This window comes from Prunus avium, chromosome 8 (assembly GCF_965620075.1).
Source record: "Prunus avium chromosome 8, drPruAviu1.hap1.1, whole genome shotgun sequence".
Taxonomy (NCBI): Eukaryota; Viridiplantae; Streptophyta; class Magnoliopsida; order Rosales; family Rosaceae; genus Prunus; species Prunus avium.
Genome location: NC_142291.1, coordinates 35,355,011 through 35,575,224, shown reverse-complemented (window position 1 = coordinate 35,575,224; position 220,214 = coordinate 35,355,011). Strand labels below are relative to the sequence as shown.

Genomic DNA, 220,214 nt, shown 5'->3' with positions numbered 1-220,214 from the left:
CTATAAACACCATTATCTGAATTTCTCTTTTGTAATTACTTTAATTATTACTTATGTTTTAATTATTGTTTACTTAGTGAATAATTAGTATTTAAGAATTTTATCAAATTCAAAAATTTTAAAGACTAAATACTATTTATTAAGTAATATCATTTATGATGTTAATTAAAATATTTAATACTAATTATTCACTAGAGAAATAATAGTTAGAACATAATTAAGAATGAAAGGAATTAAATCAGGCTAAGATATTATTTAATTACTGAAAATAAATTTTTTATAACAAAAAATATATATTATTGACTTAAAGACACTAAGTTTATATTTATTTTTCAAAAAAACCTCTTCCAACGAAATTTCGTTGGCATAGGTCTATGTTGGCAACTATATGCCGGATTAGGTTTCTCCCGACGAAATTTCCTCGCGAGAGGTTGTTTTGCTTTCTTTTTTTTATTTTAAATTTTAAATTTTAAAAATATAAATTAGTTTCTTTACTTTTGTTTTTTTGGCAAACTTCTTTAATTTAATACATGTAATTAAGTAATACCTTAGCCTTTTTAAAATTACTTTAATTAGTAATTATTTTTTAATTATTATTTCTTTAGTGAATATTTAAATATTTTACTGCTTTCGTAAATTACTTGGTAAATAGTAATTAATTGTTTTGAATTATTTTGTGGACTTTGTTTTTTGTTCTTTGATATTAAATAATCATTAAAATACGTGTATTATACGTTTGCTTTCATTATACCGAGTCTTTAAGACATATACGGAAAACGGAAGTATTATTGAAAAATACGTATGCACGTGTGTAATATGAGTATTAAATGGGAAAATGCTAAATTCTTTATACAGGTAATAACTTTGGAGAAGTAAAAAATCAAAAGGGGACAATAGCTATACCTTGGTAATGGCCTAAATGTAATGGATAATGCTCTACACTAATCTTATCGACAAAGGAAAATCAGGGAGAAAAAATTTAAAAAACAAACAAGCACCCATTAGATATTTAAAGAGTATAGGCACATGGCTATACTATTTATTTTATTTAAAAGGACCCGCATAGCGCCTAGGAGGCCCAATTTATTTATTTTAAAGGGCATAGCCGCTCGGCAATACTCTACAAACACCATTATCTGAATTTCTCTTTTGTAATTACTTTAATTATTACTTACGTTTTAATTATTGCTTACTTAGTGAATAATTAGTATTTAAGAATTTTATTAAATTCGATTACTAAAGTAATTAAAACAGGCTAAGATATTATTGAATTACTGAAAAGAAATTATTTATAAAAAAAAAATTATTGACCTAAAGATACTAAGTTTATATTCAATTTTGGGTTAATGACCTAAATGGTCCCCAAACTATGGCCTCAGTATCATTTTGGTCCACCAACTAAAAATTTCAATTTAAACGTCCTTCAACTCTTCATAATATACCAAAATGGTCCATCCGTTATGGATTCCATGACTTCTCATAACGCGATGGGCACGTGATGGCCTCGTGACTGAGTTTTGAAGGGCATATTTGACTTTTTGAGAAGCCCTATCGTTGAGAACGAAAATATCTCTTGTAGAAGAAAGGAGTTTTAGTTTGGGTTCAAGCAACAACAATCGAATTGAAGAAAGAAGATATGAAGCTAAAAGTCCTTTGCCAGAAAATGAAAGGGTATGCAGAAAATCTGGTAATCCATTTCCTTCGCTTCACACAAATGAAAGGGTATGCAAAGATTTTGCTGACTCTCCATTAGGAAGCTATAATCCATTTCCTTTGAACATTTTGGCCTTCATTGTGTTTCTGATGAAAATCATACGATTTCAACTTAGTCTAATGGTCAGCCTCTTCACTTTTCCAATTCGGTTATCCTAGATTTAGTTTTAGTTTGAGAAGCCCTATTTGACTTTCTTCAATTCAACTCTTCATATTTGACTTTTTGAGAAGCCCTGTCGCTTGGGTTAGGGTTCGAATTTGGGGATTTTGGAGTCCCAAATCCCTCAATCCCTCAATCCCCCGCAGCTCCCCAACCCCAACCCCTCGGCACCAGTCACCTCCTTCAACCTTTCGCCGCCTCACTGTCAAAGCCAACCCACAACGAGCTGAGCCCAAATCTGGGATACCTGGATGAGAGTCAGGGGTTTTAGCATAACTCCAAGTGGGTGCACCATTGATAGCCGCCAATAAGCTCAATTTCACTGAACCAACAACAACCCAAGAGCCAAAGTCTCATTCAAATCCAACCTCATGTAAAAGGATGTAGTTATGGAAGGGGGGAAGGTGGCTGCAACGGTGGTTATGGAAGGGCTGTAGTTTCTTTATTTTTTGTTAGAGTTCTTCTATTACTTTGGACAAAGCTGTGGTTCCAATGGTGCTCAAGAGAATACTCACCTAAAAAGACGGTTTTGTCCCTCGATTTCACGGAATAATAAACAGACTTTGACGGATGGACCATTTTGGTATATTATGAAGAGTTGAAGGACGTTTAAATTGAAATTTTTAGTTGGTGGACCAAAATGATACTGAGGCCATAATTTGGGGACCATTTAGGTCATTAACCCTTCAATTTTTTTAAAAAGCTTTGTGTCAAAAGAGTAAAGCCGTTCAGCTATACTATTTTTAAATAAAAATTAGGAAAAAACTTAGTATAGCCGTTCGGCTGTACCACTTTTTAAAATATATATTATTTTTATTCAATAATATGTGAGAATTATGTGTATAATACGTGAATTTTGTGTGTCTTATTGAAATTTTTGTAAAAAATACATGTAAACATGAGAAATACGTGCGTACGTGTATAATACATTATTAAACGTGAAAGTACTAAAATCTTTATACGGGTAATAACTCTGAAAAAGTAAAAAATCAAAAAAGGAAAATAGATACTCTAGTAACCTAATAGTAACGGATAGGGCTCTTGGGCTATGTAAAAATTTAATTAAGACGCCCAAACGATTTCACAAAAGACTTAATAAATAAAATGAATTATTTTGTGGAATTTTTCTTTAATTTTTATATATTAAATAATAATTAAAATATAATTACTAATTAAAGTAATTCAAAAGGGCTAGGATATTACTTAATTCCATATATTAAATTACAAAAGTAGGCCAAAACCACTCCCGACGAAATTTCATCGGCATAGGTCTATGCGGGCGAAATTTCCCGGATTAAATTTTCTTTTTAAACTGTATAGCCCTTTGGCTGTACTATTTATATATTAAAAAAAGGAGGCGCCTAGTAATTAGGTGCCACGTATTTAGAAACACTAAAGCCGCACGGCTATACTATTTTAAAAAAAAAAATTAGAAAAACTGAGTGTAGCCATTCTACTGTACCATTTTTTTTTAAATATATATTATTTTCATTCAATAATATGTGAGAATTATGTGTATAATGCGTGAATTTTATGTGTCTTATTGAAATGTTTGTAAAAAATACGTGTATTAAACATGAGAAATACGTTCGTACGTGTATAACATTTTATTAAACGTGAAAGTGCTAAAATCTTTATACGGGTAATAACTCTGGAAAAGTAAAAAATAAAAAAGAGACAATAGATACTTGAATAATGGCCTAATAGTAACGGTTAGGGCTCTTGGGCTATGGAGAAATTTAATTAAGACACCCAAACGATTTCACAAAAGACTTGATAAATAGAAATTAATTATTTTGTGGACTTTTTCTTTAATTATTTTATATTAAAATATAATTACTAATTAAAGTAATTCAAAAAGGCTAAGATGTTACTTAATTTCATATATTAAATTAAAGAAGTAGGTCAAAAAAATAAAAGTAAAGAAAATAATTATATTTTTTTAAATTATAAATATATATATATATATATATATATATATATATATATAAACTTCTCCCGAAGAAAGTTCGCTGGCACAGGTCTATGCTGGAGAAATTTCCCGAATTAAATTTTCTTTTTAAAAGTATAACCGTCCGGCTATACTATTTATATATTTAAAAAAAGCCGCTAGCGCCTAGGTTCCATGTATAGAAACCGTAAAGCCGTACGGCTATACTATTTTTTTTAAAATTTAGGAAAAAATAGTATAGCCGACCGGCTATACTATTTCTCAAAAAAAAAAAAAACAAATGCGGCTATATATATATATATTTTAAACAGAAACGCCGTGCAGCTATACGCAGTTAGAATTGTCTTGACACGTGGCGCCTTATGCCTGGGATCCTCCTTTTTATATATATAAAAAAGTACAGCCGTACGGCTATACTCGGTTTTTTTATTTTTTTTTAACAGTGTAGCCGCACGGCTATATTATTTTACACACCCTTTAAAGTAGCATAATATGTATTTCCCTTTTTTAATTACTTTGATTAGTAGTTATGTTTTAGTTCTTATTTACTTAGTGAATATTAAAGGAAAAAAAGAAAACGAAAAATTGAATTACTATTTACTAAGTAATATAATTCATGAAGTTAATTATAATATTTAATAATAATTATTCACTAAATAAATAATAATTAAAATATAATTACTAATTTAACTAATTCAATCAGGCAAATATATTATTTAATTACTAAAAATATAATTTTAAAAAATTAATTAACCTAAACATCCTAAGTTTATATTTATTTATTTTTAAAAATACCTCTCCCGATGAAATTTCGTCGGCAGAGGTTCTTTCGTCGGGAGAAACCTAATCCGACAAATATTTGTCGTCATAGACCTATGCCAACGAAATTTCGTCGGGAGAAGTGTTTATGTTATTTTTTTTAATTTTTTTTAAAATATAATATTAGTTTCTTTACTTATTTTTGTTTCGGTGTTTTATATATATATACCCGTATGTATTTTTCAATAATATATTCGTATTCTATACATGTCTACCCTATGCAAGGGTAAGTTCCTATAGGCTATAGATCCTGCTTGTCGCCTGTCTTAAACATGTAAAAAATTTGTTCCCTATAGATATGAAAGATCAACTAATTTTTCTATCCTTTTGTTTTGCAGAAAAGAAGAGAGAAAATAAATGAGAGGCTCAGAGTTCTGCAGAACATTGTCCCCAATGGAACAAAGGTAGGCAGTATGCCTTGTGAAACAATACGGTCTGTTGGAAATTTTGGTTTATGGTACTACTTTTCCTGCAAAGCATCACAGAAATATATATTAGAAAATTGTAATTTACATTGATATAGTAGATTAAATAATATCATGCATTAGGTGTTTGAAGTCTATGCTCAACTGGAAAGCTGCAGGCCTAATTAAGTCAACTCTACATTGCAATTGAGTTCCAATTATGCTAAGGGCCAAAGCTAAGTGTATATTAATTAAGACCTCTCGTACTCAGAACTTATCTGAAAATCTTGTACCCGATGCGAGAGTGAGTCGTGGAAATTATTCTCTCATTACTCAAAAACATGGTTAGATGAATGGTCCAAAGGCTAACCTGACCGAATTTGATCAGCATGGGAATGTTTTCCTCTAGTATGAACAAAAATGATAAAGGTGACAGTCTTTTAATAGGGAACTTTCAAGGAGCCAAAACTAAGGAGGTCTCTTAACCCTAAATGAGGGAAGACAACCTAAAATGAAAGAACTAACACCACCAATCTTCGAACTAAATACATGCAACTGTATTGATGATAAATTAAATACATGTAAGAGCAATATTAAAATAATAGAGATACCAATCTTCGAACTAATAGACCCCAGAGGTCATCTGAAACTCACTTCTTGGTTTCATCAATTCAAACATTTTAAATTTAATTTTCTTTCATTAATTTCATGGGTCTGCCATTGCTGTGAGGAGTGTTACTGGGTAATCTTTCTTTAATTTCATGGTTCCAATAAATTATGGAATTTATATCACAAAAAACATAGCCAAAATAACAACAACAAGAAGAAGGAAACCAAATCAAGACGAAATTGTATATTTGGAAAATAAAAATAAAGATACGATCTTTTAAACCAGTTACATATAATAGGCACAAATTTGATAGTTTAGAAGCTAGTATTTACCTACTTTTGGAAAAATTGGGAGCATGGTAGTGCATTTCCCCTGTTGTTACTCATCTGACAGAGGTGCCATGGCGGCTATGGCACCGTAGGAGTGCTGGCGACGACGTTTTGAAGAGTTAGGGTTAGGTATTTTGTATTTCGTTGAATAGATTTGGGGATTATGCAACACAGTTTGTCGACGATAACTAGTTGGCTTAAATCGCAGGCCTGAAATCGTCATTTCCTATCCTTCAATGCATATTCAAATATTTTTAAAGTATAGTTGTGCGCCTATACGCTTTAAATATATTCGTGTTATAAAATTGTAACACGTTATATTATTGTATTCGATAACATTTGGTAAACATTTTATATCTTGAAATTTTGTTGAACAAAAAATAGAGCAAACGAGTAAACTGGTGAATACATGACACAGAAGATTTATGAATGGATTCAAGTTTATATATTTGGACATGATAAGTTAATGGGTTGAATTTGAGTTTAGGATAATTTTATACTGCAAGAAACTAACAGGACAAATTACCAAATCTATATGCAAGCCCCACTCTCCCATCTCAGCTCGAAATTAAGGTGTTGGTAGACTATGATCAGGCGCATGCAGCATAAAACTAATGAAAGCTACCGCCTGTTGTAATCCAATCATGTCCCTATATTTTAAATGGTTTTTCTTTCTTAACCAAATCATGGCGTGTTTTTTCACCCCAAAAAAAAAAATCATGGTTTTTTTTTCAAAATCTGTCTTGTATAGAATGATCCAAGCTACCGCCAGTTTACCAGAATCTTTCTTGATAAAATGCTTCAAGACTTCGTTTTTAAAAAATATTTCAAGAGAATTGAACGTAAAATATATCCTAATTTTAACTCATTATCCAACTCGTCACGCTAACACCAAAGAGTTAAAGCTAAGTTTTCATGTCACACATCAAAGCAGATCTAGAGGAGCTAAAGTTTAGCATCTCCTTAGTTAGTAAAGTTGCTTTTGAAAAATTCAAAAACTGAGTTGTGACTTGTAGAGGGTAAGATTTGTGTGCAATAATGTTCTGTAAACAGATGTTTAATCACTCGAGAGTTCTATGGACATTTCAAACTTTCGATCCCATCTGCAAACAGTAACAAAGTCTCACCTACAAAGTGCTTTTAAACTGATTGTCTTTTGAACATAAAAAAAGTGCTAATCATACCTCCCACAACCCTAACTATATAATAGAATATAAAAAAATCATCCCTAGGGTACCACTTTATTCCACTCTAGCATCAGGCCATAAAAAATCATGATTGTGATAATTGCTGCCATTATCACTATCATCATCACCACCCACAGTACATCTTTAACACACTCTATATAAGTAATTAGGAGTGAGCATCCCAAAACACTTAGCATAAATATATAATCACAACACTAGGGGATGTTGAGGAGAGGTAGTATTGCCATATGTTTATCAAATTCCACCATGTTGGTCGGCTGGTGCCGGCCACGGAGGCGGCTGAGAAGGCGGAGAGGGAGCACGATATGGCTAGGAAATAAGCGCCGCGGGTTCTGCCTAGGGTCACGGCCGGCGCTACAATGGGGGGCCGTGGTCGGCCCTATAAGGATGCTGAAGAAGATGTTCATGGATATGGTACCTAATGAAAGGTGGATAGAAGCTTACAATTGGTCTGTGCCATTTTTACGTCCTCAAATATTTCCTCTTTGTTAGTTGCCGCTAACTGCAACTTCTTTTTCGCTTGTTTTTCATTTCTTCTTATTGAAATCTGTAAGGAGCGGCCAGCAACAGAAAGCTCTTCTTTATTGAAAAGACAGATTTCTTTGTTTATAATGAGTTACCATCAAAGAAAATCAAATATTGGAAGTTGAATGTGTGTAATATTGCCCAAGCTTTAAAATTGAAATCAGGCTTTGATATTTACTGAAAATCTAACAGAAGGGGTCACCAAGATCTTTATGTTTACAAGAAACTAGTACAAATGGAGTGACCACCATATTTAACAAAGATCCTAAATCTTGGATTTCAGTAAAATCAGATATTCGGATACACTACATATACAGAAATGATAGCTACACTTCCTAGCCACAAAAATAGAGAGGGGGGGATCTGGCAGACTACAGGACCGTAGATTGATTGCAAAACAGAAAACTTCATTTCTGTCTTCCTACGAATCAAAATTATCAACCCGTGTCCATATAAACATGTGGTGTGTACTAAGGAAATCTGAAGTTCATGCAAACAAAACTAGCTTTTTCCGAAGTACGAAAATAGGGTAGGTTGCTTGTCAAGAGAACTCTTCGGGTTAACCTTCTTCTTTGCTGGGCTAGCTGATATCTCACTAGTTTCATAAGCAACTGGCTTAGAGTCAGCCGAAAACTCTTCATAGTCTCGCTTTGTTTGGCCCTTAGATGCACCCTCTTGAGATAATGTAGAGACACTACACTTTGAATCATTTTCACATTTTTCTGTAGAGGCTGGTTGTTCTGTTTTCTCTTTGCTTTCAGGTTCTTCCTTCACACGTTTTGGCAAATCATTCTTCACAGATAAGTCGTAAAAACTTGCGTCCTTTGGGTTTAATTCTTCTTTTTTGGTTCCTTTCGACATGAAAAACTTTGTGATTGAATTATTCCCCTCTGTCTTCAGCTGTATCTGCAGAATAATAATACAATCAGTAACTAGCTGTATTGTAACCTTTAGTAAGCAATCATGAACTTGACACATTTTTACCCGCTCAACCCCACCCTAGCTAAAGAAGGGAAATCCCAAATCCTCCGAAAACCTAATGAATACAGAATTTGGTCCTACAAATCTAAAGTGACAATCAAGACACAAGACACATTACCAAACCATAAAACTGGATATAATTAACAAAAAGTTACTCCATAGAAAGCATCATTTTGTTAATTGTATGGACCACTAAACCACGCAACACATGATGAGAGGGGAAACAAGTAAAAAAATGCCAGTCTCTAACAAGTTGTTACAACTTGGGTGGGGAATGTTACAGCAGGATTCCGTTGTTAGGAAAGTTTTCCATGAGACCACCTAGACACCTTTAACTTGTCACTTCCATAAAGTTTCCATCTCAAATGGAACACTAACTAATGGAAGAAACAAAAGTGTAAGAATCATTTCCTCTGATTCAAAGTTGCCAGTCAAAATTTCTCAGTTTACCCCGACATAGAGATCTTGGTGAAGATTATTGGGTTTAAATCCCTCCTATTGTCCAAATGATAAGCATCATATATGTAAAAGAAAACACAAAACTGTCACACCTCATTGATGCACTCTGGTCCATCAAAAGACACCTTGCCCATTGCTGGTGTCACCGGGTACCATACCTGGTGATTAAAAAATTTCCAATAAATGCACTTTGAATGTTTCACACTCATCAATACTAAATAGTAAATGTTAGGCCTCTCATTTGTAAAGTTCAACAACCACTTACCAAATCTGGACCTTCATATGGTTTAAGTAATGAATCAAAATTGGAAGTTGAAGAACAACTTAGCCATGAGTCGGTAGATCCCTTGTCACCCAAAATAACAGGCATCCTGTCTGTAATGATAAATTAATACTACACAACTTTGGCAAAGAGTGCCACAACAGGAACGCACAAATTAACTAGTGGGAGCAAAGGATTCCACTTAACACTCTTAACAAGTTAGGGGAGCCAAAGAAATGTAAATACAAAAGTACAAATTATCAGATAAACTGATATAAAAGAAATTATAGATCAATAAAGTAATGCATAACCTATAGCAGTATCCAGACATATTACAGTATTAGAAAATAAATTATAGATCAATAAAACTGAGCAGGACTCACCATGCAGCCACCCTAGAGCTGAAGATGAAGACGTTGTAATGATAGTGAAGGTGTAAAGTTTCTCGCCTGCAGGGTAACATACAGTGGATATATCATTGCCTAGATATAAACAAACTTCATTTCAACACATATTGATGAACAAATTTCAGATAAAATTAATTTTAATGAAATTTAATATCACCTAGACCAAAACAAATACAAACATAACAGCAAAACAAATTAACAGAAGTTGTGGTGGTGGGGAGGGGAGTTTAATAACAAAATGTTTGTCACTATCTACCTTCAGAGTTCTCCCAAGAATCATAAAGAGCAGCAAACAGAAGCGGTCGGCCGTCATTAAAGTGGACATAGTAAGGCTGCTTTTTAGAACCATCTTTTTTCCATTCATAAAATCTGGCCAATGCCAAATAAATAAATTATAAATTTAAAAAAAAAAACAAAAACGCTTCAAGCATTGAATAGAAAGAATGAAAAGGAAAGATTCACAGAGTCCTCCAACACGACAAAAATTGAAAAGATGTCAATCATTCATAGCACAAAACATACCCTTCAACTGCAATGAGGCAGCGGTTTTTAGGAACTAGACGTCGAAAAGAGGCCTTTTCGCAAATGGACTCAGACCTAGCATTAAACTGCAATTTTTTTTTCAAACACATATCACATCTCAACGCAATCCAAGCTTACTTATATGGAAAATCAAGATTGAAATTTTAAGAAAGACAACAAATTTAAACTACCATCACTGGAAAGCATCAACCACAAATGTAACTGCTATTACCATCTTATAGTGATCGGGCTTCTCGGTTTTCTTGGTGAAACTAGGGATCAGCCCCCATTTCATACAGTGAACAACAACGCCGTCGCCGTCTGCTCCGTCTTCTCTACGAACAACAGGCAAATTCGACCCCGGCGACGCATTGAACAGCGGGCGAAACCTAAGCACACACCAAAAAATTCGTTCCAATCAGTAAGATTAAGCAATCAATGAGACCATAACAGGCAAGGAAATCTGTTTGGTTGCTAGGAAAGTAGGAGAAAAGTAAAGTTCGAATTGGAAATTAATAAAGGAAAAAAATAGGAGGAGTTTTGAGTTTTGCTCACCGGTCCATGTTAACAGTACGGACGGGGCCATGGCTGCGGTGGCAAGCCCTAGGGATGTCGTCGGCTCTGAGAGTACAGCGAGCCCTCCCACACATTTTCTCCAAGAAACTGAACCAGGGCGGGAAGCGAGTGTTCTGTGCGCGGTGACTTTTTCTCTGTATCGCACTATAGCTATTAGCCTATTGCTGGAGTAACTGGGGACCGTTGGATATCAACTGAGTTCGAGATTCGAGTTCCTCCTCCCATCCCCTGGCAGTTTTCGCGGTTTCCAAATGTTTGATGCTCTGATTTAGACACGTGTAATGGATCGTTACGACTTTCGAAACATTTGTAGTTGGGCTGGGTAGGGGTTACTGTCTTTTTCCAGCCCAAATGGGTCTATATTACCGCCGCTCGGCTATACTCGATGTTTCTAATTTTTTTTAAAGGAATAGTCATATAGCCGCTCGGATATACTTGGTTATTTGAATTTTTTTTAAAGAAATAGTATAGCCACGCGGAATAGCCAATCACTTGCATACCTCATGTAGAATATGTTTGTTTTGCCAGCTCCTGTTGGAGCACAAATCTGCAAGTAAATGGAAATCACATTCAAGCATAACATATCAGCACTTTCACTGCAATGGAAAATGCGCAAATTATTATGGCTAGTTTATACAAATGATGGAACTACAAATGGCTAGTTTCACTGCAATGGAGATTCCATATGTTTTTCTTTTATGAAGAAAGGGGGAAAACCCCCAGACACCAAACCCCAACGAAACATCAAGCAACAGAGCCCAGGAACCCAAGCCAGGCAGGACTCTCCTGTCTCCTCAAAAAAGCAGCAGCACAGATCCAAGTTGTGACTCCAAGTAGCCAAACAATCAGCTACAGAATTCCTCTATCTATATATATGCTGAAGCTTAATCCTTCCAAAGAAATTCATGAGCCTTTTACAGCTACTAACTGATTCTATATGTTGCTGATGAATTACTCGGTTTTTTCAAATTGTTTTTTAAGAAATCGTATAGCCACTGGGCTATACTCGGTTTTTTGAAATTGTTTTTTTTTAAGAAATCGTATAGCCGGGCGCTATACTGGGTATTTCTAATTATTTTTAAAGAAATAGTATATCCGCGCGGCTATACAAATTTTTCCAAATCTTTTAAAAACAAATAGTATAGCCGTTCGGCTATACTCAGTTTTTAATGTTTTTTCGAAGAGATAATACGGCTATACTCCGCCTTAATTGTTTTTTAAAAATTAGTATAGCCGCTCGGCTATACCCGGGGTTCCTAATTTTTAACAAGGAATAGTATAGCCGAGCGGCTAGACCCGGTTTTTTTCTAATTTTTTTGTTTTGTCGAACCGGGTTTCCCTCATATTACTAGTACTGCCACTGTTAACAATACTCGGCACCAAAGCCGCGAACTGTGCTTCCCAAATGCTCTCCCTCGCAAAACGACTCAAGAACTCACCTTCATGCTTCCAGGCCGCCGTCAACCAAATCCGGTGGGTCCGGACCGAGTCCGGCCCGTCCCGGCGCCGTCAAAGGCACAAGTCTCCCGCCCTGGCTATGAGGAAGTCGGAGGAGAAGTCCGAGTGGTGGATAGTCGACGGCGAAATCCACGAGATCGGCGATCACGTGCCTCCACGTGAGCGGTTCGTCATTCCCAGAGATAACATCCCCAACAAGCGTCGAAAGCAGCTCAGAGAACAGTTCATGCGCCGCACTCGCCTTGTTCTCAAGGAAACGGTCAGTTCAGAATCAGATTAGAGCTTTCGGTTTTTTTTTTTCTCTTTCACAAATTGTGTGGTTTGGAAATTGGGTTGTTTGGTATTTTTGTAAATATGGTTTTACTCTTTTACATTGAAAGGAACATGAACCTTGGTGCAAAAGGTACATGGAACTCTACCAGGAGCTTCGAGAAAATTGGGAGAGGCTGTATTGGGACGAGGGTTACTCCAAAAAAATTGCCATGGACCATGCGAATTACGACTCTGCTGAAGATGATGACCATGATTTCTCTCCGTACAGGTGTTTCTGCTTGACTAATTTCTGGGATTGTTTTCAGTATTTCAAGAATTAATATGAAAGAAGAGAAGTTAATTGAAAATCCAAACTGATTTATTTGTGTAAAATCTCACTTTCCATTGTGTTGTATTATGACATCCAGGCCCTGATTTTACTCTGTTTTGCTTGTGTTTCAGGAGCAAGCGGTCCCATAGCGAGCCATTCAAGGTACGAATTTGATACAATCAGTTTTGGACCTGATAAATAGATCTGAAGATAGTTACATAATTACATGGGTTCTCTGTGCACCTACACCTGAATAATTACACGTCAGGAATAATAAGTAGGCAGCCCCACATTTCACGTAGTTTTCCATTATCAGCAGAGTTCTATACATTCATATAACCTGCAATCCTGAACCTAATATATTGTTTGTATTATCTTCAAAAGTTTCTTCTTTGTGTTGTTGTGAATGTGATTGTTTCTCTCTGTCCGCTTGCTGTAAATGAAGCCATTCCAAGCAAACTTTGTAACCAAAGTAAATAGGATTTTGTAATCGAATAGCCCGTTCAATTCATTTGATCAGTCACCTAGTTGCCTGTTAACTCTTGTACTTCATCATGTCACGGTTCTCTAGATTCCTTGTCATGCTCTTGATTATTGATGTGACACCATGATTTGTTTTTGGTGTAAGATACCCTGTAGCCATGGTACTACTTACTATACAAGAGGGTTGCTTGTGATATCTCTTGCTTTAGATCTATTTGAGTACTTTGGTCCTTTGGTTATGACTCTTCACTCAACTGACTTGATTTTGTTGCAGGACAATAGTTTCGGAAACAGGCAAGGCGATACCTGGGAAAAGGTCAACCAGATCCGAGATAAGTTCGAGTATGACAGAGAAAGGAGAATGAGAGAGAAAGGTCAGTTGAACGTAGTTTGACAAGTTTTGTGTTGTGAACTTTTGCTTTTGTGATTTGGTTTTCGGATTAAAGTTGGCCTGTTGTACTACAGTAGTTGAAGAATGCTCTTTTACAGATTCTCTATCAATATCTTTGATTGTAGATTGAGCATGGTTAGATTATTTGGTATTCATTAGTTGGATTCTCCAGGTCTATACTCGAGTCTTTTTTAGATTTCTTTTTTTGAAAGGGCTATAGAACTTCAAAAATTATGTTGATTGACAATTTAGTGTGCTAAGAATTCCAGATTTTGACTATTGATCCATTCTACATATTGTAGCCACTAGAGAGCTCACTATTCACATTTCTATTTCTTGCAATTTGAGAAAGATGGTCATATGAACATACAATTTGCAAACTGTGTAAAAGGATGATGTATTTCAAATTGACATTTAAATATGCCCTAGATATGCTAATCTTCTTTTTCCTCATTTCTTTTTCTGTTCAATAATTTCAGTTGGAAAATTGTCTAAAGTGTGCAGTTCTCATTAGTTTCATGTATTTGAGTTGCAGCATTTGCACCCATGTCTGGAGAACGTGCTTCTTCTAACTTCCATGATATGAACTCCCGGAGACAGCCATTTGACACCCACAGATACTTCCCAGATAATGAAAGAGAGTGAAGAACTGCAAATGGGGTCTATGCACTTGTATATGTATCACGACTCACGAGAGGCTCGGAATGGTGCTCCATTTCCATTTCATCTCTTCCTCAACCGTCACTGTGACACTTCTGACATCTATCCTACTATTGACACCAGGCAGCTTAATCTTGTAACCGTTGGCATTTTTGAATTGACTGATATTGTGCTTCCAAAATGCATAGTAATTTTGTGATTTTGAGCAAAATGTCAGGAGAAGCGTAGGGGTTTAGGCTTCAGAACCACGAGTGTTGCTTGACATTGTCATATGTTATGCAATATACATGGGACTGTTATAAACGTTTTAACAAAATCTTTTGATGATGCTATTGTTTGTATTGTAGCCATATAAATTTTTTGTATGATCGGCTTTATTTTAATTGGAAACATTATATTTTAAGTGAGAACAGCAATTTTAATTTACGAATTTGCATAATTAAGATTGATTTGATCATATAATTACGAAGTTTGTAAATCTGCCCAGCAGTTAAAACTTTCATCTCAATTCAAAACGAAGCGAAAAGGACAGGTTTGTCCACAACGTACAACTAACAGAAGCACGTAGTACTCATCATCCGCCGAAATAACAAAACGCAATCGTAAACGGCAAAAGAAAACTTTGAATTAATTTTGAGGCAAAACAAAGGAGACGACGTCAATTTGCAAAGGCCGGCGCCAAAACGTCCCAAACTTCACTCTCTCTCTCTCTCTGTCGCTGACAAAATTTTGAAATTGAAAGCTGAAAAATCACAAGATCTGATTCCGAGGGACCGCCATTGGCGACAGAAGAAGAGCAAAGATAAGATAACGATCGGGAAATGAGCGGGGCGACTCTGTGCGCTCTGTTGGGTGAATTAGGGTACGAAGGGGCTGATGCATTGGACCCTGACAGCTTCGAATGGCCCTTCCAATACGATGACGCACGACCCATCCTCGACTGGATCTGCTCCAGCCTTCGACCCTCCAACGTTCTCTCTCTCCCCGAGCTCTCACAGTTACTCTCTCTTTCTCTCTCTTTCTCCCTCCCAATTTTGCTGTCATTTGGTTGAATTTTAGATTTTGTAATTTATTATTAAGCGAAAATTTGTATTTGTTTTTTCTTGTTTAGGTACGAGCAGTTTCTACAGGAAGGGAAGCTATTGGAGGTAGAAAATTACCATGGTTGAGTTTTCATATGTTGTGTTCAAACTTCATAAGTATATATGCATTGATACTTGGTGACTTTACAGGGGGAAGATTTGGACTTTGCTTATGATAGCATTTCAGCTTTTGCTTCCAGGCCAGATAACCAGGAGGCAGTTTTCGCAGCCGAGGAGGGACTCAAAGATATCCGGTACCATACGTTTACCACACCGTGTTCGCATTTATTTGTGATGCATTAGTTAATATGTATCTTCTGGCCTATATATGAGGAAGATGATATTTTGGTGTGATAAATCACTGCGGTATCCTGCTCCCGCTACTTATGGATTTCTTTTCTTCCTTAGGGATGCAACTCAGGCATATAAAGCTGAAGCTCTACAGTTGCAGAGACAGCTTAGGCACTTGCATTCTCAATTCGACATGCTTACTGGTCAGGCTTCTGCTTTGATCCAAGGGAGACGGGCTCGAGTTGCTGCAACATCTACTGTCAATGGGCATCTGGCAACTATAGATGATAGCCTTTCTGCAAGAAATTTGCAGGTATATTAGGGAAAAAAAGTATTCGGAATGGATTGTCATTTTCTTGACTATGTTGGAAAAGGAATACTTTTGACATCGGTTGTGTTGCAAATTGAGGACAATGGTTATTGATAAGTTTGATGCATATAGTTTTTCCAATATTATCAATATGTTTGATTGGGTTTGGTTTTCCATATATATATACATATATTATAGAACCATTCACATGTGAATGTCCATTGGTGAGCATGTGAGTGATCGTTCATATGCCCACTGAAATTTCCGCACGCTGACGTCTGCAGTTGAACCTGCATCTATGTACACACACATGCACACAGGCGTATGTGTGTGAGATCGATACAAGCTCATAAAAGTATTAGTTTGATGCATGGATTTTAATTAATTTTTCGAAGAGAAAAGTACTCGTAGAAATATATTGCTACGTAAAAATTCCAGAATTTTTTTAATTCTTTCATTGTATTCTAGATGAATGCAGTTCTTGGAAGGATGGCTTCTACAGCACAAGAGTTGGCTCATTATCATTCTGGAGACGGTATTATTCTTTTACCTTATAGTACTTGTATTATTCTGCATGTACTATTTGAATAATCATGCACAACTGAAGGAAGAATCCAAGATTTTTTTTTTCTTTGAAAAGAAGGAAGAATCCAAGAGCACTTTTCTGCTTACAAATTCAAGAATCAAGATCACTTTTCTGCTTCCGCCTGATGATTAGTTTTAGCGCTACTTGCAGGGGATGGCATCTATTTAGCTTACTCAGACTTTCATCCATACTTAATTGGAGATTCATCTTGTATCAAGGAGTTAAATCAGTGGTTTGCTAAGCAGTTGGATACGGTGTGTATTCCCTCCTTTAAGGCATTGCTAATCTTAATTACTGATGATGTATGAGTGTGCATCTTTTTTCTTTTCCAGCTTAAAGCATTGCTAATCTAATTGGTGATGGATCAGTGTATCAGTGTTGCTTTCAATTAGGACAAAACTTTAGCAATTGTTGTTGCAACTTACTTTTCAGATATCCATTAAAACTTTGTGCCAGCTGTTATTTCTAGAATCCTCTGCATTGGGAAGTAGACTATAAACTCTCTTCCAGTTTTCCAGTCTTTTGTGAATAATTTCAAAATTGCTATTTATATACAGAGTTCTAGTATTCATATTTCAAAGTAGCTCATCTCATGGAATTATATCTTTGTTAGTATTGCTAATCTTCTGGACGAGTTCTTAAAACCTCGTCTCTTGTAGATTTCTTCCTATCTCTTAGGTTGTATCTATTTTGTTTTCTCCAGTTTTACTCTTGCGTTCTCCCCAGTTTTTCTCTTGCACCTTTAAAAAAGAATACTTACTAAAAGATCAAAAGTCTTACTGTGTGAAATGAACAGGGACCTTTTCGTTTAGTTGCTGAAGAGGGCAAGTCTAAGTGTTCGTGGGTGAGTCTTGAAGACATCTCAAATATCATCGTAAGAGGTAATATTTCCTGTTGCTTTTCCAGCTTTATTTTCACGCTTTTATTTTTTCTCTTCTCTCCCCATTATCTAGAGTTGCCTAGGTATCCAGATATCTTATGACGTTTTAACTTATATAAAGTAGCAAATATCGACTCCTTTTATTTGGCGTGTTGATTGCAGCAGATTTAGAAAAATCCCATCATCAGCGTGTCTCTGAGTTGCAACGGCTTCGTTCAATGTAAGTAACATTTTTCCACTATTCACAGAGTTTCTAACTTATATTAATTGATATGTATGATACCTACTTATTTGTTCAGAGAGGTCTCAGATTCACTACATCCTCTATAAGAAATTAGAACAATGGCTGTTATCGTTTACTTTGATCCCATTTGTTGATAAAAAAATTTAGAAAGAAGGTACAAGAAGTTGACAGTTTGATTTTCATAATCAGAGTTAGAGGGCATATTCTAGTCGTTAATTATTTTACTCTTCTGAGACTTGAGAGGTACAACTTTTTTATGTATTTATTCTATTTTATCTTTCTCCAACACATTCCTTGATGTGATGTGGTATTTGATAATTCAACCCTACTTTTGTTGTTTGGATTATTTTTTCTATTTCTGGTTGATTAGGTTTTAAGCCTTTCTTGGAAAACATGAGATCAATAATTTTTAGAGGAGCTGCAGTTTGATTTTTTCTCGTGGTCAGGTCATGCTGACAATGTTGTTTTTGATAATTTTAAAATGCCTGCCGTTGGACTTAATTGTAACTGTTGAATTATGAGCAGTTTTGGGACAAGTGAAAGACAATGGGTGGAAGCCCAAGTTGAGAATGCTAAACAGCAAGCGATTCTAATGGTGCTTAAATCTCAAGTATCATCAGATGAAGCGCACATTCATCTTGATCTTCATTCCCTTAGGTACAATGCAGTTTTACTCGTCAATTCATTATGCTTTGTAGTAGACTTTTAAGTTTCTTATCATCAACATTTCACAATATTTTTGGAATAAAGAGTATCTAATATATGTGCACAGGAGAAAGCATTCGGAACTTGTTGGAGAACTATCAAATTCTTATCACAAGGAAGAGAAGTTGTTATCTGAGGTTTGTTAAGTTTACTACGTTTTACCTGCTATATCCGAATTTCCAAAATCTTCTGCGGACAAGTTGAATTCCAACTTTAGTCATAGGGAGGAGTCACATAAGGAAAGTATCATGGCAATGCTACCTGCTAATCACGTTGCTTGTATTTATTCTTTTATGTATTCCTCCTGGAGCTTATGAACTGCTCAATTTAAGCATTTAAAATTTCCTTCCATTGTTTTGTCCTTTCTCCTCTTCTGAGGTTCTCTATATGCTTTTTATTCTTGGGGTGTGGAGTGCATATTTTGATACTCTTAGAAGATTCTTCTTTCCAATGTGCTTCTTTCTGCCTTCAAAATGCTTCATTTCATTGATTTAGTTTGAGTGTATAATCTTAGACTTACTGTGTATTTCTTTTTTTAAGACTATTCCGGATCTTTGTTGGGAGCTGGCTCAACTCCAAGACACGTATATATTGCAAGGTATTATTTGTAACTACACCATTCTAGAAGTGCAGAGTGAAACACCATCAAATTATTTGTCTTTATTGCCTAGAAATCTCTTTTTTGCTAATGTGATCTGATTTATCAATTTGTAGGTGATTATGACTTAAAGGTCATGCGACAAGAATATTATATTAACCGGCAGAAAGCGGTATGGTTAGCTACCTGTCTTTTTGTTTTTGTTTTTGTTTTAATGTGATTTTGTAGATGTTTGTTTGATCCAAAGGTCTGGCTTTGAAAATAATTGATTGCAGTATGTGAAGCAATTATATGAGAACGGTGTTCAGTTTCATAATTAATTTTTGCACTAGTTGTGTTAGCACAATTAAAAGAGCAATGAGTTCATATCACAAAGCTTCCTGATCTTCTGGACTAACATTTCTTTGTTTCAATTTCTCTTGGCAGTTTATAAATCATCTTGTTAATCAGCTTGCAAGGCATCAGTTCTTAAAAATAGCTTGTCAGCTGGAAAAGAAAAACATGCTCGGAGCATACTCCTTGCTTAAAGTTATTGAATCAGAGGTGCAAGCCTACCTGTCAGCAACAAAAGGCCGTGTGGTATATATTAATCCATCTATCACCTTTATAAATTATTCTCTCTTATCTCTTAGATTTTAGTTATTTTCCCACTATATCTCCTCTCTTCCTTCTTAATCACTGAAGGAATTGAAGCAAATAGTTTATTTGTCATAAGATCATGCATTTTACTGTTAAATGAAATTCTAGATGCACCCAAAACTTAAGTGATAAGACATCTTAATGGAATACTGTTATGAATTTGCTCAGAACTGGGTAGTGATTTTGCTTCATATTATTTGGGAAACCTTGTGGCATGCTTCAATCCTTCATTTTTTTCCCCTAATAATGGCTGATGATGTTCCTTTGTTATCATTATAGGGTCGTTGCCTGGCACTAATTCAAGCTGCATCTGACGTACAAGAACAGGGAGGAGTGGATGATCAGGATCACTTTTTGCATGGTGTCAGAGATCTTTTAAGTATCCATTCAAGTAATGACAGCACATTAAATTTGGATAAACATAAACGTTTGTTAGATTTTCTATTAATCCTATTGCTCCTTTTTATTTTGCTTATCTGCACTTTTCATTAGATGCTCAAGTTGGGCTATCAACATATGTATCAGCTCCGGGTATTGTTCAGCAGATAACTAGTCTTCATTCAGACTTGATGACCCTTCAGTCTGATCTTGAGAACTCTCTTCCAGAGGACAGAAATAGATGTGTCAATGAGCTGTGAGTTACTCCAGTTTTTCTTAATCATCAAGAGTATTAGTCTAACAGTTATTGACTGGGCTCATAAATAGCATGTGAAAATGAATTAACATACCTTGTATTGTCTGGAGTACATTTCAATACTCTTTCTGGCTGCCAATTTTGTCTGCTTTGTGCACAGAAGTATCTATGATGAATTTGTGTGTGTTGTTCTTCATCCCTTTTTTTATGGGAAAGCATCTCATTTCTTTGTCATTTGTATTAGGTGCACTCTAATTCAAAGTTTGCAGCAATTGCTATTTGCATCTTCAACAACCGCACAACCAATACTGACCCCTCGGGTATGACCTCACCATTACACTTATATTTTCTGTTCTTGCCTTTGTTCCTATGCGAAGGTTATATCTTTTTCTTTTTCTTCCAGCCATTGATGAAAGAGCTTGATGAAATGGAGAAGATAAATGCAAAACTCTCCGCTGCAGTTGAAGAGGTGACACTGGAGCATCGCAAGAAAAATGAGGTGAGCTTTGTTTATATGTTTCTCTCTGTCTGTCTCCTGATTGGATATGATTTTGCACTGTGAGCACAAATAAGGTCTTGCTGTAGGCTTTCAAGATCAAGACTCGGTGTTAAATGTGGTGAAAACATACAAACACGTACATGATAAGAATTTGGCTACTTTTACACACAAATTAACGAAGTTATCTTTCTAGTTGCTCCCTAACTAATATTCTATTTAAGTTATACAACTGAATTAGCAACAGATTTGAAAATCGCGGTCAGACACAGACGCATTGATTGGTTTAATTTAACTCTTTCCGGACCTTGATCCTGTTATCGGTGATATAAACTACTCACATGTAATGTAATGGTATATGACATGCAGATTGTAAAACATCACGCCAAGGAAATCGGGCTTCAACGGGGTGTCTTTGTTGATTTCTTCTGTAATCCTGAGCGTCTGAGGAGTCAAGTTCGGGAGCTAACTGCACGTGTCAGAGCTTTGCAGGTTTCATAATTCTTGTATATGTACATATATATACACATTGTCTCTGCCTGTGTGTGTGTGAGAGAGAGATAGAGTGGTTGGTGCCTCTGTCCTCAAATCCATTATTCCATGCCTATGAATGTGTGATCGTGCATTTTTTTTCTTCTTGTTCAACATTAACGATGCGCCTTTTCTCTTGTTCATACCAGTTAGATTAAGCTAAAAAATAATAAAAGAAACGAACCCAAAGAAAAAAAAAATACCCCTTTCAGCCATAGCTAAGAATAATTTACCGTGTAAGGTTGGATTTGAGAATTAGTTTCGACATTTTGTCAATGAAATGGCTGACCATGAATATTATTGGGTTGGAAATGTACGAGGTTTGATAGTCTGATGCTAAATTGTTCAGAGAATTAGAAATCAAGCCAGGTATGAATATTGAATTGTGTTTTCATTAACGATGCACTTCTCTTGTTAACACATCAGTTCAAATATCAGTTTCAATTGTTACAAGAGGGTTTATTTTTTGGTTGAATTGTTACAAGAGGGTAGCAGTTATAATACTAGGCAAGAATTTTGAGGTGTTTGGTGTAACATTTTGGAATTCCAATGTTGTACTTCAAATAACTACAACCGTTAAAATTTAGGAATATAGCTAAAAAGGAAAGAAGTAGCCAAATAATTAAATCAGTTAAGTTAAACAAACGAACAAATAAACAAATACAAGGAGAACAAGAAAAATGAAAAGAAAATATGCGACAAACCTATCATAATCCTAACTCATTTCAACACCTTCCCTCGCCCATTCAGACAAACCCAAGGCTTGAGGATTTACAACTTTATTCCTAAGAGTTGCCAGAGGATTTCTCCTTTAGGAACTCGGTTGAATCCAGAAACACGGTGTGCCAAAGGTAGGGAATTTTGCTTCTTTCAAAGCAAAACTAGGGGAGCCAAAGTGCTGCTCAAATCTTCCGTCTTCCATATGAAAAATACCCATATTTATGTTCTCTTCTGAACGTACGAGCCAATCACCCCGCTCGGGATATATGTACTGGCGATATATACATGAAAAAAAGTATATGCAATTCGGCTTGCATCCAGAGTAGTCCGAGGCCATAACAGAGAATGAAGAATTATTATCACCCAAAAATAGGGTTCTGTTACCCAAGTCCTTCACTACCGATTTTGAGGGCCTCTTCCCATCCCTCAAAACCTTAGAAACCCTAAACCTAGGAGCTTGTCGGTATATATCTCCGTAAGAGAAAACTACTAATAAGTCCCCTGCTGATTCCACCATATATGTCTTTGTGCCAAAAGAACCATGTACATGTCGACGTAGTGGCCCTTGAACAACCACCCTTGTCTTTGCTTGCTTAGGGTTTTCAATGTCGAAAACCAAAACCCCATTATAGCACATGGCATAAAATCGTCCCTTATAACAAGTTATATCCAGTGGATGTTCCTCTAAAACCATACTTGTCCAATATTTATGTTCTCTTGGTTTGCAAAATGCCAAATGTTCATGGTCATAAAGAACCATGATTGCAAAATCTGATGTCCAAGAAGGGTTTGATGATAAGACAAATTTCTTTACCGTATGAAAATGTGACATGTTTGTCGGTGAAAGTCGTCCATCAGAATCTCTAAAATCAGGCAACTTTATTTGGGCACGATTGAAAGGATGCAACAGAGTAAATTTCAAACCTTCTAAAGTGATCAGCCATCCTGAACAATAACACAATAGTTTGCCCTCGGCTTCTGGCAGATTGACCTTCTGAACCTTATCTTTTGTGAAGCTGTAGAACTCACGGATGGCAGCTCCATCTTCCCCTGGGAGCATAAGGAATGGATGTGATAATCGACCAGTAAAGTTTTCCTTCGTAGCGACCGATCTCCATGGTTTGCAAACCGCACCAAAAGCAGCAAAATCCTCCATGAAAGCTATCCGGTTGGCGATGAAGATAACAAGTTCTTGAGGAAGATCAGACCAGTCAGCCCCCATCAGGGTTTTTCTTTTTCGGTTACAGGCCATCTTCAAAACTTACCAATTTCCCTCCACAACTCACTGTTTATTGAAAACGTGGTGTACTTACAAAGAGAAGGCTTAATGGAGCACTACGTGTAGAAGAGAGAAGAGAGGCTTGCAACGCAAGAGTTTGGCCGATTTATGTTTATATATGATGCTGCTGGCCGATTTATGTTTATCAAGAATTCTATAGCGAGGGCTTTGGTGAAGTAGTCTTATAGGCCCATCCTCTCGTGTTCGGGTCAGATGTGTTTGTGGGTCCAGCCCGATTGTGAAAGGGTGCGTCACATGAGAAATATATATATATATATATATATATATATATATATATTTTACACAAACGATATTTTTTGAACTCAGATACATATTTTTTAAGTGGAAGAATAAAAAAGGGTGACTTTTATTCCTTTTCACACAAAAACGCACAGTTTCAATAAAGAAACAGGTGAAAAAGGCGGCATCTTTTTACACAAATGCAGAGGACGCGAGGTTGCAGGCAAAAATGGAACAAAAGGCAGACCTCTGGAGCATTTCAGCGAATGTGTTATTGTGCTTTCATTAACGATGCACTTTTCTCTGGTTCATACCCGTTAGAATATCAGTTTCAACTGTTACAAGAGGGTAGCAAATATAATACAAAGCAAGAATTTTTGAGCTGTTTGGTGTAACTTTTTGGAATTCCATTGATATTCTTTTTTTGTTGTTGATGAAATAAGGGGGGGGAAACCCCAAAAAGACACAACTAACTGACTAATACAAATCAAACGAGGCCTAGCAAGGGTTTAGCAAGGCCTAACATATCATCCACCAAGAATGAGGTAACCCAGGCAGCAGCATCATCAAAATAGCAAACTCCTAGGTCTAAATTGGAGCTCCAGTTAGCCATACAATCTGCTACAAAATTCTGTTCTCTGTAAACATAAGCAAGGTGACAGTTGCCAATACGCCTCACAAGAACACAACAGCTATCCACCAACACAGCAAGAGGGTGACAATTCAATGTACCAATTTGCTGAACAAGAGACAGCAATCGCAGCATCCATCTCAACAAGAAGATTAGAGATACCTTTGTCCAAGGCCAACTTAAGCCCAAAATATAATCCCCAAACCTCAACCTCCAAAATCTGGCCTTGACCCAAGTTCACAGCAAAGCCAGCAATCCAATCACCAGAGGAATCGCGAATAACCCCTCCTGCTCCAATAAGACCTGAGGCACTCTTCCTAGAGCCATCCACATTCAGTTTAAATTGGCCCAAGTTCAGGAGGGTTCCAAGCAAAAAAAAGGCCAGCACTCTATCAGCCTCCTTACCAGAATCACTATTAGCCTTAATCCAATCAGAAGCAGCAGAATTCCATTGATATTCTTCATTACAAAGAGAAAGTAACTTCTAAAAATAAAAAAAATCCTCCTTCGCCATTTGGACTAAACCCAAGGGCTTAAGCACATTCGACTTTGTTTTTTCCTGTAACTCCCGGTGACTTTGTTGGTAGTTGGTGCAAAGCAAGAATTTCCCTCTAAAAATTTCGGTTGAATCCACAAACACGGTGTCCCAAAGGTAGGGAAACTTCTTTGTTCCCAATAAAAGTGTTCCTGAATTCTTCCATTTTTCATATGAAAAATACCAATATCTATGTTCTCTCTTGAAGGTAAGAGATAGTTATGAGGCTGCTGGGAATATATGTACTGCTGAGATATGTATGAGAAAAAGTATATGCAATTCGGCTCGCATCCAGAGTAGTCCGAGGCCAAAACAGAGAATGAAGTATTATTATCACCCAAAAATAGGGTTCTATTACCCAAGTCCTTCACTTCCGAGTCTAACTGCCAATTGCCATCCCTCAAAGGCACCTTGAAAACCCTAAACTTAGGAGCTGTTTCGTAACCTTCTTCATGAGCCGAAACTACTAATAAGTCCCCTGCTGACTCCACCAAATACTTCACTCTACCAGGAGAAATATGTACAAGTAGTTCCCTTGGCATCCGTGGAACAAGAACCTCAGTTTTTGCTTCCTTAGTAGGGTTTTCAATGTCGAAAACCGAAACCCTCCCATTATGGCTCACGGCATAAAATCGTCCCTTGTAACAAGTTATGTCAACTGGATGTGAACCTAAATCCATACTTGTCCAATATCGATCCTGTCTTGGTTTGCAAAATGCCAATTGTTTACAGTCATAAAGAAGCATGATTGTATAATCTGATGTCCAAGCAGGGTTTGATGAGAGGACAAATTTCTTTGTGGCATGAAAATCTGTCATGCTTACTGGTGAAAGTTTTGCACTAGAATCTGTAAAACCAGGCAACTTAATTTGTGAACGATTTAAAGGATGCAGCAGATTAAATTGCAAACCTTGTAAAGTGATGAGCCATCCTGAACAAGAACAACATACTTTGCCCTCAGCTTCTGGCAGATTGAGATCGCGAACCTTACAGTCTGTGAAGCTGTAAATCTTACGCATGGCAGCTCCATGTTCCTGTGGGAGCATAAGAAATGGGCCTTGATGTTTTAATCGACTGGTAAAGTTTTCCTTGGCCGCGGCTGATCTCCATGATTTGCAGACAAAACCAAAAGCAATAAAATCCTCCAAGAAAGCTATCTGTTTGGCAATGGAGACGACAAGTTCTTGAGGAAGACCCGACCAGTCAGCCACCGTGGTTTTCAGGTTACAGGCCATCATCAAAGTTTGTCGATTCCCCTACACAACTCTCTGCTTATGAAAACGTGAATGTGAATTGGGGCTACAAAGAAAAGGAAAAACAAAAGGATTTTGAGAATCGAATCAAGATGGCAAAAGAAAATCAAATTCGTCGAAAAAGGAAAATTTGAGAGGTTGTCCTATATCAGATCCACTGCAATACAAGATAATATTGGAAAACCCATCATTAGAAGAAAACCCTAAGAACCAAATCTTACTTGTTCTTTAATGAGAGAGAGGCATAGAGACGGCACGAGAGAGAAATGAAGATGGTGGTGGTGATGCGAATGACGACTAGGGTTGCCTTGGATTGTCTCAGAGAGAGAGAGAGAGAGAGTGGCTGTCTGAGTTGGGGATTAGATGAGATTGGGGTTGGAGTGGTGGTGGTAGGTGGCTCTGGGTTGGTTGTTGGTTGTGGTCTGATGGTAAATTGGGGGAGGAGGAGAGGACGAGAGTGAGAGGGAGACGAAGAAAATTTTTTTGATTGTTTTTTTCATTTTTCAATATCTTATTTTTTGGATTAATTTATTCAAAAGTTCTTAAGTAATTATATAATTTAATTCTATTTTTTTTTTCTAAATAGGAATTTAATTCTGATTTCTATAATATTTTGCATATTTTTATTATTTTATTAACATTTTAGTCCAGATGGATGGTTTTTCAAATTTTTTAAAAAGAAATCGTATTGCCTGGCGGCTATACTCTATTTTTAAATTTTAGGAATAGTACCGCCGCGCGGCTATACTCGGTTTTTTATTTTTTCAAAGAAATAGTACCGCCGGGCGGCTATACTCATTTTTATTTTGTCAAAGAAATAGTATATTTTTTAATTATTTTAAATGAAATAGTCTAGCCAAGCGGCCATACGCCTTTATTTATTTTTTCAAAGAAATAGTACAGCCGAATGGCTATACTCCTTTTTTTTTATAAAAGAAATAGTATAGCCGCCACGCGGCTTTACTCGGTTCGGTTTTTTAATTATTTTTTGAAGAAATAGTAGAGCCGTGCGGCTATACTAATTTTTTTATAAAGAAATCGTATAGACGTGCGGCTATACTCGATTTTTCAAATTTTTTCAAGCAATAATATAGCCGCGTGGCAATACTCGATTTTTCCTAATATTTTTAAAAGGAATAGTATAGCTGATCAGTTATACTCGGTTTTTTATCAAGTGTTTCTACTTGACTAATTTCTGGGATTGTTTTCAGTATTTCAAGAATTAATATGAAAGAAGAGAAGTTAATTGAAAATTCCAACTGGTTTATTTGTGTAAAATCTCACTTTCCATAGTGTTGATTTTACTCTGTTTTGCTTATGTTTCAGGAGCAAGCGGTCCCATAACGAGCCATTCAAGGTACGAATTTGATACAATCAGTTTTGGACCTGATAGATAGATGATATAGCTCTGAAGATAGTTACATAATTACAAGGGTTCTCTGTGCACCTACATAGTTTTCCATTATCAGCCGAGTTCTATACATTCATATAACCTGAAATCCTGAACCTAATATCCTGTAATTTGTATTATCTTCAAAAGTTTCTTCTTTGTGTTGTTGTGAATGTGATTGTTTCAAAAGACATGAAATACTATTTGCAAAAGTTTCTGAAACAATTGAAAAACTGGAGGAATAACAAAACCTAACAGATTATAATCAACTTGCTCAGCCATTGTGAAAGGAAGTTTTTCATTGCAAGTTCTTCCGGAGGCAGCCCTGCCGAATCTGGTAGGAACATAAACAAATTCAAACGTGCTTAAGCTGACTAAGTGATGACGTTTTGTTACATCTTGTCCTAATTTATTCCCTCTGTCCCTCTCCCGACTTGGTCTAATCCTGGTTAGACTTTGTTCTTTCTTCTAACTTTGTTGGTAGAATTGCCATACTAGAAACTCGGTTGAATCCACAAATGCGGTAGCCAACTCCTTAGGCTTTCTCTCAAAGCAAGAGTACGGGACCCCAAATGTTCCTGAATTGTTCCATCTTTCATATTATAAATACCATAATATGAATACAAAAAAGAAAAGTATATGCAATTGGGCTTGCATCCGTAGTCCGAGGCGACAACAGAGATTGAACCACTATGATTACCCACAAATAGGGTTCTATTACCCAAGTCCTTCACTTCCAAGTCTGAGTGCCAATAGCCATCCCTCAAAGGCACCTTGAAAACCCTAAACCCACGGCTTGAAGGGTCTCCCTCTTTGGAATAAAATATAACCAGTAATAAGTCCCCTGCTGATTCAGCCATAAATGAATGTCTAACAAAAGGCCAAAGGCCCCACGGAACAACAACGTTTGCCTTTGCTTGCTTAGGGTTTTCAGTGTCGCAAACCCAAATGCCATCATTGTTCATGGCATAAAATCGTCCCTTATAACAAATTATGTCCCATATATATTCCTCAAAAACTATACTTGTCCAATATTTATGTTCCCTTGGTTTGCAAAATGCCAATTTTTGAAAGTCATATTGACCAATGATTGTATAATCTGATGTCCAAGAAGGGCTTGATGATAAGACAAATCTGATAAAGGGTACCCTGCATCTTAAAACCTGGCAAGACGAATCTCTAAAACCTGGCAACTTAATTTGGGAATGATTTAAAGGATGCAACAGATTCAATTCCTCCAAACCTCGTCGTGAAGTGAACAGCCATCCTAAACAAGAACAGATTATTTGGACCCCACCTTCTGGCAGTTTGAACTTGAGAATCTTATCTCTTGTTAAGCTGTAAAACTCAAGCATGCCAACTGCATCTTTCTTACGGAACATAAGGAATGGGACGTGATGTGTCAATCGACTGGTGAAGATTTCCTTGGTGGCGGCTGATCTCCATGATTTGCAAACCGCACCAAAAGCAGTAAAATCCTCCATCAAAACTATCCGGTTGGCAATGGAGATAACAAGTTCTTGAGGAAGATCCGACCAGTCAGTCAACGTCAAGGTTTTTCTTGACATCATGAAAACTGACGCAACAAGATACAGGGGAATAGGGAGATAACCCTAATGTAACAATGTCGGAATTCACCAGAAAATTGAGTAAAACTCAAAGATATTTGATTGATAATAAGATAGATAATGCAGGATGCTCCAACGCATTCCTTTTATACAATAGAAACTCTAGACTTGCTAGGAAAGCTAATGAGAAACCCTAGACTTGCTAGGAAAGCTAATTAGAAAATAAAAAGGAAAATAATAGTTTCCCAAAATATTCTTTTTGAAACGATAGGTCATGGGCCCAATTCTGAGCTCAGAGCCCATACTTAGACAGATTGGGCTTTGCTGCTGTAACGACGTGCGTGCTTATCCAACTGTTCTTTAATCAACTCAGCCACAGATTGGGCTTTGCTGCTGTGACGACGTGCGTGCCTTTCCAACTGTTCCTTAATCAACTCAGCCACGTGTTCTACATAAAAAAAAAAAACTTATCAATTTTCCAGCAGAGCTCACTGTGTATTGAAAACGTGAGCACTACATGTAGAAGAGAGGCTTAGGTAAGTGAGCAACGCAAGAGTTTTGCCGATTTTATGTTTATATATATATATATATATACTTTCCCACTGCCCACGCCTAATTCTTTTTGTTGGTTCCTTCTGGGGTTTATTTCTTAGGAATTTTCTCGTGGGTGGGGCCCGTGTAGTAGAGAATTGCGTACACCTAATTGTAAGAGTCCTATTGTTGGAGGGTGGCTCAGAAGGAAAACAAAATACATGAAACACTATTTGCAAAACTTTCTAAAACTATTGTCATTTACAAATTACAACAACTAGAGGAACCATAAATAAAACCTTACAGAACAGATTAATTAACTTGCTCAGCCATTGTGAGAGAAAGGTTTTCATGGCAACTTCTTGCAGAGGCAGCCCTGCCGAATCTAGATAGCTTCGGCTGTTTCTCAACCACATCATGAAGACCATTCTTGGCATTGGCATTGAAGTTTGCTTCGCATTGCAGCTTTGATCTGCTACGACTGTCTTGTACCGACCACGCAACGCTGATCCGATGCAGGTGGCACCTAAACGAACCTGCGTGGTTGGTCGGAGCACATATGCAAGTCTTGTTGGGAGTGGCATTTTTAGCTGGTTTGCCTTCTGCCATGTTCTTCCTTGCAATCTTCTTTTGTATTGCCTTGGCTAATTCATCTTCTTCATGAGGCAGAGTACCCTTGGTTTTGTTAAGCCTGGTAATAGTAAATCATACACATGACATGTGGGAATTGGGATTTATCCATGACAAGAATAACAAGTATGCATAATTGTTAGACTAATTAACCTGTAAATCCATCATCCATAGATGGGATCATAAAAATTACAACTTTCAAAAATTGAAAGCGATGCAGTTCTGATTGAATCTTTTCTTACACTAATCACAGAAACAGAGCAAAATTTATTTATTTATTTATTTATAATTTTTTGGTCAGCACAGAACAGAGCAACTTAATTAAGAGGTGGATGCAAATACCCATCAAAATTACAGAAAAAAAAAAAGGACACAAAAATAGCAACAACATACCAAAGAGTGATGGATTTGGAGTCGATGTTTTGCAAATTCTTCACCTCAGCCAGCATTGTTATTGCATCAAATTGAATTGAATTTGGAAAGATCAAGACTTTTTCTTCAAAACCCCAAGAAAGATTTCAAAGACGGATCTCACTAAAAATCCCTCAAGGATAAGATTTGTAGAAGACATTAGGCTAGGCCTTGTCATAGAGATGGGATTTCTGAATTGCATCAGAGGATATGGATTGGGTTTCTGGAAAGAGCATGGAGAGAGTGTGTGATGAGCCAATCAGAGAGCAACACGATCATGCATGCAAAGCAGAGAGACGTAACACATGTTTGCCTCACAAGGCTCTCATTTGGAATATAGTCAAAAATCACATTGGAATGGTCCAATAGCAACTCTTCAGAAATTAATAATATTAATGTGGCCCACAAGATATGTTAATCTACTAGATTATGCTCTAATTGTTTATATCATATCACCCCTCCCTCGATTTCCCATTGCTGACAAAGATATGTCAACATAAACCTCCATGTTTAGAGCCGTTGGGTTGCTAAGATTTTGAACTAAAACAATGACATCTGCCTATCATGTGTATGTTTAAGTTTGTTGGGGTGGTTAATTAGTTTACCCCAGGTTGACCAATACTATTGTTTTAAGAGTGTAGTCCCATAATTCTCTACATGTAATTGACAATGTGTATCGCCAACAAAACATAACGACATGTTATCGATACATTTTTGACAATATCGATAGTCTTTCATTCTTTAATACTAAAAACAAGGCTACCTAATTGTCTCTGTTTTTCTTTTCACACATTCAGATGCAAGGTCTACTTTTATAATTTGGAGAGTTAATCTTTTTATCTCCATCCCCACATGCCTCCTACTTTAGAAAAGAAATAAAGCAGCCATGATGAGAAGATCACGCCTATCTAATCTATTCATCCAAAACAAAATCACATATAAAATTGTCTACATCAAATAATTTCATGGCCATTTCAATTTCCCACACCTAAAGTATATCCCAGTTACGTGTATTGGGTATCTTTTGTATCATCAATCACTGTTCTGGGTGGGTGTTATATAGTGCCTCCTATTTTTCTTTTTCTTTTCTTTTCCTTTTCCTTTTCCTTTTCCTTTTATCATCGAAATGAAATATTCAATACCCCACATGTGATCCCTTTTCTCCTTTGCAAAAGTCTTTGCATCCAAACACACCCTTCACTAACCCCCCTTTTTTTTCATGAGATGGAATATTCAAATATTAAACCCCACATATCTGACCAAAAAACAAATTAAACCCCACATTAAAAACAACCCCTTTTTTGCCCTTTTACAACCAGTTATAAAATTGAGTTGCAAATTCCAACACTGTTCTCTTGCCTCCTTTCCTTTCACAATGAAATTTATACTAAATATTTCACCCAAAAAAAATATTATACTACATAATATGTATATTGCTTGCCTCATTCTCGGTAAAGAGAAACACACACAAAAAATCAAAAAATTATGCACACATATCACAATACTACTGACAGTAAGGTAAGAGCTTTTACATAGTAGAGAAGTATTTTCTAAAAAGATATTTAGATTAAATAATCGAAAAAAACAAAGTTACAAACTCCCCAAATCCACCGCCGAGGAGAAAGACAAAATAATCCCTCAGTAGTTACTAAATATGAACCCACCCTCTCCTCATACTCACATCACGTGAATGAGGAATTCTCAGACAAACTCTATATATATGTTCATAATATTAAGGTACAAACACTTTTACATAAAACACTAGACCACTTTACTTTTTTTTTTCTCCCTCATATATTCACTAATAAGTCTGATGTAAACTTGTTCATTGCTTCACGCAACACATGTTGGCAGCAAGCAGCTTGAAAAGAAGCCAAACCCTCTCTTCTGCAACCAAAAAGTTGAAGAAAAAAGAAAGATTTATTGTAAGTGAAGGTCAAAAAGAGGTTGGAACAAAAGTTGACTGATAGGCAATTTGATTCAGAGGCACATGAATTTTTCTCAAAAGGGAAGAGACTTATTATAAATTTGGAGCTTTACCTTTCTGGTCTTAGCATAGAGAGACTCTGGTGAGATTTTGTACAAGTCTTCATCCACAGGCTTGGGGGTAGGCCTGTGCCTGGGAGGAGGGCTTGGTGGCTCCTTCACATCACTCACCACCCAACTTTGCTCTTTTGCTTCTTTCACATTTGACTGACGACTTTTGTTCTGCAATTTGTCACCAACATATGATTTTATAATCAATGTGCCATTTTTTAAGCAAAATTTGGACTTGGAAAAACAAGTGGTGGATAAATAAAAAAGGGAGGGATTTGAAGTTTACCCTTCTGCGAGGAACAACAATCATGGCAGGTGTGACGACATCGTTCTCATACAAATCACCAGCAACATATAAATCACGATCCTCATCAGAGTAACTGGTGTAGCGCAGAAGCCCAGCTTGCGTAGCTGACTCAAAGCACTGAGTAAATGGGAGGTCTTGGTTCCAATCCCAGCTCCCAAAGGCTGGCACTTGGCTTCTCATCATCCTAAAGTCCTGAAATTTACAGAAACCCACAAGGTCAAATGAGATGATAATAAACAAGAAGAAGATCAAACCCCAAAAGGGTAATGAAATTTGCAAGTAGCATAATGGGAAAACAGGGCTTACTTGATCCATTTGAGCTTAAATTTCGCAACGTTGAAGAAACAGAAGATTTATGACCTCAGAGCCTCAAAGGGTTTTCAAAATGCGTTGTCTTTCTCTGCCTCTTTCTCTTCTCTTCCTTTTCTTTGCTGTGAATGTAAGCGTGGGTTTATGATAACCTATTTAAAAGAAAAGATGGGGGGAGAGAGAGAGAGAGAGGCAATAAAGTAGGGGTATGGGGATCCAAAGGCAGAGCAAAATACACAAATAGTACAGGGCACTGGTAAAAAAATGAAAGTAAAGTTAACCCAATAGAGAGAATGGATAGATAACGAAGTTTCACAGGAGCAGACAGAGAGACAGAGAGGTAATGTATGAGAGTAATGGTGGTAAGCTTTACCCTGTTTTGATTTCTTTTTAAATTCTGCCCTCTTTAACTTTTCTCAGGGCTATGCTTTGCTTTGCCTAGTTTGTCTCTGCTCTCATCTGATGCATATTCCAAAGCCTGATAAAGGGTCTTTGCTTCTGTTTTTAGTTTTCACTTTTTTTTTTCAATCGGGTTGATTTGTTTAATCCCATGCCAATAGGCTTTGGGCACTCTGGCTTTTCTTTGTGTTTTTTCAACCCCACACGCGTACCAGGGTGAACTTGGTGCTCTGTGCCTTTCAACTTTGGTGCTCCAACCGAAGTCACCAAGGTTAAATCAAAAGCAAAGTAAATGAATTTAAATATGTTTTTGGGTTTTTGGTTTTGATTTAAGACAAGTCAGTGGGTGTACATTTGTCAGTGTTCTGAGGTCAAACATTAAGCAGTGGCATCAGCATGTTGAAATTGCAGTCTTAAAGTTTCAAACTTGCAGATGCAGAAGCAGACAAGCTGATCAGGATAATGAATTTTATTGCAGCAAATAATAAGAAATCTATATAGCTTGGCCTAGCCTAAGCCTAGCCTAGGGAACAGGCAAATACGAAACATATGGAGGAGAGGGTCTGGCTTATTATAGGCTTTTGAACTCAAGTCTCTAAAAAATTTGGACTTTCATGCATTTGGTGGTATTTGCCTTTTGCTCTTTTGTTTTAAATATTTTTTTAATATTTTTTTTGGTTTGGAACTTGCAATTCCAATCTGTGACCTGATGGAAAAACAAAAGTCAGGAAACTTGTTCAATTGGATTGAACCAATAATTGTCATGGAGAATCTATATCTCCATTCTAGGTTACGTGCGTCACAAGAATCACCACCGCAAAATACAGATCGAAAGGGAGCTCTATGTATAATATATATGCTGAGGGCCCTCTCTTTAGATCCCTGAATCTTTGTGTCATGAAGAAAGCAGTTTTTGCAGTGTTCCAGAAATGAAAAAATTATTCCCAGTCCCTTTCTTTTACTCCTTTTTCTTCATTATCGTTCTCAATTGTTAATTGTGTGATTAGTCAGCCATGTTTATATAATTGGGGTTTAATTAAACACCACTACAAAGGCAACATTCTAATTGAATGTATTTATATAGAAGGCATGCCATCAAGTTGATGAGCTAATGTCTCACTACTGGTCTGCTAATCATTAGCCAGTTGATCCAATTTGATTTTGGGGGAATCTGATTACTTCCAAGTTGTTTGTTGCTTTTGTTTTTCTTTGAAGAAAACCACTCACAAATCCACAAATCTACTTTATTCATTTATTTATAAATATGTGTCGAGTGAAACATGGCATTGACTTGTAAACCAGTGGTCTTATGTTCGAATCTTTATGGCATCTTGGTAGTTTTTGTGTGTTAAAAACCTCATCCCCTTACAGTTTACTATCACTTTTATTATTCGTTGTTCTTTTTTCAAATTTCATTCACAATAACTGCTAGATGCATTTTGTGCAAACTACTTCATGCATTTATTCATCAAACCTACTTGAATTTTACCCATCATATGCATTTAGTTTTCAAATCATATGTGTAAATACTGTTTTTCTTCCTGCAATTATAAATGAAACCTCATCATTAAATGCATTTCCATCTAACTCTCGAACGTTAGATGCAATTTAATACTAGCCTAACCTATTAAATTTTGTAGTTCAAATTTCTATGTACCCCACCCCACGACTCATTCATGCAGAAGCGCTCTGTCTACTTTTTTTTTTTTTTGGTTGGTCAAACGCGCTCTGTCTACTTTAAAGCTTCATGGTAATATTGTTCAACCCAAATAAATGCTCATTACACTAGAATGTTAAGGTATGATAGACACGGACGGATTTTTTTTTAAAAAAATTATGTTGATGACGTCAGGCTAACATCATCGCCCTCAGGCAACAGCTCGGGATGTTCTTGCCTTCGGGCCTGCTCAGGCTTGGAGGAGCCCACCATCTGCCCGGGTAGGATTGCTATGCTGGAAATGGTTTGTGAGACTTAGAAAGCCTTTTGCCTAGGCTAGGTTGCTGGAGTGGAAATGCTCTAATGAAGCCACTCACTTATATATTAAATTTCCAGCGTGACATTTTACATTCTTCAACATTCATGGTGTAAATCAATTAAATTTTTCTATGATGGTTGCAGAGTTGCTTGACCTAGATTAGTATCTACTTAGTCTTTGTTTGTCGAGCTTAACCCTTTCCCAAAAGAAAATTTTACATTTCGAAAATAATAAAAAAGTGCTAATTCGACTTCAGAAGAGAGAAATGGTCCAAATTTTTATTACTTTTTAAAAAAAGAGAGAAAATTGCAACTCAGTTTGCAGCTTGAGGACAGAAAATTGCACGCAGTCGTCCGAACAGATGTTCGTTTAATGCGCCAAGAAATGGCCGAACGACTAAGAGGGCCCAAAGATGGAACTAAAATAACTGGGAATGCAAATAACTTAGGCCCAATTAGGGAAGTTCTTCAAAACTTGTTTTCTTTTTTTCTTTTGAGAGGCCCAAGTTTAACTATATTTCATTAGAAAAATTAGACTTTCGTCCTTGAATAAGACGATTTTCTAGTATTTGTAATTAGGTTTTAAAATATCTGTAAATACGAAATTGCAGGCACATTATATACGTAGGTACATTGGTATACCTATTGATATACTCATTGATATCTATAGTTTTGTACACATGCATATACTAGTATAGCGCTCAAGCGTTAAACAAGTTAGTATGTTAATACAATGACAATTACTCGTTCGGGTCAACTCCACAGTTTAATATCATGATCAGAACTCTTCACTATTTATCTAAATCAGAAATTATTTAGATATTTGATTGTTGTTATGAACTTTTCATTGTTTATTGAAGACTCTGCGTCTTTTTTTTTTAATTGGGAACTAATTGGATGAGAAAACACATTTCGTTTTGAGTGATTTTTTCCATGATAACTTTAAGAATGAAAGTTAACCCACACGAGTGGCCAATTACCGTATTAACTTATGGATATATATGTATTTGTGCTAAATAATACACATACAAACTAGCTCTTAGTTTAGTAGTATTTCTCTTTCCAATATTAAAAGAGGTTGTAAATTCAAAATCCCCAACGCCCATTAATTAAATAAAATTATAAATAAAAGACAACCCAATCAAAGGATTAATATCAAAATTCAACCAGACGTATGATTATAGCATTGCTCATCTCATAATTTCCAAGTTTCAACCAACACAAAACCCAAAACAAAATCCAAAAAGACAACCCAACTTATTCCTTTGCCTACCTAAAAAATCCAATCACGAGCTCACTTAAACCAGTCTGTGTGCTCCCCTCAACCCACAGATGACAACCAAAAAACCCCCACAAAAGAAAAAAGAAAAAAAACCAAAACTATGTGGAAGATGAACCTCCCCGTGAATAAGAAAACAGCCAAAATTCCTTCACGGGCTTCAAATTTTGTGGCTCCTAAAACTCCTCACATTCTCTATAAATAAGACACCCAGAAAGAGTGAGCTTTACACCTAACTTCTTAAACCCTATTAATATTGGTAGTGATCTTAATAAGTTCATGATGGGTAGAAATTTGAAGTTGGTTTTTGTTTTGGTGGTGGCAATGGCTGTGTTGCTCGAAGGGTCGAGAGTGTTGGGTTTGTGCAATATGAGCGATGAAGGCTTAGCTTCTTGCAAGCCAGCGGTGGCAAAGGCAACACCAGAGAAGCCAAACCCAGAGAAGCCAACTCCCGAGTGCTGTGAGGCTCTCAAAGGAGCTGACTTGAAATGCCTATGTGGATATAAGAACTCGTTTCTTTTGCCTTCTTTGGGAATCGACCCTGCCCTTGCCATGGCTCTGCCTGCTAAGTGCAACCTCACCCCTCCTGCCGATTGCTAGGAGCTAAAGCTAAATCATCCACATCAAATATTTGTTTTCAATCTTTTGTGTGTGTGTGTGTGTTCGTGTTGTGCTGTGGTTTAAGCTTTTCTGTATCTTTCTTTGTTTTTTTTTTTCAATTGTAATTGGTTTGTCTCTAATGAATTCTATATTTTGTTTAAGAAAATGAATATGAAGTGTGGAAGCAACTTAACTAGGGCACTTATTCATACTCTACTTGTTACATCATCTGGCCGTATTTCTCGGAAACTTTTTTTTTCCCATGGACCAAACTCTTTTTTGGCCTATGGGAATGAATGAGAAAGTATTGGCTTTAAACTAGGACCATACCATAGGATTTATTTAAACATGACCTGATTGATGACTTTTTGGTTGTGGGCCATTTCGGGAATGAAAACCTAACTGCGGATAAGGTTCAATTCAAAGCCCATATGGGCTCCATTAGGAAACGCACGGGCTCTTATTTATATCATATGGACACTTATACCATATGCTACATGTGTGGTATTTATAAGCGGGTAAACAAGTTTGTGCACGTAGCGTTATTATTCGGATAAAAGGTTGCAAATAGCAAACAACATAAAGACAAAAGCCTGAACTTTGGAGCTCCCTCTTAATACGCACTAAACTAAATGAGATGTTTGACAAAACATATTATAACTACAAATAAATTTATAATATACGTGACCAGAATTTATAAAGTACCAACGACCACAATTTTTAATTGATAATTATTAACAGCATAATGTTAATAATATTATAATTTCACGACCCTTTTTAGTCCAACATACTTTCAATTTACCAAAATAAAAATGACTTGGACAAGGGATTGGCCTCACGACTCACGAGACTCCGACCATGGATGGGTTCCAGCCATACCAATGCTCATTTGCTACAAGTCGTTCCGATTTCCCAAGCCTCTTTCTCTGGGACCACCACTGGTACTCACTCTTATCCAACCGCCATGCCCAACTAGATTTTTCAATCCCTCCAAGAAACACACACTACTCTACCTCTACGCAAAAAATTATAAAAATACCTAAAGTTGTATTCTAGAGACACGTGGCAAACGACACAATGGTTGCCGTACGACCGGCAGCATGAAGGTCGTCGTCTAAGCCAACCCCACCCAACTTCCTTTACTCTGAAACAGTACTCTACCCCGAAGCGAATGAGACAGAGCCTTCGTCCTTCCTCTCTCATTCGCCCAGCAACGTATTGAATAATCGAGTATAATAATATTAGACAAAGCTAAGCAATATCCACAGCAGATCAATGGAAATGTCACAACTACCCCTAAACCTGTCAACGGTGCAATAACTACAAAAGACCTACCCGCCCACGAACACTGCCATTGCAATGAACAGTAACTAAACAAGAAAATGGAAAAAGACGCATGCTCATAATTAGCATAAACTAAACTAATACTTAAAATAAAAGAAAAAACAAATTAGAAGTCACTAAACAAGATAATACTGATCATATCATATTTCCTTTGTTCAAAATAACCCGAGACCATGATTAATTGTTCAAAATATTCAAGGCAAGCTACGCTACGCCTAGGATCAGCCTAAACCTAACAGCTAAAGGGTCCACATTTCCTCCAGATAAAGGGTCCCACAACTTGATTAAAACAAACAAAAAACCAAAAGATTACACCGGAACCGTGGGATCTTCATGAGATTGGGTCAACTTCAGATCAGATCAGACGGTGACGGGAGCTTCCGACTCAGCTGATGCCTTCTTAGCAACTTGGCTGGTAAAGAACCAGAGAAAGCCGAAAGGGTCCCTGACCTTCCCCACAGGCTGCTCAGGGTCAGAGAAAACGCCAGTTGTTATCTCTCCCTCAGAGACAGCTCCGGCCAGCACGGCCTTGGCTACAGCAGCTCCGATGTCAGGCGTCTCAAGCCAGAGAGCAATGGCACCAGAACCCACAACATTCACGCTGTTCAAACAAAAATAAATTATTATACATCATAAAATCTGGAAATAAAATATCTCTGCTAATACTCAAAACCAAAATTCCAAAAGCAACACAGACGACTAGAGTTTAAATAGTTAGATCTATCATTTTAAACTAATTTTTGTAGACCACAAGTAGGTTACAACAATACATAAAGAATAAAAATAGCATCACAATGTTATTTATTTGATAAATACTTTAAAAATACTGAAGATAAAATAAAATAAAATAAAAACGAGCACACATGTAAAAATACTAGCAAATATTATTTAAAAATGAGAGAAAATTAAAAGAAAATGAACATAAAAATACAAATACAAAATAATAATAATAGAACACAATGAAATAGTATGTTTTAAATCATTTAAATGCTATTTCAGCTTATCATATCATGTGGATCTAAAAGGATCTAATACTACATCACAAGTATTTCAAACATAGCGTAAAGGAAGCAGAGGGAAAGAGAGACGTACGGCTCGCCGGAGTCTTCAGTGTTGTCAGAGACGAGAAATGTGGAGGAGCCGAGCTTGAGCTGAGCAGAGAGGATGAGCGGGCGCTCTTGCTCCGCCTTGCGCTTGGGGTGAGTTGAGCGCTCGAGCTCCACAGCACCGAAAGCAGCCTTGTAGAACTTAACAGCGTCGTCGGCCTTGGGAACCACCAGCTGAGTCAGCACGGCCTTGATCTCAACAGCTGGCGCGACCTTCTCGCCTTCTCCGTTCTGGACGTCTTGCTGTGCCATTGAAGCTCAGAGAGTGAAAAAGCAAAAGCTGAGACGAAAAGGACAAAGAAAACCCTAACCCTAGGAGAGAAGAAGACGAAGACGAAGAACAGAGAAGAATGGATGAAAATGAAAAAGGCGTGGGGTCTGGGTATAGCGTGGGGTAGGTAATTTATAGAAGCGGGGAAGCGCAAGCGTTGGGGTGAGGATACATCGGGCATTAAACAATTGTTCGGGAACGACGTTACCCTTGAATTTGGAGGTAAATTACGGATTTTTACCCCTTGGCGTGTCGCGCATTCAAAACGATTTACATTTTTGGTTTTCGTGTGTTTGGACCGTTGGATTAGGATATCGACCGTCTCTCTCCGTCTGTTCAGTTTCTCATGACCTTTGGGGTAAATACAAAAAGATCATATATTTATGGAGACCTTAATAAAATAAAAATAATCGTCCACGCTGTGCCTAAAATCCGTACCTTCTATCCTTTGCGTTTTTAATGTATTATATTTTGGGTCTCAAGAAGTAAGGATCTATGGGAGCGAAGGCCCAAAACAAACGGGTCACATTTTGGTTATTTTATCATGCTCGTTGACCCCTTGGCCAAAATGTGAAATAGTCTTAGGTATTTCACATTTTGATGTGTCGGACAGAATTAGATTATTTCAATTAAATTTGAGAAGTGCTCGACTATTATTTGGTAGGTTGAAATTGGAATTATTAAATTATGCAACAGTCCAATATATTGTGTCTTACAAATCTCATCTAGAAAAGTATAACTTGGCAAAACTAGCTCGGGTTCAATTCCAATTAAGTGCAAGCCGAGTCACCAAATGATATGATCACACAATCATGTAAATATATAGATAAATGTATTACAATATGAATATATAAATAACAACACATGACGATGTGATGATCACAACTGATATACATTCAATTGTTAATTTGTACAATACTCTTTTTTCTTATTATTTTTTTTTTATAAAGTTTGAAGAAGAATGTTGTACGTAGGCAATTGTTGAGAATTTTTTAGGTGTTACTATATGCATGTTGGTCCCGTTCCATCCTCCCTCCCAGGCCGCTGACAAACTGTCTGGTTAAGGATTTCTGACTAGTTTCTCATGGGTTTTCGCAGTATTTATAATAATATTGGGCAGGGGTAGGGTTATGAAAACTCATGATGCATATATGCTCTACTGCCTCCTTCACTTTTATCTGGGCTTTGGGTGGTTTTACTTTTACCTTTTCACCACTGTCCAACTCTCATTATTACCACTGCTGCCTTCACCTTTTGGCAGCGCAGGGTAAGCTCCCACGCAGATTCACAAGTTCTCACGGTTATTTCATGGTTATTTCTGGGAGATGATTAAAAAGCTCTTAACAGTTAATCATTGGGCTAATTAAACCCCAAAACATGTATATTATTACTACTATTCAGAACTAGCTGTAATTTGACCCATTGGGTTTCTATCTATTTGTGTGGTTGGCTTGACTAATTGGGGCGAGCCCAAATTCAATATTGAAGCCTATAAATTAGATGGCTCGTTTCTTTTGAAGAAGTTCTCCTTCTCATTTATGACTCTCTTGTTTCTCATGTAAATTCCAACATGAAATTACTAGTCGTGTATGCAGTCCGACTTAGGTGAACTTTGTGCCTATGTTCTTTGTATGATTACCCTTTACGGTTTCAACAACGGGGATCAAATTTTGACATCAACAACATCCATTACACGAAAGTAACAAATGATGCACGAAAACAAGGCACAAATCAAAATACAAGTGAAAACAAAAATACATAGTACAATGCTGTATTGGGGCATTAGTGCATTTCTATCTTTCTTCTAAGCTCTTACTACTAATAAAACCGATGCCGAAAAGTGAGTAGGGTTGGCCATGGACGGAAGCTTAGTTGAAGAAGCAAATGATTTGATATGCAAGTTTGTCCCATTTTCTTGCTCCAAAACTTGTTGCCTAGGCTTATAATGCATGTCCAATATGGCGACATGATTTTATTTCCTCTACTTTCAGATTCTTCTGTCTTCTTCTTTTACCTCTAGCATGGTTCATTTATATTGAAGCATATGAGGCTGAACGTCATTTGGAATTTCATATGATGCCAGCGCACCAAAAGAACATTAAATTATTCATATTTTTCACAAGAAGACAAAATATCAAGAGCCGTCTTAGCTCAGCCGGTAGAGCGCACGGCTTTTAACCGTGTGGTCGTGGGTTCGATTCCCACAGTCGGCGAGTTTATTATTTTGGTTTGTTTTTATCGCTTCTCTGGTTCTAACACAAAAACCCATCCAAAACCCCAAAACCATAGAATCCAAACAAGAAGAAAGGATGTTGCGGAGCAGCAACATGTTTCCCAGTTGTTCATACCCATCTGCACAAACTCTGAACCCAACCATTAATTCTCCTTCTCTCCTCTCTTTCCCTTCATTTTCATTCACCACTGTGTGCTCTCGCCACAACAATTTGCCCCAACCTCAGTTTCAAGCAAAGCAACCCAACAAGAAGAAGAAGAGGCAGATGCTGCGCTTCTGTGGGACTTATGAGGTGGGTGGAGGCTACCCAGATGAGGAATTGGGTGGGCAAGAGAAGAGCAGAACTACCCAAGAGCATGGCAACTCAAAATTGGACACTGCCCAATATGAAGCTCTTCTCAAAGGTGGTGACCAAGTCACTTCTGTTCTTGAAGAGATGATCACCCTTGTAAGTTTTTGCTCCTCTCTCTCTCTCTCTCTCTGTAGATTGGTTGCTGAGAAATTGGTAGAGAAGGAAATGATGGATAATTTGGTATAAGGCTTAGTTGAGTCAAATTTTGTATTAATTTCAGTTCATTTAAATACCTATTGTAAATGTGGAATTCATATGGTTTTCATCAAAATGATGATATATATTGCAATGTATTAACTGCACAGTTGGCTAATTTTGCTTAAATTGGATTATGCTGCTGTTTACTATCTGGAGGTTGCTTGCGTTTCTTCTGCATTTATCTCTTTTTGCTCTTTGTTTTGAAATCACGAGCCAGCTGATGCTTCATTTGACTGATTACTAGTTTTGTACATGTACAGTTGGAAGATATGAACATGGATGAGGCATCTGAAGAGGTGGCAGTGGAAATAGCTGCACAAGGGGTCCTAGGGAAGAGAGTTGATGAGATGGAGTCGGGTTTCATGATGGCACTAGATTACATGATCCAACTTGCTGAGAATGACCAAGATGATAAGGTTATATTTCAACTTTACATATCACACTAGCTTTAATGTGAGCTACCCTGCCCCAACTTAGATTGATCTGACAAGATTGAGCAATGAACACACACCAACCGTTATTTTTATCAAGTTTTAGTCAACCACATCCTATCATTTCTGTACTTTTTTCGGCTTGCACATTGATGTGATCTTTGGTCTCTTTCACAATACTAATGTTCCAACATTTGATATTGTATGTGTACCTTCATTTGACGATACATGTTTTTCTGGTTTCCTTTTTATTGACACCACTAATTAGGTTCTGTAATATAATGCTAAGAATGATGAATGATGCCTTTTCTTTTTGTGGGGAAGAGGGCAGGAGAGAGGAGGTAACATAAGTTTAGGTTTTGTGGTATGTATGGGTCGTGGTGGCTGAAGACTGTATCTAAAAGCTGGTTTTCGTGCCCATTGTTGCCACATTATGCTGGAAACTGAACCTCTTCTTAATTCATTGCAGCGGCAGCTATGATACTATTCATGGCTGCAAGCTTCAATTTCAGTACACGAGCTTTTGTGGCAACTTACACGCACTTTTTAGCCCCGCTGCAGTTTGAATTTTGCAATAGTTTTGTTTTTTAGGTAAAATCTAGCCGACGTAAAGCTGGCTGCTTTTTGGTCAAACATTCAAATACACCATGTTGTCGTATCATTTAATCTCTTGTGACCAAACATAGCTATGGATTATTTACTCAATGACTGTTTTGATCGTCAATGTTCAGCGCAAGTCATTATTGGAGGTGATCAAGGAGACAGTATTATCCTATCTTACGAAAAAATGCCCCCCGCATGTAAGGATTTTTCTTTAAGGCAAATTTATGATTATTGCTTCAGAGTAATGGCTAGTCTAGGCAATTGTGGTTATTGGATTCTAGTTTCTTTCACTTTACTTTTTTATATTATTTATTTCTAGGTTCAAGTGGTTGGCCTGCTCTGTAGAACTCCTCAGAAAGAAAGCAGACAGGAATTACTACGCAGAGTGGCTGCTGGTGGTGGTGTGTTCAAAAGTAAGAATGACATAAAAGTTCATGTTCCAGCTGCAAATCTTAATGATATTGCTAACCAGGCTGATGATATACTGGAGGTAATCACTGCAAATGCTATCTTCTGCATAAGTGCTTTTTTTGGTTATTGATGATATATGTATAGCATATTATTGCATATCATTCTGGGCACTAGCAGCAAACTTCCCCCTCCTTAGGGTTGTGTTCTGTCATTTGGTTTACTTGGGATTGTTGGAACTGCTCTAAAATGTTGGAACGAGGAAATAGTAATTTTAGCTTACAGACACTATACTTGTAATATGTAATGATATTCAGTAGCACTAACTATGGTCTTTTCATGCTTTAATGTCTTATTTTGTTTCGTGAAGTTTTATTAATAATTCAAGTTAATATGAGCCTATTTTCATTTTTGGAAGACAATGGAAACTCGGCCTGTAGTTCCAGATCGAAAACTGCTTGCAAGACTTGTTTTAATCAGAGAGGAAGCTCGGAATATGATGGGAGGTGGATTACTAGATGAGAGAAATGATCGTGGCTTTAACACTCTTCCAGAATCCGAGGTCTGTATTTGTGCATTTATAAAAAGATTACAGGATACCCGGTTGATTCGTTGGCCCGTATCTTTGTTTGGAAAATTTTATTTTAAGTTGTTACCATCATCCTCTGCCATGGGTTTGGCATGATTAAGATTCCTGTCAATGCAGGTGAACTTCTTAACCAAACTTGTAGCTTTGAAACCGGGGAAGACTGTCCAGGAGATGATAAAAAATGTAATGGAAGGAAAAAATGAAGGTGCTGATGATGCTAGCAGTGATGAGGAAGATACCACTGGTAGAGCGAGTGGAATTGCAGGAAGGGTGGGTATAATACAGTCCATAACTAGAACGTGTGTATGTTGGCAAGTCTGTTTCAACAGGGAACCGCGCGTGCACACCCACACACCGACACGTGTCAAAATAGTTTTCGGTTTCATATTATATTGACTCATTCATCATCATTCCCAGGAAAGCGTTACAGGACGAAAAGCTCTTCCTGTGCGCCCTGGCATGTTTCTTGAGACTGTCTCCAAGGTAAGAATTAGTTGATTCACCTATTTAACTAGTAAGTTGTAACACATTCATTTCAAGTCCTCTGGACCTCAGGATGTCTGACGACCATGGTGTGGTCGAGTTGGGTAACGTTACGTTTCAGGACAATATCTATATTTGGTGCTTCTAATCTAGAAGATACTTCATAACCTCTGGAGCATCTATGAGATTAAATGGGCTTGAGCTACTCTGATCGAGTTGACATATGCAGCAATCTCACTGTTTAAGATAAATTCCTGATTCATGCTTGGACTTGAACTTGCCAGGTCTTAGGTGGTATATATGCAGGAAATCTCTCTGGTATCACTGCACAACATCTAGAATGGGTAAAGTTTCTTTTTCTTTCAAAAGATTAAAAAAGTTGTTCTTTTAATTCTACGGCAATTGAATTACTGTCTTCAATTTTATTCTTAAGTTTTCTATCTAATTATTAGTTTGAAGAAGTCGTAGAAGTTATTTGTAAGATATGTCGTAGATTGCTTGAGGAAGTCATGGTGTGCAAATAGCTTGCCATATCATTACCCACAATAATTTCCTTCACTTTATAGCCATGTTATTCCACATTCTTCCGGTGAATCAATTCATTTTGTTCCCTTGTCTCTCACATACAGGTTCATCAGAAGACACTTGAAGTTCTTCAGGAGATAGCATTTTGAACTTTTTATGGTAGGTGCACCATCTCCGTTTTTTCCTAATCACGTGCCGTTTGAACGGAGAATTTTATTTAGCTTCGGTCTAGAAATTACCAATCTTTCCTAGTGAAATTCATCAAACTAATTCTTTTTTCCAATCTGTTGCCAATGATAATAGGAATCAAACACAAGTATGCCTGAAATCATACTTTGTTGAAAGGAAAGTACCCAGAATCAGAAAAACTTATGATGAAGATTCAAGAGTCCAATAAACATACATTAGTGCAACACCATGTGTGGTAAGGCCCCACAAATATGGATTTTGATACTTGCATCAGTGCACACATCAGTGGACCTCTTTGGTAATCATTCATATGCCTTGAGAAGTAGAAGCAAACACAGCAAGGATTGATCCACATTCTCCCCCATTCTTTATAAAGCTATTTCCCATGCCCTCTTCATGCCCTTTTTTATTTTTATTTTTTTGAATTTTATTTGCCTTTTGTGTAAAGCAAATATGATATGAAATGTATATACACTTTTCTACCCACTTGGATTTGGCACCACGCCTACCAATCTTGGCCCTCCCCCATGCTCTCTTGTTTGCAAAATCTCTTTGTTTTTGTTCATGGGATTAGCTTGGATTATAAAAAGCAGACTTGCCCACCTGCACCGTCTTTGCAGATTGGTGCCTCGCAACTATACGAGATATGGAAGTTTATGACCCACGAATCTGATTATACCTTAGTATATGCTCCCTATAAGAGATTGAATTAGGAGTATTTGATTAATTATATGGTGATTATTGAGCTGCTTAATGATTATGAATGAAAAGCCAAATATGACTATGCTCCCTTGATGAATTTTTTATACTTCATTTCACATGCTTAATTTAAATGATTTTCACCATATTTTAAGACTCGAAAGGAGAAGGCAAATACTAGTTACTATGACCTACGACTATGAGGTAATTCATGATGAGAATTGAAGTTGGTTTTACTACTTCTTTCTAGTACCATAACCCATAAAGATAAAAATTCAACGGCGGTGCATCATTCTCTCTTCGAAAAATCTCCTTTATGCAGTCATAATTCTTTTTGATACAACAAAGGATATTATACTTTAATATAATCTAATCTAAACTATTGAATTCGGGTACATAAATAAAGAAAGAAAAGGTGGGAAGTTATCATTTGGTTTTGATTTTTGGTCAAAGAAAAATTTGGTTGAGATAAGGAAAATAAAGAAAAGGTGGAAACTTATCATTTGCCATGTCTTAAGATTACAAGTAAATTTCATCCCAAACGAAAAAAGGGATTACAAGTGAACCAACCAACCAAGTGAGGCATTATGTTAATGTTTTGGAGGAAGGTGCGTACCTTTCTTCCTGCCTTTTTGAAACATGACCTGTTCATTTTTCGGTTAACAACTAAAGAAGGTTCAAAAGATAAAAAGTTATTGTTCTTGTTTCCTTTTCATACAAACTTTATAAATCACCAATTAATTGGTGAAATGACTACATTGTCGGAGGCATGTATCAAGCTAAAATGGTGAAGCTCTTGGGGTTGGTCCAAGTGATAAAAGAGTGAGTAGTAGAAAAATTAATTAAAACTGTTTTAGGTAAAGAGTTCGATTTTCTTCTATTGTATGTAATAAACGAATAAATAAGCGATAGAATTCTTGACGCGTATTTGGAAATTGGATACAATGATCTAACAAAAGTAACGCCAAAAATAAAAAATAAAAAAATCAATCTTTTAACACCTTAAAGTCATCACAAACATCTTACCCAACATGTAGCTTGCAAATTAATGAACTCATCTTGTTCTTGCCCTCTCACACAAGGATCACCTTCCTACAACAATTACCTCATGTGCTCTGTTTGGTATTTTATTTTTTCATTTGGATAAGTTCACTGAGAATTTGAGAATGCTTGAACCCTGTCAAATATGAATATCCAAACGGCCATTGTCTTATCAGCTCTGCTTTTTTAAAAGGCAAACCAACTTTTATATCCAAGTGGTGTGAGTGGTCCCCTAATTTGGCAAATGCCTATATCATCCATATATATATATATTTCTTCAAATAAACGACCGACCACATTAATAATAGTATTTAATTCAATCCCCAGCTTGAGCTGTTGCAGTTTTGAGAAATCACTCAGTAATCAAGCAGTAAAACAACTCAAAGCCCAACTGAGCTAGCAAACTTGCTAATTAATATTGTTTAATGTTCATGTTGGCCTAATTGTTTATTAATCAAAGTTCAAAACTTGAACTTTGTAACGGTCTAAGCACAGTTGAAACTTGAAACTGTAACACCAACTGTACTAGGATGACGAGGATGAGGACATTTTGGTCATAATTTGAATTCTCCAACGACAATGTGTTTGTGGGTCCCCTCTCTTTTCCTCCATAGTTGGACATGATGGTCATTATTTTGAATTCACTATCTTCATTCAAAGGAAGCAACTTTGGAGTGTGACAGCTCTGCCCCGACCCAACTGTGTTGAGTGTTTGGCCACCCTCGTTTGAGCCTCCTCCTCCTACTTGTACTGCTTCCTCTGCTCCAAAGTTTCAAACTTCAAATAATTAAAGCCATAAATCGATTAAATAAAACTTGGGTTTGTGGGGATATCAAAGAGAAAGAGTAAAAGATTTCAGCTTTCAGCTAAGCTCAGCTCAATCCTTCATCTTCTTCTTCTGGGTAGCTCCAAAAATGTCGGGTTATGTTGGCATTCTGGTTTCAGATCCATGGCTACAGAACCAGTTCACCCAAGTCGAGCTCCGCAGCTTAAAATCCCATGTATGTTCGTTGTCCCTGTCTTTTCAGCATTTGGTATTTTATTTTATTTTTTATTGACATTTTTGTTGTTGGAAATGTGTGATGATGGTGATGAAGTTTGTGAGTATGAAGAGGGAGAGTGGAAAGCTCACACTTGGAGACTTGCCTGCCAAAATGTCGAGGCTCAAAGTTGTGGGATCAGAGAATCTCACTGACCAAGACAGGGCTTCTTTCATTCAAGATTTGCATCCCAACCTTGATGAAGATGTCGATTTTGAATTCTTTCTCAGGGTCTGTTTCTACACTTTTACTTCGAAGTTCAAACCCAATTGGGCAATCAATCAACTAAATAATGCTGAATGCCCTGTTTGTTATCTGTTTATTGTTTGGATAATGCATATAAAGTTGAACTGTTGAAGAAACTGAAGCTCAAGTTATTTATTTTAAGACCCATCTTCATCTTGGTTGAATTAGAAAATGGAGTTTCACAAGTTTGCAAAAATGGCAGGTTTATTTGAAACTCCAAGCTCATGCCACTGCTACAACAGGAAGTGGTGGAAAGAACAACTCTTCATCTGCTTTTCTCAAGGCTGCAACCACCACTTTGCTTCATACAATCAGCGAATCGGAGAAGGCTTCTTATGTTGCCCATATCAATAACTACCTTGCACAGGATGATTTCCTAAAGAAATACCTTCCTATTGATCCATCAACCAATGATTTATTCGAGATCGTAAAGGATGGAGTACTTCTATGGTGATTGATTGATTGTTTATTCATTACTGCCACTTTTGGTATCTTGTTGTTGAGTTTTTGTGGGATTGTGGATTGGATTTTTAGGGATGTGTTTCTTTGGATGCAGTAAGCTGATCAATGTGGCGGTGCCCGGGACAATCGACGAACGGGCTATCAATACAAAGAGAGTACTCAATCCGTGGGAGAGAAATGAAAATCACACTCTGTGCCTCAACTCAGCTAAAGCTGTTGGATGCACTGTGGTCAATATAGGGACTCAGGATTTCATTGAAGGAAGGGTATGCATACATGCCCTTTCATGTACATTATATAATTGGCACATGTTGTGCTACTGCTTAATTGAGTGGAGTGTTTTAACTATACATAGTTGCAATGGATACTGACCAGTATTGTCCTCTTTGTTTGCTTTTCAGCGTCATCTTGTTCTTGGAGTGATTTCTCAGATTATCAAGGTAAGATTTTCATGTTTATTTAAGTTTGTTTGGATATAAAGTTCATCAGCATGAAATTTGATTTTGTAAATTTCATGGACTGTATCTGAGCCATCGGTTTCCCAATGTCATGCTCTATAGATACAATTACTGGCAGACCTCAACTTGAAGAAAACACCTCAATTGGTGGAGTTGGTTGATGATAGTAAGGTAAGAGCGTCCTAATTCATAAGATACAGTGGCTTGGTTAAACCAACAAATTTTCTTATGTCTTCTTATCTTCAAAATCGACAGGATGTGGAGGAGTTGATGAGTCTACCACCAGAGAAGATATTACTGAGGTGGATGAATTTCCAATTGAAGAAAGCAGGATATAAAAAGATAGTCACAAACTTCTCCTCTGATGTCAAGGTATGAGAATAAGTTAATACTTTGTCAAGGTTGATGGACATAGCATTCCTTCTTTATTTAGAGAAGCAAATAGGAAAGGTGTAGCCACATAGATTTGACATACATTGCAAGGATATTGCTTGTGTTTGAGGGTATGACATATGTCTGTCTTGCAGGATGCAGAGGCCTATGCTCACCTCTTAAATGTTCTGGCACCTGAGCACAGTAATCCATCTGCATTGGCTGCAAAGAATCCTTTGGAAAGAGCAAAGTTAGTTCTTGAACATGCAGATAGGATGGGATGCAAGAGATACTTGACTGCAAAAGATATTGTTGAAGGATCCCCAAACCTTAACCTTGCTTTTGTTGCACATATTTTCCAGCATAGGTGAGAAATGAGAATTAACCCTACTTGAGCAATGTATTCCTTATAGAATGGCTACTTTCATAATGGTAAAAAGCTAAGTTCTACTCATTCACTTGTAGGAATGGGCTCTCAACCCAAACAAAGCAGATATCGTTCCTTGAAAATTTGGCAGATGACACTCAAATTTCCAGAGAAGAGAGGGCATTTCGCTTCTGGATGAATAGTCTTGGAAATTCAACATATATCAATAATGTCTTTGAAGACCTCAGAAACGGGTAAAAACTCATTTTGTTTTGAACTTTTATGATGATAAATGGTTAATATCGCTGTGTTTGTCTATCCTCCTAAACCTAAGTTATTCATATTCTGATCAACTTATTATAGTGTTGCACCTGGCGGCATGTATCTTCACATCACAACAAACCAAAATTCCAAACTATAAAATTTTCTTAAAACATTGAGATAATTGTTTAAATGTCATAATTGATGTAAACTAAATTCAAGTGCTTCCACAGTTGGACATTGCTAGCTATTCAAACTGATTGATCTTTAATTTCATCTGGAGCTGAAGTGAAATTGGTCCTCTGCAGGTGGGCACTTCTGGAGTCCCTGGACAAGATTTCACCAGGCATTGTCAATTGGAAGATTGCAAACAAGCCTCCAATCAAAATGCCATTCAGAAAAGTAGAAAACTGCAATCAGGTCGTAAAAATCGGGAAACAATTGAAGTTTTCTTTGGTAAATATTGCTGGAAATGATATTGTGCAGGGGAATAAAAAGTTAATACTTGGTAAGTCCGCTAGAATGCTTATGGCTAGTGCATTCAAAACACAGGAAACTATTGGTATGCTTATTATATGCTTTTACTTTTCAGCTTATTTGTGGCAATTGATGCGGTACAACATCCTACAACTACTAAAGAACTTGAGATTTCACTCTCATGGGAAGGAAATCACTGATGCTGATATTCTGGAATGGGCCAACACCAAAGTTAGTAGCACAAGAAGCCATAGCCGCATGAATAGTTTTAAGGTACCATTTGTATTTCATGTATAATAGTGATGAAAAAATAAGTAGAAAAATAAGATGCACTTCTTTTGCCTGATATTTCCAAACATTAGCATGAAACAGTAGGAATATATTTCATCATAAGTTACTGTTTCAATCTTTCAGGATAAGAGTTTGTCAGATGGCACTTTCTTCCTTGAATTGCTTAGCGCTGTGCAGCCTAGAGTGGTAAATTGGAGCCTTGTTACCAAAGGAGTAACTGGTATGTTTCCCTCTTATTTTCATGTGGTAAAAATTCAAGTTCTTCTGTTGCTTTGATGCCTTATGTTTTCTTTAATTTCTGAACAATATAGATGATGAGAAAAAGATGAATGCCACCTACATCATCAGTATTGCAAGGAAGCTGGGATGTTCAATATTTTTGCTTCCTGAAGACATAACTGAGGTACTTTTGGGATCATACCTTGGCTTTGTTTTAAACTACTAAACTTTTCATCAATTCCTTTTTCTGATAAACAATTTTGTTTTCGTCTCGTCAGGTGAATCAAAAGATGATCCTTACATTGACTGCAAGCATAATGTACTGGTTCTTGAAACAACCTGTTGAAGACAGACCATCTGGGATTTCAGATAGTGAGGGTTCCAGCCAACTGGAGACAATCTCCAATTCCACAACTGATGACTCTGCTTCTGAGTCATCAATGGAGGAGCATGGAAATTTATAAACATGCTAGGATTGGGAAACTCTTACCAAGTTTCTATTTTTAAGCTCATGAGTTTTCTCTTCCCTTTATTTTTATTTTTTCTGTTAAAATTGATTGCAAAATTGATTGCAAAATTGATTGCAATAATCAATATATGTAATAGTAGGAATTGAAGTGTTTTCTCAAACCAAATTTTGTTCAGGCAGCATATGTGAATAGCCTACCCATTTGTATTATTTAAATGACATTTTGATGATATGGTCCTCTGTTGTTGTAGCATTTCTGTCAATTCAACCAATTTGGTTAAGGCTCAAAATGCAATTGTATATTAATCTTGCAACAAATAATATGACCAACCAGTTTGATGGCCTTTGATGAATATTAAATTTCTTTTTTTGGCCAAAGATGATTACTAAGGTGGAAAATCTTGCTGTACAGAAGCCCTTTGTAGGGTTTTCTGTTTGTTTTTTCTTTTTTTCTTTTTAGCAATCACAAATAAGATTCATGGGCTTGTTTCTGTTTGGTTTGGTAAGCTTTCATAGTCCTTGTTTGATAGTGGATTAACTCAAAATGGGTCATGATCTAATTCAATATGGTAGTTTTCAAAATTTTCTATGGGGTTGTTGTCTAATTGTCATTACAAAACATCAACTAAACACTGTTACGTCATTTGGTGAATATAACTTTAATTAAACACTGTTACATTATTTGGTGAATAAAATTTGGTGTTCGTAGCGGCCACGATGACACCTGTGAGTGACTCATCACAAGCCAGTGGTGGTCCTGACAATAGCAAATTGACAATGCATAAATTAACAAGCATGTGGATACTCCTGCTTATTATCTCAACACACGAAGCTTAATTATGAGTTTGTTAAAGTCTAATACTAAAGCTTTGGTTTGTGTATGGCCATTTGAAGGCAAGCCAGGCCCACCCCATATTAATTCCTCAAGCTTTGCCATTGAAGGCCAAAACAGAAACTCCATGTTTGTTCTGTGCATTGCCTTTTGTTTTGCATCTCTGTCAATCACTCACTTGAGCATACATATATTTTCTATTTTCCAGGGGTTCTATTTTAATTAATTATTTTTAAGCCATGCCATTAAAATTAAACTATCTTCAGCTGTCCCGTGGGATTTTCATGAGACCCAAAGGACAAATTAAACAAAAGACATAACTTTTCAACGTGTTGAGACGTGAGAGGGGCACACAAAACAGACATCGATCACCATTTTCGCTCTTTAATTTCTTGCTTTCCCACAGAGAATAGTGTAATTCAGCATCTTCCAATATGGAAACCGTTCATATGAACTATTTATGTCTACATTTTTTGTTGTTGCCATAGTTAAGAACGGAGAGGGGGTGAGGGGGTTTTCTCACACATATAGTGTCAAAAGTGTTATGAAGGTTCGAAACGTGAGACCACTTGTCAAGGGCCGTTTTCATTGGATTACACTTGTTGACCCTTTATATCTACATGTTATATCAATTATTATGACGAACGTAGGGCGGAGCCGGCCTTAGGCTAGAGTGGACTCCAATCGTTTACAAATATTTAGAATAATAGCAATTAGTTACCCTATTTCCGCAAAATTAGTCCACTTCACCCCAATAGCTCCTTAAGTGAAAAAGGAAATTATAGTCCACGCTTTTATTAAAAATTCATGATTCCGCCCTTAATGGTTAATCAAAGCATCAACTATCACATTATTATTATGGAAAATGCTAGGCTTACCACATTTTTCATACCACATTCATACCACCTCTCTAATAGAGGTGGGCCCCATTGTATTGGTGGGCTCCACCTCTATTAGAGAGGCGGTATGAATGTGGTATGAAAAATGTGGTAAGCCTAGCATTACCCTATTATTATTGGTAAGATAATTATAAAATGTGATTAATCAATTTCATCTAGTGTTATTCGTGGTGGTTCAATCAACCACAAGCATATTCATATATTAGGCGAACTAGCCCTTAGGGTGGCAAAGGTGTTATTAGCTATGGGGTCACTCTGAGCTATAAGTACAAATTCACCTGCCTCTCTCTCTCTCTCTCTCTATCTAACACATAGGGACTTAAAAAACTTAGGTACTTAACCAATGATGTATAAGTTATAATATAAAAATAAAATTTTAATTTATAAAAAATAAAAGATCAAATCTTGAATGTTACTTTTGTCACCAGCAGTCATAACGAATTAGATTTTAAAATTGTTATAAAATAATACTAAAACTTATATTGATTTGCAAATTCTCACTTTCCTCATAAATATTGTCACTTCACATGATCAACGGAAAACCTATACGTTATCATCAAATTCAAAGCAGTACACTTTTACACCAGTAGCTAGCTCTCCTTTTTATGGGATCTTGGTAAAAAGTTGAAACTTATGAGGGGAAATGTTCAATATGCATCTTGTCATTTCATTTGGTTCAAATCCTATATTAGGAGTTGATCGTGTTCTCTTTTCCTGTATAGAAACTCTTAATATAGGATTTTAACTCATAATATATTGTCGTTGAAAGAATTCATTCTAGTTTTAGGAGTCTGAATTCTTTCAATGACATTATATTATAGGTTAAAATGCTCTACCACTAAAACTAGAAGCCTCAATGACATCTGCGGTTGCCTTCCAACGTGAACAGAATAAAAGTGACACATGACATACAAGGCACATACCATTACATGTCGGCCGCCGGCCATTGCTATCATGTCATATACATCCACCACAATATATAGCTAACCAACCATCACCATGCACTAAATATGTATATCATGTCATTGGCTTATAAACCAAAAGGAGACAAATTCGAATATAAAACCGAGAGAGGGATATAAACATCAAGTTAGTGAGAGAAAGATGCATAACAGAACAAAATGAAGAGAGAAAAAAAATTAAAGGCCCCATAATCCAAGTGGGTAAATGGAACCATGTGCGCTCATATGCTGGTTGGTCCTTTTGTAGCCCCACGAAGCCTCCTTTTCACCTCCAAAACTCATGTTGAATATGAAAGAGGCTACAAACTTATTATTCAATTCCATTATCTCTCTCCATCTCTAATTTAATTAATAATATTCATATTTAATTTTATTAAAGGTTGATTCTTCAAGTCTCCTTCCTCTTTACACCTCCCATTTCCAATATTCTATCTCACTCTCTCTCTCTCTCTCTCTCTCTCTATCTCCCCCACTCTCAAATCCTCTTTCTTTTCCCATTTCCCTCTCATCATCTCTCTTCCTTAAATTGCCCAATCACATTATCCCTCTCTAGATCTCCTGTAGTTTTGGGGTAGTTTTGAAGGAGAGACAGTGTTGTCAGAGTTCACAAACTAAATTCTCTCCTCTTTGTCCTGGTGGTTTGTGAGCAAACTGGACCCCTTTGTGTCAGAAGAAAATCTCTTATCTTGTTCATTTGTCTTTCCTCCTAAAAGTTCACCTCTAGCTTTCTAATTTCAAGTACCCCCAAGCCCAACTGAACTCTTCCATCAAACCCTAATTTTGTTTCCCCTACAAACATATATATATATAGAATCCCATGAATTCTCCCAACCCTAATTCACTGAAGTATAGGTTCACCAAAGGCTTGCTCAAAGCCCTAGCAAGAATAAACAAGCATCAACCCAGATCATCATCATCTTCTTCAAGAGAGATCCAGCGACGATATAGGAGAATTAAGACTGCTGCATATGCATCCATGGCTTGTGCTGTAGGGACAAGAAGAGCTTGGAGCCGGGAGTTGCTTTGGAAGATCCGAAACCAAGCACGAAATGGAGGAGTTTTGAGGAGAATTGGTAGTACTAGTAGTACTAGTGCTCACCACCCCATGAAGAAAAGATCTCAGAAGAAGCCGGTTGAGGCGGGTTTAGGGCGAGTTGATGAGCTGCGGAAGGTTGTACCTGGAGGTGAAGGCATGGATACTTGGAGCTTGTTGGAGGAGACAGCCCATTACATGAAGTGCCTTACCACACAGGTAAAGGTGATGAGGACAATTGTGGCAATTTACTCTACTACTTGAGTGTTGACCCTAAATCCCTTACAGGAACACAAAAAAAATACAAAAAAAGAGATGTATAATTATTATGTACTTGATCTGGATATGGTAAAATAAAATAAAAGTGAAAGAGGATATACAAGGAGGATATATATATATATATATATAGGTATGAAGAACTACTCGTATTTGTAAAATTGGGGAGATTTAGTGATGTTAATTATTACTTCTGTTCTTATATTTTTGTGTATGTGTGTGTATATATATATATATTCCAATCGTCTTGTAGTTATCTTAATTTTTCTTATTTGATATTTCAATTTTGAGCTTCTTAAATTGCATTTCTTGATTAGAATTGCAGATAAACAGGTACAGAAATTGAATGGATCCTAATTTCAAATTAAGATATATCTACAAATAATACGCTAATTTCTTTATTTCTTTTAAGAACCACCAAGAGTGGCCCAATGGTTTGTTCACCATTTGGGTAAGGCTCTGGGGTTCGATTGGGTTTGCTCCCCAGTTCGAGTCCCGGTAGTTGTAACATCTAGTGGCCAGCGGCAGGTTCAGTTCCGCAAGTGGGGATTAGTCGAGGTGCGCGCAAGTTGGCTCGGACACCTCATGGTATTTACCAAAAAAAAAAAACAGACCCGGCAGTTGTAACACCTGGTGGCCAACGGCTCAATTCAGCGAGTGAGGATTAGTCGAGGTGCGCGCAAGCTGGCCCGGACACCTCATGGTATTTACCAAAAAGAGAGAGGGCATGATGAGTACAGGAGGATGGGATTGGTCAAAGAATCCATGTGACCCCGTGATTTGCTTTGTCCAGTTATTAGTACTCATATCTTTTCGATATGTCCTTCCTCTCCTACCACCCGCTTCAAATCAAAACTATCACGGAAACAAATCAATCTTATTACTTTGTAGACAGGCTTGCTTGCTTCACATGTCTTTATAAATTAACTGAAAAAATAAGATCATAAATTTGAAAAAAAAAACCTAGCTATAGCATGCATATGCCTCAGTCGTGGAGATTTCGCAACGATTCGGAATGCAGCTCTCATGTATTGTTTAGTTACTATACACAGATAAGATAAGGGGGCGATTTTGTGCGTTTTTAGTTTCTAGAGTTCTTTACTTGTAGCTACGGACATTTTAGTTTGGGGTCCTAGAAGACTTGGAGAGCTTTAAGATACATTTGTTTGAGTATATTTCGAACTAAGCATTCTATGTATACTTGAGGACGAAAACTTTACCTCACTGATGTAGAGCTGAAAACAAAAGTTATGATCTCTCAAGTGTTTTGAATTTGGATTCTCTTCCCACTCTCTCAAACCCTGCTTTCATGGTATCCTTCTTAATTTGGATTAAGTAAATAAAAGTGCTAAAGGAGATCACATTTTTAAACTATACTATAGTTAACCATATAATGAGTCAGTTAATGTGTACTCGTTACATCAATTATCATCACGATCATCTCATGTGATCTAATGTGGTGTAGACCTATATATGTTACCTCTAAATGAGGCATGCACAAATATAAATAGGAAGAAAGAAAGAAGGACTGAGCGTGGATCAGTATCAAAGACAAGCCTATAGCTCACTCCCTCGATGGTTTATGATAAGGCTAACTCAACTAGCATAAACATATATCCAGATAATGTAGCCCGATTGACCTTTTGTTTGTGTTATGTAGAGGAAGATATTGTTGATTTGCCAATGAAAATGATAATCTCTACAGATAGTTAATTAAGATACAGTCAGATAAATAATGTAAATGTGTTAAGAGCTTGGAGCTTAAGCCTCAAGTAACTTCTGAAACTTGGAGCTTAATGAAGCTTGCTGCAAATGTCCCCATTAATTCTTTGAACTATTGCATGGCCGACAGCCAGCTGTGGAAGCTTCTACAGATTTGGAAAAGCAAGCAGAGGAGCATAGAGCATATGCTTTTGACTACGTGATGACAACCCAACAATTAAAAATGTCATGAAAGATGCACCGAATGACCATACTATTGTAGTATTCTATAATCACTCTCGTGGTTTGTGGAGGCGACTAATTAAGCTCATTAAACAATAAAGCCAGTTTTATAACTTGTTGGCCAACACCAAAAGGAAGAAAATTAAAATTAAAATGAATCTATGCAGTATGTCAACCCCATATTTGTTCTTGTGTGAGAAAATTAAATATTCGTACAAAATAATAAAAAATATAGAAAAGTTGATAGAGGTCCAAAAATCCAACCAATAGTTGGGTCTAGTCCTCGAATTATTGTTTGTTGATACAAGTCCTTTGACTAGTTTGCCATGTAGATTACATTCCATTTTTGACATGCTGACTCAATCTTTTGTATTTAACTGATTTGTATTTAAATTTTTTGTTCCTATTATATCCCTATTGTCTAAAACGGGTAAGATGAGGATTTATAAGCCATTAATGATTAGATTTCATCATGTAATTAAAGGAATAATTACATTTTGAATGTAAATGTCGGACCTATTGTACTCGTTTATTTCTTCATGAACTATTAATATTATTCTTAAATTTGATAATCCTATTCTTCAGGTACAATACCCTACTAACCATTGAACTTGATACACCTATCTAATAGGTATAGAACATATTTGATGCACCTCAGTACTAGGTAAAACACATATTGGATGTTCCTCAGTACTAGGTAAAACACATATTGGATGCACCTCAATGCCAGGTAAAACACATATGTTTAAAAAAGAAGAAGTTATACCTCCATACTAGGTATATTAAAAAATTAACATTATGACAAAAAAATTCCATAAAGAATTTTGAAAAACTCAATATATAAATTTATAGCTAAAAGGTAGGTATATGCTACCAATTTAATAAAGCTACGAATATAGAATTCTAAAAAATATCATATATGTATATAGCTGAAATTTGAATTAAATAGGTTTTTAATCTGTGAGCCATGAAATCATCATTTAAATTGAATGTCATAAGCTTGATTGTAGGAGAAAACTGATATTTAAAAGTGGTATTTGCATGTACTTGCCATTTTCAACCAATGTCATATATTGTAAATGTCTCGAATATGGTGGCTACAAGGTTTGCTTACCTGGCCATACAATTGATTGGGAGGACCGCAATTGAAGAGAGTCCAATTAGTGTCCTGCATCCGTTGTATGTAAATGAAAATGGACCCATATCTAAGAAGCCCTAAAAAATATTCTTGTGTGTGTGCTCAATTAATGAGGGTGCACACACCAAACACACTGAGTCAGCGTGCGCATTAGTGGTCCAAACAATGCCCTAATTAATTGAGAGAGGTAGGCGTACATGTGTTGATCCAACTTAATTTGAATACTAATTAAGCCTAATTATGAGTTAGTTAATCAGTCTAATTCTAGAGCTTGGTGAAGGGTATGTCATGTAACTTAGGCCCACCCATGTTCTTATTTTGCTAGTGATCAAAGTGCAGCACTGGATTATTAGGTTGAAAAGCTCCAATCAAGTGTGCGTTTTGGCATGCATGCATATCTGTCACTTTGTTCTTTAGAAGTTATTTAAGGTCCTTTTTAATTTGGCATATGATTAAAGTAATTTTTAAAAAAAGACCTTAGGGAAATAAATTACCCTAATTAATGTCAACATCACTTTCACGGGGAAATTAAAAACTAGATATGCATTGGTTTTCATGCTCCAAGATTATGTAATAGAAGATAGATTGATGGCTGCCTGCTGGAATTGAAGTGGAATGCACTTATTAGGTTTTAGCTATAGTAGTTTTTACTATGCAACGGTCAACCTTCTTACTTACATCACGATTTTATATAAGATTCAAGTTGTACAATTAACGGTCCTACATTCGTGCAAGATTTATTTAATTTCTTATGATCCTTATTGGAGACATGTGATCCTTTAAACACCACCATGCATTAGTATATATGTATATATATACAAATGATATTAGAGGAGTTGAGAATCAAATACCGGTCTTCGAGTGCATAAGTGAATGTTCTTGAAAACGTTACTTGGGGGAAGGAGATTCGAATTTGGATGCAAAGGCGCAGACTCATTGCCTTGACCAACTGATCTAATTCACGTATCTAAATTAACGTAATTTTAAAAATATACTTATTTATACAACAATATTAATGCAAGGAATGGCATTCACCACCATCTTTATACCCTAAAGTACTGCGTTTAGTCTTGGTCACTAGAACATGGCATGATCATCACCAATTCCACCCTTTGCCGCCACCATTAGGTCACTGATGACCGAAAAAAACACAAATTAAAAATGTTGCAAAGTTGGCGTAAACAGGTATGCAACGATTTACTAGGAAATGTATATATAATCAATCCATAAAAGAACAAAGTGACAGGAAATGGAAATTAAGGCCCCACAATTAATCCAAGTGGGTAATGCAACCATGTGCTCTCATATGGTGGTTGGCTCTTAGCAACCCCACAAAACCCACTTTTCACCTCCTAAACCCCCAAAGCTAGAGAATACCCAAGAATAATTAATATGCAATTATTTGTAGTATCCTAAAGAATTGATTCCTTGGTCTCTCACTTCCTCTTTATACCCCCCAAAATTTTATCTCTTTACCTCACAAACACAAACACAAACACACAGACATTTGTGTCAGAACATGATTCTCCTTTTGTCTTTGTGAGCTTTGAGAGCAAGGAGGACCCTTTGTGTCAGAATAAAATCTATATATCTCCAATTGTTTGCTGGTCTTTTGGTCCAATATACCTAACACCCAACTCTCAATTTCAAAACCCTATTTCCCAAAAATCCTCATTCTTTCTTAGCCACTATGAATCCAAAGAGCTTGTCTTTGAGGCCTAAAACAAGTTTGAAATCTAGGTTCACCAAAGGGTTTCTTCAGGCCTTGAAGAGAATACACAGGCAAAGATCTAGGTCACCAAATGTATCTTCTCCTAGGGAGATGTGTAGGAGATACTTGAGTGTTAAGATTGCTGCTGATGCATCCATGGCTTCAGCTGTTGGGTCTAGAAGAGCTTGGAGCCGAGCTTTGCTTACGAGGATTCGAAGCCATGGGGCTCCGCGGGTTTATAAGTACTCAGCCAGAAGAATTGATAACAGTAAGAAGAAGAAGAAGAAGAAGAAGTGCGAGGATGGTGAGGAGATTGGTGTTATTTGTGAGGCGAATGAGCTTCGAAAGTTTGTGCCAGGTGGGGAAGCCATGGATATTTGCAGCTTGTTGGATGAGGCTGCCCATTACATAAAGTGTCTCAACACTCAGGTAAAGGTGATGAGAAGGATTGCAGATATTTACTCTGCTGCTTGATGACCATTGATCAGCTATGTTCTTAATTGTGTGGATTGGTTTATATATAATAATTACAATTTCAATCATCCAAAAAGAGAACAATTATGATATGAAAATTGAAGTTGCAGTGTAACCATGGAAGCAAAATAAAATGAAAACAGAAATATGTAATGCAGCTCTAGAAGTTGTTGATTTTTATGTGGGAAGCTGATGGGTTTTGTGGTTTTCACCAAGTAATCCATCTGTTTACTTGGATTAAGAGAGTTGTTATTAGAGAGAGAGAGAGAGAGAGCATCTTGTTAAATGTGTTGATAGAGGATTAAGAGTCCAAGTAAATCATGATTATGCTTTGATTTCTCCAAGTAATCCATCTGTTTACTTAGAGGGTTGTCATCCAATTGTTTCATGTACAGACAGATAATGATTTCTTTATCCTAACCATATATGTTTTGGCCTCACTCTTGAATTATTCATTTCTCTTGTGGGTAAAAGCTTCTTTGAAAGTACAAGCACAAACTGTATATTTGTGTCAAAACGTGGGTTTTTTCTACCAAATTTTAGTTCAATATATCTAAACCAAATTAAGAAAAAGATCTACTAATTTCTGATCAATTAAGTTCAAATCTGTTGTCCAAATTGTTTGTCTTCTCCGTATTCTACGGATTAGGAGCGATTAGTTATGAGGTGTTACTATTCTACCATTTTGTGGGGATTTGATGAGATAAGTTTTTTTTTTTTCCATAAGTAATCCATCTTCTACATTCAACTTGGTAAAAAAAAAAATTCATTTCCTTCAACATACCTTTGATTTAGTGACTTATCCAATCCAATCCAATCCAATCCTAGGCACCAAACGAGCCCTATAGAACTATAAGTTGTTAACCCCCAATTGAGCTAATGCTAAGTGCAATACAAAAGTTTATAATCAAATTTGAAGACATGCATCACAATATTTTCTGCATGGCCTCTTCTTTGTATGTTCATCATATTTAAAATATAAAAGAAGTTTCTCATTTTACCACTATCCAATCACAGATGAAAAATTGATCAATATATCAAATAATTTCACTACAAAATTCTTTGTTCTTTGTTATAAAGAAAAAAACTATATCAACCAATTCAAAAATATATCCCTATCCAAGTATCAACGTACATGTAAACAATAACAGGCTGCTTAAAAAGATAAATCAACAGAAATTAATTAACTGAAAATTATGATTAAATTGAGTTTTCAGCAACTTTCATCATAATTTTCAGCAATATATTCCATATCTTCTTTGCATTTTTCAAGTCACCACTCTCTGCACAGTTCATACACACCTGCAAGTATTGTAATATGGAAGCCGTTTTTTTAATGGAGCTAGCATCGTCAGCCGTTGATTGTAGGGTTCTTCAATGCAGCTGCTGGCTAAGAAACTGAAGCCATGGTTGGTTTTGTTAGTTTTCAGTGCAGAGCTCTAATTCTAATTTTCCAAAATCGATTCTGACTTGGGGCCCAAGTTGGGAATGTTACTTGGGCAGCAAGAGAAGTAGCTTTTGCTGGTCAGCCCACCAGCCCGTCAGCGTGTGTATCAAAAAAGTACTAAATTGAAAGTACCACCAGACACAAGTTTAAATATAGAGAAGAAATTTCAGTAGTAACTTGAAAAAAGGCAAATTGATTGGCCTCTGGGCAACTTGTAACCCAAAAAAAAAAAAGGGGCAAAATGCAAGCATGTTGATGACAATGCACTATACAACCCAAATCAATTTTTTTTTCCCTTTGATTGTTTACAAAGTAGCAAGATGAAGAAACAGCCTATATTATAAAGAACTTAACAACTTTACAACTCTAGCCTAAACTATTGTTTTCCCGCTATCTATATTCTGGCTCCTGATCCTCTGTATGCAGTATTGCTTTACAGCTCAGTTGAAGTGGTTCAGCACGGCCACTACCGATCCCTCTTCCATGTCCTTCTTTGTTATGTTCTGCGTTATTATCCCTGACCCTGACCATCATCGGTACGCACTAAATTAGCCCATCATCGGTATGCACTAAATTAGCGTTATTGTATGCCCCCCTGAATTCTCTGATTGTTGCTTTCACTACTAAGCCTTCATTGTAGAACCAGTTTGAGGCATCAGTAGGGAAGGCAGGTCTCTAATTTGAGAGCCGGTGCCCCAGAAAGAGGCAAGAAAAAGGCCCACGATAGCCATGGCAACAACCGAACATGCTGGAGGAACTGCCTGGCTGCTCCCAAGGAACTGGCTTGCCAGGAGACCTGCCAGGGTGGAGCTTTGCATTCCTGTGCACAAGGAAAGTGTCCTGCTGACTTCTTCTTCTTGCCTGTTGTGACAACAATAAAGATCATCTATAAGGGGACATGCGGATATTAATTACTGTCATATTAAAAAGTTTCAGAAATGTAAAATTCCTCGGAATCAAAAGCTGCTGCTCAGGGCAGTTAAATACCCCAGCTAGATTAATGACTACCCCTAGAAACTATTCGTAGAAACAGAGCCATTGTCAATACAAACTGAGTAATAACTAGAAGTCAATCACAAAGTGAACATGGAAAACTCAAAAGTAAAAAGAACAACAAAATTTTTGTTTTGGACCTGGGTACAAATTACAATTATCAAATATCCATGCTGTTTGCAAGAGCATGGAGGGACAAGATAAGCCATTACTTGCGTACTATAAAGTTCAATATCATTAAGGCGGAATCAAAATCATCAAAACAAGGGCAATGGCTACTTATTATCATATCATGCCAAGGCCCGCAAATCTTCATCACCATGGACAAGACATGACTTCCAACAATGAACTTTAAAATTCTAGGGGAAAGGAAGATTCACCTCAAACTTGGAATTTTGGATACCCAGTATCCAACCGTGAAGGCCACTGCGTGAAATGCTATAACTGGAAAAATCAATCGGAACCCCTCTGCAGACAGAATTTGGCTCCGATTAATTGCAAGAGGACTGCCAATGCACATTGAAGTGCAAATCATAGCAACAACTGGCATCACTGGTCCAAGGAAATTGACAACTGGTTTTGCATAAGTATTGAGCACAAGGCCAATGGTTACTGGAACAAGAACCACCTAATAGGTAAACTAAGAATGTCAAAGAAATGCATATTAAGCATAATAGAGGCAGAAGCTAAAACGACTGCATTAGTGAACTCCCAATTACCTGCAATATTGACTTTGACATGGCAACAGCATCGACTGGAACAACAGAACCAATTAAAAGGCCACTTAGTAGAGGCGTAACAATCACTGAGGCAATGGTGGTGGTGCTGGTGAGGAGAATGCTCAAGGCCACATCGCCTTTGCTCAAAAAACTAGCATAGCTAGATAGCTGAGCCCCCGCAACACAAGTGGTGAGGACAAAGCCAGCGTAGAAAATCCTAGACACGCCAAATGCCTTTGCAATCAGTACCCCGAGAACCGGTTTCAACACATACTGTGCCATAAACCCAATAGAGAGCGGTAAAGGTCTGCAATAGATGAGAAGTAAAGAATATTGGGACAGCTCACTCAAACTCTTACAAGCAGACTAGAATAATGACAGTAAGAAGAATATATACACAATGATGAATAAAGATATTACCTTTTGAATGCAAGAGCAAAATCATCAATGGAAAGTTTGATTCCAATAGAGAGCATGATCCCACCAAGAGCAGGGGCATATAAATCCTTAGATACCCTGTATTAATTTTGAATTAATACATTGCTGAGCTGATGTAAAACTTGAGAAAATACAGTCTTTTTGGCATGTAATCTGCTGAACAAATTGAAAAAAATCTTCAAATAGAAAAACTAGGTACCCAGAGTCCCTCTGGTGCCAAAAATCAAACACATGCAAGCAGTCCCAGCTCCTAACTTTTATGTTTTAAAAACCACACAGGTAAAACTTCAGAAATTGAGAGGTAAATGAAATGATGGATTATAGAAATTGACATAACATTAACATATACAAAAGGGTATCCAAAAATAGTATTAATTTAAAAAGTTAATCCCTCAGAACCCCTTGCCCAGCAAAAAAAGAATATTTCTCTATCCATATATATAAAATCATCCAACTTGGACTTACAAGAAACAACAAAAACAGAATCCCAGTGCTTAATTCCTCAAGAATTCGACATGCAAGCATTGAAAGGCTTTTAAAAATTCAAGAAAACAAGACCCACCAAGTGAACGTTGAAGGCTGAGCCAGAGCAGCAACAGCAGTGGCAGCAACAACAAAAGGAAGCATTGCTGACAAGAGCTGAGACGAGTCATCGCTACTCTGCGCACCCCCTTGGGAAATTGCAGCTGATGGGTTTGTTCCAAAAGACAGCAACGAAGAGTTGCCTTCTCTCCACTGTGACCCGACTCTCCCTATAAAAGGCGACGTAGAGCAAGCTTTTATCGACAGACCAACCCCATTTTTCAATACCCTTTTGGGAAACGAAAAGGAAGAAGATGAAGAAGAAAAGGAAGAGCTTGGTGTGTAAGAGTTTCGTTTTGTGAAGAGCTTTGAGGTTGTGGTGTGGGGTGTGAGAGAAAGGAAGGGTATTGAGGTCATTGAGTAGCAGATGGAAGTGGTGGACATGGCAGGTGGGTCGGTGGTTAAAGGGGGGTTCTCTTCGCCGGAGAACGGTGGTTCCCGGCAAGGATTTAGAGAAGGAAGGAAAAGGAGAGGTGGTGGTGAGCGTAAACGTGACGGAGATGAAGTGATAGATTGAGTGATTTTTATAGGTAATAGAATTGATTGATTTATTTTGTTTTGTTTATTTGCAAAAAACAGAGAGAGAAGGCAAGGGAAGGGGCTGTTTTGGTGCGAGTTAGTTTTATGGGTCGCTGGAATTTGTGAACCGGGTCAATGGGCGCACTTGGATCGTAGAAATGGACGGTGATGATGAGATTAACGCGGCAGATGTAGAAATTGTATTTGATTTTGCTTAAATGTCCCTGGTTTATTGTATATTTCCCGCTTAACGTGGCAGGAGACAAGCCGCATTTGATTTTGCAGAAATGTCCTCGGTTTATTGTAGTTTTTCGGACCATTATGTTTGTAATTGTCCACTCCACAGCCTTCTTTACATTTTCCGGTTGAGGACCCCATGTTTTATTGTTTTGTGAGTATCTACATGTGTCTCTCTCAACTACGATGATTACAAACAAACAAAATAAATAAATAAATAAATAAAATAAAACCACAGTTAAGAATAAGTCTACACACAAATATTCGATGCTAAAGAATAATCCAATATGAGCTGAGTGTAAGTAATACTCGTTAATTTGTGAGTAATTGTACATATTCGGTTTTTTTTTTCTCCTTTTTGAAGTTACGTATTTTTGTGTTTATAGCAATTGGTTAAGAGTACGTACTCATGTCTTGCATTCGAATTTCCCTTTTCAAGATCGTTTGTGTCTTACGAGAAAATAATTGTTGTGTGCGTGATTAGCTAGTGTAAAAACCCTAAAACCCGTTAATGGATATGAAGTGAAATCTTTTTCTTATGTTTGTTATAATTGGTAGGGGAGTTTTGGAAAATCATGAAACTAGATAGAAAAGATTGGTAATAAAAGGAAACAGATCTTCTGAAGATGGACAGAAAGCCATGCAAATGGGACAATGGCCTTAAACACAGCTGTTGAGAGTTCTCCGTGATCACTGTGATCAACGCCCTCCATGTACATGCGTGGAAACTAACTCTGCCGCGTTTGGCTTTGTTTCTCTCCCAAGTTTGTTCCTTCTGAAGCTCAAACGCCGCCAATTGCGAGAGTTTGTGATGGATGGCGTGCATAAAACCAAGCACAAAAAAGAAGGCACTACCTCCTCTCGTCTCAATTTATGATGTTGACTTTGATTTTTTTAATATGATAAGATCAAAATATCTCAAAGTGTCAATCAAATCAATCATAATTTGTAATTCCTTCATTTAATTCCCAATAAAAAGCTATTGGGTTGAATTGGGTAGCCGTCAAATTGATTGGGATAATTTTAAATAGATAAATAAATTGATTTGGGCTACGAATCTCATACTATATGGGTTTGGAAATTGGAATATGGATATGTACAAGGACAACATCACTGTTGATAGAAACCACACACACATGGATGGTACCACTACATGTGGGGGATGTCTATGGCATGCCCCAAAATGCTTATAATTCCATGCAATGCAATCATCTTCTTTCTTTCCCTTTTTATTTTATGAAGCAGTGGATTGAGAACAAATAATTACATCCATTTGTTTCTGGTCCTAGACTTAGGTCCTATTGGGATTGGGTGGGTATACAGTCAATTGAGAACAACATTTTGTTATTGGGCCTTGACTTGAATGGCCCACAGAATAAAAACCTAAGACATCGCTCGTGCATTGGTTATTTATGTTCGTAATTACATGTGGGTCTTACAATGAGACTTACATGCATCAACAGTCAAAAATAAGTTGCACCACGAACCCATTGTGGCTCTAACATTTTCCCATCATCAGCATTAAATCATTAAGAATTTACTAAACCCTAGAGCCTAGGGGAGAGTTTTACATAGCCAAGTGAGAAAGTGGGCTCCTCAAAGGAAATAATCAAGAACAATGAGGAAGATACTACCAAACACAGGATGTAATAGGCTCCTTTATGGTTAATTCGCTGACATGATTGAAAACCAAAAAAAAAAATTCCTTTGAGCAAAGTTGGGCAAGAAAGAAAAAAAAGCCTAGAATCTCCTATTCCAAATGCAAAATACAGACAAATTTCATATGCCCGAACATGTGCCAATAGAAGGCCTTTGGTTTGGAGAAATACTTACATGAAACGGGAATAACACTATTTGCTATCCTGGTCAATCACGGTATGTTACAAGTGATAACTTTTTCATGTGGTAGATTGTGATTGGCTGGGGATAGCAAAACAGTGTTATTCCCATTTCATACAAGTTTTTCTGTTTGGTATGACCAGTCTTAAGAGAGTGGTCCAGTGCACATCACTTCATACTGAAGTTTAGGCAAATTCCAATAAAAATAATGACATAAAGGAATTTCCCTACATTGTTAGTCTACCTCAACTATTTGAACCAAGCAACAAATTATGAGCTACAAGAACAAAAAGAAAAACAGTATCAACAAATACACACATACTATCTACAAAGTCTCTCTGCCATGACAAAGATGAAACGCAAGAAACCAAAATTTTGTCAGAGAGAGAGAGAGAGAGAGAGAAGGAGCATCTGGAACAAAAAGAAAACCCAGTGCAGAATTTTCTGTAATTTTAGAATATCACTAATCAAAACCTCTGCTCAAACTCTTTCTGACAATTGAAACAGAGTCCTTCAAGTTCAAAGTTTAGAGACCTGATCATAACAATTTAAATATAAGTTTAGAGACCTGATCACAATCAGACAAATATAAATTCTATCTGGGTTACCCCTCTTCCTCTGTTCCACCCACAACTCATAAACTGACAAATTATACCACAAGCTAAAACAGAGCAATGCAAAAGGCAAAGGGTTTTTTTTTTTTTTTTTTATTGGAAGCTTTTTATACCGTCAATAATTTTCATGATACCAATATGAACTTCAAAAAAAAAAAAAATACAATACAAGACATAAACCTGTTGCAGATTCATCACCTGATTTGGGCTTCATCTGATCAATGGCTTCTGCCTCACTCAACCTTTTGCGCTTTTGTGACACAAAACTGACTGGAAATAACTTTGCCTCCTCCAATCTTGGGTTCCAATCGAATTCACTGGCCACTAAAAATAAAACCACTCAACCAACCAACAAAACTAATCTAGACCACACCTTCAAAACACCTCCTCTCCTCCCCCTCCAAAACTCTACACAAAATCTCTCCCAACAAGTTCATGATCAAGCTTGTACCGCAATTTCCCCGATTCGTCCTGCACATCAATTCATCATTACACTCTTCCAGTCTCATTTATTTCAATCCAAATAACAACAATTTATTGAGATTGGAATTCACCTCGAACACGGTTCCAATGGCTTCGACGGAGGTGGTGGCAGCGGTGCAATCCGGCGGAGTTTCGAATAGAGACAAGGAGAATTGCTTATAAACGACGCCGACATCGAAGTAAATGATGCCGGAGCTGGGCACGTCGACCCGGATTCCTTTAACAGGGAACCAGAGGAACAGCTCCTGGGCCGAAATACCCGACAAGGATCCGATCTGCCCGAAACTCAGCGTCCCCGAGACGTTCCTATCGTAATGCAACTGGCTCTCGAATTTGGCATTGCAGGCCTGATCCAGGTGCACCTGGAACCGGCCATCGTCGTCGACTTCGAAGTCGACTACGCCCTTGGGCAGCAGGCCCATCGGAAGCCCGTGGGCCCGCAGCACGTCGTAGACGGAAGGCCGCGACGAATTGGAGCACGTGGTGAATGAGAGCAACGAGAGGAGGAGGAAGCACATCAGGTGTAGCAGCATGTTTGTTTAGCGTGTGTGGAATTGTCTGAGTCAAAGCATGGGAGGTGAAGTGATGAAGAGAGAGAGCTAGGTTTTTGTTTTTCTCTTTAAGTGAAGAAAAATGGTGCGGTGGTGTATTTACAGAGGGGGTTGGAGGGAGATTAGGGTTAGGGTTTTTGAGATTTTGGAGGAGATTAGTATTTAGTAGAAGTAGTGATCTAGTAGTTGAAGTGTGGAAGGAAGGAGACAGTGGTGCCAGCTTGGGTACAGAGGGGATTAGGAGAATGATCAATTATTGGTAGTGGGAAAGTGGGCCCCCTCTTTTGCTGAGTGGGCTTTAATCCGCTACAATTGGCAACTTCTTGTGTGTAGTCAGGTACCCAATGGGAGAGGGACACGTGGTTCTTCTAGTGGTAGTTGTGTAATTAGCGTGGAATTTGGAGGGGGTTTATTGTCGTGGAATCTGATAGACGCGAGGCGGTGTAGTAGGTGGAGGAGGAGGAGGGAGGTGCTTGGTGGATTTTTGGATAGAGCTTTGAAGAAGCGATCGGCACGAGGAGTAAGGCATTGGCTAAAGAGTTAAAAGACAGGCGGTGATTCCTCCAAAATAGATAGGTGAGAATCCTCGTAGCCTCAGAAGTCATAACGAACCCAAACCCATTGCCCTCGTCACACTTGGATAAACATTAAAATAGATGACTGTTAATTATTGATGTATATAAAATATATATAATTGACGATCAGCAAACATTTTTTTATAAATTGACAATTATTCACCGTAAATGTATTTAAAATATCCGTATAGTTTGTCATGGCATTTGCCCCTTTCATGTCTAAAATTATAAATTTTATGACAAAATATGTTGAATTATTGTACAAATACTATATATGGTATTAAGATAGTCGTGACAAAAATGAGTAATAGTTATGAATACTTTCGCATGTGGTTCCAATTTCTTGTCACCCAACTAGCTCCATGTCCATGTGTATAGATTTGACATCCATTTTATCTCAATTTAAAATTCCACAATTTCCATTATGTGCTTCCACTTGTGCCAAAAATAATTGAAAATTATTATTAAATTGCACTGCATGCCAAAAACATTTTTAACTTTTACAGTTCAGAGATAAGTATGAAAAATAATACGATTTTGTCACACACAAACAAAGAGGGGGCGATGAGATGAGAGGAGCATGCGTAGCGTAAGGTAACAAAATGGATATTGCTTGGGGTGTGAGTGATTATGATTTTGTCTTGACATAAATTATGGATAATTATTTCAGTGATTAAGACAAGTATGCTAAAACAAATCTTTAATGACGTGAGGCCGAGTGTAGTTGAACAAACATGTATACATTGCATTATTTGGTTCAACAACTTTGTTTATTAATTATATTATAAGCATTTCCTACGTTCATAATGTGAAGGGCAACGTCAAAGACTCAAAAGGGTTTTAAAGCCTGGCTGATATTGCAACACTTCAAAATCTCCATAAAACTTGTAAATTACAAGAAGGAAAAGACCTTCATTACTCCGGCTGTTATTATAGCGTTTATTAGGGTTTACGGTTTAGAGTGTCACCCTTAATGCATTCGTTGATGCAACCATTACCGCTACTCTTGTTGTCATTGTTGCTACCATCGCCCCTACCCTTTGTCATGACGGTTATCATCATTGTTGAAGATATATTTAAAGATTCATAGTCTACATTAGACCTTATTTGTGACATGAAAGTTGATGTCGTATAGCTTAAAGAAAATTACGTGAGACAGTCACATTGTCACGTGGTGTTACTAATCCACTCATATTATAACATATGTATATATTTATTCACACTATATTTTATATCCGTAACATATCAATATTGTTGTCTACTAATATTATAATATCTAAATTAGTAACATCACATAAAAGTGTAACGTCCCCGCTCAAACATATCTCCAAATTTACTGGTTGATATTTATAATTTCCCCTTTCCTTGTATACTTGGAGGCCAGTATGGATCAGATATCGCATTTTTCTTGTTCTGGTAATCTGCCTACAGCCCACAGAATTGGGCTGGATCAAAATCGTCAAGTTATACCAGGGTGGTTCTTCATGCATGAATATTGGTGGCCACAATCATCCCTTTCTGGTCCAGATCAGTCGACCACATTACAGGTACAACTGTACAGGCAATCCAGAGCTAGCGCTAGAATTTGCTCCTTAGAAGACTAACATTATTACAAAAAATAGTCGAATTTTTTACCTTTTGGAAAAACAAGAATGTACCACCTATGATAAAATGACTTCAGAAAAAGTGAAAAAAATAGAAGCCAATAATTTGATAGTTGAAGTAGAGACAATGACAAGAAGGGTCTTGATCCCAAAGCGATCAGTCCAAAATATTTGGCACAGGCACTCCATCTCTCATCTCAGGTTACCTTTCTTGTAGGCCCAAAGGCCCCCACACGGTGAAATCAAAAGTGTAAAAGCATGGTGGCTGTGGCTCCAATGGCCTCCTTTCTTTAGAAAATTTGAAACAAAATGGGACCCAGAAACAGTCCACAGAAAAACTGTCTCTGACGAGCCCAAGCTGTGCCTTCCACTTTCCCATGTGACTCTTTCACTGCCACTCTGCCGCTCCAACTTTGCATTTTTGCTGCTCCTCCTTCCCATTAAACCAAACATTCACATACCCAAATAACCCAAACTCTCTTTTTCTCCTCTTGGGATATAGAGAAATCCCAATGCCCTCTTCTGGTTTCTTCAACCTTGTCATCCTTCTCTGCTCATTGGGTGTTGCTTTGGGCGGTGACCCTTATGTGTTCTTTGACTGGACTGTCTCTTACGTCACTGCCTCCCCACTTGGAGTTAAGCAGCAGGTTCTTTCACTCATCTTATCTTCTTCTAACCTCTGCAACAACTGTCTTTACTCTCTTCTCTCTACTTTTCAAGTTCTAGGTCCTCAACTTGAAGCTTTATTTTGCTCTTTAATTATTTAGCTGTGACTTGAGTGTAATAATATCTATGCCTGTTTGTAGTAATGTTTCCAATTTTGAATTCTGTGCCTTGCAAATGGAATGATTCCATGGATAGTTGTTGCTTTCAGGTAGTAAATTCTCATACAGCAGGAAACACTATGATTAGTGTATTTATTAAGAGTGATAATTAGTTTGGTTTACATTTATTTAATTGATTAGGTATAGTAATTTTTCAGTAATGCAGGTTTAGAGATGCCTAATCATGCTCAACAACTGGTTAGCAACTTTATTTAGGGGGGAAATTTGACAGATTATGGTTCAATTGTCTGGTATATACTCTCTCTCAACCATAAGATTCACTGAAAAGGGGGCCAAGGGTGCACAACCCGGCTGAGTTATCCCAATACTGTGAACTTTGGAAAAAGGGGGAAAAAGATTTTCAACCTTGGTACAATTAAATTCCAAATTGAATAAGAACTATTCAATTACACATTAGTGTAATGGTGTGTATATCCAGAACGGTATAGATTATTAGTATCGTATAGAGTTGACGAATGAGGTGCGTTCAGTAAAAATTACAGAAATGGAGCCTGGTCCAGTTAGTTATTTTTTTTTATAATTAAATTTGTTGGTCATATGAATTCTTCATCATCAAATTGCTTTACCTGCATCATGTCTTTACCCTCCTTCCAAAATATTATTTCAGGTTATTGGGATTAATGGGGAGTTTCCAGGACCGATTCTTAATGTCACTACAAACTGGAATGTTGTTATCAATGTGAAGAATCACCTGGACGAGCCATTGCTTCTCACTTGGTAAATTTATTCGTATCCCATCAGCAACAAAATAATTGTAAGTATTGATGATAGCATTGCTAATATTGCTTAGTTTAATTCAGGAATGGAATACAACATAGGAAAAACTCTTGGCAAGATGGTGTATCAGGGACTAACTGTCCAATTCAAGCTGGATGGAATTGGACATACGAATTTCAGGTTAAAGATCAGATAGGGAGTTTCTTTTACTTCCCTTCTCTAAACTTCCAGAGAGCATCAGGTGGATATGGCGGAATCACCATAAACAACCGAGCTGTTATTCCACTACCTTTCGCTGTGCCAGATGCAGATATTACCCTCTTCATTACTGATTGGTACACAAAGAGTCATAAGGTTAGTATAAATTGTGCTCCGCCGCTGCTTGTGTTTCACTACCTATTCATTGGGTTTCTTAGGCATGGCTCATGCTTGTAAGGGAACAGGAACTAAGGAAAGATGTTGAAAGTGGTACTAGCCTGGGAATTCCGGACGGTGTGCTCATCAATGGAATAGGCCCCTTTCGCTTTGATGAGGGACTTATTAAAGGAGGCAATCCTTTCCTGACGGTAAATGTTGAACAAGGTATATTTCTGGGGTGTATTTGTGAAATTTTTATCTGGTTCTTGTATTCTAATGTGATTGTGTCTTTCTAATCATCCAGAATCATATAAAATGTAGAGTTTAAGTGTTGCTGAGAAAATATTGATGCAATTCACATATTTCTTGTTGGGTTTGAGGGGTAATGAGTGAGAGGTCCATACTCCATAGCTCTAAGGGCATATTTGGGTTGGAAACTTGGCATTTTTATTAAGATGTTCTCCAACATCCGTTTGGGTTGGTTTCTTCTTGGGGCTCTTATTGTTCTGCTGATATGATTTACACTTGCACTTTTATTATCCTGCACTTTTAACAGGAGCCGGTTGTTGGTAATTTCCTGGAACAGGAAAAACATACCGCTTCCGTGTGCACAATGTTGGTATCTCAACTAGCTTGAATTTCAGAATACAAAATCATAACTTGCTTCTAGTGGAGACTGAAGGATCATACACAGTTCAGCAGAATTATGCAAATATGGATATTCATGTCGGTCAGTCATTTTCATTCTTGGTTACAATGGATCAAAATGCCAGCAGTGATTACTACATTGTTGCCAGCCCTCGTTTTGTCAATTCATCTTCATGGGCTAGAGCTACTGGAGTTGCCATCTTGCACTACTCCAATTCTCAAGGACCTGCATCAGGTCCTCTCCCTGATCCTCCTAATGATTACGACGCATATTTCTCAATGAATCAAGCAAGATCCATAAGGTTGTAGTTCAGTATGTTTCTTTTGGTTTAATAACAGATATATTTGAAAAAAGAAAAAAAAAAAGTTCATTCAGTTCCTCCAAAAACTTTTATGATGATGGCGGTAGCCTTGATGTGGACAGAATGCTTGATAAGATTGCTTACCCCTTATTTCAATGTTTCTTGAGCCATTAGTCTTCAATAAAAAAGAATCCTTTTCATAGCCTTTTGTTTTATTTACATATGAGGAGGTTGAATGGTATTACATCCAAACAATTAGGGGAAGTTCCATCTGGCTGATATTTTGTTTTGTTTCCCTGAAATTCCATACACTAATAATTCATTTTGTTTTTTTTTTTTGTCTTTTCTTTTATGATATTTCTGTTCTCAAATTCTGGGCTAACTATTGTTACGTTTGCTTCTTGATTTGTGCAATTATAGGTGGAATGTTTCTGCTGGTGCTGCCCGTCCAAACCCACAAGGATCTTTCAAATATGGTGAAATCACTGTCACAGATGTATATGTTATCCTCAATAGACCTGCAGAACTTATAAATGGGAAGTGGCGCACTACCCTCAATGGTATTTCATATTTACCACCTTCAACACCCCTTAAGCTCGCCCAGCAGTTCAACATATCAGGAGTTTACAAGCTTGATTTCCCAACTAAACTGATGAACAGACCTGCCAAAGTTGACACATCTCTAATTAATGGTACTTTCAAAGGTTTCATGGAAATCATCTTTCAGAACAATGACACCACTGTTCAGAACTACCATTTGGATGGCTATGCATTTTTTGTTGTGGGGTGAGCTTTTAGTTTTGAAATCATTAACTGCCTCTATTCCTAATTATGCAACTGGAAAAGTACAAACATTTGAAAGATTCCCTGTTTCCCTGCAGTATGGATATTGGAGTGTGGACAGAGAATAGCAGAAGCACTTACAACAAATGGGATGGCGTTGCTCGCAGCACCACACAGGTACCCCCTTTGCTCAAATGCATTATACAAACCAGTTGGTCAGTAGATTTTCCATGGGAGAGCTTTGAGAGGACAAAAATATATGAAATAGAAAGGGTGTTAGTATCATTTAACGTAAAAGTTTTATCTGGCAGGCTTGTTGCACTACTTGGTGGTTGCTAATTGTTATTGTGGTAGTCGCGCACATTTACACATGCACATGGAAAGGAAAAGATCTTCTGTTGATGTGTTTTAGGTAGATTTTGTATTTTGAATTAATTGCTTCATGCTCATATTGCTACAGGTCTTCCCTGGAGCTTGGACAGCCATATTGGTTCCTCTTGACAACTCCGGCATTTGGAACCTTCGTGCACAGAATCTGGATTCATGGTATCTAGGCCAAGAAGTTTATGTCAGTGTTGTTAATACTGAGGTTGACCAATCCGAAGCTCCTTTGCCTGATAATATCATATATTGTGGACTACTTTCATCTTTACAGAAGTAAGATATCAAAAATTTGGCGGAAAGTTTTCATTCACTTATCTTTTACTTGTTTATTGAAATTTATATTAACAGAAAATTCTTGTAAAAGAAACTAGCATGCACAAAGATTAAAAACTCTCATTCCAAACTCTGCTAATGCATAATTCTATTTGTTTTCTTCTCCAGAGACCAGGCTCAGAGAGTCAAGTTTTCTAGCGCACCATCAATCTCCCGTTCAAGCTCAACAATTTTGGTTATGTTGATCATAGCATGTGGGGCTTTCATTGGGTGATCAAGCCGGGAGCAGCTATAAGCAAAGCAAGCATTGCAATTCTTTCCACCGGACTGGCGTTTAACACGCAGTCATGGTTTTGAGGGAATGGTAGGATGCAGAACATATGGGCTTCATTCGTTGTGCTTGGAAAAAAAAAAAAAAAACATATTGAGTGAGATGAGAGCAGGATGTTGGGGGATAAAACCCATGTAACATTATAGTTGCAATATGTGCCATGTAATGTAATTTTACATTGTAAACGATGTATAACTGTAATTGCAATGTGTATCATTGTATCTTAAACGCTGCAGGTCATTTTAGAAGGTAATGCATGGATTCTTTTATAATCTGCCTCCATCTACAAACTGTTCATCCAAAAATCACACGGCGACACGGAGCAAGGCCCTGAGTCGCCGTGAACAAGAACAAAGCTTTTAGTCTTTTGAGTGCAAATGTGCCACTACTCGGCCTAAAATGGCATGAATGATGAGCTAAGAAATTATAATGGAATGCAAAGCATAGAGTTAGAACTAAAGCTATAGAAGCTTGAAACTAGAAGAGCTTGAGCTAAAATGCTAAAGAGAGGGGATTGTGTTTGCAGCAGGTGGTGGGTGGAGAGTTGCCTTCAAAGTTCAAACTTTGAATGGTTCTTCCAAAATCAGATCAAATCCACAAGATATATATACTTATCTTAATTATCCAATATTCAACCCAATTATATATTTGAGATGATAAAATAATATATTCAAGATATAACTGCCCTGATTATCCAATATCACAATAATATTAAATCAAACAATTGGAATAATTGTTCTAAAATCATATGAACACATCATATTTTTTTGAAGGAAAGGTCTAATGTAACATTTCTTAACATTCTCGGATAGTGACATGGTACCTGAGTCAAGGGTTTCTGGCTTTTCTGTCCCTCATGTGGGTTTTTGTTCATTTCTTTGTTCTTTCCCAAATAAGAGAAAGAGGAAACAAAATTGAACACAACCTTAATTAAACTAAGTCAAACATGTGATTCCGTCCTGATTCCTCCAACATTATCAGGTTCTAACAAATATATAGAACCCAAACCTAACTTTTGCCTTGTATCAAATTTAAGGATGCAAGGACAAAACCAACCTCAGAATCCTCACACACAAAATACTTTAAAAACTAACCCCACACAAAAACAGTTTCTTTTCATGGAAGGTGCGTATATTTTAATACTTATATGGCCTACCATGCATGATGAATGTTATGAAATAGCCTATTCAACTTTAAAAAAATTCCACAAAGCAGATACGAATTTAGTTAAATTGGATAGAGCGGATGTGCTCCTATTTGCATCTGAGTTCGAATCTCCCTCCCCGTAATTTAGATTAAATTAAAGTAGAATATCACTTGTATTAAAAAAAAAAAAAAAAAAGCTATAGAATAACTAATGAATTATATGAGAAATTGATAATGAGAAAAAAATTTGCAGTTAATTTGAGAGGAGTTACTGAAAATTAAAGCTTTAAATATTTATCTTCTAATATAACAGTTTGAGTAATGGTTAATTAAAGCTTGAAAGTCATGGTCCAAATCTAACGGCATCACACATTTCTTGTGCCAATTCCTCAATTTTTTCTCTCTCTTCCTCAATATCAAGTGGACCCAACGCAAGAATTAGGGTAGGGGCACCTTTTCTCTTTCAGTTGCATCAACATCTGACTGGCTACCAGTCAAAACGTGTCATGCACTGATAGGACCTCAGAAGATGACTGGCTTGTTGCCTTCCACAGAGCACCAGTTTTCCCACCATGGCGCATAATAATAGGAGCCTGTGTTTTTTTACCAAGTTGAGAGGTCACTTTTGTCATCTTTCTCTTTTTAGCACTCTCTCTTGGCTTGTAAGCAACAACAACAACAACAATAGCAAGTTGCTGCAGACTAAATTCATTATAAATTATCTTTCACAGTGTTTGATTGATATGACATCCTTCTTGCTTTTCTAATTGCCAACAAATTTTATCAAAAGTCATAGGTAGAGGCCATGGATAGGGCTAGTTCTAGTGTTGTCTCCCACAGAGTATTATATTTGTTGCTTTCATTAATTTATGTGTTCTTGAGCTTTTTGCCAACTCAATCAGCTCCTCAGTCTGCTCTCATAACCCAGATTCCTGGCTTCAGCGGCACTCTTCCTTCTAAACACTATTCTGGGTAAGCAAGATTGTTCTCAAACTATAAATACATATGGATTTCTGGGATGCATGGTTGTTCATTTCTTTATGGGTTTGATTGTATGAAGGTATGTGACAATTGACCGAAATCATGGGAGGAACCTGTTTTACTATTTCATTGAATCCGAAAGGAAGCCGTCCGAGGATCCAGTGGTTCTGTGGCTGAATGGTGGACCTGGATGCTCCAGCTTTGATGGCTTTGTCTACGAGCATGGTATTGTTTCATAGTTCATTTGAATGGAATCACTCAATTTAATTAATGAAGGCCATGACGTTTTTAATCACACCACTCAATGTACATACTGTCTTCAAGTATCTGACTCTGCTGGGATCTGGGTTTGAAAGTAAAGGTGCTTACTTTCAAATGGGCAAAACTTATTGGTTGCTGAATCTGGGAAGATGAGACTAGTTAAAGTAGTTTGTGCGTTTCAACTTACTGGATAGGGCTTAATTCTCATAAAGTTTAACACTTTCTGTAATTTTATTATTAATCTATAAAATATTGGTTCCATCCATATTTTTCAGGGCCATTCAATTTTGAAGCAGCCAAGACCAAGGGAAGTCTGCCCCAACTGCACCTTAATCCATACAGCTGGTCAAAGGTTAGAACTTTGAGAATCTCAAGGAAAAAACTAACTACACTAATATTCTGCAGATGTAATTGTGAATCTGATGAAAATTGTTTCTTTTTCTAGCACATGTGAAATCAAATTACTCATAATTATGCTTCTCATCTTAGGTTTCCAACATTATATATTTGGATTCTCCTGCTGGCGTTGGTTTTTCTTACTCAGAAAACAAAACTGACTATTATACTGGTGACCTAAAGACTGCCTCTGATAGCCATACGTTTCTCCTAAAGGTGAGAAAGGCAAAAAACTTGAAAAGGTTCACATACTTGTTGAAGTGATGCTTATTATGTCTCCCAAAATACTACTATTAATGCATCTGCAATTTGTTGTTCTGCAACCAGTGGTTTGAACTTTACCCGGAGTACCTCTCCAACCCATTCTTCATTTCTGGTGAGTCATATGCTGGAGTCTACGTGCCAACACTTTCTTCTGAAGTAGCGAAAGGTAAATCATCCTATAATAGTAATGTTAGAAGGTACTTAGGTACTTCAAATTCTTGAACTGCAAGTGTTGAAACTAAAAGCTAAGGTGGAGCTCTGCAGGAATCGATGCCGGTGTAAAGCCCCTTCTCAACTTCAAGGTATTTATCGGCAGGCAGTCCTTTTGTGAATTTCAAATATCTGTGGCTCCAATCTCAAATTACTGCATAATACAGGGTTATCTGGTGGGAAATGGAGTTACGGATGATAAATTTGATGGTAACGCTCTTGTTCCATTTGCACATGGAATGGGACTGATATCAGATGATCTATATGAGGTTTGTGTAGAATGTCCAATTTGATTTGTAATGCAAATTTCATCCCCTTGCTCCCACTATCATAGTAATTCTGGTAATGCATCTTTGTGCTCCAGGAGGTTAACAAGGAGTGTGGAGGAAACTACATTTACCCAGTCAATGATGCTTGTGGGAGCAAGCTTGAGAAAGTTGACAAGGTAATATAAATACTGATAATTTGCCTATAATATGGAATGTTATGTTTTTGTTCTGACTTTAAGACTGTTACTAATCCCAGAATATAGAAGAATTGAACATATATAACATTCTAGAACCATGCTATCACGGCACAGATTCAATGAAGATTAAGACAACTACAAACAGTAGAGTGCCATCTAGTTTTCGACGGTTGGGTGAGACTGAAAGGCCTCTTGCTGTGAGAAAAAGGATGTTTGGTCGTGCCTGGCCTCTTAGAGCTCCTGTAAGAGATGGAATTGTTCCAACTTGGCCAGAACTTATGAATAGCGAAGACGTTCCATGTACTGTAAGTTGCTAACATTATTATCACTTTGATATTTTGATCCCTTTTCCCATTTCAGCCATTGATTTCTCAAGTTGATAGTAATAAGTGTACTTCCCTGGAAAGGGCTAAATGAATGGTTCTTCAACTTCAATACAAGAATACTGTCCTCTGTTCATATTTATCTTCTTTCATATTTATTTATAGAATGTATTCCTTTGGTCCTGATTGCCATGACATCGAGGTGGCTTCATTGGAATTGTCTTAAATGTCAAGATGCCCTTAGATTTGATATATCTCCTGCAGGATGATGAGGTTGCTACTTCATGGTTGAACAATGAAACAGTTAGAAAGGCAATCCATGCAGCAGGGGTAAGGTTTCTCAGAATTAATATTTTAAACCAGAATCTGAAATTTGTAAATGTCTAGTCCTAGTGGTTCCTAAAGCATCAAATTTTTTGAAACTTTTTGCACTAAAGGAAAGCTTGGTACCTAGTTGGGAATTGTGTACTGGCGGAATCAGATTTACTCATGATGCTGGGAGTATGATCAAGTACCACAAGAACCTAACTGCAAAGGGTTATCGGGCACTTATATATAGGTAAATCTCCAAGGAAAATGCCACTGTTTTTTTACACCTTTGCTACAATGTTCCATTTGATTGCACGAAAGGGGAGAAGGTAAATGAAAAATGAAAACCCTTTTTCCTAAGTTCCCCAACTATGTTGCAATGGAAAACTTATGCTTTCACTTGGTTATTTCAGATTCTGATTTGCAATCTGTTATCACTGGTATGCATTTATATTCAATTTTCATTTTCTGGCAGTGGTGATCATGATATGTGTGTACCTTTCACTGGGAGTGAAGCATGGACTAGATCACTTGGTTATAAGGTTGTGGATGAATGGAGGCCATGGACTTCCAATGGACAAGTTGCTGGGTACTTACAATTACATATTTTCTTTCATCAAACCCACAATAGAAATAGATGATTTTTTTTTGCTTCAACACAATCTCAAAAAGAAAGAAAAAAGAACTCATTTCCTGGAAGACCATTTTCATTGGGTACTTGGTAGTGAAATTGAATAAACCTATGTTAATGGTTGCAGGTATACACAAGGGTACGAAAACAACCTTACCTTCCTGACCGTGAAGGTCAGTACATGAAAACTTTCTTAGTCTACTCAGGCTGTACTGAAACTGCATCTAGCATCATTCATTTTTGCTTTTGAGCAGTTTCATTGTTGATTCTCATACTTCCATTTGATTGTATTGGTGCAGGGATCAGGACATACCGTTCCAGAATACAAACCGCGGGAGGCGTTAGATTTATTTAGCCGGTTTTTGGCTGGACAACCACTATAAGAGAGAGAGCAGTGCTGCTATTTATTGCCTATGCTACACAAGCTTATAGTGAATAAACAATATGATCAAATGAACTGTGTTGTAGTTGCCTAGTAAATCAAACCAGCCTTCTGATTGTTACTTCTATATGAAATATTAAATTAAAATTTCAGATAGAGAATCCACCATGGTCACATAGATGAGGCAAATTAACAAGCTTGAGTTAAAGGAACATCCTTTTTTATTTGAATGATTCCTTGCATTTTAACTTGGAGATTATTGGTTGCAAGTAAACTGCTTAATTAAAATTAAACTGTGGCTAGTTGCTGCATATAAATCAAAACAGGCTTAAAGTGTTCTCTCAAGCCTAAAAACTGGGTGCTTTCTAAATAGCCAATGAAGCATATCAATTCAAAGAATAATTCAATGAAGCCAATCTGTGTGGTGCCAATGGGATCTAGTAGAGTGAAAAATGACATTGATTTGCAGATTAGTGGTCTCAGATTTGAACCCCCATAACACCTCAACAAATGTCTTTGTAAAAAAACCCCTCTCCCTTCCCAACTTCATTATAAAAAAAAGCCAATCTTTGTGGTCACATGAAACATTAACAAGCTCGAAGAATCATCATATTTTGACTACTAATGAGACTTTTGGTTGGGCCTACTCAAGGCCCAAATAATGTCTTGGTTTGGAATGTGAGATATTTTCGACCAAAAATAGTAGTAGCCAATGAACAGTAAGTGATCCAACGGATCTATTTCGCGGGAAGCAACGGGCATCTTTTCCCGCCATGGAAAATCCTGATTATAATAAATACCGAAAACCCCCAATTGCCTCTCTCTCTCTCTCTCTCTCTCTCTCTCTCTCTGTGCTGAGACTGTGATCTTCAAAATTCACTTTTTCATCGACTCCAAATCCCAAATCTCTCTCTATCTCTCTCTCTTACTCTGCAATGAGTTCCTCAGAAACCCAAAAGACCCCTAAACGCAATCTCTCTCTTACCTTCAAATCGGAAAAACCCCATATAAACCCAAAGCTCCGAGTCGTAGACGACGACTCACTGAGCACCAAAACCCCAGAGAAGCTCCAACACTTCCGTCACAAAAGCCTCCGCGAGTCAACCCAGAAGCAACCAACAGTCCAGATCGACTTTGCTAGACGAAAGATCGAATCTTGGCCCGACGAAAACCCAAATAAGACCCATGTTGGTGCCTCCGAGAAGCTACCAGAAAAGTAAGGCTTCGTAAATTTCATTCTTGAATTTTTAGGTGGATTTTAATGTATTAATTTTTGCGGGTTTTTATTTGGCAGGTATGAGATATTGGGTGAGTTTTTTGATTGCTTGGATGCTTCGATTCGGTTGTTGCGGTTGAGGGGTTTGATGACGAGTTTTTCCAATATTTGCCCAAAAATCAAGTGTTTGACAGATAGGTACTATTTTTTTTGAAAGGGTCTTTTTAATTTGTTGTTTGGTTGCTGAAGAAATAAATTAGACTATAGAAAGTGATTGATTTTCGTTCATCTGGGTTTTAGGAGGTTTACATATAGTCACTTGGCTCAGCTGAAGTTTATTTTTCCTGAGGCAATTGAGATAAAGAGGGTGCTTGTTAAGAATGAGAAAACCAATTGTATGAAGCCAGATCTTCATGTTACCTTGAATGTTGATGCGGTGGAGAATGACGAGTTGAAATCTGAAGGTGGTGAGCATATGCATTTGGGGAAAGCCTTTCGCGAGCGGCTTGTAGATATTTCAAAGTTCCATCCTGAGGTATACCCTTTCTACATTGGATGTAAAGGGCAATCTGTGAAATTATCTTGTATTTGACTGGGAAATCTATGAGTCGCACCGGACTTTTACCAAAACTATTAGAAATTATTTAGTGTAGTGGCATAAGCTTGAGTGCATGTTTTGTTATCTTCTTTCTAATAGACAGTAAATGACACTAGGATTTAGAATGATTATTGTGTTAACTCTTGTAACAGAGAAATTCTACAAATATGGTTTTGTAGGATTATTCTTGCTCTAGGATATCTGTATCCCAATTTTTTTCCCAACGAACGCTAATTAAATTAATTAGGCTAGGCTTAAGGCAACTTGTCCAGTTGTCCTAGCTGGGAAGTAAGTTACTTAGCTCTTCAAGCTGTTCTTTTATGGATTTAACATTGTTTTTCTTGAACTACTTTTTGAATAGCATGTGACCTAACAATGATTAATATGCTTTCAGGGTTATGAAATTCCAAAAGAAACTCTGCCCCAGCCATTCAATTGCGCAAAGCAAGATATCCATCCAGATACTATTAAGTTTCCCTTGTCACCATCTCCCGAGGTATTGACTGATTTACACACGGTTGAAAAACCAGAAGCATCAACAACCCGCCTTCAAGGTGATGAAATTCCAGATGAAACACATCAAATGCCATCTAATCAGTCAAAGGAAGGTGTGAATTCCAACATAAGTGGAATTCCCGTCCCATTATTACCCATTGAGACATCATTTGAAGCGCCAATAGAGCAGCAACCAGCAATGACAGCTCATTTATCTCAATCTTTTCGACGGCACTTTTCTAAGCCATCCTTCCAAGCTCGAAATGTTTCAGTTCCAGAGTCCAATCTCAGTATAGTTTACTCAGTTGAGGAAGCTAGTACTGCTGCTTCATCGTATGGCAAAGTACCTGCTACACCAGCCGAAGAGATAGGCTCCATAGAAAATGATATTGGTTTATCCACAAGAAGTGCTAACATTCAGTCTACTCCAGCTAGTACTGCTGCTTCATCATATGGCCAAGTGCCCGCTACTCCAACCAAAGAGATAGGCCTCATAGAAAATGACAATGGTTTGCCCACAAAAAGTGCTAGCATTCAGTCTACTCCAGCAAAGCTTGCTTCAACTCCAGCCAGGTTGATGACTGTTACACCTGCATTGCACCCGCCAAAGCGCTGTTATATGAGCCCAGATGATAATTCTACTAGCTCACCAGAAAAGTTGGTTAGGCGACCTCCACGCTCCAGGTCATTGAAATTTGACACTCCTGTGAAGAACAAAAAGGTCGAGGATGAAGCACTTGATATGGACGGTGCATCATTTGATAATGGCTTCTCTGATATTCTTCCAGAGGATCTTTTGCAATTGGTATGTCATGTCTTCTGTCTATATTTCTATGAAAGCTGTTGGAGCTTACTAACTCCATCTTACTTTAACACACCTGCATGACCCTATGAACGCTGTCAGACCAAAAAATTTATGGCATCATATGCTGGGAAAAATATGCCCATGACCAGAAAGCTTGCTTAAACTGGCCTCGGCTTAAATTATGCAGTGTAAATTACTTTTTCTGCATCAAGCCCACAACGTGGTTTTGTGAAAGTATGGCACATGAGATATAGTGTAAATCTCATTCTGTGTCTTAGTTTGGATAACCATATGATCTGTTCAACGATGTATTTGGTTGAGCTCTATTAGTTATGAAAGTTTTTGGAATCATGTTAAATTATAGTTGAAAATCAAGCTCAGTATCAATGTTTAAGGCTTGCTTATTCCATATGTCTTTACATCTACTTGATTTTGAACATAATGACTTCATTTTTTATGAGTATCCATTTTATCTTTTGCAGCTTAAAGATGAGGAGAGGAAGGAAATAGAGGAGCAAAATCCTGACGTCTCACAAGCAAAGAGGCAGCGGCAGATGATTTCCAGCCTGCCTAAGCTCTTCAACACGATTCATCTCCTATTTCAGTCAATGAACTCTTCTGCTATCACAAAAGAGGAGCTTGTACACAAAATAATTTGGATAAACTGTGATTTTGTTGACAGAAGTAAGCCATTGTATAAAAGCAAATAATTTCCTATTACGATTTGCGAAAGGTCCTGGTGAACCTAACCCTTTTATTGCTCTTTTTACAGAGGAAGTTGAAGAGCAGCTTACCTTGTTGCTAAAGCTGGTTCCAGAATGGATTTCTGAAAAGAAGTTAGCACCTGGAGGAGATTTGCTTTTGATCTAGTGAGTTTTATCTACAGTGCAAAACAGAATTCTGTGTTTTGGAGACGTATGTTGCCTTCTATTAAATAAACTCAATCAAATTGTCTGATGTCATCTCATCTCTCTTCTTGCAGCATTAATAAAACGTCAAATCCGGATTCAATACGTGCGCGGCTTGAAGAAGCAATGTAAGCTGGACAACGCTAGGTTTTCTGAAGTTATTTACTGTAAAAAGCAGATTTAGGCCCTATTTCATTAGCCATCTTGGAAATATTTTAATTAATCAGTTGTTCATGTAAAGCACATCTGCGTGGCTTACTATTAGTAGTATTAAGGCTTTGTCAAGAATGTTATTTAACAAGAAGATTATGGAAATATATATTTCTTTTCTTTACAGTTTTTGGTGTTCTTTCAGCAGCATAAAAAAATGCTTGGCCGCATTTGCATGAACTTCAAAACAGAATATCTGAGATTTATAAACAAATACCAAAAGACTTGATAATTGCTCTATTTTATTCTTGCGTTCTAAACCGTACGATGCATAATCTTCAACCATCGATTGCATCTCTTTTTCCTTGTCTTCGGATGTAGATTCCATAAGACCAACTAACCAAATAGAGACCCATGATGATAATTGAAGGAAAATTTCATAAAGAGAATCCTCCTACCAACAACATGAGGCAATTAACAAGCTTGAAATGAAGTAAATATATAAATTTGGTTATCAGTAGAATCAAATTGTGTCTAGTAATGAGATTTAACCGATCGCTACAGCAAAACATAAACTATTCTCAGCCTTAATCATTATCTCTTCCTATTTTCATGCAGCTGCTGACCTTTCACAGATCTCAGTGCAGTGAACCCTTGATACGGTGAAATAAAACATGGTCTGAAAAAACAATACAAAATATAATCCCTCTTCCAAAATAGCTAAAGATCTGTATTGGCTCTACACCAAAATCAAGATGGCAGAGAACGGAGCAACAACTGCTCTCAATCTAAACCTAAAATAGCTTGCACAATCTCCGCCTAGAAAGAATTAAAAATGTAAGAGATGCTCAGAAAGATTTTCTCAAACACCTGCAACAGTTGAGAAAATCCCAGCAAATTACGCAGAACTCTTCTTGTTTCTAAAGCTTTCCTTGAGCAAAGTAAATTTTTTCTTGCATTGATTCACAGTCTTCCCAGGAACAGCAGCAGCAACTCGCTCCCAACGCTGACTGGCTTCCTTTGGAAAGGTTTTCAGAGCCTGAACCAGTGCTCTTTCTTGTACAGCAGACCATACATCCTGCTCTGAACCTGACGATACTCCATTTTCAGCAATTGGATCGTTAGGATTTTGGTCTTTTGTGCTTCCGCTTGACGACTCTCCTGATTTATCTACCTTTTCAGCAGGGGTTCCAGTGCCCTGAGGAGGAGTCAATACCCCTTCTACTTCAATTCTCGTTGTAAGTGGAGAAGCAATAGATGGTGCGGGCTTCCTCTTTTCAAGAAAAGAATCAAAAGCTTTGCTAGAATCAGGTTTCTGGAGGAGGACTGTTTTGGTTGCCTTCAGAATTTCTTCCACAGATCTTCCAGTACCAATGTAATCTGAAACAACCTCCCACCTCCGAGAGGTTCCTTTTGGAAACTTTAGCATTCCTTTTCTCAAAAGCTCAATTTCTTCTCTGCTCCAAGGTTTCTCCTTCTTCTCATAGCTGCCTAACAGCACAGTACCATTAGTCTCCGCGGAACCATTCTGTTGTAGAGTTTTCTTCTCATCTTCTTTCTTACCCTCCAAATCATTTTTATATCCACATGCCTCTCTAAGAACTTCTGCTCGCTCCAGCCCCTCTTTGCCCTCCATCCTCTCACATATATTCCTAAGCTGCTCAATATCAAGAGACATACAGAGACTTTCCACATCATCCTCGGCAAGACTGAGTAAACGGTTCGAAATAACAGGCCCTGAAAGTGTTCGAAGTCGACTCCGCTCTTTGCGCAGGAGTTTCTTCTCTTTCTCTTTCAACTTCTTCTGCTGCAAGGCTATTTCTGCAGCTCGTTTCTCCTCCTCCTCCTTCCGTCGCTGCTCCTCTTCTACAGCCCTGGCTGCTTCCTCCTCCTGTAATTTCTTGGCAAGATACTTGGCCTCCTTTTTCCTTTGCTTCTCAGCCTTCTCTGCTTCCTTTCTCCTCACAATTCTTGGGTCTCTTTTATACGCATTGTCAACAAGAGTACGTATTCTAGCATACTCCTCCTTCCTAGCCTTTTCTGAAAGCTTTGCATTCTGCCTCTCCATCCACCTCTTATGGTCACGAGACTCAGCTTGCTCAAGATCAAACTCATCAGTATGTGGGAACTCTCTCCAGCTCTTGAAGGTGTACCAAAAGTCATAAAAACTATCTACTTCCTTCAGTGGAGTATTCTCATCACCTAAAAATGGGATTGGCTGGTTAACCGACCACCGTCCATTCCTCATAAAAGCAGGACCAAACACCTTGAAGAAGTCCTGTGGGGCACAATCGGTGGGGATTTCATCATCAAACTCATCAGTGGAGTCATAGATTCTTCTCTTCACAGGATCAATTAAAGCCTCATACGCTTCTTGGATGGACTTAAAGTGGCTCTCTATCTCGTCCTTCTTTGTTTGTTTAGCAGCTTCAGTTTCCTCATTAAGAAGAAGAGCAGCCTGTTTGTCAGGATGGTATTTCAAGGCAGTCTCGCGATAGCTTTTTCTTATCTGTTCCTCAGTGGCAAGGTATCTTAAATGACTTAAACCTAACAACGCATAGTGATCTTGTTGTTTGCCTTCAGCACCAGATTTCTTTTTACCTTTGCTGCTGTACGAATCAAATGATGGTATAGAAGTCGGCTCCTTATCATTAACCACCTTCTGAACATCAGCATCTTTTTCCTCCTCCACACAACCAAGAAGTTTAAGTGCCACAGCATGGAAAGAATGCCCAGCTGGTTCAAGCTTCAAAGCCTTGACAGGAAGGCAGTTTGAAGAAACATAGACCGGTTGTCCATCAACCAACTCTTGCGAGTACGAAATAAGGTGAAACTTGGATTGGACATTCATGACGTTTACAAGAAATCAACAGTGCCAAGAACTGTATAAAATGACAAATTTTGTACTCAAGAAAAAGCTTCACTGCACTTCAGAACTCAGTTAATATGACACCTCACAATATCCACACTGCAATAACAAGCAAAGCAAACTTCAATCAGAACATCTACAATACCAAATGATGCAAATAAATATGATACATAAACTATTGAACATGTATAGATTATCATAATCGTGGTACAGGTCCAAACAGAGAAACCAACCCTTCTTCAACATACAGACGTACAGGCATTTTCTAGACGCAACTCAATAAATTTAACTAGAAAACATACATCACACTGTTTGTTCCATGAATTAGATACCAGTACCAGACACCACCATATAATTATACCATGTTTTCCAATAAAGATTATTACTTGATTAACCAAGAAAATCAACAAATAAAAAAAAACTTTTTGGATTATTTCATATTTGATGGTACCGAAACATAGCTACTTGATCCTCTCAAAAAGACTCTAAAGATTCCATGCAACCGAGAAATGACCAACACAACAAGACGATTCAATAGAAATTGACAAAAACAAAATAAAGGTCGACGAAGCAAAAACCCTAACCTTGAGCTGAGAAGATGAAGGCGATGAGGGTTTGCAATGGAGCCTTTGGCGGAGAACCTCGAGTCTTGTACGACGATCGAAGCTCTACCGGACTTTGCTGGAAACGCAGTCGCTCGTTCGGTCTGGTTTTAGTGGTTTTACATATATAAAGCTCGGATGCCCTAATCGATTACAATTGGGGGATGTTCACGATCTGCGTCGAACACGTGTCACGTGCCTTCGTTGATACTATTTATACTATTGGGCCGCCGCCTCATGTATGTCGTTCGTTTTTATGGGCCCAAAACTGGTTATGTTTGGGCTAAAGTGGAAAGCAACGACATGTCGTATGTAAATGGAGATTCTATGAACACTTATATTTATATTTTTTAATTATTTTTTTGTGCTCAAATATAAACACTTATATATGGTTGCACTTATAGCAATAATGCCCATTAATTATCACCACTATCACTTTATTCTCCAACTTTTAAATTGATTCACATTACTGGAATATTTTTTGATACGGTTATAGCCGTTAGATTGACAGATTCATCATTCTCTACTAGAGTATGGATTAATCATGATTATTAATTGAGTTCGCACATGGTTCCATATTTTTTTTAATTGTATGTTTTTTCCTTTAGTTTTATTATGCTATTACTTTTTGTTTAAATTTCCTATAGTAGATGATTTCAACTCAAAGTGGTAACGGAATTGGACAAAAATGATCATAAAATTTCATGGAATTGGCGACCACATGTCACATTTGGGAAGAGTATTTTTGTCAATAGAATGCAAATGCTACATTAAAATATAAAGAAAAGTCTAAAATCGAAAGGGAGGAAAGCAACGACAAGTCGTAAGCCTGTTGTCTGGTAAAGAAAATTGAAAGACACATTTTTTAACAGGCAGTGTCGAAGACGGAGGCAAACCATGGCGACTCTGCCTCCTCTGTTACGGCGACGTTTTCTCAGCACCAGCACCAATTTCCCAAAGAAATGGGCGGTGAAGGAAGTGACAAAGTTGAATTTCAAGGAGTCCCTGGAGGAGTTCAAGGACCACCTCGCCGGCTCGGACTTCGTAGCCGTCTCGCTGCAGAAAACGGGGTCGTTTTCTGCGGCATGGCACCGTCCCCAACCCTTCGACACCGCCGACACGTCGTATTGCAAGGCCAAGTACGCCGCAGAAAGGTTCCAGCTTCTTCAGTTCGCCGCCTGCCCCTTCACTCTCAGAGCCTCCAAGCTCACTCCTCACCCGTCCGTACACTTATACTATACATATGTGCATAAATACGTACATATATACATGTAGAGAATGAGATTGGTAATGCGGGTTTGTTGATTTTGATGCAGATACAACTTTGTATTGTTCCCAAGAGATGAATTGAAGCTGGGGATGCCATCTTATAGCTTTTCAGTTCAAACATCACATTTGACTTCCATGGCTCAAGAAGGTTTTGATTTTAATGCCTGCATATATAATGGTAAGCCTGCCCTGATGATTTATCATTTCACTTCCTAATCACCAAGTTTATGAAACTTGATAATACCCAAGTCAATATTTTTAGGAAAATGAGAAGAAATATGAAAGTTAAGAACATATGATGTATTGGGGGAAAGTGTGACAAAAAATATGGACTGATTTTGTTGTTGTGTACAATTTATGATTTTGCAAGTCTGTAACTTTATGAGGTTTTGAGATTTTTTGTCTCTTTGTCTTTTGACAGGTATATCATACTTGTCCAGAGCACAAGAATCTGCAGCTAAAGTGCGGATAGGGAATCCAAGCCCCAGCACCTATATAATGAACTCTTCTGCGACCCATACTGTTGCTGATACAGTTTTTCTTGAAAGAATTAAATCACGAGTTAAGCATTGGAAGAATGCGTGTAGGAGTTCAAAGAAAGATGGTAAGGACTGAAAATGCTATAGATTGTATTTACATCCATTATCATTCCTTCGATTTTGTTTTCTTATTTGTTAAAAAGTGTATTATTTTTTCATTTTGCAGATGCTCTGCTTAGTTCCTTACGAAAACTTATCTTGGGAAATGAACTTTATGGATCAAGGCCATGCATGAATATAGATGTTTGCAGTGAACGTCAAATACAGCTTGCATTGGAGGTTTGTTGATCTGATTTTTCGGATACTTTGGCCGAAGCCCTGTCTTTTGGTGCTGGTATACTTAATCAGAGTTTTATTTGGTTTAATGTTTGATGTCATTGGTTGCAGATGTTGAGGGAGTTCTCTGATGAACTTGTTCCTTTAATAGTCCCAGCAAAGGGTGGAGGAACTCAGGCTGTTCGTGTTGTTCTTACAAGTTCTAAGGAGGACAAGGACTCGTTTGAGGTAGAGGAGATTTTCAGTTCTTAGTGTTTTGAATCATCAAGCTTAGTATAATCGACATTTGGTTTGAATGTTACAGAGAGAGCTTCAAAACCTTGAAGAGGAACAAAACCAGAGAGTTCGGGGATTTCGAGAGGTGATCGATTTGATTTCTGCTTCACAGAAACCTGTTGTCTCCCACAATTCCATTAATGGTGTATCTCTATTTAATAAATATCTATGAGCTTTAATCCCCCTGACTTGGCCTCTGTTATTTCTTAGTTTCTCAACTTATAATTGAATTTTGTTTTATGCAGATTTCACGTTTATTCATTCAAAGTTTCTCTCTCCCCTGCCAACTAATGTAGATGAGTTCATGGACTCCTTACACTTGGTTTTCCCTCACTTACTTGATGTCAACCATATGATGAAGAATATTGGCCCTCTAAGGAAGGTGACCAATATTCATGCAGCTATTTCCTACCTGAATAATCATTACTTTGCACCCATTGATATGGAAAACTTGCCCCAAGGTAGTCATTTCTCCTAGTTTTCATGTAATGCACAGACACTCCAGAGAGAGTACAGTAATGCTACATGTTTGTTGCTCTTGTGGGTTTTACCTCTGGGTGTTCTTGCGGCAGGTGTGATATGAGAGGGGGAAAACAAAAAAAAAAACAAAAAACAAAAGAACAGAAGAACAAAACAAACAAACAAAACAAACTTTGGCAGATTGCTTGACTAGTTTTCAATAAAATAACCTCATTTTTGTGAGATTTCTTTTCATCATGCCATGATCTTTTACTTCAGAGCAAGCCTAACTTTTATTATGCATACAATGTTTGGGGTTGTCCATTACAGAAAATGAAGAAGGCACAGTTCATAGGTATAATGTGGTGAAGATGTGTTATCTGTTTGCAAAGCTCTGCTCCATTCTGAAAATTCCAGACAATGCTATGACATCTAACAATGCACTGTTGGCTCCAGCCCCTGAAGAGTATACAAACATATCCAATCCGTATCCTGACAGCCCCCAAGAATCAATCAATGATGATATCAGAATCTGGACAAAGAATATGAAAAAAGTCAGCTGCAATCATTTGGTATTCTTATGGGGATTTAGAAGTGGCATGACTGCAGGGATGCTCAAGAGCTTGTTGCACAAGTCACATGACGTTTTCTCAGAAGAATTTGATGTTCGGTTAGTGGACAAGAGCTGTGCTATTGTTGTTTTCTGGCGACCTGGTTTATCCGAAACTTTTCTGGATTTCGTGAGTAGTGAAGAGATTTGTGGATCTTTAAGGGAGATGGTTTCAGAGGGCCTAAGAGCATCGAGTTATGAGGCTTACAAGAGAGTCTGCAGGTTGGGCTTATGGGAAGCAAATTTAGCAGAGTCCTTAGACAAAGCCTTAGAAGACCAAGACTGCCTTGTCGAAGCTAATTTAGCAGCAAACTGCAAAGAAATCTATTGGTCTAGCGACTCAACAATTAATTTTGACAACTTGTAATAATATGTAAAAGTCCATGTCTTAGAAATGAGATCAGTTTTGCTCTAACTCATCAGTGTACGGCAGAGAATTGTTGCTTACCATCCCAAAATAGAGACTTTATGACGTTGCCCTCTATATTTTGAGGGTAATCTCACGTTTTGGCGCAGACTCTTGTATTTTTTGGTTAATTTTTATATGGTAGAATGAAAAAGAGACAGAATTATGTACTCTTAAACAAAACAAGGCTTATGATGCATAACTATCCAACCATACATATTACTACGAAGTTCTAATTGGTAAACTCTCTTCAATTGCTTTACTTGTATATTCTTCTTCGCGTGTTTTATTTTATACAAATAAGGAGAACTTGAACTTGAGTGCAAGCGGAGCAGGCTCATTGTCTACGTACGTATGCTTTCTACATGTTCCTTAGAGCATGTCCAAGGGGCAGGGGCAAAGTATGTTTGCCTCGGTTGAGGAGTGAGGCCATTTTATCTCGTTTCCAACTCCATCCTTGCTTGCATAGAATGGCGATGTGGCAAGACAAATTATATGTTACCCCTTTGAGTTGCTCTAGGCCTCTAAAAACAAAATATTACTAGATTTTTTTTTTTTGAACAAAACATTTTTGTTGTTGATGCAAACAAATATTAGTTTAAATAAGTAACATTGATTCAGAGTTTAATATAGGCTGGTGCTTCTATAAATGGATCCACCACCAGCTGTTTCAAATAAAAAAAGGAGTCGTTTCACGGGAACACTCTGCTTCAAGTCAACGTTCGAATTCAAAAAATTTCATTCAGAGCTGTAGCTTGAACTCGGATCAACAGAAGAAAGTCAACGAAGTTTCAATGGCTTCCGATTCTGAACCGACACCTGCATCCCATTCCGACCAAACATTTGATGTTCTGGTAATCGGAGCTGGAATAATCGGGTTGAGCATAGCCCGGCAGTTCCTGATCGGGTCGGACCTATCCGTCGCCGTAATCGACAAGGCTGTCCCTTGCTCCGGTGCCACCGGTGCCGGTAAGGATAACGTTTAGCTCCTCACTGATTGTTTGGCAGGCGGGAAAATTAAATTTAATTAAATGCAGGAAAAAAGCATTCATCTGAAAAAATGTTGGGTCAAGTGAAAAATTGATGAAAATGTGGACCTTGTTTTTAGGCCAAGGCTATATATGGATGGCATCCAAAACAGTTGGCAGCGAGGGTTGGGAGCTGGCTCTGAGAAGCCAGAAGCTCTGGGAGGAATTGGCTGAGAGTTTGAAAGATCAAGGCTTGGACCCTTTACAATTATTGGGTTGGAAGAAAACAGGTACTAAAACATTTATGAAAAGTATTTTCACATCAAATTAATTCGCAAAATTATGTGACAGTGTTTCATTTATTCAAATGCGGACCGACTTTTAACTTCGTTTATTGTTAACATGTGTACTAACACATTATTTTCAGAGTTGTCAAATTTAGTGACTATAGCATTAGTTTTTTTTTTTTTTTTTTTTTTGAAAGTGTTGGTTTGGTTTTATAGGAAGCTTGCTAGTTGGTAGAACCCCGGAGGAGTCAGACAAGTTAAAAAGGATGGTACAGCAGCAATGTGAAGCTGGGTTAAGAGCAGAGTACTTGTCTGCCAGTGACTTGCATGTGAAGGAACCTGAACTCATGGTTGATAAAGATACTGGGGCTGCCTTTCTACCTGATGATAGCCAACTGAATGCCCGTCGTGCTGCTGAATTTCTTGAAAAGGTTCATTTGTTTTTAAGAAAAGAAAACCAAAACTATTTAGCTATATGAACAAATTTAGTGACCTTATCGTTACCGGCCTATAAATTATTTCCCACTTTTGTAGGGCAACAGGCATTATTCATCAAAGGGTAGATATGCAGAGTTTTATAATGATCCAGTGATAAGTTTGTTAAGGTTTGCTATCGAACTTTTTTGCTTGCGCTGGAGATTATTACACTGAGAGACCAAGGGAAAAAAATGGAGAATTTGGCTTTTAGAGATGGGCTAGTTTGTTAAGCTAATACTATTGTAACTCATTATGTGTGTGCTCAGGTCTGGTAGCAGTGGGGAGGTTGAGGCTATTAAGACTTCTAGGAATATCTTGCACAGCAAGAAGGCCATTGTAGTGGCAGCTGGTTGTTGGAGTGGCTCTTTGATGTCTGATCTGCTTAGAGAATCAGAAATTGTCCTGGACATCCCCGTGAAACCGCGAAAGGTTTAAATCTACAATTCAAACAGACTTCTTCTTGCATAGATGTTAAAATACCATAGTTGGGTTTTCCAGATGCATAAATGTCATCTATGTTGCTTTGAATTTGTGTCATTTATATGTCATTTGATCTGTGTGACAGGGTCACCTTCTAGTGCTGGAGAATTTTAATTCCTTTCAACTCAATCATGGTCTGATGGAGGCAGGATATATTGATCATCATCATACTGCAGTTCCGCTTCCAAGCGTATCAACTTCCGGATTGCTTGATGATCATGATGGGCAAGCCTTGTCTGTATCAATGACAGCCACTATGGATACAATGGGGAACATTGTTCTTGGTAAAACATTACCTTGATGACTCGTTTCTTTTCTTGAGAAAACATGAATTTGTGTAATTAAGACTTGCAGTTAGTTGTTATGGCTTTGCAGGGAGCAGCCGCCAGTTTGCTGGTTTCTGCACTGAAGTGGAAGAATCCATCGTTAACCGCATATGGGGGAGGGCGGGGGAGTTCTTTCCCAAATTGAGAGAGAAGCCCCTCTCAGATTTCAGTCAGAGCAGAGAAGTGAGAGTAGGATTAAGACCTTACAGTAAGTCCCGATATCTTTTAGAACATAATGAAAATGTACAAAATCTGGATCGTTGGATATTCTTAGGATTTCAAATTCATGCTAGAACTAAAAAAAAATTTGGTCATGTCCTGTGAAATTGATGAATGACATAACCTGTACTGTCTCAGTGCCTGATGGGAAGCCAGTGATCGGGCCTGTGCCTGGTTTGGCCAACGTGTTCCTTGCAACCGGTCATGAAGGGGAAGGACTTACTATGGTAGTACTCATTACATTGTGATTCAGCTGATTATATATAGAAATTTATACACTGAGAAATATTTTTCCCAATATTTCTTGCTTGTTACAGATAATCTTATAACCGTTATTACTTGTATGTCAAGTAAAGAAAGAATTATCCATTCTTTTTGGTTCGATTTCAGGCCCTAGGAACAGCCGAAATGCTTGCGGATATGGTGTTAGGCAATCCTCAGAAGGTTGATTCTACGCCGTTTGCTGTTCATGGTCGATTTTGATGATAAAACCATACAGAAGAGGAACTCCTGGTGGCTGCCATCGGAAAAGCCTATTTGAACATTTCATACCTCAAGGTTACAAAGATTGTGGTTGCCTCAATGAGAAGAGAGGAACAGTCATAGTGGACATGAAAATCCATCTTCCTTCTTGTTATTATTCTTTGTGTCAACTTGTCTCGATTACGATCAAATCAAACAATGCATTTTCTAAACGTTGCTTAGTTAATTGGCCTCTAAATGTTGCTATCAAGTAGCATTGATGCAAGATTAACATGGACTGTGGTGTGATTTTGTTGTTTATGATTATCACAAGGTGTTTTTGTTTGAATCTCAAGTCAGAGTTTTGGTTGACCCTTTGTTCAATCCAAACTTTTATAACAAAACGATATTATAAATTATAAAGAGGAGAATTCGAACTCGGATATAAGCACTGATTAAGTGCCCTAACTCACTTCCGCAACAGTGCCGTTGATCAAGTGCCCTAACTCACGTCCCTATTCCAAACACATTTTGAGTCCTTTTTAAATGGCAGTTTTCTGTTGACTTTCTAGAAAAGGACCAATTCACTTTTCCAATGAAACGACGAGTCGTCTGGCGGGAATACTCTGCTTCCCTTCATAGACAACATTTCAATCTCTCACTCGCAGTAACAATTCACAGTTGTTCCCCCGTACCATAATACCAGGAGAAAGTCAGGAAAGTTTCAATGGCTTCAGCTTCGACCTTTCTCTCACACCCAAACCATCACGCAAACGACGTCGTCTCCTCTGCAATATGCCAGTTCAAGTCATGCAGCTTCGCCTCCCAGTCAACCTTGTTTTGCTCCAAATTCGCATCCAAATCGCTGTCCTTGCACACCGCCCCAACCCGACCTGGCCGACCCGAACCCGCCTGCGCTTCCGATTCGGAACCGATATCTGCATCCCATTCCCATCAAACATTTGATGTTCTGATAATCGGAGCTGGAATAATCGGGTTGACCATAGCCCGGCAGTTCCTAATTGGGTCGGACCTGTCCGTCGCCGTAATTGACAAGTCTGTCCCTTGCTCCGGTGCCACCGGTGCTGGTAATTAATTCCTCCTTATTGAGTGTTTGGTAGGCGGGAAAATTCAATTAACTTAAAGTGCAGGAAAAAGCACTCACCTGGAAAATGCTGGGTCAAAGCAAATCTGATGAAAATGTTGACCCTTTTTCAGGCCAAGGCTATATATGGATGACACACAAAACACCTGTCAGTGACCTTTGGGACTTCGGACTCAGAAGCCAGAGACTCTGGGAGGACTTGGCTGAGAGTTTGAGTGAGCAAGGCTTGGACCCTCTGCAACTATTGGGTTGGAAGAAAACAGGTATTTTCAACACTGCCTAAAATTTATTGAAAATTTTCAATTTTGATTCTTTTTATGTTTTATGTTAATTTTTAGTAGCAAATTCGGTGATTCTAGCATTATTGTTTTTGAAGTGTTACTCTGATTTTGTAGGGAGCTTGCTTGTTGGTAGAACCCCTGAGGAGTCAGACATGTTAAAAGGGAGGGTAAAGCTGCTATGTGAAGCTGGGTTAAGAGCAGAGTACTTGTCTGCCATTGACTTGCTTGTAAAGGAACCCGAACTGATGGTTGATAAAGATACTGGAGCTGCCTTTCTGCCTGATGATTGCCAATTGGATGCTCGTCGTGCAGTTGAATTCCTTGAAAAGGTTCTTTTTTCTCGTTTAAGAAAAAAAAAACTATTTAGCTTTATGTTTGTTGTTCTTGCTAGGGTCACCAAGTTTTTCATCAAATGATGCGTCGGTGTTTCATTTGTTCAAAAATGAGCCTGATCCTTATTCATTTCTAGCAAGTTACTTTGCATGACACTGTGAACAAATTTAGTGACCCTATCATAATTGGTGTATTAATGATATTGAACTTTTTTAGTGTAGGGTAACAGGCATTATTCATCAAAGGGTAGATATGCCGAGTTTTATAATGATCGGGTGATAAGTTTGTTGAGGTTTGCTATCATACTCTTTTGGGTGCGCTGGATGTTTCACTGAGAGACCAAAGGACAGGAATGCAGAATTTTAGAGGTGGGCTAGATTGTTAAGCTAATACTCTTATAATCTTCATGTTCTCAGATCTGGTGGCAGTGGGGAGGTTGAGGCTATTAAGACTTCTAGGAATATCTTGCACACTAAGAAGGCCATTGTAGTTGCAGCTGGTTGTTGGAGTGGCTCTTTGATGTGTGACCTGCTTAGAGAATCAGAAGTTGTACTGGACGTCCCTGTGAAACCACGAAAGGTTTAAATCTACATTTTGAACGACTTCTCTTGCATTTCTTAAACTGATGCATTACTTTCACTGATTTTTGCTTTGATTAACTGAAGTAGAGTTATCATATGATTCATGTTTTATGCTATCCAACCTTCTGAAAAAGGTGGTTTAATTTCTCTAGCTTTTGTGTTAAGACCCACCTAATATTTGATCTACATGACAGGGTCACCTTCTAGTGCTTGAGAATTTTAATTCCTTTCAACTCAATCATGGCCTGATGGAGGTGGGATATGTTGATCATCAAACTGCAATTCCACTTCCAAACATATCAACTTCTGGATTGCTCGATCATGATGGACAAACCTTGTCTGTTTCAATGACAGCCACTATGGACACAGCGGGGAACATTGTTCTTGGTAAAGCGTAGATGACTGTTTCTTTTCTTGACAAGACTTGAAATTTTGTATTATAACTTGCAGTTAGCTATGAGTCTAAAGATCTCAGGCTTATTCTGGATCGTGGTTCAACACTAAGTAACTAATAAATGTATCTAAAGTGACCTGGAAATGTTTCCTAACCAAACTTACAGTACTAATTTTTTGAGATCTCTCTCTTCTGAATTATGCATGATCATTTTGTCCCCCCCCTCTTCTTCTTCTCTCTCTCTCTCTCTAGGGAGCAGCCGCCAATTTGCTGGGTTCTGCACGGAATTGGAAGAATCCATCATTAGTTGTATATGGGACCGAGCTGGGGAATTCTTTCCCAAATTAAGAGAAAAGTCCCTTTCAGATTTCAGTAAGAGCAGAGAAGTGAGAGTAGGATTACGACCTTACAGTAAGTTTTGATATCTTTCAGAACCTAATGGAAGTGAACAACATCTGGGTCATCGTATTCTAAGGATTTCAAATGCATGCTAGTACTAAAAAGTCTAGTAATTTCTTGTGAAATTGATGAATGACATAATCTGTACCCTCTCAGTGCCTGATGGGAAGCCAGTGATTGGACCTGTGCCAGGTTTGGCAAACGTGTTCCTTGCAACTGGGCATGAAGGGGGAGGACTTTCTATGGTAGTACTCATACATTGTTACTCTTCTGATTATATAGAGATTTTCCCCAAGTTCTTGCTTCTTACAAAATTTGTGCATGCTATTGCTGGGCTAAACTTCAGTGGACAGTGAATAATAAATTGTTAATAGTTACTTGTATGTCAAGTATAGGAAGAATCAACCATGATTTTGGTCCAATTTCAGGCTCTAGGGACTGCTGAAATGCTTGCGGATATGGTGATAGGCAATCCTGAGAAGGTTAATTCTGCACCGTTTGCTGTTCATGGCCGATGTTGATGATAAAACAATCAGTGCTAATCAACATTAATACATCGATTTTATTGATGATTTCATGGGCTATATTAGTCATAAATTCACAATGTACCCCTGGGCACTCCAGAAAGCCTAAGGTCGAAGGTCATGCCTCTGAGCACCTTGGTTTCTTACAGTGTTGGTATGAATTGTATTGTTCCTGCATATGAGTTGTATTTTTCTGTACTCCATATGTTGTTGCTTCCATTATCTTTAATCATGTATTCTTGTTTTGCCTTATCTAGCCATATATGCAATTGAGAAATGCCTGAAACATATTTACAGGCTCTCATCCTATTTAAAATACATTTAAATACATTTATGTCATGCCTCCCATGCTTGTAAAGTTGCATATCTTTTGCACTGCTTTAAATATGTCAAATGGATATGCTGTTAGGAATCCCCTTCCCTGTGATGCCCCCTCTGGATTCAACATTGGATGTATCAGGGTACAAAAGCATGTACGGAATCTCAGCACGGCCCCTTCTGTTGTTAAGCTCGGGATTGGTATTCTTTTCCTTAATTATTTTCTCTATATTTCGAAGTTCTTGATTGAACTTTTCAAACTTATGGCTAACCTCTTCATTATTTATCCACAACGACGATGGCCTCTGACCCAAGTACACTTCATCCGAAGTGTGTCTTGAGACGGCCTCTGCTAGTGCTATACCCAAGGTCATCTCAACTCTTGTAGGCAATATGTTAAGGTAGTATGTGTCCGGATCCTTCAGGAAATCCGCATATTCAAATGTTCCTTCCTCAGGAATGAACCTTCGGCACAGTGTGGGACGATTTAGGGGATAGCCAGCATATGCATATTGCCCAAAGTTTACTGAAGCATGAAGGGCTGATGCAATCCATATAAGAATTGTCAAAGCTTTGATTAGGTCCTCTCGTGATGTCATGTGGTACCACCATGTTTCACTGCTCTTATCACCATGACCCACATTTCGGATTTCCGACCACCATGCTTGGATTTCTTCATCAGATCTTACAGACTCGTCGTCTGTGTAGAAGAGCATGCAAAAATCTGTAACCCATGCCTGGATGGCGCTCCATATCTCAAGTCCATCTGAGCCATACGGATAGTCCTGGAAGAGGAGCTGAACCCCTGTGGGGTTATCTGGATCTGGGTCTTCTATGGCCATACCTCTGACAAGTGTTTTCACAAAGGAATGAATTCAGAATATGAGAATTTGGTAAAAGTCCCTGTTGTGGTTTTTCCCAATTATGCCCCATTTCTGTTGTAAAACATCTAGAGAACTAATAATATTGCTCAGTGAAAATAAAATATTGGGTTATGATGGAATATAAAATACCTTTTAAGTAGATCAGCAGGAAGGGCTTGTTCATCAAATCTCCACTCTTTGTAGAGCTCAGCAGATAACTCCATGGAGAGTTCAGCAGAAAACAATGTCTTCTCCAGGATTCCTCCAGAGTTAATGAGCATACTACGAGCCAGCGCGTTTACGTGCATGGTGTCCTTGAAATGAGGATCTAGTAGCCAATGGATTGGGTGCATCCCACTTAGCTGCCTTCTAGTAGCAATGATGAACGGCTCAACCACCGCATGTGTATGCAACCTAAAAAATGCATTGCAAGGCAAGTGTTGTGGTAGTAGGAAATGCAATGAACAATGATAACTTGCATTGTTTTGGGTTCATCAAACTGTTCAACTCACCAATGGCTGACTAGTTGATGATAAACAGTGTCATTAACTGCAACATGAGCCTTGGCATAGTGCCACAGTGCCGCTGCTTCGCCCTGTCTTGCTGGAGTAAATACCCAACTGATCTCTTGGCCTCCCGCAAATCCCGGAAAACTAAGTTCTATTGCTATTGGCTTTAGTGTGGCATCACTCTTCAAGAACAGTAGTGTACGTGACGCATAAGTGCATACATCCTTTGTGTTGATTTTTCTTAAGAAGGGTATGAGATAGTCATGGTGATCTAAGATGAATATCCTCCAATTATTCATTGCCTGTGAAATTTATTGCCAATCAAAATGGATGAAAAGTTTTTCCAAGAAATACAATGTCGTTGGGAGGCAGGATGATCATAGAGTATCACCAGCTGGTGCATTGCTATTTTTCTTTTACCTGAGCAATAGTCATCCCTTCAAGGTTGTGCTCTATGTGTGATGGCTCTATCGAACTCACTACTCCATTTTTGCTTTGTGGTGGAAATACCTGCAATTAACTCAAGGTATAACTACGATCTTAAGATAGTTACAGCAGTTTTGTTGTTAATCACTTTGGGATACACTACAGAGTGATAACAATGCCCTAACTGCCCTGCGCCTGCTCAGGCATCCAGCTCAAAACGGTAGGACATACCTGCAAGGATTGTATTCGTGCTGGATTAATTCCTGCAAGCATTTGGCGCCCAAACTCTTCATCATCCTTCCATGCAAATTCATTTTCTGGAAAGTGGAAAACAATAATGTAAAAGAGAAATAAAGCGCTATCCATCATGTATGCTGCAGAAGTCTAATAGTCAACTCTGTCACCTGCTATCATTTGAGGAACTGGAAATTTCAATGGGGTTTTGATTGCATGAGTAATATCTTTGAAGAGCTCATTTGGTACCATAGCTTTCAGCTTCTCTTCGAGTGACCCCTCAATTACTTGATTTTGGTTGTCAGAAAACATGTCATGTATCTCATCAAATGACTCAAAATGATTGGAATCCTTTTGCATCACAGCTTTTACCTCATGGATCAGGAACTGTAGAGCAGCCTGGATTGAATTTGATGTGAACTCGGATTGTTTCTTGGGGCTGAACCTCTCATCCAGAGGAACATATATGTCCAGGTTAGTGGTACATGGCCGGCTCTCGGTTAAAGGATCTAGCATTGATCATGTTGGGAAAGCCAGGTAAGTGTAGAACTTGTAAATTGTATTGGAAAGGAAAAACTATTCACCAGGGTGCCAGTACAATTTGTTGTCACAGCAGAAATGAAATGAGAAAAATGAGAAGTTGTATATACCTGCATTGCTAGGAGGGCGGCCTGTTCTTCCTCTGCGAGGATATGGATGCAATTCAGACCCACCCAAGACAGGTCTCTCATGTTCTGGACCTTTATCAGGATTCCCAAGATCATTGTAGTAGTCGTAGTCGTAAATTCGATCCCATTCTTTCCTCTCCCCACTTCCATCTCCTCTCAAGCTAATAAGCTCTTTATTCCTCAGTTTCATTAGACCTTGGGGTGTTTGATTTGGAAGATATTTCTATGACAACATGAGCAGCTGAGTTGCTTAATTGCATTTGCAAATACTTGTATAAAATAAATCAGGCAAATTCACTATGCAACTTACAGTATTTGAGAAGAAGATTCGATCAAACTTTTTGGTCTTCTGGGATGGGTAGACCCAGGAGTAGCAGTCAAATTGGATAATCTGATTGCTGTGAGTTTCAAATGATGCAGATTGGAGGAAGAATCTATGCTTCCCTTGGTTTCTTATAACGAAAGCTCCTGGAATTCCAAAGCTCGACTCAACATAAAACTTGACATGATATGTTCTGGTTTTTTCACCATTACTTGTTTTGGTCTTTCCATGTTTGAGGTTTGTTTGGCTGCTCATTTTGCCTTTGCCAGTTTCTGTTGGATACAATATCAAACAAAAAACAAGATTTGGGTTTGATACTTGCTCAAATCTCATTAATTTCATTAATTATTCTTGAAATGTTCGAACTTACTTGGATCGACTTCTGCGCAACTATATAATCGAAGAGAAGCTGATTTTCCAGACCCTGGCTGTTTATGACCCTGTACAATGACAATTTCACCATTGATAGTTGATTGCCTGCTCTGTGCTCTGTGTTGCTGCTGATGTTGCATTTTGACTGCCTGTGCATGGAAAAAAGTGACTTCTCAAATCAAATCTGGAGACTTTCTGCTGACTAACAAGGAAGGGTTTCATTAATACAATTGGAACAATTAACTTGTTGATATAGTTTTAATGTGAAAGGGAAAGACTTATGCTTTGCCTTGATTCTTAGCCAATGCATCTGATTCATTGCTTCCACAGAGGTTCTCTTACTTGCTTTTTCAAGTTGAGTTCCACGTGAAACTAGGTGATTCTGTCCCTGTTTCTTATACAATGCATGAGCTATAGAAAATTCATGCTTTCACTCAGTAATGATACTCCATCAAAATCTAAATTAACTCAAAAACATTTTGTTTAAAGAGTTCCAATACACTGTCTAGTCTATTAATTTTCTCTTTTTCTTCCAAACAACTATATTAATGTTGAATTTAGACAATTGTTACTATTTAGTGGGTAAATCATCGATTTTGGATTGGTTACTCGTAACTTCAACGGTAAAACACTTATCTTGCATTTGCTATAAAAATTCCAACTCTTGTTGTTTCTTCCTGAATTAAACAAGAAAAAGGTCCACTGGATTACATAAAAAGCAGTCATTTCTAATTTTTCTTTTAAAAAAAAATCTTTGGTATTAGGAATTAAAACATGCTTAATTTTTCTGTTTTTCTATTTTGTTGTTGGAGTTTCTATTTTTCCTTTTTTAAGTTTTTACAATAAGGCATTTTTCTTTCCAACCAAACAGGTCATCACAGTCGACAGCCAAAAGCGTCCCCAAACCTGAAACAAGCAAAATGGCGATGGCGAGCCTTCAGAGACTTCGCCACTCCCAAATCCACCACCGCCTGCCTTCTCTCTCCTTCATCTCCAGATCCTCCGCCTCCTCTGCATCCCCATCCCCATCCTCGCCCACCCACTCGGCCAAAGTCTCCGATCGAATTGTGAAGCTCTTCGCGATCGACGTCGACGGGCGCAAGCGCGAGGTGGTGGGCCTATCGGGCCACACTCTGCTCCGGGCCCTAGCCCAAGGCGGCCTGATCGACCCGGCCTCCCACCGGCTCGAGGATATCGACGCCTGCTCGGCCGAATGCGAGGTCAATATCGCGCAGGAATGGTTCGAAAAGCTCCCGCCACGGTCCTACGACGAAGAGTACGTGCTCAAGAGGAACTCTAGGGCTAGGGTTCTCAACAAGCACTCCAGGCTCGGATGCCAGGTCGTCCTCACTCCTGAGCTTCAAGGTATGGTCGTCGCTGTTCCCGAGCCCAAACCCTGGGACATCCCATAAGATTAGGGTCTTGAAAGACTAGGGCTTTATTCTGCTTTTGGATATAATAATGTGATTGTCTGGCTCTGGTGGAAATTTGGAACCAGTTTTTTATGTTGTGATGAAATGTTTTCGATTCTGTGTAAGAATTAAGAGAATTGTTGCTCAATTTCATGATTTGATTATTTTGAATTGTTTATTGTGATGTCTGCTGCAATCTGCATGTTTTTTTCTGTGTTGGTTTTATTGGTGACAATTGACAAAATGTAGGAGAAATGAAGAAAAGAATTGAGTTCCAGATTTGGGGTTTTCTAGAATGGGGGATATAAAAAATTGCTTGTAGTGTTTCTGAAGTAGGAGTAGCTTGAGGAAATAAAGTGTAGATTTTGACTTGAATTGAGTATGTTGTAGGCGCATCTTGAGGAAATAAACCGTAGATTTTGATTTGTATGGAGCTTGAATGTGGATCTTCTGTTTTGTAGCAACCATCATGTTTTAGTTTATGTGAGTGAAGAGTGTTAGTTACCACTGCAAATTGTGGAATTTTATGGAATGTAGCATGAAGTGAAAATGATGCAAGAATTGAACAAAGGAGGTTTGGAATTTTGAGTTTTACTTTAACAGTTATTAGTTACAGTAAGAATGATGGCAAGTTTGATACACTTGAATGATAGCTCAGTATTCATTTTCATGGGTGTGTTTGTTTTGTGAGCTGGTGATAGTAAATTAGTAATGAATCATAATGACTTTTGTGAACTTTAGATTAGTTTGCGTAAGAAACTAAGTAACAGATTGGTTTGTGCTCAAAGCCTGAGTTGATCTCAATGTTTTGGAGCTTCTTCTTCCTATTAACTCTTCTGATATGCACACACTATAGAGATGTGTGCCATAACATTCGGTTGGTTTGGTCCAACCCATACTTTTGCACTCGAGATGCTTTCTTCTATTCTAATGATTTCTTAGAACCTCTGGGTATTGAAGATATCAAAAGATGTCTCCGATCACTTTTCCAGCATGCTTGCTGGAAAGAATAAGGGATACTTACCTTGAGGAGTAGGAATACCATGAGAAGATCATGATAGGTGCTTCACATTTGGAGCTTTGGCTTAAAAATGCAGACTTTTGGAATTTTGGTTTCTTCTGTATGAAGTGACTAGAGCCCTTCAAGCACATATACCTTGCCTGCTATATGCCCCATATTTTGGCTTCTGTTTGAAATCTGACCATAGTAATACATTAAAATCATTTTAATAGTTTTACATGCAAAAAAAGGAAAATGAGATAGCCAACGGGGTGTGAGGATGATTGCTCCGGCTATGAGACTGCTGAATTGGAAATACTGGTGAAAGAAACGGAAATTGTATCTTTTGGATGGGTGCAAACTTGACATTCGAACCACTGAATTCATTTTTCCTTAGCTGCTTGTGGTTGATGGCTTGAAGAGAATTTATCATGATCATGATAATCGGCATCGTCCTTGACCCTCTTCCACTATCTTCTAAAATATTTGAGTGATTAATATCTTCTCCAATACCCATTAACGAAACGGGGACAGAAGAGGGCAGTGGTGAGTGACTAGTAAGGTGCCCTTCTTTTGCCATCTGAATTCTTCTGCTTCCTGAATCTTCATCATCATCATCAACAAAGAACTTAAAAGGAATTTTTGATTCAGAATTTAATGATCAATGTAAAACTCGTCAGCAGCTGATACTAAGTAAAGCTCAAAAAGTTTAATAGGGTACAAATTACAATCTGCGGTTCAGATTAGAGTTAGAAAAAGACCTCTCCATCTCTTCTCGCCCCATACGAATTTGATAAAAATAATCTCTTCACCAAATTGGCAAAGCACGTTGAATGAACAATTGACAGAACAGAAATACAAAATTTTCAATAATAAAAATAAAATGCACGTATTATACACATAATTTTCACATATTATTGAATAAAAATAACATATATTAAATAAATTATATTAAAATATTATATAGAGGCCCAACTTTTCAGTTTTGCTGAATAAAATTTTATAATAAATAGTATAGCCAGGCTGCTATACCTTTTAAACATAATATCTTAAGAGTATCGCCATTCGGCTATGCTATTGAATTCGCTTTTAAAAGGAGTATAGCCACTCGGCTATACTACGGTTTTTAAAAAAATCGTACATCCGCTCGGCTATACTGTTTTTGACACGTGGACGCCTAGGCGCTAGGCGGGCAGCTGTTTCTTTTTTAATCAATAGTTTAGCCGCGCAGCTATACTTATTTCGACACGTGGCGCCTAATCGCTAGGCGGGTACTTCTTTTTTATATATTTATAAATCGTATAGCCGCGCGGCTATACTACGATTTTTAAAAAAATAGTATAGCCGATCGGCTATACTGTTTTTGACACGCGGGCGCCTAGCCCCTAAGCGGGCCGGCTTGTTTTTTTTATAATCAATAGTATAGCCGCCCGGCTATAATTATTTTGACACATGGCGCCTAATTGCTAGCGGGTACTTTTTTTATATATATTTATAAATAGTAACTCGGCTATACCAGGGTCTTTTTAAAATTATTTATTTATTTATAAAAATAGCATTGTCACGCGTCTTTACAGGGGTTTTTCATTTTTTATTTAAATAAATAGCCGAATATATTTAAAGAGTATAGCCGCCCGGCTATACTATTTATTTAAAAAGAATAGTACCCCGACACCACACAAAACCCTAGTCTGCTAATTTTCTATATAAATACGAGAATGAATGGCATCTCAGTCATCTGAAGGTACCGCTAGCTGTGCCGCTTCTTCTTCTTGGCGCTTCAGCTTCCCATCCAAAATCTAAATCTTCTGTTTTTGTTTTTGAATTTTATCTTTTTTCTTAGCAAGTTCAGCTTCTTGACTGGGTGTTGATTCAAACGACCCAGCCAAATGAATTACAAATCTTGCAAAATTCAATTCGTCGGTAGCACTCGCCTGAATTTGACCTCCTCCTGATCCTTCAGGCCCTTTTACTACCGGCACATCCTTTTTCTCTAATTTCTTGTACCCTTTTGTTTTTGATTTATGATAGGTTTTGCAAAATAGGATATTATTTAGCTAGGGTTAAGCAAACGCACTCTGTCCCAAATCTTTTGATGTTTTGAGGCAATTTCTTCGTTTGCAATATTGATGGAATTCTAGTTTACTAGAATATCCAGCTACTCGCCCATCTGATCTTTTCATATTGATTGGTCTTATGGGCACATGGTTGGATTACATTCTGTGTTTTTCCATGCCATTGCAACCTATTTCCAGCTTTTGGGTCTTTCTTTTTTAAAGTTTTCAGACCCAGTGGTGCAAATTACTGGGTGCTTTTCTAAATTGTTCTTGCTTATAGAGCTAGCGAACCCAATGTTGAAGTTGAAGCTTTTCATACCCAAATGAAGGGACTGAATTGCAACTATTTTTTGGATGAAGCATTTTACAGTCTTTGAATTGAAGTTGTGAAAACATAAAACAAGGACAATAGAACAGCAAGGCAAATTACCAAGAGAGCATCTTAATCTTCAAATAGATTACACAATCAGAGTGAATGGGACAGATTACTTTAGTCCTTGTAATTTGCTGGTCTTACCACTGGAGTCCATTTAGGTTGAAACCCTAAGCCCCAAAATTGGGGCTGAAGTGAATGGGAAGAGCTCCAAATTGTGTTTTTGTCATACTTAACGAAATTCGGAGGAATTTGACAAAAATTAAAACGTGTTGTTGAATTGCTCGAAAATGAAACTACAAGTATAAAGTTGACAAAATTAAAACTACAAGTATCGAAGTGTTAAAACCGACAAACTATATGGTCCAAAAGTAATACGGGGCATGTATAATCTTATATCAAGCGTTTTTTCTAATTGGAATTACATACAAAACATAGTGTATAATCTGGTGTTAATTTATTTATAAACATGGTTATAAATGTAGGCAGAAAGTTCAAAATGATGTACTTGGCAAGTGGTTAAGAGCGACTTATTTATTTCAATAAAAACGGTTCAAATCATGAATGACGAGAAGTGGTTAGAAATGTGATATGTGACAAGAACATCCTCCCATCACTATGTTAGTAATCTGAACTCACTCATAAATTGAGTCTAAATTCTTACAATTATTATGAGTCTTAAACATCAAGCAACAAAAACGAAAAGGATAAGCAAGTTCTAGAAAATTATCCAACACTCGGATCTAATATTTTGGGCCCACCCAAACTTGGACTGCCCAAACTTGGGTCTTCAAGACCAAAAGCCAACTCCTAATTTGAGAAAATACGGCGCCGCTTTTAACGGTCGGATCAGAATTCGTGACCAATCCAATACGCGCAATGCCGCAAAAACGCGGGTTTACTTTGAAGCGGTTATGTTTTTCGGTACAAACCCGCGTTTTTCCACCAAACAACGAAAAAAATCCACAAAACCAACGCTCAAACGTGTTCGATGGTTTCTGGAACCCGGAGAGAAACTTTTTGACCCTTATCGTTTTTTCACCTCCATTTTCCTCAACAACTCCAAACAACTTCCACCACCCGTTGTCAGTTTAGTAAAAACCGACTTTCCCAACCACATCGCTTCAGGGTTTTCCATATCTCGTTGCAACCCTTCTTTCAAATCTCCACAATCTTCATCAAAGCCTCGAATTTTCCTTGAGAGCGTTACATTTGGTCATCTGGGTTTTGTTGCTGTTGCTCAATTGCTCAACCGCTGATCAGATTATACATTTTGGCAATTAGTTTCTCAATTTCTGAGAGTGTTTGATGGACAACAGGGCAGAGGTCAAACGAGTTTTTCAGATGTTTGATCGAAACGGAGACGGGAAGATCACCAAGAAGGAGCTCAGGGACTCGTTAGAGAACCTGGGGATCTACATCCCGGACAAGGACTTGATCCAGATTATAGAGAAAATAGACCTAAACGGGGATGGGTTCGTGGATATAGACGAATTCGGGGCGTTGTACCAGACGATCATGGAGGAGAGGGATGAAGAGGAGGACATGAGGGAAGCATTCAACGTGTTTGATCAAAATGGAGATGGGTTCATTACAGTGGATGAGTTGAGGTCAGTTTTGTCATCTTTGGGGCTGAAGCAGGGGAGGACATTGGAGGATTGCAAGATAATGATAAAGAAGGTGGATGTTGATGGAGATGGGAGGGTTAATTACAAGGAGTTTAAGCAGATGATGAAAGGTGGTGGATTTGCAGCTTTAGGTTCAACTTGATTTCATAAGAGCAGCCTATTTGTTTGTGTACTCTTTTGAAATCTCATGTTAAAAGAATGCAACATCCTTCGTTTCTTTGTGGGTTTTTACCATCATTTCTAGTTTTTTTTTTCTCCTTCGGGTGATTTTCATATTTTTAGTTAGTTTCTTTGTAATGTTTTGATATGATCAGAAATATATAGTAGGACGCCTTCAAGGGGGGACAAGTAATATCGTTGTATATATATATATTTTATCGTTGTGAAAGTTTTTAGTTTTTTTCTTTCAGAGATGATATCTGATTTACAAACTGTGAAATTGCATCAAGCTTAGAACATGTGTTTGCATTAACAGTTCAATCTCATGCCTCATCCTTCATCTCATGGTGCACACTATAGTTGTTAAAGTGATCGAAAGATGCGTGTACGGTTTTTAATTCAAGATTGAACTGATAATGTGCAATCGATATTTCACCAATGCTGACGACAATGATATCGACATATGGATTGCAAATCAACATTTTAATCTTTATAAATCAGACGTCTATGTACATAACCAAACTCAGGAAAGAGGAAAAAACAAAGGTTACGTTTTCCCTTTCTTCCAAGAAACCAAATGAATGAGGGGAACATTAGTATTACAGTTTTTCCTGTTTTGACAATATTAACCCTGTTACGGTTGGTAATCACAACAGGACAGCCAGGCCAACTTCGAAACGTCACCGTTTCCCGCTTACGCTGCTGCTTCTTCATCGTCCCAAACTGGGGTTCAATAGAAATAAGCCTGAAGAAGACGCACTTGAAGGAATTCAATTCAATTGAATTTTATCACTACTAAAAAGCTTCCAAACCCTCTGATTTTTTAAAGGGGCAAATTCGAAATGACCTAAAGTCGTGTTCTTTTGGATTCTCCAAAACAGGGAAGTGCGTGCAGCTCAGGCCCAATGCAGAAACTGGCGCGGACGAGCGTCTTCCGTTCACTGCGTCTTCTCAAGTCTCATAATCGGCTCAATATTGAGAAACCCAGGTACCCATCTTTCTCAAATCTCATAGAGCATGGAGCTTTTTGTGAAATATACATTGAGATAAATAGCATTTCCTATCACGACCTCACAGTGGAGTAGCTTGGGTGATGTTGTATGCAAGGTATTTGTTCAAAAGCCTGCTGTTGGGGACCTGGTTGGTATTACAAGGTTTCCATTGGAGGGCCATCGATGGGTTCATTCAGCTCCTTGTGTTAACGCAGAGCACAAAGCTGCGGAGCCATTGGGAAATTCGAAAGAAGGCACAGTTGCTAAGGACACTGGTAGTGCTACAGTGAAGAGGAAAAAGCTCAAGGGGAAAAGAGCAGTCGTTAGGTGGCTCAAGTTCTTCAGGTGGAAGAAGAAGAAGGATTATAAGAGAATGACTGCGGAGGAAAAAATTCTCCACAAGTTGAGAAAGGTAAAATTCTACACGCTAAAAATTGTATTGGGTTTTGATGTAAATGCCACTTTTTAATTACAGTTTTTGTTGTTTTTGTCGTATATTTCAACCCATTTTCCATGGCATAAGTAACCCAATTGGACACCAAGTGTTAGAGAATGCAGTCTTACGTTAGAGAGTTATGATAGTATGTGGTTGCTGTTTTGCAGGCTCAAAGGAAAGAGGAAAGGCTTGTTGAAGCTCTTAAGAAGATTGAGCCCTCGGAGACATCAGAGACAAACCATGATCCAGAAATATTGACACCAGAGGAACACTTCTTCTTTTTGAAGATGGGTCTCAAGTGCAAGAATTATGTGCCCGTTGGAAGACGGGGAATATACCAGGGTGTGATTCTGAACATGCACTTGCATTGGAAGAAACATCAAACTCTGCAAGTGGTGGTCAAGACATTCTCACCTGAGGAGGTTAAGGAGATTGCTTCTGAGCTGGCAAGATTAACCGGAGGGATTGTGCTCGGCATTCATGAAGAATACACAATAATTATGTACAGAGGGAAGAACTATTCTCAGCCACCGACAGAGATTATGTCACCTAGGGTCACTCTCTCTAGGAAGAAGGTTCTTCTCTGCTCTGTGTTTCTTAAATTTATTTCTTTTATGCATGGAAATTTAGAATTAACCGTCTGAATTTCTGACACTGCCTGTTAAGGGGTTATGCTTTTTAACTGCATATTTGAAATCAATTTTCCATACAGTAACTACCACACTTGCTCCTTTTGTAAAACATTTTAAATCAATGCATGATAAGTACGACAATGCTTCCTCATGCCCTGGAAACAATTTTTCCTTGTGAACTATGGTTGATCAGTTGCATTAGGCCTCCATTTTTTGGTACCTAAAGGACCTCATCAGTAAAGAAAGGGCATAAAAAGTATACAGAGATGTGCATGAATGCCATATGGTTAGACTTTTGACAGATGTTGGAATTAAAACTAGAGCCCCTGATCATATACTTGAAATTTTGTCCATCATTATTGGTTCTCATTTTTTCCCTTCTGTTCACTGCTCCCCTACACAGGCTTTGGATAAATCGAAGTATAAGGATGGCCTTCGAGCTGTAAGGAAATATATTCCAAAACTTGAACAGGATCTTGATTTGCTTCGAGCACAGGCTAAAAGGAACCCTGAAATTGAAACAGATGCTATTGAAGAAACCCAAGAAACTGACATTGATAGTGTAGACTCCAGGAGCTCCTCAAATTTCAAGCTGGAGCCTTCAGATAAGCTGAAAGAAATAATCGGTCGAAGCAAGGGAGGCTCTGAAGATGACCTTGTAACGGATTCAGAAATGCCTTCGGACTCCGAAGATTTATCAGATATTTTTGAGACTGACTCTGACAAGGAGACTGAGGAGAAGGCAGAGCGACCGTTGTATTTGGAAGAGTTTGAAAAGTTTCCGGTTGAAAGTGATGGAGAACCTGAAGATTTTGAGGATCACCTGCGTCAAATATCCATGGACTCAAAGAAGGCTAAATCAGTGAACGAAGATGCTGACTTGCCAAATTTTGATGAGGTTGATAGGATATTTCTGCGCGCTGCTTCACTTTTAAAGAAAAAAAGAAGATGAGACAACTGTAAATTGTTTATGATCACCATTCGATTGTCAGATACTTAGTTTCTAGTTAAATGTAATATTTGGTTGCTTTGGTGAATTTCTTTTGTGCTAAAATGGAGCCTTAAGAAGGGCCTATTGCTCCTAAAATGGAGCATCTTAAGGAAACCCAAAAATAAAATAAAAAACTGAGCAATGGTTACCTCTCATAAATGCTAAACAATTCAGATAACTGAAGCATAAATACTTGACAAAATGGACACCAATATCATCTGGTGTTTATCTAACTTGACATCCGATTGGCTGAGACAAATTAATGTTAAAATTAGTGGCATCTATATTAAGCCTCAAAAGGGGAAAATGTACAAATGGCATTATTGTTCTGAATCTACACATTGCTCATTCTCAAGTTCTCTTATGTTCCTTACTATATCTTGAACTCTTGTTGACAAGTGATCACTATGCTCTTGGATATCTTTCAAAAGCATACTTATTTGTTCCTGATAAGCTGCACATCGGCGTTTACATCGCTGTCTCTCATTGCTAAGTTCAATTGTAAGATCCCTAATTTTCTGATCCTTCTCATCCTGCAAGTAATAAGGGCAAACATACATGATCAAAATCAAATTAAATGGAACACAACGCATTAGGCTGGGAAGCATCGTCTCATCTTCTATGAAACAAATACGGGTCCATCCACAGCAGCAAGTTAATAAAAGCCAAGTAAAATGGCATTTCAAAAATTTCCTTCTATACTTCGACTATTTTATGAAATTGGATATGACAGAAAATTGCTTTAGCAGTCATACTTTTGAAATATTGTACACAACCTATTGTTACTCTGGGCTTTTATTTTGTTCTCGGAGCAGCATATATGTTATTGAATTCAAGCTTAGGCACTGCCTTAGATTTAGGTCATTAGTCAGAAAGGAAAATATTGCAGAATCTGTCCCCATTCAACTTAACTTCATAAATGCCACAAAACCTCCTATCTCATCATAGACGATTAGAAACATACCTCACGAATTAAGTTTTTCCCAAATCCTCGCCATGGAACTTTACTTGGAGCCATTAATTTGTGATTATGTTCTTTTACAAACTTGGTAACAACCCACTTCTCCCCATCTCTTAAAGCTACCCTCAGCATTGCAGCACAGCCTTCTCTGGTGACAGGTGGTGGAGGAAGAACTCTATCTTCCCTGCATACATATTTCTTATCCCGAAAACCCTCTCTGGAACAAACAAAATCTTGGCCAATAACCATGCTATTCATCCTCGAACGCCGGTTGTGATGAATCCTTACTGTGAACCCAGAATGCCTGCCATAAGCAATATAAAAGTCTCGAGCATCGTCTCTAGACTTGAACCCCATTCCAATGTATGGCTCTACAGCATTGCCCATCAAGGGCAAGCTTGCATTAGGATGTTGTATGATCTTATCAACTTCAAGTGAGCATAAATCAATGTCCTTTGGAAGCTCATCATAATCAATCAATAAATGCTCATCACAGCTTTCAAATTCCAGACACCTTTCGCTCTCATCCGAATCGAATGATATATTGTTAGCCTTGCTTTCCATTGTTCCTTGTACAACAGAATAATTCACACAACCTCTACATTCATCACAACAGACCTGCCAGCAACAAGGCCACCAAAACTACTCCATTTTGTAGTTTCTTTTCAAGAAAACTACCCAATCTAGTCTTATATTACGAAAACAAATACACCGACGAAGTATATATCAGAAAAATGAAAACCCAGATAAAATCATTCGGAAAAATTGGAACTTTTTTTAAAATCCCATCCCATTCTAATCTCAATTTGGAAACCAAGAACGCATGAAAAATATAAACCGCAAGAGAAATCCATACCTGACATAAGATTCTCAACAAATTGCGCGGTGAGAAGCACCAAAATTCAATCTTTACCACTTCTCATTCATTTTCTATGGAAACAAACGGAAAAAGTTAGTCCAATACAGCGTAGAATTGTAGTGTCCACTTATGAGAGTTGGGCTTGGACTGCACAAGTTAGTCCAATACAGAGCCACAGTTACAAAACGACTAGTACAATGATGTCGTTTGGGTGCCATACGACGTTGGCTTTTGAGTAATTCTTTGATATTGGATGCGGGTGATGTGTGCAGTGAAGGCGGAAGCTGTGAGCTTTGCTGAAACCATTTGTGAAACGTAAAATGGAGAACGGAAGACCAAGACCTTGGCTTGATTTGCTAAGTAACGACCCGAAACCCAGTAAGTACACTGCTAGCTTTCTTCCGTCAAGTAAATTCGTATTGGTTTTTTCTTCCATACGGTGGCCAAAATTCATGTTGCCTTGTTTGTGTTCGGTTGCAGAGAATTCTGAAAGAAATTTCAATCTTGTCATATAGAAATCTGTTCTGGGTTTTACCTTTTTTGGTCTTGGAGTGTACAGAAACTTCTGAAACCCCCAAACAAAAGTGAACCAAAAGCTCTTTAAAATCGAAAGATGTGAACTTTTTAACTCGATTATGGTTATAAAAAAATAAAAAAAAATTTAACAAAACCTCTTTTTTGGCTGTGTATTGATTGGGTGTAGAGGAGACTTTGTGTGACTTATTTTTTTAGTGACCTGATGCTCAGAGAGAAAGAAAGAGATCAGAAACATTGTGCTGGAACGATTGTCTGTAATATGTTAGCCATGAGCTTGGCTTCAATTTCTGTGATTACAATGTTTAGGAACCTTCGTAGTGATTCCAACCTCACCTGATGTATATGAACTTCAAATACAACAATAAAACAAATTCTTTCAGACTTCTCAAAAACTTTTTTCTACTATAAGTATTTAGTTTTCAGCAGTGTGGTTCATGAGGAAGAATGAATTTTGGCATTCAAAAAAAGCATATAAGTCTTCACTGTAGGAGGAAAATCAATAGATGCAATTTTCTAGTATGTTGAGAGAGAGAGAGAGAGAGAGAGAGAGAGAGATTATGTTTGTCGAATATAATAGATTGTGGTGATGTGTGATACTGAATTTGAATGTGACAGCTGGAGCACCTGAAACTTCTGCCGAAAGGGACTTGAATGCAGTTGCAGAACCATATGTTGGTATGGAATTTGACTCTGAAGATGCTGCCAAGGATTTTTATAGTGAATATGCAAGGCATGTAGGGTTCATCATGCGTATAGATCAGTGTCGGCGATCAGATGTTGACAAGAGAATTCTTTCCCGTAGGCTCTCCTGCAATAAGCAAGGGCGTTATGTAAAACCTAGAGATCAAGTCCGGCCAGTTCGGAGACCACGACCTAGCACAAGAGAAGGGTGTAAAGCAATGATGCTGGTCAAAGTTAATAAATCTGGAAAATGGGTTGTTACAAGAGTTGTTAAGGACCATACTCATCCGCTTATAGTTTCTTCTGGGATTTCTATGGTAAGTGTATCTAATCTATTTTCAAGAAAAAGTAACCATTACTGTAAACTTTTATGTGAAGTTTTGAGTTAGTTCTCGTTACTCTACGCTCGTTACTCTCATGGAACTTCTAAAGCAGGAGGAGAAACATGATTGATTGAACTTTGCTTATTTACTGTGGTGCTGAAACGAAAATTTCAAAATATCAAAATCATGGTTTATGTACTTTTTAATCAGGCTAAGTGCTTTAGATTCCTCATCCCTGCTATAAGTATCATGGTTGCCGTCAATGTAATTCACTAGCTGCTCTAGAAACGAGGCCCCTGAGGTTTTCAAGGAGAAGCAAATTTTACAGGCCAACTTTTCCATGCAATGGAGTTTCACAGACCTAGTTTTCGACGGTCCTGGGAATTGGATCATAATTGATCAGGATAGGAGTATTTTTCTTTCTGTTTTACTTCTAAGATGATGAATCTCTTGACTTTAGTGTTATTTCTGCTATTAGGAAATAGAGTTTGACAAAGGATCTAAAAGTGCACATAGGTACGTGATTGTGAAACTGCATTTGCCTTTAACCTCAGAATCTGATTTGTTTTCAAATATACATTCTTAGGATGAAAGGGATATGAAGATTGAGCAACTCACTATGGAGCTGGAGCGTGAAGATCAGTTATGTGAACTATATCATGGGCTACTACTTACATTGCTGGATAATGTTGAGGAGCAAACAGAACTGATATCCATGAAAGTTAGCGGAATCGTTAACGATGTAAGAGAATTTGAGACTGAAGTTGAAAGACTTCCACAAAATGAACTGGACGACAATTAAAGAAAGAAGTATGGCTCTGTGCATATTAGTGGTATGAGGATGGATTCAACTAATGTTTCTCCTTTTGAGAGTATTTTGACAGATTAACATACAGTATAGATGAGTGAGCTTGGCCCATTTATACCACAAGCAATCTCAGAAAATGTCTTGAATTGAACATGAATAATTTAGTGAACGGAATACCTATAAGGCAAACAATTGCTTTGCCCTCCCACTGGCCAGGGTGGCCCTTTTGGCCTTGTTCCTACACTTATTTTTAATTTACTAATGATTTCTTTTCTTTTCAATCCAGAAATCGATATTTCCATTCGAAAATATATATTTTCTAGTGTTAATTTTAATTTAGCACCCTGAACTTACACCCTTAAGCCTATTAGTATTGAACTGAAATTAATCCTACTTTCTAATTCAACATCACTGCAATATTAACAATCATGTGGTGAAAAAGGAATTGTTGAATCCCTCTTATTGCAGATACTGAGAGTATTATACTGAAGCTGCAATTATGATAAAAGAGTCATGAACCTTTCGTTTAATCTAATGAAACGATTAAAGTTTGAGGTCAACCTAAGAAAAAAAGGACTTTTCTATTTGTGAAAAAAAGGACTTTTCTATCTGTCATAAAAGAGACTAATTCTAATAAAAACTGTACATTCTTGGATGGAGCTGAATGCGAATAAGTGGCAAATAAATCCTAGTGTTAACTTGCAAGGCTATCTACGACGAGAATGTTTTTGCACTTCAGATTCAACTTTTCTCACATTGTCAACTATAACTTGTATCTTTTCCGACAGTTCTTCCGTTTCTGCTTCAACGTTATTCATAAAACTGAGAAGTTTTTCTCTATAACCTGCACATAGTTGATCTTGACGCTCCAACTCCATCATAAGTTCCTCAATTTTCCTATCCTTATCACCCTGCAATTATCAATAAGCAAATAACTCATCTGCGGAAACTGAGCTAATTCAAAGTATATCACACCTATTAAAAATTAATAATCGTAAGCGAAACCAAAAAAAAATCACAAAGTTTTGATATCCCACTTTTAGGTTTCAACTGTTGAATTCAAGGCTTTAGTTGGGAAAGGGCTTCCTAAACTATACTTGCTTGGTCATGAGACCACTTTCACATAATTCTAAAGTTTATTCGTGAACGTCATTCCTGAACATCACTAGAAATCTTCCAAACTCATTCTCCTTTTTCTGCTTGAAACTTGTTCAATCAGTAGTTCATTCAACAACTTATGATACACCTTAATATGAGGGAACCAGGCTTTGATGTGGCAAAGAAGGGGCAAAAATCAAAAGCGAAAAACAATGATCTTGAAAATTCAATGAGATGTGATGAATAAAGGAGAAGATTGTTGAAGCAGTTAAATATTTTAAATAAGCTCACCGCTGTGCTAAAACCACTGGCAGTAACAACCAGAGGATGATTATGATCCTGTACAAATCTTGTAACAACCCATTTTCCAGATTTTTCCATCTTCACCAAGATTGTTGCATTGCAACCCTCTCGTGCACTAGGTCTAGGCTTTTTCTCAGGTCCAAATTTCCCCTTCTGGTTAGGAGAAAACCCTTGTTTGTTACACCCAAGCCGACGGGCAAGAGTTCTCCCATCAATGCCTGATCGACGACGCTGCATAACACGAACAACAAATCCGACCTGTCTGGCATAATCAGTATAGTATTTCCTGGCGGCATCTTCAGAATCGAATTCCATACCCACATAAGGTTCCGGAATTGGACCTTCTGAAGCAACTATTGCCATTTCAACAGACTCATCTACCGCCCCGGCTTCCCTTTCCAAATCCACTGTCATAAATCATGTAATAGAATCCATAAACATCTTTACGGGTGTATTATATACGTAATTTGTTATTAAAACGAATGTAACACACTTAATACTCCATAAAGATCTCAATTGAACTAAAGAAATCTACACACCACATTACTTTCAAACAATATCATGAAATTACTTTTCTAATACTTGGGTCATTTTCTCATGGGGATTTTTCGTCATACTAAAAGGAGAAGTACTAGTTTAACTCAAAAGGTAAAGCCTTCATGAAATTGGACCAATAACCCAATGTTTAATATCCAGAAGAAAAATTCTTGGACCAATAGCCCAAAACAATACAAATAAACAAACTCCAAAACACAAATTTGAGCAACAAGCTGCAATTTCCAAAAATAGTTCTAGAATGCTCAGTTGAATGTTATCTATGAAATAACCAGAGATCTGAGAATCTAAAAACAATGTTTTTTCCACTTTCCCACACTTTATCGTCAATGAATAGATTGCATGACCTATATTTCTCAGAAAAATTAAACAACTTTGCAAGCATTTTCGAGTAGTTAGAAGCATTTGGAGGGAACAAGAGGTAAGAATATATAGATTGGTTATAATTATAAATAAAATAAAATAAAAAATTGAAGGAAAAAAATTGGAGTTGAAAGACTGGTAGAGTGGGAGAGAGAGAAAAGAAAGAAACTTACTTTAATTAAAAAATAATCGAAGTGCTTCGGACTGATATCGGAAGCTGAAGATCTTCTTCTGGCTTTCATGGACTGATCGAGACGAAGATAGAGACTGCTCAAATGTAAGTGAGTAGTGAAATCGATTTCTTTTCTTCTTTTATTTTATTTTTATTTTATTGTTTTGGCCTTAGAATTTCTTACACACACAGCTATGTTATGTTGTGGGATTCGAACCTGAGATCTCTTATTTGCAAATCAAAGTCCTACCCGTTGGCTATTTCGGCATTTTTAGGTGGTGTGGGCTATATAGTTTTAGGAGGTTCTGAAATGGGCTGGGCTCACAGTATTTTTTTTAATTTAAATTTTTTGAAGAAAACAATATTTTAAATTATTTTTAATGTTCAGCAAGGTAAAAATGGATTAGGTCAGTTGGTTGAGGCAGTAAATTCGTCTTCTTTCCTTGCATCCAAGTTTGAATCTCCTTCCTTGTTTTTATCAAATAAAAAAATATCCGGAGATATAAACAAACTTGATAACACAATAGATATCCCGCCTTAATCAACTAGCCTAACTCATATTTACCGGTTTATGTAGATGATAATTGATAAAAGAGGGGCTTCTATTTTTGTCAAATAGAAAGGCTATTTAACTTTTATTTTTAACACAAAGGATATAGATAATTATTAGAAAGAATAAAAAAAATTAAGAAAAGAAAAACAGTAATCCGTACAGAAGGACCCTGTTCTTCGCCGTAGAGGATCATTATTCTCTATCTGCCTGCCACACCCCTCTGGTCTTTGAGCTCCGAGACCTCTCTGAAACGTTTCAACCGCCACCTCCTAAGAAAGAACAGGGAAAAAGGAACGACCTTTTGTCTCGCTCTCTCTCTCTCTCTCTCTCTCTCTCTCTCTCTCTATTGTGGAAGCTAAGCAAACTACTGGGTCAGGATCTCTCTCTTAAAACAAGTGAGTGAGTCCTTTTCTTTTAGCACTTCTCTTAATTTGTCTAAACATTCATTAATCTGCACTTGGTTTAAAGCTTAGATTCTTTTGTTTTCCATTTTTGAATTTCCACTCTCTTTGGCTGCTGAGAAATGATTTAAAACGATGAGTTAAAAGTTGGGCAACTTAAAATTCAGCAACCCCAATTTTAGCTTGCTTGTCACATTTCCAGTCTGATATGACTTCTCTCTTGTCTTTTCTGAGCAGCCAAATAGAACCAAACTATGTACCCAGCATTCAAAACATGTTCAGTTCAATTTCTTTGACAATTGATTTTGAGCTTATTTTTGTATAAAGTCGAATTCTTTATAAATGAGCTTGCTTTGGAATAATTTGTTTGCTGTTTCATGTGGTTGGATTAGATATAGTTGTGGTATTCAACAGATGTCATTTGACTTGTTACATTCGTAAAATGAATTTCCGTGGAAGTAGTTCCTGAAAATTCAGAAACTAGTTTACTCGTTTCTGTAACATTATAATGTGAGACTTTACACGATTAATTATGCATTGAACTAGCTTTGGTATAAGAGTACATTTTCACCCTCAAAGTCTCTGTCTTGCTTGAGTTCCCGAAAATTGAACCTTAGAACGATGTCTATTTGGCAGTGGATGAACAATCTTCTATGAGCAAGGATGAGGATGTGATAGAGGGTTCCAATGGAAAAGATGCAGTCACATCTGAGGGGAATTCAGATATGGAACCATATGTGGGTATGGAGTTCGAATCCGAAGAGGCTGCCAAAGTGTTCTATGACGCATATGCAACACACTTGGGGTTCATCATGCGTGTTGATGCCTTCCGAAGATCCATGCGTGATGGTAAGGTAGTTTGGCGTAGGCTTGTGTGTAATAAAGAGGGATTTCGTAAGACAAGACCCAAAAGAAGTGAGAATAGGAAGCCTCGAGCAATCACCAGAGAAGGGTGTAAAGCAATGATAGTGGTAAAGAAAGAAAAATCGGGAAAATGGATAGTAACAAGATTTGTAAAGGAGCATAACCATCCACTGGTGGTTACACCTGCAAATGGTCGTCGCACTGTGCTTCTATCTCAAACACCAGTGAGTACTCGATAAGATTTCTCTCATTCAAATTCTATTTGTCTATGTCGCCTTATTTTATCTAATCTGCATTTGTGAGTTGCTGAACTGTAGTTTACAGATTTATTTGGTGACATTTGAGATGCATTGTGATTTGTGTGGCTTAAGTTAGTGGATTATCTAGTATCTGTGATGTTACCCTATAGATTTGGAAGTGCATCAGATGTTCTAGTATCTAAAGAACCTGAGATTTGCTGCAGTCTGTTGCCTGGAAGTGGTTTGGAGTTCTTACAAGTTGGAAAGTTACTTTTGTGATGTGTCTTACATGATATTAGTAATTCTGGTTAATTGGATGAAGTTAGCAGTTGCCTCTTGCTTAAAAAGGTTACTCTATGTTGTAGTTTCAATTGTTTCATTGTTCTAAGTTTATAGTTCAGATACTAGACAACTCATGCTTCTTCACCCCCAAATTGTTAAAATCAATTTTGATATTCAATCTAAAACTTAAACTTACTCAAGTAATTATAAACAAATATATAAAGAAATAGCTCCCCACTCAACTCTAGTAGTAACCTTTATTAGAATTTGTACAGGTCCCTTCATGTGCCATATTTGCTTCTCTAATCCGTTTCTGTGATCTATTATAGTAGGTGTCTGTATTCTGGTCAGTTCAAGTTTATAATTGTATCCTTTGGTATTGTGCTCTAGTTTATAATGGTTGAAGCAAGCACTTTATATAGTTGATCACTTCTTGGTAAAGCCATCTAGCAGATACTTGATGTATGTTTATGACGGCATGGGAAGAGTTCTTTGCATTCTGTTACCATAATATTTTCACTGACAATCAATGTTTACCATGCATTGTCTGTTTGCTTTCTTATTTTTTCTTCCTGTGGGTATGTTCCAGGACGAAAAAGATGTGAAAATTCGGGAGTTGATGGCTGAGTTACAACGTGAGCGGAAGAGATCTGCAGCCTATCAAGAACAACTTGATATGGTTTTGAGAGAGATGGAAGAACATTCAAATCACCTCTCAAGAAACATTGACGGTATAGTCCAAAGCGTGAAAGAAATTGAATCGAAGAGGGTGGCACCCTCAAACAGTTAAAGGCTGTTCTATTTGTTCAGCTGACCATTTTTGTACAATTCCTTTCACGTGCTGTTGCTTGTATTCAGGACTGTAAATCTCAGTTTTAGGTTGAGCATAGACTGAATAACCCTGTAGTTTATCCTTTTCTTTATTTTCTGAATTAGCCTGTAGTTGTAAAAATAGCATACCTATAATTAGCAAGATGTTCTAACTCTGTAAACTAGTGTTCCCCGCTTGTTTTTCTTCAGTTTCATTTGGTATAACGTGTTACTTTCACTCGTTTTCGCCATCCCATCATTATGCGCTACCAGAAGGAGAGCTCCATCCCATCATTATGCGCTTCCAGAAGGAGAGCTCGGAGGTGTTAATTTCTAATATGACCCCAAAATTATGAACAACATTTGATTGTATCAAGTATTGTTCATGATTTTGGGGAATTTGTGTTTCGGATATGTAGGGGCTGGCCAGCCTGGACCCATCAAGTTGCAATATCTGAGCTTGCAAATCCCATTTTGCTAATCCTTGGATTTACGTGAAAACAACTTGTTTCTTTGCTTATAGGTTTTGTGCCTCTAAAGCGTAACGGCTTCTTCCAAGTTATATGCTTTGGTCCCAGAAAAGACACGGCGGGAATGGAGGAACAGTATCATTTGTATACTCTCCATAACTGAGTTTCCATCCAAAAGCCACACAAGCCCAAGTTGGAAAATTTCAGAGAGATCAATTTACACCTACTCCTGTTTTTCTTTTCTGTCTCAATAAACCAGCTGGTGCTTGCCAAAGTGTATTTTCATGGCCATTATCAATCACCATTTGGTCGGGCCGCTGGGGGCTTTCAATACACAAGCCGAAGTTGGAAAATTTCAGAGATCAATTTACACCTACTCCTGTTTTTCTTTTCTGTCTCAATCAACCAGCTGGTGCTTGCCAAAGTGTATTTTAATGGCTATTATCAATCACCATTTGGTGGGGGCCCTGGGGGCTTTCAATACACTTCTATTCCAGAAAGCTAAGAGGATGAGCTCATCTAGCTGCGAAAAACTTGAATCTCAAGAGGTTAGCATTGTTTTGCTATCTCCATCCAATCATGTTTCACCATGTGTAATCCTTATCACACGTTGCAAAACGTAATTGGATGATATAGCAAAACAGTACTATCCCCGTAAATGAAAGTTTTTCTCCTTCTAGTTGGCTCTGATCACTGATGTGGTCAAAAGAAGGGAGACGGGGAAAGGACTTGAAAATAGAAAATGAGATCAGAATATGCTCTTCTTCTTTTTTCCTTTTTTTAATGAGGCTCATCAAGTCTCAAGTCACGCACGAGTTATGTGGAGACAAAGCAAACTATTGACCAGGGGACGCCATGAGACCCTGGTTCGAGTCCAATGTTGGTAGAAACGTTAAGGAAACAAAAAATAAGGGTCTCAAATGCAACTAAAACCAATATCATATGTAAACCAAAAAAACCTCCTTTCTGCAACAGAAATCCAACTTAATAACGCCACTCTCCCGAGATTAAGTCATCTTTTTTTTGGCTTGAAAATCAGAATGCAGGGCAGAGCAGACAGTGAAAAACCAAGCACAAACGAACACAGAAAGAAACAGACACCAAAAACCACAAAAGGGCAGGAAAATCATGTGATGGTGTCTGACAAACTTAAACAACATTGCATCAGCAGCTAATTTGAGTGAAATTGCAGCTTCTGCCAGCCAACATTAACCAAGCAATCCTAGAAACTGACCATAACCCAGATATCCAATCCAACCAACATTAATCAGCTGAGTACTCAAAAGAAGCAGCTAAAAGTTACCATCTTTTGCAGATTTCTCTTCCAACCAAAACAGAGGTTTCAAACAAAGGCCAGTCAAAACCGTCTCTTGTAAACAAAATGAGACAAAACAAAGACCAATTGACAAAACCCAGAGAGGCAAATATACAAAATATGATACTGAACAAGAAACATATATATAAAATTGGGCTTCAGCTAATGAAGAAAAGCATAGACAGCAGTGGAAATATAGACCAAAAGAGCTGTGGAAACCAAAACGACAAGAGCCACAACAGAATGCACAGCAGATTTGCTTCCACAAGACAACATCCCTAACCTGATCTGAATCACATCCACCATTGACAGCATCAAAAACACACAGCCCATCACCGACCCGAAAGCCGAACCCATCATCCCAAATCTCAAGACTTTGAGATTGATGTGGGCCCGGAAGGCCTCGTCGACATCCTTGCTGTTGAGCAAGTTGATTGCCAGCTTGAGGCCCTGCGCCACCAGAGAAGAGAAGAGGAAGAAGCTGAAGGAGACAACCTCGAAGACCAGGAGCTTCTTGGCCACGTCGATTCCGGCGTCGCAGGCTGTCTTGCCCTCGAGGCTTCTCTGTCCTGGTGTTGTCAGAGACAGACCCACGAAGACTGCGATGGTGAAGAGTGAGTTGACGTTGACCAGGCCGTCCAGAGCCGTGACGTGGACGCTTGTGGTGGATGAAGATGACATCACTCTCCGGCCGTCTTGGGTGTAACACTCTTTTGGGTAGTCATCAGATCTGGAAATTAGGAGAAGAAACAACAAAAGATGATCAATTTTTCAGCTTAGAGGTTAATTTGCAGATGAAAGCTTGAAATTGAAATGAGAGAGAGAGAGAGAGATTGTGTGCTATACTCATCCATGGCTTTGAAATTGTAATGTTGCTTGTTGGGTTTATGAATTTCCTTTTATTTTGTTGCTCTGTTGTTGCTTGTTGGGTTTATGAATTTCCTTTTATTTTGTTGCTCTGTTGTTGCTTGCAGGGTTTTATGTTGGTTCTTGGGAGAGAGAAGGAAAGAAGAGGGAAGGGCCCAAGGGAAGATGCTTTGCTTTTGTTGCCTTTATTGTAAGTTTGTGTTGCACCTTTTGGGTTGGGTTTTAAGTTTTTTGACATTTTGGTTGGGTGAGAGAGAGATGAAAGCATTGGAAAAGGGTGGGGTTTGTTTCAATTATTTTTTTTCTTTTTTAAAGCATCAATTTCCTTGACCTATAAAGTTGATGCAGACGTTCAAGAAAGAAATAGTCATGGCCACGTGATTGACAAAATTCTTGCCTATTAATGGGATTATAAAAGCTCGGAGAAATGTTTTATCAATAGTGTGCAGTAAGTTAAATGTTTATGGATATTGTTAAATTATGATTCTAAATTATTAATCATGTTAATTTTCATTTGTAACTTACGACAAAAAAGATCGATAAAATAACATCATCCTACTATTGATATCGGCATTGTTCTTGTTGTAATAGAAACATTGTATATGCCTATTTTACCAAAAACATTAGAGAAATATGGTTAGGAACTTCAAAATAGGTTATTAGTTGGATTTCATCTAATATACCAAAAAAATTGTTCACAAAAGTAAAATGACTGGAAATAAGAACACATACCCTTTTCCCAGGTGAAAATATTGCAAAGGATTAGGCCTTAAGGCACCGGTGGAACACAAAAAAAAAAACTTCTAAATTTACAGAAGCCAGGAGGACGCTTTGCTTCATGCGACAAAGATTGACTTATAGCTTCGCTAGGTAGCATCCATTACAGTGATTCTTGAATGATATTATTATAGGATCAACTGAATAACAGACCAAGTTATTTTCAATGATGAATCGACAGCAGGGGCTGCGTGCGAAGCTTAATTCCACTTTAGATGATTATAATTCTAGTTTAGAAAACACTTCCAAGTATTTTTATAACTCATAAGCACTTTTAGACTCTCTCTTTTTTCCAAATAATGTCAAAAAGCACTTTTGGTTATCTAGAGGCAATTCCAAGCATCACCTCTAATGCAGTTATGCTAGATCATAAGACCATAGTGCTCTCATTGTGACATCTTTGACAATTAGGAATCATTTTAACCTAGTTGATTCTCACGAACTATCAAGCTGTACAAGGAAGGAACTGTAAAAAACAATAACTATTATGAAACAGAAAAAGAGATATGCTATAAATAACACTGTTATAGTTTCTCTTCATCCTCAACTTCAATCTCTTTTACATTCTCAGTTAACCATGTTTGGTTTAATGCCAATTCTCACAGTGAAGCTTGTTGGTAAAATATAAAGATAATTACTATTTTTACAGAATTTCGAAAATAAAATTTCACTATAAATTCAAAATAAATATAAGAAAATTATGAATACTTTACAAATGATCGAGTCTAGAACTTGGTTCTATCTCCTTAAGACGAAATTACCTCCTCACAGGTGCTTTTAAGATTTGCCTGACAAACGTCTCCTAGAATACAACGGTCGACTTCTTGTTGAAGTAACACTCTAATCCCCAGGAAAAGCGAATGCAACTCTCTATTCTGAGAACATCCAAATAGTGCAATGTTTCCCAATTGATATATACCAATTTGTAAAAGTCATATCACAGATCCCACAATTTAATTTCCATTTAATTATTAAAAAATTAAATATAAATATTATAAATTTCTAACAAAGCTTTGCAGATAGCTCATCAATTTTCTTATATCTCTCATCCCACACATTCAGAATCTGTGTTATAAACATAAATGTATAATATTGTTGCAGAAATTTCAGAAGTTGAAACATCAGTGAAACGCCTATTTGCTACACTCCATATTCAAAGAGCAGAGCAGCCAGCAAACTTTACATTCCATACTCAAGGTTTTGCAACTTATACCAAGTTTTATTTTTTATTCGTCAAGCAATTCATACATATGAGTGTCTATGTGTTCTTCGGTTATGTGAAATTGCAGGAAAATGTGTTAGGAAAGTTTTATTTTTTATTTCTAAAAGGAAGAGAGAGATGAAGTGATAAACGGAGCAAAAGACATGTGAATGACATAGTAACTCAAATTTATTCAGAACAAAAAAAATAAGTTAATTGCTTTTGAAAAACGTGATTTTGATGCATTGCAATTTGCATAATCACAACCCTTTCTTACCTTGATCCACAGACGCAAATCTACGGCTCCGATTTAATATGGGTGGGGCCCACATTCTTAATTATGAGTTTTGGGCCAGTTTGTATATGATAGGCAAGTTTTGGCCCGTTTACGGCCCAACCCAAATAAAGGTTGAAACTTTGAAGAATGGCGAATAACCAATCAAGGTTCATCGGAAAGAGAACCTGAGAATGTTTCACAGAGTCTGCTAGGGTTTTAAGCTCTGCCATAGTGAAGAAGAAAAACCCTAGCTCCGGTTCGATTTGAGCGCGTAATGGATGGGCTGAATGTTTCAGACGTCAACTTGCAAGTCCAACTACATCCATCAAGGAGTAACAATGTCCACAAAGCAGTCCTACGCGAGCTTAGCTCTCTGCTTTTAAGGTACGTTCTTAGTAACCCTTTATTTATTTATTTATTTATTTATTTTTGTATTTCTAGGGCTTGGTAAGCTTGATCTTGTGTATATGATTGCTTTCGATGTTTCCCACTTGATGATTGCTCATAAAGGTTCTTGCTTTTTGTGCTGGCTGAGTCAGTTGAGTCAAATTTCCTGAAAAAAAAAAACATGAGCTTTTAGATAATTTGTTTGCAGAATAGCTATAAGCTATTCGGAATTTCGAAGAGAAGCATAAATTTTTGCCCATTTTGTTGTAATTTTAATTTTCTGAATGTTCCCACAGTTTATGCGTTTGTTTGGTCCCCTCCTTGCAACAGAAAAGTTATTTTGAGAGCAAATTTTTCAGAGTTGGAGGAATTGAAGTTTCTATTTTTCAGATTTGTTTTTGAATTGTAAATCCTCCAAATTCATCAGTTGGCTGTTCCATTTCTGTCCCGTTTGTGGCCCTTGTTGGAATAATGTTCTGTTTCACATGTTTTATGTATTATGATAACCATAGTTAAGAGCCTTTGAGAGTGCAATGTATTTTATTTTCTTTCTCTGGTTTCCCATACAGGTTCAATGAAAAATTTCAGGGGGTCGTATTGGCGTATGAATTCAACATAGATAAGGTTCCAGATATCCTTCCCAGTATGCATCCTTATTTGTATGTCAGACTAAAAGCAAAGTTGTTACTTTTTTCTCCAAAGCCCGATATGCTTTTAGGTAGTATGTCTTGTCCTTTATATTAACTGATGCAGTAGTGTAAGGACAATTTTTACTCCTTCTGTGAATAATATTACGTACAATTAAGTTCAAAATTGGTTTATCATATGATTAAGCAAAAATGCATCTTGTTATTGAGTGATACGCACACATTTGTATTCATTAATGTTGATTTTGCTGATTGTTTCGTAATGTGCTCACTTCAGAAGGAAAGGTAGTGAAAGTCAGACAAGAATCAATTCATGTCATTATCCTTGGCTTTTCATCTGCTATTATAACAGACAAGGATATTCGCGAAGAATTTCAGTATAAAACTGTAAGAGTTTTTTATCATTGTATTTCAATGTTCATATCCTTAACATTGCCAGTTTTAATTCATTTTAACTTTTGGTGCGCCAATATTCTCATAGAAACATGGCAAGGACTTATTTGTTAGCAGATCTCACAAGCGACATGTAATAAAAGCTGGAACCATGATACGCTTATTAGTCAAAAGGTGACCTTGGATTACTATTACCTTCTTATTATTTATAAGCAAATTGATATTTGGTGGCACTAATGCTAAAAGGGTCTGCATTTTTAGATCGCACGAGCAAACAACATTATACGGCAGGTGATGTATCAACTACCAAAGTTGATCCCACCTGCCTCATATGTGGTCTGAAAATATGGTCCATCTAGCATTAGTGAACATAAAGGACAAGACATACTACCTAAAATACTCCAAATCTTCACTTGTCTAGATGTCATATGATTTTCTATCTAGTTCCGAGGTCTAGTGCTAACCTTTGTCAACTTATGACATGTGGCTGAACTTCCTCTTTTGATTGTTGGTGTATATATGTACTTTCATGACATTGATTCATCTTTGCAGTATGGATGAGGAAACATTATGCATTTCTGGTTCTTTGCTTCCAGCTCACACTGGGAGCATTCTCTGGTTGGATAATCATGTGGAAAATGTTTCACTAACAGATGGGTATTTCACTGACCTTATAACTTACCTTGAAACAGTTTTCATAATATAAAAAATTGTTCATTTTGAAAAGATTTTAAAAAAAGATTCTGCATTGTAACTGTGAAAAGAATTTGTAGGAGTAATAAGAGGAGGAGAGGAAACGAGGAAGAATCAGTTATGCAAGAGCCTAGTAGAACCAGTGCCGAAGCATATTCTATGGTTGACCATTATATCAAGAAGTCAAAGAAACACAGAGAATCTGCTACGCAAGAGCCTAGTAGGAGCGAAGCATATTCTGCCATTAGTGACCATTCAATCAAGAAGTCAAAGAAACACAGAGAATCTGCTATGCAAGAGCCTAGTAGGAGCGAAGCATACCATTAGTGACAATTCGATCAAGAAGTCAAAGAAACACAAAACAAGAGAAGAGTCATGAAGACTGTTGTGGTGTCCTTGCTTGATTTTGTTACTTCAGGTGATTTTTTATATTTACATTAGCATAAATGTTATATTTCTGAACTAGCCGAAGGCATGCTAGCCAATTAGTTCATCCAGGATAGAGGGAGGGGGGCAAGCAAAGTAAATTTTCTAGTTGTGAAACTCCAATAATTAATGAATTATTGGGTTCATCTTTCGTTTCAACTTATTGGGAACTTTTTATTAGGTTTATCTCAAAACCTATATTTGCTTGCCAGGATATTGGAGGAGACAAAAACATTTTTCTACTGCTAATTTGGTTTTTGAACTTCAAAAGTTGTGTGTTGTATAATGTTTTTGTAGATTTTGATAAATTATCAATCTTTGAGGTTATATGTATGGTCTTCTTTACTTGTGAAATGTTTTCCATTTTTGATGCAACGAGCTGTCCAAACATTGTTTCAAGTTGTCAAATGTATGGTCCAATGAGACTATTTTGAAGCATGTTGAATCGTTTCTCAAGCTGTTCAAGCTTGATTCATTTATTTTTGTTCGCAAAGTCAAGCTTGGCATGTACATCACTGATGAAGTTGGAGTTTAGCGACAAAATTATGATGCTGTTCCAAAAAAATTGGCATTCTTATTTATCAGGGGTGCCCAATGTTGTTCTAACCTAAAAAGTTCTGCACAATCAACAAAGTACAAAAACAAGTATCCATAAAAAGAAAAAAAAAATATATGAAAACTTGTAACTCCAGGGTAACGAAACAAGATATGTACTTGATATTGCTGTTAGTATTAAGCTTTTTCTTTCACCAATAATCAGCACAAGAACAAGCCCCATTCTCAAAATGGTGGAACCTATTGCGATCCCTCACAACAATCTTTCTCTTGGTAATCTTAGCTATCAACTTGATCATTGAGTGGCAATCATTGCAAACCCTTAAATTTTTCACAATCCTCAAAGTGGTACATGGTTTTGTAGAGATTAGCCCGTAGCATATGGCAAGCCTCTCACTATGTATTGACAGAGCCCATTCCTTTTGCCTGTCCTCAATGTCATGCAAAACCACCTCTGTTGCAGGCAAGTACCCTTCAGATTTTAGTTCATCGTTTAGCTCTTCTAACTTTTTGTAGATTTCTTCTTTTTTCGGGTGCCTGAGGTCTCCCAAAAGGAACTCATGGATCTCATTGTTCACTTCAATCAAACTACAACCAGGCTCCTTTGGAGTTCCACTTTCCTTCATCTCTGCTCTCACTTGTGCGGCCTCTTTCCACCTCCCCGATGAAGAGTATACATTTGATAGCAGAACATAAGTTCCCGAATCAGCATCACCACAATTCACCAAGATTTCAGCTACCCTTTCTCCTAATTCGAGATTTCCATGGATTTTACAAGCACTTAGCAAAGCTCCCAACATGATATGATCTGGTGCCATTTTCATTTTTGTAATGAAACTATATGCCTCTTCAAGCTGACCGGAGCGACCTAGAAGATCAACCATGCATCCGTAGTGTTCTATCTCTGGTTGAATGCCGTGACGAGTAGTCATGAAATGAAATATCTCAAATCCTAACTCCAACAAACCTCCATGGCTACATGCATTTAATACTTTAACAAAAGTAATGCTATTTGGCCTAAGCCCTTGTTTTATCATTGTCCAGAACATTTCAACTGCCTCATTGCTCTTCCCATGCATTGCAAGCCCCTCAATCATGGAATTATAACTACTGACATCTCTCTCTTGCATCTCACCAAACACTTCTACTGCCTCATCAATATCACCACACCTCGAATACATATTAATCAGAGCACCACCTACAATGTAATTGAATTCAATGCCATACTTGTCCATGTAAGAGTGAACCCATCGCCCCAGATCCAACGCTCCCAACTGTGAACAAGCAGATAGAACACAAACAATGGTAACTTCATTAGGCCTCACATTATTCCTCTGCATCTCCCTAAACACCTCCAAAGCCCTATTCATCTCTCCATTCCGAACCAGCCCATCGATCATTGCAGTCCAACAAACCGTATCCTTTGTTCTAACCCGATTAAAAACACCATTTGCCTCCTCAACCAATCCATAATCAACATAAGAAGTGATCATAATCGATGAAGCAACAACATCCCCTTCAGGCATTTCATCGAAAACCTGCCGTGCATGTTCAAATTCACCGCACTTCCCGTAAAGACCCATAAGCTTCATCCTTACTGATCTATTCGTTGACAACCCAAGCTTCAAAATCTGGGCATGGACTTCTCTGCCCTCCTCCAAAGCCAACCCAAAGCCACAAGCTTTCAACACAGAGGTGATGGCATAGTTATCCGGCAAAATAAACTCATTCACCATTTGACAGTAAAGGCGAATTGCATCAAGGTAACAACCAGACGACACAAACCCATCAATGAGGGCAGTGTAGAGGTAGACGTTTGGGGTTTTGGTTTGCTGGAAAATCTTGTTGGCGTAGTCGATGGAGTTGAGGTTGGAGCAAAGACGAAGAAGCTCGAAGATCACAAATGGGTCTTGGCCTTGGGCATTTCTTATGATTTTGGCATGTATTGGTTGAATCTGATAAACGTGTTTGCATTTCTGTAACAGAGAGATGACTTCTTTCCGGTTTTGAGAAATCTTGGGTCTTGAATTTGAATTTCGCGGGAATATTGAGTTCCCTGTAACCGCGGTCGTTGAGAAACTCATGTTCAGGAAACGCGGCCCAGGGTCCAACGGCTACTCTTTTTCTTATCAATAGATATACAATAATTAAAAATAAATAAAAATACAACTCTGCACTCAGATCTTTTTTGTTCGACTCCCTTTTCCTCAACATCGCTTGTTAAAAAAACGTAAGGGCAATTATATAAGTGAAATCTACTTTAAAATGCCTATATATTCCACATCACTTGTACGCTACTTTGAATTTCAATCATCAATTTTTTTTTGTGGGAAAATTAAGTACACGACGGCGAAAGGGGATGAGGGGGGATAGGTTTGGGGTGGAGGGTGGAATTGGCAATAAAAATTAGTGCGTGTACTTAATTTTCCCCAAAAAAAGTTGAGGGTGTACATTGAAAGTAGCATACACGTTCATGGGGTTAATCGATAGTTAAACCTACTATGTACAATATAACTAGTTTTATTCGACACTCTTTGTGAGATATGCGGTTAACAATGCGATTAGTAATAAAATAACATGTAGAAGAGTGCTTAATGGCATTTCTGAGGGAAATTTATGTTAATGTAAATTTTGTAATCGGTGTACTCCAATTTAATCACAAATTTTAACTAGGAACCAACACAAGAAGAGTAATGCAATCAACTAAGTTATGAAATACAATGAAGTTGTATAACTAAATCACTAATCAAATTCTCGAGCAACACTATAGATTAGATTAGTTCTGGGTTACATTTAAACTCCTGCAAACAGGTTTAAAAGAATTCAAGTCCTAGCCATGCACAATAAAATGTTCATTCAAGTGGGACAGTATGCTGCTACCACAAAAGATCTGAGCAACGGGGCATATTTGCATCGAAACAGCAGATTCAGGAAAGCCAATTGCCGGTAGGGTTGCTGAGCCAGATAATCAACGGGAACTGTGAAAATGCGATACCAAGCAAGAGATAGTGATGCATGTTTGCATCATAACTATTGAGCTCCGCATACAAAGTTATCTTGATTGTCTTTGCCAGGAAGATGCCTGAGCACATGGATGTCCATATGATTATCAAGTAGTATGCATAGCTCAATGTGATTCGCCCTAGAACAGCCACACACAGCCCTGTGAAAGTGTAACCAGTATATGCTATCATGTCCAGCAAAGGTGCCTCTCCGCCCCCGAGCGAAGACAACGATGCCTTGAGCAGCATCACTTGAAGCAACCAGCCTACCATCCCCTTCACAAACTGCCAATTTATGGCTTCCGGGCTAAATCTGGCACGGCGCAGGAATAAAAAATGTCGAAACATATTTCATGCTAAAATATTGGATTTTTAGGATGCTCTAGACTTACTTCCCAGAGAGGCCTAGTGAGATGCCAGCAAGAACCAAGTATGTTGCAAATGTCATGAATGGAATGTATAAATCTGGAGCATGTATGTCAGTGATTGGAGGGTTATAAGAAAGCCTGCCTCCAACTGGCTCCGTTATCCTCGTCCAATGCCCCTAAACAAAAGGAGATTTAGAAGTTAAACACATGTTCTTACAACATGGTTATGAATTCAAACTTGTTTATGACCAGCCTTGAGTTCAATTTCTACATACTCTGTGCAGAAATGGAAACAAAATTATCTTCAGTTTGTTCCTGACATAGTGAGCGTTCACTTGGAAGTAGTATTGAGGATCTGAGAAGTACTTGCTTATCTGCTAATTTGGGAATAAATAGTAAAGAAACAAAATAACATCACAGAAAACATTTTATCATATCATTTGTCTTAAAACATCATACCACAACTGGTAATCATCCATCTTTGTAGATGTGGAATCAGTTTGTAGTTTCGAATTTCGGTTCCAAAATCAGTGCAGGGTTTGATGAAACTTACATTGCTTTGCACATACTGAGAACTTGACCCACAAATTCTCTTTCCATATGCACCGAATCCGCCTCGGATGAGTTCTGAGCTAGCTTCACAAAATCCGTTCTCAAACTGAACTGATGGGGGATTCAGCCCTGGTCTGGAAAGTCCAGACTGGAATCCTAGATTCTCATCCATGCTGCAGTTTAGTAGGTGAAGGTTTTAAGCCCAAAGAGATGAAAAACAAACTATTAGCTCCATGATGCAATAAAGCATTCATCTTAACTCAAATTGAGATAACAAAAACGTTATAATTTCTGTGGAAGTTCATAAGGATAGATCGGAACCTTATCGAAGCCGGCATTTTGGTTTCTTGTAACTTCAGCCACAAGGAAAGCCCTTTCAACCAGTAGAACCAAAAATTTGCATTAAATTTCTCAGTTATGCTCTAATCCAAGGTTCCAAATTGCAAACCTGATCCTGATCCTGTAAAAGAAATGTATCATTTGAAAACAGAAAAGATTTATGGAGAGACAAGGTGCACATTGCACTTATTAGGAAACAATAATGTTAAGTTTTCTTTTGGGTATCTGCAAATAACAGTGAAGAAACAGATTTTACAAGAATTTTGGATTCAGATACTCAAAGCTTCAATTGGTTGAAGAGACCAACGAAAAAGAAAAAGAAACTGAAGGAGATGACAATTCAATTCAATTCCAAAATGGGATCATAACTTGCTTGGCCTCTGAATATGCATAACAATGTGTGAGAGAAAGAGAGAAAAGTACCTGGAAAAATATCTAATCTAATAGAATTCTAAGAAAGATTGATAGTCACAGAAACATGGACATGATAAATGTTCCATGGTGACACTCCTTTTGTGATCCTTGTATGGAAAACAGAAAAGAGAGATAAACAGCAGTGACTCGATGAGGCAGTTAGCAGTCCATGACTAATTCATTCACAGTCTACCAAAAAAATACTAATTAATTCCCACGTGTCCTTCGTAACAAACCATTGAACCAAGTAATTTTTCCATGGTACCCGTCACACTGCTAGATCTTCTTCTAGTGGTATTCTCTTCCCAATAGTAGAAGAGATCCCAAATTCAAATTCCCATCACCTCGATGATCAAAAAATAAATCTCAAAACGCGTGGATTGTGATAACATTGCATGCATTTTTTGTCATCATAATTGGACTTTTCCCAAATTTTCTATATTATTAAAGATATTTATAAGTTTTATAACATTAGAATTTTATTTTTTAAAATGTTTTTTTTTCTAGATGAGACATTAACAAAAATTCATTTGAAAAATAGCTCATATATTAATTACATAATTCATTTTAATTAAAATTACATATTCTTTGTTTTTGTCATTCTCAAATTATAGTACCAGATATGTTTTAACTGTTTTTATTTTGTAAAAATGTTTTCCAAATAAGCTATCAGACCAAAGATTGACCCAAGCAATTATCAAATCTTGAAAATATAAATCTGTTTTCTCATTTTTCATTTTATATTCTTTAAAAATATTGTCCAAAACCGTCACAAATGGGCCCTAAAGTTTCTCAAAATAGCCCATAAGGGGAAATAAATTAACTAGGAATTAGCAACACGACAGACAAAGTCGACTAATTAAACCAACTTAAACTAAAATAATAATAATAATAATAACCAGTGGAAAATGAATTTTTTTCAAAATAATCAATTAAATTTCCGAACATTTTCAAAATACAAAAATCAAATTTGTAATTAAAATTGTAAATTTCTTCTGTAATAGCTTTTGCAGAAATTTTAAAAATTTCCTGCATATTGCTGAGGGAAAAAAAAGGCCGATCTCATCAGAAGCCGAAAGAGAGAGAAAGAGACGGTGGCTCGCATTTGGCATACCAAACCATCTCTGTTTTATTTCTCTCATTGTTTAGGACTTAACATAATGTGCTGTTGGATCTGAAACTCGAGCAAGTTCGTTGTTTATCGATCCGTTCCCCATTTCAATCGAAACCCCAATCAATGTTGCGGTTAAGAGCGTTCAGGCCGACGAACGATAAGATCGTCAAGATTCAGCTGCATCCCACGCATCCATGGCTGGTCACTGCTGATGCCTCAGATCACGTTTCTGTTTGGAACTGGGAACATCGCCAGGTACCTCTCTCTCTCTCTCTCTCTCTCTCTCTCTCTCTCTCTCTCTCTCTCTCTCTCTCTCTCTCTCTTCATTTCTTCGTTTTCTTCAGTTCGTGAGTTCGTGTTCATTGCTCAATTCTGCTGTGGATTCGAATTAGGTCATCTACGAGCTCAAAGCTGGTGGTGTCGATCAGCGGCGTTTGGTTGGCGCCAAGTTGGAGAAGCTCGCCGAAGGCGAATCAGGTACTGAATCCTAAAATTGCTTTGACTTGCTACGAGGCTCATGAAATTCAATTCTAGTTATGGTCAACTTAGCTTCTGAATTTCTGAGACATAATTCTAGTAATCTAGCTTACGAGTACCTAAAAGCTTTTGTAGAAGCACTTTGAGAATTGCATCGGATTTAACTCTATTACTATTAGCTGCTCTTGTACCTAAAAGCTCAAGCATAACGATAACCATTTACTGGTTCTCTATGTATAAGAATAATGTAGTAATGTACGATTCAACTTAGAAATTGGAGCTTATAATAAGCTTCTCCAGTTTAGTTTCAATGGTTTCTAGTTTCGAAATTTCAACAGTGTTATAATTAGCTGCTCTTACCTTAATTTCTTTTAGGTAATTGAGGTACCACATCTGGCACAACATTTCTAATGAAAATCCATGCACAGATTTTCAAGTGACTTTGAGTGCTACTGCGTTGCCAATCTTCCATTTCTTATCTTTAGTTGAAATTCATGCAACATAGTGTGGTTCAGTAGTTGTTTAAGAGTTATAAACTTCCACTGTTACATCAAACATTATTCTTCTGAATACATTTCTGGTGTGAGATATATATATATATATATATATATATATATATATATATGTATGTATAATATTTATATATATCTTCTTAATTGTTGTGTTTGTATGTGGTTGATAGAGCCTAAAGGGAAACCTACTGAAGCCATACGTGGAGGGAGGTAATAGACCACTGCAATTGCATTATTTTGTCTACTTCTCTTTGTTGAAACCTGAACAAACACTGAGGGCATATGGTTTCTAAAAAGTGTTAAGCAGGTGAACTTCTATGATGATGACGTGCGCTTTTGGCAACTTTGGCGTAACCGCTCTACAGCTGCTGAGTCTCCATCAGCTGTCAATCATGTTGCATCGGCTTTTAGTTCTCCTGCTCCATCAACTAAAGGAAGACATTTTCTTGTCATTTGTTGTGAAAATAAAGCCATATTTTTGGACTTGGTAACAATGCGTGGCCGTGATGTACCAAAACAGGAGCTCGACAACAAATCGCTTCTCTGGCAAGTTATCACTATTTTTTATTATGTTTGTGTATATTTGTTATACAGTTGAAGAAATGGCGTTTATAATTCCTTTACACTGATTCTGGTAATTTTGTAGTAATGTAGTATTGCTACATACAAATATAAAAGAACATTAAGATACCTGTAATTTTCGTTTTTGTTTCTGACATATTTTGTGCTCTGTTTTTTTGTTTCCCCCTATGGCTCTTTCAGTATGGAATTCCTTTCTAGATCTGCTGTTGGTGATGTTCCTCTTGTTGCTTTTGGTGGATCAGATGGTGTTATCAGAGTACTTTCAATGATGACATGGAAGGTTTGCTTTTTCCCCAAATTGTCTATCACGTTGGCTATGAATATCCATTGCTTTATGTGATATACTTGTTTCATGCAGCTTGTAAGAAGATACACAGGAGGGCATAAAGGATCCATTTCTTGTTTGATGACATTTGTGGCTTCTTCTGGTGAGGTACATTTTTAGTTCTAAAGGATGAAATCAAGTTACCTTCTTATATATGTTTATGCTAGCTTTCTGTTGAACCATATTTTTCTTCCTTTTTTGGTCTGATTCTGAGTGTTCAAGTACTATAGTGGGCTTGATGTATAATATTTGATTGTACCTCTGAAGCTCATAAAATGTTATATCTCTTATTCTTCATGTTCATTCTGATAGCACTTTTGTGGAAGTAACTTCTTCACTCAATCAGAAGCATGGTGTGAAAAAATCTAGGGTTTAGGATATTGAGATGCTGGGATGTGCAGATATGAGTGTTCATCTTTTATAGACTTAAGTACTCTATATGCGCATGTATACAGGCTTTTAACTGTTTTTTTCTGTTACATTCTCTTTTTTCTATACTTAAATTTATTGCAGGCGCTTCTTGTTTCGGGGGGTAGTGATGGTTTGCTCGTAGTTTGGAGTGCAGATCATAGTCAAGATTCACGAGAACTTGTTCCCAAGCTAAGTTTAAAGGCAATTATCTCCTTATCCTTTCATATTTTCCCTAATTTTTCTTTGACCACTATTAGATTAGATTACTGATGAATTAATTTATTCCATATTTTGGTTATGGTATGTAAGTTATATGCTTGGAATCTAGCCTGATGGATGTCGTCATCATATTATGATTTGTATAAGGACAATGTGACACAATGTTGTGTCTCAAACGGATCTAAGATGTCCAATATTGTGATTTTAAGGCAATGTAATCAGTTAAGCATGCAAGCTTTCTCTGGTTGACCTAGTAGAACTGATGGAGATTTGATTATAGACATTTATTTTATGACAGGCACATGATGGTGGAGTTGTGGCTGTTGAGCTTTCTAGAGTGATTGGAGCTGCTCCGCAGCTTATTTCAATTGGTGCAGATAAGACGTTAGCTATATGGGACACAGTTTCTTTTAAGGTGTTCCGAAATTTCAGAAAATGCTTTCAATTTTTTGAAAAGAAATTGATTTTATATTAAGTTTACAAGTTTTGTTTTAATTAATTATATATTTTGCCCGCTTTTCTCTTTCAGGAGTTGCGGCGTATTAAACCTGTTCCAAAATTGGCTTGCCACAGCGTGGCATCCTGGTGCCACCCTCGTGCTCCAAACCTTGATATATTGACTTGTGTTAAAGATTCCAATATATGGTATGCATAAAATTTTCTTTCTAGTGGTATGCATTATACATTTCCGTTAGTTCATTATTCTTTTTGGCTATAAAACAGTGGATTTATGATCAGAGTCTCTGCCTTTTGGCTATAAAAGTTAGGTATAAGTTGGTTATGAGATCTGTGATCAAAATCATTTCCCATCTTTTTAGTTCTTTATGAAGGGTATCACCAAGAATTGTTTGGAAATTTTCTCAGGGCTATTGAACATCCAATATACTCTGCTCTCACAAGGCCGTTGTGTGAACTTTCCTCACTAATCCCTCCACAAGTAATCGCACCAAACAAGAAAATTAGGGTAAGTCACTCTTAACTTTTTAGGTTTTCTTCATGCACCTTCTTTTAAATAGGATAAACTCACTGAATTGTTTCATGACTCATGGACTTGTCTAATGTTAAGAAAATGCAAATTGTCCTAATTGTTATAGGGAAATTTTTTTGCTGGGCTTTTGCAAATGGTTTTCCTATTAATTTTAAACATCACTGAATCAGAATCTTGTACATGACTCTGATGAATTAAGTGAAAGACCACCTTAGACTTAACAGCGTAAATAAAGGACAAATGGGGACTCTTGAATGAACCGTACTCTTTCTTGACCATGCTGTATGAGAATTAGGTCTCTTACAGTTGAATTTGATTTTATTCCACTGCAAGACATATAGCATGTGTTCAATAAGACCCAGATTTTTACACTGAATCATGCAAGAGTGGTGGTTCTTCCTACTTGCTGCGTTTTTGGGAAATTCCAGGAGCTCCTGAGTTCTTGTTCTTTGAAAACATAATTACTTTTGTGGTTCAATGTATATGGTAAATTATTAAATTTATTTTATGAGAAAGTCATGTTAAATGAATTGTGGGGTTTGTCTACTGACTCCATTGGGGACCTAAAAGAAGCACAGGGACTTATTTTGTGTGATATACTCGCTTCAAAGTAAAATGGAGTTCGTCAATTATTAAATTATAAATTATAAAGCAGATAATTCAAAAGAGAGATATATGAACAACCTTCCTTGCAGCAGACTTGCTTCATAAAATTGTTTTTCAAAGTACTCTAATAAATAAAGATAATAATGTCAAAGCACATGTATGAATGTTCAATGCTAAAATTTTATCAAGTTACCCTAAACTCATCAGTTGTATTGCAGGTTTACTGTATGGTTGCCCATCCTTTACAGCCTCACCTGGTCGCTACTGGAACCAACGTTGGTGTCATTATCAGTGAATTTGACCCTAAATCTCTTCCAGCTGTAGCTCCCTTGCCAACACCATCAGGAAGTCGAGAGCATAATGCTGTCTATGTCATTGAAAGGGAACTTAAGCTACTAAACTTTCAGTTATCCCAGACAGCAAATCCATCTCTTGGGAATAATACTTCTCTCAGGGGGGACTCACCAGAAACTTTACATGTCAAACAGATGAAGAAGCACATTAGTACACCTGTTCCACATGATTCCTATTCAGTTCTCTCAGTGAGCGGCTCGGGAAAGTAAGTTTCATCCGGCACTGCAAATGCTGAGATTAATTTCGATACTTTCAATCTGTGTAGGGGACATAGTTAGATCGATAACTTTAGTACTAAATTTATTTTTCTATTAAGTCTTCTTTGGTTTATACAGTCTTATGCCTGTGAATCAGCCTTTTCATTAAATGTTAATAGAAGAGAGAAATTAATGCATCTTGTTTACAATGCGTGTCTTTAACCACGTTTCTAGACGTTCTGTATTCGGTGTGATACATGTCATCTCAAATTACCTATGATGTTTATTTCAACCTGTCATGATTTTTTGTATATTGCTAGTTGGAGCTTCGGTACTGACATGGTAATGATTATTTTTCTACAACTCACAGGTATCTTGCAGTTGTGTGGCCTGATATCCCATACTTCTCCATCTACAAGGTTAGTGACTGGTCAATCGTTGATTCAGGCAGTGCAAGGCTTCTGGCTTGGGATACATGTCGTGACAGATTTGCTATACTAGAGTCGACATTACCACCTCGAATTCCTGTAGTACATAAGGGGGGCTCATCAAGAAAAGCGAAAGAAGCTGCTGCTGCTGCAGCACAAGCTGCTGCGGCAGCTGCTTCAGCTGCTTCTGCAGCCAATGTACAAGTTCGCATCTTGCTGGATGACGGCACATCAAATATTTTAATGAGATCTATTGGTGGTCGCAGTGAACCGGTATTTATTCTGTTCTCCTCGGTCTATGGTTATAGTCGTTTTAGTTATGAGTTTTAAAATGCCTATGGGTTACAAAACAGTAGTTCGCTCCTCATGGAATTGTTCTTGGACTGAAAAAAATTAAGTACATTCTTTACATTGTATGTGTTTTAGTTGATATACATCCTAGATATACATCCTAAATTAGCCCTCTTTGGTGCTTTGTGAATAACAGTTTTCCATAACTAAACTCACGACCAAAAACATGCAGCTACACCAGAGTTCAAATTGTATTTAGAATTGCAGAAAACAATCTAGAAAGCTTTAGAAAATTGTTCTGACATTAAACTTATTTTTGTAAAAAAGATTTCAAATGCTTTAGGAATTGGCCAGAAATTTATGATAAGCACTTCAAATGTGCATTGGTGGACTCATCCATTAAAATTTTGGTGTGGAATGTGTAACAAGTTTTGAAGGTTAAGTTTCCTTTCCAATAGTAATAACACTGTAATCTAGGTCATTGGCTTGCATGGAGGGGCCCTTCTTGGTGTTGCATACCGAACATCTCGGAGAATTAGCCCTGTTGCTGCAACAGCTATTTCAACAATTCAATCCATGCCCCTGTCTGGATTTGGAAGTGGTGGGCATTCTTCTTTTTCCACTTTTGATGATGGATTTTCTTCTCATAGATCTTCTGCTGAGGCTGCACCACAAAACTTTCAGCTATACAGGCAAGAATTTTTTTTCTTTTGCTATTTTTAATTTCGCCCAAACTGAAAATGTAAAGATGTTTTTGTTTCTCTAATAAATTTGAGTTTCTTCATTCCTTTATTGTTTAAGATAATGTGGATTTATTAGATATAGCTTATAAATTTTTGTGTTTTAGATAAAGTGAGTCAAGCTTTTGACAAAATTACCCAATTAAGTCTCGGTTTCTACGGTGCTTATAAAATTTTCTCAAAACTCCTAAACTGAGGATGCTTGGACTTTCTTTTCAATTAGTGCTTGCGGATGTTGCCTTTTTTAAGCAGTCATAGTTTCTAGAGTTACATACTTGACTGCAAACTTGTCTCTCTTTCACCCTCCTGGCCCATGTTGGAATGAATTTTTCATTTCAATTGCTAAAAGGTGCTTAGTGCTACACGTTGCATTAAAGGCTTTTTTTAATGAATATATATGGATATAAGAACAAGATAAGCTTTCCTTTTAAACTTATATGATTCCTAATTATGCAGTTGGGAAACTTTTCAACCTGTGGGTGGTCTAATTCCTCAGCCAGAATGGACAGCATGGGATCAAACTGTTGAGTATTGTGCTTTTGCATATCAGAAATACATTGTCATATCTTCTTTGCGCCCACAATTTAGGTATCTGGGGGATGTCGCAATTCCTTATGCTACTGGTGCTGTTTGGCATAGGCGACAGTTGTTTGTGGTTACGCCTACCACGATTGAGTAAGATATACTAATTCCCCCAAAAATTATGTCTTTACAATTACACAGGTTCTTGGAATAGATGAGAATTGTTTTATCAGGGAAAAAGAAGTTGTTAGATTTACAGTCAGATAAAGGATATTGTTTAGTAATGCACAGAATTTAATAGAAGACTTTGACTTCTAGTAACTTGATCTTGAAAAGCTTCTAAAACTTGTCATGATGTTACATGTGAGCCCACACAAAAACTCAAAGTTGTCAAAGTTGAAGGCTATGCACAAAAAACTGATTCAATTCATGCACTCTAGTCCTCGCTTGGAGAAAACTCAAGCTGAGGTTTCAGAATGTTGAAGTAGAACTATATGAACTCAGGAAATTAGGACCTGAGTTTGCTAGTAGGAGAAACAAGACCATTATATATGTGAGAATGGTGTCTGTCAAGAAAATTCTGTCAAGAAACTTGTTGCTGTCTTTCATCTCCTTTTTTCATTGTCACGCATTCTTTGCACCACTTTGCATCAACAAATAAGAATGCAAAATATAATTGTAAATTGAGTTGATAATAGGGAATTGCAAAATATAATTGTAAATTGAGTTGATAATAGGGAATAAAAAATGTTGTAACATGTAAGCTGTGCTCATCTTTTTATGCTGCATTTTCCAGATGTGTTTTTGTGGATGCTGGAGTTGCACCTATTGACATTGAAACCAAAAAGAGGAAAGAGGAAATGAAGCTAAAGGAGGCACAACAAAGAGCCCTTGCCGAGCATGGTGAATTAGCACTAATTGCAGTTGATGGTCCGCAATCTGTTACGCAAGAAAGGATAGCTTTGAGGCCCCCAATGCTACAGGTAAAAAGAGTTCCCTAAAGTATGACTTTTTGCTGACCGTTCATTGCCTTACATAGAAACATACAAATTAAGTTTTCCTCAGTTTATCTGGAGTTGGTGCCTTCTTTTTTGTGAAAGCATCTGAGATTTGTAACGAGTTTTTCAGGAAATGAATTACTCAAAGTTTATATTAATTGTTACAAAAATTCATGTAAACAATTTTCTTTATTGATAACAAAATAACCTCTTTTTATTAGACCATGTAAGTTTTGTTGCGGGAATTTTTTAATCTATAATCCAAGTTGTATTCATCATCTTTTATAAATTGAGCAGCTTTAGAGGCATTGGTATCATTTCATTCTACCTACTTTATATGAGCAGCTTTACATAGAATTTTAATAGCTGGAGAGTTTAGAGAAGTTGCAGCCTAAATACAATTGCTATATGTTCAAAGTCATAAATCTCTTTTGATTAAAATTCCATTATTTCTCTTTTCTTTTTTTCTTTTTCTGTTTTAGGTGGTGCGATTAGCCTCATTTCAGCATGCCCCATCTGTGCCTCCTTTCTTAACATTGTCGAGACAATCTAAAGTTGATGGGGACGATTCCGGGCTGCCAAAAGAGTTTGAAGAAAGAAAGGTTAATGAGGTAGCCGTTGGTGGTGGAGGGGTCTCAGTTGCAGTTACTCGTTTTCCAACAGAGCAGAAACGACCTGTGGGACCTCTGGTAGTGGTGGGTGTCAGAGATGGTGTTCTTTGGCTAATCGATAGGTATTGGGTTCCCTTTTTCAATAATCTAGTTGTTAATATTGTATGCTGAATTAATTATGTTATCTGATAAGTATATGAATGTGAACATAAGCAATTTCCTTTCTTTTGTTCTATTCTGTTGTCATGTACAACTTCAAAGTACAAGCAAATTCAAACTCCTTGGAATAGTAATGTTTGATGTTGCTTCATAGATTTGTGATTCTTGTCAAAAAGTTGAAAGTTAGGATTCGCAATGAAGTATTATAGGGTAAGTAAACGGAAATAAGTACCCCTCAATTCAATAAATTATTTGAAAACATTGTTGAGTTGACTTACCTTGTTTTTCTGTCCTCATTCCTCAACACTATGTAAAGTTAGCAATTGTTTGATTTGTCTAGCTACCATAACTTGTGCTTTCAGTTCTGGTTCTATTTAAAAGAATGTAATGGTTATTACTTCCATATCATCCTTCTAGCATAAATATCAATTGTAGAAGTTTCCGTGTATAACCCCTGAAAATCTCCCTGGCAGATATATGAGTGCTCATGCCTTATCCCTAAGCCACCCTGGGATCCGCTGTCGGTGTCTTGCTGCTTATGGAGATGCAATTAGTGCTGTCAAGTGGTAACAATCTTTCTGTCTACTGTTTTATACAGATTTAACTATAATTATTTAATGCCGCATGTTTTTCTTTTATTCAGGGCAAGTAGGCTTGGCAGAGAACATCATGATGATTTAGCTCAATTTTTGCTAGGCATGGGTTATGCTACTGAGGCACTTCATTTGCCTGGAATATCTAAGAGGTCTGCCATAACTACACTCGCCCCCTTGTGTGTTTGATGTCGCAGTGCCTACTGTTGCTAATCCTTTTTTTTTTCTTTTTTGTGCTTATTATTTCCATTTTGAGGGGATTCTTTTCTTTTTTGTCAACTACTGGCACTTCTGTGTTGAATCCTTTCTGTTATTATGGTGATATCAAAACATCTCAGTTTGAACCATATTATTGATATCCCTGTTTTGTAGGTTAGAGTTTGATTTGGCCATGCAGAGCAATGATTTGAAAAGAGCTCTTCAATGCCTTCTTACAATGAGTAACAGCAGGGACTTGGGGCAAGAGAATACAGGATTTGATTTGAAGGACATTCTAACTGTAACAACTGCGAAAGAAAATATTCTGGAAGCTGTCCAAGGAATAGTGAAATTTGTCAAGGAGTTTTTGGATCTTATTGATGCTGCAGATGCTACTGGACAGGCTGAAATTGCTCGGGAAGCTCTTAAGAGATTGGGTGCTGCAGCTTCTGTAAAAGGAGCTTTACAGGGTCATGAATTAAGAGGACAAGCTCTGCGCCTAGCCAATCATGGAGAGTTGACACGGCTTAGTGTATGCTATCCACATCTGAACATGCTTTTCTTACATTTTTTTTGCCTTTCACTTCGACAATTAATCTTTGTATGCAATGTATGATTCGTTGTTGTCAACCTATTCATAATTGCCCTCTCTTGCATGCTATCCGTTCTCTAAGCAGTTTGATTGAGGTCTTCTACCAAAGAATTTTGACATTTGTGTTTGATTGTTTCTTTGTACTCGTCTTCTATGTTTTCCAGATTATTCTTGTTGATGGGAATTTTTTGAATTCTTCTATTGTCATATCATACTTTCTAAAAACCGTTGCATGCACTGCAGAATTTGGTAAACAATTTAATATCAGTTGGCTCCGGACGTGAAGCAGCATTTGCAGCTGCAGTTTTGGGAGACAATGCCCTTATGGAGAAGGCGTGGCAGGATACTGGAATGCTTGCCGAGGCTGTGCTTCATGCCCATGTATGACATTTTATGTATGCTTATACATGTATCTCGTATATTGTAACTTCGACCTGACCTCCTCATGAATATTTGCAGGCTCATGGGAGACCAACATTGAAGAACTTGGTTCAGGCTTGGAATAAAATGCTACAAAGAGAGGTTGAGCATACGCCAACAACGAAAACTGATGCTGCTGCTGCATTTTTGGCTTCTCTGGAGGAACCAAAGCTCACAAGTTTAGCAGATGCTGCCAAGAAGCCAGCGATTGAAATTCTTCCTCCAGGGATGCCGTCTCTTTCAGCTCCTCCAATTTCTGTTCAAAAGAAACCAGCTCCTGGGGCTCAGAACTCACAGCAGCAACCAGGCAAGCCCTTGCTATTAGAAGCAGCCCATACTACCACACCAGCACCTTCTAGTGAGCAACAACCATTAGAATCAGGTGAACCCACATCAAATGATAAGCCTCCCGTTTCATCAGCAGAGAGTGATCCAGCTAATCCAGCTCCGGCTGCTCCGGGAGAAAGTGTCCCAGAAACTTCTACAGGTAGTGCGGCACCATCAGATGCCCCACTCCAAGTGCCTCAATCAGAGGCCCCATCTCAAGGGCCGCAATCAGAGGCCCCATCCCAAGGGCCGCCATCAGAGACCCCATCCCAAGTGGTCCAATCAGAGGCTCCATCCCAAGCGGCCCAATCAGAGGCTCCATCGCAAGCGCCAGAGTCAGAGGCCCCATTGCAAGCGCCACAACCGGAGGCTCCATCCCCAGCTCCACAACCGGAGGCTATATCCCCAGCTCCACAACCAGAGGCTCCAACCCAAGCTCCGCAATCTGAGGTCCCAATCCAAACACCACCATTGGAAGCCCAACCTCAGCTACCACCACTTCAGAAAACCATTTCTCAGCCATTGCCGGATCTATTTCGAATGTAATCCCCAATAACCTGGCTCCCAAAAAAGTGTTGCAGAATCGCAGAAATTCAAATGATTCGTCCAGTAGAAGCTCCATGGCATGTCATATAAAGAACTCATGGTCTATATTATATTCATTTTCAGGCAAAGCGGTGTTATGAAATAGTTAGTATTGTTCATATTTCTTGTAAGCTCAAGTTTTGTGTGTATTTTATCTTATCCTCTGTATCATTGAGCGTGTAATTTTTTTTTGGTATTTTGTCTTATCCTCTGTATCATTGAGCGTGTATTGATCTTTTTCCTTTTACCCTATGCTGAGAGAGACTTGTTCCTCGGCAGATTTTTTTTTATTTTTAACCCACATAAAAACAGAATTTGTAATTTAATACCTCATAGTTGTCATCATTTCTCCACCTAAAGACTTATTTTACGCCGTTGCGTTTTTCAAAATTTCTGAATTTACAGGTCTCTCGTCATTTATACGGAAAGCCTCACATGCAAGGTCAAAGGATTCATAGGAATTTGTATATAAGTCAGGTATTCAAATAACGATTTTTTATTTTCCAGCCAGGTCATTCTAGTGTGTATTGAGAGTTGCAGCCCACAATGACGGTCAGCACCAGAAGCCATTTTGGGGTTGGGTCGTTGGAGGCAAGGGAGGGAATGAGGTGGAGGAAGACGCATAATGCATTGCCCTAATTCGGCTTTTTTTGTTCTTTTTGGAAGCCCTAATTTGGGCCTGATCCTTGCATCATGCCATTGCCCTGTCAAATTTTGTTTAACAGAAATAACAAACCAGAGGGCTTCTCATGATGAAAAGAGGGTTGTTTTTTTTTTTTTCAAGTCGTGTGAAAGTAGAAAAACCACGATGGCATAGAAGAGAGCATCTCATAACAAGAACTACTCAAGTTTTCAATCTACATATAGCCACTTTCTTTCATGAACACAAAAATGACATCCATTGACTGATCATTAGAACCCACAAAAAATTGTAAACTTAAAAGGACGTTTTGACACCCCAATTCTCAAACCACCTGGTTTCGTCACTGTCCAGGCTTAGAGAGTAAACTCATTGAGTAATAAGCCAAAGGTCGAATACCGCAGTTTTGGAGCCTGAATATGTATGCCTACAGAAAAGGATCAAACGGTTGGCAGGGAGATACAACAGGAATGTGTAACAACCTTATAAATAGAGCGAAGATAATTTTTTTTTTTGAATGGGAGAAAAATCCACAACCTTTAGCAGCTGGTTGAAGCATATCAAGGGAACGTTCTTCGGTCTTCAGCCCATCCAACTCCTAGAGACCATTCAAGCACTTTAAAACGTGAAGAAAAAAAAGTTAAAAACAATTTTGAAGTGTATGAAATCAGATCAACTGATATGTGCTCAACTCAACTCAATTCCTATGTTGAACTTTCTATCTCGTTAACAGTAAAATCAAGCACAAAAATGGTATGCCCAAACTGTTTATCTCGTTGTGCATTCCATTAATAGGCAGAATATGCATCACCCACTATACACTTACGAGTTGAGTACCAAAACAAACATCAAAGATGTACTCAGAGTGGCACGATACAAGGAATGGATGGGGAGAAAAAGATAAAACACCCAGAAAAACAGGAACAGAAGTTTCATAATGCAAAGAAACAAATTAATGAACATTCAGAAGTTTCACAAGCCTTGGATTTAAATATACCTGTAGTTTTTTTGGTAAGAGGCACTTGTGGGTTCAAATCATCGAAGAGGGCTTACCACTTCATCTTGTAGGGTCCACTACATATGCCTGCAGTTTTGAACCATGAGAGAAAATATTTCATCCCATAGAAGAAAACGAGAAGAAAAAAAACAACTGCCATCATTTGATTGAGAGTGTTCTTTTTGGTCATTGTATTTTCGGGATGAAAAATAGGTTTTTAGTTTTTGCTTCTATTTCCAGTTATGGACTTGTTTAAGCTCATTAAAAATTATTTCATTTGTAGTTAATGAGCACCAATTTAACCAGATTTATAATTGTGCTTCTAGATGGGGTGGGAAAAGGGCAAATATTTCTTGTAGGAGCAGGAACAAAGGGGAAAGGAATTAATACTCCTAAACCCTAATCCAGCCCATATTCATTGTTTGCAACATTAAGCAACAAGTGAAAAAAAGAAAAGTCAAATAAATACTTCATCCAAATCAATTAATTTTTGAATCACCTTACTCCACCGCCAGTCCATTGTCATCCCTATCTACAATGTTAAGGAAATATCTCAATAATAATAGACCGAAATATATACTTTAGCTACATCAAATTTTGAATACTCAAATGGTAAAGAAGACATGAATTTTTATTTAAACAGTAAATAACACCTACATCAGGCACGGCACAGCCTACTATTTACCCACTATGCAATTACATTACAACCATTGAACAAACTTGGTTGAAGGACATGATAAATTTATGTGCAATTGTCACTTATATTGAAGTTCTATTAGATTTCCCAAAATGAGCCCATTAATTAATTAATTAATTATGAATCTTTCAAACTATGCAATTCAGTTAAGCTCATACAAATGATTCTGCAGCAAAACTACAAAACTACACATAAATCATGTCAAGATGCAAATAAATTTGGGGGTAAATAAAGAAAAAAAAAGGGAACACAAACACATACATGTGTATATATATATCTAGCATCAACCAAATCTGAAATCTCCAATCATCCCCAACTGACCTAGATTTCAACACAACAAATATAAAGCCACAAAGCAAACAGCAGCATCACCCACAGAAATCAAAACCTAGTATATCCTTGAATTAAGGAGAAATAAGACCTACTCTACAATTAGAAATTACAGATCAATAATGATCTTCTAGAAACCAAAACATACAACATAAAATTGAGCGCACACTGTATCACATGCAAAATACTATCAGAAACCTTAACTTGAGCTTCATGATAAGAAAACTTTCTAGAACCCCAAGACATCTTTTATATTTAACCTCCAATACTAGACTTACAAACTTCTACTTTAGATCTCTCAACAACAAAAATATCAAGAGGAATTTAACTGCCAATAAAATGTAGAAAAGATGTTGAAAAATCGGTGAGTAATTATATATAAGCAAGTGAACAAGGATCTTGTCCATCTTGAAAGCAAAGGAAGTTCCATCAAATCTAGCATCAAAGAATAAAAAGTTCCACCAAATTTTATGTTATCTTACTTACTCAAACTGCTTTGTTAGTCAAACTCAGACTTCAAATCATAGATTGTTGCACAAATCATTAGCAAGACGCCTATCGCATTAGCTATAATGCTCTTCATTCTTATGTCTTCTATAATTTTTTTTCTTAAGATGAAAGCACAGTTCAATGTTTTAGTTAGCATATTATAATAATTTCTTTTATATATTATATATTAAAAAAATACCCTTATTTTTCAAATCTCAACTTTATTTCTTTCCCTTTCTATTCCTTTCCCTCTTTGTCTCACTTCACTTGATTGTGGGTGTTCTTTTTGGTGATTGTATTTTTGGGATGAACAATAGGTATTTAGTTTTTGCTTCTATTACCAGTTATGGACTTGAGCTCATTAAAAATTATTTCATTTGTAGTTAATGAGCACCAATTTAACCAGATTTATAATTGTGCTTCTAGATGGGATGGGAAAAGGGCAAATATTTCTTGTAGGAGCAGGAACAAAGGGAAAAGGAATTAATACTCATAAACCCTAATCCAGCCCATATTCTTTGTTTGCAACATTATTAAGCAACAAGTGAAAAAAAAAAAAAAAAAAAAAAAAAAAAGTCAAATAAATACTTCATCCAAATCAATTTTTGAATCCTAAATAGTAAAAAGAAAATTCATTACGACCACTAAATGCTTAGACCAAATCTTTTGAATCACAGTCTTGTATTTTCCCACTAACAATTACATTATGACCACTGAACAAACTTGATTGACAAACATGATTTATGCAAAACTAATGAATTGTACTTCTATTAGATTTTCCAATAGTCAAACACATTTTAAATCAGAAACTACAATTCATTACGACCACTGCATCAAAAACAGCAGATATTACTAGTAAGAACAAGTAATTAATATATGAAATCCAACAACAGTTGGATATCAGAATCATTTTCCAGTTAGTAGTTCAATCTGCCTACTTGAATGAAGTAAAGGATTTAATATATCCCTTGTGGAAAGAGAGTGATAAAATGTTTAATATTAAAGTATAATCTTAATGAACAAAGAAAACTATTATCAATTCACTTACCACCATCAACCCCGCACATACCAATGCTACCAAAACCCAATTCCTGTCCATCAAGTTAAACATGATCATGGTGAGAACGTTAGCAACCTTGCTTTTCATGTTTAGAACTTCCATTTATTTGTCTCTCTTTAATACTTCACTCTAACTCTACCAAACACACATCTTCTCTAAAAAGAAACAAATTTGACAAGAAAATGCATTTCCTCACATATAAGGTGTCCTAAGAATACTAATTTTTGCTTTTGTAGCCGATACTAAAATATCAATACAATCCAAGTTCGACAAATCCAAAAAGCTTGAAAATGAAATTGTCTTGAAAGACATAAATGTTTTCTGTTTCTAATCATTTCAACAATTTTGGATCTCTTGGATATAGATTATTATCGCTATTTCACTATACCTATGAAAACAAAACTTAACTGAATTCATTTGAGTATAATGCAAAAGAACACAATTCCAGTATTTGGCAAATATACAAAGACACATGTCAAATGGTAAAGTAAAAGATGATAGAAAACCAATAACTGCAACCTAAGAATGAAAGATTATTTGCTATAATGCAGCAACATTGATGATCTTGTTGGAATCTTGTGTTCTCCCTGCACCCTACTCAACTCCCCCAACCACATTGATGATCATGCTATAATGGCCAAATCACCATGGCTCTCTGCACCCACTGCAATGCCGTGGCACAATGGACATGTCTGACCCTTTGTTTAATATATATTTTCTATTTTATTAATCTTAAGAAAAAGAAGTTAAATAAAGCTACATGGCAAAATTTAAATTTTAAAAATAAATAAATGTGAGAAGATAACAAGGAATGCAAAGGAAACAAGCATTCAGATTTGTCCCATTCGATTTGCACACTACATAAGATAACACCCTTCTTTTTCAAAAATTAACTCTCTTTTCCTTTATTCGACTTCTGCCTCTTCTTGTATTCACTTCACTTGATTGGGGGTCTTGCCTATGGTCATTGTATTTAATTAGGATGTTGGTTTTATTTCTTTTGCTTCTAAATGTGTAGTGCAGAAGCATGATAATGATATATACTTTCTGATCATATAATCAAGAAACATGGGACATGTTCTATAATTCCAGCTGAAATGGAGACGGAGAAGGGGTACCATGGAAGTCACCTTACTCTACCGCCAGTACATTGTCTTCCCTATCTACAATGTTAAGGAAATATCTCAATAACAATAGACTGAAATATATACTTTATCTATATCAAGTTTTGAATACTCAAATGATAATAAAACATGAATTTTTATTTAAACAATAAATAACACCTGCATCAGGCACGGCACAGCCTACTATTTACCCCCTATGCAATTACATTACAACCATTGAACAAACTTGGTTGAAGGACATGACAAATTTATGTGCAATTGTTGCTTATTGAAGTTCTATTAGATTTCCCAAAATGAGCACATTAATTAATTATGAATCTTTCAAACTATGCAATTCAGTTAAGCTCATGCAAATGATTCTGCAGCAAAGCTACAAAAAAAATAGAAGTAAGAACAAGTAAATCATATGCATCATTCTATCATTACTTGGATATCAAAATTAAACACCTGCAGGTTGATCAAATTCCAAAGATCCGAACCAGCAGATAGACAGTTTGACAACAAGAGAGAGCATGCCCATAAACATCCATGGCCCTTTCATGGGTGCCGACAAGCGTGCTCTCTCTCGTTGTCAAACAACGTCAATCATTGCTCAGCTCATACATCAGTAACAGTAACTGAAAAAATAAAGCAACCTGTTTTAACAACCGCAGCAATTGTCATGAAATCTGAAATGGGAATTTCTACACATAAATCATGTCAGGATGCAAATAAATTTGGGGGGAAATAAAGAAAAGAAAAGGGAACACAAACACATACATGTGTATATATATATAGCATCAACCAAATCTGAAATCTCCAATCATCCCCAACTGACCTAGATTTTTTTTTTGAAAAGAAACAGTATTATTCAAATAGGATAGAAGCTGACCTAGATTTCAACACAACAAATATAAAGCCACAAAACAACAGCAGCATCACCCACAGAAATCGAAACCTAGTATATCCTTGAACTAAGGAGAATTAAGACCTACTCTACAATTAGAAATTACAGATCAATAATGATCTTCTAGAAACCAAAACATACAACATAAAATTGAGCGCACACTGTATCACATGCAAAATACTATCAGAAACCTTAACTTGAGCTTCATGATAAGAAAATTTTCTAGAACCCCAAGACAACTTTTATATTTAACCTCCAATGCTAGACTTACAAACTTCTACTTTAGATCTCTCAACCAAAAAAAAATAAAAATTCAAGAGGAATTTAACTGCCAATAAAATGTAGAAAAGATGTTGAAAAATCGGAGATATAAGCAAGTGAGCAAGGATCTTGTCCATCTCAAAAGCAAAGTAAGCTCCATCAAATCTAGCATCAAAGAATAAAAAGTTCCACCAAATTTTATGTTACTTACTTGCTCAAACTGCTTTGTAAGTCAAACTCAGACTTCAAATCATAGATTGTTGCACAAATCATTAGCAGCACACCTATCGCATTAGCTATAATGCTCTTCATTCTTATGTCTTCTATAATTTTTTTCTTAAGATGAAAGCACTGTTCAGTGTTTTAGTTAGTATATTATAATAATTTCTTTTATATATTATGTATTAAAAAAAGACCCTTATTTTTCAAATCTCAACTTCATTTCTTTCCCTTTCTATTCCTTTCCCTCTTTGTCTCACTTCACTTGATTGTGGGTGTTCTTTTTGGTGATTGTATTTTTGGGATGAACAGTAGGTATTTAGTTTTTGCTTCTATTACCAGTTATGGACTTGTTTAAGCTCATTAACAATTATTCATTTGTAGTTAATGAGCACCAATTTAACCAGATTTATAATTGTGCTTCTAGATGGGGTGGGAAACGGGCAAATATTTCTTGTAGAAGCAGGAACAAAAGGAAAAGGAATTAATACTCATAAACCCTAGTCCAGCCCATATTCATTGTTTGCAACATTAAGCAACAAGTAAAAAACACAGTCAAATAATACTTCATCCAAATCAATTTTTGAATCCCAAATAGTAAAAAGAAAATTCATTACAACCACTAAATGCTTACTAAATCTTTTGAATCACAGCCTTGTATTTTCCCACTAACAATTACATTATGACCACTGAACAAACTTGATTGACAAACATAATTTATTCAAAACTAATGAATTGTACCGCTATTAGATTTTCCAATAGTCAAACACATTTTAAATCATAAACTACAATTCATTATGACCACTGCATCAAAGAAACAGCAGATATTACTAGTAAGAACAAATAATTAATATATAAAATAACAACAGTTGGATCTCAGAATCATTTTCCAGTTAGTAGTTCAATCTGCCTGCTTGAACGAAGTAAAGGATTTAATCCAATCCCTTGTGGAAAGAGAGTGATAAGGTACAATCTCAATGTACAAAGAAAACTACTATCAATTCACTTACCGCCATCAACCCCGCACATACCAACGCTACCAAAACCCAATTCCTGTCCATCAAGTTCACCATGATCATGGTGAGAACGTTAGTAACCTTGCTTTTCATGTTTAGAACTTCCATTTATTTGTCTCTCTTTAATTCTACACTCTAACTCAAACAAACACGCAACTTCTCTAACAATACAAATATTTGAAAAGAAAATGCATTTCCTCACATATATAGTGTCATTATAATCGATCTTCCAGAATATTAATTTTTGCTTTTGTAGCCCATACTGAAATACCAATATAATCCAAGTTCAACAAATCCAAAAATCTTGAAAATGAAATTGTCTTGAAAGACATAACTAATGTTTTCTGTTTCTAATCATTTCAACATGTTTTTTTTTTAAAAAAAAGAGACGAAAAAAAAAAATTCTAATCATTTCAGCAATTTTGGATCTCTTGGATATAGATTATTATCGCTATTTCACTATCTTAACTGAATTCATTTAAGCAGTATAATGCAAAAGAACACAATTCCAGTATTTGGCAAATATAGAAAGACACATGTCAAATGGTAAAGTAAAAGATGATAGAAAACCAATAACTACAACTTAAGAATGAAAGATTATTTGCTATAAAGCAACAACATTGATGATCTTGATGAAATCTTGTGTCACCTTACTCCACCGTCATCCATTCTCATCCCTATCTACAATGTTGAGGAAAAATCTCAATAATAATAGACTGAAATATATACTTTATCTACATCAAATTTTGAATACTCAAATGATAATAAGACATGAATTTTTATTTAATCAGTAAATAACACCTGCATCTGGCACGGCACAGCCTACTATTTCCCTACTAACCAATTATATTACAACCATTGAACAAACTTGGTTGAAGGACATGATAAATTTATGTGCAATTGTTGCTTATTGAAGTTCTATTAGATTTCCCAAAATGAGCACATTAATTAATTATGAATCTTTCAAACTATGCAATTCAGTTAAGCTCATACAAATGATTCTGCAGCAAAGCTATAAAAAAATAAATCGAAGTAAAAACAAGTAAATCATATGCATCATTCTAGCATTACTTAGATATCAAAATTAATCACCTGCAGGTTGATCAAATTCCAAAGATCCGGGCGAGCTGATAGACTGTATGACAACAAGAGAGAGCACGCCCGTAAACATCCATGGCCCTTTCATGGGTGCCGACAAGCGTGCTCTCTCTCGTCGTCAAACAACGTCAATTATCATAGCTCAGCTCATAAAGCAATCTGTTTTAACAACCACAGCAATTGTCATGAAATCTGACATGGGAATACACATAAATCATGTAAGACGCAAATAAATTTGGGGGAAAATAAAAGTAAAGAAAAGGGAATACAAAGATAAAGCCACAAGACAACAGCAGTATCACCCTTAGAGACCGAAGCCTAATATATCCTTGAACTAAGGAGAATTAAGACCTACTCTACAATTAGAAATTACAGATCAATAATGATCTTCTAGAAATCAAAACATACAACATAAAATTGAGCGCACACAGTATCACATGCAAAATACTATCAGAAACCTTAACTTGAGCTTCATGATAAGAAAATTTTCTAGAACCCCAAGACATCTTATATATTTAACCTCCAATACTAGACTTAAAAACTTCTACTTTAGATCTCTCAACCAAAAAAATATATATTATACTCTAGAAGTAGAAAAGCTTCAAGAGGAATTTAACAGCCAATAAAATGTAGAAAAGATGTTGAAAATTGGAGAGTAATTATATATAAGTGAGTGAGCAAGGATCTTGTCCATCTCGAAAGCAAAGGAAGGTCCATCAAATCTAATACCCAAGAATAAAAAGTTCCACTAAATTTTATGTTATCTTACTTGCTCAAACTGCTTTGCAAGTCAAACTCAGGCTTCAAATCATAGATTTGTTGCACAAAGAGTCTAAGAAAATAGTCAAAACACAAACCTTCAACCTTAAATGTTACAGATTGAATCTGATGTAAAGAAAAGGAGAAATCTTCCACATAAAGGTTCCTGGCACATCTAAACTGAACCTCAATAGTTAGAAAACATAACAAAAGGAGTATAATTTGAATTTCTCTTCTGTTTTTTCAAACTTTTTTTTAACTAAATGGTGCATGATGAAGAGTTCTGCTTTTAAAGAAACCCAAAGCTCAAAAAACAAGAAGAAGAAGAAGAAAATGCAAGAAAAGACAAACAAACTCAAACTTAAGAAAAAGAAAACTCAAAGAAGTCAAGCAACTAGAAACATCTGAGGCATCAGTTGCCATATCCAAACCCTACAAAGTAGACAGAAGATAATCCCACACCAACCCAGAAAATGAAAAAAAAAATAGTAACATGCAAAGGAAAGAAATCACTTTCAAGGAAGAAGCTGCGCGAGAGAGAGAGAGTAGAGAAATCAAGAGCCACTTTAAAAGCCAAGAATAGTGAACAGAAAAGAAAAAAGTGAATCCCTCGAGCAGACCGAGAGTTAAAATAACTTAAACGGCTTTCACCACAAACAGTCTATACAAATATCAAGAAGATAAACCATTGCATTGCACCCAAAAATAAAAATAAAAAAATTTATATAAAAAAAAAGTAAAAAGGAAGATAACCACAACGTTCAAGATTGTACCAGAAAGAATGTCATTGGACACACAGAGGTAAAAAGATGGTACCAACGAAAAACCAATTATTATATAATATTATTAAGTACTCAATACCAACTAAAATCCAATTATTAAGCTTTAAAAACCAATTATTTTTCTCATAAAAAAAAACAATTATTTTTCTCATAAAAAAACCAATTATTTTATAATATTAAGTACTAGTAATGAATGATTATGAAAAACTAAAGAGAAAAAGGTACCATTTTTGTTTGAAAAAGTCCATCACTTGTCCTATGATGCATGCAATCCACGGCCAGAAGCTGGACACGTATCCACACCTGCCCGATGATGGGCAGTAGAGGCTCTACTGTATATCTTCGTGAACTGAGAAACCAGGTACATACATACAGCACTGAGAGCTACCGTCCCAGTCCACTCATGCGACCCACAAGCGCGTGAGACAAACGAGTTGTTGCCCTAAGTCGCTGTCTCGGTCCGAGACCACCCACGAGGCCAGGACATTGGTGGGGCTCATTCATCTGTTAAAGTGATGCGATCAAATTTAATGGTTGGATAAGGTTTACCCTTGGTGTCGGAGGTCAGGTCTTGTCGTGTGTCTCATAGGCTGCTTCAGGATTTATACAAACGGCTACACATGTCCTTTAACATCTATAATATTGGACATGGCCTTTTTTGAGTGAGCGAAATGCTAGCATTAGTCGTGCACATAATTTATATTTTATTGTAATCGTAAAAACCTACATGAGATCCCTGTCGGTAACAGAATTTAGGGCCGAGAGAGAGTGAATAAAAATATAAAAATTAAAATTAAATTGTTTTTCTCTTTTCGGCCGAGACGGCTAACGGAAGGGACTTTTGGTTATTCTTCTTTTGAATGAGTGGCGTGCCACCACCAAACTAAGAATTTGAGTTTGAATGGAATGTGAGTAGATGAATGTGTTGCGCTCCTAACTTCTTATCAAACAATTGATCGGCCAAGCAAGGAACCTCATCTTGGCTTAGATTCTTTCACTTTCTCGAGCTCGAGAATGGTTAGGCTTCGTACAGATGTTTTTGTGATTTTTAGGGTTTTAAGTAAAAATAGTGCAATTAATCTAAATATGCGTTTAAACGTAAAGACAAGAATTGAAGTGCGATAAAATAAATCAAAGCGATAAATAAAGCAATAACGAAATAAAAGTGATAAGAACGATAAGAACAATAAACTAAAATAAACTTGAAATTAAACTTAATAAAAGTGCGATAACGATGAAAGGTAAAACAATTGAAATAAACTTGAATTTAACTGACAAGAAAATATAACTTGAACAAGAATTTAAACTTATACTAGGAAAATGAAGAACTCGCTACACTAGGTGCTTGAAAAGTAAAATCCTAAGTCTAGGAAAAGAAAAGTGCGAGACGAAAGATAGGTTTGTCTGTTTGATGTTGTGTCTCTTTCCTTCATTTGGTGAGGTTTATATAGGGCATTCGTCACCATTGAATGGCCAAAGGTCAACTCTTTTAAAACTTCCTTCCAAGCCCCCCCCCCCCTAAATCTGTGGGATTGCATTAATGGAGATACCCTGACATGCTTGATTCTTCCTTGCTTTAGAACATTCTAATTTATTATCAACCTCCTTGATTTATTTCCTTGTGAGGCCTCCGTCATGTGCATATAATCCTCCGAAAATCCTGGGCTCGAATTGGTGTCTTGGGCTTGGAACTTCAATCTTTGGAATGGCATGAAGATGCCCTTCATAATTTTCGAATTCCTGGAACTCTAAAATTGGTCCGCCGAGGAAACTCATTTAATCTTTATATTCATTAATATATATATATATATATATATATATATATATATATATATATGGGCTAATATAAAACCCTCCCCAAACCTAAAACATTCTAGCCCCAACAATAACACTCTAGTCCGAAAAAACCCGACCGCAACTCATCCTTTTGAAAAGACCCGGCCGCACTTTGAACACAACGTGGTCTAAGTCTCCAGCCGCAATTCCGGCCGCTTTCCAGCCTAGCTCCTCCGGCCATGCTCAGCTTCACCCGACTGCCCAGCTGCATCCAGTCGTGCCCAGTTCCATTTGGCCCAACTCTGCAAAAAAATCCCAGCCGTAACTCCACCAAAACCCGGCCGTATCTTCAGCTACAAACTAGGCCATATTCTTCAGCCAAGCTTGAACGCAATCCTGCCCATCTTCCAGCCACGGCCCAACCACAAAGACTCTAGCCACGCTCGAATTTACTCTGGCCGCTTGTACTTCTTAAGGCGCCCGGGTTGGGTGAATTCTCACCACCCCCAAACATAAACACTGTTTGGTAAGGTACGGGATGTAATGATATCAAATATCTGGTACCGCTCCCATGCCATACAAAGTTGATATGGTTCGGTATCATACCGGATGTAGCTAAAAACCAAATGAAACGGCACAAGTTTGGTACAGCACGGCTCGGAACGTGTTCGGTTTCGGTTCTTCGACTTCATATGCCCATCCCTAGGGTAAACTATTACCAATAATAAGAGTGCTAGATTGAAATTAGTGAGTTTATTTCAAAAATGTATTATTTTACTACTATATTCATATTGAAATGCAATTTCGGCAAAATATTGATTAATAGTGGTGGGCTATAGGCTTAAATGTAACCAAATTACCAAACATTTGAGCTATATATATTAAAGAATAGATAACCGCATTCTCTATTTCATGCCATGCGTAATAACTTTTCCACTTGACATAGCATAATTAATCATAAATAGCAAAACAATGTTATTCCCATTTCACACAAATTTTTCTGCAAGTTTGGAGTCCCTCTCTATAACAGGATATGTTGCTTTTCTGGGAATTATCGTTAATTTGTATTTTTCTGACAAACACAAAATTCATCAAACAATGGAGCCTAGGACATTTCTTCTTTTCTTGTATGCATCGAATGAAATGAATATGTAGCATTTTATTTGGTCGGGTCTGAAAAGGCCATCATGATTCATATATAACATCTTTATATCCAAACATAATTCAAAATTGTGTGACATTGTTAGTGGACCACTCATAATTATATGCTTGAAAACTTTATCATGAAAAAGTGTTATAGGTTTGACGATAAGCAACGAGACACGTATTCTGATCATGTTCGATATTTCATCTTCCTTCTTAATTGGTCCTCATATCAATAATAACATGTTTAAAATATATATATATATATATATATGGTCTAGCCCATGTAAAAAGGATTTTGAGTTACAAACTAATTGTGTCAACTTCGAACCCCATCCCCCAATATATTTTAAATATAAAAAAAACATAGTTATATCTTTGCAGAAATCAATTATTTACTCCCTTAGCTTGATAATGAGATGCGTATATCGCAGTGGGTGAAATTTTGTTCACTAGTTAACTGCAATTTGTGTTTTGAAACTAATTGTTAAGTTGTAGACTCACAAATACCATGGATGAAAATGACAATTTAACACTTGGAACACAAATTTCGTTGATTTACAGATAGTATGTTCTTTTGCCATGGTTAGTCTATTGATTAACATCACACTTTTTAGAGCACCTAGCGTCACCTCATCAACGATCACAGAATTACTACCAAGTAAATAACAAATAATTAGTAAATTAACAAAATTTTATTTCCTAGTTACATTCACATCAAAGAATTACTCATTTCCTAGTTAGCTGGTAAATAAGCGAAAGTAGAGATGGTAGGGGTGCAAGTTGGATTGGAAAGCCTGATTCCGACCAATTTGGTTCCTAAAATTTCTGATTTTGGCAAGTTCAAATTAATTTCGACATTTGAAAGTTCTGAAATACGAAAATTCCAATAAAAAATTGGATTGGAATTGGAATGGATCTAGAGATTCTGAAAGGATAATAACATCTAAGTACTAGCATATAATAGTTTCCAAGCTTACATTATGAGTTTTCAATTTTGAGTCAATTTTAATCCTTCAAATGGTTGGGCATGTTTAGAATTTGGAACTAGTTTCTGAAATTTTTTTTAAAAAAACCTGAAATATGTAAATTCTGAAATTTTCCAAAAAATCCGAGTTTTTCGATTTGGAATGGATATTGAAATTCTGAATTTTTTTAGAATGGAATTGAAATAGAAATTTCATTCCAAATTTTTTTGGATTGGAATTAGAATGCCCTAATTCCGATCCGATCTGTCTAAAAATCAACCCTAGATGGTAGTTGTTGCATATGATGTTTAAAAGTTACCTTCTCTCTAGTTATGCTATGGCCTAGCGGCGGACGTCATCCTTGTGGTTTGACAAGATCCATGTTTATGTCCGTTAATTGGGGATTTATGTGGAATAAAGGCGTTGTTAACTTAATGTTTACTCATAAGTTCATAATCTTGTGTAAACATTTCCAAGTGAAATATAAAGGGAAAAGAAGAACAAACTGATATTAGTGGTAATCGTGTGACAAATTAAAACTTAACAGCTCTTGAACGTAACTAATATACTTTGCCTTCTGCTAAAAGTTCATAGATTAAATGCAATTATCAAGTCAAATATTTCTTTAACCGGAATTGAATTAGGGGGAATTGAATTGAGGATGAATTGAATTGAGGAGGAGTTGGATTGAGGAGAATTAGATTCCGGATTCCTAATGAAGTTGTTTACTAAACCATATGGATTGAGGGGAGTTAGATTCCGAATTCCTATTGAAGTTGTTTACTAAACCATAATGAATTGGGGTATAAGTGGTACTAATTACTAAAATGTCCTCATTTTTTGGTTAAAGTAGATGGCGTATTTGGAATTTTGAAAATTGTGTGATGATATAATGGGTAAAAAAGATGAATTCCTAATTGGTGAATTCTCCAGGAATTCCTAATGGGTGAATTCTCCAGGAATTAGAATACCACTTCCCATTCAGTAATTGAATTCCTCCAAAATCAGGAATTCAATTCCTAATTTTATATGGGCCCCGCTTACTTTTTCAATTCCTTATGTGAAGTAAACGCATGAATTCTCTATAGGCGGAATTCAATTTCTGATGAGAATTCCAATTCCTGATTAGTAAACATGCCATAAATTAATTATGAATCTGATGTGCTTTAAGAACAATATCAGTTGAAGTGGGCTTGTGCCGAACACATTAGCCAGTCTTCCCGCGTCTTGGCGGCTGTTGATGGGCAAGTGGCGTCAAGTGCTCACTTTATTTGAAAACTGGTCTGGCTGCCACTGAGATAATTGGAGTGGTTTAAGCCATTTTTGTAGGTTGAAGTAACGTAGGCCGCTTCACTTGCTGCACTGCTTTTCAAGCTTCGTTGACAAACCTGAATTAATTATCGCTTCCCAATATAAAATTATAATAGTTTCTTCCCATCACCATTCTCATTTCTCTCAATCTCTGTACTGAGAATTGTTTCTTTATTGATACCAAGGAGAAGGAGCTATAGTTTTATGCAACTTGGAGATGATGATGTCCACTTCTGTAAGTCCCTTTTGCCATATCTCTCTCTTAAAACTGTTAAATTTTTTATTTTAAAAGTTCTTTGGATTAATGATCAACTAGAATTTGGTTTTTCAGTTGGTTTTCTGTGGATTTCTCTGTCCAATCTTATACTAGAGGATGGTGAAGACTTACCCTTTTAAACTTTTTGGTTCACATGCTTACTCTCCTCTTCCCACTTGCATTCAGATTTATCACAAGGACCCAACAAGGAGGAGGTTCTTTAGCTGCAGTTTTCTTTGTACTATTGCTATGGTTTCTGCAGTTTTCTTCTTTGGGAGCCGTTGTGTTCTCACTGATTATAAAGAGGTACTCTACACTCTGATTGCATTGTGTGTGCGAAATGATTAGATGGTTTTGCATATTTGGTACTAATAAGGCATTAAAATTTATTCAACAGAAGTTTTTAGCATGGGGATTGGTTGATGCTATGCAATATACAATATCCAAGAACTGTGAGGTTTGTAGCTACCGATCACGATTTCTCTTCAAACTTTGTATAATGGTTGACATTTGTAATTTGTTGTTGTGATTAATGCTGTCATACATATTTAGACTCACTGCAGGCCTGATGGAACTGAGGCACTACCTAAGGGGATTGTTTCCAAGACCTCTGACTTGCTAATGCAACCATTATGGGGACCCCGAAATAAAAAGGTATCGCGCTGATGTTTCTATGTTGATTTTAGTGGTAATTTAGATTTTGATTAGGCAGCTTGAACAATTTGATAATTAGGTTTTATTTTAATCTCATCTGCACTCAATCGGGTTGTAAGTAATCTGATTTGAATGTTAATATATGCTCTGCACTCCTTTTGTTTAGAACTCAAAGTCATCTACAAACTTATTGGCCATTGCAGTTGGAATAAAGCAAAAGGAAAGTGTGAACAAGATTGTAAAGAAGGTAAAGGAGGCCAATTGTTTGTCATACCCTGGTTTTGTTCTGCTTGTCTTTGAATTCATTGGATTTAATTTCTCCCTTCACTTCGCTCTCGCAGTTCCTCTTAAGTGATTTCGTTGTGATGCTTTTTCATTATGATGGTCGCGTAAATGAGTGGAGGGATTTGGAATGGAGTGGTCGTGCCATACATGTGTCTGCTATGAATCAAACCAAGTGGTAATGGTTCTTAGCCATAACTCTAACTGAGTTTTGCACTTGCTCAGATTTTCCTAGTCAGTTCTAGTAACCCGGTTCGGTTTCCTTTTTTTACTTAGGTGGTATGCAAAGCGTTTCCTACATCCAGATATTGTTTCTGAATATGCGTTCATCTTCCTCTGGGATGAGGACCTTGGAATTGAAAATTTCAATGTTGGAAGGTATGTGAGCTCATACATGTTTGAATGTTTCTTGCATTCGTGTTGTGAAGAAAGAAGAAACCATCTGGTGCTGAATATTTATTCAGTAGACATTTTTGTTGATACTTATCAATTTGATTTCTTCGATGCAGATACCTATCAATTATTAGAAAGGAGGGGCTTCAGATATCACAGCCAGCACTTGATCCTGAGAACTCAGAGGTCCATCATGATCTTACAGCAAGAGACAACAGAACAGAAGTACACAGGTTTGATTTTCTGCACGCCCTAGTGATGCTTATGTACACATTGTTTTAGTCACAGTAGATTCTTCACTATTTTCTTCCATTCCAATCGAAGTAAGTGTATCTATCTTATGTGTCCTGACTTGCTACTTTTATTGTGGTTGGTGATGCATTAATAGGAAGATAAACAAGGTAATTGGTGGTGGAAGGAGGTGTGATCAAAACAGCACAGATCCGCCATGCACAGGGTACTAAATTTGCATACACAAACACACACATAGACGTGTATATTTTACTCACACATGTATCAATTCATGAATGTGTGTGTGCGTACGTGCATGTCTTTTGTATGTCGCTCGGTATATCCTACATGTCTATAAGCTTACAGTTCTGCAATGATCCTAAGAATACATATGAATCTGGGGATAGATTGAAATGAGAGTCAATACATATGGCAGGTTTGTAGAAATGATGGCTCCTGTTTTTTCAAGAGCATCCTGGCGCTGTGTGTGGCATATGATTCAAGTATGACACTGAGGCTTGATGTAAATTTAACCTCAATAATCTGATTTTGGTTAATGCGTAAGATTTTTATGTTACTTTAGTAAGATTTCAGTTGGGGATCCTCAAAATTTTACCATTTAATTATCTCCTTTCTTAATTTCCTTTCCCTGATAAACAGAATGACTTAGTTCATGCATGGGGCTTGGATTTCCAGCTTGGTTATTGTGCACAGGCAATTTCCCCATCCTGTAGATACGTTTTTCTTTCTTTTCCACCTTTTCTCTTCCACATATTTCTTATGTCTGAATCAATACTTGACAGGGTGATCGAACGAAAAATATCGGAATTGTTGATTCTGAGTACATTGTTCATTATGGTCTTCCTACATTGGGGGGTTTGGCACCAAACAAGGTTAGAAACTTAGTACAAATAACTCTGTGTTTGTGTGTATTAACTTAAGTATCTGTATAATCTATTTATCACTCACTATTACTAATGATGATAATCACCAATGCAGACAAATGCAGAAGCACCTGATCAAGCTGCTAAAACTATAAGCTTGCCTAGTTCAGAACAACCGGTATCTAATCAAAACATTCAAAATTAATGTGCTATTTTAACTTGTCTAAATTATGGTTAATAACTTTGAATTTGCAGACACCAACATCGTCATCTCCATCGGACCCTAGAACCGAGGTAAGAATTGTAATGAATTTTTCATGCACCAATATTATCCTAGCTTCGCATTCTTTGATTCATTGATCTTGCCTCTATATTGTTCAGGTAAGGAAGCTATCCTTTGTTGAACTGGAAATTTTCAAGAACAGATGGAAAAAGGCAGTTAGAGAAGATAATTGCTGGGATCCATACCAAAAGACATCACAACAGAGTAAAAACTAGTGCTTCTTAGCAGTCCCTTGAATTTTTTACCCCAAAGAGATTGAAACTTACAGCATTCACAATACCTTTTAATGTATACTTTTTCTTTTCTTTTCCTAACTGCCTAATAATGTATGCTGCTACAGTCATGTAAGCTTGTAATTTAGAATTATTCATTTCTTTTTATAAATTAAAGTTTATACACAATTCAATTCTGGATAGCAAGAAATGAGAGCAGAATTTACCGTCTTTCTTGTCGTACATTCACATATTTTTATGAATAAATTAATTCTCTCAATTTGGCTGAGTCAAGAAAAATAAAAATAAAAATATGCTATCACAGAAGTATCACAAATTTAAGCGGTTTCTTCTCATAACCCCCTTAATGACTTCTCCAAGTTCTTCGCCACGATCCTCCTGCACATGATGGCCTGCCTGCAAACCCCAACAAACAAATTGCACGAGTTCTCAAAACTAACAACCTCAAACAATTTAACAATATCAATACAGCAACAGTAATTATTTTCTACTTTATCTTTATGTTAAGCAAAGTATAGCACAAAAATAGCAAGTGCATGTGTTTATGTCTGTGTAAAGCTAAAACTTCTCCTGCATATGTTCATAAAAGAAGCTGTTACCATAGGAATTTCAATAAGCTTATGCTTTGAATCCTTGCAAAATTCTTCGACTCCTTCGTAACTCAACCAGCGGTCTCTTTTGCCCCAACATACTGTAGTTGGAATTTTCCAATTTTCATCTGTTAGCATAGTCCTCATTTCCTCCACATATTTCTGCCAAACTCAGCAAAAGAAACAGCATTAGCAGCTTAATCACCTATTTTCATGGAAAACTGATTTTGCTTTCAGCCAAAATAAGAATCCCTCTTCCATTGGAGCTTCCATGTAACCAGAAAAGCCATTCTATACCAAACAAAAGATGATGTATGTTTAAATCAAATATGATAAGAAGAAGGTTCACCTTCAACTCTTTCTTCATGGCCCTGCTAATTGCATTTAATGCAAACCCAGATGCCCCAGATGTGAGGTAAGGATTTCTATAAACCATTGCATCATCCTCTTTCATTTTATAAGGTCCACAACTCGTCAAGGCTTTATCACTAGCCCTTAGAGGATCCTAGTTGAGCACAGAAAGAAGCAAGATCAAGTTTACATGGAATAATTTCTTTCTCGAGCAACAAAACAGAAAATGTCTTAGGACATATATGAAGACAGACATGCATGCTAATTTGAATGTATAAGCACAGAAATGCAACAAATTAAGTGTACAAAATGTTAGATAAAGTACGAAACTATAAAACAACCTTCCTACCTGAGAAAATATTTCCCCTAACAAAAAGTTGCTGAATATGGACAAGGTTGATGGAAGGTTGGCATGCTTCGCTGTAAGCTTTAATGAAAAACACAGGATCAAGATCATATTGATTAGACGTCATTCTCAATAGCCAAAAAATCAATATGAACATCACTATCATCAGCCCGAATTTGTTCCTAATGCAGTAAGAGAGCATTATGGCATGCATCATATACACAATCAAATAAAAAAGATAAATAAAAGATAGAATTTCCATGTGGCAGAAGCCTATCTTGATCCTAGTTGCCAATTTCTACTCCATAACCAGGAGAAAAATAATCACCATAACATTTCTTGTATCAGGAAAGTCCTAAGGGCAGTCAATGCAGATATCTATAAAGGTCATTGCCATTTCATGGGAACCTTGAGAAACATTAGTATTTTTCTTGAGATATAAGGAAGTGAGTGCTAAAATATGAAAACCTCACAAAAATTCAGCAATTTGACCACCTATGTAGGTACTGGCTTAATTAATCTTCTGGCAGACCCAGTATTGAAACGATAAAGTATCGGTAGAAAATGTAAAAACAATGAAAATGAATGGCAGATTTCTGGAGAATCCATACAGGAGGGTTTAAGAGTATTATGTTGTCAATCTTTTCCTGATGGCTGCTAGCATATTTAACAGCAACTGGAGCAAAGTATCCCTGAGAAGCACATCGAAGATCAGAAGTTTTTTTCAGTTGCATGTTTTGCAATAACTAATGTAGCCTGCTACATGTTTATACATTCAGTGGGAAATCAAATACCTGGACAACGAGTGTGACCTTGTTAACAGCAACTTCATTAATAAATGACTCCAAGGATGATACAAACTCTGCAAGCCATGACAAAACTCGACATAAACAAGAGTTTCGTTACTTTGGATATGAGATTAGTACTGAAGGGAACCAAAATAAATTACCATTCAGAGTGTAGTCAAAACCATATTTGGGTTGAGGCTTATCTGAAAATCCGAAGCCTGTAGTTGAAGGGAAAGACATAGGAATGTTCCGGCTTAGCATACAGTCGGAATCATAATGAGATGCAATGTAACATGAACTTCTGAAGCCATTGAACTGCTTTGCAAGCAAAGCCAAACTAAAATTGCACAAGAAGTTTTATTCTTGCCATGTATATTAGTATATATATGTAAATCCATATTCAGAGCACATATTCCAAAATCATTTTCCCATAATTTACCTAAAATCAACTGAAGAAGAAGAAATCACAGATGTTCAACTGCTAAAAAAGGAGTAAAATAGAGAATTTCAAGTACAACTCAGGGTAAGCTAAAGCTATGATCTTACCCAGCCAATCAAAAGCAATTGCGTGATAGTCTTTAGAAAGCATGGGAAGAACTTTGCGGTAAGAGTATGCCTGATGATTTGAACACATTTATGAATAAGGAACCAAGTCCAATTACAATATTTAAATCAAATTATATCTTGCAATCCACATCAATATTATTGTTATGAAGTTTACAAATTGGAAACTATACGCTATTAGATCCAATTGCACATCCAACATCTACAAAGTTAGCATAGATGGGAACTTGAAGAAACAGAACAATATGAAGACATTTATATCTACACATTTGAACTTGAAAATGGATTTCACAAGTGAAAACATACATTTAAAATGCATCATACAGATACAGCAAAAAGATTGTAGAAGCCTTCCTACATTGACAAATTAAGACTCACTCACCTGAGAAGGGAAACCATGAATTAATATAACTGAAGGGTTATCAGCACTTCCGGATTCAACGCAAAACCATCTATTGAACAAAATCATGTATATAGATAAACCCTGCAAATAATTCAATTTCATGGTCTGCATGCCACGGGAACATATAAATAAAGACTAAATTATCATGTTTCGAACATGTCAGCTAGTACTAGTCTCCTAAAGATAATTTACAAATTACCTGAAAATATCAGTGGAGGCCTGAGAATCAGCACCCATTGCAAGTCCAAAAATGGGGTCTTTTGCCTTCTCACCGGAACCAAAAGCAGCATAAGCTTTCACCTAGAAGAAGAAAAAATGGGATCCTAATAAGATACACTGCAAAACTATGCAAAACAACAAACATATGATGGAATTTCACCCAAAACATACTAGAAGGTCGAACTAAATAGGGTTTTTAATTTGCTTTTAAATGGTTAATTTAGCAGAAGTAATAAAAAGGAAAAAACAAGAGAGAAAAATAGGAAGAGGACTCACTATCTTCCCTTGCTTAAACCATTCATCAGAAGGGCTTGGCCCATCCGAATACTTTCCTGTCAAAAACACCCACATTTTCAATTAGCTTCCCAAAATTTCCACCATTAAAAAAGCTAGAACAGAAGAGTAATATTTGGATTTGGGAAGATAATTAATAAGTAGTAAGCACCTCCACTGAAACTAAAGCCATCACCCACTTCAACAGGAGCATCTATGTAATAATCCTGGCACAAAAAAACAAATAGTAAGGCATCAATAAAAGTACACAAATTAACAATGGTAAAATTTTTCGTTTCATCGAATTAAATCAAACAAAGAACCATACATCGTTGCCGTTGGATCTGCAACTAAATTTGAGAACCTTCTTGTGAGCCTTGCCATTGCCAACAAGTGAGAGTGATGCAGGAACCGGATTGTGAAGAAAGCATTGAAGTTTATGAGAATAACAAAGAGAAGGGCTTTTGGCTTGGGTTGCCATGTTTGGTGCTTAGTCCTTCTGTAAACTGTAATAACGGTAGCAAGGCGGGAGAGAATGGCTGTTTTAACTGCTGGTTGCATACAATGATTGGCCAGGCTTCTCGGGATAGACATTTTCTGGTCCTCATCTGCTGTGTAACACCATACACACATATTTTTCAAGTTTACAGTATAAATTAAGTTTTGGTCGATGATTTTCTGTCACAAAATAAAACAACCAACATACTACTTGTCAATGTTTAGGAGCTAAAGAACTTAACTTTAAACTTTTGTTATAAAATGGGCCAAACTCTTCTCATTTCCTAAAGTGCATCCGGGTTCAATTCACATAGATCTTGAGACAACTTAATACAATACTCCCTCTTTCCCCTCCCTAGCAAATGAAAAAAAAAAACAACAGAACAATGTACAATTCGGTGGACGGAAATTTGTTAAAAAGGTGCAAACTTCGGAATCTTTTCTAGGATTTAAAGCTATAAAGATTAAAATTTGGAATCTTTTTTAAGATTTAAAGCTAAAAAAACAAAAGCAAATCTTGGGCCATGATAAAAATTCTAGCCCAATTACAAACCCAAACCCATCCGACCGCCCAGAACAAACTACTCAAATGGGTAGCCTCCACAAGCCGTGGGCGGAGAATCAGAGATGGCACTTCAGCTTCTCAAGTTCCCAAATCACAACATCATCTCCCGCCGTTTCTGCAGAACTTCAAGCTTCTTCCTTTTATCCCAGTTCAACTCACATCATAAGCTCCCTGGTACTCCTCTCTTCCTCTCCAACGGAGTTATTTCTATTACATGATTCTCGAAAGCACCTTGTATTTTCTTCATTTTCATTGGGTAATTTTCACAAGCACCTAACGTTCTGTCATTTGGCGCTGTCTCATTGTGCTTTCATCATGGAAAATGAAAAAATAAATTTGGCTTTTTTTCCTCGTTGAATCTCTGTTATTTGGCTCCAACAGTTGAAATCTCTAATTTTCTAGACTTTGTTTTGTTTTCAGCAAGATGGGTCGGAGTGCCAATACATAGAAGCTTTGCTGCTGAGGTTCAACCAGCAAAGAAGTAAGCTTTTTTGTCAAACCCAATATGTATACTTTAACCCATTTGCAATTAGTTTTGAGTTCCAGCAAACCCATTTATATTAATATATTCAGTACTGTGTTTGGAAAATGACAATTTCAGGAAGAGGAGGCTAGATGAGGTATGCCTGGAAAGGTATCAGCAATATAGCCGAACCTTCATCCAGTCATGGATCATACAAGGTGAGCTATAAAGTTAATTACAAAAACCCACTCATTAAAACAAGGCGGGGAAAGTTCTAAGTTGGTTTGCGTTCACTTCAGCTGCATAGTTCAGGATTATTATGACACTCTCAGTTTAATGTTTGTTTGTAAAAATTTGTGCTCATCTTGTTTATGTGCTGTTATATAATATAACATTGTAGGGAGTTAACTTTAGATGTTCATGTTTGTTGGTGTAGGGAAAGTACTTGTAAATGGAAAGGTGGTTAACAAAGCGGGGACTCCAGTCTCTGACAAAGCTGTTGTACAGATAATGGCTGAAGTCCCAAAATATGTATGTAGGTGATTACTTTACTTTGACAAACCAACTTTCACTTCGTTTATACTAAGATTCGTTCATGCACGAACTTTTAGCAAGACCTCTAGTGCTAATTTGTTCTTATATTGTCTATCCAGAGCAGGACACAAGTTAGAAGCTGCCATTGAACAGCTAGGTATTGATGTTTCTGGCAAAGTAGCTCTTGATTCAGGGTTGTCAACTGGTGGATTTACTGACTGTTTACTTCAGTATGGTGCATCATTTGTTTATGGAGTTGATGTAGGTTATGGGCAGGTAATACAATTATTTGGTAGCAAATCAGGCTTTGTTCCATTAATTAAAAGTGTATGTTTATCAGTAGAGGTGCATTTTTTTTTACTACTTTTCCCGAATATAGAAATACAGATAAAATGGAATTACAATGGCCTGTGCCATACTTATCTCTGATATTCTTCTACTCTGCATTTTTGTCATTGGTGTTTCTTGATTACTTATGTATGCTGGCTTCATTAGGTGGCAGAAAAAATTCGAACGGATGAACGTGTTAGTGTGATAGAACGAACAAATTTGAGACACCTTCCTGGACTCCCTCAAAGAGTTGATTTGGTGACTTTGGACCTCTCGTTCATCTCTATTCTATTGGTAAGCTTTCAAACATTAGTAAAATTACCATTGGTTCTTTGGGTGATTTCAATCTTTGTTTTATTTTCTGTGAGGGGACACCCCCGAGGATTTACTGTTCATCTCACTCGAAATGTTCTCTATGTGCTATCCCCCAAGGAAAACAAAGTTCTATTTTTTTAATAGTTGATTTATTTACGAGTTTCCTGTATTTTGAAGGCTAGTTAGCTTTTTCTCAGTATTATGCCTATATGTTTTACACTTGGGTTACGACTTCTTTTTCTTTGGAAGCAGGTCATGCCTGCTGTAATCAAGGTAATGAAGGAAGAGTCGTCATTAGTCACCCTGGTCAAACCTCAATTTGAAGCTCGCAGATCACAAGTAAGAAAGTTGTCTTCTATCGACCTTTACTTATGTTTGGAAGCTAATTTGAGTTTATTTTTCACTAGAAATTAGAAAGCATAGAAGAGATATCAATATAGGGAAGGAGATATCTTTCTTATCTGGGCTACAACATTAATGCCAATTTAACTGCTATTTTATATGTAAAGAAAACCCTTATGAACAGGGTAATTATGCAAGCACTATGCATTTACTTCTGGATGTTCCAGAATAATGACTATTTCCTTTGCATATGCATTCACCATTCTGTATGAGAAACTAGCTTTGATCAAACAAACTTTTCTCTTCATACTAAGCCTTGCGTAAAGCGTAGCTTAGAGAGACTTTTATAGGTCTACAGACTCTACATGTACAAACTTTCCTTACCGTTTATAATGCTCAATGCATGAAACAATTTCTATATAGTTTGCACATATTTTGTTTTGTTTTCTGTATAAGATGCATGTTAGCTATCAATGGTTTTTGAGGGATGGAAAATTTAAAACCTTCTTATCATTTCAACTGCACAGTGATAAGAGAAGGATCAATATTATCCAGAAAACATTAAATAAGCATTTGTTTTAAATTCAGAATTTCATTTTCTTTGCAGGTAGGAAGTGGTGGAATTGTGCGAGATCCATTTGTCCATCAAGAAGTAAGTATTTCTTCCTTGTTTATATTTGGTTTCTTTCAGCCTAATATCTAAAAGAGAATAAGATTTTATTTTTCATCCTTTTGTTAAGATTCTTTCTCCATAACAACTGTTATGTAGCCCTACTTGATAACAACTGTTAAGGTTCTTTTTCCACAACTGTTAACAGAAAGTGGAATAAATGCTTTATCCACTATTTCTGGGGAGTAAAATGAATTACAGCCTGATATTGATTAAGTTTTACTGTATAGGTTCTTGAGAGGATTATCAAGGGTGTGGAGAATTTCGGATTTACCAGCAAAGGATGGATTGAGTCTCCTCTTAAGGGTGCTGAGGGAAATACAGAGTTTCTTGTTCACTTTACTCGGACAGCAAAGAAAAGTGAGGATGAACTTGAAATGCTAAATACGACGGAATCTGTTCAATTATCCTGAATACAAACCTGCTATAAGGAGTACCATGAAAATGGAAGATGGGGCGGCATACCAATGACAATTAAATTGAGTTACAGCGTTGAGTTTCAGCCCGGGGTCTAGATGTTACTTGGAATTCATGAATTAGCTGATTTGAGAAGGCTTTTCTGTAATTGTAAGGATGAACAAGTACATAATTTGATCCATAATTTTTCCAGTTTCTAAGTTTTGCATGAACATTTTCAACTCTTGTTCATAGAGCAGACGTTCAATTACAACTTTTAGGATTGTTCAGCATTTCAAAAGGGATTCTAATACCAACCACTTGACCAACAACTGAGAGCCAAGACACCAAATATTGTTCAACTGCTACTCCGTTTTTAGCCAGAGAATCATCGCCGAGGAAAAGCAGCTTCATCCACTCACTGGTACCACATGGATGCAACTTGTACCATGGTCTGTTCAGGTAAGGATGCTCCTATGTATACCACATTCAGATATTTAATTCAATATTGGCAGCTCCCAAATAGAAGAATGCATCCAGAGATTAAGAGAAAGAAATGGTTGCAATGAATATTGGGAAAATGTACCTCCTGAGTTATAAATGTCCATTTTGATTCCAGTAACACCTTTGCTGAGCATGCAGGTAGGTCCTTTTCAATTTCATCCAATCCCAAAGGATGACCATCTATATCATTCACAAAAATCAGAATTAACTCAGTGTTCATAAGTGATTCATGAAATTTAGTTTAAGTTCCTAAAAACAGATAAACATACCTATGTAGTAACAATGAAAATACAGTACCGGAACTCGATACGAATCACTGTACACTATATGGAAATCATAGTAACATACTTGTGGACTGTTGTTGGTCTCAACCTTGCAAATAGGAAAAGTAAAAATGATAAAAATGCAAGATTGATAATAAGGTGCAATTTTAATCGAAAAACAGTGTTTTAACAAGAAAGCAATCACAATACATTATTACCAGTGTGGCATTGTCAACAGGCTCAAGCTCCTCTTCTCCCTCAGTAAGACTTATTTCATCAACATCTTCCTGTAAAAGAGACATTAACAAATTATGAGAGCTCAAAACATCATTAAACTCTGCTAAATGCTAACGTAAGAAGCCCATTAAGCCTTGATTACCTGAGAGGCCACGTGTCCTTTCTTGCTTGACCCAGGAAGGCATGTCTTCTCCAGTGACAAGTAGCCCTGCTGCTGCTGCTGCTGTAACTGAGGGAGATGGCAAGGTGGTTGTTTAGGAGGACAAGGAACCCACGTCCATGGAGGGAAGGCAGAGTTGAATTCCTTCCATTTCTCGGCAAAAGCACGTGCAGAAACAAGAAAGTCACGTGACGTGAGGGTTCCATCCCATGACAGAGCATCCATAAATCGCTTGAATGATTACAATTTTGTAGCCAAAAGTGGGTTCCTTTCGATTTTGATTGCAATTGTGAATGCTGGTTTGATGGGTATTTTGTGGTTTTGGGTCACGGTTCTTAAACAATTCGATCGGGTCTGGAATTTTTCTCAAATCCGTCCTCAATATGATACAAACGACATGCCGTCTTGCTGTTTAGAGGGAATTAAAGACATGTCGTCTGTTTACAAGGGAGTTGGGAGGTGTCGTTTACTTACAAAGTATGCTACTTGTCGTTCATGTGTTAAAGGCTCATATTGAGTACTGTGAGATGGATGCACTTGAAAATTTTGGAATGGTTTTTGTTTCTGAACACAATTCCACTTGAATAATCACAATTTTAGTACACATTAATGACAAAATCAAATATACAGCTGATATGGAAAATCAGAACTAACAATTTACTGCCAACTAAGGGATACAACAGAACTCATTTCTCAATACCCTCTCCTTAATCTGATGGATATAGAACTAATGATTGGCAAAACTTGTTAAAAAAATTTGCTTCGCCCAAGGAGATGCCGCTTCATGTTATCGATTTCAGGGCTTCGATGGAGTTGGGGAAGATGGTGGTTTCAAATCTGGGTACTGCATTCAAAACACAAAAAAGCTAATATACATAAAAACAGACAATTGTGTACGTAGAATGTGGTTTGGAAAGGCTATCATCAAGGAATCCTATTAGAAAAGGAATTTGAAGCTGCATCTGAATGCGCAAATCCACCCACCAATATGGCATAAACAATTAAGGATCAGTAGTTTTCTTGTAACTAGTCATAAACGAGAAGGTGAACATACACTTGGGTAGGGAGAGGATGATCTAGAGCCATTTTTCACATGTGACACGGAGTCTGTAGACTTGGCCGTGTGTCCATTGTCCATCCCTTGACTTTCTCCTATGGAAAGACTTCCAGCAGAGGCAGCACCATTGCTGTCTTCGTTGCCCCGAACAACTCCTCCATTCATCCCAGTTTTTTGTGAAGTTTCAACCTTCTTCTTGGGGTAGATATGCATAGATGGTGGCAAAAGAGTTTCTTGTGATTCCTGAGGAGGACAAAAGTAGAGTAAACACAATATCTAATAGAACCAAAAATGGCCAAAATACTGCAACTCCTTGAGTTAAAACTGTAACTTCAGAATTGTTCTATGCAATTGTTGAATGGTCTTTAAAACAGCCTAGAAGAAATTTCAAACTTATGCAGAAAATCATTTCACTAGGCAACACGGAAATTTTACTTAAAGTAGGCAGTTACTAGTACAACAGAAGTCTACAGAGTTCAACAAAAACTAAGCAGTCAGAGGGAAGGTTCCTCAATAGAGGATTATAGAGTTCTCTACGACATGATGGGATGGCTCAATCCTGATCTTACACATCCAACCAATGTTTTCTGAGGACTTAATCAATCAACCAAGTACAGGAATGTGCACAAGCATCAACACACCACGGTTGATCTCAATGGAACTCTTTGGACAGAAACTAGAGTTAAATTAATCATAGATAACACGAAAAATGTAGCAAGTAGAAGAAATGAAAAGAAGCTTACCAACCACCCTTTTGTGCCTCCAACCCCACCCTTGATTGCATAAGCCTCTTTGAAACCATTCTTGAACAGTAACTCAGCCACTTTGATGGAAATACCATCAAAACTACCTTACAACAAGATAAGCTGATACTGAGAGCACAGAAACATTTAATCCACGATAGAAAACAAATATTTGGAACAAACATAAACAATCAATCCAGAGTTAACTAGGTGGTCAACTTAAGCAATGGTTTCTATCTTTGAACAACATGAACTTCAGCTTTGTATTTAAAATTCAGAAATCCAAGTAAAAACACAAAGCTATAGCAAAAATTTTACACTTACTTGCCCAGAACACAGAGGGCAGTGTCTGCTGGGTTCCCAAACCTCTCCAAAACCTTCTTCACAAACCCATCTTCATCATCCTCAGAAAACGGAACCTGCACCGTAGCCTTATTCAGAATCTTCAAATTTGGAGACTTCAGATATTTCAAACTCTTCTCATCCCTAATATCCAAAAGCTGAACATTTGGGTTGTCTCGGAGTTTCCGAAATGCATCAATGACGAGAACAAACTTATATTTTCTCAAATACTCTTGAACCAGAGGTATAACCACCAGCCAAACGAATGTACAGCCAGCAACAAAAAAAGGGTTTCGATTGAAAAAGTCATCAATGGAGACTAAGATTGCTTCCAAGTTTATTCTGTCAGAAACTTGCTCAGTCGAGGAGACTGCAGCTTCAGAAGCAAAACCAGGAAGAGTGAATGCAGTAGTTGTAATGAGCTCGGTGAGAAGAAAATAAAGCTGGTTTCTTGTCAAGCCTTGTGAAAAAGGAGAGGTTTTGAGAATCAAAGATGGGTTTTGGACAGATTTTGAGGATTGAGGCTGAAGGTTGTTTTTGGTGGAGGGAAAGTGAAGTTGGGAAGAATTGAATGGTTGAGAAGCAACAATGGAGGTAGAGGTGGAGTTTTGGGGAAGAGAGATTGGTCCTGAGGTGACTGGTTTCAGGGTTTTGAGGTGGTTTTGCAGTGGTGGAGAGCAGGAGAGGATCATGGAAAGAGACTCCATCGGAGACAATACCAGAGAGAGAGAGAGAGAGGGAGGGATAAGGCCAAGAAGGGAAAGGATGATCCTTGGACGGTGGATTTTGGGTAGTAGCTAAAACCAGCCCATGACCCAAAACTCCGGCCCGATTATATATTTTTGGACCTGTCCTCTGTGAAAATAGCAAAAATGACCATTTGTAACATAATCACAGCAAAAAATTTAGAGCTTCATATGTAGAGTAAGGGTACTAAATTAAGATACAATACGAGTCTAATACAAAATTAACAAATTAGGATTAACTATTTCTCGACATGAAACGATAATCGAATACAATTTTACATTCACCGGAAATGCGAAAGAGGCTTTACATCTCCAATTTTACACTCCCACATGGGGAATGGTCTAATCACACTAAAATATTTAGAGCTTCATAGAGTAGAGCTTAATATTCTAGATACAATATGAGTCTAATATGAAATTATCAAATTAGGATTAACGACATGAACGATAATCGGATACTTGAATCGTTATTAGTCTTAGGTTCGTCTAATTATGATTAGCTCAAGGACTAAGTTTTTGTATGCACCCATAATTTTCTTTACAGCAATGTCCTCCACCACCCCCTATACAAGCTACACTGATTATATTATACTCCTAGCTGAGTCTGTTTTTCTTTCACCATCATTTGGGGCACAAAATCTCTTTTCAAAGCCATTAATAAAATCCTCCATGCATGCCCTATAAGTCTCCATTCCAGGAACATGCTTAGCAAGTTGCAAACCCACATCCATCCATTTCCTTGCCACATCAATCTGTCCAAGCCTCACAGGCAGTGATGCTCTGTTCCATGCTGTCATGGCCAGCCATTTTCCCTCTTCGGTTGGATACTCGCTGTCCTTTAGTCCCACCATTACTCTGTAAGCTTGCTTGTACATTCCGTAAACAGCCTCATCATCTGTATCCCCCTTGTGAATGCTTGTTACTCCGATGAGCTTTCGAACGATGAGAGCCACATTTTTGTAGTCTGGTGATGAGGAAGAGAGGAAATCTGAAAGGCATTTGTTAAGAGCGAAGGTGGCTACTTCGTGATTGATTCGCAGGCCTTGTGAAGCGCTGATGCCAATCTGAAGGAGGTGCTTGGGGTTGCAAGCCTTTGAACTGGTAAATTTCTGGACAAGTTTAATTTGTGATCCTGAGTCATTGAGCCTTCCATGGATATCATAGGCACAAATGGTGTAGATGAAGTAAAGATCAGGCTCAGTGGTGGTGAGTTGATCACCATTAAGTTGAGTCCCAGGTAAGACTGACTTTAGTATCTGCATCCATACAAAATCCCATTAGAAGAACAAAGGAAATCCTCGAGGTGAAGTTATTACAAGTCACATATCATATCAGCTAATTCATATGACGAGTTGGGAAAAATCAAAAGATCAAATGCCTGCAAGAAATAAGCATACAATTAGTTAATCCATACCTTCCCTGCTTTATCTAGAAGCTCTAGTGCTTGTTTCACTTCAATTTCAGACAATGTAGTCTTTCTCTGATTCTCTGAAGCTATAATTGCAGATACACTCATTATCAATGATTTGCAGACCATGTTTTCTTCTGCTTGCCCATCAGCCAGAAGACCATAAAATTCAGATGCCAGTCTCAAGAATTCGCCACACAACTCATAATTTTTCTCCTTCCCAGTTTTGGTCCCCAAGTTCCATGAAGTCACAGCAAACCAATTCCTTTCTCGTCTTCCGACCTCCCCTGTTCCGAAAAAGCAATCAGACCCGAGCTCAGAAGCCCGGTTATGAACACGCTTAACAAACTTGAGGGCTTCAAGCTCATTCCCAGGTTCTTGAGTAAGGATTGTGACCAAGGTGCGTAGAACTACAACTTCAGTAGCTGGCATGGACTTTCCCGGAGCATAAAAGTTCAGCAGATTGGATAGAGAGGCAACAGCAACAGCAAGAGCACGGCAAGCAACGGCTTCATGGGCTGCAAGGGAGAGAAAGTCTGGGGTGAAATCAAGGCAGGTAGCCATTGCCTGAATCTGATCAATAGCACCATTCTGGTCTTTCTTCTGCAGATAAATCTTAAACTGCATAAGCACACAGGATGTGTTAGGTTCAAGCTGAACACGGTAATAAAATAGTAACATATGTTACGATCAAGCTAAAGCTATGGGGGTACCTTTAGGAAAGCTGAAGCTATGTTAGGATCAAGCTGCAGAAACAGAGAAGGCGCTAATTTAATCAGTGAAAAAATTAAGTTCCCAAAGAACCAAAACTCCAATCTTGTAGCTCTAAGCAAACCTTTTCGGCCTCGTTAATGTACTCGTGTGCTTGATCAAGCTTGGACAGACCCAGGTGGCAGAGACATAAAACTCTAAATCCCTTGGCTCTGAGAATTCTACTTTCAATGTCAAATGGGATATAAAGCATCGCTTTCTCAAACATTTCTGCACTCGTTTCGTAATCTTTTGATCGGAAATGCTCTGCACCACTGTAAAATTACAAAATTCTTAAGATTTTAACGATTGAAAATTCATATTTGGAAGGAAGATGGAGCAATTGAACTGGAACAGTTGACCATACCAATTCCAAAGCACCGCATGCATTGCCGTTCTCTGCTTGGCAGCTCCTTCGCCATTGAAGAGTGCCACAACTCTATTGTCTGATACGAGCTCCGCCACCACCTTGGCCCTAACTCTTGACCCCTCGCCGGAGTCACCTATCACCCGGTGGGCCACCCTAACCGCCGAGCTGGCGCTGACGTGGCACCGCCCTAACAGCCCCAAAAACACTCCCTTTGCCGTCTCTGCTCCGGCCGTTCCAGCTGCCTGAAAATACGCCTCCACAGCCGACACCCAAACGCCCTCAGGAATCCCCTTATTTACGACCATGCCCCTGAGCTCTTTCTCGGCCTCGCCGTACTTCCCTAACCCCAACCAGGCCTTCATCGCCAGAACTGAAAGGCTCGGATGGTGGTCCCCACTTTCGCATTCCTCTCTCAACACCCTCACGCACTTGATCACGCTTTCGAATTCGTTCTTCTGCAAATGGAGGGCCGAGATGAACCGGAGCGTCTTCGACCTCAGATCCTTGAGGTCCCCGATCTCTTGGCGTGTTCTCGCCTCACGCAATCCCTTTTCGTACAGATCCAGAGCCTCGTTCATGAGTTTCAACGCGTCGTTTAGATCCTGACTCTCCTCGCTCTTGGCCAGCGCGGTCTTTCCGAACGCCAAGTACTGGTTCGCGAGTGCTTTGTGGTGGTCCGGCGACGCGAATAGCAATCCCTTGGCCCGGTTCAGCAACGCAATCGCGAGATTTCGGTCCCGAACGTCCCATGCGGTTTTGGATCTCGCAATGTTCAAGTCCAGCAGAAGCTTTCTCTCTCCGGCATCGGAGACTTTGTCGAGGTCGATCTTCGAGACGATATCGGTGGCTCGCTCGAAGCATAAGGAAGCGAGGTCGAAGCTTCGGAGATCGTGCCAGATTAGGCCGGTCTTGAGGTAGAAGGAGGCGGACTTGATTGCCGGGGAAGGAACGCCTGAGACATCGCTGGCGATGAATAGGAGGTCGGCGGCGACGTGGCGGAGCTTGGCGTGGTCTTCGGCTCTGGAGGGAGGGAGAGACCGGAGAGAGGCGGCGTTGGAGAGGTCGACGCAGGCGTTCCAGAGGCGGTAGCTGAGCTTCCAGATGAGGAGCCCAAGGGAGTTGGCGAAGGGAGCCAGTTGACTCAGCTGAGTCGAGAATCGGCGGAGATCGGCGGAGATTGTGTCCGGCGGGAGCTGGTCAGAGGAGAGATTCTCGGTTTGTTTGATGGAGGACTCAATTTGGGAGAGTAGATGTTGATGCGACTGAGAATGCGAATGCGAATGCGATTGCGAGTCGGCGTGGCCTTGCCGGAGGTCCGGCGTCGATAACTCGGCGATTCTCATCTGTGTGTTGGCGGGAATTTGAATGAATATAACTGTAAACTGTGGGAGGGAAAGGAGCTTTTGTTTTGAAAAATGTGAGATTTTGGAGGAGAGTTCATTGCGATTAAACGACGCTGGAGATATGGTCGTTCGAGATGCGGGACCAATTGGGCTGGACATTGGGGTGTCGCTTTAAATTGGGCTAGGCTTTTTGAAACCTCTCTTTTCATTTCTTCTTCGTTTCATTTATTTTTTTCTTTTATTTTATTTAATTTTTATGATCAAATACCTCTTTGCTTTCTACAAAACAACTTACCGATTGATGTGGCAATTTTTTACGATAAATAAAGTCCAAAGTGGACTTATAATAAAAATAAATGAAATACTATCACATCAATTGTGTATTTCAATTCGCGTGTGGCGAATTTTCAATAGTTGACATAGCATTAGCATATTTGCGGACCATATTTACTTTTGTGTTTGAATCGTACTGTCTTGTCTCTTTTAATAAAATGAGCTACTTTGCCTTCATGTTCTTAGTCAATGAATTGATGGTACTTTGGAAAAAAAAAAACTTCGTGCATTTAAGGGGCATACAACGTCCTTCTCATACTTGCGTGCTCTCTACGTTATCAATTATTTCAATCTGTATGTGTCAAGCTTTTGAATAATTGGCATAACATTCGCATGCACGCCACTGTACTTGTCTATGTTTTGAAGCATACTCCTGCGCCTGCCTTATCTCTTTGAATAAAATGAGCTTCTTTGCCATTTTATTCTTCAATCAATCAATTGTTGGTACTTGGACCGAAAATTCATGCATCGAAAAGATATACCTTCTCAGATAACCGCCTCGCATGCTAATCACGTGATCAATTATTGCGAAAGGAACAACAAAAATGGAACTGTATATTTGAGTTTGAGCTGAATTGCCATGATCACAATCTCCCAATGAACTTTCCGGTTAAAAGAGATTTGAGCGTTAATTGAATTGATATGGGTCCCAAATTCAGAAAAGCCATCAACCCAAAAGCGTGCAGGAGCTGGGGTCTGTTTAAAATTTGCATCCCCATGGTTTCAAAAGAATGCTTTTGCATCAAAGTTTTCAGAAAGTTTGCATGCAGTCAAAATCGAATACAACGGATTATGGAGATCAAGAAAGAACATATACAAAAGAAAAACAAAGTACATATATTAGAGGATCAAATATCTTCTTGTACATCCAACTAACAAATTAATAAGACAAATTTTTTTTTTGTTTTTTTGGGTCTTTTTTTGGATACTAATATCATTCATACATCGGAACATCAACGAACTCAGAGGGTTAAAGACTAACCGTTAAACTGAGAGGATCGTAAGTCACTTTTGGCCATCAAATTAGTGAAGATATGCAGGCTGATACTGGTAGCCAGTTGCAAAGTAGTTGCCATGAGCAGGAGACATGTTGTAAGTAGCAGAACCCAGCAGGGAAGGACAGTGGTTGTCAGCAGGTCCAGGGTAAACAAACTGTCTGTCATACATGTACTGCGGGTACCTATTTTCAGCAACTCTAGGATAGAAAGTCTTGTCAGCAACAACATTAGTGACACGGGGCCCATATCCAACACCGTTAGCGCGAGGTCTCTTGGGTTGAGGCTTTGCAGCTTCAGCCACCCTCTTCTTGTCTGCCTTGGCCTTTTCCAGCTGAAGAACCCGTTTCTGAAGTGGATCAACTGGATACTGGTCCTCAAGCTTATGTTCTTCAATGGACTTGAGCACAGCCTTAAGGGCAGCCAGCTCTCGGTCGTTCACTTCATTCTGAAATAATGAAGTATTTGTTATGTATATCCAATTTGCATTTAGATAGACGTATTTTTTTTATGGCAAAACCCATCAAATATGAGTGCTATCTCAGATTAATAAGTAGGGATATGCATCCAAGAAAGATGACCAAGACCCCTAAAAGATGAGAGTGATGAACACACCTGTGCTGTGGGAGATGCATTTCCAGGTTTGACCGGTGAAGCTTTTCTAGCCTCTTTCAAGTAGGACTTGAGTAAAGGCACAGGAGAGAACTGCTCTGTCAAGTCAAATGCAAAAGCCAAGTTTACTGCATCAATTTGTCGTCCACTACTCACCAACACTTCAATAACACCTGTAAAATACCAAAATAACAGAATCAACTGTAAGAAAATACAAAATAGGTCGTGAAAGGGAGAAATCAATCTTTTCAACTACTATGTTCGCCATGTTGGTGCATGAGTGCAAGCCTGCATCCCATTAAGTTTTAAGTATTAGTAGAACTATCCTGCTAATGCCAAGATAATAGCGTCTGACATTGCTGGACTTTTACACAAAGAATTTAATGAAATGCAAGAGCAGCCTATATACTATATAGTATATAGGCTTCTGAGTAATTCATCCAGGATGAAAAGGAAAATCTCAATGTCTTCCTCCTCTAAAGGACTCATCTAAGACCACTACGCACTTTATCATATTGGTTAGAACACAGTAATTCTATATTTGCAATTATATCTTTATTTCAGTGCTTATAATGGAAACTATCTAAATAGCAGAGGAACAAAAAATAGTAACTTATAGAATTGTAAACAAAAACTTGCCAAAAATACATGCAAACTGGTAAGAGATAAGGCCCAAAAAAAATGATAAAGCACTTCTTTACTTTAGAAAACATGATCAAATCTTAAGGTCAGTGCATTTATTTAACAAACTAAAAAGCTTGACAAATTTCACCTAAAATGTATTTCTTCAAAAATAAAAGACGAACCTGGCATTCTCTCAGTCAATCCAAGAGAACGGCAAAGGTCAGCTGTTTGGCGACGACGTGAAACCATTGGTATTAGCCTGAATAATTCTTCCTCATCAAAACCAGAGGCAATACCAAAAGTAGCAAGAAGTTGCAAAAAAGCATGAGCCTCTAGTGAGTTCCCATTGCTAGCATCCATGTCAAGAGCATCCAACTTTGGCTTCCATTCTTCAGCAATTGCTTCTGCCAGATCCTTAACCTCCTCCGTAATTACATCAGAAGCAGAGACTAAATCTGGGTTTGTTAGCAATATGCTCAGACACTCCATCAACATGATACAAGTACGACGGACACCCAACAGATTTGAATCCTTCTTCCCGTCCATATTGGGCCCTTCCAGGCGGTAAAAGTCTTCCAAAGACTCCAAAACAAATAGGGCAGGGTTGGCTGCAGCTCTTAATGCAAGTGGAATTTCCTCTCTTATGGAAGCAAGGTTCTTGCGGTTATCTGATATAAATTTGTGGAGCCCTTCTGAGTCCATCTGTTCACATAGTTTCACTAACTGGGGATAGGACATCACCTCTATACTCCCATTTTCAGCACTTTTCATTTCTTCAAAGTTACTATCAGAAACCATCACATCCGGTGGTTTCTCTTCCACACTTGGTGGCCCACCCTGGCCATCATCAGTGACAACAGAAGACTCCTCAGTTGATACCTTCCTTTGCTTCTCTCGAGCAGTAGTAATAACGTATATAGCAGCATCTCGCTTCTCTTGAAGAGTCTCCAGTGAAGCTTGTTCCTTGGCCACAACAGCTGCTTGCCGCTTTTCTAACAGTTTTTGGGCTTCCACTGTTCTGCTTTCGAACTCCTTTTCTTGGCTTTCCAGCTCATGGAAACGCCTCTTTAAGGATTTTTCAAGCCCATGAAAATGTTCTTCAAGTTCTTTCCATTTCAAGTTCAGGGTTACAGCCCGGTGACTCTCAAGTTCAGCAAATGCTTTCTGAAGCTGTTGTATCTTAGAGGTTGTACAATCTATCAGTGTAGAAACTGAGTTGGTATTATCCATGGCAAAGGATCTGGAGATAACAAAAGAGAGAAGTCTCAAAACATATAGAAGTATTGATAGTCAAAGCAGCAGAAACAGAAGCAACAACAACATGCTAAACTTTAATCCGAAAAACAAATTCCCTTCCCCACAATCTGAGTCCTTACAGAATTTTGGTTAATCTAATCATACCGATAAACAGTAGACAGATCAGTACATGCATACTTGGATGTATAAATATATTTTAATCTGCCAACATGCATCAGGTATGCACTTGTATTGTTTTTATGCCACACCCAAAGGGAAGTAAATTATTAGAAAGAAAAAATTATCCTTTCAGGTCTTGATACAAGTCCAACAGTGAAGGTATTTAACAATAGTGTTGGCTTCAATGGTAGAACTGCAGGAAACAAGTTAGGAGAATAAAGTAGTACAGCGGCTGCAGAAGAGGATTTGAATTGAGGTGAATTGGATGTTATTGTCTTCTCAAGCCACCTCAATGGTTGAGTGGTCATCCATATGCAAACATCTTTAAAAAGATATGAAAGATTTGATAGCCATTAATTTCCCTATATCTAAATTTGATAAACAGAAGATGGACTGATGGGGAGCTTCAAGAATGTACTTGGTTCAGATCCGAGACCATTTTAATAAATTGGGAAGGGGCATGGTGAATGGTCATCTTTCTAGTATTGAAAGACATAGAAAACCTTCAAAATGGCATGGTGAATGGGACGAATTGTCTCCACTTAAAACATAAAATGATCAAAACTTCATAGCTTGAACTTAGAATAATACTCACAATTCAAACCAAAGTCAAAGAATAATGCTAAAGCTGGAAGTTCAGTGGGGTAATAAACTGAGCTTTTGAATAAGTGGTCCTATGAAACATCAAAAGGGAATGTTAGCTCAACAAATCCACTACAATTTCACCTCCACAATTAATCTATTAATATCATTACCCTCAAATTAAAAACAGTTACACATTTGTAGCAAAAGTAGCAACCTTGAGGAGCATTAACCTCGGTTAATCAAACTGACAGAAAAAGACAGCTTAAATTTCAAAGAAAGCACAGCCAAAATTGTAAGAAAACAAAAAAAAATCTAAATTTTTATGACAAATTATCACAAAATAGCTCACCAGTAATTACAGCAAGCTTGAATTAACGCAATGAAGATATCCAAGCAAGAGATCCCAATTCCCAAATGCTAGATTCACAAAGTACACTCAGAAACCCTAACCAAACAAAACATTACAAAAATTCGAAATTGAATAACAAAAACACTAAATAAAGTAACCCAAACTCTTCAATTCCGTTCACAACAGCCGGCTCGCTCTCGCGGTAAACATTTCTCTAAATTTCCCGTAAAATGAAAGAAATTTCGCGGGAAAATAGAGAACTATCCGCGGAAAGAAACGGCGCCGATCTGAAGATAAGAGTAGGAAAGTAAGCAAAATGAGTGAATTTGCGAGTAAAGGAAGGAAATTTACCAAAAACCCCAGAAGGAATTGTGGAAATTCCGAGGAGAACCGATCAATCCATGGCTACTGAGACTGCTGGTCGATGTGTGAGTGAGTGGCTGCTACTCTCAGCAATCCCTACATACAGAGACGAAGAGAGAGAAAGAGGAAAGTTCAGACAAGCAAGAGAGTGTTTTATGTCGCAGCCCTCTTTCTTTTGCTTTTTATGGGGCACTCCCATTTTGGCTACTTCCCGGTTGGACCATACTGGAGACGATCTAGAGAAATGTATGGGCCTGGGCCTTGGGAGTGTTTATAGTGAAGTGTGGAGTGGCGTTAAGGTTATGCCACCTGCCTCTATGCGCTGGACAGGACTATGAAAAACATCTTTGTCGTACAAGGTTTTTGTTTGCTTTCCATAAGTAATGCTTGTCACGGAAAAATTATCTTAAACTTTGTTTACGAATGTCGACAAAGTATTCTTGGATTTTAAAATGTAGTTTGATAGCAGGTTTTGTTTTTTTTTGTTTTTTTTTTTTTCAGAATAGCGATATGATTTGTTTATAAGAACAAGTAAAAAAACACTCGACTATGTCCTAGAATAAGGAACCTTGTCCCCGATGGAGCACCCCTTATCCTCTCGTTCCCTCTAGAATCATACTAAAAAAAACCCTACTTGGTACTATCCTCAAACATAACATTTATAAGAAAATTTGGGGCTCTTCGAACCAAGAAATTGGATTCTTATTCCTTACTTGATTTCATTCAATTCTCATTCTCATTCCATTTCGTGGATTGTGTTGAACTTTAAATTATTGTTGGTTTTCATTGTGCATTTTGACATAAAGAGAGATGAAAAACAATGAAAAGTTTGTTGTTTGAGAAAAGTTCGTGATATATATTTAAAATTTCTATAATGGATTCATTTGTATTGCAATGAGTGCACTCTTTAATGAGGATTAATGACCTAAACAACTATTTAGAGAAAATGTAATTGAACATCAAATGAGGTGAGGATGTTATCTTTGAAACAAAGGGGATGCATTGCCAAATCAAGCAAAACAAGATGAATGCCCCCTTTTTTTGTTTTTCTTTTCTAGGTCAAGTAGGACATGCAAGTCACAATGGCTTTACACATGCCCTAAATGCATAATTAAGCAAGAAATATATTTAATTAAAGTAAGTGATGTGGGGAGAAATGGCAATGGATGAAACATTATTTTCAGTAGTCGCCTCTACGGCTCTACCTAAACAACCTCATGTAGGGAAAAAAAAAAATTAATTAATTAAATCCCACTCAATTCCATGAACATTAAGTGATTGACTTGACCTTAACTTTTGTTTTTTCGATTATAAGAGACTTTGACATAAAGATCTCTACCCTACCCTTACGATTACCCCTTCCTTCCCATTATTGGGGTTGAGCTCAACTTTAAATAAATATATTTTTAATTTTCTTTTTAGGAGAGGTAATTTGATTTTGGAATCTCTTCCACCATTGGAAAGAATAGAAGTGCCACTGCTCCAAAAGTTAGTTGGTAACTTTGAACAAAGTTTAAATTGGTACATTTTTGTGTGTGTGCTGAAGGTAAGAAGAAACGGGGGAAAATTCATACATGCTGTACCACGAGGACTTGAACCAATGATTGCTTGGGAGCACACCAAAGACATGGGCCAATTCAACTAACACTACGGTTGCAAATCGAGAATATCACTAAATCAATAATGAGTTAAAATTTGGAAAATTTTCCTTCAAACTATCAATAATCAAATTTGGAAAACATTATTGGATACTAGCTAACAAAAGACGAATTATGTCCAAGCTGAAATATCTCTCATAACAAGTACAAAAATTAAACACAAGCTGAAGTTGCATTCATGTCTAACAACTCACTCAAGTTTGTTTGTTTTTTTTTTGATAGAAACTCATTCAAATTCAAAGTTCAAAACTTTTACTTGGTGAATCTTAGTGCAGTAAAAGTAAATCTTTTACTTAAGAATTTATGAACCAAATTTTTCCAAAAGTCAAGGAGATAAAAAGGAGTGGTTGAAGACAAACGCACAAACGACCTTAAAGTTCAAGCTTTCATATTTTTAACGGTTTGGTGACCAATACCATAACATTTTTTCTAACAGTGCATAAATAAATAAATAACTTTATTATTTTTTGGAAATGAAAGAAAAAGCGAGTCAAGCACTCTGAGGAGGTCTAGCAGTCCCAAGTCGTCGCTAAGTTTGACAAAAATGGCCGGCCTTCTTTGACCCGTCGAGCCTCTCATTTCCTCACTTTTCTCAAAACCCACCCAAGGCTTTCCTGCAAAAGCATCTCCATTCACACACACCCATGTCCAGTTTTTCCAAAAAATATATAAAAAGTAGTTATTGGATGAATATATCTGTATGTAAATCGTATCTGCCGTTGCTTTTTTGTTGACCCATGAAGTCCTTGTCTTTGTGGAAACAGGGGAAGCTCTGCTGTTGTTGATTCAAGAAGCCTTCTTTGCGCTCTGTGAATTTTCTGCGTTTGCGCTAGTGAACTTTCTCAGGTGTGTTCTTTAAATTTTTCTCAAAGCTTTAAACTTTTAGCTGGATTTTTGTGAATATTTGTGCTTATGTTTAGGCAGACTTGGGTCAACTCAGTTGGATCGAGGTTGATTTTTTAACTAGCTATGTCTATGATTTAGTCTGTAGTTTGTGAATTTTCAGGTTTATCAATCAAATTGTTGCTTGTTGAACCTGTTTTTACATCTTTTGATAAGTGATGATGAATTGGGTTTTGTTGTATGTGTTGTTAAAAAAAAAAAAAAAAAAAATCCAAATTTTGTGTTGTTGAAAGCTAGATTTTTGTGGGTTTCAGTATTTGTAGCCTGACTGGGTTCATTTTCTGTCGAGTTTGTTTCAGGGTTTGGTGTTGACTAATGCTGGGGTTTTGCGGGTTCAGTATCTTGATCTCTGATATCACTAAGTAGCAATTTAGGCGATTCTGATGGCTTTCTCAATGCATATGTTGTTGAATGGACGAGATCCTGGCATTTTTATTGGCGGTGTCCTCTGGTTATTGCTTAGTTGTAGTTTCAGCTTTGGTGTTGAGAGTGATATCAACTGCTTAAGAAGTATAAAAGCATCACTTCAGGACACTTTAGGTTACTTAAACTCTTCCTGGGATTTCAACAACAACACTGAAGGTTTCATCTGTAACTTTCTGGGAATCGAGTGTTGGCACCCTCATGAGAGCAAAGTTTTAAACATCAAGCTTTCGGATTTGGGACTGAAGGGCTCATTTCCTAGAGGCGTAGCAAATTGCACAAGCCTAACAGGGTTAGATCTTTCAAGCAATCAGCTCAATGGACCTCTTCCTGATGAAATCGGTAAAATCATTTCGTTCATTACAACCCTTGATCTCTCATCTAACAGCTTCACAGGGCCAATCCCAACGAACCTTTCCAATTGCACCTATCTGAATGTGCTTAAGCTTGACAACAACAAGTTCTCGGGTAGCATTCCTCTACAACTTGGCCAGCTTGGTAGGATTAAAACATTTAGTGTGGCCAACAATCAGCTGTCTGGCCAAGTCCCAACCTTTAGTAATAATGCATCAATTACAGCGGACTCTTACGCAAACAATCCTGGACTCTGTGGGGGGCCTCTGAAGCAGTGCCAGGGGTCTGCAAAGAAGTCTAACAGTGTAGTTATTGTGGGAGCTGGTGTTGGTGGTGCAACTTTTGCAGCATTAATTGTTGTTATTGGCTTGTTCTTCTTTATGCGTAGAGTGTCTGCAAGGAAGAAGGAAGAGGATCCGGAAGGGAACAAATGGGCAAAGAGTTTCAAGAAAACTAAAGGCATCAAGGTAAGCTAATACAGAACATTTCTTTTAGAAACAAATTAATGATTTACATACAATGATAATCTGATTAGTTCCCTCTCTCTTTCTTTCTTGCTATACTTTGTTCATTTTGATTATGCACAAAGTTATGTTTCTATTTTTAGTAGTTTGAGCTGTATTGTATTGTAATGAAGCCAGTTTACTCCAGGTTTCCATGTTTGAGAAGTCAATTTCTAAAATGAAACTGGGTGATCTCATGAAGGCCAGCAACAATTTCCACAAAGACAATATCATTGGGTTAGGAAGAACTGGAACTATGTACAAGGCAGTGCTCGACGATGGCACCCCACTTATGGTCAAGAGGTTGCAGGAATCTCAACACTCTGAGAAAGAGTTTCTGTCTGAGATGGCTACTTTGGGGAATATAGAACACCGTAACTTGGTTCCTCTTTTAGGATTTTGCGTGGCGAAGAAGGAAAGGCTTTTAGTCTATAAGTACATGCCTAATGGTACCCTCCACGATCAGCTACATCCTATGGATGCTGATGGTGCGAAGATTATGGAGTGGCCAACTAGGCTTAAAATTGGGATAGGGGCAGCCAGAGGATTAGCGTGGCTCCACCATAACTGCAATCCTCGAATTATCCACCGAAACATAAGCTCCAAATGCATCTTACTGGATGCAGATTTCGAGCCGAAAATATCTGAATTTGGCCTAGCTAGGCTCATGAATCCAATTGATACGCATTTGAGTACTTTTGTGAATGGGGAGTTCGGGGATCTGGGTTATGTTGCTCCTGAGTATGCACGAACTCTACTTGCCACTCCAAAGGGGGATGTTTACAGCTTTGGAACTGTTCTTCTTGAGTTGGTGACTGGTGAGAGAGCTACCCATATTGCTAAAGCTCCTGAAGACTTCAAAGGAAATTTGGTGGAATGGATTATGCAGCTGTCAAGCCAATCTCAACTCCAGGATGCGCTCGACAGATCTTTGGTTGGAAAGGGTGTGAATGAGGAGCTTTTCCAGTTTCTTAAAGTTGCATGTAATTGTGTGGTGCTTACTCCCAAGGAGAGGCCTACTATGTTTGAAGTATACCAGCTTCTAAGGGCCATTGGGGAGAATTATAACTTCACAGTCGACGATGATATAATGATGCCTACAGACATCGGTGATGGTGAAGGCAGAGGGGAACTTATTGTTGCTCGAGAGATGAAGGAGATGAACTGAAAAAGGTAAGAAGAGTATATTAATATATGGCCAGTACCCTTTTGTAATTATCTGTTTTTGTGTACTGTAATAAACATTATTATTACATATATGATTTATGCTTTAGCTACTATTGGACCTGCTTTTTTACAACATAGAGCTGTAACATCGCCCTCTATAATCTTTGAATGTGTATTTTAAGTCGCATATAGCCCAGCTTGTTTAATGTTCTTCATAAGAGCAACTTTTTTTAGATTTACAAGGTACTCAGTTTGTAAAATGCCCTCAGTCTCTTTTTAGTTGCTTTGGTATTGGTTTAATAGATGTATTATTTCCTATACAATAACATTGAAGTACTTGGTAGCACTGCAACACCAAGATTTTAGTATCTACAATTAAACCCTAGAGACAGGGCATGTAGGGCATGTGTGCTGTATATTATGGCCCTTGATTTCTTATTTGACCAAAGGCAAGACAATTGTATTATGATTATAAAACTTGCTCGAGGAACTGCAAGTAAAATAAAGAATGCCAACAGCTCCAGGAAATGGATGAATTGCAATTGTTGTAGTGCATGCTTAAATTCTAATGCTTCAACGAATTCAATTCTTCACTCACTCTCTCTATCTCCCTCTGTTTTTTATCCTGTCGTATCTTTTGTCATCCTCGCTGCCTCCCATTATCTGCTTCTCTGCAATTGACTACACCATAGAATCTATCGTCTCTGTTCAAACTCTTGTTCTGCTAGGTCAACTCAGCACCATTTTTCAGAGAAAACCCTTTGCAGCTTTTTCAGCTATTTTTGAAACAAACCTAACTTGATTAGAAAGAAAGTAAATAAAAGTTGAAAAGAGAGCAAAAGCATTGCCCAGGTGTTGTTACAGTGTGCTGCTCATAGCCACTTCTGAAACGATTCAAAGACAAAAATAAAATAGTTAAGGATAGAGGGCAGTCGAGCACTCTGACGAGTATAGCAAGCAACCCACCCCCCAAGTCGTCCCTGAGCTTCAAATAACCCATTTAATGAGCTTCCTTCGCTCGCTTTCATCAAACCAATCAGATTCGGTTTACCAAAGAAGAAAACGACAGGAAACTTCTGCATAATTGCATTTCATTTACGTGTTGACTCAAAGTCTTTCTTTCATCTCTGTCGAAAGACTAAAGAGGGTCGCTTTCTCATTGAACTTTTTACTTTTTTCCAAGTGCATTCTGATATTCATCATTGCTTAAGTAGGTACCAACTTTTAAGGCTATTTGATGGCTTTCTTGATGCCTGTGTTGTTGAGCAAACGAAATCTAGACATGTTTATTAGCAGTGTCTTCTGGTTGCTGCTGCTTAGTTGTAGCTTCAGCTTTGGCGTTGAGAGCGATATCAACTGCTTGAAAAGTATAAAAGCATCACTTGAGGACACTTCAGGTTACTTAAACTCTTCCTGGGATTTCAGCAACAACACTGAAGGCTTCATCTGCAACTTTCTCGGGATCGAGTGTTGGCACCCTAATGAGAGCAAGGTTCTGAACATCAAGCTTTCAAACTTGGGACTAAAAGGTCAGTTCCCACGGGGCGTAGAAAATTGTACAAGCTTAACAGGTTTAGATCTTTCAAGAAACAGGCTCAGTGGAGATCTTCCTCATGATATCGATAGAATCCTTACGTTTGTTACGTCTCTTGATCTCTCTTCCAACAGCTTCTCAGGGCCAATCCCAGCGAAACTTTTCAACTGTAGCTATATGAATGTGCTCAAGCTTGATAACAACCAGTTCTCAGGTAACATTCCAGCAGAAGCTAACCAGCTAACTAGGCTTAGAACTTTTAGTGTGGCCAACAATCTTCTGTCGGGCCAAGTGCCACCATTCAGTGAGAATATTGCTTCAATTACAGCGGACAGTTATGCAAACAATCCTGGACTTTGTGGATACCCCCTCAAGCCTTGCCCATCAATATCTCAAATGAAGTCCTTGAATGTGGTTACGGTTTTCAAGTCGAATGGTGTAATTATGGTGGCAGCAGCTGGTTATGGTATTGGTTTCGTTTTCTCTTTTTTTTTCTTCTTTTAAGATGAGCTCCAACAGCCTTGTGTGTGCCTTATTTGGTCATGTACTCAAACATGATCAAATAATACACCCGCGGCATTGTCATTGCATATATTACATACAAAGTTGGATGAATTAGCATTTTTTTTTAGTCTAAAACACACACCAAGTGGTATAGTTCCCTTACAAGTACAAAATCAACAACAGAACTGAAATCTATGTTTTTATTTCACAAATAGTGAATAGGAACCAATTGTTTTTATTTCTCAGTGCTTAGCAAACTGCACAGGCGTCACGCATCTTTCGAGCAACAATCTGCAGGTACCTCTTCCTGCTGACATCTGTCACACAATTTCGTACATCACAAATCTTGACTTCTCAAACAACACCTTCTCAGGCCAAATCCCAGACCTTCCCAACTGTACGTGGCTCAATCTGCTCAAGCTTGACGACAATGCGTTTAACTTCCTAGGCTTAAGAAACTCAGTGTGGCCCACAATCTTCTGTCTGGGCCGGTCCCACAGTTCGTTTATGGGGCTGCTTCAATTGGAGCGCAGAGTTATATGATCAATTTCGGACTCTGTGGGGGCCCACTTGCCATGCAACTCATCTTCAAGTCCGAGAATGATGTTGCTATTGTTAAATTTAGTGAGTTGCTATCTCTTTCAATCATAGTAATGGAAAAATTATCATGTATCGCATACCGTGATTGGGTGGGATAACAACGCTTCTCCTTCAAATGACCCAATTAATGAGCTTCTCCTCTCACTTTCATCAAACCAATCGGATTTGTTTACCAAAAGAGAAAAAAGAGACAGGAAATTTTTTTAAATGTATAATTCACTCTTGCGTAATTGCATGTCATTTACGTGTTGACCGTCAAAGTCTTTCATCTCTTACTGTAGAAAGACCATAGAGGGCCATTTTCTCGTTGAACTTGGTTTTTTTTTCTCCAATTGCAGTCGTCGATTGAAATTGAAATAACCCTTTCTCTGGGTTCTTTGATCTCTAGTGTCATTAAAATGCTAGAGAATTTCTGGGTTCATTTCAGTAATATATCTCTAGCTCTGAAATCATTCTTGCTTGAATAGGGCAACAACTTTTTTTAAGCCATTTTATTTGATGGCTTTCTTAGCGAATGTGCTGTTGAGCAAACAACATCTAGACATTTCTATTGGCAGTGTCCTCTTGTTGTTGCTGCTTAGTCGTTGTAGCTTCAGCTTTGGTGTTGAGAGCGATATCAACTGCTTGAAAAGTATAAAAGCATCACTTGAGGACACTCTAGGTTACTTAAACTCTTCCTGGGATTTCAACAACAACACTGAAGGCTTCATCTGCAACTTTCTCGGGATCGAGTGTTGGCACCTTCATGAGAGCAAGGTTCTGAACATCAAGCTTTCGGACTTGGGACTAAAAGGTCAGTTCCCTCGAGGCGTAGAAAATTGTACAAGCTTAACAGGTTTAGATCTTTCAAGCAACCAGCTCAGTGGACCTCTTCCTCATGATATCGATAAAATTCTTTCGTTCGTTACGTCTCTTGATCTCTCTTACAACAGATTCTCAGGGCTGATCCCGCCGCAGCTTTCCAATTGCAGCTATATGAATGTGCTCAAGCTTGATAACAACCAGCTCTCGGGTAACATTCCGGCAGAAGTTAACCAGCTAACTAGGCTTAAATCTTTTAGTGTGGCCAACAATCCTGGACTCTGTGGATACCCTCTGAAGCCTTGTCCATCAATATCTCAAAAGAAGTCCGTTAGTTTGGCTAGGGTTTTCAAGTCCAATGGTGTAATTATGTTGGCAGCAGCTGGTTTTGGTATTGGTTTCGTTTTCTCTTTTTCTTTTTTTGTTTTAAGATGAACTCCAACCAACTCCGAATATACATACAAAAGTTCGATGAATTAGAATTTTTTTTCAGGGAGCTTTACTTTGATGCCCAATTTTAGAATCCAAAATATTAAAACACCCTACATTATCCAAATTCTATTAAAAATACCATACCAGTTGACTATTCAACAGGCCTGAACCAACAAAATCACTTAAATATTACAACCATGCCACTGACTTTTACTGTACGCCCAATCCCAACTTTTTGGAAAAGCACCCAAAACAATCCAATATAAATAAACAAACAAAAAATCCACAAAAATACAAAAAAGAACCGCGCACAATTCTTCCACGCATTACCACTTGAAACTTCCTCGCATTACCACTTGAAACTTCCACGCAACAACAATGTAATAGCAGTGTAGGCAGTGTATAAAAATGCACTCATTGACAATAAGTCTTATATAACCCAAAATAAAATAAAATGATGCACTTTGTTTTTTATTTAAAAAGAGTAATGCTACATGTACCATATTTTTATCCCACATTTCTATACCACATAATGTGGCACGTCCATGTTATATGCCACATCAATTAAATCAATGAAGTATATTTTAACTAAGAAAATTAGAAAAACAAATACTGGAATAAATCATAGAAGAAAAGAAAATATTAAATAATTTTAATTGATGTGGTTGTCTAACTCGGCGGCCACATAAAGTGGTATATGAATGTAGTAAGAGTAGCATTATTCTTTTTCTAATCTCAATCATTTCAACCTATGCTGTTTTAGGTTTTTAAAATTAAATTCAAGTATTTCTACCAATATTACACTTCTATTGCATTGCTATTTATTCATGATTTCTTCTGCCTATATTTCACTTATACTACACTAGCTTAGTAAAAGTGTAACAGTACAATAGCAGTCTCATAATAGAGCATTAACAATACAATAGTGCACTGACAATATAATAACAGACAATGCCTTAACAACGTAATAACAATCTGATAATACTGGACAGTTGTTTCGAGCCCATTAAATTTGAATAAAATTTCAAATTCGAGCTAATTAGTTTGATAATACTGGACATTTGTTTTGAAATTTGCATTATGAATTCTCCATTTTGGCATCTTGAAAGGTGATTTTGCTGCCCATTCTTCTCCTCTCGTTTTCTGCTTTTCTAATGAAATGATAAATATATATATATATATATATAGAGAGAGAGAGAGAGAGAGAGAGAGAGAGAGAGAGAGAGCCTTTCTATTTGTGCTAGCTTAGCTGATTCTGAAGCCCATGAAACCACCAAACCCTTCTCAGATCTCCTTTACAAACCCTTTTGGCAGCTAAGCTGATTCTGATGCCCTCACCACCCACAAGAAATAGCTTTTGCTTCTCCTCAAACCCAGAACCAGTTCCTCCATTTGCTCTTCTCCAAGTCCTGCCACACTGCCAAACCAAACGTATGCTACAGACCCTTTCAGCTTTGCATTTAACCATTTCATGCAGGCATCACTGTTTGGGTTTAAGAGGCTGAGACCATATTCCTTGTTGTCTTCATGACGCTGATCCAGGTACATAGATGGTATGGTTGGTCCAATCGTCCTCAATGGCCAAAACTTTGCCATCCAATCCACCGCCTATGCATAAAATGAGAAAAAGAAAACAAAAGAAAGGAAGTGTTATCTTAGAAGTTCGAATCATAAGGTCAAAGTGGGAGACTTAAAACAATTCATAAGCTCGTCATAGCCCTTGATTAGTGAGGCATACAGTGAGAGATAATTAATTTGGTGGACAAAGGAATGAATTCAATTGGAACCGAAAACAACGAAAACCACCTCAATTTATGATGTTGATCACTAAATATGCATAACCCCACTACACTTATACCTCATGTATCACTAATTTTGTTTACCTCTCTTGTTCCAGCTAGCTCTTAAATTGTGCTGCATAATATTATCTGCTATTCCCTTTAGTTGGTAGGAGTTGGAATTAATGCACTTCCTTCATTTCCTAGAATATCTCTATTTATTACAGCAGCTGTAGCTGTCCTTAATTAACTTGGTAGAGTTCCTATGTAATGTCTATTAGGTTCTCTAGGAAGAATTCTCTAGAAAATTTGTTCTCTTAAAAAAAAAGCCTTTGAGCTTATCATTGTAAGAACAGACGCTAAGTGAATCAGAATACAACAAGCTCTGCTGAAGCAACTCATATTTCCAGCACCTCGTATTCCATCCCAAAACCAACAACTGGTATCAGAGCAGCGTTCGATCATATCTGGGCGTTGAAATCAACTCTAGAAGATGTCATCAGGAGCCAAAGAAGGTCCATCAGTTTCCTACTCTATTCTCCCAATCTTTGGAGGTGAAAATTATGATTTCTGGAAGGTGAAGATGAGAACTATACTACTGTCAGAAGGACTTTGGAGCTTCGTTGAAAAAGGGCTTCAAGAACCAGAGGATCTAAGTCAACTTCCAGCAGCAGAAATAGAGAAGTTCGAAGCAGAAGTCATGAAAGATGCCAAGGCCCTCTCCAAAATTCAGAACGGAGTCACTTCAGACATTTTTCCAAGAATCGCAAGAGCTAAAACAGCAAAAGAAGCCTGGGATATATTAGAAAAGGAGTTTCAAGGTGACAGCAAGGCCATAACAATCAAGCTACAGACTTTGCGCAGGGAGTTCTATAATATGAAGATGAAAGAATCTGAATGCATCCAAGATTATGCTTCCAGACTAGCTGAAGTGGTGAATCAAATGAGAACACTTGGTGAGGATATCTCTGACCAGAGGGTTGTTGAAAAAATATTGATCAGCTTGCCTGAAAAATATGATCCCATTGTTGCTGCTATCGAAGAGTGCAAGGACATCACCACCTTATCAATTGAGCAATTGATGGGTTCTTTAAAGTCTCACGAGCAGAGAAGGTTGACACGAAATGATCAATCTGTTGAGAGTGCTTTCCAGTCAAAACTAAGTTTCAAATCTCAAAAGTCCTCCAAGAAAGGCAGTTCTAGAGATGACCAGCGAACGGGGGAGCAAAGAAGATGGAAGAAAGGAGAATCCAGCAAAAGAGATGAATCCAAGAATGGGAAAAGTACGAATTCTGATGATAATCAGCCTTCCTGCAGGATTTGTAACAAAACAAATCATGATACGTCAAATTGTTGGAATCGTGGAAAGCCAAAGTGCCATCATTGCAACAAATTTGGGCACATTGAGAAGAACTGCAGATTCAAGAAAGCAAACCAAGCAAATTTTTCTGAAAGTAAGAATGATGATGATGGAAATGAAAACTTGTTCTCTACTTGTCTATCTGCCCTTGAGGAAAAAGAAAGCATCTGGTATCTTGACAGTGGATGCAACAACCACATGTCAGGAAATGAAAATATTTTTCTTGATGTGGATACTTCTGTTACTCCAAATATCAAAATGGGTAATGGTGCTATTGTGGAGGCAAAAGGAAAAGGAAGAATTGCTGTCAAAACTAAGAAGGGAGTAAAGCAGATTCATGATGTCTTGCTTGTTCCAAAACTAAGTCAAAATTTGCTTAGTGTTGGACAACTTGTGGAGAATGGCTATCGCCTTGTTTTTCAAGATGGTACATGCATCATTTATGATAAAAATGCAGCTGAGATGGTGATTGCGAAGGTGAAAATGGAGAAGAGTAGAAATTTCCCCATTGAATTTCAATATGCTGAAGTTGCTGCCATGAAAGCTGATGTTGTGCAGGACTCTTGGTTATGGCACAAGAGGTTTTGTCATCTAAACTTCCAGGGCCTGAAGCTACTCCAGAAAAATAGTATGGTGAACGGGCTGCCGGAAATTAAAGAAACAACAGATGTATGTGAAGGGTGCATTATGGGCAAGCAACACCGTAATTCTTTTCCTCGACAAAGCACGTGGCGAGCAAAAGCACCGCTGGAACTTATACACACAGATATCTGTGGCAAAATGCAAACTCCATCTTTAAGTCAATACAGGTATTTCCTCACCTTTATTGACAACTTTTCGAGGATGACTTGGGTTTATTTTTTGAAGGAAAAATCAGAAACTTTTGTTGTGTTCAAAAGATTCAAAGCATTAGTGGAGAAGCAAAGTGGCAGCACCATTAAAGTTATGCGAAGTGACAGAGGAGGTGAGTATACCTCTCAAGAATTTGAAGATTATTGCAAAGATGAAGGAATTTGGAAGCAATTGACAGCAAGCTATAGTCCCCAACAAAATGGGATTGCAGAGAGAAAAAATCGAACAATTGTTGAGATGGCTACTTCAATGATGAATGAGAAAGGACTACCCAAACTTTTTTGGGCAGAAGCTGTGCTTACAGCAGTGTATATTCTCAACAGAAGTCCAACTAAAGTTGTCAAGAACAAGACTCCATTTGAAGCTTGGAGTGGTTTCAAGCCTTCGGTAAGACATCTCAAAATCTTTGGCTGTATCTGTTATGCTCACATTCTTGCTGAAAAGAGAACTAAATTTGATGATAAGAGCCAGAAATGCATCTTTGTTGGATACAGTTCCAGCACCAAAGGTTACAGACTTTATAATGTTGAAACTAAGAAGTTAATTGTGAGTAGAGATGTTGTTTTTAATGAAAAAGCAAGATGGGATTGGAATGAAAATAAAGTGCAGGAAATGCCATATGCTTTAGTGCAAGAGCAAAGGGAGATTCCAGGAGAGCATCAAGAAGAAGAAGCCACTCCTCAAACACCAGAATCCGCCGGAAACAATTCAAACGTTGAACCTGTTTCCCCAAATTATTCTTCATCAGAAAGTCCTCCACTAAGAACCAGAAGCTTGAATGATATTTATGAGTCTTGCAACTTTTCTGGTATAGAACCAGAGAGCTTTGAAGCAGCCCAGAAGCATGAAGTATGGGTGAAGGCAATGAAGGATGAGATAAGAATGATCGAGAAAAATCAAACTTGGGAGCTTGTGGATCTTCCAAAAGACAGAGATGTGATTGGAGTCAAATGGATTTTCAAGACAAAGTTTAATCAAGATGGAAGCATTCAAAAGCACAAAGCAAGGCTCGTGGCTCGAGGTTTTACTCAAAAGCCAGGTATTGATTTTTTTGAAACTTTTGCTCCTATAGCTAGACTTGAAACAATTAGAACTTTGATTGCTCTCGCTGCCCAAAAGAATTGGTTGATTTATCAGCTTGATGTGAAGTCAGCATTCTTGAATGGAGTGCTAGAAGAAGAAGTTTATGTTGAGCAACCCCAAGGTTTTCTTGTTGAAGGGGGAGAAGACAAAGTTTACAAGTTGAAAAAGGCTCTTTACGGGCTAAAGCAGGCGCCCTGGACTTGGTATGCTGAAATTGATAAGTATTTTTCACATAGTGGTTTTCAAAAGAGCCAAAGTGAGCCCACACTTTACATCCTAGAGAAGGGAAGCTTCTATTCTTATTGTTTCATTGTATGTTGATGATTTGATCTTTACGGGCAATGATGAACACTTGATCCAACAGTTCAAGAAGGATATGATGAGCACCTATGAGATGAGGGATCTGGGATTACTTCATTATTTTTTGGGATTTGAAGTTTCTCAAGTTGAAAATGGGATCTTCATATTTCTCAAAAGAAATATGCTGAAAATATTCTCAAGAAGTTAAATTGGCTGGGCTGCAAATCAGTGGCTACTCCTTTGTTAGCAAATGAGAAAATGAAAAAGTTTGATGGTGCAAAGAAGGCAGATGCTAAGAAGTACAGAAGTTTGGTTGGTAGTTTGTTGTATCTTACGGCAACTAGACCAGATATTATGTTTGCTGCAAGTTTACTTTCACGTTATATGCAAGAGCCAAGTCAGATTCATTTTGGAGCTGCAAAAAGGGTGTTGAGATACTTGCAAGGCACACTTGACTATGGAATTTTGTTTACAGCAGCAGAAAAATCAAGGCTTATTGGTTACACAGACAGTGATTGGGCAGGATGTCTTGATGATATGAAGAGCACGTCAGCCTATGTTTTTTCACTTGGTTCCGGCATATGTTCATGGGCATCAAAGAAGCAAAATGTGGTGGCACAATCCAGTGCTGAAGTAGAGTACATTGCAGCAGCTAAGGCAACATCACAAGCTGTATGGCTTAGAAGGATACTTGAAGACATTGGCGAAAAGCAAGAAGAAGGCACCAACTTATATTGTGACAACAAATCAGCCATTGCCATTGGGAAAAATCCAGTGAGTCATGATCGTACAAAGCACATTGCTATCAAGTACCATTTCATTCGAGAGTCAATTGAGAAAGGTGAAGTTGCACTTGAATATTGCAGGACAGAGGAGCAGCTGGCAGACATACTCACCAAGGCACTTCCAAAAGAGAAGTTTTGCTATTTAAGAGAGCTCATTGGAGTTGTGAAGAAAGTCCATTAAGGGGGAGTGTTGGAATTAATGCACTTCCTTCATTTCCTAGAATATCTCTATTCATTACAGCAGCTGTAGCTGTCCTTAATTAATTTGGTAGAGTTCCTATGTAATGTCTTTTAGGTTCTCTAGGAAGAATTCTCTAGAAAATTTGTTCTCTTCAAAAAAATGCCTTTGAGCTTATCATTGTAAGAACAGACGCTAAGTGAATCAGAATACAACGAGCTCTGCTGAAGCAACTCATATTTCCAGCACCTCATATTCCATCCCAAAACCAACAGCAACACCAAGTCGTTCCTGAGCTTGAAATGACCCAATTAATGAGCTTCTCCTTCGCTCACTTTCATGAAACCAATCAAATTCGGTTTACCGAAGAAGAAAAAGACAGGAAACTTTTGGACGTTTAAATCTTTGCATAACTGCATTTCATTGACGTGTTGACTGTCAAAGTCTTCCATCTCTCTGTCGAAAGACTAAAGAGGCTTACGTTTGTTACGTCTCTTGATCTCTCTTCCAACAGCTTCTCAGGGCCAATCCCAGCGAAACTTTTCAACTGTAGCTATATGAATGTGCTCAAGCTTGATAACAACCAGCTCTCAGGTAACATTCCGGCAGAAGCTAACCTGCTAACTAGGCTTAGAACTTTTAGTGTGGCCGACAATCTTCTGTCGGGCCAAGTGCCACCATTCAGTGAGAATATTGCTTCAATTACAGTGGACAGTTATATATGCAAACAATCCTGGACTTGTGGATACCCCCTCAAGCCTTGCCCATCAATATCTCAAAAGAAGTCCTTGAATGTGGTTAGGGTTTTCAAGTCGAATGGTGTAATTATGGTGGCAGCAGCTGGTTTTGGTATTGGTTTCATTTTCTCCTCTTTTTTTTCTTTTAAGATGAGCTCCAACAGCCTCGTGTGTGCTTTATTTGGTCATGTACTCAAACATGATCAAATAAGACACCCGCGGCATTGTCATTGCAAATATTACATACAAAGTTGGATGAATTAGCATTTTTTTCAGTCTAAAACACACACCAAGGGGTATAGTTCCCTTACAAGTATAAAATCAAGAGGTTCTTAGATATATGTCCATTTTCATTCAGATACAATGGATGAAGGACATCAATTTTGGCTCCTCAATAGCAGTCCACCAAACAATCCAATGGACACATAAGCAATGCCTTTGTCCATCCCTTTTTATGATATTTACTTCTAGTGCCATTAAATAGAAAAGGCAAATAAAACCGACCCCTTCCAAAGATCTGCTTGTCTCCTATAATCATGGTCATTCCATCCCAATTCCTGCTGATTTTTTACTTCCTTAATGAAGATTTTCACAAATTCCAAATTAGGATTGAATTACTTGTGTTACAGTCTTTTTTTTCTTTTTTTTTTTTTTTTTTTTTTCCGTTAGGTTTGCTATGAAGTATTCAACTTTTTTTTTCCGGTTAGATTCATGCGTCTATAATGGAGGTAGTTTGAGCGTTCAATATGGGGTGGAAAATAGTTGACTTGGCACATACCTACAGTGAAGGTATGCAATGGTGGACCCAGGAATTTTTATAGGGGTAGGCTAAATAATTTTTTTTTTAGAGGAGATATATTATAAGCTCTCAAGGTTCTATTTTTGGAAATTCAATATATAAAATAAAATTTTTTTTAAAAAAAGAGAAAAACTTACCGAGAAAAACTTAGGTATGTAAGGAAAGGTTTATTTTTCATGTTTGTTGTTTGTAGGTAAAATTTGATTGTGTTTTTTTTCTTCCCGTTTATTAGTATTGGTTGATGTACCTGTACCTTAGGCTTATAAGGTTTATTTTTCAAGATTACTTGCTGTTGCAGTGAAAAAGATTATGAACCAAACTAAGTCTATTGGACAGGTAGAATGTCCAACTATACCTATACAACAGGTTTGTATCACAAACATTACCTGTAGAACAAGTATACATGCCAAACGTTTATGTGTTTGTCGTAAATGTATTTGTCCAGTAATGGTTTATGTAATATATTTGTAGCAATTACATTTGCATTTAAATTTGACAGGTTCTTTTCTACTTGCTTTTGCCATCCTTGATTCTGAAAATGGAGCCAATTAGACATGGTTTCTGCAAACTCTTTCCCAGCCATGAAGATCCTTCAAACAACAGTTTCACAGAAACATTGCCCGTATAAGTAAAATGGCGACTACCTTCACCACATGTATCCTTTCCCCACCCTTTACCTATATATCAGGTATACATCGCACCTTGTACAATAACAGAAACCAATAGACAATAACAACCATAACTACAAACAATAAAAATACCTGGAAAACTGGTGTTAAATTGTTAACTATCGAACTATCATAATATCTGTAATATTCAATCCTAATTTGAAACCCAACAATTCTACATTGAAGAAGCAAAGAATCTACAGAGATTGGGTTCAAAGGCAAATGACTGTTTGTAACAACGTGATTTTTGAGATATGTTTGCGATATTTTCCTTTTCTATTCAATTACAACCATGTTAAATGGCTTCATATTATCACGTAAATTATGATTACCCAATTCAAGGCATAAGGGGCAATATCGGAACAAAAAATGATTTTTTTTTTAATTTAAAAAAAATTACAACGGAAAATATTTAAAAAAGAATGTAATCCTATGTGGCACAAAAGTCAAAGGACTTGTATCAGAGTCACAAAATCCGAGGATTAAACCCAACTTCTCATTGGGAATTTGGATCTATATAAACTTTTCTATAAAATCAACAACAAAACTGAAATCTATGTTTAGATTCGGAAAATCCATAAAATCTGAATTTGACTATTGGCTAAACGTAATTTAGATAACAGAATCATTACCCATTTTGATTAAACTTCCGTTGCATAATTACTCAACAAAGGAATGATCACAAATAGTGAATAGGAACCAATTGTTTTTATTTCCCAATGCTTAGCAAACTGCACAGGCGTCGCGCATCTTTCGAGCAACAATCTCCAGGGACCTCTTCCTGCTGACATCTGTCACACCATTCCGTACATCACAAATCTTGACTTCTCAAACAACCTTCTCAGGCCAAAAATCCCAGACCATTCCAACTGTGTGTGGCTCAATTTGCTCAAGCTTGATGACAATGCGTTCAACTTGGGCTGCTTCCGAGGCTTAAGAAACTCAGTGTGGCCCACAATCTTCTGTCTGGGCCGGTCCCACAGTTCGTTTATGGGGCTGCTTCAATTGGAGCGCAGAGTTGTGTGATCAATTTTGGACTCTGTGGGGGCTCACTGGAGCCGTGCAAGTCATCTTCAAGTCCAGGAATGATGTTGCTATTGTTAAATTTAGTGCTAAACGTGTTTTGCTATCTCACTCAATCACAATAGTGGAAAAATTATTGTGTATCACATACCGTGATTGGGTGGGATAGCAATGCTTCTCCTTCAAATCACCCTATTAATGAGCTTCTCCTTCTCTCACTTTCATCAAACCAATCGGATTTGTTTACCGAAAGAGAAAAAAAAGACAGGAAATTTTTTTAAACGTATAATTCACTCTTGCGAAATTGCATGTCATTTACATGTTGAACGTCAAAGTCTTTCATCTCTTTTTGTAGAAAGACTAAAGAGGGCCATTTCCACGTTGAACCTTTTTTAGTCCAGTCGCAGTATTGCAATTGAACCCCTTCTCTGGGTTCTTTGATCTCTAGTGTCATTAAAATGCTAGAGAATTTCTGGTTCATTTCAGTAATATATCTCCAGCTCTGAAATCATTCTTGCTTGAATAGGTAACAACTTTTTTTAAGCCATTTTATTTGATGGCTTGCTTAGGGCATGTGCTGTTGAGCAAACAACATCTAGACATTTCTATTGGCAGTGTCCTCTTGTTGTTGCTGCTTAGTAATTGTAGCTTCAGCTTTGGTGTTGAGAGCGATATCAAGTGCTTGAAAAGTATAAAAGCATCACTTCAGGACACTTTAGGTTACTTAAACTCTTCATGGGATTTCAACAACAACACTGAAGGTTTCATCTGTAACTTTCTGGGAATTGAGTGTTGGCACCCTCATGAGAGCAAAGTTTTAAACATCAAGCTTTCGGATTTGGGACTGAAGGGCTCGTTTCCTCGAGGCGTAGCAAATTGCACAAGCCTAACAGGGTTAGATCTTTCAAGCAACCAGCTCAATGGACCTCTTCCTACGGATATCTGTAAAATCATTTCGTTCATTACGACCCTTGATCTCTCATCTAACAGCTTCACAGGGCCAATCCCAACGAACCTTTCCGATTGCACCTATCTGAATGTGCTTAAGCTTGACAACAACAAGTTCTCGGGTACCATTCCTCCAGAACTTGGCAGGCTTAATAGGATTAAAACATTTAGTGTGGCCAACAATCAGCTGTCTGGCCCAGTCCCAAACTTTAAATATATTATATCAATGACAGTGGACTCTTACGCAAACAATCCTGGACTTTGTGGCCACCCGCTCAAGTCTTGCCAAAAGAAGTCCAAGAGTGTGGTTAGGTTTTTCATGTCCAATAACGGAAATATTATGGTGGCAGCAGCTGGTTTTGTTATTGGTTTTGTTTTCTCTTTTTATTTTTTTCTTTTAAGATGTATTCCACCTAGGCGTGGGCACGGTCCGGTTTGGTCCGGTTTCACCCTCAAACCACAACTGAACCAATTAAACTTTCACGGTCCAGTTTGGTTTGGTTTGAGCTAAAATCAAAATCAAAACCAAACCAAACCAAACCATTCATATCCGGTTTGGTGCGGTTTGGTTCGGCCGGTTTAGGCATAAAAATAAAACATCATTTTCTTCATGTCACCGAACATGTTCATTCTCAAGTTCCCTAATATCAAACACAAAACATTCACTAATCATACAACCCAAAGAGGTAAAGAAAAAACAGACGAAAAAAAAGTACCTGCAAGCAATAATAATTATTATAGAACATGATTCTCAAAGAAATACAAGCCTATTGTACTTAATTATATAGTTATTACAAATCATGATTTAAAAAACAGTGATAATCCTTCCAAATAGCAGCCCCATCAAATTCAACACAACATTCTGCACATCAAAACAGTTAAATAAAACTTTTCTCCCTCTCTGCTGATATTCTCATTCTGCACATAAAAACAACAATAATGGGTTTCATAAGAATATTGTATAGCGCTCTGTAATGTAATCGCATCATTCACACAGCAAATCCAACATGCTAAATCACCATTTTTTTATACTAGAAACATTCAGCTCTAGGAATGAAAATTGAAGCAAACCAACAACACATTACTAGTCTAGCAACAGAAACATAGAGCAGCTTACTCATTTTATCTCCTTGTGGAACGTAGAGATGAATCTGAGCCCTACCCCTTTTTTTCCCTTGAATTGACAAACCAACAAAAGAAGTCTCCAGCCAACCAAAAAAACAAACCAGCGAAAAGAAAAAAAGAAGGGAAAAAAGAAGAAGTAAAGCCAATAGAAAAAAAACGCAGCCAACTAAACCTGAAGAAGAGAACTCCTCCACGCAGCCAAGCCAACAAAAGGGAAGTCAAGGAAAAAAAGGGGAAGCAAAAGTACCCCATCTTCTCTTTTAACTTTCTGGAAATCCCACCCACCCACCCCATTGCACCCACACATCACCATCGCAGAATCCACCTCTCTCCCTCTCCCAACCATTTTCTTCATCACAGCACAGTTAGCACCCAAACAAATCTTGATAAGCTAATCTAATAACCCACTAATTTCACCAGAAAAAAAGATAAAATGAAGACCCATATGTATCTAAATCATCAAAAGCCATGAGATATATGAACCCAAATCAGAAAGTTGAGCAAGAAAACCATCAAATCTACACACACAGAGAGAGAGAGAGAGAGAGAGAGAGAGAGATTACAGTGGGGAGACGAAGAGGCCAAAGGTGATGAAAATGGAGATGAATGATGCGATGACATGAGAGTAGTGAGTGTTGTGTGCGGCTAGGGTTAGGAAACGGAGGAGAGGCTGAGAGAAATGTGAGGGAGAGGTAGAGAGTGACTAGATCCGTGAGTTTTAGTTTTGGATGAGTTTTTCAGGCTTTTGGAGTCCAATCATGTGCGGAATGGTGCATGATAACACTTACAAAATAACCACTCAAGCCTTGCCACATGTAAAATATATTTAACAAATAATAAATTTATTTCTAATCAGTCCGGTTCGGTTTAGGACAGTTTACAAAGTTCTCAAACCGCAGCCGAACCAAACCAAACCGGTTCGGATCGGTTTTTGAAACTGTTGACTTTTTCTTTGGTCAAAACCAAACCAAACCAAACCAATATAATCGGTTCGGCCGGTGTAACCGGATCGGCCGGATTGATGCCCACAATTTCCACCAGCTTGGTACTCTAACTCTAACGTCATCAAATCCCTAGCGGTTTATAGACGAAGTGTATTAAATGGTGGTTTATATATTTATAAATGTCATCATAAAAAATAATTTAGTTCTTATCAAATTGTCGTTGCGAATAATTAATACATACAAGGTTTTTTTTTTATTTTTTCTTTTTGTCGAAATATATTTCAAGGAAAATCCCAGACCTTTCCAAGTTCCAACTGTGTGTGGCTCAGTATGCTCATGCTTGATAACAATGAGTTTTCTGGTCACATCACATTTCTCCACTGCTTGGGCTGCTTCCTAGGCTTTAGATATTCAGTGTGGCCCAAATCTTCTGTCTGGGCCGGTCCCACAGTTCGTTTTTGGTGCTGATTCTGTTGGAGCCTTGCAAGTCAACTTCGGGTCCAGGAATCATGATATTATTGTGGCAGCAGCTGGTTTTGGTGTCGGTTTTGCCCTTTATTTTGAGATAAATTCCAATAGCTCAATCAATGTGTGCCTCTATATATATATATATATATTTCACTTTTATTGAGGGATTTCTGAAATAATTTTATTTGAGGGACACCCTTTAGGATATCCTATAAAAAAATTTAACGATCCAAACCGTTTATTTTTCAAATCTTTATTCATAGATCAATTCTTGCAAAAAATCATGCAAATTGAAAACCATTAAGACATCTAATTAAGTGGTCAAATGGTTTTGGATTCAAGTGATTTTTTACAGAGATGATTTTTTAGGGAATATTTAAAAACTAGACTGTTTGGATCGTTGAAATACAATGCATGGTGAACCCTACAGGAATGTCCCTTATTTGAGGGATCCCTTAATTGAAACTCTCTCTATATATATATCATCAACTTAAGTTCTCAAACTTGGGTTCTCATCAGATTTATTAGAAAAAATTTCATTTCTTATGGTGGTACCCTTATGCTTGCTATATATTGCTTCTCCCTTTTATTTATTTATTTATTTATTTTTATTTCAACAGGGGCTTACGTACTTCTTTTTGGAGAATTTCCTTTTTGTACCTACTTATGATGTACACTGGTCGAGTATGCCTTTTAATCATGTGAGTGAGGAGCAAGAGAAATATACTCTCATCGTGTGTATATCACGAGAGGGTCATTTTGACTCTTCTCACCCCTTTGATAATTTGTTTTTGTATGTGTTGCATTTGACACAATTACTTTCTATATTACATAATTGACCCTTCTCAACTTTTGAGTTTACTCACTTTCTCCTTTTTTCATTTTCTTTGTTTACTATTTAAATTTCTGGACTATAACAATTAACCAAGTACGTACACTACAAAGTCCCTCTTGGCTCTAATAGTATCTTTTTTCTAACACAACATCACATAAACACACCTCATAATTCCTAAGAGCCAATCAATTAGACAAAATTCTAGTAGTATCTTTGATCGAATGAGCGAATCAATTAGGCAAAATTCTCACTCTCGTTATTTAAGGTTGACTCTCCTTAATAAATTTTTTGACTCCACCACTTGACACGCCAAGATGATTAATTGGGTTTCCTTTTCTTCTTCTTTTATGATTGTCGATTTTTTCAGTAGTTTGAGTAGTATTTGCTCCAGTTTTTTTTCCATGTTTGAGAAGTAAAGCTCTAAGACGAGACCGAGTCATCTCATGAAGGCCGGCAAAAAAATAATTAATAATAAAATAAAATAGAGGGCAGACAAGCACTCTGGGTAGTCAATAGTCAACGGTCCAAGTCGTCCCTAAGCTTTTGATGAAAGGAGTGGCCTCCAAATAGCCCGATGAGCCCGTCTCCTTCCCTCACTTTCATAAACCCTTCTAAAGAGAGCCAGGATATACCATTGGACGTATAAACCACTCTTGATTTTTAATGCATGTGCTGACCGCGTGGGAGCCTTTTCATTAATTTGTGTCGTTGATTGTTCAAACCCTTATCAGGGTTCTTTCATGTCCAGTGGATATAAAAAGCCAGAGAATTTCAGGTCTTCACTACTATCTTTAGCTCTGATCTTTGGCTTCATGAACTAAATAGCACTTTTTTTTTTCTTTTCTTTTAGCCCATTATCCCATTTTGATGGCTTTCTTGATGCGTATGTTGTTGAGAAAACAAGATGCTGGCATTTTTATTGGCAGTGTCCTCTGCTGGTTGCTGCTTAGTTGTGGTTTCAGCTTTGGTGTTGAGAGTGATATCAACTGCTTAAAAAGTATAAAAGCATCACTTCAGGACACTTTAGGTTACTTAAACTCTTCCTGGGATTTCAACAACAACACTGAAGGTTTCATCTGTAACTTTCTGGGAATCGAGTGTTGGCACCCTCATGAGAGCAAAGTTTTAAACATCAAGCTTTCGGATTTGGGACTGAAGGGCTCGTTTCCTCGAGGCGTAGAAAATTGCACAAGCCTAACAGGGTTAGATCTTTCAAGCAATCAGCTCAATGGACCTCTTCCTACTGATATCGATAAAATCATTACGTTCATTACGTCCCTTGATCTCTCATCTAACAGCTTCACAGGGCAAATCCCAATGAAGCTTTCCAATTGCAGCTATCTGAATGTGCTTAAGCTTGACAACAACAAGTTCTCGGGTATCATTCCTCCAGAACTTGGCCAGCTTACTAGGATTAAAACATTTAGTGTGGCCAACAATCAGCTGTCTGGCCCAGTCCCAGACTTTAATAATACATCATTTGGACCTGAAAGCTATGCAAACAACACCGGACTCTGTGGAGGCCCTTTGAAGCATTGCCCGCCGGTTTAAGGTTTTGAACTCAAAACAATGTAGTTATAGCAGCAGCAGCTGGTTTTGGTTTTGGTTTTCCTTTTTCTTTTTGTTTTTCCTTTCCAAGAGCTCCTAGTGTGCGTTATTTGGTGGTGTTCGTTCGCAAGAAGATTTAAAAGTTGAACTCAGCCTAGCCAGTAACAGTTGTGCTCTTGTTTTCTGCTTTTCTGAACTCATTTACCTATCTTAAATTATATTTAGTCCTTCTATGAAGTTGACTGATTCACTAATTGTACGCTTGAAAATCCTCGTGTATAAATTGCGCTGGCATTTTTTTTGTTTTTGTTAAAAGTTAATGCTCATTTGAGTCATTTGTATCTAGAAAAATCTAGTGAAATGTAGAGAACTTGAGAGATGTACACCAACTTTGACAAAGTCAGCAAGCACATCTTTCAAGACATAATTATTGTAGGCATTCTTGGAAAATCCTAAACAATATCCGGTAAACTAGTGGCTAGGAGAAGAAGCCAATGTTGACTGAGTTAACCTAACAAATCAAAGAGATTTATTTTCTTTTTTCATATAGTTGACAATCCTTGTATAATTAGGGGATATTCTCCTATTTAATTCCTGTATTTATTTACTTGTAAAGCACTATTTATAAACTCCTATATATACCTTCTTACGAGGAAGAATACAATTAATCTAAAGTATTCAAACTATATTCATATTTTAGCAGCCAAATCAGGTGGGACTTGGACAATAGCAGCGTATATAAATAAGTGTTTTGTTTGTATAATTTAAACTATTATGTATAATTATTTTAATAGTGAAGACACAAATTTCTGACTTTTAAAAATTATTAGTCATGGAAATTATTAATCAGTCCCTAATAACATTTTCCACAAGAGGACTTGTACAAGGAATTTTTTTTCAGAAATACACCGCAGCTTTGCCTAGCTAGTTCTGAACCAGTTTTGCAATGAACTCATCAATGTTTTTATCAGAACTTCCACCTTCATCCACTGCACTCTTGGCCAATGCTTTCCACTTCAAAACGTTCTTTCGAATCTCTTTCCCTCTCTCCCCCTCCAATATTTCTGTCACACAATGTGCAATTTCTTCTCCTCTCACTATCCCTTTCTCATCAGCTTGAGCTTTAAGCCCTATTTTCCACACATCCATGATGAACTTGGCATTGGTGCTCTGGTCAACCCACTGTGGCACTGCCACCATTGGAACTCCTAAACTCAAGGCCTCCAAAGTAGAGTTCCAACCACAATGTGTGACGAAGCATCCTACAGCCTCATGTGCCAACACTTCCAATTGAGGGCACCATGAAACCACCAAACCCTTTTCAGATGTCTCCTCTGCAAACCCTTTTGGCAGCTTAGCTGATTCTGATGCCCTCACCACCCACAAGAAATAGTGTTTGCTTCTCCTCAAACCCAAACAAAGTTCCGTCATTTTCTCTTCTCCGAGTTTTGCCACACTGCCGAACGACACATATGCTACAGACCCTTTTGGCTTTGCATTTAACCATTTCATGCAGGCATCACTGTTTGGCTTTAGGAGGCTGAGACCATATTCCTTGTCTTCTTCATGACCCTTATTCAGGTACATGGATGGTATGGTTGGTCCAATCGTCCTCAATGGCCAAAATTTTGCCATCCAATCCACCGCCTATGCATAAAAGGAAATGGTTATCTTAAAAATTTAAGTATAAGGTCAAAGTCATTAAATTTTGGAGACTGAATTCATTCATATAGTAACAAAATATATGCAACTCAAAAGAAATATAGACATGAAAATAAAATAGAACATTTGATAGGGGTACCCTCCCTGGGCATGCACTGGCTATAATTTTTATGCCATGAATTTTGATTACCTCTTGTTCCAGCTCATAAAATGTGCTGTAGAATACCCAATCAGCTTTGTCAAGATTAGAGAACTGATCCAAAGCCAGTTTAAAGAAAGCAGGGTAAGATTCAGGAACATAGATGAAAGATGGGGTGTCTGAAGGTTGAAGAGGTGGCAATCCAGGCAGCAAAATCTCAGAGTCAGGATTTAGAGGAAGTTTGAGCAGCCCATTATGGACAAGAGAGTATATGTTGGTAACAGCACAAGATACAGTGAAGAAAGCGGCCGCAGCAATCCCAACCCTTTTGGCCACATCAAGAGCCCAAGGAAAAACTGGATCGTAAACTATACAATCCGCAGGGTGGCCTGAGGCAGAGAGCTTGTCAATGAGCTCAGCCAAAGTCTGTGAGCCAATTTCCCGAAAACGGTCCCAGTAGGCCTGGATGCTCTCTGCTTGGGAACTCCCACCTTCTCCATCAAACCCATCAGAAATGGTCTCCAATGCAATGGAAGAGAATGATGATGGTGATTGTCCTCCTCCATCTCCATGCATGGCCTTGTGAACAGAGTGGGTAGTGACCAATGTGACTTTGAGTCCTTTGTGCTGTAAACGCTTGGAGAATTGGAGCATGGGATTAATGTGGCCTTGGATTGGATAGAACAAAACCAGACAGTGAGCTTTTTCTCTCTTCTCCATTTTCTTGTGCAGAAGCAAACCACACTTGCAAGATTACAGAGCGGGTCCGTTTTTTATGTAACACAGGACTTGGCTAGTGCCTCAGTAGAGGCTGCTATCCCTAATCAAAAACCTTGGTATATGCCAAAATTGGAGTCCATTTGTGTGGGTTTTAAATTTCTCGCCTGGTCCACTTGTTTTAATGGCTTAGAGCATCTCCAACCAAGGGATAGTATGCCCAATAAGTAACTATCTTTTTTAAGTCAACAAAATAAGTAACTATCTGAACGTGCTTAAGCTTGACTACAACTCAGTTCTAGGGTAGCATTCTTCCTGAACTTGTGGTGAAACAAAGTATGATAGCACAATTGTCCCCTTTGAAAATTATGCACATGATTTGGTCTTGTCTGTCCCTAAACTTTTATAATAAAAAAGTTTTGTATTATAATTTGCTTTTCATATTTCATAATTCGGAATAGCGTATATGCAAGGGAAATAATCGAAGAAAATATTTCACAAAATGTCTTGGAACGAGGTCATAAGGGTATTGCTCATTACCCAATTGAAACTTGATGAGGAAGTTTTTTTTCAAATGCTCCCAAATATTTATATACTTTAGCATTAGTTATAGAGATTTTCTATTTAAACTCCGCACTTCTCTTTGTTCACCCAAATACTTAAATCATTAAGTTGTAAGTTTTATTATTGTGTAAAAAGGCAAAAATTCATCAAACTTAATAATTAACCCTAGTACATCTATACACACACCCCACACCCCACTACTCTTTATATTAAGTTTTAGAAAAATACAAACTCCTCTACATTCTATTGTCATATTACTCTTCTCTTTTAAAGACGTAGAAAATTGACGAGCCTACCTCTTTAAATATGCGTGGGAGTTGATGGAAATGCTTGTTGATTATCAACTCAACAATACCCAAGTGTTGGAATTCCAGTTACAGTTCTTGAAGAGAGGTAAAACTATTCTCTTTCTCTATAAAGTATTAAATTTCGGGTTTAGGGTTATATTTGTTTGTGTTTCTTTTGCTGGGAACAAACAAAATTGTGGGGTTTAAATAGAAAATCTCTTTTATTTCTTATTTCTTCAGTTTGGGATGTATTTAAGGGTAGTTTGGGAAGATAGTGGGGTTTTCTTAAAAATTGTGAAAACTTAAATTAAAAGATGGGGTGAACTTAGAACACGAGGTGAACTAAGAGAAGTGTGGAGTTTAAATAGAAAATCTCTTAGTTATATATCATGTCCCTTGATTAAAAATCCCGGGTTGAAAATATTTGGCCTACATATATGACTAGTCATCTAGACAAAGTGTTTAAGAAAAAGCTCTTCATATTCATTTCTTGTATACCCACACCAACACCATGGGTGAGGTGAGTAAAAACCAAAATTTGTACATTCTTCTTCGTGGCTAATAATTATTTCCGGCCAAGTTCTCTGTTTTAACGACGGTTTATTTGTTGTCGCAGAAAAAGGAAGACGCAATGAATGAGGGCGAGAAGAAGCCCGCCGCAGCCGACGCCGGCGCCAAGAAGGACGACGGCTCACTCACCGTCGTTTTGAAGACCGACATGCATTGCGAGGGGTGCGCCAAGAAAATCAAATGAGCTGTTAAGAATTTCCAAGGTACAGCTTCACCAATTTCATATCAAATTTCAATCACATGAGAATTCTGGGCTTCTGGGTTTTTCCGATTTTCGATTTTTTCAATTGGTTTTGTTTTTCGGATTTTACAAAGTTCACCGGAATCAAATCCGCATTCAATGGTCCGGGTCAGAGATTTTTACCGTTTAAAATTGGGGACCCAAAAAAGGGTCCAAAATTAAAGGATGGGAATTGGGAAGGGGTAGCTAAGTCTATGTATTGACCATTAATATCTACTAATCTATTAAATTTGGATTAGATTTCGGGCTTTTGGGAGCGGAAGCAAGCAAACACTTAAGAATTTTGACTTTAATTGCGTTCATGCATTTTCCGTCGTGTAGTTTAAGCTTGATTAGTTGGGCTAAAACAATCTTTACGTACAAAACACGGTTCCTATTAATTTTTGGCTGATTGGGTCGATCTTTTTGTGAATTAAATTAGGCGTTGAACAAGTGAAGACGGAGTGTGCAGCCAACAAACTGACTGTGGACCCCGCCGGGCTGAAAGAGAAACTGGAACAGAAGATCAAGAAGAAGGTAGATCTCATTTCTCCTCAGCCCAAAAAAGATGGCGGCGGAGATAAAAAGCCAGCTGCTGCAGAGGAAAAGGCTGAGAAGAAGACAGAAGAGAAAAAGCCGGCTGAGGAGAAAAAGCCCAAAGAGGTAAACCTCACCCTCATGTATAATTTGCGATGCATTTTAGCTGATTGGTACTTATTTACTATTTTAAACATTGTATTTCGAGCTTAATTTGGTTGTATTTTCGTTGCTAATTCTTTTCTTTTGTTGGGTGGTTTCAGAGCACTGTGGTCATGAAGATTAGATTGCATTGCGACGGGTGCATGCAGAAGATGAAGAGTAAAATCTCCAAGTTCAAAGGTGAGAGACGATCTCAATTCTCGAAACTTCTCAAGGCTTTATTAATAATATATATATATAATTTGGATTAAATTAAATTAATTTAATCAAGGATGATGCAAGCACCCCACCGGCACCACGCTTCTTAAACCTTAATTAATATTTTAATAAATTGCATAAGAAGACAAATTAGTCAAAATTAATAGAAAAATAAAGCCGTACGGGTATATTCGCTCAGGGAAGACGGTGGGCGGGGGTTTGGGTGATTAAAGTTGAAGGGTAAAGTTGGTAGCCAAACTCCTGTAAAATATATTTTAATTAAAAAAAAAATACATTTTGCAGATTTTGAGATGGAGTATCATCAGCTGACGTGGTGATACAGTATCATTCTATAATTTCTCCCAATTAAAGGATGGTATGCCAAATAAGTAACTATCTTTTTTAAGTCAACAAAATGAGTAAGTATCTGAACATGCTTAAGCTTGACTACAACTCAGTTCTAGGGTAGCATTCCAAAACTTGTGGTGAAACAAAGTATGATAGCACAATTGTCCCCTTGAAAATTATGCACATGATTTGGTCTTATCCGTCCCTAAACTTTTCTAATAAAAAAGTTTCATATTATAATTTGCTTTTCATATTTCATAATTCGGAAATAGCGTATATGCATGGGAAATAATCAAAGAAAATATTTCGCAAAATTGCATGTATTTGAAGTTTACCTTAAGGCCTTGGAACAAGGTTATAAGGGCATTGCTCATTACCCAATTGAAACTTGATGAGGAAGGTTTTTTGTTTTTTTGTTTTTTTTTTCAAATGTTCCCAAATATTTAGATAATTGAAAGGGAAACTTTTAGCATGAGTTATCACATGCCTTGATGAAAAATCCCGTGTTGGAAATATTTGACCTACATATATGACTAGTCATCTAAATAAAGTGTTTTGATGCAAAAGTTGATTTTCCTAATGATGCCCATTACAAATGACTGTACAAATTACTTTGGTTTTGTAGCCTCATAAGCTCTTCAATGTATTTCAACTTTGTAGCAAATACAAATGCCTAATTTTTAAAGATTAGCTAAGAGGAATTACATGAAATTGTACATTTGGCAAGAAAAGTCAATTCTAAGAATCCTAAACCTAACACCTTGAAAATTATATGCACATGATTTGGTCTTGTATGTCCCTAAACTTTTCTAATCATAAGGTTAAATTTTCAGATTTCATAATTCAAAATAGTGTACATCCATGTGAAGAAAATGCAAAATTGCATGTATTCGAAGTGTATCTTAACATAAGGCCTTGTATTTAATGAGGTCATGAGGGTGTTCCTTATTATACCCCAATAAAAACTTGAAGAAGTTCTCCATGTTCCCAAATATTTAGATTTTTTAAAGAGACACCTTTAACATGAATCAAGACAAAAATTGCGTGCTCAAATTTTTATTTATTTTTATAGACGTTTCGCCTATTTTCCTCTTGCTGATACTTTGGACAAACTCCCAAAGGACAAAACATGCATTCTATTGCAAAACATGCTCTCTCTGGATCCATCTCAACCAGACTTGCCCTTTTTAAAAGAAAAATTGCAATTGATCCCACCTGCCCAATTTGCGAATGTTTCGAAGAATCGGTGGAGCACATTCTCTTTCTTTGCCCGTGGACTCAACTTGTTTGGTTTGGCTCTGACCTTTCCTACAAAGTTGACCCCCGGAGGATCTCGACTTTTGATAGATGGATTGAAGGCATTATTGCGATTCCTGGCACCTCAAGAACTGAATGCAAATTTCTATTATCGCTACTTAGCTTCTTATGCTGGGAAATCTGGAAAGCAAGGTGCAAATACATTTTCAATGGGTCTCGCCCTAATCCGAGGCGCGTGATCAACCATGCTAGAGATGCTTGCTCTGAATACTTAGCGGTTGTCTCCAAGATTGATGCAAGAGGGAACCTTTCTCCTGTCCCTCATGTCCAAAGAACCCGTTGGTCCAAGCCAATCCCAAATTATGTAAAATTCAACTTGGATGGTTCTTGGTATCCTGGCACGATGAAGGGCAGCATTGGCATTGTGTCTCGTAATTCCTCTGGTGAATGGTGTGGAGGTCTTGCTTCCCCACTTTTATGTGTCTCATCCCTTAGTGCAGAAGCGGCTGCTGCTCTATGTGCTTTACACCTTGCCAGAAACAAGGGTTATCTGAGAGTCATCATGGAGGCAGA

General features: G+C 37.5%; 47 protein-coding genes, 2 long non-coding RNA genes, 1 other non-coding gene and 2 pseudogenes across 76 annotated transcripts; 29 read left to right on the top strand and 23 right to left on the bottom strand.

Annotated features, from left to right (window-relative positions):
* Positions 1-7,231: 7,231 nt before the first annotated feature.
* Positions 7,232-7,878, top strand: LOC148292648 (uncharacterized). The gene has a single exon (XM_088245143.1). It carries the CDS (start codon positions 7,396-7,398, stop codon positions 7,684-7,686), a length of 291 nt encoding a protein of 96 aa, XP_088101269.1. The 5' UTR covers positions 7,232-7,395; the 3' UTR covers positions 7,687-7,878.
* A 27-nt stretch (positions 7,879-7,905) lies between these two features.
* LOC110758800 (embryonic stem cell-specific 5-hydroxymethylcytosine-binding protein) lies at positions 7,906-11,091 on the bottom strand. The gene is made up of 8 exons (XM_021960720.2): positions 10,906-11,091; positions 10,583-10,739; positions 10,351-10,436; positions 10,085-10,197; positions 9,805-9,870; positions 9,425-9,534; positions 9,252-9,317; positions 7,906-8,625 (listed from the first exon to the last, which is right to left on the bottom strand). Exons 1-8 carry the CDS (start codon positions 10,998-11,000, stop codon positions 8,221-8,223), a joined length of 1,098 nt encoding a protein of 365 aa, XP_021816412.1. The 5' UTR covers positions 11,001-11,091; the 3' UTR covers positions 7,906-8,220.
* Positions 11,092-12,294: 1,203 nt separating this feature from the next.
* On the top strand, positions 12,295-14,831 carry LOC110758795 (uncharacterized). Its single transcript, XM_021960710.2, has 5 exons — positions 12,295-12,643; positions 12,765-12,925; positions 13,099-13,129; positions 13,725-13,824; positions 14,377-14,831. Exons 1-5 carry the CDS (start codon positions 12,332-12,334, stop codon positions 14,484-14,486), a joined length of 714 nt encoding a protein of 237 aa, XP_021816402.1. The 5' UTR covers positions 12,295-12,331; the 3' UTR covers positions 14,487-14,831.
* A 267-nt stretch (positions 14,832-15,098) lies between these two features.
* Positions 15,099-21,697, top strand: AUG3 (HAUS augmin-like complex subunit). Of its 4 annotated transcripts, none has more exons than XM_021960762.2 (18): positions 15,099-15,498; positions 15,613-15,649; positions 15,734-15,837; positions 15,992-16,187; positions 16,653-16,719; positions 16,909-17,024; positions 17,567-17,651; positions 17,813-17,870; positions 18,420-18,551; positions 18,667-18,736; positions 19,140-19,197; positions 19,314-19,369; positions 19,624-19,776; positions 20,116-20,227; positions 20,329-20,470; positions 20,715-20,790; positions 20,874-20,969; positions 21,336-21,697. In XM_021960762.2, exons 1-18 carry the CDS (start codon positions 15,323-15,325, stop codon positions 21,465-21,467), a joined length of 1,866 nt encoding a protein of 621 aa, XP_021816454.2. In that variant the 5' UTR covers positions 15,099-15,322; the 3' UTR covers positions 21,468-21,697. The 4 variants fall into 4 exon arrangements, with proteins under 4 accessions (XP_021816454.2, XP_021816456.2, XP_021816455.2 ...); XM_021960764.2 differs by having other exon boundaries at positions 15,100-15,498; positions 16,921-17,024; XM_021960763.2 differs by having other exon boundaries at positions 15,100-15,498; positions 17,816-17,870.
* A 55-nt stretch (positions 21,698-21,752) lies between these two features.
* Positions 21,753-23,491, bottom strand: LOC110758822 (F-box protein At2g26160-like). Its single transcript, XM_021960747.2, has one exon. It carries the CDS (start codon positions 23,467-23,469, stop codon positions 22,309-22,311), a length of 1,161 nt encoding a protein of 386 aa, XP_021816439.2. The 5' UTR covers positions 23,470-23,491; the 3' UTR covers positions 21,753-22,308.
* Positions 23,492-23,985: 494 nt separating this feature from the next.
* LOC110758840 (putative F-box protein At3g25750) lies at positions 23,986-26,657 on the bottom strand. Of its 2 annotated transcripts, none has more exons than XM_021960771.2 (2): positions 26,377-26,657; positions 23,986-26,170 (listed from the first exon to the last, which is right to left on the bottom strand). In XM_021960771.2, the coding sequence occupies exon 2, from the start codon at positions 26,138-26,140 to the stop codon at positions 24,887-24,889; it is 1,254 nt and encodes a 417-aa protein (XP_021816463.2). In that variant the 5' UTR covers positions 26,141-26,170; positions 26,377-26,657; the 3' UTR covers positions 23,986-24,886. The 2 variants fall into 2 exon arrangements, with proteins under 2 accessions (XP_021816463.2, XP_021816462.2); XM_021960770.2 differs by having other exon boundaries at positions 23,988-26,201.
* Positions 26,658-29,300: 2,643 nt separating this feature from the next.
* Positions 29,301-30,873, bottom strand: LOC110758796 (uncharacterized). Of its 2 annotated transcripts, XM_088246253.1 has the most exons (3): positions 30,668-30,873; positions 29,949-30,335; positions 29,301-29,561 (listed from the first exon to the last, which is right to left on the bottom strand). In XM_088246253.1, the coding sequence occupies exons 1-2, from the start codon at positions 30,721-30,723 to the stop codon at positions 29,957-29,959; spliced, it is 435 nt and encodes a 144-aa protein (XP_088102379.1). In that variant the 5' UTR covers positions 30,724-30,873; the 3' UTR covers positions 29,301-29,561; positions 29,949-29,956. The 2 variants fall into 2 exon arrangements, with proteins under 2 accessions (XP_088102379.1, XP_021816403.1); XM_021960711.2 differs by lacking the exon at positions 29,301-29,561 and having other exon boundaries at positions 29,877-30,335.
* A 1,358-nt stretch (positions 30,874-32,231) lies between these two features.
* Positions 32,232-33,661, bottom strand: LOC110758829 (pathogenic type III effector avirulence factor Avr AvrRpt-cleavage: cleavage site protein). Its single transcript, XM_021960757.2, has 4 exons — positions 33,336-33,661; positions 33,009-33,221; positions 32,726-32,893; positions 32,232-32,572 (listed from the first exon to the last, which is right to left on the bottom strand). Exons 1-4 carry the CDS (start codon positions 33,342-33,344, stop codon positions 32,519-32,521), a joined length of 444 nt encoding a protein of 147 aa, XP_021816449.2. The 5' UTR covers positions 33,345-33,661; the 3' UTR covers positions 32,232-32,518.
* A 3,551-nt stretch (positions 33,662-37,212) lies between these two features.
* On the top strand, positions 37,213-37,800 carry LOC110758802 (putative lipid-transfer protein DIR1). The gene has a single exon (XM_021960723.2). The coding sequence runs from the start codon at positions 37,271-37,273 to the stop codon at positions 37,589-37,591; it is 321 nt and encodes a 106-aa protein (XP_021816415.1). The 5' UTR covers positions 37,213-37,270; the 3' UTR covers positions 37,592-37,800.
* A 1,248-nt stretch (positions 37,801-39,048) lies between these two features.
* Positions 39,049-40,429, bottom strand: LOC110758794 (Lactoylglutathione lyase / glyoxalase I family protein). The gene is made up of 2 exons (XM_021960709.2): positions 40,028-40,429; positions 39,049-39,536 (listed from the first exon to the last, which is right to left on the bottom strand). The coding sequence occupies exons 1-2, from the start codon at positions 40,291-40,293 to the stop codon at positions 39,296-39,298; spliced, it is 507 nt and encodes a 168-aa protein (XP_021816401.1). The 5' UTR covers positions 40,294-40,429; the 3' UTR covers positions 39,049-39,295.
* Positions 40,430-42,452: 2,023 nt separating this feature from the next.
* TRNAK-UUU (transfer RNA lysine (anticodon UUU)) lies at positions 42,453-42,525 on the top strand. The gene has a single exon. It is a non-coding gene; the product is annotated as a tRNA-Lys (tRNA).
* On the top strand, positions 42,525-46,835 carry LOC110758845 (protein PEP-RELATED DEVELOPMENT ARRESTED 1, chloroplastic). Its single transcript, XM_021960776.2, has 10 exons — positions 42,525-42,993; positions 43,356-43,511; positions 44,258-44,326; positions 44,449-44,619; positions 44,956-45,099; positions 45,244-45,396; positions 45,544-45,609; positions 45,894-45,953; positions 46,239-46,293; positions 46,438-46,835. The coding sequence occupies exons 1-9, from the start codon at positions 42,622-42,624 to the stop codon at positions 46,281-46,283; spliced, it is 1,236 nt and encodes a 411-aa protein (XP_021816468.1). The 5' UTR covers positions 42,525-42,621; the 3' UTR covers positions 46,284-46,293; positions 46,438-46,835.
* A 1,876-nt stretch (positions 46,836-48,711) lies between these two features.
* On the top strand, positions 48,712-52,955 carry LOC110758844 (Actin binding Calponin homology (CH) domain-containing protein). Its single transcript, XM_021960775.2, has 14 exons — positions 48,712-49,064; positions 49,161-49,334; positions 49,552-49,799; positions 49,906-50,077; positions 50,213-50,251; positions 50,372-50,440; positions 50,525-50,641; positions 50,797-51,008; positions 51,107-51,262; positions 51,578-51,777; positions 51,862-52,019; positions 52,161-52,257; positions 52,349-52,440; positions 52,535-52,955. Exons 1-14 carry the CDS (start codon positions 48,978-48,980, stop codon positions 52,718-52,720), a joined length of 2,007 nt encoding a protein of 668 aa, XP_021816467.1. The 5' UTR covers positions 48,712-48,977; the 3' UTR covers positions 52,721-52,955.
* A 2,871-nt stretch (positions 52,956-55,826) lies between these two features.
* On the top strand, positions 55,827-56,983 carry LOC110758799 (transcription factor IBH1). The gene has a single exon (XM_021960719.2). The coding sequence runs from the start codon at positions 56,236-56,238 to the stop codon at positions 56,713-56,715; it is 480 nt and encodes a 159-aa protein (XP_021816411.1). The 5' UTR covers positions 55,827-56,235; the 3' UTR covers positions 56,716-56,983.
* Positions 56,984-61,210: 4,227 nt separating this feature from the next.
* On the top strand, positions 61,211-62,358 carry LOC110758806 (transcription factor IBH1). Its single transcript, XM_021960729.2, has one exon. The coding sequence runs from the start codon at positions 61,500-61,502 to the stop codon at positions 61,992-61,994; it is 495 nt and encodes a 164-aa protein (XP_021816421.1). The 5' UTR covers positions 61,211-61,499; the 3' UTR covers positions 61,995-62,358.
* Positions 62,359-63,614: 1,256 nt separating this feature from the next.
* LOC110758837 (Sodium Bile acid symporter family) lies at positions 63,615-66,782 on the bottom strand. The gene is made up of 5 exons (XM_021960767.2): positions 66,154-66,782; positions 65,574-65,669; positions 65,154-65,460; positions 64,815-65,062; positions 63,615-64,302 (listed from the first exon to the last, which is right to left on the bottom strand). Exons 1-5 carry the CDS (start codon positions 66,555-66,557, stop codon positions 64,065-64,067), a joined length of 1,293 nt encoding a protein of 430 aa, XP_021816459.1. The 5' UTR covers positions 66,558-66,782; the 3' UTR covers positions 63,615-64,064.
* Positions 66,783-68,944: 2,162 nt separating this feature from the next.
* LOC110758824 (uncharacterized) lies at positions 68,945-70,648 on the bottom strand. 2 transcript variants are annotated; one of them, XR_015826529.1, is made up of 3 exons: positions 69,937-70,648; positions 69,581-69,853; positions 68,945-69,302 (listed from the first exon to the last, which is right to left on the bottom strand). XR_015826529.1 is itself a non-coding variant. In XM_088246234.1 (2 exons), the coding sequence occupies exons 1-2, from the start codon at positions 70,396-70,398 to the stop codon at positions 69,791-69,793; spliced, it is 525 nt and encodes a 174-aa protein (XP_088102360.1). In that variant the 5' UTR covers positions 70,399-70,648; the 3' UTR covers positions 69,444-69,790. The 2 variants fall into 2 exon arrangements, 1 of the variants encoding a protein (XP_088102360.1); XM_088246234.1 differs by lacking the exon at positions 68,945-69,302 and having other exon boundaries at positions 69,444-69,853.
* Positions 70,649-72,934: 2,286 nt separating this feature from the next.
* On the top strand, positions 72,935-77,509 carry SKS3 (SKU5 similar 3). The gene is made up of 9 exons (XM_021960768.2): positions 72,935-73,242; positions 74,048-74,157; positions 74,241-74,511; positions 74,601-74,739; positions 75,101-75,464; positions 75,885-76,250; positions 76,346-76,424; positions 76,708-76,904; positions 77,073-77,509. Exons 1-9 carry the CDS (start codon positions 73,108-73,110, stop codon positions 77,176-77,178), a joined length of 1,767 nt encoding a protein of 588 aa, XP_021816460.2. The 5' UTR covers positions 72,935-73,107; the 3' UTR covers positions 77,179-77,509.
* A 1,479-nt stretch (positions 77,510-78,988) lies between these two features.
* On the top strand, positions 78,989-82,769 carry SCPL21 (serine carboxypeptidase-like 21). The gene is made up of 14 exons (XM_021960766.2): positions 78,989-79,353; positions 79,442-79,587; positions 79,899-79,975; positions 80,113-80,235; positions 80,347-80,449; positions 80,548-80,585; positions 80,661-80,762; positions 80,858-80,938; positions 81,019-81,264; positions 81,547-81,612; positions 81,720-81,841; positions 82,067-82,180; positions 82,350-82,395; positions 82,522-82,769. The coding sequence occupies exons 1-14, from the start codon at positions 79,187-79,189 to the stop codon at positions 82,603-82,605; spliced, it is 1,515 nt and encodes a 504-aa protein (XP_021816458.1). The 5' UTR covers positions 78,989-79,186; the 3' UTR covers positions 82,606-82,769.
* A 651-nt stretch (positions 82,770-83,420) lies between these two features.
* LOC110758808 (CDT1-like protein a, chloroplastic) lies at positions 83,421-86,962 on the top strand. The gene is made up of 7 exons (XM_021960731.2): positions 83,421-83,820; positions 83,899-84,018; positions 84,121-84,355; positions 84,813-85,718; positions 86,201-86,402; positions 86,491-86,587; positions 86,701-86,962. Exons 1-7 carry the CDS (start codon positions 83,540-83,542, stop codon positions 86,756-86,758), a joined length of 1,899 nt encoding a protein of 632 aa, XP_021816423.2. The 5' UTR covers positions 83,421-83,539; the 3' UTR covers positions 86,759-86,962.
* Positions 86,963-87,265: 303 nt separating this feature from the next.
* LOC110758807 (uncharacterized) lies at positions 87,266-90,395 on the bottom strand. The gene is made up of 2 exons (XM_021960730.2): positions 90,230-90,395; positions 87,266-89,744 (listed from the first exon to the last, which is right to left on the bottom strand). Exon 2 carries the CDS (start codon positions 89,625-89,627, stop codon positions 87,675-87,677), a length of 1,953 nt encoding a protein of 650 aa, XP_021816422.2. The 5' UTR covers positions 89,628-89,744; positions 90,230-90,395; the 3' UTR covers positions 87,266-87,674.
* Positions 90,396-91,080: 685 nt separating this feature from the next.
* On the top strand, positions 91,081-94,191 carry LOC110758798 (Polynucleotidyl transferase, ribonuclease H-like superfamily protein). Its single transcript, XM_021960718.2, has 8 exons — positions 91,081-91,467; positions 91,564-91,694; positions 91,938-92,120; positions 92,222-92,334; positions 92,443-92,559; positions 92,636-92,750; positions 92,853-93,068; positions 93,397-94,191. The coding sequence occupies exons 1-8, from the start codon at positions 91,145-91,147 to the stop codon at positions 94,041-94,043; spliced, it is 1,845 nt and encodes a 614-aa protein (XP_021816410.2). The 5' UTR covers positions 91,081-91,144; the 3' UTR covers positions 94,044-94,191.
* A 329-nt stretch (positions 94,192-94,520) lies between these two features.
* On the top strand, positions 94,521-97,644 carry LOC110758833 (FAD-dependent oxidoreductase family protein). The gene is made up of 9 exons (XM_021960761.2): positions 94,521-95,051; positions 95,191-95,340; positions 95,554-95,768; positions 95,872-95,942; positions 96,081-96,243; positions 96,380-96,578; positions 96,670-96,828; positions 96,978-97,066; positions 97,230-97,644. Exons 1-9 carry the CDS (start codon positions 94,877-94,879, stop codon positions 97,320-97,322), a joined length of 1,314 nt encoding a protein of 437 aa, XP_021816453.1. The 5' UTR covers positions 94,521-94,876; the 3' UTR covers positions 97,323-97,644.
* A 311-nt stretch (positions 97,645-97,955) lies between these two features.
* On the top strand, positions 97,956-101,170 carry LOC110758821 (uncharacterized). The gene is made up of 9 exons (XM_021960746.2): positions 97,956-98,389; positions 98,520-98,669; positions 98,802-99,016; positions 99,242-99,312; positions 99,437-99,599; positions 99,796-99,988; positions 100,248-100,406; positions 100,551-100,639; positions 100,823-101,170. The coding sequence occupies exons 1-9, from the start codon at positions 98,029-98,031 to the stop codon at positions 100,913-100,915; spliced, it is 1,494 nt and encodes a 497-aa protein (XP_021816438.1). The 5' UTR covers positions 97,956-98,028; the 3' UTR covers positions 100,916-101,170.
* A 132-nt stretch (positions 101,171-101,302) lies between these two features.
* LOC110758819 (linoleate 9S-lipoxygenase 6-like) lies at positions 101,303-104,851 on the bottom strand. Its single transcript, XM_021960745.2, has 9 exons — positions 104,629-104,851; positions 104,247-104,530; positions 103,919-104,159; positions 103,439-103,777; positions 103,266-103,351; positions 103,029-103,118; positions 102,612-102,910; positions 102,250-102,513; positions 101,303-102,082 (listed from the first exon to the last, which is right to left on the bottom strand). Exons 1-9 carry the CDS (start codon positions 104,768-104,770, stop codon positions 101,308-101,310), a joined length of 2,520 nt encoding a protein of 839 aa, XP_021816437.2. The 5' UTR covers positions 104,771-104,851; the 3' UTR covers positions 101,303-101,307.
* A 624-nt stretch (positions 104,852-105,475) lies between these two features.
* On the top strand, positions 105,476-106,220 carry LOC110758839 (2Fe-2S ferredoxin-like superfamily protein). The gene has a single exon (XM_021960769.2). It carries the CDS (start codon positions 105,551-105,553, stop codon positions 106,040-106,042), a length of 492 nt encoding a protein of 163 aa, XP_021816461.1. The 5' UTR covers positions 105,476-105,550; the 3' UTR covers positions 106,043-106,220.
* Positions 106,221-110,424: 4,204 nt separating this feature from the next.
* On the top strand, positions 110,425-111,509 carry AGD11 (ARF-GAP domain 11). The gene has a single exon (XM_021960725.2). It carries the CDS (start codon positions 110,781-110,783, stop codon positions 111,240-111,242), a length of 462 nt encoding a protein of 153 aa, XP_021816417.1. The 5' UTR covers positions 110,425-110,780; the 3' UTR covers positions 111,243-111,509.
* Positions 111,510-111,644: 135 nt separating this feature from the next.
* LOH1 (RNA-binding CRS1 / YhbY (CRM) domain protein) lies at positions 111,645-114,406 on the top strand. Its single transcript, XM_021960751.2, has 4 exons — positions 111,645-112,247; positions 112,345-112,663; positions 112,855-113,262; positions 113,723-114,406. Exons 1-4 carry the CDS (start codon positions 112,165-112,167, stop codon positions 114,269-114,271), a joined length of 1,359 nt encoding a protein of 452 aa, XP_021816443.1. The 5' UTR covers positions 111,645-112,164; the 3' UTR covers positions 114,272-114,406.
* Positions 114,407-114,455: 49 nt separating this feature from the next.
* Positions 114,456-116,377, bottom strand: LOC110758826 (uncharacterized). Of its 3 annotated transcripts, none has more exons than XM_021960753.2 (3): positions 116,128-116,377; positions 115,275-115,959; positions 114,456-114,843 (listed from the first exon to the last, which is right to left on the bottom strand). In XM_021960753.2, exons 2-3 carry the CDS (start codon positions 115,833-115,835, stop codon positions 114,631-114,633), a joined length of 774 nt encoding a protein of 257 aa, XP_021816445.2. In that variant the 5' UTR covers positions 115,836-115,959; positions 116,128-116,377; the 3' UTR covers positions 114,456-114,630. The 3 variants fall into 3 exon arrangements, with proteins under 3 accessions (XP_021816445.2, XP_021816446.2, XP_021816447.2); XM_021960754.2 differs by having other exon boundaries at positions 115,275-115,954; XM_021960755.2 differs by having other exon boundaries at positions 115,275-115,889.
* Positions 116,368-118,788, top strand: LOC110758827 (protein FAR-RED ELONGATED HYPOCOTYL 3). The gene is made up of 3 exons (XM_021960756.2): positions 116,368-116,508; positions 117,283-117,665; positions 118,258-118,788. Exons 1-3 carry the CDS (start codon positions 116,451-116,453, stop codon positions 118,471-118,473), a joined length of 657 nt encoding a protein of 218 aa, XP_021816448.1. The 5' UTR covers positions 116,368-116,450; the 3' UTR covers positions 118,474-118,788.
* Positions 118,789-119,041: 253 nt separating this feature from the next.
* On the bottom strand, positions 119,042-121,214 carry LOC110758801 (protein FAR1-RELATED SEQUENCE 5). 2 transcript variants are annotated; one of them, XM_021960722.2, is made up of 3 exons: positions 120,972-121,214; positions 119,869-120,287; positions 119,042-119,390 (listed from the first exon to the last, which is right to left on the bottom strand). In XM_021960722.2, coding segments are annotated over exons 1-3 (624 nt in total). In that variant the 5' UTR covers positions 120,973-121,214; the 3' UTR covers positions 119,042-119,186. The 2 variants fall into 2 exon arrangements, with proteins under 2 accessions (XP_021816414.1, XP_088101347.1); XM_088245221.1 differs by lacking the exon at positions 120,972-121,214 and having other exon boundaries at positions 119,869-120,303.
* A 501-nt stretch (positions 121,215-121,715) lies between these two features.
* On the top strand, positions 121,716-124,332 carry LOC110758817 (Far-red impaired responsive (FAR1) family protein). Of its 2 annotated transcripts, none has more exons than XM_021960743.2 (3): positions 121,716-121,918; positions 122,561-123,012; positions 123,899-124,332. In XM_021960743.2, coding segments are annotated over exons 1-3 (654 nt in total). In that variant the 5' UTR covers positions 121,716-121,917; the 3' UTR covers positions 124,100-124,332. The 2 variants fall into 2 exon arrangements, with proteins under 2 accessions (XP_021816435.1, XP_088102192.1); XM_088246066.1 differs by having other exon boundaries at positions 121,771-121,922.
* A 1,550-nt stretch (positions 124,333-125,882) lies between these two features.
* LOC110758818 (maternal effect embryo arrest protein) lies at positions 125,883-126,994 on the bottom strand. Its single transcript, XM_088246067.1, has 3 exons — positions 126,876-126,994; positions 126,751-126,829; positions 125,883-126,634 (listed from the first exon to the last, which is right to left on the bottom strand). The coding sequence occupies exons 2-3, from the start codon at positions 126,756-126,758 to the stop codon at positions 126,067-126,069; spliced, it is 576 nt and encodes a 191-aa protein (XP_088102193.1). The 5' UTR covers positions 126,759-126,829; positions 126,876-126,994; the 3' UTR covers positions 125,883-126,066.
* A 2,189-nt stretch (positions 126,995-129,183) lies between these two features.
* Positions 129,184-131,905, top strand: LOC110758815 (DNA-directed RNA polymerase). Of its 2 annotated transcripts, none has more exons than XM_021960738.2 (6): positions 129,184-129,410; positions 129,983-130,131; positions 130,338-130,447; positions 130,542-130,627; positions 131,006-131,110; positions 131,218-131,905. In XM_021960738.2, the coding sequence occupies exons 1-6, from the start codon at positions 129,301-129,303 to the stop codon at positions 131,471-131,473; spliced, it is 816 nt and encodes a 271-aa protein (XP_021816430.1). In that variant the 5' UTR covers positions 129,184-129,300; the 3' UTR covers positions 131,474-131,905. The 2 variants fall into 2 exon arrangements, with proteins under 2 accessions (XP_021816430.1, XP_021816431.1); XM_021960739.2 differs by having other exon boundaries at positions 129,185-129,410; positions 131,227-131,905.
* A 361-nt stretch (positions 131,906-132,266) lies between these two features.
* OTP80 (Tetratricopeptide repeat (TPR)-like superfamily protein) lies at positions 132,267-134,359 on the bottom strand. Its single transcript, XM_021960737.2, has one exon. The coding sequence runs from the start codon at positions 134,209-134,211 to the stop codon at positions 132,319-132,321; it is 1,893 nt and encodes a 630-aa protein (XP_021816429.1). The 5' UTR covers positions 134,212-134,359; the 3' UTR covers positions 132,267-132,318.
* Positions 134,360-135,054: 695 nt separating this feature from the next.
* Positions 135,055-136,387, bottom strand: LOC110748494 (uncharacterized). Its single transcript, XM_021948469.2, has 5 exons — positions 136,371-136,387; positions 136,051-136,222; positions 135,773-135,871; positions 135,522-135,673; positions 135,055-135,442 (listed from the first exon to the last, which is right to left on the bottom strand). The coding sequence occupies exons 1-5, from the start codon at positions 136,385-136,387 to the stop codon at positions 135,055-135,057; spliced, it is 828 nt and encodes a 275-aa protein (XP_021804161.2).
* Positions 136,388-137,802: 1,415 nt separating this feature from the next.
* LOC110758813 (Transducin/WD40 repeat-like superfamily protein) lies at positions 137,803-149,421 on the top strand. The gene is made up of 21 exons (XM_021960735.2): positions 137,803-138,171; positions 138,309-138,393; positions 139,076-139,115; positions 139,203-139,451; positions 139,668-139,767; positions 139,846-139,920; positions 140,326-140,424; positions 140,741-140,857; positions 140,972-141,087; positions 141,307-141,406; positions 142,255-142,595; positions 142,958-143,288; positions 143,784-143,998; positions 144,503-144,721; positions 145,365-145,551; positions 146,049-146,299; positions 146,810-146,902; positions 146,980-147,081; positions 147,302-147,659; positions 147,963-148,100; positions 148,179-149,421. The coding sequence occupies exons 1-21, from the start codon at positions 138,040-138,042 to the stop codon at positions 149,010-149,012; spliced, it is 4,182 nt and encodes a 1,393-aa protein (XP_021816427.2). The 5' UTR covers positions 137,803-138,039; the 3' UTR covers positions 149,013-149,421.
* A 422-nt stretch (positions 149,422-149,843) lies between these two features.
* On the bottom strand, positions 149,844-159,241 carry LOC110758811 (uncharacterized). Of its 7 annotated transcripts, none has more exons than XR_015826515.1 (6): positions 155,260-159,241; positions 153,253-155,205; positions 151,188-151,220; positions 150,689-150,775; positions 150,229-150,307; positions 149,844-150,118 (listed from the first exon to the last, which is right to left on the bottom strand). It is a non-coding gene; the product is annotated as an uncharacterized LOC110758811 (long non-coding RNA). The 7 variants fall into 7 exon arrangements; XR_015826518.1 differs by having other exon boundaries at positions 150,689-151,220; positions 153,253-153,295; positions 154,383-155,205; XR_015826519.1 differs by having other exon boundaries at positions 150,689-151,220; positions 153,253-153,295; positions 154,395-155,205.
* Positions 159,242-164,495: 5,254 nt separating this feature from the next.
* On the top strand, positions 164,496-168,005 carry LOC110758842 (uncharacterized). 2 transcript variants are annotated; one of them, XM_021960773.2, is made up of 15 exons: positions 164,496-164,842; positions 165,050-165,169; positions 165,261-165,320; positions 165,416-165,517; positions 165,684-165,764; positions 165,859-165,977; positions 166,076-166,177; positions 166,309-166,425; positions 166,581-166,649; positions 166,860-166,926; positions 167,084-167,137; positions 167,227-167,316; positions 167,423-167,485; positions 167,563-167,601; positions 167,689-168,005. In XM_021960773.2, exons 1-15 carry the CDS (start codon positions 164,825-164,827, stop codon positions 167,803-167,805), a joined length of 1,218 nt encoding a protein of 405 aa, XP_021816465.1. In that variant the 5' UTR covers positions 164,496-164,824; the 3' UTR covers positions 167,806-168,005. The 2 variants fall into 2 exon arrangements, with proteins under 2 accessions (XP_021816465.1, XP_088101083.1); XM_088244957.1 differs by lacking the exon at positions 164,496-164,842 and having other exon boundaries at positions 164,945-165,169.
* Positions 168,006-168,013: 8 nt separating this feature from the next.
* LOC110758843 (alpha/beta-Hydrolases superfamily protein) lies at positions 168,014-172,025 on the bottom strand. Its single transcript, XM_021960774.2, has 13 exons — positions 171,686-172,025; positions 171,530-171,584; positions 171,361-171,416; positions 171,065-171,165; positions 170,845-170,914; positions 170,445-170,514; positions 170,060-170,116; positions 169,905-169,972; positions 169,722-169,802; positions 169,114-169,191; positions 168,763-168,918; positions 168,423-168,575; positions 168,014-168,219 (listed from the first exon to the last, which is right to left on the bottom strand). The coding sequence occupies exons 1-13, from the start codon at positions 171,836-171,838 to the stop codon at positions 168,133-168,135; spliced, it is 1,185 nt and encodes a 394-aa protein (XP_021816466.1). The 5' UTR covers positions 171,839-172,025; the 3' UTR covers positions 168,014-168,132.
* A 411-nt stretch (positions 172,026-172,436) lies between these two features.
* Positions 172,437-175,712, top strand: LOC110758831 (bacterial hemolysin-like protein). Its single transcript, XM_021960759.2, has 9 exons — positions 172,437-172,594; positions 172,841-172,901; positions 173,022-173,101; positions 173,320-173,422; positions 173,537-173,693; positions 173,913-174,041; positions 174,315-174,401; positions 175,012-175,056; positions 175,305-175,712. Exons 1-9 carry the CDS (start codon positions 172,483-172,485, stop codon positions 175,485-175,487), a joined length of 957 nt encoding a protein of 318 aa, XP_021816451.1. The 5' UTR covers positions 172,437-172,482; the 3' UTR covers positions 175,488-175,712.
* ATG10 (autophagocytosis-associated family protein) lies at positions 175,441-177,079 on the bottom strand. The gene is made up of 5 exons (XM_021960760.2): positions 176,617-177,079; positions 176,456-176,524; positions 176,244-176,346; positions 176,057-176,154; positions 175,441-175,944 (listed from the first exon to the last, which is right to left on the bottom strand). The coding sequence occupies exons 1-5, from the start codon at positions 176,857-176,859 to the stop codon at positions 175,735-175,737; spliced, it is 723 nt and encodes a 240-aa protein (XP_021816452.1). The 5' UTR covers positions 176,860-177,079; the 3' UTR covers positions 175,441-175,734.
* A 135-nt stretch (positions 177,080-177,214) lies between these two features.
* On the bottom strand, positions 177,215-179,563 carry LOC110758830 (Rhodanese/Cell cycle control phosphatase superfamily protein). Of its 2 annotated transcripts, XM_021960758.2 has the most exons (4): positions 178,759-179,558; positions 178,435-178,537; positions 177,689-177,934; positions 177,215-177,478 (listed from the first exon to the last, which is right to left on the bottom strand). In XM_021960758.2, the coding sequence occupies exons 1-4, from the start codon at positions 179,481-179,483 to the stop codon at positions 177,431-177,433; spliced, it is 1,122 nt and encodes a 373-aa protein (XP_021816450.1). In that variant the 5' UTR covers positions 179,484-179,558; the 3' UTR covers positions 177,215-177,430. The 2 variants fall into 2 exon arrangements, with proteins under 2 accessions (XP_021816450.1, XP_088101084.1); XM_088244958.1 differs by lacking the exon at positions 177,215-177,478 and having other exon boundaries at positions 178,435-178,563; positions 178,759-179,563.
* Positions 179,564-179,763: 200 nt separating this feature from the next.
* On the bottom strand, positions 179,764-183,566 carry ATSPO22 (Tetratricopeptide repeat (TPR)-like superfamily protein). The gene is made up of 5 exons (XM_021960724.2): positions 182,048-183,566; positions 181,766-181,955; positions 181,644-181,676; positions 180,937-181,551; positions 179,764-180,778 (listed from the first exon to the last, which is right to left on the bottom strand). Exons 1-5 carry the CDS (start codon positions 183,550-183,552, stop codon positions 180,104-180,106), a joined length of 3,018 nt encoding a protein of 1,005 aa, XP_021816416.2. The 5' UTR covers positions 183,553-183,566; the 3' UTR covers positions 179,764-180,103.
* Positions 183,567-184,540: 974 nt separating this feature from the next.
* LOC110758797 (FRIGIDA-like protein) lies at positions 184,541-188,819 on the bottom strand. 6 transcript variants are annotated; one of them, XM_021960714.2, is made up of 6 exons: positions 188,659-188,819; positions 188,308-188,403; positions 187,969-188,047; positions 186,140-187,197; positions 185,337-185,506; positions 184,541-185,169 (listed from the first exon to the last, which is right to left on the bottom strand). In XM_021960714.2, exons 4-6 carry the CDS (start codon positions 187,185-187,187, stop codon positions 184,750-184,752), a joined length of 1,638 nt encoding a protein of 545 aa, XP_021816406.1. In that variant the 5' UTR covers positions 187,188-187,197; positions 187,969-188,047; positions 188,308-188,403; positions 188,659-188,819; the 3' UTR covers positions 184,541-184,749. The 6 variants fall into 6 exon arrangements, with proteins under 6 accessions (XP_021816406.1, XP_021816409.1, XP_021816408.1 ...); XM_021960717.2 differs by having other exon boundaries at positions 188,308-188,375; XM_021960716.2 differs by lacking the exon at positions 187,969-188,047 and having other exon boundaries at positions 188,308-188,375.
* A 1,991-nt stretch (positions 188,820-190,810) lies between these two features.
* BIR1 (BAK1-interacting receptor-like kinase 1) lies at positions 190,811-193,791 on the top strand. Its single transcript, XM_021960732.2, has 3 exons — positions 190,811-191,174; positions 191,531-192,475; positions 192,660-193,791. The coding sequence occupies exons 2-3, from the start codon at positions 191,615-191,617 to the stop codon at positions 193,677-193,679; spliced, it is 1,881 nt and encodes a 626-aa protein (XP_021816424.2). The 5' UTR covers positions 190,811-191,174; positions 191,531-191,614; the 3' UTR covers positions 193,680-193,791.
* Positions 193,792-194,036: 245 nt separating this feature from the next.
* On the top strand, positions 194,037-196,267 carry LOC110758805 (probably inactive leucine-rich repeat receptor-like protein kinase At5g48380). Of its 3 annotated transcripts, XM_088245072.1 has the most exons (5): positions 195,112-195,207; positions 195,347-195,426; positions 195,541-195,678; positions 195,963-196,013; positions 196,090-196,267. In XM_088245072.1, the coding sequence occupies exons 2-5, from the start codon at positions 195,390-195,392 to the stop codon at positions 196,257-196,259; spliced, it is 396 nt and encodes a 131-aa protein (XP_088101198.1). In that variant the 5' UTR covers positions 195,112-195,207; positions 195,347-195,389; the 3' UTR covers positions 196,260-196,267. The 3 variants fall into 3 exon arrangements, with proteins under 3 accessions (XP_021816418.1, XP_088101197.1, XP_088101198.1); XM_021960726.2 differs by having other exon boundaries at positions 194,037-195,426; XM_088245071.1 differs by having other exon boundaries at positions 194,037-195,678.
* Positions 196,268-196,811: 544 nt separating this feature from the next.
* Positions 196,812-197,608, top strand: LOC110758823 (uncharacterized). Its single transcript, XM_021960749.2, has one exon. The coding sequence runs from the start codon at positions 196,815-196,817 to the stop codon at positions 197,550-197,552; it is 738 nt and encodes a 245-aa protein (XP_021816441.2). The 5' UTR covers positions 196,812-196,814; the 3' UTR covers positions 197,553-197,608.
* A 9,898-nt stretch (positions 197,609-207,506) lies between these two features.
* Positions 207,507-208,571, top strand: LOC148292647 (probably inactive leucine-rich repeat receptor-like protein kinase At5g48380 pseudogene; annotated as a pseudogene).
* Positions 208,572-208,773: 202 nt separating this feature from the next.
* LOC148292646 (uncharacterized) lies at positions 208,774-210,098 on the bottom strand. The gene is made up of 2 exons (XR_015826623.1): positions 209,749-210,098; positions 208,774-208,978 (listed from the first exon to the last, which is right to left on the bottom strand). It is a non-coding gene; the product is annotated as an uncharacterized LOC148292646 (long non-coding RNA).
* Positions 210,099-212,042: 1,944 nt separating this feature from the next.
* LOC110773899 (probably inactive leucine-rich repeat receptor-like protein kinase At5g48380 pseudogene) lies at positions 212,043-213,180 on the top strand (annotated as a pseudogene).
* Positions 213,181-213,766: 586 nt separating this feature from the next.
* On the bottom strand, positions 213,767-215,585 carry LOC110773896 (mogroside I-E synthase-like). Its single transcript, XM_088245070.1, has 2 exons — positions 214,833-215,585; positions 213,767-214,627 (listed from the first exon to the last, which is right to left on the bottom strand). The coding sequence occupies exons 1-2, from the start codon at positions 215,499-215,501 to the stop codon at positions 213,905-213,907; spliced, it is 1,392 nt and encodes a 463-aa protein (XP_088101196.1). The 5' UTR covers positions 215,502-215,585; the 3' UTR covers positions 213,767-213,904.
* Between the last annotated feature and the right edge of the window lie 4,629 nt (positions 215,586-220,214).

What these genes read in the sequence shown, in the direction of transcription:
- LOC148292648 (XM_088245143.1), top strand. Translation starts at nt 7,396, where the DNA reads ATGTTGAGGAGAGGTAGTATTGCCATATGTTTATCAAATTCCACCATG.
- LOC110758800 (XM_021960720.2), bottom strand. Translation starts at nt 11,000, where the DNA reads ATGTGTGGGAGGGCTCGCTGTACTCTCAGAGCCGACGACATCCCTAGG. An exon ending in CGTACTGTTAACATGGACCG is followed by an intron (nt 10,740 to 10,905) that starts GTGAGCAAAACT and finishes GTGTGTGCTTAG; the next exon opens with GTTTCGCCCGCTGTTCAATG. An exon ending in TTCTTGGGAGAACTCTGAAG is followed by an intron (nt 9,871 to 10,084) that starts GTAGATAGTGAC and finishes GTTACCCTGCAG; the next exon opens with GCGAGAAACTTTACACCTTC.
- LOC110758795 (XM_021960710.2), top strand. Translation starts at nt 12,332, where the DNA reads ATGCTCTCCCTCGCAAAACGACTCAAGAACTCACCTTCATGCTTCCAG. An exon ending in CCCATAGCGAGCCATTCAAG is followed by an intron (nt 13,130 to 13,724) that starts GTACGAATTTGA and finishes ATTTTGTTGCAG; the next exon opens with GACAATAGTTTCGGAAACAG. An exon ending in AAGGAGAATGAGAGAGAAAG is followed by an intron (nt 13,825 to 14,376) that starts GTCAGTTGAACG and finishes TTTGAGTTGCAG; the next exon opens with CATTTGCACCCATGTCTGGA.
- AUG3 (XM_021960762.2), top strand. Translation starts at nt 15,323, where the DNA reads ATGAGCGGGGCGACTCTGTGCGCTCTGTTGGGTGAATTAGGGTACGAA. An exon ending in TTGCAACGGCTTCGTTCAAT is followed by an intron (nt 17,871 to 18,419) that starts GTAAGTAACATT and finishes AATTATGAGCAG; the next exon opens with TTTTGGGACAAGTGAAAGAC. An exon ending in AGACACGTATATATTGCAAG is followed by an intron (nt 19,198 to 19,313) that starts GTATTATTTGTA and finishes ATCAATTTGTAG; the next exon opens with GTGATTATGACTTAAAGGTC.
- LOC110758822 (XM_021960747.2), bottom strand. Translation starts at nt 23,469, where the DNA reads ATGGCCTGTAACCGAAAAAGAAAAACCCTGATGGGGGCTGACTGGTCT.
- LOC110758840 (XM_021960771.2), bottom strand. Translation starts at nt 26,140, where the DNA reads ATGATGGCCTGTAACCTGAAAACCACGGTGGCTGACTGGTCGGGTCTT.
- LOC110758796 (XM_088246253.1), bottom strand. Translation starts at nt 30,723, where the DNA reads ATGCTGGCTGAGGTGAAGAATTTGCAAAACATCGACTCCAAATCCATC. An exon ending in TCCAAATCCATCACTCTTTG is followed by an intron (nt 30,336 to 30,667) that starts GTATGTTGTTGC and finishes TACTATTACCAG; the next exon opens with GCTTAACAAAACCAAGGGTA.
- LOC110758829 (XM_021960757.2), bottom strand. An exon ending in TTGTTGTTCCTCGCAGAAGG is followed by an intron (nt 32,894 to 33,008) that starts GTAAACTTCAAA and finishes GACAAATTGCAG; the next exon opens with AACAAAAGTCGTCAGTCAAA. An exon ending in TCTATGCTAAGACCAGAAAG is followed by an intron (nt 32,573 to 32,725) that starts GTAAAGCTCCAA and finishes TTTTGGTTGCAG; the next exon opens with AAGAGAGGGTTTGGCTTCTT.
- LOC110758802 (XM_021960723.2), top strand. Translation starts at nt 37,271, where the DNA reads ATGATGGGTAGAAATTTGAAGTTGGTTTTTGTTTTGGTGGTGGCAATG.
- LOC110758794 (XM_021960709.2), bottom strand. Translation starts at nt 40,293, where the DNA reads ATGGCACAGCAAGACGTCCAGAACGGAGAAGGCGAGAAGGTCGCGCCA. An exon ending in ACTGAAGACTCCGGCGAGCC is followed by an intron (nt 39,537 to 40,027) that starts GTACGTCTCTCT and finishes TTGTTTGAACAG; the next exon opens with CGTGAATGTTGTGGGTTCTG.
- LOC110758845 (XM_021960776.2), top strand. Translation starts at nt 42,622, where the DNA reads ATGTTGCGGAGCAGCAACATGTTTCCCAGTTGTTCATACCCATCTGCA. An exon ending in CGAAAAAATGCCCCCCGCAT is followed by an intron (nt 44,327 to 44,448) that starts GTAAGGATTTTT and finishes ATTTATTTCTAG; the next exon opens with GTTCAAGTGGTTGGCCTGCT. An exon ending in AGGCTGATGATATACTGGAG is followed by an intron (nt 44,620 to 44,955) that starts GTAATCACTGCA and finishes CATTTTTGGAAG; the next exon opens with ACAATGGAAACTCGGCCTGT.
- LOC110758844 (XM_021960775.2), top strand. Translation starts at nt 48,978, where the DNA reads ATGTCGGGTTATGTTGGCATTCTGGTTTCAGATCCATGGCTACAGAAC. An exon ending in AGTTGGTTGATGATAGTAAG is followed by an intron (nt 50,441 to 50,524) that starts GTAAGAGCGTCC and finishes CAAAATCGACAG; the next exon opens with GATGTGGAGGAGTTGATGAG. An exon ending in ACTTCTCCTCTGATGTCAAG is followed by an intron (nt 50,642 to 50,796) that starts GTATGAGAATAA and finishes TCTGTCTTGCAG; the next exon opens with GATGCAGAGGCCTATGCTCA.
- LOC110758799 (XM_021960719.2), top strand. Translation starts at nt 56,236, where the DNA reads ATGAATTCTCCCAACCCTAATTCACTGAAGTATAGGTTCACCAAAGGC.
- LOC110758806 (XM_021960729.2), top strand. Translation starts at nt 61,500, where the DNA reads ATGAATCCAAAGAGCTTGTCTTTGAGGCCTAAAACAAGTTTGAAATCT.
- LOC110758837 (XM_021960767.2), bottom strand. Translation starts at nt 66,557, where the DNA reads ATGTCCACCACTTCCATCTGCTACTCAATGACCTCAATACCCTTCCTT. An exon ending in TTTGCTCTTGCATTCAAAAG is followed by an intron (nt 65,461 to 65,573) that starts GTAATATCTTTA and finishes CATCTATTGCAG; the next exon opens with ACCTTTACCGCTCTCTATTG. An exon ending in TGTCAAAGTCAATATTGCAG is followed by an intron (nt 65,063 to 65,153) that starts GTAATTGGGAGT and finishes TTTACCTATTAG; the next exon opens with GTGGTTCTTGTTCCAGTAAC.
- LOC110758824 (XM_088246234.1), bottom strand. Translation starts at nt 70,398, where the DNA reads ATGCTGCTACACCTGATGTGCTTCCTCCTCCTCTCGTTGCTCTCATTC. An exon ending in CCATTGGAACCGTGTTCGAG is followed by an intron (nt 69,854 to 69,936) that starts GTGAATTCCAAT and finishes ATTGATGTGCAG; the next exon opens with GACGAATCGGGGAAATTGCG.
- SKS3 (XM_021960768.2), top strand. Translation starts at nt 73,108, where the DNA reads ATGCCCTCTTCTGGTTTCTTCAACCTTGTCATCCTTCTCTGCTCATTG. An exon ending in AATCAAGCAAGATCCATAAG is followed by an intron (nt 75,465 to 75,884) that starts GTTGTAGTTCAG and finishes GTGCAATTATAG; the next exon opens with GTGGAATGTTTCTGCTGGTG. An exon ending in TTGCTCGCAGCACCACACAG is followed by an intron (nt 76,425 to 76,707) that starts GTACCCCCTTTG and finishes ATATTGCTACAG; the next exon opens with GTCTTCCCTGGAGCTTGGAC.
- SCPL21 (XM_021960766.2), top strand. Translation starts at nt 79,187, where the DNA reads ATGGATAGGGCTAGTTCTAGTGTTGTCTCCCACAGAGTATTATATTTG. An exon ending in TATCAGATGATCTATATGAG is followed by an intron (nt 80,763 to 80,857) that starts GTTTGTGTAGAA and finishes TTTGTGCTCCAG; the next exon opens with GAGGTTAACAAGGAGTGTGG. An exon ending in AGGCAATCCATGCAGCAGGG is followed by an intron (nt 81,613 to 81,719) that starts GTAAGGTTTCTC and finishes TTTGCACTAAAG; the next exon opens with GAAAGCTTGGTACCTAGTTG.
- LOC110758808 (XM_021960731.2), top strand. Translation starts at nt 83,540, where the DNA reads ATGAGTTCCTCAGAAACCCAAAAGACCCCTAAACGCAATCTCTCTCTT. An exon ending in TCCGAGAAGCTACCAGAAAA is followed by an intron (nt 83,821 to 83,898) that starts GTAAGGCTTCGT and finishes TTTATTTGGCAG; the next exon opens with GTATGAGATATTGGGTGAGT. An exon ending in ATCAAGTGTTTGACAGATAG is followed by an intron (nt 84,019 to 84,120) that starts GTACTATTTTTT and finishes TCTGGGTTTTAG; the next exon opens with GAGGTTTACATATAGTCACT.
- LOC110758807 (XM_021960730.2), bottom strand. Translation starts at nt 89,627, where the DNA reads ATGAATGTCCAATCCAAGTTTCACCTTATTTCGTACTCGCAAGAGTTG.
- LOC110758798 (XM_021960718.2), top strand. Translation starts at nt 91,145, where the DNA reads ATGGCGACTCTGCCTCCTCTGTTACGGCGACGTTTTCTCAGCACCAGC. An exon ending in TCCAAGCTCACTCCTCACCC is followed by an intron (nt 91,468 to 91,563) that starts GTCCGTACACTT and finishes ATTTTGATGCAG; the next exon opens with ATACAACTTTGTATTGTTCC. An exon ending in TATGGAAAACTTGCCCCAAG is followed by an intron (nt 93,069 to 93,396) that starts GTAGTCATTTCT and finishes TGTCCATTACAG; the next exon opens with AAAATGAAGAAGGCACAGTT.
- LOC110758833 (XM_021960761.2), top strand. Translation starts at nt 94,877, where the DNA reads ATGGCTTCCGATTCTGAACCGACACCTGCATCCCATTCCGACCAAACA. An exon ending in AGTAGGATTAAGACCTTACA is followed by an intron (nt 96,829 to 96,977) that starts GTAAGTCCCGAT and finishes GTACTGTCTCAG; the next exon opens with TGCCTGATGGGAAGCCAGTG. An exon ending in AAGGGGAAGGACTTACTATG is followed by an intron (nt 97,067 to 97,229) that starts GTAGTACTCATT and finishes GTTCGATTTCAG; the next exon opens with GCCCTAGGAACAGCCGAAAT.
- LOC110758821 (XM_021960746.2), top strand. Translation starts at nt 98,029, where the DNA reads ATGGCTTCAGCTTCGACCTTTCTCTCACACCCAAACCATCACGCAAAC. An exon ending in ATTGGGTTGGAAGAAAACAG is followed by an intron (nt 98,670 to 98,801) that starts GTATTTTCAACA and finishes CTGATTTTGTAG; the next exon opens with GGAGCTTGCTTGTTGGTAGA. An exon ending in AGCGGGGAACATTGTTCTTG is followed by an intron (nt 99,989 to 100,247) that starts GTAAAGCGTAGA and finishes CTCTCTCTCTAG; the next exon opens with GGAGCAGCCGCCAATTTGCT.
- LOC110758819 (XM_021960745.2), bottom strand. Translation starts at nt 104,770, where the DNA reads ATGCAACATCAGCAGCAACACAGAGCACAGAGCAGGCAATCAACTATC. An exon ending in CCGCCCTCCTAGCAATGCAG is followed by an intron (nt 103,778 to 103,918) that starts GTATATACAACT and finishes GATCAATGCTAG; the next exon opens with ATCCTTTAACCGAGAGCCGG. An exon ending in AAGGGATGACTATTGCTCAG is followed by an intron (nt 102,911 to 103,028) that starts GTAAAAGAAAAA and finishes TAAATTTCACAG; the next exon opens with GCAATGAATAATTGGAGGAT.
- LOC110758839 (XM_021960769.2), top strand. Translation starts at nt 105,551, where the DNA reads ATGGCGATGGCGAGCCTTCAGAGACTTCGCCACTCCCAAATCCACCAC.
- AGD11 (XM_021960725.2), top strand. Translation starts at nt 110,781, where the DNA reads ATGGACAACAGGGCAGAGGTCAAACGAGTTTTTCAGATGTTTGATCGA.
- LOH1 (XM_021960751.2), top strand. Translation starts at nt 112,165, where the DNA reads ATGCAGAAACTGGCGCGGACGAGCGTCTTCCGTTCACTGCGTCTTCTC. An exon ending in TTCTCCACAAGTTGAGAAAG is followed by an intron (nt 112,664 to 112,854) that starts GTAAAATTCTAC and finishes GCTGTTTTGCAG; the next exon opens with GCTCAAAGGAAAGAGGAAAG. An exon ending in TCACTCTCTCTAGGAAGAAG is followed by an intron (nt 113,263 to 113,722) that starts GTTCTTCTCTGC and finishes TCCCCTACACAG; the next exon opens with GCTTTGGATAAATCGAAGTA.
- LOC110758826 (XM_021960753.2), bottom strand. Translation starts at nt 115,835, where the DNA reads ATGGAAAGCAAGGCTAACAATATATCATTCGATTCGGATGAGAGCGAA. An exon ending in GGAAAAACTTAATTCGTGAG is followed by an intron (nt 114,844 to 115,274) that starts GTATGTTTCTAA and finishes TATTACTTGCAG; the next exon opens with GATGAGAAGGATCAGAAAAT.
- LOC110758827 (XM_021960756.2), top strand. Translation starts at nt 116,451, where the DNA reads ATGGAGAACGGAAGACCAAGACCTTGGCTTGATTTGCTAAGTAACGAC. An exon ending in AAGTAACGACCCGAAACCCA is followed by an intron (nt 116,509 to 117,282) that starts GTAAGTACACTG and finishes TGAATGTGACAG; the next exon opens with CTGGAGCACCTGAAACTTCT. An exon ending in TTTCTTCTGGGATTTCTATG is followed by an intron (nt 117,666 to 118,257) that starts GTAAGTGTATCT and finishes ATACATTCTTAG; the next exon opens with GATGAAAGGGATATGAAGAT.
- LOC110758801 (XM_088245221.1), bottom strand. Translation starts at nt 120,294, where the DNA reads ATGACAGTGGATTTGGAAAGGGAAGCCGGGGCGGTAGATGAGTCTGTT. An exon ending in CCAGTGGTTTTAGCACAGCG is followed by an intron (nt 119,391 to 119,868) that starts GTGAGCTTATTT and finishes TGATAATTGCAG; the next exon opens with GGTGATAAGGATAGGAAAAT.
- LOC110758817 (XM_021960743.2), top strand. An exon ending in TGCTTCTATCTCAAACACCA is followed by an intron (nt 123,013 to 123,898) that starts GTGAGTACTCGA and finishes GGTATGTTCCAG; the next exon opens with GACGAAAAAGATGTGAAAAT.
- LOC110758815 (XM_021960738.2), top strand. Translation starts at nt 129,301, where the DNA reads ATGGATGGGCTGAATGTTTCAGACGTCAACTTGCAAGTCCAACTACAT. An exon ending in ATACGCTTATTAGTCAAAAG is followed by an intron (nt 130,628 to 131,005) that starts GTGACCTTGGAT and finishes TCATCTTTGCAG; the next exon opens with TATGGATGAGGAAACATTAT. An exon ending in AATGTTTCACTAACAGATGG is followed by an intron (nt 131,111 to 131,217) that starts GTATTTCACTGA and finishes AACTGTGAAAAG; the next exon opens with AATTTGTAGGAGTAATAAGA.
- OTP80 (XM_021960737.2), bottom strand. Translation starts at nt 134,211, where the DNA reads ATGAGTTTCTCAACGACCGCGGTTACAGGGAACTCAATATTCCCGCGA.
- LOC110748494 (XM_021948469.2), bottom strand. An exon ending in CTCAGTATGTGCAAAGCAAT is followed by an intron (nt 135,872 to 136,050) that starts GTAAGTTTCATC and finishes CCAAATTAGCAG; the next exon opens with ATAAGCAAGTACTTCTCAGA. An exon ending in TCACTAGGCCTCTCTGGGAA is followed by an intron (nt 135,443 to 135,521) that starts GTAAGTCTAGAG and finishes GCGCCGTGCCAG; the next exon opens with ATTTAGCCCGGAAGCCATAA.
- LOC110758813 (XM_021960735.2), top strand. Translation starts at nt 138,040, where the DNA reads ATGTTGCGGTTAAGAGCGTTCAGGCCGACGAACGATAAGATCGTCAAG. An exon ending in GAAGCCATACGTGGAGGGAG is followed by an intron (nt 139,116 to 139,202) that starts GTAATAGACCAC and finishes GTTTCTAAAAAG; the next exon opens with TGTTAAGCAGGTGAACTTCT. An exon ending in CACCAAACAAGAAAATTAGG is followed by an intron (nt 141,407 to 142,254) that starts GTAAGTCACTCT and finishes GTTGTATTGCAG; the next exon opens with GTTTACTGTATGGTTGCCCA.
- LOC110758842 (XM_088244957.1), top strand. Translation starts at nt 164,981, where the DNA reads ATGGTGAAGACTTACCCTTTTAAACTTTTTGGTTCACATGCTTACTCT. An exon ending in TTCTCACTGATTATAAAGAG is followed by an intron (nt 165,170 to 165,260) that starts GTACTCTACACT and finishes TTTATTCAACAG; the next exon opens with AAGTTTTTAGCATGGGGATT. An exon ending in TGCCTAGTTCAGAACAACCG is followed by an intron (nt 167,486 to 167,562) that starts GTATCTAATCAA and finishes TTGAATTTGCAG; the next exon opens with ACACCAACATCGTCATCTCC.
- LOC110758843 (XM_021960774.2), bottom strand. Translation starts at nt 171,838, where the DNA reads ATGGCAACCCAAGCCAAAAGCCCTTCTCTTTGTTATTCTCATAAACTT. An exon ending in TAATACTCTTAAACCCTCCT is followed by an intron (nt 169,192 to 169,721) that starts GTATGGATTCTC and finishes TTTTCATTAAAG; the next exon opens with CTTACAGCGAAGCATGCCAA. An exon ending in TAGGGGAAATATTTTCTCAG is followed by an intron (nt 168,919 to 169,113) that starts GTAGGAAGGTTG and finishes GTGCTCAACTAG; the next exon opens with GATCCTCTAAGGGCTAGTGA.
- LOC110758831 (XM_021960759.2), top strand. Translation starts at nt 172,483, where the DNA reads ATGGCACTTCAGCTTCTCAAGTTCCCAAATCACAACATCATCTCCCGC. An exon ending in CCAGTCATGGATCATACAAG is followed by an intron (nt 173,102 to 173,319) that starts GTGAGCTATAAA and finishes TTGTTGGTGTAG; the next exon opens with GGAAAGTACTTGTAAATGGA. An exon ending in TTGATGTAGGTTATGGGCAG is followed by an intron (nt 173,694 to 173,912) that starts GTAATACAATTA and finishes TGGCTTCATTAG; the next exon opens with GTGGCAGAAAAAATTCGAAC.
- ATG10 (XM_021960760.2), bottom strand. Translation starts at nt 176,859, where the DNA reads ATGGATGCTCTGTCATGGGATGGAACCCTCACGTCACGTGACTTTCTT. An exon ending in TTTTCATTGTTACTACATAG is followed by an intron (nt 176,155 to 176,243) that starts GTATGTTTATCT and finishes TGAATGATATAG; the next exon opens with ATGGTCATCCTTTGGGATTG. An exon ending in GGACATTTATAACTCAGGAG is followed by an intron (nt 175,945 to 176,056) that starts GTACATTTTCCC and finishes TGGTATACATAG; the next exon opens with GAGCATCCTTACCTGAACAG.
- LOC110758830 (XM_021960758.2), bottom strand. Translation starts at nt 179,483, where the DNA reads ATGGAGTCTCTTTCCATGATCCTCTCCTGCTCTCCACCACTGCAAAAC. An exon ending in GCCCTCTGTGTTCTGGGCAA is followed by an intron (nt 178,538 to 178,758) that starts GTAAGTGTAAAA and finishes GTTGTAAGGTAG; the next exon opens with TTTTGATGGTATTTCCATCA. An exon ending in GAGGCACAAAAGGGTGGTTG is followed by an intron (nt 177,935 to 178,434) that starts GTAAGCTTCTTT and finishes TGTCCTCCTCAG; the next exon opens with GAATCACAAGAAACTCTTTT.
- ATSPO22 (XM_021960724.2), bottom strand. Translation starts at nt 183,552, where the DNA reads ATGTCCAGCCCAATTGGTCCCGCATCTCGAACGACCATATCTCCAGCG. An exon ending in CATGCGGTGCTTTGGAATTG is followed by an intron (nt 181,956 to 182,047) that starts GTATGGTCAACT and finishes GTAATTTTACAG; the next exon opens with TGGTGCAGAGCATTTCCGAT. An exon ending in TAGCTTCAGCTTTCCTAAAG is followed by an intron (nt 181,552 to 181,643) that starts GTACCCCCATAG and finishes GTGCTTATGCAG; the next exon opens with TTTAAGATTTATCTGCAGAA.
- LOC110758797 (XM_021960714.2), bottom strand. Translation starts at nt 187,187, where the DNA reads ATGGATAATACCAACTCAGTTTCTACACTGATAGATTGTACAACCTCT. An exon ending in ATTGACTGAGAGAATGCCAG is followed by an intron (nt 185,507 to 186,139) that starts GTTCGTCTTTTA and finishes GGTATTTTACAG; the next exon opens with GTGTTATTGAAGTGTTGGTG. An exon ending in ATGCATCTCCCACAGCACAG is followed by an intron (nt 185,170 to 185,336) that starts GTGTGTTCATCA and finishes TCATTATTTCAG; the next exon opens with AATGAAGTGAACGACCGAGA.
- BIR1 (XM_021960732.2), top strand. Translation starts at nt 191,615, where the DNA reads ATGGCTTTCTCAATGCATATGTTGTTGAATGGACGAGATCCTGGCATT. An exon ending in AGAAAACTAAAGGCATCAAG is followed by an intron (nt 192,476 to 192,659) that starts GTAAGCTAATAC and finishes AGTTTACTCCAG; the next exon opens with GTTTCCATGTTTGAGAAGTC.
- LOC110758805 (XM_088245071.1), top strand. Translation starts at nt 194,916, where the DNA reads ATGGCTTTCTTGATGCCTGTGTTGTTGAGCAAACGAAATCTAGACATG. An exon ending in GGTGGCAGCAGCTGGTTATG is followed by an intron (nt 195,679 to 195,962) that starts GTATTGGTTTCG and finishes TTTATTTCTCAG; the next exon opens with TGCTTAGCAAACTGCACAGG. An exon ending in TTTCGAGCAACAATCTGCAG is followed by an intron (nt 196,014 to 196,089) that starts GTACCTCTTCCT and finishes ACACCTTCTCAG; the next exon opens with GCCAAATCCCAGACCTTCCC.
- LOC110758823 (XM_021960749.2), top strand. Translation starts at nt 196,815, where the DNA reads ATGGCTTTCTTAGCGAATGTGCTGTTGAGCAAACAACATCTAGACATT.
- LOC110773896 (XM_088245070.1), bottom strand. Translation starts at nt 215,501, where the DNA reads ATGGAGAAGAGAGAAAAAGCTCACTGTCTGGTTTTGTTCTATCCAATC. An exon ending in TTTATGAGCTGGAACAAGAG is followed by an intron (nt 214,628 to 214,832) that starts GTAATCAAAATT and finishes TTTTATGCATAG; the next exon opens with GCGGTGGATTGGATGGCAAA.